The 288,358-nt window shown below is 37.7% G+C and overlaps 1 pseudogene; it reads right to left on the bottom strand.

The window, feature by feature from the left end:
* Positions 1–283,532: 283,532 nt before the first annotated feature.
* LOC101518339 (josephin-2-like) lies at positions 283,533–284,095 on the bottom strand (annotated as a pseudogene).
* Positions 284,096–288,358: the final 4,263 nt, after the last annotated feature.

Here is a 288,358-nt window from a genome sequence, read left to right on the forward strand (position 1 = left end):
AGGTTCCCAGCTTCGGATCGGCGCGTACCGGTCTGTTGCGGCTCACTTGGGGAGTGAATCATCGGATGGAAGATCTTCCTCTCTGTCTCTCCTCCTCTCTGTATATCCAGCTTTCCAATAATAATAAAATCTTTAAAAAAAAATAGTTGACATTTCAATTGATCTTAGGAAATGATTCAATGGAAATGTTCATTTGTAGATTGAAATGAAACAGCGAATCCTGCAATTACATGCTTTTGTAATATGATAATATCAGTGAATTGATAGTTATCACATAATAAATTTCACAGAAGGCAAAGTAATGTAGTGCTTGAAAAGCTCAAACTGTTATAAGATTATCTGTATTTAAAACCTGATATACTATCTTCTGCACATGTTGTTTTGGGCTAGCTATTATTCTTTTACTTAATCCTTCTCTTTAAACAAGTATGAAATAATAGCAATATAGGGCTTTTCCAAAAATCAAGTGTGATGCACCTCATTTCTCTTGAAATATTATCTAAAACAGAGTAGGTACTTCATTGCAGTTGGTTTTGGGGAGAGGCATTTGGCTCTGCAGCTAAGATGCTGCTTTGGACATCCATCTCCATTATAAAGTGTTTGTATGCCAATTCTGGCTCTGCTTCTGATTCCAGCTTCCTGCTAATACACACAACAGCAAGAGGTGATAGCTCCAACAGTTGAGTTCTTGCCACCCATATAGGAATTCTGGACGCAGTTCCTGGCATAGTGTCTTTCTGTTGTGGTAATTTGCAAAGTGACTTAGCAAATGGGATATATAATTTATCTGTATCTTGGCCTTTCAAAGGACCAAAATAAATAAACATATCAATTTTAAGAATTGTTTTTAATTTTTCTCATGCTCTTGTTAGATGTACACTATTCTCTAACTACATAAGGCACCTAAGCTTCAGTATATCATGTAAGACTCAAGTTCGGGTTCAGAATCAGGTAACCAAACAGAATATGCTTCAACTTAAAGCAAGGTTTATTGGGAACACACCCGGGTGAGGTTCACTGGTGTAGTACAGACAGTAGGCCAGAGAAGTTGTGCCTGGTGGACTTGAGGAGGTGTTTATATATGGAGATCTAAACAAGAAACAGGGGTGGGATCTGGCAGGTGAAAAAAGTTTGCCTTAAATGGTGTTGTAGAGTGGTGATAGGGTCTTTTGGTTTTGGTGAGCCCATACATCACGGCTCTGCCGCTGGGCCAGGCAGGGAATTTCTGGGTGTTGTAGTTCCTTGGCCTGATTGCATCAGCCATCACCCTCAGATACCTTCTTCAGGGCCACCCCTCACTCACATGGGCTGGACCTTACACACTGTGTTTCAGATAGATGCTAAAAATTACGTAGTAAAGTAGACTGCAGAGGAAAACCAATTCTACATTTTTTCAATTTTAAAGATGTATTTATTTTTATTGAAAAAGCAGATATACAGAGAGAGAAGAGACAGAGAGAAGGATCTTCAGACTGCTGGTTCACTCCCTAAGTGGCTGCAAAGTCCAGACCTGAGTTGATCTGAAGCCAAGACTAATGGATGCAGGGCCCCAAGGCGTTGGGCTGTTTTCGACTGCTGACTGCTTTTGCAGACCACAAGCAAGGAGCTGGTTGGGAAGCAGGGCTGGTGGGATTAGAATCAGTGCCCATATGGGATCCTGGTGCATTCAAGGCGAGGACTTGAGGACTTGAGCCTCTAGGCCACGGGACCAGGTCCCCAATTATATTGTTTCGAACAACTCAAATTGGGCTAGTGAATTGTCCCCATTGCCTTTGTATACAAAGGACAGTACTTCAGTAATATCTTTGGTGTTAGAATTATATGATAATTCTAAGACTCAGGAAAACCTTGGGTTCATTTTATGCACCTGATTTCTACTGCTGAAGCTCATTTTTCCAGAATATCAGAAAATATATGTAGCAAAGGAAGGATTAACAATCCTCCTAGAGAAAAATTTGACAGTATTTTCAGCAAAAAGGTAATTATTCTATGATTAAATCTGAATTGTGTTTAAATTCTCTATTTTTGCCTTATAAGTCAGAATTTAATAAAGAAATTGCAGTCCCTATTAGTGGTAGTAAATTTTTTTTTTTTTTGCTGCTAACTACCAATATGAGATTTAGAAACAGTACAAATAATAAATTCAGGGAACAAAAAGGAAAATGTAAAGTAAGGACATTAATTAATTAACTATTTTACTTGTTGGAAAGTATTAAAATGCACTCACAACTGTCATGAATGAAGACATAGAAGAATTGCGAAGAAACACAACCATACATGAAAACTGCCATTTGCTGGTTATATTGTGATAATCTCATCATCTTCGTGGTGGACCCTTATGAAACTCGGGGAATCTCACTCTTTTAAACTTTATTTATTTATTTGTTTTAAAAAGCATCCATCCCTTTACATTGATTTAGTATTCCCTCTTGTTCCAGTGAAACAAGTGTCCTCAATACGGACACACTGCCTCCATTCTATGTGCTTTGAAAAAGATAGGTAACTACCTAATTATTACAACTGCCTAATTATTGCTAGGTAGCACTATGTGTTTCTCTTTCAACAGCTCCCAAGTTTTGCTGATAAATTTCTGTTTTGAACCTATGTTAACTCACAGAAGACCCTTCACTTAAACAGGCATCAACTTCTCTCTCTGGAATAGATAATCCTTAACAATTTTCAAAAATCATAGTTAACATATACTCCTATATAAAAACCCACTATTTAACCCATTCTTCCCTCCAACCAATATACCACGTCAGAGAAAAATATTGTAAAGTCTTTCAAGAATTCCATTTCTACGTCCTCATTCCCAGAACAATTCCATACAAACACTTTGGGATTTTTGCTCCTTTAAAAAATATTTACTGATTGTTTAATTTGGAAGGCATATTGATAGAGACAATAGAACAGATAGATGATTGATAGATGATAGATAGATAGATAGATAGATAGATAGATAGATAGATAGATAGATGATAGGGCTCTTCCTTCCACTGATCACTCCACAAATGATTGCAGTGGCCATGGCTGGGCAAGGCCAAAGCCGGTAGCACTAGGTTCAATCTGGGTCTCCCACATGAGTGTCAGAGTTTGTGGGGCAACAAGCAAATGATGCTTCAACCAAGAGCATGTGTTTTCCATTTCTGCACTGACATGCAGGATATCGAGTTTCTTTACTGTTTTCCAAACCCTATCTCCCTCTAAAGCTATTGATGTGCTGGCAACTTGGCAGGTCCAGCAGCTAATACATTTTATTATAGCCCAGAAAGCTGATCCATTTTCTGTTAATTGACATGCCCCAAAACGGATACAATTCTGCTATGTGACTCCTTGGCTGCCTGGCATTTTCATCTGCAAAACACATAAGATACTGAGGAAAAGGTTGGACTTGGATCTCTTTTCTGTAGCTCCTTTGCTGTCACACGTAACCAGACATGTTTCCTGAGTCCTCTCACCTGTCACTGTGAGAATGAAGAGGTATGGATCCCCCAAAGCTTCCAAAGTTTTCCTTTAGCCTGCCCAAGCAACTACTTGTGTTGCTGAGGTGCTGGCTGAGTAAACTATACCCCATTCACTTTCTGAGGCCAGTGTAGTGATGTTTCACACTAATCCACCTGTGGTGCTCATACCCCATATAGGCACTGGTGTACGTTTTGGGTGCTCTATTTGTCATCCAGCACCCTGCTAATGGCCTAAGAAAGCAGCAGAGGATGGGCCAAGGCTCCAGGCTCTTGAACACGTGTGGGAAACCTGGTAGAAGCTCCTGGCTTCAGGCTGTTCCAGCTCTGACTGTTGCAGCCATTTTCAGAGTGAACTGATGAAAGGAAGATCTCTCTTTGTATCTCTGACTTTCAAGTCAAATATCCATATATATAGATAGATATTTGAATACATCCTTCCTATTATATCACACTCTTAATTTTTGTTCCTGGATCAAAAGTTTGGTTATGTCACTTTAATGATTCTAGAGCTTTCTTCTCTGATTGATGTGAAATGTTGGACTATCCTATAGTTCAAAACTGGCCTTTCTTTTTTTTTCTTTCTTTCTTTCTTCCTATTACATTTTATCCAATTTATTGACTTCAAATAAATTTTGTGAGCTAATAGATCCTAAATCTATATTACTGACCCTGACTTCTATTATGATCTAAAAGTGCTTAATTTGTCTACTGCATCTCATATTAAACATTTCTAAAGAAAAGCTATTAGTTCATGCTATCAAGCACACATTCCTCATCCAGTCTTTAATAACTAAGTAAATAGCAATTCCAATGAAATGTTTTAGTTAAAATGAGTTCTCTATGATTCATGATTCCTTCTTTTCCTTTTCCCTTCCAAGTATGGATGCTCCACCTAAACTATATATCCCTGAATATAGATCTTCATAAAACTATTACATAGAAGTCAGTCACCATGGCTAGCAGATTCTTTCTCAAATATTAGTATGTTAATATTGTAATGCTTTAGTATTTCATGTGTAAGGACCCTGTAATTATTTTGGCCCCTACATATACTCTAGGATAATTTTCTCATCTTAAGATTCTTAATTTACATGCATCTGCAAGCATCCTTTTACCATTTAATGTGCCAATGCACAGGTTCTGCAGTAACAAGTGGACTTTTTTATGGGATAGAACAAAATTTATTCTACACATACAAATCCTTAGGGACTTTTCAGAATTGTTGAGAAGGAAAGAAGAAGCAGAAGAGACAAAGTGTTAGAAAAACATATGCAGTCTGGAGGATATTATGTTAAGTGAAAAATGACAGACAAAGAAAGGTAAATACCATACCATCTCACTTATAAATAGAATCTGAAACAGTGAGATTCATAAAGGTAGAGATTAGAATTGTGGTTAGCAGGTGCTAGAAGGTGGTAATTAATAATAAATGAAGGGATGTAGATTAAAAGCATCAAAGTTTCAGTTATGAAGAACAGGTCTTAGTGATCTATTGCACAGAATGATGAATGTGACACATCATAATTTGCTGTATATATTTTTTTATTTTTTAACTAAAATTTTAATGATTAAAAATTCAGCAAACATATCAACATTATCTTTACAGGATGTAATTGAACTTTCAATACATGTATACTTTGTATGGTGCTCTATCAGGCTAGATACATCCATTTCCTCAAATACATACTTTTTTGGGGGTAAAAATATCCAAAATCCTATCTTCTAGGCTTTTTCTTGACAAAGAAATATAAAAAAGTTAACATTATCTTAGCATCCCTATGTGCAATATAACACTAGAAGCTCTTACTCCTATGTAACTATAATTTAATATCTGTTGATCAACTTTTCCCTGTCCATCTGCCTCTACTTCCCTCCTCAGCTTCTGTAACAACTGCTGTATTTTAAACTTCAATTAGATCACTTTTTGAAAACATGTGGGTGAGACCATGCAATATTTCTTCTTCTGTGCTTTGTAAATATGACATCATCCAGTTCCATCCATGTGTAGAGTTCATCCTTTTTATATTTTAATAGCTAAAACATATTTTAAACATTTTAGCACAAGCAGATACATAAATAAGATGATCATTTGTTCCATTGATTCAACAATTACATAGTGGAAACACATTTAACTTATGCATTGTAGACTATATATACATAATTATTATAAGCAGGTTTCAAAAGTTTAAAGAAAAACAGAATAAAAGATAGTGCACAGTTCTCTTGAGCTTTTTGAAGCCTTCTCACATTTGTCAATTGAATATCAAATGTAAAATTGGCAAATATTTTCTTAAATCTAGAGGGATATTTATGAAGGAACTGTAGTTGAAACACTGACACTTCATAAAGTTTGGATAATATGTATTATCAGTAAGTATATTTGCTCAAATGTGGGATTGGCAATTAAATAAGAGTTGGCTTATGAAAGAATCTGTAACTTAAAGGAATGTAAAATGGTCTGGAAACGGTAACAAGCTAGTAAGGAAAACATGGGAGGAATTATAAGTTAGAACATGAATTGCAGTGGTCTAAATATGCTCTGATACAAGATTTTCAGTAGCAAAATAATACAACATCAAGGTGAAAACAACTCAGAATTTTCTAGGGAATATAGTCTAATGAGGAGGCTTAGGACTTTAACAAAGATTCTCTAGATACAGATGCTTACTGAAAGCATTGAGAGAACATTATTTTAGTATAATATCATGTAATAAGGGGGAAGAAAGTAGAATCATACTATAAAGGAATTATTCAGTGCTTAACATCAATAGTAATAATCACGGTTTCAGGAAACATAATCCATAAATGTATGTGTGAACAACTATTTGTAATTATCTTTACAGAATAATCACGTAGTTTTAAAAATTGCTCTTTAACTAAATATTTAACTATTTTGAAAGTTATATTCAGAAGAATCAAATATAAATAATCTATTTTGACTTATTTTTCCTGTAGACTTATGTGTACATAGCTTTTTTTTTTTAAGATTTTATTGTTATTGGAAAGCCAGATATACAGAGAGGAGGAGAGACAGAGAGGAAGATCTTCCATCCGACGATTCACTCCCCAAGTGAGCCGCAATGGGCCGGTACGCGCCGAACCGATGCCGGGAACCTGAAACCTCTTCCAGGTCTCCCACGCGGGTGCAGGGTCCCAAAGCCTTGGGCCGTCCTCGACTGCTTCCCCAGGCCACAAGCAGGGAGCTGGATGGGAAGTGGAGCTGCCCAGATTAGAACCTGCGCCCATATGGGATCCCGGGGCTTTCAAGGCGAGGACTTTAGCCGCTAGGCCATGCCGCCGGGCCCATGTGTACATAGCTTTAGGAATTTGTTGGAATTCCATGTTAAATATAACACAAACTACCTTCACTCTGTAATTATTTACATTTTAAGGTTTAAGCTAAGCTTAAAAATGTCTGTATATATAAAATATCAGTTATGCAACAAAATGTAGACTCTTGTAAGAAATTAGCAATCTTCCTAGATAAAGTAAGCCCAGGTACTCTGTTAAATGGTTTAGATATAGAATCAGGTTTTTTCAGTGACTGTTATTAGAACTCAGATTTCCACAACACGGAAATAATCATTTTTGTATTATGATTCATTACTGAATTTGACAATATTCAAAAAATGGATACATAAAAAGACAAAAGTTAGTAGATGAAAGACTATAATATACACAAGTTAGGTTCACATGGTATGAAGTGAAATAAATTGATTTAATCATTATTGGATAAAACTTTGTTAGATGTATAATTAGTATTGCAAATTCAAACAACAATGTGATGGATATGGGATTTTTTATTGCAATCAATGCATTACCAGTATAACAATTAGGGTAACAATTAGATTCACATGTTTCTAAATAATTATTGACCATTCTCAATGAGTAAAGCAATCACTCAGTCAACAAATATTTGTGAGTTCATACTATCAGCTAGACATAGATAGAAGATACAGCTACACAGAAAGAGAAAGCAAGGCTCTTGCCTTCCTAAAGCTGATAGTCGGGGTATAAACAGCACTAACTATAAGCTCTTTCCTCTTCATTAACCAACATTTATAGCATAAATTGTGTTGAATGCTTTTGGCACAGTATCTAAAACAGTTTCTTTCTCATTGTGCTGATATTGTTCAAGCAAATCTAAAAAATGTGAAGACAATAGTTCACCTCAGATCATAATAGATAAGTATATATTGAAAACAATAACCATACAGCAGTACAACATGGATACCATTGATGTTTATATTCTCAATTTTATCAATTCAAAAGTAAGCTTAAAAACGTTAAGATAGCATATGTAACAATTTGTAACTCTGCTGAGATATGAACTAGAATTAAATTCAAAATTAAGTTAATGTATGTTAGTGAAACCTGCATATCACCAGTAGCCATATTTTACTTGAAATGTGAGAGGAAAGAAATGTCAGTGGGGAGGAATTACTTTCCAGTTTTGGCTCTCTTCTAATATTATTGATAAAAAATGAAAGTAACGAAAAGTGTTTCCATTAGGCATAGAATATAAATTTTGAAACAATGAAAAAAGGTGCACAGACCATGACAGTCAATTATATTTTAAAGTGTATAGGTCATCATGTTTTCCGTAAATATTACAATAAAAATGATTCATTGATCTCTGTCAACATGTTTAGGATGAACACAATGGTTAGAAAGTGAAAGCATATTGTTGAAAATATAAAGTCACTATTTTGTAGTTTAAAGATACACACAATTAATACATGACATGGGATTCTGAAACGGTTTTCAAATATAGCAGAGCAGGTCATCTGAGGTATTCTTTTTTTTTTTCAATGGAGAAAAGGCATTTAATAAAGTCTTTCATGACTAGGAATATAAGGCAATTTCATCCACATGATAAGAGATATTTATGGAAAAAACTCACAGTTAACATCATTTTCAATGGTGAAAGATGAGGAATTTTTCTCCTAAGATCAAGTACAATATGAAGGTGCTTGCTTTTTCCAATTTTAGTAAATGTTACAGTGAGAGGACTTGCCAGAAAAATTAGGCAAGAAAAAGAAATGAATGGAATCCGAACTGAAAAGGAAGAAAGTTATGTACTTCGGTGACATGATCTTTTAGGTAGAAATTCCTAAAGCATCCACAAAATACTGTTAGTGCTTAATAGACAAATTCAAAAGAAGTCTTGCCATACAAAACCAACATACAAAGATCAGGTGTATTTCTTTGCACTTTAAATGGATAATTTAGAAAAACAATTTTTAAAAACATAAAAATGGAATACTTGGAAACGAATTTAACCAAGGTGAGAATGCACTAAGACTACAAACATTGCTAACATTAATGAAAGTTAAATGAAAGAAAAGACATCATTGCTCATGAACTAGAAAACGGTACTGTTAGGATGACAACATTCTCCAAATTGATCTAAAAATTCACTGCACCTTCTATAAAATCCCAATAACATTTTCTGCATACAAAGAAAACTCTAGAACTCAGGTAGAGTTCATAATAATATCCAAATGAATCTTGATAAAGAATAGAGTTGAAGTACTCCCATTTCCCAAGTTCAAAATTTACTAAAAAGTTTTCATCAAGTCAGTGTCCAAAGACATAAGGAGAGAAAAGAGAGACCAGAAGCAAGCTCATATAAATGTATCCAGAGAATCACAGAACCACCTAAAGAGTGCATAAACCGGGACAGAGAGACTTGGGAGGGAAAAAGTGGGTTCCCCCTTCTTGGGTCACTAGTCCCGGGGGAGGGCATGAAAACTAGGACGGGGGCTGGGATGGCTAGATAGAGAGGCACTCAACAACACCCGTGAGGGCTGGATGGTTGAGTTGGTTAGATAGAACTAAGCTTTAATACCCACTGACAAGTGCAAGAGCCAAATGGGATGGGGGACAGACTGGTCTTCTGCTACACATACTGGCAAACCAGGGGCGGGCCGGGTGAGGGTTATCGTGGGTCGCCCCAACTAGGCTGCAGCTCCCACTGGTTAGTGTGAGGGCCGAGTATGTGCTGGGCAGAACCAGACTGGACTGCAACACCCATTGGTTCCAGTGCAACTCGGGACTGAAAACAGAACCAAACCAGCAATTGCAACCACCAGCTGATCGGGGTGATGGACTGTGCCGGGCCCTGTGCTTGCTAGAACATGCAAGAAACTAGTCTGGGAATACCTCAAAGTTTCTTTGGAGATCTCCCTAATCGAACTGCTGGACTCAGAACTCTAATCAAGAAAAGACAGAAGACAGAGCAGATCAATCATTCATCTCAGCTACATGTTAGCAGCGAAAAATGGGGCAAACGGAGACTTTATGATGGACCATATCAATCAGTGGATGACCTCATAGAGCGAAACTGGCAGCGATTCATAACTGGAGAACTATTAACACCACTCGAGCACATATCTCAGAGCATGCCCCACATCCGGGACTCAGGGTGGGCGGGAAACCGGGTGGGGCTTCTCCCTCAATATCCTCCTTTACCTCAGATACAAGATGGAAACAATATGGACATAATAGTATTGCCCACTTCCCTATCCCCCTGAACCTTTTTTTTTTCTTTTTCTTTCTTTAACTGTAATTAACTATGAAAAGATTGTCAACAACAACACATAAAATAGATTATAAAAAAGAAAAAAAATCATCTGAGGTATTCTTTACAGAATATTTAGAAGTATTAGATACTCTCAGATATAATTTAGAGAATATTTAAAGACGTGTGTTTGAGCTGGCAAAGATAATGATGAAAATCTGCAGAGCTACACAACTTTAGAAACTTTAGAAAAACAACACAGTCCGGCCTGGTTATTATGGTTATTGAAAAGTCAGATATATAGAGAGAAGAAAAGACAGAGAGGAAGATCTTCCATCCGCTGATTCACTCTCCAAGCGGCCGCAACAGTCAGAGCTGCACCATCCGATGCCAGGAACCAGGAGTCTCTTCCAGGTTTCCCACATGGGTGCAGGGTCCCAAGGCTTTGGGCTGTCCTCAACTGCTTTTCAAGGTCACAACCAGGAATCTGAATGGGAAGCCTGGCTGCCAGGATTACAACAAGCATTGGATGCCAGCACATGCAGAAGATATGACCCACTAGACTACGGCACAGGACTCTGGCATGGGAATTTGTTATTTCCTCATTTATTTATTTATTTATTGCATATTGTATAATTGGATCCAAAGTGATGTTCCAACACATGTATACATTGTGAAATGATTGAATCTTGTTAACTACCACTTTCATTAACTTAAATATGTATCATTTATTACGCTTGTTCAACTGAATCAGTTCACAGACCCACTCAGAAACCGAGACCTCTTTGAAAGCACATATTGTTTCACAGAGGAAGAAATGAAAGAAAATTGCCCCTTTCTAACCGTGAATTTTTGGTATCTTTGGAAACTAATTCTTTACTGAGAATTCATAATCACAGACTTTCACACAGGCTGAACTTCAAATTCATATTATTTATGTGGTACTAAGGGGGGAATATAAATGAAGACTATGTTTAAATGTATCCGTTTTCAAGTGCATGATAATAGTAGTAATAATAGCATACCTTAATCTCAGAGCTCAAAGTAGATTCACAAACTTCTGATGATAAAGACAAGGAAAATTATATAAAGGAATGCAAAAGTTAATAATGCTTATCAGCTGAGTATAGCAGTTACTGATTATGTCCAGTTCTGCATTCCACTAAAAACTTTTACCAATAATAAAGTCAAAACAAAGAAAGTGCAGACAGATAAAATAAAAACTTGGATCAGGAAAACTTGTATTATAATCTTACTTCTGCCAGTTTGTAGGTGCAGTGATATTTGGGTAGAAAACTGAAACTCCCTAATCCTAGAATTTCTGTCAACATAGCTGGAGCAAGGAAAAAATTTCTCTTACAAAAGTGAAGTAAGGATTTGGTAAACCCCAAGTTCAGAGAATGTACATTACCAGACAGCTTAGAAATCTAATCATAACATAAATAGCGGCATCACTTAGATATGGCATTTCCCCATCCATCTTTCTGAGAGTCAAGCCTTCCACTGCATGGTCAGGATCATAATGGCTCATTTTGTAGCATTGTCACAAGGTTACATGAGATCATTGATGAATTTTTAACAAGTCAAAACCCTTTACAAATTTAATCACGTGTCATTATTAAGATATATCCTAATAATTATAAATCTCTATGAATTATGAAATATGTAAGCACCATTTTAAAGACATTTAACATAATCGATTGGATTTTCTTGTTTCATTTTTTGTGTCTTATATCAAATCCTTGGGAACTGTAAATCAGCAAAACAAATCTGACTTTTATTTTGAGGGATTTGAAATTACTCCATCTCTTAAAGACAATACTACAGAGGATATTTGAAACATATTGTGTGTATTAAGCATTGCTTCAGACATTCACACACCAGCAAATATATAGTCATTCTAATACATCCACGTATTACGGACACAGAAAATATGATGTCTAGTTTTCTATATGAAAATAAAATGTTTCAAATATTACACTTTAAGCAAGTAAAAAAAAACACGGGAAACAATAGTGAAAATGCTAAGAAGCCCCATTTTATTCTTGCAAACAGAACTGTACGAATATCAAGTTGTATTTTGATAAGGCAACCTTTACCTTTGTTCCACCAGCAAAAGATCTTATTTTAATTTCTGTGTTCTCCCTAAATATATAGTTATTGCATTAGCTGATAATTTATTCACGATTAGCATGGGAATGTGGTGTGGAAAATATCAGTGAAAATACAAAAATTTTACTTTCAAGAGCTCATAGTAAGCAGAGAAGTATACTTTGCAAGTTTTCATTTCTTTCTGCATGAAATAAGATATTTGAAAAGTAAATTGATCATTTAAAATTTATTGCCCAGACCACTGGATAAGTTTGACAACTTTTGATCAAAACTAATTAAAACTAAAACCAATGGTGCACATATTGTGGAACAACTTTCTCTAGATGAGCAGGGAGCTGTTTAAAGGCAGAGCTCATTAACTTTACTGCTGATCCCTTTGAGTACTAAAAGGAAAAATGTATGATATTTCCATGGCTATCTTCTTTTCCTATTATGCTTATGAATTGCCCACCTATTTTCAGAAAGAATACAATTAACACACAAGGAGGTGTTTCATTTTAGATGTAAAGGAAGCATGTCATGTGTTTGAAAGATAATTTGCATATATATATATATATATATATATATGAAGGAATTACTATAATTCATAAGAAAATAGGGCCTATATTCAAAAGAAAGTAGGCCCTAACACAAGGAAATGAGAAAAATGTAAGGAATCTGTCAAAAAGAAAATATAGTATATAAAATGTATTTGGGTTATTGGTAACCCTACTAACTGCATATTTTACGAGAATTTTATTAACTGAATATATTAAACATTTATTAGTTAATCATAAAAATATGTTGCAGTTTTTAAGAAGATGAATTATATTGCACATTTGTGATGAATTCAAAATCTTTGGGTGTTATCAACAGGGAAAGAAAACTTGATTAGTCCAGATGTTGGTTTTTTTTTTTTTTTTTTATAATCTATTTTATTGTGTTGTTGACAATCTTTACATAGTTAATTACAGTTAAAGAAAGAAAAAGAAAAGAAAAAAAAAGGTTCAGGGGGATAGGGAAGTGGGTAATACTATTATGTCCACATTGTTTCCATCTTGTATCTGAGGTAAAGGGGGATATTGAGGGGGAAGCCCCACCCGGTTTCCCGCCCACCCCGAGTCCCGGATGTGGGGCATGCTCTGAGATATGTGCTCGAGTGGTGTTAATAGTTCTCCGGTTATGAATCGCTGCCAGTTTCGCTCGATGAGGTCGTCCACTGATTGATATGGTCCATCATAAAGTCTCCGTTTGCCCCATATATCGCTGCCAACATATAGCTGAGATGAATGATTGATCTGCTCTGTCTTCTGTCTTTTCTTGATTAGAGTTCTGAGTCCAGCAGTTCGATTAGGGAGATCTCCAAAGAAACTTTGAGGTATTCCCAAACTAGTTTCTTGTATGCTCTAGCAAGCACAGGGCCCGGCACAGTCCATCACCACGATCAGCTGGTAGTTGCAATTGCTGGGTTGGTTCTGTTTTCAGTCCCGAGTTGCACTGGAACCAATGGGTGTTGCAGTCCAGTCTGGTTCTGCCCAGCACGTACTCGGCCCTCACACAAACCAGTGGGAGCTGCAGCCTATGTGTTTGAAAGATAATTTCCATATATATATATATATATATATATATATATATATATATATGAAGGAATTACTATAATTCATAAGAAAATAGGGCCTATATTCAAAAGAAAGTAGGCCCTAACACAAGGAAATGAGAAAAATGTAAGGAATCTGTCAAAAAGAAAATATAGTATATAAAATGTATTTGGGTTATTGGTAACCCTACTAACTGCATATTTTACGAGAATTTTATTAACTGAATATATTAAACATTTATTAGTTAATCATAAAAATATGTTGCAGTTTTTAAGAAGATGAATTATATTGCACATTTGTGATGAATTCAAAATCTTTGGGTGTTATCAACAGGGAAAGAAAAACTTGATTAGTCCAGATGTTGGTTTATATATGCCATAACAACATTTTAATTGGTTTGTAATACAAATATGCTCATTTAAGTTTTGTATGTGAGGACTAAGTTTTTAAGCATTCAGACTGGAGAAACAAGAACTAATGAATGAATGAAACTAACAGAACTCCATGGAAAGTAACAACACTCCCTGCAATTAACGCATAAGCAAGTTAAATGGCATGTTTGACTACACCTATGTTGATGGAAAATAGGTGGCAATTTTAAGTGTTGCGTTTTGTTGGTTTCAAACACCTATATGAAAGAATACTATCTGTAAGATGTCATGTGGTAATTATCAAAGAGATGAATAGAACATTCTTCTCTATGTAAATTATAATAAGATTGTATTGTGACTGGAACTATTTTTCCATCTAATATAAGGCAACTAAAATCATGATTAGACTTCCAATTATAAGTGTTCATATATATATATATATATGCATCTAGACTGCTACCTTCTAATTGTGAAATCCTATCAGAAATACTTATAAACTATTATGAACTATACATATATGCAATCATTACAGCTGTCATACTAAGTTTAAACTGAAAAAATATATTAAAATTATTATGAGTATCCAGGAGGATGATGACAGAGCAAATGGTTGGTTTCTGAAATAGAACCAGTAGTCACTTTGTCAACAGAATGATTCTCAGATGGAATCACATAGATAGATGATTGTAGCAGTGTGTTCTATAGGGTGTCACTGTGATCAAACCTTCTGCAAAACTGTTACATAATTCCTGTCTATCTCACATCTTTCTCTATAACAGAAGGTTCTGTGCTTGAGTGTTGTCTCATTGTTACACATAACTATGTGTAAATAGTTATTAAAATGGCTTGTATACAGAACTTCATATATATATGAAGTATAGTAACTAGATAGTTACTATATACATAGTTACTAAAATGGTGTATCAGGTGGGCATAAGGCCTAATGGTTAAGATGTTAGCTAGAAGGCCTGTGTCCCACATCACAGTAATTAAATTTGAGTCCAGGCTCTGGCTTCTGATTCCAACTCCTGTTAATGTTTGCTCTGGGAGGCAGTGGTGATTTCTTACATCTCTGATTTTCAGCCACCCATGTGGGAGATTGGATTTGTTTCCCAACTCTCAGACTCATCTCCCATAACTCCGCCATCACTATAGGAGTTAGGGGATTAGCCAGCAAGTGAGAATTCTTTCACAGTCTCTCTTTTGCTCTTTGTTTCTCAAATAACTAAAAAAAAATAACTTAAAAAGTGTTTAGGTTTGGGCCTTGGGTTTGGGGGCAAGTGCCGCTCCTCACAGTGTGGCGGCTGTCGGGGGTGCCCCTGCCGGGTCGGACCCAATGCTGGGGGCTCACGCCAAAGACACTGCCGCAAGGCAGTGAACGAGTCCTCGGCCTCCCCAGGACCCAAGAGAGCTCTTTCCTCAGGGTAAGTGCGCCATGAGGGAACTTGGGAACTGGGTTAAAATTCCTAGCTCCACTCAGCTGCTAATATCTTGCGGCTAGGTGAGTTTGGGAGGGGTTCGGGCCTTGGGTTTGGGGGCAAGTGCCACTCCTCACAGTGTGGCAGCTGTGGGGGGTGCCCCTGCTGGGTCGGACCCAATGCTGGGGGCTCATGCCAAAGACACTGCCGCAAGGCAGTGAACGAGTCCTCGGCCTCGCCAGTGCACCATGTGGTGCCAGGCTTTGCCTGCTGGCCACCCGGTGGCCTACTCTGGGGTTTTTAAGATATGTTTGCTGCCTGGGGACACCCATGACTAAGTTCAATTTTAGTGTAGGTGAGTAGTGAATCTTGGGTGATTCCCAGTGACAGGGTCATGGAAGTTTTAGGCATGCGTGGGGACTGAGACCTGGTGGTTTGGAGGGAAGTACGCAGGAGACAATTACGGTTAGTCAGATACACCAACCCAATTCGGAATACAGAAATGGCCTGTTTGCCTAGAACATCACTGATTGTCACACACCAGCCCACACCAATACTATGGATGGGGGCCTCTTTGGCAGTGATGGGTACCATTACCCAACTGTTTGGTGGAGTGGTGGAGCGGTCACATTTGGCAGGGTCAAGACTGTATCCAGCACGCGAGAGAACTTGGTCTGGGGGTACACTCTATGGGGTTGTGTGGGCCCAACCCTGTGGAAATACAAGTTCCCCTAGTTGGACACCCTAACAGGGTTGAGGTTCCCACCAAGGGGCACGTGTGCTGGAATGGGGGCTGCGTTCTATCTAGAAAACAGTTACAGTCACCCGAGGCACTAGTGTGGGCTGGGATTGGATGCACCAGGCCAGTTCAGACACCAACACCATCTGGTGTTGTGGAGAACCAGGGTAGATGTGGGACTGACTAGGCTGGGTCTCAACCCCCTACTGAGCCATGTGTGAACTCTATGTGGGTATGGACGAGCCATGGCTGGGCTGAAACATCCAACAACAAGAACCAGAATGGGGTGAAAGCCAGCCAGGAAAAGCCACTGTTCCTGCTAGGACAGGAGATGAACTGAGTAGGGTTGACTCAAGGACCCCCTGGTATGCGCAAAATCTGGAATTGGGAGGGGTTCTGATGGAGGAACCTGGGCAACTCCTCTGGCAGGACACAGTCCCTGCAGGTAAGCCAAGAAGCATGATAGGAAACAGCCCAGAATAGGCCATGGGAAGTTTCCCACTGGCACACATTCGTCATGGGTCAGGGGCAGACCAGGCTGAATCAGTTCATGTCATCCACTGGCAAATCCGATCACCAGAACAGAGTGTGGGTTGAGCCGGGTTTGGTTGCAACAAAACCAGTGCACATTATGGAATGCCAGGGCGAGGTTGCCTGTACTGGATTTGACTGCAGCACCCAACCAGCACACGTGAGATCCAGGAAGGGAGGGACAGAGCTGACAGGGGGGATTAACGGGCTGGTCCCCTCGCTGGACAGCTACTCCCACTGGAGAGCGTGGGCTGGGATGAGGACAGACCAGACTAAGCAAGGCTGCAACACCTGTGCGCTGCATGTGGACTAGATCAGGGAAAAGCCAGGATGGGCTGATTATTCCTGTGGGTGCAAGCATAAATTAGAGTGGGTGAGGGATGTTTGGGCTTGTCTGCAGCATCAGCTGGCAGTAGCTGGCACTGGGGACTAATTCTGTCAAGTCAAATCACAGAACTCCTAAAGAGTGCATAAACCGGGACTGAGAGAGACCTGGGAGGGAAAAAGTGGGTTCCCCCTTCCTGGGTCACTAGTCCCGCAGGAGGGCATGAAAACTAGGACGTGGGCTGGGGTGGCTAGACAGAGAGGCACTCAACAACACCCGTGAGGGCTGGATGGTTGAGTTGGTTAGATGGAACTAAGCTTTAATACCCATTGACAAGTACAAGAGCCAAATGGGATGGGGGACAGACTGGTCTTCTGCTACACATACTGGCAAACCAGGGTAGGAGGTGGGCCTGATGGGGGTTATTGTGGGTTGCCCCAACTAGGCTGCAGCTCCCACTGGTTGATGTAAGGGCCGAGTATGTGCTGGGCAGAACCAGACTGGACTGCAACACCCATTGGTTCCAGTGCAACTCGGGACTGAAAACAGAACCAACCCAGCAATTGCAACCACCAGGTGATTGGCGTGATGGACTGTGCCGGGCCCTGTGCTTGCTAGAACATACAAGAATCTGGTCTGGGAATACCTCAAGGTTTCTTTGGAGATCTCCCCAATCAAACTGCTGGACTCAGAACTCTAACCAAGAAAAGACAGAAGACAGAACAGGTCAATCATTCATCTCAGGTATATGTTGGCAGCGAAATATGGGGCAAACAGAGACTTTATGATGGATCATATCAATCAGTGGACGACCTCATCGAGCGAAACTGGCAGTGATTCATAACTGGAGAACTATTAAAACCACTTGAGCAAATATCGCAGAGCATGCCCCACATCTGGGACTTGGGGTGGGCGGGAAACCGGGTGGGGCTTCCCCCTCAATATCCCCCTTTACCTCAGATACATGATGGAAACAATATGGACATAATAGCATTACACACTTCCCTATACCCCCTGTACGTTTTTTTTTAACCGCAATTAACTATGTAAAGATTGTCAACAACAATACAATAAAATAAAAAAAAAAAACAAAAAAAAGTGTTTAATTGACCTTTTAGATTCTTGGATGACATATAGAAAGCAAGAAGAAACATAAGTAATTTCTTACCACAAAAAAATAAAGTAGGTTTGAATTCAACTTTTTTTTCAGACACATTGGAAAAATATGATTTCAGGGCACACAATGACACTACAGCTAATGAAAAACATTGCATGCTTAGAGAGGAAAGGTAAACTTACACACTCTTCCTTTCATATGAGAGGATACCTTTGAGAAGTCTTCAGACAATATACTTGGTATAGATTAGATGAATGGTGGCTCTCAAATGATATGCTCACAAGCTACCCCCAGACGTTATGAATTATAACTTTTCAGATATATTATGTTTTATGGCCAAATGATGAAATTCACTAGGATTATCAGAGTGGTCTCTAAATCCAATGACAATGGTAATTCTAAGAGTCACTCAGAAACACAGGGTAAAGGAGAAGGATAAATGAAGACAGAAGCAGAGATTCTACTCATAGGCCAAGGAATGTCTCAAGCCATCGGAAGCTGCAAGAGACAATCAATGATTCTCTCTTAGGACCTTTGGAGGGAGTACTAGCCCTGCCTAGTCCTTGATTTCAGACTTAGAGGCGTTATAACTCTAAGAGAACAAATTTAAGACATTCACTTTGTAATAATTTATCACAGCAGGTCTAGAGAATTAATACAGATTTCGGTACTGTAAAGTTGGGCACTGCTGTTACAACTAACTAAAAATAATGAAATGGCTTGGAAATGGATAATCAGTAAACACCTGAATATAGAAAAGTTCTGGATTGTCTTAGGGGAATTGTTAGTAGAAATACTGACATTACAGGTCCTCCTGGGAAAGATTTATAAAAATGTAAGAGATGTGGTAGTTGAATAATTTGTCTGGTGCTTATCTCCTCCATTGAAATTCCCACTTCCCAAGTCAGATTGCCTGAGTTTGAGCAGCAGCTCTGCACCTGATTTCATCTATTTTCTAGTCTTCAACCTGGGAAGTGACAGGTTATGGCTTGAGATTGGGTCCCTGCCACCCTTAAGGAGCACCAGCTTTAGCTTCCAGATTCTGGCTTCATCATGGTTTTGCTTTGACTATTGCGTGCATTTGCAGAATGAACTAGCTGATGGGAGCTCTCCATCTTAGTATTTTTTTAGAGACTACACATATCCTCATAAATATCTTTTCACTGAGAACCCTGAAAGCAATGAGGAGGACTATGTTGGAAGCTGAATGAAAGGCAGTTTTTATTACAAAGCAACAATAAAGTTGCATGAATTTCGTTACATTATTGGTTGGAAGATAGTATTCATAAACAATGCATATGAATATTTATATAAGCAAATTTCCAAGCATAGTGCTAAAGTCATAGCCTGGCTTCTTCTGCTTGCTATGCTTGAGGTACTAACATCTGATACTGGTGGTGGTCTGTGTCCTGGCTATACCACTTCTAATCCAGCTCCTTTCTGGTGGCATGGAAAAGGCAGCTAAAGATGGCCCAAGTCCTTGGGACTCTGCCCCCCACATGGGACACCCATATATGAACCTTTTGGCACCTATATTTGGTCTGGCTCAGCATTGACCAATGAAATTCTCTGGGGAGTGACTCAGCACATGAAAGACACACCTCTCTCTCTCTCTCTCTCTCTCTCTCTCTCTCTAGTCCTCTTTCTCTCTTTAACACTGGCTTTCAAACAAGTGGATGTTTAAAAAGAGAGAATTTTATTGGAGGATATCATGCTAGATTGGAATTAAAGAGAGATAGAACAAAATGAAAGAAGGCTGAAAGTGTGTTCACAAAGCAGAGGCTGAGATGATTAAGTTTCCATGAAAGCAGATGGGAAAGGCAGCAGAGACTGACAGAGCTGAAACATGTAGTGTGGAGAACAGTCACTGGACGATTAGAGAAAATAACCTCCATGGGCTTTAAATGACAGAATACTGAGACAGAAAATTCAATATTAATATTGTTATTATTATTGTTATTCTCAGACCTTGAAACTTAATGGTATTTACCTTGCTAAATATCAACAATTGTTTGAGGGGCTAACACTGTGGTGTAGACGGTAAGATCACTACCTGCAGTGCTGACATTTCATAAGGGTACCAGTTTGAGTCCTGGCTGCTCTACTTCTGATCCAGCTCCCTGGTAATGCACCCAGGAAAGCAGCAGAGGCTGCCCCAAGTGCTTGAGCTCCTGAAACCCTGTGGGAGACCTCGAAGAAACTCCTGGCTCCCTGTTTTGTATTGATCCAGCTTCAGCCATTGTGGCCATTTGGAAAGTAAATCAATGGATAGAAGATTCTCTCTCTCTCTCTCTCTCTCTCTGTCTCTCTCACCCTCTCTCTGTATATCTGCCTTCCTAATAAATAAAATAAATCTTTAAAAATTGCTTGAGAACTATAATCCCTTTGTTCTTCTAGTTTCTCCCTTTTTGAATGTGTAAATCCTATGCTTGTCCGATTAGATCTGGGAAGCAAATAATTTGTTCTACAGCTCAGTAAGAATATTGAAGAGTTTCTAGTCTTCCTAGTAGTTAAAGAAACAGAGGGATGTAATGGGAGTTGAAATATTAGTAGTCAAATTTACAGGATTACTATTTCTTTGTGACCAACATGGTGATTATGTGCTCATTATCACCTCAATTGTTTTTCCTGCACTGTTGGCCAAGAAAATGCATGGTGTTCAGAACAAAGATAAAAATATTAGATATAAAATGATAGTCTACATTTCTCTCTTGTGGATTTGAAAGTACAGTCTTGCCAGAACCCAAGAAAACAAACACTCTAAACTATGAAGTTGTGGAATGTATCTTTGTTCATATTTTGTCTAAAAAATCTTGCTTGTAAGAGTATCATTTTAGCTGAGTACAAAGAAAACACAGTTTGTAATATAGTCGGATCAATATTTGCAATGGAGTTGAAGCATGAAAAAGGGAAAACCTGTTAATTTCTACAGTCTTTCCAAAGGTGTTTGTTGAGTCCTTTCTATGCCAGAAACACACCAAACTGTTTCAATATACATCAAATTATGATAACAATAAAACCTACTCTAGACCAAAACTGTTCATCTGATTTTTTCAGGTTATTATTATTTTTAATGTTAACAGCTTTACTAAGTATTGATTCACATCTACAAATAGCTCAGTTGCTTTTCTGCTTTGCAACTACCAGAAAATTCATTCTAAAACTTCCTTCCCTGTGCGTGCGTTTGTGTGTATGTGTCTCTTTCTGTGAAACTGCTTTTAAAATAATTTTGTTTTAATAGTTATATCTTAGGACAATTACAGAAAGAGTTATTAATGGTAGCATTTTGTCTCTCCCTGCATAGATAGATAGATAGATAGATAGATAGATAGATAGATAGATATTTTGACACCTAAAAAAGGATTATGAGCAAAAAAGATCATTCCTGATGAGGTCTCAGACAGAAAAGCAGAATATGTCATTGGAAATTAGAATAAACATCATTCTTGCTATAAAGTGGTAAAGAACTCAGCTAAATTATACACATCTTGATAGCATCAGCAGTCTGAGAACTTAAGATTCCAGACACAGTCTGTGCTGTTAGCCTTTATGAAGTCAGGTTGTTACTTTTCACAAAACGCCAGTGGCACACACAGATCTGCTTTGACTTTGATGTTTCCATCAGCTTTTCATTTCAGCTAACAGGTGTAAATAGCCATTTGCTTCATTCCAGCAGACTTTTGTTTGGAGGTGTTTAAGCCATTTATATTTACAGGAATTACTGATACAGATGGGTGTATGCTTGATTTATCATCTTTCTTCTATATTCAATTATCCTCTTCATTTGTGTTTCAATGTTTACTTTTCAGTTGACATATTTTGATTCTCTTCATTTCTTTCATATGTATGTTTGATTTTTCTCATGGTTGCATATAAAATCTTAAAGGTATAGCAAACTATTTTGTATTTACTACAATGAATATAGATTTTTCATAGAGGCCTGGAATGCACTTTAGTTTCATTCTTTCATTGTCTTAATGAATATCACCTAGCACCATCCTATTCCTATTGCTGCTTTTCTCAATGGGTCATTTGATTATGCTAATGACAGAAGTGAGTTTGGGTTCAGTGCTTACTGCAATTCAGTAAAGAATCACAAATCATCCAAGGAAAGCAGGCATACCAAGGCAGTTCATTCAAGAGCGTTCTAAGGGGTGGTCATACCAGTTGATAGAGGCAATGGCCCATTCCACTTGAGGCTTTTCATTATTAATCGCTAAAGTGTAAGGAGGCATTTATCACAGGGTCATGATACTTTGACATCTAGTGCAGAATTTTCACTGTGAAGGGACAATATTATTCTGGGAACTGGCTCTTTCTCTGCTCTTTTTTGGCCTTTTGAACTGTTGTCATAGACACGTCATAGCACTTTGGAAGATGGAGCAGTTCTAAAATTACATTGCTAATTATGTTATAGTGACCATAGAATGAGGCAGGGTCCTCTTAATGTTAATTAGAAATTTGCATTGCATGTGAGCCATGAACCAGATTTTTCTGGTTTGAGTGAGTTCTCATTTTAGCAAGATGTGTTCACAAGAGATACATCGCCAAGTAGGCTGACTTTGATGATTTTTTGGTAGGTCCCAGTTGGACAACATACGTGCTTGGTGCCATTCCTGTAAGAGGGTCTTGTGGGACTGCCTTTAGTCACTCAGGTCTGATTTACTACCTAACTTCAGCAACACTGCATATGTTTTATGTCTCAGATGGCCAGTTGGGGCTATTCCAAACCCTTAGGTCTTGCTTCTCTTATAAATTTTATCTTCAAAACATCACTGAGTTCTCTTTTCAGTGCAATCAGATTTTTTTTTTAAATGCCCTACAACTCTACTGATTTTTTTGGGAGGGAGGGGTGTTAGAAATGTCTTCTTCCAGATACCAAAGTTCATTTTCTCTTCAAGTCCTCCTTCCAGGAAGCTATCAAGATGTGTATAATTTAGCTGAATTCTTTACCACTTTATAACAAGAATGATATTTATTCTAATTTCCAATGAGATATTCTGTTTTTCTATCTGTGACCTCATCAGGAATGATCTTTTCTGCTCATAATCCCTTTTAGGTGTCAAAATTATCTATCTATCTATCTATCTATCTATCTATCTATCTATCTATCTATCATTTATTTTGAATGGCAGATTTAAGAGAGAAAGAGAAATCTTCCATCCACTGGTTTACTCCTCCAAAGGGCTAGAATGGTCTGATGCTAGCCCCTACCTCTGTTCTTTCCAGTTTTCACCAGAATCTCCTACAATGCTATCCTTCAACCCCAAATTCTTTGGCCTCTGCCCATGGCCCAATTCCAAAGCCATTCATGCGGTTTCAGGTATTTGCTATAACAATGCTCCACTTCTATATTACCCTTGTTTCTTAGCCTAATTTATGCTAGCTTAACAGAATACAAACAGCTGGATAATTTGTAATGAATCGGTATGTATTTCTCAAATTTTAGACTGTAGAAAACACAAGGTCAAGGGTGGAGGCATCTAGAAAGTGTCTTGTTGTTGCAAATTCCCAGAAAACAAGGGGTAGGTCACAGAGAGAATTAAAGAGGCCTTACTTATGCTTTTGCAATGAGCCGATAATGTCAGGTGAAGAAGCACTCACTCTGCTACCCATTTCAACCTACTAATTTCTAAAAGATCCCATCTGTTAATTTTGCTGCATTGGAAATTAACTTTCTAACACACTCTATTTAGGAAATTGATACAAAATAGAACAATTGTCACGCACCTTACCTGGGCCAGTATGTGTGGTTTTCGTAATTCATCCTAATGCATGGCTGCTTTAAAATGCCTTAATTTCCCAAATAGTCTCATATGAGCTTCCTTCTGGATCCATATCCCTTTGGTTGTGTTTTTCCATTAATAATTATTTGTCCATGGTTTATGTGCATATCTACACTTGTGAGGCTTTCATGAGCACCATATGCTACTTTCAAAGACTGTTTTCCAGACTGAAATCCAAGCTATGCTTTTCTTTTTCCCAGGGAAATTCTAAGCTAAAAGTATTAGTTTCTCAAACAATCCCCACTCAAATTAAAACTCAGAGAAAGTTGTATTTTTTTTCTCTCTCTCTCTCTCTTAGAACCGCAAATGAGTAATTGGGCCATTCTGCCCAATCTTGACACAGCAGGCTGAGAAGAAGTGGACCAAGGACAAGCAAAAATGTGAAATTATGTGAATTTTCTACCATTTAATATAACATTTTCTTCAGTTGACATTTGCTTGGTTATGAAAGTATATGACTGTTTTACCATAGCTCCTTTATCCAGGTTCTACATCCTAGGCATGCAGTGATGGTTCACCATATGCAAATCAATAATGTGATACATCGCATCAACAAACTGAAAAATAAAAACCATATGCTCATCTCAATAGATGCAGAGAAGGCATTTGATAAAATCCAACACCACGTCATGCTGAAAACCCTAAGCAAGATAAGGAGCATTCTACAACACAATCAAAGCAATTTACAAAAACCCAATGCCAGTGTCATTCTAAATGGGGAAAGAATGGAAGTCTTCCCACCAAAATCTGGAACTGGACTGCGATGTCCACTGATGCCACTACTCTTCAATATAGTAATAGAATTCCTTGCCAGAGCTATTAGACGATAAAAAGGAATTAAATAATTCAAATTGCAAATGAGGGACTGAAATTATTTCTATTTGCAGATGACATGATTCTTTACATAGGAGAACTGAAAGTCTCACTCAAAGAGACTATTGCAACTCATAACAGGCTTTGGAAGAGTAGCACGATACAAAATTAATGAACACAAATTGATGACACAAGTGTACACAAATAATCCCATGACTGAGAAAGAAATTGTAAGTACAGTTCCCTTTAAAATAGCAGAGAGGAATTTTTTTTATTATTATTACATTTCATTTTGTGACACCGTTTCATAGGCTCTGGGATTCCCCCATGCCCTCCCCCCTTGGTGGATTCCTCCATCTTGTTGCAGTGTTACAGTTCAAATTCAGTCAAGATTCTTTCATTGCAGGCATACAGCAAGCATAGAGTCCAGCATCTTATTGTCCAGATACAATGGTTTCTTGGTGAGACCATCTCTGGTCTGAAGGCTGAGCTGGCAGAATATCATCCCGGCCAATTAAAAGCACCAACATAACATCAACAACAATTAACATCATTATGGAGTTAATTGACATAGTATTGAGTAACCAATATGTTAAAAAAAAATGCAGGTTCTTAACCACATCCTGTGACTACTTCATTGATATTTCAATTTTAGTTTATATACAACGGGCTTCTATACACCTTAAAATGGATATAGGGTACTATTCAGCTGTCTCGTGTCTATTTTCATTTTAGTATTTAGCAGTTTATAGTGTTGAAGCATAATTTTTTACTGAACTTGGCAGATTTTAGGGTAGTCTAAACTGCCTTATAACTCTAACAAGGCATATGTCAACAGTTGAGGCCCAGAACAGTTTTAGGAGGGGTATGAAGAGAAAGCTTCAATGCCTTAGTGGGAAGTAACTTATCTTTGTGTCCTACCTAATAAGGTATATGTGAGTCCAGACAGACCGTTTTCTGTCTGGTTCTAAGCTTTCCTTGTTGTTCTCTGTCAATCTATTCTAATTTTTTTTAGCGGTGGGCCTCCGGAGTGACCCTGCTGGTCATTGCAGGAGAGGGTGGGGATCCAGTGTTGGAGCTAAGTAAGGACCAGAGAAAGCTCCTCTCCCTAGTCCCAGAGGAAGTTTACTGTTCTTCTGTTTCTGTGGACCGCTCAGGGCTCCTGGCTGTTGTTCTGATGACCTTGAATCCTGCAAGGAAGAATTTGGGCTTCTTCCATCCCATGTGGTAGATCCAAATGGGGGTGGATGACCTCAGAGTTCTTGGAACAGAAAGGAATCTTAACTACATAGGAATTAAGCTAACTAAATGTGTGGAAGAACTCTATGATGAAAATTATAAAACATTAAAAAAGAAAGTAGAAGAAGACATTGAAAAATGGAGAAATTTATCATGTTCCTGGATTGACAGGTTCAACATCATCAAAATGATCGTATTATCAAAAGTAAAATACAGATTCAATGTAATCTCAATCAAAACTCAACAATATTCTCAGAAATAGAAAAAATGATTCAAAAGTTTATCTGGAATCACAAGAGACCATGAATAGCCAAAGCTATCCTGAAGAATAAAAACCAAGCTGGAGGAATAACAATTTCAGACCTCAAGACATACTACAGATCATTGGTTATCAAAACAGTCTGATACTGGTACCAAAACAGAAATGAAGATCAGTGGAACAGAATAGAAACACCAGAAGGGAGCCCACACATGTATATTCAACTAATCTTTGACAAGAAACCTAAAAGCAATCCAGGTAAAAAGCCTCGTCTATTCAACAAATGCTGTTGGGACAACTGGATAGCAGCTTGCAGAATTAATAAGCAAGATCTGCACCTGTCACATTATAGAAAAATCATGCCTAAATCGATCTAGGAACTAAACCTACACCCAGAAAAAATCAAATTATTAAAGGAAAACATAGGAAGCAATCTCCAATATATAGGATCAGGGAAAGGTTTCTCTTTTTTTTAAGATTTATATATATATTTTTTTTTTTTTGGAAAGGCAGATATACAGAGGAGGAGAGACAGAGAGGAAGATCTTCCATCTGATGATTCATTCCCCAAGTGACCACAGCGGCCAGTTCTGCGCCGATCTGAAGCAAGGAATCAGGAACCTCTCCCAGGTCTCCATGCGGGTGCAGTGTCCCAAAGCATTGGGCCATCCTCGACTGCTTTCCCAGGCCACAAGCAGGGAGTTGAATGGAAAGTGGAGCCGCCAGGATTAGAACCGGCGACCATATGGGGCATTCAAGGCAGGGACTTTAGCCGCTAGGCCACCACGCCAGGCCCAGGGGAAGGTTTCTTAGAAAAGATTCCAAAAGCACCAGTGATCAAAGCCAAAATGAACAACTGGGACTGCATCAAACTAAAAAGCTTGTGTACAGCAAAGGAAACAATTAACAAAGTGAAGAAACAACAAACAGAATGGGGGAAAATTTTTTGCACACTACTCAAGTGATAGGGGACTAATACCCAGGATTTCAAAGAGCTTCAGAAACTCAAGGACAGTAAAAAGACTAAAAGAAGTTAATTTTTAAAGTAAAAACTCAAAAGATGAATACAAGAGTAGTATCTATGTCACATTATTATGAGAATTACATGCTCAACATTCAGAGAGGTTCTAAGCTAGTACATTCAATACATAGTTTGTGTATATAATCATATATATATTAGTACCTAGGACCTGATTGAAAACACCAACATTAGAGATTGACATCACAGGTGGTAGCTTTAACCCATTGTAAAACAATGCTGGTCCCAAACCCACAAAATTTGCCTCAGATTTGTAAGCATGAAATACAGTTATTTCTTTCATTTGTCTTAAGGAGCTGTGGGTGTGTATGCATTCTCTTAGACTGAATCCTTCATCTTTCTGGGCAGCTGCATAGGACATCTGGCAAACCACTACAATATCAATGAGATCTGTGTTTGAAATCTTATCTTTGTGGCCAATACTAAGTGATTCCTCCCCCCTCACTGATGCCTAATTCCTTCCTTTCACAAATATGTTCTATAAAATTTGAGCAGAACCAAATATGCAAATAACATTTAGCACAATGCAACATGAGATTAAATCAAGGCTCTGTTGTATACGTAGACCTATGACTTTCCACTTGGAGAATTTTAATTGTTTAAGACATTTTAGATATATTCCTAGGAGTGCTATTGCTGGATCATACGGTATGTTGATTTTGAGTTGTTTGAATGTTCTCCATACTGATTTCCATAGAGGCTGTACCAGCCTGCAGCCCCACTAGCAGTGGAGTAGGGTTCCCTTTTCCCCGCAACCTCGCCAACAAGTGTTGTTGGTGCTTTTATTCATGTGGGCCAGTCTTACTGGCGTTAGGTGGTACCTCATTGATGTTTTAATTTGGATTTCCCTTATTGCCAGGGAACTTGAGCATTTTTTCATATGTTTATTTGCCATTTGGGTTTGTTCCTTTGTGAAGTGTCTGCCCATTTCCCGTGCCCATTTCTTGAGTGGCTTGTTTGTTTTGACATTTTGGTTGTTTTGTAGTTCTTCGTATATTCTGGAGTTTAGCTCTCTATCACCTATGTAGTGCGCGAAGATCTTTTCCCATTCTGTGGGTTGCTTTTTTACTTTGTTGATTATTTCCCTTGCTGTACAGAAGCTTCTTAGTTTGATGAGGTCCCATTTGTTTATTCTGGTGTTGATTGCTATTGCCTTTGGTGTCCTTTTTAGGAAGTCGGGACCTACCCCTAGATCTTGCAGAGGATTGGATAAGAAAGCTATGGTTCATCTACTCCATGGAATACTACTCAGCTATTAAAAAAAACAAAATGCAGTTCTTTGTGGCCAAATGGGCCCAACTGGAAACCATAATGCTAAGGGAAATGAGCCAATCCCAAAAAGTTAAATACCACATGTTTGCTTTAATTTAAGATGACACGATGTTATGTATAACATGTTATGTTATGTATGTTATATGTTGTGTATAAACTAAAATTGAAATGTCAATGAGGTGGTCACAGAAGGTGGTTAAGAACTCACATTTACTTTTAACATATTGGTTACTCATTACTATGTCAATTAATTCCATAATGATGTAAATTTTTACTGATGGTATGTTGGAGGTTTAAATTGATCGGGATGATACTCTGCTGGCTCTGTCTTCAGACCAGAGAGGGTATACCTAAGTAGCCGTTGAACTTGACTGGACAACAAGATGATGGACTCTATGTTTGGTATATGCTTGCAATGGGGGAATCTCAACTGAACTTGAACTGTGGTTATGCAACAAGGTGGAGGAATCCACCATGGTGGGAGGGTATGGGGAGTGGTGGGGAGAATCCAAGTACCTATGAAACTGTGTCACATAATACAATGTAATTAATGAATTAAAATAATAAATAAATTTTAAAAAAAGACATTTTAGGCAATGGAAACATTAACTTTTCCTCTTTTAGCCTGGCATACACAAATCAAATGTTACCAGTTATCATGAAGACAATGTGTTTGTCTTTTAATGTCACAGGTATGGAGTTAACAGAACATAGACCTATTGCTTTTATCACTGTGATGTTCACAGTGCTTGAGAACAGTTGTAGATAATTCAAGATAATGTGCAGGTGTCACTTTATGTGATAGAGAACACCAAGTAGCTTAAAATGACACTTAAACGTCCTTTTTCTGGGAAAAAACTGACAGTAAAAAAAATATATATATATATATATATATATGGTATTTTGAAGCCTGTTTTCCTTTATATAATGCCTAGTGCAACTCTCCAGCACTTATTTGGCAATCTGAATTCAGTGTTGAATATTCTCATGACTTGTTAGCAAAAATTCTGCCTCTCTGCCTAGGCAGAAACATTTATCCTCTAGTTTCTGGCAGGTAATTCTAGTCTTCAATGTGAAGGAAGCATATCAAGGAAGGGAATCATCTGGGCTTGTTGCCACAAGAAGTGAAACACACTAATGTATGCATACCATCATCACTTTCTTTCCTCATTACATTCCGTTTTTCAGTGAGTCTTCTCATTTATAGACAGTTTTGTTTGACTTGAAAGTACATAAAATAAAACATATTCTTGTAAGAAATTCAGGAAATAGTGGTCAGAATAATGTGCCGGTTTTCTTACATATTACACATATATGAATGATAGAGTCACTCAGAAAAATAAAACAAGTTTCATAGAATATTGAAGGGCAACATACTCTAGCAGACATCCCCAGGCTTTCATAAATTTTGCTGTTATCCAGTACTTGTAATTAAATTGTAATGCATCAGGGTATATAAGAGTGGGCTAGTTCTACCAGCTCAAAATAGCCAGAAGCTCTTGTACATATTATTAATCTACTCATTTTGTCATTGTTAAAACAAAGCAATCCTTTGCACTGGTAGCAAACATGAAGTAAATTAAGTAACTAATACCCACACTCCAAAATTATGCTCGATCAAATATCTATTGACACATCAATAAGGAGTGAAAGGTCCAATATTCCATTATTTTTCCTCTATGTCCTACAATTGCTAAAATGATAAAGTTCATATATATTCATTTCCCCTGGCAAGTATAACTAATTTACCAAACACCATGTTCCTGTTCCAGTTCCCACACCAGATTCCTCTTGACACTAAGATAAATATAACTTTGGTTGTTGAGATACAGTCTGAAGTAGAGAGACAAAAGGGTATTGAGTTCTATATAGATCCTTGAAATGACATTTCATAAATGGTGCGATAGAAGCATAGTCATGGTTACCAAGCAATGAAAGGGCAAAAATTAAAACAACTCTTTAGAGGAAGTTATATATAAATTGGTTCTGAAATGATAGCTAGGAGTTGGAAAGGCTGAAATACAGGAAAAAAAATAAGAATATTAAAGACCTGAAATGACAAGCAGCATAACTTTTCAGGAAACATTAACAACTAAGTATGTAAAGACACATGGATTGAAAATACCGTAAACTATGGGTCTAATGAAGTGGCTCAGTGGCTAAATTCTTGCTTTGCATGCACTGGGTTTGTGTCCAGGATACTCCACTTCCCATCCAGCTCCCTGCTTGTGGCTTGGGAAAGCAGTAGAGGCTTGCCCAAGGCCTTGGGATCCTGCACCCACATGAGAGACCCTAAGAAACTCCTTATTAAGAGGTTTCTTGATTAAGATCGGCTTAGCTTCCTCTTTTGTGGCCACTTGGAGAGTGAATCAGAAGATGGAAGATTTATCTGCTGCTTCTTCTCTCTGTAAATAAACCTTTATGACAAAATAAATATTTTTGAAGTGATGTACACTGCAAAAGTAAACTAATGAGATAGAGATTCAACTTACATATAAATTGAAGAGTTTTAAACAGATTAAAGATTATGCAGGTAGCTATGAGAAAAATAGATTATGAAAATAGTGAATGAAGGACAGAATAGGAAATTTTTATGTTTTCATAAGTCACAGATGGTGAAGTTAAAAACTGAGGCAATAATATAGATTTAGAGAAAAGAAAATGTCATGCTGATAAAGTAGCATCTCTAGAACTACTTTATCATATGCCTAGAGAAGGCAAAGGAAGGGAAGCAATTTTAGTATGCCTACAAATGTGTATGACATACATTTACAAAAACGAAGAGAAAGAATACAGTAAAAGTTAGAAATTAGGGTGTATAGTGTTAGTATGCTTTTTATTCTTTTAACTGAAAAACCCAAGAGGAGATTCTTGGAAAAGAGAGGGTTTATTTTATCCAAGAGCCTAGATGCCATGGATAAGGACAACACTTGGTGGCAAGGATGACCTTTATTTAGTCCCATTCCCAATTTTTTTCTTATTTCCAACAGAAACCTCATCAGTATGGCCTGTACGGTCCACATTTCTCCAAGCATTCTGGTCTTGTAAGCCTTCATTGGAATTGGCTGATGTTGCCTTCATAGAATTCTAGGTTGTCTCTAGCCTGCTTCTCTAACTTGTCTGACCTTTTCCAGTAAATTGACTACAAAGGCCCCTCCACATCTTTACACACAGCAATAACCCCACTTCTCAGTTTCAATTTTCTGTATCTGTTCACACTTTATTACTTGGCTAAAATACAGGCATTTCTGAGAAAATTGAATCCTAATATTGCAATTAGAAAAACTGAAGAGGCAACACTCATACTGAAGAACTTACACTTCTAGCAAATTTGTCTTTTCTTTTTTATCATTCTTTATTTTATGATACATCTTAATAGGCACTGGGATTTTCCTTTTCCCTTCCCATTTTCCCTCCCCTCCCCATAGATCTCCCCTTCAGTCTTAAAATACATGTCTTTTGCGTACCCTCACAACCCCATCATAATGCCACTGAGGTATCACTCAACAATGTAGGCAAGTGTTTTACTTTTCTTCCCACTTCTGCTAATTCTTAGTTCTCTTCTGGTTATTCCCATTATCCAGACCTTCAGACAATGGTATATCTTGGTGTTGATTTGGGGATCTCACTCTATTCTCTTTGCATTCACATCCTTTACCTCACTGAGTACCAAACCTTTAAATACTACCCAATCTCAGTGAATAATAACAGTAGATCCCTGCTATTTAAATGCAATACTTTAAAATTGTTCTTAGACTTGTTCACTCTTTTACTCTCATTACTCATCAATCTGTATAAATATGTGTGTATTTTATTTATTTACTTTTTTGGTGATAAATTTTTTAAGACTGAGAGTCAAGTAAGCAATGAAGAAGGATCTAAAACAGGATATGGTTTACATACAGGCATCATGGGGTGTCAATCAGTAAAAAATGCGTTTTTAATTCAAGCAACTGATAATTGCACAGCATTGACAACAAGCACCTCTCCTTGGTCTGTTATCTAAATTTGAATATTAAGGAGTTCCTGGCCCATACATTTCCATACCAACTGCCTCAAGTCCTTTGCCTGCAGTTCCTGGAGCTTCCTCACAGGTTTATAGCTGCTTAACAGTTTTAAACTTGCAAAGGAATCCTGTCCTCCAAATTTCTGTCTTCAATCTAATCCTTTTCCATCATTAGTGATGTTTAATTTCCTTTTTTTCTGTCTTAAGCATGTTTTCAAATAATACTTGATGGGCTTTCAAATTCTGTTTGCCACAGAAGTATTTTATTTCATTTTCAAACACAAATGAAAGATTTACTGGATGTAGGATTCTGGGTTGATAATTTTTCTGTTTTAGGATCTGGAAAATATGACCCCATTCTCTTCTGGCCTGAAGGGGCTCCTCTGAGAAGTCAGCAGTGAGTATGATTGATATTCCCCTATATGTTATCTGATGCATGCCTGTTTCAGTATCTGTGTGTGTGTGTGTGTGTGTGTGTGTGTGGTGTGTTCAACTGAAGGGAGCTTGACAATATCTGTCTAGGTGAGGATCTTTTTTTGGGTCAAATCTGTTTAGGGTCTTCTGCCCTCCCCGCAGTTGGCTTACATTCCCAATGTTTGGAAAGTTCTCTTATTCTTTCATTGAACATATCTTGCAACCCTGCCTCTCTTTCCATGCATTTAGGAACTTCTACAACTCTTACCTTTTACTTTTTAAGGGTGTCATTCAATTCTTGGATACTTTTCTTAGCTTTATTCAGTTTCTCTTCCATATTTCTATTACTTGTGTGTCTTCAAATAAAGCCTCTTGTAATTCTCAAATTCTTTCTTCTGCCTTGCTCATTCTATTGTTGAGGCTTTCTGTTCCTTTTTTTTTCCCTTTATTTTACTCTCTTCTATTCTTCGGTTTAAGGGTTTCAATTTGCTTCTGTCTTCTAGCTTGTATCTCAGTTATTACATTGCTTAAATTCCTTGAATTCTTGTCTTTATTTCTGGTTATCTCTGAAAATTTTGATAATGATTATTTTTAGATTTATTTTATTTTTATTGGAAAGTCCTATATACAGAGAGGAGGAGAGACAAAGAGGAAGATCTTCCATCTAATGGTTCACTCCCGAATGGGTCTCAATGCCTGGAGCTAAGCCTAACTGAAGCCAAGAGCAAGGAGCCTCTTCCAGGTCTCCCACAGGGTGCAGGGTCCCAAGGCTTGGGGCCATCCTTGCCTGCTTTCTCAGGCCACAGCAGGGAGCTGGATGGGAAGTGGGGCTGCCAGGATTAGAACCAGCGTCCATATGGGATCCTGTAGCATGAAAGGCAAGGACTTTTGCCACGAAGCTACGGCTATGGTCCTGGGACCAATAATGTTTTTTTTCTCTTTCTTTCCTCCCCTCCCCCCCCTTTTTTTGTTTTTAATTCCTTGTCCAAGAGATCCTCAATGTCTTTATCCTGTAACTCTAAGAATGAAACAATCTTTGCTCCTTTTTGAGGGAAACCCTGATTTTCTCATTTGTGCGTTTTTGCAGGTCTTCAGTTCCACTTGCCCATGCCTTTTAAGATTTGTAGCTTTTCTCTTCAGATTCTGTCTTTATGTTGTGCTTGTCATTCTCAAAATTGTGGGTATATGTTACATTTTCTGCATTTGCAGTTTCCTGATTTCCTTCAGTGGCGCCCCAGACTGTTCAAATGTGTCTGTGGACTGTTTCTGCTGATGGTTTGCAAGGTGTCGCAGGCCACCAGTTGTTCACATCTCTATGACCAGTGCCATCGACCGCTTAAGGGTGCCCCTGGACTGTGCTGGAAGCCTCTTCCTGCTTACTGCCTGTTTGCGGACTGATAGCTGCCTGCTGCCCTGTTATTTTTAATTATTTCAGAATACTTGTAGAATCTAAAAACTTTGTAGGACTTTCACTACCACCACTGAGAAACAAATCAGTTTTTTTTTTTTTTTCTCTAGCTGCAGTGTCTTTCTGGGTGTGTTGATTTTGTTTCCTGCAACTTTACTGAATTGGTTTATCACTTGTAACAGATTATAGGCAAATTTCTTAGTTTTTTCCAGTTACAGAATCATGTCATTTGCAAACATTCATATTCTGAATTTTTCTTCTGATTTCAATATCCTTTACATTTTTCTCTTCCAGAATTGTTTTGGTCAGTGGAGGGTAGTGGAAGTGATCATCTTTATCTTCATCCAAGTCTGAGGGACAATGCTATCAACTTTTGCTCATCCAGTATATTATCTATGAGTGTATCTTGTATAGCCGTTATGATCTTCAGATATGTTCTTTCCACATGTAACCTGCACAGAGTGTTTTTAATAACAAATAAATGTGAAATCTGATCAAATACTTTCACTGCATAATTGGTTTGTGCATTCTGCTAATGTGATTTTTTAAAGATTTATTTATTTTTGTTGCAACGTCAGATACACAGAGAGGAAGAGAGACAGAGAGGAAGATCTTTCGTTCCCCAAGTGACCGCAACAGCCGGTGCTGTGCCGATCCGAAGCCAGAAGCCAGGAACTTGCTCCAGGTCTCCCATTCGGGTGCAGGGTCCCAAGGCTTTGGGCCATCCTCAACTGCTTTCCCAGTCCACAAGCAGGGAGCTGGATGGGAAGTGGAGCTGCCGGGATTAGAGCCAGTGCCCATATGGGATCCCGGTGCATTCAAGGCGAGGACTTTAGCCGCCAGGCCACTGCGCCAGGCCCCTGCTAATGTGACTTTAAGGTATAATGATTTGCAAATGTTTAACCTTTTTGATGTAATGTTAGATTCATTTTGCTACTATTTTTTTTCATCAAGGAGGCTCTCTATAGTTTTATTTTTGTGTTCGGCTTGATAGCAGAATAACATTAGCCTCATAAAAATATTTTGGCAAATATTCCTTTACAATATTTGGAATTATTTGTAAAATGTTGTGGTTGATTCCTATTTTATATCAAATACACTTTAAATTATTATTATTTTTCCATGATACTGCTTTGTAGTTACAGCAATTTCCTCTGTGCGTTTGCTTTACCCTTCCCAATTCTTGTCCCCACTGGCCATTTTCCCCCATATTATTTCAATAGTATAATCCTTCACAGTCACAAGTCCAGCACGCTGCTGTTTAAGTATGTCACAGCTTTGTTTGTATAGCAAATGGTAGAAAATATAGTATCCTGTTGTCAAGGTATATTTAGCAGTTTCATTAGGAGTCCTTTCTCTTTGGGTATGGAGATGCATGCTGCAATGTAAGTTTGCTTCTCGGCAAAGATATATTGTACATTTTTACACAGTTCATTTATGAGAATGTATGTATGTGCATGTTTACCTATATATCCACTTGCTTTACATTTTGCCAAAAAAGTTTCCTTATATCAGAAAGAACATAAGATCTTCGTCATTTTGAAAGACTTTCTAATATGGCATAATGATTACCAAGTGGGACCATTATGTTGCAAATAGTAGAATTTCATTCTTTTTAATAGCTGAGTAGTATTCCATGGAGTAGATAAACAATTCTTTCTAGAGCCATTCCTCTTTACTTTTTTAAAACAAGATTTATTTTTATTTATAAATGCTGATTTACAGGGAGATGGAGAGACAGAGAGAATGATCTTCCATGTGCTGATTCATTTTCCAAGTGGCCACAATATCCACAACTGTGCCAATCCAGTCTGAAACCAGGAACTTGAAGCTTTTTCCAGGTCTCCCACATGGGCACAGGGTCCCAGGGCTTTGGGTGATCCTTAACAGATTTCCCAAGGCAAACCAGGAGGTTGGAAGGAAAGTGGAGCATCTGGAACACAAGCCAACATCAACATGGGGTCCCTGGAAATGCAAAGTGAGGATTTAGTCACAGAGTCATTGTGCTGGGCTCCAATGTATTCCTTTTGAGGAGCATCTAAATTGTTTCTGTATTTTCGTTATTGTGTATTGAGCTGCTACAGATATAAGGGGCCAGGTCACATTTTTATACATATATTTCACTTCCTTCAGTTTTTTTCCTAGGAATGGGATAGCTGGGTCATACAATAGATGAATTTTCAGTTCTCATAGCACTCTCAGTAGTCTACACTCCTATCAATAGTGGAGTAGGATACATTTCTGACTAAATCCAAGGCAGCATGTGTTAGTACATTTATAAATGTGGGGCAACCTCACTGGAGTTAGCTGGTTTCTCAATGTAATTTTTATTTGTATCTTCTTGTTATCTAGGGAGCCTGAGGTTTTTTTCATTTGACTATTAGCATTTTGAATGTGTCCTTTGGAAAAATGTCTGCTCATTTTCTTTGCCCATTTCTTCACAGGGTTGTTCCTTTCGCTGTAACTGAGTTTCTGAAGCTCTTTTTTGAATTCTGGATATTAGTCCCCTATCTATTGCAGAATGTGCAAAGATTTTTCCCATTCTGTTGGTTGCTTTTTCACTTTGTTGATTATTTCCTTTGCTGTATAGAAGCTTCTTTGTTTGATATAGCTCTCTTCGTTTATTTTGTTGTTGACAGCATGTACTTTTGGTGACTTTTCTAAGTCTTTGATAATGCCTATAACTTGTACACTTACCCTATGTTTTTCTCTAAAAGTTTGATTATTTCTGGAATTGATTTTAGGTCCTTGATCCATTTAGAGCTGATTTTTGTATAGTGACAGGTGTTGTCTTGCTTCTTACCTCTGCAGGCTGCTATGCAATTGCCCCAACAGCATTTGTTGAAGAAATCAACATTTTTCCTGGGTTATTTTCAGTCCCCCTGTCAAAGATGATTTAGCTATACATGTGTGGGCTCGCTTCTGGAGTTTTGGATTCTCTTCATTCATCTTCACTGTTCCTGAATCAGTATTAGATAGTTTTGATGACCACTGACTTGTAGTATGTCTTGAGGCCTGAAATCTTGATTCCATCAGCTTTTTAAAATTTTATTTATTGATTTATTTTAAAGGAAAGCTTGTAAAATGTTGGGTTTCTGCTGCTGCTGCTGTTGCTTCTTCTTCTTCTTCAAGTTTCTATCAATTTTTGTTGGAAAGTCAGTGTTACAGAGAGAACAAGAGACAGACATAAAGGTCCTATGTCCACTGGTTCACTTCCCAAGTAGCCGCAGAGGCAGGAGCTAAGTTGATCCTAACCCAAGTGCCAGGAGCCTCTTACGGGTCTCCCACACAGGTGCAGGGTCCCAAGACTTTGGGACATCCATGACTGCTTTGGCAGGCCACAAGCAGAGAATAAGAAGGGAAAGGAAGTGGAGCAGTCTGGATATGAACTGGTGCACATATGTTATCCCAGTGCAAGAAAAGTGAGGACTTTAAAGAATAGGCTATCATGCTAAGCCCCCCGGCTTTATTTTTAGTTTTCAGGATTGCTTTGGCTATTTGTGGTCTCTTGCATTTCCAGAAGAATTTTGTAACATCTTCCCCATTTCTGAAAAGAATGTTGTTGGGGTTTTTATTGGGATCACACTGATTCTGTATATGACTTTCAGTAATATGGACATTTTGTTGATATTTCTTCCAGGAATATTGAAATTCCATAATTTTTAATGAATTTTTTGATGTTTTGTATTTTTCATCATTGAGGTCTTCCGTATCTTTAGTTAAGTTTTTTTTTATTTTCCAAAAAATCTAATATCCTTCTTCACTATTTTAAAGGAAACTTTCGTTATATGTTCATTCTCCACCATGGGATTGTTTTGTATACTAGGCCCATTAATTTATGTTTATCAATTTCTTTTACTCTCTCACCCTGCCAAAGACTCTAACACTTTTCCAATAATCTCTTAATTGAGTTTTTTTGGTTCTATGTATAGAATGATATCATCTCTGAATTGGGGTAATTGAAAATTTTTATTTACAATTTGGATTTCTTTAATTTCCTTTTCTTGCCTAATAGCTCTAGCAACAACTTCCAATATTATGCTGAACAGCAGTGATGAAAGTGGACATCCTTGAACTTGGTGCAATTGGTCAATTGACTAATAATTCCCTTGCAAGCACCAGGATCCAGTGTGCATGCTGGTTTGTGCCCCATTTGATCTACTTCCCATTCCACTCCCTGATTATGGCCTGAGAAAGCAATGAAGTATGACCTAAATCTTCGGAGTATACAACCAGGTTTGAGACCCAGTGGAAGCTGATAGTTCTTGGCTTCAGATGATGTTTCAGCCATTTAGAGAGTGAACCAGCAAATGGAAATGCTTGTTCTCTGATTTTCTTTCTCTCTATAGTCAAAGAAAAATAAATAAATCCTAAAAAAAAAGAAGAAGAAAAAAGAAAATGGGCATCCTCATGTAGTTTCAGATCTTAGTGGGAAAGCTTCTATTCTTTTCCCCCTCAGTGTGATGCTGGTATTGAATTTTTCATATCTTGCTTTGATTGTGTTGTAGATTGTTCCTTTTATGCATATTTTAGGGTTTTTAGCATCAAGTTGTATTCAATTTTATCAAATGACTCTTCTGCATTTATTGAGATGATCATATGGTTGTTGTTCTTTAATTTGTTAATGTGGTGTATTTACATTTATTGATTTGCATATGTGAAACCCTTGATGCCAAGGGTAAGTCTCAGCTTGTTCCAGTGAATGATATGTCTGATTCAAGCTCTGCCCTGCTTGTAGGTCTATTTATATTTAATTACCTCATGATTCAGTTTTGCTAAATCATATGCATCCTGAAATCTATCCATTTCTTCTTGGTCTTCCAATTTGTTGGTGTATAGTTGCTTATAATAGATTTTGATTATTCTCTATCTATCTTTCTTTATTTCTTTCCTTCCTTCCTTCCTTCCTTCCTTCCTTCTTCCTATTAAGCTAATAGGGAATGTCTTTTGTTGGTTTTCACAAAGAATCAGCTCTTTGGTTTCATGATCTAATGCATTCCTCTTTTGGTCTCTGATTTATTTCCTTCCTTATTTTATTATTTCTCTTTTCTATTAAGCATGGGATTATTTTGCTGTTGTTTTTCTAGCTTGTCTAGAAGTATGGTTAGCCTGCTTATCTAGTGCTTTGCTATTTTTTTTTAAGATTTGTTTATTTTATCTGAAAACAGAGTTAAAGAGAACAGAGAGAACTCAGAGAGAGAGAGAAAGAGAGAGAGAGAGAGAGCTGCTTGTGCACACCCTAAGTGATGCACAATGCATGGGCTGGACTAGGCTGAAGACAGGAACCAGGAACTTCATCTGGGTCTCCTACATTGATACAGTGGCCCAAGTACTTGGATCAACTTCTGCTGCTTTCCCAGGTACGTTACCAGGTAGTCACACAAGTAGTGCAGCCAAGACTCAAAATCCTTGCATGACAATGTTGGATCCAAATCAATAATTTTAATGTTTCAAAAGGGGCACAATTTGAGATTATATTAACTCAGTTTAAGGGTTTGGCTATAATAAGGCAGGTTTATTTATGTGAATATCTGATTGGTCTTGAAAAATGATTATGATTTACAAGCTTTTTGGGCACAGCCAGGCAAGGGCATTTATTCATTGTACCTATGAACAAGTTTTTAAATAAGATACATTATTATCTAACCAAAGTAATATAATAGGTATATGAAGCAATAAAGAGATTTCCTTAATATTATTTTAGCTTATCAAAGGGAATTTCTGTTTGTTTTAGTAAATTTTCAGCACTGCAATGAGAAACTTGTTTGGTTCCAATTTCTTATCCTTACTTGTATCCTTGCATCATTTCAATCATTTTTCACTGAATAACTTAAGTTTCTCTTATGTTCCAAGTTTCTGCTACCATTTTAGTATCATCTCCAATAAAATGTTGAAATTTGTAAAATGATCTTTGAGAGGTTACAATTTTTGTTTCATTTTTCTTGCCTGTCTTAGTTCTCGTAACTTATCTGTTGTAATCACATTGCATTTCTTATTGTGCCTTAATCATTAGTTATGTTTCTAGCCCAAACTTTACTAGCACATAGTTCTACATGTCATGCATTCTTCAAGATAAGCATGTAGTATCTTCCCTCATGTTGAGAGATTGTCCCTAATATCATCTTCCCAGTGAAATATTCCTGGTTATGATTTACAAAATAACCATCACCTTTCCACTCTACAATCCCTTTTATTTTTGTTCATAGCATCTACTATCATCTGCCATAATTGCTTCAACTTTTAAAAACATAATTGGTTTATATGACCTCCTGTTAAGAGGTTGTCAAGATCACTCTTGATTCCCCCTATATGTCTTTGTCATTTAACTATTGCTTAATGCTGATTCGAGTCTGTTGTCTATGAGTTACCTATTATGTTTCTGATAGGTTATAGTTTACGTCTTCCTCACACATTCTAAGGAGATGGAAGATTTCCCTGTTCTTCCACCCCATTTCTGAGTAGCTTAGGGTCTTAAAATTATATTAGGTTTTACAATTCTTTGAATGTAGAACATATGCAGTCTGATTCACATTAATTGTATGTTCATTGAATAAATCACAATATCTTAATGCATTAGATACAGGCTGTTTGAGGTTAAAATAATATTACAATACATGCGTACTATTTTCTGGATTGACATCCTTTCATCTTATATTAAGTCAAACATGTGGTATTTAACCTCTTGGGATTAGCTCATTTCCCTTAGCATAATGATTTCCAGTTGGGCCCATTTGGCCACAAAAAACTGCATTTCGATTTTTTTTTTTAATAGCTGAGTAGTATTCCATGGAGTAAATGAACCATAGCTTTCTTATCCGGTCCTCTGTTGATTGGCATTTTGGTTGCTTCCAAGCTTTTGCAATTATTGATTGTGCTGCTATAAACATAGGGGTGCATGTTGGTTTCTCGTGTAACAGGTGTTTTGGATATATTCCTAGGAGTGCTATTGCTGGATCATATGGTATGCAGATTTTGAGTTGTTTGAGTGCTCTCCATACTGATTTCCGTATAGGCTGTAGAAGTCTGCAGTCCTATCAGCAGTGGAATAGGGTTCCCTTTTCCCCACATCCTCGCCAGCAAGTGTTGTTGGTGGTTTTTGTATGTGTGCTATCCTTACTGGCATTAGGTGGTACCTCATTGTTGTCTTATTTTGGATTTCCCTTATTGCCAAGGAACTTGAGCATTTTTTCATATGTTTGTTTGCCATTTGGGTTTGTTCCTTTGTGAAGTGTCTGCCCATTTCCTGTGCCCATTTCTTGAGTGGTTTGTTCATTTGGGTGTTTTGGTTGTTCTGGAGATCCTATATGCACAGAGCAGGGAGGGAACCCTAGAGTGGAGCAGGTAGACAGGAGGAGGCTTGTATCCCAACCCTGAAGACTCGGATCCTCACCAAGGACTATCAGTACGGGCACCAAGGACCACATCCCATCAGACAAGCAGAACACGGGGAATTGGAGTGCCTTCGGAGGCCGAGAACTCTGAGGTCACCCAGCTCCGTTTGGATTTACCACATGGGATGGAAGAGGCCCAACTTCTTCCTCACATGACTAAAGGTCATTGGAACAACAACCAGGAGCCCTGAGAGATCTGCAGAAACAGAAGAACAGCAAACTTCCTTCAGGTCTAGGGAGAGGAGCTTCTTCTGGTCCTTACTTAGTTCCAGCTTTGGATCCCCTCCCTCTCTTGCAGTGACCATCAGGATCGCCCCAGAACCACCCCCCCAAAAAAAAATAAATAATAAAAATAAAAATAAAAAATAAAAAATAAGATAGTCAGGGAAATACGAGGAAAGCTTAGAACCAAACAGGAAATGATCAGAGTGGATCCACATAAACCTTACTAGATAGGACACAAAGATTAGTTACTCCTCGCTAGGGTATGGAAGATTTCTCTGCATACCCCTCCTAAAACTGTTCTGCACCTGGACTGTAGACAAAGACCTGGTTAGATTTATCAGCCAGTTTAAGACTATCCTAAAACCTACCAAGTTCAGCAAAATTACACGCCAACACAATAAACAGCTAAATACTAAAATGAAAACAGACACGAGACAGCGGAATAGTACCCTATAGCCACTTTAAGGTGTATAGCAGTCGGTGCTGAGTAGAAACAAAAAACGAAGGGTCAATGAAGTAATCACAGGAGGTGGTTAAGAACTTGCACTGCTATAACGTATCGATTACTCAATACTATGTCAATTAATTCTATAATGTTGTAAATTGTTGTTGATGTTGTGCTGGGGCTTCTAATTGATTGGGACGATATTCTGCCAGCTCCACCTTCAGACCAGAGAAGGTCTCCCTAAGAAACTGCTGAATTTATCTGGACAATAAGATGCTGGACTCTATGCTTGGTATATGATTGCAACGAAAGAATCTAGACTTAATTCAAACTGTAATACTGCAACTAGGTGGAGGAATCCACCAAGGGGGGAGAGCACGGGGAGGGGATGGGGGAATCTCAGAGCCTATGAATCTGTGTCACATAATGCGAAGTAATTAATAATAAAAAAAGAACATAATTGATGTTTGTATTCCCCCAAGAAACTGAAAGTTTTGTGCAGGAATATATTTTTGCCACATCATGTTTTTTTTCTGTTGCATTTAATGATTCCTGACAATAATAAATACTTAATAAACACTACTTGAATAAATTAAGAATTGGTTCAGGAATTAGTCATACCAGATCCTCCTAAGTACAACCATGCCATTATCTCTTACATTTGGAGTATGATCAATTCTCCTCTCTAAGATTTTGTGCTTTCCAAATGATTTTTTTTTTACTTCTGATAAAATTTGTACTGGTAGTAATATTCTAGTCCATTGTTTTATATATTCGTTCATTGAAGAATATCAGTACTTTTGATATCCTGGAAGCCACAGAAGACAACAGGGACCTGAACTGAGAGGGATGAAGAAATAAGACGGAAGAAATATCTGCCACATGCAAAGCACAATCCATTTGCCAGATATTATATTGGATTTTCATACTCACTATTATAGATATTTTTTATGCAATAAATGTGATGCATAATGCTATTACTTAATTTTCATAAATGAATAAACCAAAGCTGAACTCACAGTGAGAAAACTTGCAGATACAATTAAGATGTAGCTATAATATAATTAACCAAAAATTTATGACATTTTGTTTATTTTTGATCAGCACATTTAAAATTTTCAACATTTCAACAGCTGTAGTATAATTAATTCACTGCTCAATGTCCATTACTGTAAGCCACATCCATTTTCTAAATTTGTAAGTAGTTGTTGTCACACAGTTATCACATCTCAAACTTTGAGATGGGTCAATGCTAATGGAAAACTAAATTGAGATACCATTAAAAAGGAAGGTGATGAAAGTTGGCTAGGTAGCAATAGTTTCTTTCATATTCTACCATGTTGATACCTATATTAGCGTAATTCCTGTTACTTATAACATGCTATTGTAATTTATTGACAACATGATATTACAGGATGGTAAAATTTTAAAGAACAGAGATATTTTGGCTCACAGTATAATAATAAGGCAGAGAATGACATAATCACAGAGAAGTCAAGATGATATCAAACTATACAGGGCCAAAGGAAAGAATAAAACAGGGGACTGGGTTATTAGGAGTATTACTCTGGCAAAGTTTTATTTCTTGCATTTGATATTGAGTATTTATTACCTACCATCACTGTTAGAAATTACTGTCTTTTCTTTTGCATGTACTGCATTTGCTATTGCATGTCTATCAAATGGAACCAGGCTGTGCAGCACGTTTCAATTTTTTCCATCATGTATGTGTCATAAAAAATGTTCTAACATTTGTTCTTGGTGTAGATTTTTTGTTTAGTACTAAATAATATCTGATTATGCTCATCTTAGCCTACATTTCTTTGGCTGACATTCAGCTCCAGAATGCATTTTTTAACCATCTCACTTCTTTATTTTTTAACTTCCATTGCCTATGCTGTCAGAATTATAGACTTTTAAATTTGTGCTGTGGAGAATCAAGATGGCGGATAGGGTAAGGACACATTTAAATGGACAGAAAAATGTTTGATCAGGATGAAACAGAGAGGACATATTTCAGGATATAGGAAAGGACAGAACAACAGCAAAGGGGTACCTGGAGACTGACAGACACAGGAAAGCAGCAGGCACAGCAGTGTGGTGTTGCAGTGACTGATACTCCAGCACAGTGATCTGAATGCCACCAGCAGTGGGAACTTCACCAGCAACTGAGTGGGAAGGGACTTTCACTGGGAGCTTGGGAGGTGAACCCAGACAAAGACCTGTCCATCCTGCTAGTCCGTTTTGTTTGACCAGGAGCAGAGCAGCAGATCTCAGATGGGCAGTGTGAAAACAGAGTGGATTTCAGAGCCCAGTCAGGACCCTAGAGCTGAATTGGGCACCATTTTGCGTCAGGGGGAAAGGGCAAGGGAAAGGACTGAGCATGCGCTGAGCTGGGAGTGAACTCATTTCTGACTTGGTAAACTGCAACAACGTGGTATTCTATGGGTTCCACCCAGGGCTGGTCTGGGTAGCCCTCGGATCTGACGGCCAGCAGATCAAGAACTGTAGTGGTGGTATATCAGGCACCATTTTGTACACTGTGGCAATAGCTTTAGGACTGCAGGGGACAACAGTGAACTGCGCTTGTGCTGAGCTCGCAAGAACTCGCTGAGCTCCGTGGATTACACTGCTCCCGCAGGAAAATAATGCTGACTGTGGCATCATACTGGCCAAAACAGGTCCGTGTGGCACCCACATAACGTCCAACAGGTTCCAGCAAGATCAGTGCCACCAACAACCTAACTGTATAGGACACCTGGTGTTTCTCTAATCCTGGGACCTGCTTCAACCGGAAGTGGGAGAAAGGTTGCAGAGACAATGGTGCAGCCTCAGCACAGTATCACAGGAGGTGGAGAGTGATCAGCCAAGAGCTGGGGCTGTAGAGGCCACAGTGGAAATCTAACATAAGAACCCAGACCTGGAACTTGCTGGAGGTTGTGGCACAAGTGGCTGCAAGGAAAAAGTTGTGTATCAACCGCAATAAGTAAAATCGCATTGTAGACCTGTGGGTGACATAGCTTAGAAACCTGCCCCAAGGAGAAAACTCTGCTAACCAGAAGTACAATGACCAAGAGCAAAAGAAGAGACAAAGGCATAATGAATATTACTGAAAACTCCCCTGCAAAGGAGCAAAACTCTATGCCAACCTCAGAGGAAGACATCGAGAAAATGGGGGACACAGAATCCATAAGAAGGATCCAAGTACCTATGAAACTGTGTCACATAATGCAATGTAATTAAAAAAAAAAGATTCTGATCAACAATGTGAAGCTCATGCAAGAGTTCAAAGAATTTAAGGAAGCAATAAAGCAAGTCAAGGCTGATATATCAGAAATTAAGAACACAGTAGAGCCAATTAAAAGTACAGTGGAGAATCTTCAAAATAGAATGAAGCGAGCAGAAGAAAGAATCTCAGCATTGGAAGATATTTCCTGTCATCAGGGGGAAGCAAACAAAAAGCTGGAAGCAGAGCTCGATCAGGCCAAAAAAGTATTCACGAATTGAAAGACACTATTAAGAGGCCAAATATAAGAGTTATGGGAGTCCCAGAAGCTGAAGAAAGAGAAGCTGAATTTGCAAATGTATTTAATGAAATAGTAAAGGAAAATTTCCCTAATCTGGAGAAAGAATTGGGAAACAAGATCCTGGAGGGACATAGAACTCCCAACAGGCTTGATCAAAAGCGATCTTCACCACGACATATGATCATCAATCTCTCTTCAATTGAACATAAGGAAAAGATCCTTAAATGTGCACATGAAAATCAATTGACATATAAAGGAATGTCAATTAAGCTCACAGGAGATCTCTCACAGGAAACTCTACAGGCAAGACGAGAATGGAGTGACATATTCCAGATTCTAAAAGAAAAAATTGTCAGCCTAGGATAACATATCCAGCAAAGCTCTCTTTTGTCTTTGAAAATGAAATCAAATTCTTCCACAGTAAAGAAAAACTAAAAGAATTTGCCTCTTTCAAACCTGCCCTATAAATGATACTTCAAGATGTTCTCTTGACAGAGAAGAGGAATAGCACCTACCAAAACCAAAGGCAAATGTGAAGAACATCCCAGTAAAATGACAACAGAAGACTAAACCAATGAACAACCCATTCCTAAAATGACAGGACCAAAGTAACACTCATGTATATTAAACTCTGAATGTAAATGGCTTAAGCTCAAACGCCATAGATTAGTAGACTGTATTAAAAAAACAAAACCCATCTGTTTATTGTCTGGAGGAGACACACTTCAGCAAAGATCAGTGGAAACTATATTGCATGGGTCTTGTTGTTTTCTGTTGGTTTCATCTCTTCAAAACACTTTTTTCTGATTAAATCATTCAGTGACTCATAGATCATGCAGTGGCATCATTCTCTTCAAGAAGGTTCTTGATTTTCATTTCTTCAGCCACACGTTAGTCATTTAATAGCATGTTATGTAACTCTTTGATGTTGTTAATTTCTTTTTTCTCCCTGATGTTGATTTTGTTTTGTGGTTCTTCATTTAAGGGGATGTACAGTAGCTGTGTAATGGAGACTGTCATATCTAGTAACATGTCATTTAACTTCATGGCATTGTAAATTTCTGTTTTTCTTTCTATTGTTGATTTTGTATCATGACTTTTCAATTAAGGGGATGTACAGTAGCTGTGTAATGGAGACTAACATCCAGATGTGAGGATGCAGTATGGTATGCATTTCTGTTTCCAGACAAAGATGGACTTACAATGAAACTGTTTACTATATGTTGACAATAGGATTCTGGACTCTCTGCCATTGTCCATGCCCGCAATGATGGACATATGACTGTGTATGAAGAGCTATATGTTAGTAATGATATAGAGGAACTAGGTGGGGGGGAGGGATTTGGGGAGGGGATAAGGGAATATGGAGCTGTGTCATAAAATGATAGTAATAATAATAAAATGTATATTAAAAAATTAAAATAAATAAAATAAATAAATAAATTTGTTCTGTAATGAGCAATGACCCTCTATTATCTTTGTTTAGATATTTTAATCCGTGGTATCATGTTGCTACTCAACTGAAACATGTTACGTTCTGCAGAAATTTTGTACAGTATACAGCTATTGAATACCTTCTCTAAGGAAAAAAATTAGGGAAGGTAGAGAAAAATGCAATTTCCATGATAAGATTCTGATGCACATATTTATTTTCTATTCTTTTTTCTAATTACATTTAAATTACTAAAATATGAATATATTAAAGCATTATGTCAGAGATCTAGGAAATGTGTATTTTTTTATGTCAAGGTTCCAATAATACACAGAAATTTCTGAACAATATAAATAATTCTAATTATTCATTCCTTGAAATACAAATGACCTTTTCTCACATTTCTGGCTTATATAATGGCAAAGAAAGGCAGAAAATTGTAGTTCAAATGAAATTATTTATATACAAATTAGTTGAGAACATTTACTTTGAGACTTATAAGAACACGGAAATCAGTATTTCAAAAATAATACAGACTATTAACATTTAACATTAGGAACTAATTTCATATGTGCAATGAGAGATCAAAGCTTGGATAATTTTGAATTTTGTGATATTCAACATAAAGCTTAACTGAGTAAAGTGTGAATTATTTCTGCCCTTTTAGACAAAGAAAAATTAATACCAGATAACTACAGCCTGCCAATACTGTATTGCTAATCAAAAGTATAATTATTATAAGGGAATTTTGATACAATTATAAGAAGCCATGGAATTATTTTAACAAAATTATTTTATACACATTTCACTTCTGAATAATGCATTAGTGCTGGTGATCAAATGTAAGATTGTATCAAGCAAATACTATTCCCATTGGACTTATCTTCAAATTTCAATGGATTCATAGTAATCATATTCTGCTCTTTTCCTTATCTCACCTAAATTGTTGCTACTCCTCATTAAAACACATGCTTCTCTTGGTTTCTTACAGTATTCCTTCCTGGTTTTAGCTATCATCTGCAGTTGCTTCTTATTTTTCTTCCTTGTTGACTCCTGTTTCTCCATTTCTTTTTTTTTTTCATTTAAACTTAGCAATTTATAGTTTTCAAGCAAGATTTTACAGAACTTCCTGCATTCTACGGCAATTAAAACAGTCTTGTAACTCTAACAAGCCATATATTAATAATTGAAGAGTAGCACATTCTTAGGCGGTATCTGGGAAATCCCCAATAGCTTAGCAAGTGAGGAATAACTGAATCCTACATCCTACCTAGTAACAACTAGGAAAAGCCAACCCCAGTAAGGTACAAACTGAGCAACTACAGGCCAGCTGAATTCTTCCTGTTAACCCATGGCAAAGGTTATGTTCTTGTCTTTAAACTTTCCTGATGGATCCTCTGAAAAACTGTAAGCTTCCCTATGGCTCCTATGACCTCAGAGGTGCATCGACTCCCTCAAATACAACGCTGTCCCTGGAGAAGATGGAATCCCCAGAGGAACTGCATCAAAGAACTGAAAAACCTGATATAATTTTTTGTTCCACATTAGGTCAGGAGAGCAGAGAAATCTTCCACTTTCCTAGAAAGTGTGAGGAATTTTAAGTATAATCTCCATTTTCAATTTGAGTAGTGGTGGTCCCTTTATGTCTATACTGATCAATAATATATTGTATACACTGTATACACTGTCTCTAGTGTTATGAATCACTACAGTTTCAAAAAATTTCTTGAAATTCTATAATCCATTTTTCTAGCTGTGATGCCTTTCTAACAATTACATACACCTGCTTGTTAATAGATCTATGAAGATACTCTATGTAAACTTAAGAATGAATCAATGCTGTCGAGGTAGTTTTTTTTTTTTTTTTTTTTTATTAATTATTATGCATTATGTGACAGTTTCATATGCTCTGGGAATCCCCCCACCCCTCCCTTCACCCCTCCCCCCTGGTGGATTCCTCCACCTTGATGCAGTATTACAGTTCAAATTCCATCAAGATTCTTTCCTTGCAAACATATACCCAGCATAGAGTCCAGCTACTCATTGTCCAGATGGGTTGAACAGTTTGTTGGGGAGACCATTTCTGGTCCAAAGTCAGAGCTGGTAGAATATCATCCCAGTCAATTAAGAGTCTCAATATAACATTAACAGCAATTTGTAACATTATGGAATTGACAAGGTTTTGCGTAACCAGTATGTTAAAAAAAACAAAACAAAACAATACAAAACAAAAAAGAAGCAAGTTCTTAACCACAACCTATGATTAGCTCATTGACATTTCAATTTTAGTTCATATACAGGACCAGCTGCTATATACCTTAAAATGGCTATAAGGTACCATTCAGCTGTCTCGTGTCTGTTTCATTTTAGTATTTAGCCATTTGTTGTGTTGAAGTCTAATTTTACTGATCTTGGCAGATTTTAGGATAATCTAGACTGGCTTGTAACTCTAACAAGACATTTGTCAGCAGTTAAGGTGCAAGGAATTTAAAAAAATAATGTCGAGGTAGTTTTTTATAGATGAAACTTGTTGCTGCTTCTGTGTATTGTCTATTTGTGTTACAATGATCCATCTTGACATCTAAGTTGACCATCTCCAATTTTACCTCCAGTATTCAACAAGTTACCAAATTTTCTGCAGTTGAGAACTTGATATAGTGATCTAAATTGCTCACTGTTCTGTATCCTCTTTGATGAATTACAATCTATCATTATCCCATCTCTATGAAATTTATACAATTATCCTAATTGATGTTGAAGACTCCATTTTTTTTTTGGTTTTCTCTCATTCTATTTTCCAGTTAATACCTGAGTGATATTTTCCAAATCTGAGTTATTATCATTTGACTATATTGTTTAACCCTAAATGGATTGCTATTGCTCATATCCAATGGTCTTAAATGGATTGTACCCAAGAAATTGTCAGAAAGCTTTATTTAATGTGATTTTTTTAACACTAGAAAGACTAAATTATTAATAATGAAGCAGAGTCCATAAGTTTTTATGTTTGAGAAGACTCATAATTTCTACATAAATTCACAAGAACTCACGTATTGGCAAATGTTTATATTCTGATTGAATCTATCTTGAGATGGCTTATAGTAAGATATATATTCTAATGATTGATGATCATGCACTTCTACAGCTTAGTAAAAGTCTCCAAATTTTACATACATAAATATGTATGGAATATTTTTATTAGTCACTTGTTTATACATTGCTTAATTTTTGTGGAGGCACATTTTTCTTATGGACTTTCTCAGAAAATCAATCATTGCTCTCTGGCACTATATAAATGTGCATATGTTTGAGTTTTATTTAAAACCATTTCTATTATGTTAAAAATAAAATATGTTTGGTATTTTTTAAAGTGAATAGTAGAGTATGAACTGTATTTAAATTGTTCTACAGTAGAAATATAAAGTTTTATCAGGTTACATACCTGAAATTCTATAGCCATCAAACATTTAATGCCTATTTCCTATCTCTCCTGTCTTCTAAGAAATTTATAATAAACCTATTTTTGATTATGTTTACATAAATAGTGATGAATGCACATGTAGATGACCAGTTAGAGAGGAGAGGGTTGAGGAATGGGAATGGGGAAGAGTGAGACAACTGTTTCTAATCTCTCTCTCTCTTTTTCATGTATCTGGGGAAAATGGGGAGTGTAGGGGAGAGCTCTGCTCTTAGTAGTCCAACTGCATCACTACCTTGGTATAGGAGACAGCCACCAGATATCATCCCAGAGGTCCCAATGCAGAGCATATTCTGAGGACACTGCCAAAGTGGTTTTCATAGTTCTGGGATGCTATTGATATTGTTGCTCCAAGGTTAAGGAAATCCTTCCAAGGTCCATTGGCTGATATAGTCCATTTATAGTCTCCACTCACCCAGGAACTTGCTAGCAAATCTTGTCTGGGAGAGTTGCACAATTTTTTCTGTCCTTTGGGGTATTACATGTTCTCTGCAGGTCTCAGTGAACTGGTCCCCCATGAGTATCGAGTATGTCATCTGCTGCATAGACTTCAACAACTAAGAAGATGCAATTCTGACATATGCACTCCAGAACACAGATCTTGTAAATTTCCCAATAGATGGAATTTTGAGTGTAGTGGTCCAGACTCTGCTGGTGTGCCTGCACCTAACCTCAAAACATCTTGAAAAAATCAGCTATGCTGACACACTGGTATAGTTAACACAAAGTTGGCATTAACCAGGTCAAGAATATCTGCCAGCTATTAGCTGCTTTTCTCCCAATAGTATAGCATATGTCTAGGTACAGTCAACTCTTGCTAGAATTGGGGACCTCCTCTGTCTTGATAACACCATTATACTTTTATCTTTCATGAATTTGACTGCTGTAGTTATCTCATAAAATGTTTATGCTTCTGTGACTACCTCATAATGCTTTTCAGGTTCAACTATATGGAAAAAAAAGTAGCTGACTAAGGTGGTTCCTGGAAAGATGCAGATATTTTTAACACTAATTCTTCCAATTTATAGGATGTTTTCCCACTCACTTATGCTTTCCAAATTTTTAAAGATTTCTTTTACTTATTTAAAAGAGTATCAAGTAGAGAGAGAGAAAGAATATTCCATCTGCTGGTTTACTCCCAAAAGGGTCACCATGGCCGGTGCTGAGCTAGGGTGAAGCAAGAACCTAGAACTTCATCTCAGACTGCCACAAGGGTGGCAAGAAGCCCAAGTACTTGGGCCATATTCCACTGTTTTCCCAGTACATTAGCAGGAACCTGGATCAGGAGCATAGTACTTAGTATTCAAACGTACACACATACAGGATGCCAGACTCAAAAGTTGTGGCTTAATCTACATTGCCACAATGCTATTCACCCATTTTAAATCTCTTTCATCAATATTTTGCAGGTCTCACAGTACAAATATTTCACTTCCTTGGTTGTTTATTATTTTGGGCTTTTAAAATTTCTTTTTGATGTTCTATGCATTGGACTATTTTCTCAATTTAAGTTATATATTTCATTATGCAATTTTATTGTATATATATACAATATAGAGACAATAAATTTGATTGTACATATATACAATAAAATTGCATAATGAAATTTATTTGCAATATATATTTGCTATATATACACTATATATAGGCATATGCACACAATTGATTGTGTAGTTTCATTCTATATCCTGAAAATTTGCTGAATGTTTTTATTACTTGTACCAGGATTTTTGTGGAATATTTAGCACTTTCTTCATGTAAAATCATGCCAACTACAAACAGAAATGGTCTCACTTTGCCCATTCTGGTATGAATTCCTTTTATTTTTTTTTTCTTGCCTATTTTCTTCAACTAGAACTTAACAACAACATGTTGAATAGAAGCAGCAAGAGAAGTTGTCTTTGCTAAGTTCCCAATCCTAAGCAAAAACTTTCAATCTTTCACTAGTGTGATATTAGCTACGGTCTCTCTCTCTCTCTCTCTCTCTCTCTCTCTCTCTCTCTCTCTCTCCATATATATATATATAAATATATATATGCACACTATATATATAATGTTGAGATAAAATGTCCTTTTCTTGAATCATGGTATGTTTTTATCATAAAAATTCTAACTGTAACAAAAGCATCTTCCCTTCTCTGTTTTCACATTTTTGCTAACAGAAACTAGCTACTAATCCTGTGACTTACTTTGTGACTTACTTTGCTACCTAATAATTTCAGGACCCATTGTCTTTCTCGCAGTTTTCTCCCTTGAATGTCATTCTGCTGGTTTTCTAGTTGATAAATAGAGTATCTGTGTCCAGAGTCCAACTTCCTATCGGTTTCCACTCTAATAAACAGCGTTCTCTGCATTGACTCCTGTATCTAATACATTGATGATCCAGCATAAAGCAGCTAGGGCCTAGCTTTGTTCTGGTAACAAAGCAGTATTAGTTTTTGTTAGTTTATTTTTACTTATTTACATGCTCATAATTTTTATCCTTCACTTTCTAAATTCAGGTGTCATATTTAGTGATTTTAATAAGCTAAATTATTCTTACATTCCAAGGATAAGTATTCCAAGATCATAACTTATCATCCTTCTAATATTTTAAGTATTTTTCTTATATTTTGAATAATCTGAATCCACGATAATCAGGGATTTTCATTTTATTTCATTTTAAATGCAAAGTCACAGAGATATGGAGAGATGCAAAGCTGTTCCATCCTCTGGCTCACTCCCCAAATGTCTTAAAAGGCCGGAGCTGGGCCAGTCCAAAGACAGGAACCAGCAGTGGTGATTTTCATTCAGGTCTCCCATTCAGATACAGAGGCCCAAGCACTTAGGCAAACGTCTGTTGCTTTCCCATGTGTATTAGCTAGACTGGAAGTAAAACAACCTGGATACAAATCTCCACACCCATACAGGATGCCAGCACCACAGGCAGCAGCATTATTCAACATGCTACAGACCCTACTCCAGGGATATTGTCCGTTAGTTACCTTTCACAGTGTCTGTCTAGCTTTGGCTGCCAGATTAATGTTGATATTTGTGAAATAGTCATCTTTATATTTTAATTGTTAAATATTATGATTTGTGGTGCCTTAAGCCCGGAATAACAGAGTGAACAAAATTGTGTTTTTGTAAAAAAATAATAATAATAAAGGAGAAAAAAAGACCAAAAAGTATACCTTGGAAAGACTTTCTCAACCCTTCATCAGTGAAACCAACAACATGCATTGGGGCAATTGAGAACACTCAATTAATGCCCTTGGACATTATTCCCAACTGTCCTCTACTACTTCACCAGGGCATAAGCAGGGATCTGGATGGGAAATGCAGCAGATGGAATTATAACAGGTGCCAATATGGGATCCCAGCACATGTAAGTTGAGGACTTTAGCCACTAGGCTAGATGCTGGGCATTCAGCATTTTTCTTCTAATTACTGTGCTAGATGAGGGTATTATAATTAGTTACCAGATTAGGCACATCAAACAACAATTATCTGAGGTCAGGATACAAGCATTATTGCATTCTTAGTGAGGTCCCACATTCTAGTTGACTACATTATTTCTGTACCCTCATGGCAGAGAACAAAATAATTTCTTATATTTCTGTCATCTCATAAGAACACTAATTCTGCTCATGAAAACACCATACTCCTGAATAAAATACTTCCAGAAGAGTCAGTCTCCAAATATTTTTACATTGGAGATTAAGACTTCAACATAGTACTAGAAAGACATGAAAGTATTCAGTCCATAGTAGTTGCCATTTGGCTTTCTTAAAACACAATGTACGTACTTTTGATAGACCTAGTATCCTTAGTTGGAAATTTTAAAAAATCCTACATTTTTAAATAAATAATACATATTTATTAAAAATTCAAATACAGAAATAAAAGCACAATATCCCATCCAGTATACAGACAGCCACATAAATCCCCTTCCCTCTAATCCCATTCCCCAGAGGTTATCACTGTGAACAAGTTAAAGTATATCCTTTGAAACATTTTCCTTTGTATATACAAGCATATATAAACACACATAAATGCACTTTTGCCTTTTACAAAAATGAAATCATGCAAATGTACATATTAATCTTCAGTTTCTATCTTCATTCATTCAATATACAGAAAATTCACAACAAATCTGATTATCAGTCCTCTTGGGTTCGTTTTCCATTATATAAAATTCATATTCAAGCATCAATTACAAAACTCTTGATAATATACTTCCTGTCATCTTTGAGTCTCATCTCTAACTGCTCCAGTATGAAAAGACTGGAGCATAAATTACCTTAAATTCTTCCTGAAACAAAGGCAGTACAATCAAACAAACAAACAAACTAGGAACACACTCTGTCATTCCTAGATTTTGGCCTTTTCACTTTGTGTTACATTCTGCCTGGACTTTTCCATCTGGCAAGTCCCTAATTCTTCCAACAATCAGCTTAAAAATGATCTCTAGAAGACAAGACTTCCCAACTTTTTTCAAGACATAATCACTTCTCTATTTACCCCTATACTTTATAGCTAGCTTCTTAATTGTACTTATCTCACAGTACTGCAGTAATTCCTACATTTTAATGACATCATTCACTTTCCATTATTCTGCAAAATTTCTGTTAATATATCAATAGGTAGAGAGCTGCAGCATAGATCAGTAGGCTAATCCTCCACCTACAGAAGCCTATGCACGTACTGGTTTATAGCACAGATGCTCTGCTTCCCATCCAGCTACCAGCTTTTGGACTGGGAAAGCACTAGAGGATGGCCAAAAGCCTTGAGACCTTGCATTCTTGGAGACCCAGATGAAATTCCTGGCTCCCGATCAGCTCATCTCTGGCCATTGCGGGCATGTGGTGAGTGAACCAATGCATGAAAGATCGTTGTCTCCTCTATAAATATCTGCTTTTCCAATAAATAAATCTTAAAAAGAAAAAGAAAAAGAATTCCATTACCTTTTCAGTATGGCTCTTTGGAATATACCTTTTCTGTTGGCAATTTTTTAAATTTATTATTTTATTTAAATATTTCTAGATTGTAATCCTCTTTCGACTTACTCTAGCTAGAGTGTTTTGGGCTTCTTGATCCCGGATGTCCATTATCTGCTGAGCATTTAGAGAGTTTCCAGTAATTATTTAGTCATACAATGCCTTCTTTTTCTTCTCATTCTGGTTTCCCATAATGCATACATTGAAATATTGATGCCCCTTATTAAGTTCCATAACTCCCAAGATTTCTTCTCTGTTTTTATTCTGTTTTATTTTTACTTCTCTGACTAGATAATTTCAAATGCCCTTTCTTTGGGTTCCTGCTTCTTATTTCTCTATGATTATGTCTATTGTTAAACTTATTTCGCAGATATTTCAATTCATTTATGATATTACCCAGCTCTGTAGTTTATCCTTTATTATTATTTTTTAGGTTTTATTTTATTTTATTTATTTTTATTGGAAAGATGGATATACAGAGAGGAGGACAGACAGAGAGGAAGATCTTCCATCTGATGGTTCACTCCCCAAGCGGCTGCAATGGCTGGAGCTGAGCCAATCCAAAACCAGGAACCAGGAACTCTTCCGGGTCTCCCATGCGGGTGCAGGGTCCCAAGACTTTGGGTCGTCCTCAACTGCTTTCCCAGGCCACAAGCAGAGCTGGATGGGAAGTGGAGCTGCAGGGATTAGAACCGGCGCCCATATGGGATCCCGGAGTGTGCAAGGCAAGGACTTTAACTACTACGCCATTGCACTGGGCCCTATAATTATTTATATTTTTATCTTGTGAATATTTCTGTTTCATTAATCTTTTTTTCTGAGCTTGTTGAGCATCTTTGTGACAATTATTTTAAGTTAATTGTCAATTTACTCTATTTCTTCACAGTGATTTTCTGAAGTTTTGCTTTGTTACTTTGATCAAGTCATGTCTCCTGGCCAGGAGCTTTTCTGGGTATCCCACACAGGAGCATGGTCGAAAGGATTTGGCCTATCCTCTACTGCTTTCCTATGCCAATAAGCAGTGACCTGGATCGGATACAGAGCAGCAGGGCCTTGTGCCAGCACCCATATAGGATCTCAAAGCGTGCCTGTAAGGATTTAGCCATTGAGCCATCGTACCATATTGAACACTTAAATTGATAAATTCAATCTATTCCAGCCTTTGGCCAAAGACAAACATTCATTCATATGCATGGCAGTAATTGATGAACTCAGTAATTATCACCTTTAGACACTGAGTTTCAGTAATTGTTTACATTTATTTAGATATAGCACCACATTCACTGGAGATTTTCTGTAAAATGTCTCACAAATCATTATATCATTATGGATACTTTTGAAAATTTGTTTTGAAGGAAGAGTTAAAGAGAGAAAGAGATTAGCCATGATTTTTCCAAGTGCCACAATGGCTAAGGTGGTTTAGGCCAAAGTCAAAATACAGAGAGAACTTCACTGATCTCTCATCAGTTTGGTGATAGGTGCCCAAGTAATCAGACATCTTCCTATTGTTTTCCCAGGTGGAGCTGGATTGGAAGCAGAGTAACTGCAACTCTAATCAGGACTAGTATGGGATGAACACATTGCAGGTGGCAGCTTAGCCAGTTGAATTATAACACCTATCCCCTGATGCTCATTATATTTGATAGTCAAACAATAGCCTGGGAAAGCATTAGAGGATTGCTTGGGTCCTTGGGCGCTTTTATCCCTGTAGGAGACCTGGAAGAAAATCCTGACTACTGGATTTGGACTAGCTTAACTCTAACTGTTATGGCCTTTTTGGGAGTGAACCAGTGGATGGAAGCGCTTTCTCTCTCTTTCTTTGTCCCTTGTTCTGTCTTTAAAATCTTTCAAACAAAAATGAAATTATTTTTAAAAAGAGTACCATTGCATAACACAATAATTTAACATTCAAAACTATTTGTTATAACTTTCATTATTATAGAAAGTTTATTCACTCTATTTTTCCACATTCCATTACAGGGAAACTTGGGCATGTGACTTAATTGCTCAGTCATATACAGATACGTGTGAACTACAAATGTCTAATAAGTATTAAATGTTACTACTCATGATACTGTAATAGCCTTCTAAAAAGTGTGTGTGTTATATAATGAATATTAACTTATTCTTGACATCAAATTGAGAAAGCGTATCATGCATGTTTTAGCCCCGTTTTTGTCTCTGATTCAAACAAAGCCAAGATAAAAAATGCCAAACAGAATCATAGCCAAAGTTGATTGAGAAGTTCAAGTCAACCTCCAGAAGCTGATAGAAAAATAAAAATATATTTGCTTTTTAAAAGTTGAAATTCATGCATAAGAACTTCCATATTTTGTGAAAATGCTTTATATGTAAAGAAACCGCACAAATTTCAGGAAAAAATACTCTGAAAAGCTCTCCTAGAATTATCCTTTGCATGAACTTTTGGACCTATCCTCATACATGTTTGTTGTAATCTATGATATTTATGAGTTGTCAAAACTATGTAATACATTGTGTTTCGAATGTATGCAGTTGACATCTTTTGGTTATGAATAATAATTAGAACAAGATACAAACCTCTGTTGCTTAAACAGTCAGTATATGGTTGTTTTCTCCTGGAGAATAAAGTTAAAACAATAAATGGCTGCTGGTGGTATTTATGAGGTGCCTCTGGTTTCCCTAGTTGATTTCAGGATGGCTACTCTAGCTCTAGACATTGCATCAACATTCAATATATACGAATGGAAGAAGAAAAGGGTATATAACATCTTATTTTTCCTCTTTAACTGGAAAAGAAAAAAGATTTTCCAAATGTACTTGATGGACTTCTGGAAGTAGATCAAATTGTCATTCATCTCTTTAATTAGGCTAACATAATGGGTAATATGTTGCCCTTACAAAGTTAGAAAAAATTACACCCCAATGCTTTGGCTTTGTATAATGTTACACAATACAAAATTTGAATTCTTACAGTAAAGAAAAAGGAGGAAATAGTAATGGACATTTGGAAGAAAACTAAGAAACATTTCTAGTGCTAGTATTTTTTATTACGCACACTATTTCTTGGACTCCCCATCTACCTCTAATGCCACAGCATGGCAATATACATGCTCAACACTATGTGCTTCAAAAATATGTTTTGCTGTCTTAGAAAACTGCTTCACATTAATAATAGGACTTTACTAACAGATGTTACACAGTTAATTGAAACAGGTAAAGCACTAATGTTAAGTGAAGCAAAGAAAGTACAGTATGAAGGTGAAGTCATCTTCACTTAAGGTTCATATTTAGTGGGCAGTCATCGTAACAACATCACTAAAGAGAATAAAATTTGGTGTGTCAGATTTAATGATACAGAAACTGTAGAGATGACATTAAAATGCAGTACAGGTACATAGTCTGAGAGTTTATGAGCCCTGGGTTTTATTACTCACATTCTCCTCCATGATTGGATGCTGTATATTATAATGCAATCTTCAGATGTTCAAGGCAAGGTTGTGACACTGCTATAAAAACCTTGTAATGCATAAGGATTAAATCTCCACAAGGCAAGTCTCTATATATGTTACTTTCATACTTTTAAGGATTATGTGAATCATAACCTTTTAATACTAGGCGAAATCTAAAATGCAATCACATACCTGGATTTTGCATACTGGTTGAGCTTTATATTTTGTGTGCTGGTATTTTTTCTCTGAAAAAAAATGAATATAACACATTCTCTCAATAATGTAAACTTTCTTTAATTTAGTTATTATCAGTTTCCATAAAATTATTCAGCTACCTCTTCACCTTTTAAAGAACAAATATTTTTACTATACCTGAAAGCATATTTAAAAAAAAAACACTATTTTAAGTATGTCAATGCTTCTTTTACTTTGAGAGAGTCTTATCAACTTTTTTTTAAAAAGATTTATTTATTTTATTACAGTCAGATATACAGAGAAGAGAAGAGACAGAGAGGAAGATCTTCCATCCGATGATTCACTCCCCAAGTGAGCCACAACGGGCTGGTGCACGCTGATCCGAAGCCGGGAACCTGGAACCTCCTCCAGGTCTCCCACGCGGGTGCAGGATCCCAAAGCTTTGGGCCGTCCTCGACTGCTTTCTCAGGCCACAAACAGGGAGCTGGATGGGAAGTGGAGCTGCCGGGATCAGAACCGGCGCCCATATGGGATCCCGGGGCGTCGAAGGCGAGGACTTTAGCCGCTAGGCCACGCCGCTGGGCCCGAGTCTTATCATCTTAATATAATTAATATTAAGGCTATAATAGCAATTTATTTGGTTCGTTCCCCATCTGCTTTTTCTCAGTTGGAAATGTCAAAAAAAGCCACTTGCTTATCTAGACTTTAATTATTTGTTATATTGTGAAAGATAAGAGAAAATCTGCTATCTAATAAGTAGCAGATTATAGTCATATAGACAGAAAATTTCAGGTTACTCTCATATCTTACTATATTGACTTCAAGAATTCCCGCTATAAAAGCAGTATAATGTGTTTCCTATGAGGAATTTAGAAATGTGGACTTCAGTAAGCATAATAAAGTACTGAATCATTGTCTCAAAGCACTGACTAAATAAGTAAATCAGAATAAGTAAAGCTACATTCTTTCAGATCAACATGCAGAATATCAATAAGAAATCACATATCATACATGAGAACTAGGTAAAATAAATCTGTATACTTACTAAAATTTATCATAAACTGATACATAACTGCAAAATATAGAGTAGGAACATATTTTCTGGGTTTCTGAAATAAGCTATAGAAAAATGCCTAGATACAACAATGAGAAGATATGACAAAATAATATTGACACTGATTCAATTTTATTAGTATAACACATTGAAGCAAAGGAAAATAATTTTATTCATATGTGAAGTCCTTTTAAACAGTTAAGCTACATAATAAAACTGGGATCCCAGAAACAAAAGATTGGTTTCTAATCAACTGTATGATAGCACGTGAAATATAAAAAAGCTATAGCCATGAGTTTATCATTATTTTTCCCACACTCATTTAACAGGGAAAACTCTGTCCAAGAAATCTCACTTATATATTTCATACCTTTCAACAAGAATAACTGGAGAATTGTAGTTTTTCTTTTTTCTGTTTTGATGATGAAAACATATGCAGATTAAAAATAAAAATTAAATGACTTCCCTTAAAAAAACATAACTTTATTATTAGTTACTATAAATATACATGAAACAAGGAAGTCTATGCTTGACAACACAGTAATCCTATCCGGAAAGGATAAAAGGAAAAATTAATTGAAAAAATGTTTCATTTCCTCTTCTATAATTTGTAGCTCTTGTGAGTAGTTAATCATAATCTGATTTATAAAATGTGACATTACAGAATTCCACAGGATGACCTTATAAAAAGTGATTACAATATCCCTGATATAATCAAATGTGTAAGACCCAGTATGTTTCCTAGGGTGCTTAACATAAGTGAGTTCATTTTAGGGTAACTACTTACTGGTTGTAAGATCATATTGATAACTGGAGAGACTAACAGATATTAGAAAAGAGATCATGGGAAAGGTCAAGGTATAAGAATTATACATTTCTAAGTTTAACCTTATAAGTAAGAAAATAACTTTTCAAAACCTTAGGATGAGTTTCCAGAAAGTCTGCTTGTATTCAAGAACAAGAAAAACTCAGTACATTAAATTCTTTCTGACTTACAAGAATAGACTTAGATTGCTATGCCAAGGGTGTAGAAATTTGTCTTCATCTGGGGTAGTTTAATTCATATGCAAGCACACAGTATGAGCGAAAATATGTATGTTCTTAGATTCCACCTGGGTCTCCCATGTGGTTGGCAGAGACACAAACACTTGGGCTTTCCTCTGCTGCTTTCCCAGGCACATTAACAGGGATCTGAATGAGAAGTAGAACAGAGCTCAAATAGGAATTCATGTATATGTGAACAATGGAGGTGTCACAATGCCAAACCCAATAATAAGGTTTTGATAATACAATAATTAAAAACTGTTGAGGTATGTTAAAAAACAAAACACACAAAGATTTATAAATAGGCAATATGTACATAAAACATGTTCAACACTAATCATCAAGAAATTACAAATTTGAATTTCAATAAAGTATTATTCCCACTCCAGTTATATTGGTTGTTATCAAAATGACAAATAATAATAATAGGTGCTGCCAAGTATGTAGGGAAAAGGAACTTTTATGTGCTGCTGAATGGAATGCAAGTTAGTGTAGCCCTTGTGGAAAGAACTACGGAATTCATTTCTTATGTACATATCCAAGGGAAATAATTCAGCCTTTAAGAGAAACAATTGTACTTCCATGTTTATTGCACACTATTCAAAGTAGACAGGAAATGAAACCATCTAAGTGTTCATCCACTTGTGTATGGATAAAGAAAATGTCAGGCATGTACCTCTTGGAATACTATTCAATTTTAAAATACTGAAATTTTGTCGTTTATAGCAACCTTCTTGGAGAAGATGATTATTAAGTGAAAAAATTCAAACGCAGAAAGACAAACAATGCATGATCTCACTCATACATGGAATATGATAAAACTGATCCAATTGAATTTGAAAGTAGAATGGTGGTTTCCTTTTGCTAAAGAGAATATAGAACAGGAAGGAAGGGGAAAGTTCGATTATAGTTAGATTTTAAAAATCTGATGTTTTATCTCACAGTAGACTGACTATAGATCAGGATGGACTTTGCATCTTTTCAAAAGATAAATTTATTTTTATGGAAATGCAGATTTAGAGAGGACAGAGAAAAAGATCTTTCATCTGCCAGTTCACTCTCCAAAGGGCTGCGATGGTCAAAGCTAAGCTGATCTGAAAGCAGGAGCCAAGGGCTTCTTCCTGGTCTCTCATATGGGTTTGCAGAGTCCCGAGGCATTGGGCCAACCTCTGCAGCTCTCCCAGGCCACAAGCAGGGAGCTGGGTGTGAACTGGAGAAGCCAGGATGAAGCAGCCCATATGAAATCCTGCTGCTTTTAAGATGGAGAATGGCAATCAAGGCATTGTGGCAGGCCCAGACTGGATCTTTTCACCACAGAAAAATGATGAATGCTTGAGCAGATATATTTGTTTGACCTTACTTGAACATTGCATAATATACATATGCATCAAACACCATGTAACCCCCCCCAAATACGTAGAAATTTATGTATAACACAAAGACCAAATGTAAATAAATACATTAAAGCCAACAAAGATTATGATGCTTCCCTGAAACCATACACAACCCTCACCATTAAGCCACATATGAAGTGAAACAGTCACCAGCTTGGTAATTCTTGCTTCTACTCCTTCGATGCTAAACGTCACTAGAAAAAGCTTCTCTGCCTCCTCCTCTCTGTATTATCTGCTTTGCAATAAAAATAAAGTAAATCTTTTTAAAAATGTACTGTATAGATAAAAAATGTAAACTGGAAGGCTGGCACCATGGCATAACCTAAGTCTCCATGTGTGGTGCTGGAATACCATATTGACACTGGTTTGTATCCTACAGTATCCACTTCTGATCCAGCTTATGGTATGGAAAAGTAGAGGAGGATGGCACAAGTCCATAAGCCCTTGAACACATGTGGGAGACCCAGAAGTTCTTGGTTTGGGATCAGCTCAGTTCTAGCCTTTCGGGGTAGAACCAGCAGATGGAAGACCTCTCCCACTACCTCTCCACTCTTTCAAATAAAAATAATAGAAATCTTGAAAGCAATGTGTTATGGGAATGTTTACGGTTCTTTCCTTTGGGAAACCTATCTTCCTATAATTGTTATAGATATAAAAGATTCTGTGAATGGACATAATCAATGCAATTTGTGTGTGTGTGTGTGTGTGTGTGTGATACACTGCAAGGAAATGATATATGGTTGCTAAATGTTTTCCTTATTGTAAAATGTTATAAGCGATTCTTTGTGTTCATACATTTTATATTCAAGTATAATGCAATTATAGGCTGACAATTTCCTAATTTTTGAGGAAATACAGTGAAATACACCACAATAGCAAAATTATTGTTAGCAAATATTATTGTGCATGGTCAATTTGAAGTGAGGTATTAGCTGACTTTAGTGAAGGTAGGTTGGCCTTTAAATCACTTCAGAAGTGTTATTAAATAAAATGGATCAGCCACAAAGGTCTTGCTTTTCATTTTGCAGCTAAAGCACCTGAAGTCAGGGGAAGTCCCCTACAAAAGTACTGGATAACAGTCCTAGAGCTCTACGCTATGTGTTTTTTCAATCAGTCTCACATTTAAAAAATGGCGGCAATAGCACTGTACTCAAAATATGACTGTAACATGGCAAATACAGTCTGAATCTAGAAATTCAAAAAACTTGCACATATGTCTTAATTTATAATTTACTTATTACATGTCTTTGAGTAAGTCACTACTTCTTTATTATTTTTACATCCTTCTGTACAAAATGGGGGGTTCGAACCAGAAGACTCATCAGATACCTTTGAATTCTGATACTCCATGCACTGTGAGCATTCACTTATCCACATTCTTCCTCAAAGTCTTCACTAGATATAAAAAAAAAAAGAGTTTTATTTTGCAGACCTACAAGATGTGCTCTGTCAGCATTCTTCTAGCATATATTTACTGCTTTTCAATGTTTGTTATCCTTCAAGAACCACCTTTTCAAAGGCAGAGTATGTCAATTCTGTATTAGATCACCAGTCACTTGGGACACAGCTCTATATGTTTCAACTTTCTATTCCCAGAGATTGGGATATAGTAGGTAGTTAATAAACATTGATGACTTAATGAGTATCCCAGGGCCTGGCGTGGTAGCCTAGTGGCTAAAGTCATCTCCTTGCACATGCCAGGATCCCATATGGGTGCCGGTTCTAATCCTTGTGGCCGCACTTCCCATCTAGCTCCATGCTTGTGGCCTGGGAGACCAATTGAGGATGGCCCAGGGTCTTGGGACCCTGCAACCACATGGGAGACCCAGAGAAGGCTCCGGGCTCCTGGCTCTGGATTGGCTCAGCTCCAGCCATGGTGGCCACTTAACAGTGAATCAATGGACAGAAGATCTTCCTCTCCATCTCTCCTCCTCTCTGTATATCTGACATTCTAATAAAATTTTTTTTAAATAAATATTTTAAAAAATGAGTATCCCAGCACATAACATATTTACCTAACCTCAATATAAAAAGGATATGTGGCTATGATCATAATTTTAATGCATTGGGAATATTAAATATGTAATATGATCATAAATTTAATACATTTAATGTTAAGGTATATGCTAAATGCTTTTCATATATTGTGTCATATAATTCTCACAAAATTCATACAGAGTACATATTCTCATTATGTTTGTTATATACATGAGGAAACCAGGTCAAACTTAACAAAACATGGGCACTAAGTGACAGAGACAGATTTTGAACAAAATATTCTTTTTCAGGAGGCTTATTTATTAATTTGAAAGGCAGAGTTTGAGAGAGAGGGAGAGACAAACATAAATCTTCCATTTACTGGTTCACTCCCAAAATGACCACAAGAGCCAGGGTTCAACAAGGCAGAAGCAAGGAACACAGAACTCTGTGTGGGTTTCCCATGTTTATGGAAGAGGCCCAAATTCCTTTCCTAGGTGCATGAGAATGGAGATGAAATGGAAGTGGAGCATCCAAGATTCAAACCTGCACCCATGTGATATTCCAGTGTTACAGACGTGTTGCTATGCCACAAAGCTGGGCCCAATATTCTGAATCCAAGCATACTGATGTTAAAGATGATGAATTAAATCTACTTTAAAGTAAGCTAAATAATGCAAAATACAATTAATTTAAATATAGTTATCAAAATAATAGTGCAGAAATGATCTTATGCTAATATTTCCCATAACTACATTTACATCACACATTCTTTCAAAAACATATATTTCTTTTTTTAAAGATTTATTTATTCTTTATTACAAAGTCAGATATACAGAGAGGAGGAGAGACAGAGGAAGATCTTCCGTCTGATGATTCACTCCCCAAGTGACCGCAATGTCCGGTCCTGCGCCGATCCGGAGCCAGGATCCAGGAACTTCCTTCCAGGTTTCCCACGTGGGTACAGGGTCCCAAGGCTTTGGGTTGTCCTAGACTGCTTTCCCAGGCCACAAGCAGGGAGCTGAATGGGAAGTGGAGTTGCTGGATTTAGAACCGGCGCCCATTTGGGATCCTGGAGTGAGCAAGGCGAGGACTTTAGCCACTAGGCCACAGCGCCAGGCCCCAAAACATATATTTCTGATTAAGCTGGTATCCAGGATGAAATTTAGCATTGATTATATGTTTTTGCTATTTTAAATAATCACTATCTTACAGACATAATAAGGTATCTTGTAATTCCAGGGAAATTGCACTAACTTGCTTGTCTTTAATTCCAATGTCAAAATTCTTCTTTGTGTCTACAGGTGAGTGTGCAGCATGATTTCTTGATCTTGAAAAACACTAAGGGATCTTCCACTTTTCACCACACAAACCACAAGGCTTTGCAACCTATTTTATTGTGCTCCAATGCACACAGAAAAAAAAATTAGCTGCAGAACTACACTGTGTTTGAAATGCTGGTCTATAATTAATATTGTTCTAAGGAAAATGTTCCAAGTATCACATTTATCCTGGTAGTATTTATAGTTATTCTGCTCTATAATAGAACATTTTGCCCTACTCTGTGATTAAGAGGAAGTTAAGGAAATATTTTGTGTCTAGAGTACACTTCAAGTTTATTTTCTGAAATGCCATAGTTTGTTTTTTTATATAAGGTAATTTTTCTTTTTTCAGCTATTGTGACCTGGGTTTTGTTGAGTGGGAATTCCTCAATATTTAATTGTAAAGACTTGGTATGTTTTTCATGTTATTTAGTAGATCTATAAGAATAAAAGAAAGCCCAAAACTATTTTTTCTTTTAATATTGTTTTGTGGAATATTCCCAACTGAATGAAACAAACAAAATCTTTGCAATCATTTGTGATAGAGAAAAATATATTATATTTTCTGATACAGTCTTGTTTTGCAACCACCATGAAGGAATAAATTGGACCAACAGGGGAAATAAATAAAAGGAGACTTCAGGATTGAATTTTGCAAATGTAAATAATAATCATATATCTAAACTAAAGTTTATCCATAATTGTGTGCTAAAGGTATTATTTATAGCATTTAATTTTATGGTGTTACATATTTTGAATATTGAAAGGGTTTTCACAATTTTTAAAATTTTATCCACTTAATGAACATTTTACGAGAACTCTGATTATATGCCAGCTCCATCAAAATTTCTAAAAGCTATTGATTTGTTTAGGTCACTGATATTTTTAAGAAAACTATTAAATCATTCCTCCTGTTAGTTCAGGAAGCATGACAATCTTATGTGTTTAATTTGAAAGTGTTGTTGGAGATAAAACAATTTTCATAGAAGTTATGTAGGATGCTTCATATTAACAAAGGCATATAACAATGGAGGATGGACAATTGGTACTATAGATAAAATGCTGCTGGGGATACCCACAATCCACAATAGCGTGCCTATGATAGTGTCAGCTCCACTTCTGACTTCAGCTTACTACGAATGCACACAATGAGAGGCAACAGCAATGATTCAATGTTTGGGTTCATACTACCTAGGTGGAAGATCAAGTTTGTGGTTCAGTCTCCTGGCTTCATCCTGGCTAGGCACAGCTGTTTCCTAGCAGTGAACAAGTGGGTCAAAGAAACTCTCTCTCTCTCTCTCTCTCCCTCCCTCTCTCTATCTCTCCCTCCTTCTTTTTCTCTCCCTCTCTCGTGTGTGTGTGTGTGTGAGTGTTCCATGTTTTTTTTTAAAGAGGAAAATACATGGAGATTCAAAAATATTGCATCTATACATTGACTTTATTTTTTAATTAGTTTTAACAGATTCAATCTGCTTTGCAGACACAATTCTTATTTTGTTGTAGATGCAATTCTAAGAAGATACTGTTATCCCCTTCTTCCTACCACCCTCTTATTCTCACTTATTCTGTGTTTTTTTTTAGTTTTAGAGAAAACATATTTTAACTGCATATTACAGTAAAAAAGCCTAATGCTTTACTAAATAAGAAGTTTGATGAATGAAAAGGAAGAGCTGAGTTTAGTGGGAATATAGACAATGGACATGAATAATAACCAAATGGAAAGTGCCTACTTCACCCATATACAATAAATTTTGAATAATCACAGATCAGTGAAACTATGGTGGTATAACATTCGTAACTACGGGTTTGACAAAATATATATACATATATATAAAACAAAATTCTATATAATAGACAGTATTTATATTTCTGAGTCTGATCTATTTTACTTAATATTATAACCTCCAGTTGCAACCATTTTATTGCGTGCTGTAAAAATTCATTCTTTTTATAGCTGTATAATATTGCATTGTGCTATGCATGTGTGTGTGCATGTATGCAACACATTTTTTATGCATTCACCTGATGACAGATACCCTGGTTGTTTCCAAGTTTTAGCTGTTGGGAAAAGTGTTGCTATAAACACAGTGGTGTGGTTACTTCTTTGAAACAACATGTTCAAGTCCTTTAGGCAGTAGAGGTATTGCTGGAAATTTTTGATAAAAATATAATCCTCCCTAGGCATTATTTTGGAAATGTAGAACAACTGTATTTTCCTTTTATTTACAATGTATTAATACATGAGGAGAAATTCTGCAGGATATAAACTTCTTTAACCTAGTAATGTGAATCCCCACTTATTTGATCACATAGTCATTTTTTGTTGCATAATATCTCATGTAGCTGGTAGTCTAATTAGGAGGCAATGTAAGCTATTATGTTCAGAGACAATTACCTTTAAAAGTGTTGGGAAAAGATCAACAGATATATAGGTAAAGCTATATACACATATATTTATCAAGAGGAGCTCTGTAATGGAGACTAACATACCAAGAAGTGAAGAAATACTGCAGTATGCACATCTACACTTAAATAAAAGAAGGACCATCAATGAACTTCATTTAAGGTGAAACTAACAAAAAAATCAAATCCATGAGATATAGTTTGCGCCGACCTTTGTTGATGAGATGAAAGTGTTTTGAAGAGGTGAAACTAACAGAAAACATCAAAATCCGTGTGATATAGTTTCCGCCGAATTTTGTTGGTGAAATGTGTCTCTTCCAGACAATAAATAGATGGGTTTTGTTTTTTAGTCTAGTCTACTAATCTATGGCATTTGATGGAGATGAAACCATTTGCACTCAGGGTTAATATGTATGGATGGTACTTTCCGCCAACCTTTGTTGATGAGATGTGTCTCCTGTACAAATAGATGAACTTTGAACTACACTAACGATATAGTGGAACTCAGTGAGAGGGGAAGGAATTGGGGAGAGGATAAGGGAAATTCCAGGGCCTATGGAACTGTATCATAACATGATAATAATAAAAAGAAGTAACATTTTAAAAATAGTACCCTATGATGAAAACTGCACAACAGCTATAAACAGCAATACAGATGGATGTCACTAGTCTAATGTTGAGTGAAAAATCATACAAGAAATAATACAAACTGTGCAGTTACAATGTTTATGAAATTGTAAAAAACAGACAGAACGAAACTAGGATTTAAGAATATATGCTTTTTGTAGCAATGTGGGAAAAATCTGTCAGGGGTTGCGGGTTGGGTGGGGGTATCCCAGTATCTACAAAATTGTACCGTAAAATTTAAAAATTCAAAATAAAAATTTAACAAAAAAAACAATTACAACAAAAAAGACTGAATGAGAGAAATGGCAAATAGATGCCACTGAGTCTGCACAGTTCTGAAAGAAACAAGTACTGAATCTTTAGGAAAGAACCATGACAAATCTTTTACTTCACACAAAGAAGTTGAATTTTTATTTTATTTTATTTTATTTTAACTTATTCTTATTTTGTTTGGCCTTTTTAATGTTTAATAGATTCAGTGTACTCATAGTTACAATTATGAGAATATAATGGTATTTATTTTCTCCATCCTTCCTCTCTTTCTTGATCTTTCTTGATCTTTCTTTGCTTCTCAGATAATATTCATAATTAACATTACAGTAAATTTGTGCTCCATAAACTAAATTTTTTAAGTGAAACACAAGAAGACTTTTGTTTTGTGAGAATGTAGGCAAGGTCTATAAACAATGGTAGAATAGAAAGCTCACTTTTGCTCCCATATACAGGAAAATTTAAACTGCTCACACATTATTAAAACCATATTAATGTATTATTCTTAACATTGGTGTGACAAAATAAAGTTATAAGGCAGAGATTGACACAACTATATTTTATTCACACATTACACATACACATCTCTTTTCATATATTTATTTTACTTTAATAATTTAATCTTTAAATATATATTTATTTAGTATATAGTATATAATATTCAAATACTTTATAAAATATAAATGTATATAATACATGTATTATATAAATATTTATTATATGTAATATGTAAATATATGTACTCATATATATGTATATATAATTTTATTTCTCACATGTGAGGGAGACATGCAATATTTGTGTCTGACTTATTTCAGGTCCTCCAGTCCTGTGGTATTATTTTGAAAAAAGAAGAAAAAACTAGAATCCTCTCTATTTGGGGAAAGACCATAAAACATTTTAAGCCCATATATGGAGCACATATGCAAAGAAAAAATTCTACTTTTTAGTAGGTACATTGAGAAGAAAAATACCAAACTTTCCATTAGGGCACAGTAATTCCAAAGACACATGAAATACTATATAGGTAATCCTAGCAATAAAACACTGCACACTCGTAGCCTAGCAGAGTCAAAGCTACACAGGCTTACTGACATAAATACTACTTAGTCTCTACTGTCAATGTAATTATTATTAAAGGCTGATTATTAAATTTTGCACTATTTTCTTTTAAAACATTGTTACTTATATTGGAGGAGATACTTGACACATATTTTGCATGTCAAAATCTCACGTCAGTGCCTAGTTCAAGTCTCAGCTCTAGGGATTCCAACCCAGCTTCCTGCTAAGGTGCACCATTGGGAGGCAGCAAATGATGACTCAACTACTTGAGTTCCAGACACCTGAATGGGGCACTGGAAAAAAGTTCTAGGCTCATGATTTTGGTTTTTGTCTAGCCCTAGTTGTTTTGGGCATTTGGGAAGTGAAGCAATTGGTAGCAGACTTTTTATTGTCTTTCTTTCCATGTGTGTCTTTCTTTGTCTCTTTGCCATTCAAAAAGAGTAGCAATAAATATACTAAAAATTATGTATATCATTTGAGTTACTTTTATGGCCATTATTTATAATGACTATCTCAGTTATTAATAGAGCTTAATTATTTCCATGTAAATATTCCATCAAATTTTTTTGTGAATGTTCAAACAAATAACTAAGAAGAAGGAAAAGAAATGGTGTTCCCATTGAGTTTTTTCCTTAATTAAATGAGAACTGAGGAGACAATAAATGTGCAGTTTGTTTTTCAACTTCAAATGAGTCTTCTTTCTGAAGTACTACTTTCTAAAAACAGAGTCCCAAAGAGATTGATTTTTTGTCTGTTCCATAAAATCATATAAAAGCAAATTTTACATTATAATCATATCATAATATGATTTTCAGATTATGGAGAGAACTTTGTGATCTTGAATAAGTTAATACTCCACTCAGTGAATGAAAATATAAGAAAGTTAATACTGGTACCAATCAGTTCTGAGGGAGAAACGTCAGGACATATTCTCCTTGGAAACAAGGAGACATAACTACTTTCCCCTTAGAATCTCTATATACTGCTTTTTTTTTTTTTTGGCTCTATGTTAAGCAACTTTCTAGAATAATATATTCCTATGCTAAGTTAAACTCTACTTTTTAGTGTACTCTGAGTCTTTTTAAGACCATTGCTTCTAGCAACTAATCTTGCATGCTTTACAACTGAGCAGGTCACCTTGAAAAGTCATACATATCTCAGTGCAATCTGGCTAATCATATTCAAGGACTATCACAACTCCTACAGTCTATGTGAGTGCTTCAGCAGTTCCATTTTATCTATACCCAGAAAATGCAATTTCCTTATTGCAATCTGGAAGCTCTCTCCAAGGACTCTCTCCACAGTCCAAATAAATGGAAAGATACTGAAATAGAACTGTGAAGACTTTGGCTTCTTTCCTTGCAATCAATAGCTAGGATATATCACAAGGGCGCATACGAGTACAATACATAGCTCTTAAAAGAGACAAAATCTCTTTCACAAGGACGGTAGTCAGCTCTGATTTAGTCCAGAGCAAGTACGAGAATGATGTCTATATAACTCTTTTTTTTTTTAACTTTGTTTACTTGGAATAAATTGAAAAACGTACATTTTAGCTGCATGCCAAGCTGACAAAGATTGATTGATAGCAAAAGTTAAAAGTTTAGGAGTTGTGAATTCCCTGCAGTTTGAGAGACATAAGAGCCAAATATTCTAAGTCCAAGGATTGGGGGAAAGAGATTGCATTATTTTGTAATATAGTTTCCAGCCTTCAGCCAGATACAACTGTAATTTGTTGGTGTGGATTTAGTAGTCACACTGACAACTGTTTTAATAGTGTAAATAACCTAACCACATTTCAGTAATTATACAGGTAACATAAATTTAATTTTGGGTCATAAAAAGAGATCAGAATATTTCTATAGTTGGTGATTTAGTATTGAGAATAAAATCAGTTTTAAATTATAGTCAATTGATTCACTAAGAAAAATCTTCCCTGGGGGGGGGGATTTGGTGTTTCTGTTTGAGTCTCACTTTTTTTATTAAATCTTTCCACAGTCTCAAATTATGCAGCTTTAAAGCCATTGACAGAAAGTAGCACATTAGCTATTGTGTAATCGCTGATGATCCCTAAAATTCCATGTTATATACATAGGGTTGCTACACTCAGGAGAAAAATACATAAGACATTAAGATAAATTGGAATCTCATAAAAATGTTTTTATAGGGGCCCAGCAGCGTGGCCTAGCAGCTAAAGTCCTCGCCTTGAACACACCGGGATCCCATATGGGCGCCGGTTCTAATCCTGGCAGCTCCACTTCCCATCCAACTCCCTGCTTGTGGCCTGGGAAAGCAGTTGAGGATGGCCCAAAGCTTTGGGACACTGCACCCGTGTGGGAGACCCTGGTTCCTGGCTTCGGATCGGCGCAGAACTGGCCGTTGCACTCACTTGGAGAGTGAATCATCAGTTGGAAGATCTTCCTCTCTGTTTCTCCTCCTCTCTGTATATCTGACTTTCTAATAAAAATTAAAAAAAAAATGTTTTGGGGAGACCATACTGGACAATAAGTAGCTGGGCTCTATGCTTGGTATATGTTTGCAAGGAAAGAATCTTGATTGAATTTGAACTGTAATACTGCATCAAGGTGGAGGAATCCACCAGGGGGGAGGGGTGTAGGGAGGGGTGGGGGGATTCCCAGAGCCTATGAAACTGTCACATAATGCAAAATAATTAATAAAAAAATTTAAAAAATGTTTTGATATGAGAATTTCACTGGATCAGCACCAATGTGTAGCAGTCTAATTGCTGCACTGACATCCCATATTGGCACCATTTTCTGTCCCGGCTACTCAGCTTCCCATCCAGTTCCCTGACTGTGGCTTGGGAAGACACGGCAGAATGGTTCAAGTCATTAGGCCCCTGCACTCATGAGTCAGACCACTGGAAGTTCCTAGCTCCTTGCTTTGGTTTCGCTCAACTCTGGACATTGCACCCATTTAGGGAGTGAACCAACAGATAGAAGACCTCTCTTTCTGTCTTTCCTCTATAAAGTTTACCTTTCAAACAAAAATGAAAATAAATTCAAAAAAAATAATTTCCCATCCAATATTTTTTGTAAATTTGTATTTTATCTTATAGTCATATCTAAGTAGGAATTAAAATTACCTATAATGATAATTTTGCATTATAAATTAATAAAACTTTAAAATTACTAGAGAGTGTCTTGAAAGTGGCATGTGATTTTAAAAAGCTGATCCAGTTAGGTATTGGTACAAAACAAACTGATTCTTAAAAATATTTTCCAATCATTTCACAGTTGATCTATCGGAAGAACAAAATGTTAATTTTGGTAAATATATGAACATTGATTAAATCAATATGTATGCTTTATATCTGTTATGATTATTTTCCAAAAATATGGTACAAACTATTTGAATTTCAAAAAGAAATATTATTTAATGGCCATTGTAAAAAAATGACACAAGAATCAACATGTCAGAATAGATAAGGGTATGTTTAAACAGAGAGACTTTAGCCAGTATGAGACAGAGAGGGCATATTACAGGAAATAGGAGAGGACTGAATGACAGAAGAGGGATACCTGGAGACTGACAGACACGAGAAAGCAGTGGACACAACAGTGTGGTGTTGCAGTGAGTGATACCACAACAGCATTGATTGAGTGGCAATCTGAACTGCATCTGCAGCTGGTGGAATTCCACCAGTAACAAGGTGCGAAGAGACATTAATTATGAGATAAGGAAGTGAACCCAAAGAACTGCCTGTTCTACTGATCTGTTTGATTTGCAGAGACAGAGCAGCAGATCCTAGATAGGTGGTGCTGGGACAGAGTGGATTTTACATCCCAGTCTGCCCCGTAGAGCCAAATCAGGCACCACTTTGTGTAGGGAGGCAAAGACTATGAGAGAAGGCTGCACATGCACTGAGCTGTGAGTGAACTGATTTCTGGCTCAGTAAAATCAGCAACGTGGCATCCTACAAGTTCCACCCAAGATACGTCCAGGTAGCTCTCAGATGTAAGGGATATCAGGTGTCATTTTGCACAATATGGCAAAGGGTTTAAGATTGCAAGGACAACAGTGAGCTACGCATGCACTGAGCTGCGAGAGAACACACTCAACTCAGTGCATTGCACTGGTCTCACAGGGAAAATAATACCAGCTTTAGAATTGTACAGTCAAAATAGGTCCCTGTGACTTTCAGACTTAACAATCAACAGATTCTGGCAAGATCATCTCCACCAACACTCTAGCTATTTAGGACACCTGGTATTTCCCCAATCCTGGGAATTGCTTGAGTCAGAAGTAGGAGAAAGGTTGTATAGTGCAGCTTCAGCACAGGATCATAAGAAGTGGAAAATGATGAGCCAGGGGCTGGCTACAGATACCATGGTGGAAGTCTGACATAAGAACCCAGACCTGGAATTCGCTGGAGTTAATGGCATAAGTGATTGCATCAAAGAGCTGGGTACCAACAACAATAAGTAAAATCAAATTGTATATCTGTGGGTTATACAATGTAGAAACTTGCCCTAAGAGGACTCTGCTTACCGTAAGTACAATGACCAAGAGCAAAAGAAGAAAAAAAGGCACGATGAATATTACTGAAGACTCCCCTGCAAAGGAGCAAACAGCTTTGCTAATCTCAGAGTTAATTGAGGAATACATCGAGAAAATGGGGAATACAGAATTCAAAACATTTGTTGCAAAGCTTCTTATCAACAATAAGAAGCATGTCATGCAGTAGCTCAAGGAATTTAAGGAATATGTCACACAGGAAACGAATCAAATGAAAGATAATGTATCAGAATTTAGGAATACAGCAGAGCAAAATAAAAGTACAGTGGAGTGTCTCCAAAATAGAATGATGGAAGCAGAAGAAACAATCTCAGAATTGGAACATATTTCCTATCACCAGAGGGAAACAAACAAAAAGCTGGAAGCAGAGCTGGATGAAGCTGAAGCAAGTATTCAAGAATTGAAAGACACTATTAAAAGGTCAAATATAAGATTGATGGAAGTCACAGAAGGTACAGAAAGAGAGGCTGGGTTTACAAATGTATTTAATGAAATAATAAGGGAGCATTTCCGTAATCTGGAGAAAGAATTTGAAAAAAAACATTCAGGAGGGCCACAACTCCTAAAAGGTTGACCAAATGCAGTCTTCACAACACCACATGATAATCAAGCTCTCTTAAATGGAACATAAAGATCCTTTTACGTGCATTTGAAAGAAAAATCAACTACATGTTAAGGAATGCCAATTAAAAACACAGGAGACCTCTCAAAACAAACTCTACAGGCCAGAAAAGAATGGAGTGACATATTCCAGATTCTAATAGCAAAAAATTGTCAGCCCAGGATAACGTACCCAGAAAAGCTTCCCTTTGTCTTTGAAAATGAAATAAAATTCTTCCACAGTAATGTAAGTTTACAAGAGTATGCCTCTTCCAAGTGTGCCCTACAAAGGATATTTAAAGATTTATCTTGACAAAGAAGAGGAATAGCACTTACCAAAACCAAAGGCAAAAATGAAGAACATTACAATAAAGTAGCAACAGAAGACTAAATTAATGAATAGTCCATTGCAAAAAGAAAGGACCAAATTACTACCCATACATATTAACCCTGAATGTGAAGGGCTTAAGCTCAATCAAACGCCATAGATTAGTAGACTGGATTTTAAAAATCTATTTGTTGCCTGCAGGAGACATAACTCACCCAAAAATCAGTGGAAACTATAATATGGATTTTGAGATTTTTGTGTTTCTTTTGTTGTTGTTTTATCTATTCAAAACATCTTATTTCTCATTAAATTCTTCACTAACTCATAGATCATACAGTAGCATCATTTTCTCAATGAAGGTCCTTGATTTTCTTTTTTAATTTCTTCAACAACACATTAGCAATTCAGTAGCATATTACTTAACTGCATGGCATGTTATTTAACTTCATGATGTTGTAAATTTCTGTTTTTCTTCCTGTTGTTGATTTTGTTGTAGACATTTCATTTAAAGAGATGTATAATAACTGTGTGATGAAGACTATCATATCCAGATGTGAGGATACAATGCAATATGGATCTCTACCTCCAGACCAAAGATGGACTCCCAATGAAACTGTTAACTATATCTTGACAATAGAATGCTGGTCTCTATGCCATTGTCCATGCCCACAATGATGGACATATGACTATTTATGAATAACTATACTATTGTAAAATTATAGGGAAATTCAGTGTGGGGGTACTTGTGAAGGGGGTAGGGAAATCCCAGGATCCATGGAACTGTATTATAAAATGATAATGATAATTTTTTAAATGAAATAAACTAACAAATGGAATAAGGTAAGCTCTCACTCCTTTATCATTTAAGTTACCACAAACTAAAGGAAATAACCCCATGCATTAAGATGCACAGGAAAACAAATTACAAGGTGGGGACATGTTTACAGTTGCAAAATAATATACTACTGAAATTTTTAGCAACTTACCTGTGATGCAATATAATTCTACTCCATTGATCTATATGTGTAGCCTGTATCACAGTCTTTTCATTACTGTTGCTTTTAACTGCAGATGTCTTTAATTTATCTTTACTTTCATATTTATACCATAGATGCTATGACTATGTTTATATCTGTGCTTACAAATGCAGAAAAATTTAAAAATATAAAGGAAATAATGGATGTAATAACTGAAGTATATTACAAATGATTTAAACATCTTTCTGTGATAAATGTAGGAAGAATTTTCCAGTATTGTAATACATGCCACTAAAGGGAATATGCTAGTCATTTTAAAAAATATCATTAGTCATTTTTAAACACACTTACACATATAATAATTTTTTTTTCGTGAAGAGAAGTATGAGTTGTTCATACAGTTGAAAATATTCCTACATCGCTGTGCTATATTTATCCTCTGTAGATCACTATTCAGGTATTACTATAACATAGGGACCATAACTGAGGTGATATTTGAGTCATTTATGTTAAATTTATGGTTGTAGGACCTGTCTGTGCATCTGATATGAAACTGCTTCTATTGATGTAATCACATATAACCATGAAGTTGCAGTGCTTTAATATGCAAGAATCCCAGATGTTCAACCATGGCGCAAAGTTACTGAAGAGCAGATTTCTCTTTTGGCATGTGTCAGCTTACTGTTTCTTACATGTAATCCAGGGCAGTGGGTTGCTATTAACTTGAATATAACTTGTAATGCAAAATTTTGTACTCACCTGACACTAAGAATTTTGAAGAGGGTCAAATATAAACAATCTGTAAATATCTCTACCAATAAAAGAATCCCAAATTGTAATACCTCTGAGTGTATCAAGGATAAATAGCAGCATGAGAGGCAATCTTCAGGAAATGGGCTGTTGAACTACGCCTTGCATTATTGGAGATCCTGCCAGAGGCCAGCTCCAGCCAAGTTTGGAGTTCAACAAGGGTGTGTGTTGTCGGTGAAAAGCAAAGACACGGACACTATCACTTGATGCCCTCTCGCAACAGCTCAAGGAGCTGTTCTTCATATACTCAGACACATCACAAGCTTCTACACAAACAACTAATTGTTCTATTTTTACTTCATAACTAAGGGGGCGTGTACAGACATTTGGTCATTCTGTCTGCACTTAAGGGCTAAGCAGGTGCCCCTAGATATAATTCTTCAAAACGCTGTATTCATATTCTTCAAAGCAAGACATTATTCATTCTTGAGTAGTACCCATGGAGTGACAGCCAGGACTCCAAGGTCAAGGCACATGTGATTACCTGTTAATCAGTAATACATTCCTACTACATTTCTGTTTCCACAGCTTGCCTATCATTTAATGGGAAAAATATGTTACAAGGGAAAAACATAAAAATCCAAGACAAAAATTTCAAATATTGTTTTATTTTTTTTTAAAGATTTGTTTATTTTCATTGGAAAGTCAGCTATACAGAGAGGAGGAGAGACAGAGAAGATCTTTCATTCAATGGCTCAACTGGATGGGAAGCAGGGCCACCGGACTTAGGACTGGCAACCATGTGGGATCCCGACACGTGCAATTCAAGGACCTTAACCACTATGCTATCGTGATGGGCCCAAAAAATTTCAAATAGTAAATCCCACTAAATTACAGGCTGTATAACCCCATAAACAAACAATAATCAAAAGCATATCTCTATGACAATAATAAAATCACCTTATAATTCCTCTTGTTAAAAAATTATGAAAGTAGCTAAAACAGCTGCATTTTCTATGCTCTAAGGAGTTGCAAGCACAGGCTAACCTTTAGCACCGCAGCAACTATATTTTTTGCCATAGCAGTTTCAGCTCATACTCCCATCACTTCCATTAGTTTGTAAGGTTCTTATCAAGCCATTTCCCAGAGGTATGTTACATGTCTGGTCCAGATTCTAGGGCAATGGGTAAGCACACGATAAGGTGTCCAGAAACAGCATGCGTTTCATTCTAAAGTCCCACTCACCAAGACATTATCAATAACATTAATTCCCAAGCTCACATCAATTACAAAAGCCATCTCACAGGGGCAAACAACAATATCTCAATAGATTACAGAATTCTTAGTGGGGTGGTTGAGTGTCCATGCAAAAAAGGGGTGAAACCATGTCAAGGTGGTCATGAGAGACATCTGCCAGGCCCTGCCAAATAGCTGGAAGTTCTTCTGGGCCTTGCCAAACAGAGGAGCTATTCTCTTCACACCTTCGTGTCACCCACAACTGCTGCACGGACCCCAGCAAGATCCACTGAGGTGTCTTGAGATAAGATACGGTTTATAACAGCATTTCCTTCAGAGGTGGTAAAAATGGGAGTCCCTTTAGTGCACTGAGTATTTTGGAGTATGGAATGGATTAACCATTTGGCTGGATGGCTTAGCAAATTGAGATTTTAACATATTTGCTGGTGAAAGATTCTTTGATGCAAAACTCATGAATAAGAATACATTCAGCATTAACAGTGACCTAATTGAATCATGGCTTGTTATTGTCACAGGGAGGAGTTTGTAGAGCGGAGGAACAAATTTAGAAAAACTCATGCTGAATAAGAGATGAATGGAGAAGACGAGTAGGAGTGTCTCCACATAAATACTTGTGTTATGCTGTTCTCTGACACTGCTACAAATTGGAGTTGATAAAACTAAAACAAAGGATGCTATCTCTATTCTGGAAGCATTTCTAATCTTTAGTGGCAGGGCGGAGGTAGGACTTTACTCCAATTTCCAAGTTTCCCTCATGGTGTGCTTGCGCGTTTTTGTTTTTTTTTTTTTTTTTTTGATTTATTTATTTTTATTGGGAAGGCAGATATACAGAGATGAGGAAATACAGAGAGGAAGATCTTCCATTCAATGATTCACTCCCCAAGTGACCGCAACAGCCAGTGCTGTGCTGATCCAAAACCAGGAGCCAGGAACCTGCTCCGGGTCTCCCATGCGGGTGCAGGGTCCCAAGGCTTTGGGCCGTCCTCAACTGCTTTCCCAGGCCACAAGCAGGGAGCTGGATGGGAAGTGGAGTTGCTGGGTTTAGAACCGGTGCCCATATGGGATCCCGGTGTGTTCAGGGCGAGGACTTTAGCTGCTAGGCCACACTACTGGGCCCCCTACAGTCTCTTAGTGGGAGTCTTATTATTCCCATATATATGCATATATATATAGAATCAAGTATTACGTAAACATGGATATCTGACTTCATTCTTATCCATTTGTATCCTTTGGTTAATTTTTTCTTGCCTGATGATTCTGTATAGAACTTCTAGAACTATATTACGTAATATAATGATAATGGATATCCTTATTTGCTTCTGGATCTTAAAGGAAATAGTTCTAACAATTCTCATTCAATGTAATGTTGGCAGTATGCTTGATGCATTTTTCCATGATTGTATTAAGGAATATAATATCCATGCGTACTTTTCTTTTGATTTTTGTCATGAAAGAACGTTGTATTCTATCAAAGGGTCTCTCCGCATCTACTGAGATAGTAATTTTATTTTTATTCTGTAGCTTGTTAATGTGATGTGTCACATTTACTGATTTGTGTATGTTGAACCATCCATGCATAGCAGGACTAAATCCCAATTGATCTGTGCCAATTATTTTTCAGATGTGTTGCTGAATTTGATTTACTGGTATTTTGTTGAGTATTTTTTGCATCCACGTTCATCAAGGATTGCAGTATATTATTGTCCTTTTTGTGTCTTTTTGGGGTTTTGAAATTGAATCTCTGCTGGCTTCATAGAAGGAACTTGGGAGGATTTTTTCCTTTTCAATTGTTTTGAACAGTTTGATAACAGCTGGAATCAATTCTTCTTTGAATGTTTAGTAATTCAACAGTGAAGGCATTGGTCCAGGGTTTTTCTTTGGGGGTGGGGATGTCATTTATTGATTCAACCTCTATCATGATTATTGGTACATTGGATTTTCTATGTCTTCATGAACCAGTTTTGGTAGATTCTGTATTTCCAAAAATATACTCATTCTTGTATGTTGTCACACCATTGTCATACATGATTTTGTTTGTTCATTTGAGTAATTAAAAATATTTCGTATCATTTCCATGTATCCATTGTAGCGTCCCCATTTTCACTTCTGATTATATTAATTTGGATCTCCCACCACGACTTTTTTGTTTTGGTGTGAGATGGGTCGTATATTGATTTTGCTTATTTTTTCAAAAACTGCATTTTTTTGCATTAATCAACTGCCCAAAAACCCAGCTCCATGTCACACTCTCATGCAGTAAGAAACATCTCACCATTATTGTGTACAATCTTTCACAGTCATAGAGGGGAGACTACCCACTTTCAACCCGTAAGCCTATACCATGTGCAGAAAGAGTAATGTCACTAACAGAGCCAATAGCCTGTTGGTTTTCCATCTTAGCAGTTTCAGTTCTTGAGCCTTTTGTAGAGTGCTCCACCCCTTGACAAACCTCTAAGTCTGACACAAATCAGTGTGACTTGCAAGGTTCTCCCTCAAGCAACAATGCCAAGGATATGGGCTGCAAAAAGTCTTGTCTCATTTCTCTTCAAAAACAAAATGTCTCTTTCAGTCCATAGCAGTTATAGTTGCCAATGATGTTCCCAGTTTTTCCTGTACACTTGGCACCATGAAGGCTACACCATCATGTTTTTCCCATGACCTCAGAATTTACTCTGTAGATGTCCTTGTAACTCTCCCTACCAAAATGAAGCCACTCTGCCTTTCCTCTGTTCTCTTCAGATGGTGAAAATCTGCACATCATTGTCCTGTCTCGAAGACCTCCTCACAGTTTCTACCTTATCAATCCTGCCCACAGTGCCGTCTAACTCCTTTTTCCCATGAACATTGACCAATCTTATTTGTTCATAATAGAATTTAGGTTATATAAATAAAGGCAGTATAGTTATACCTGTGTTTTATATGTTTGCTGTTGAAACTCAGCAACGATACCACAAAAAAGTGACCTTGTAGATAGCAACTGGATAAAATCATACAGACTTGTGCTTCTACATCAGTCACCATACATCGTAGTTATTAAGTTCTCAGATGTTTATGCATCCCAACTTTTGGGTTGCTCTAATTAAACACAACAGAGAAAAACTTTCTACTGATTTATGCCCATATTACAATTTTATGAGTAAAACAAATATTCTGAGCCACTAATATTGGGGTGCTATATTTTTTATGAAACCATAGATAATCAGAAATTTTAATTGGTTTAAATACATAGAAACTTAATTTTCAGATAAATCTGCAAGCTTATGATGTTCCCTGGTGATAGGGACTTAAGCACCTTTTCTCATCCTCTGCCATAGTTGACCTCAATTCTCAAAAGTACCTTCTAAAATAAAAGAAGAGAAGAGGAATGATCTAATGGTATTTATCACACCAATATTCTAACATCCTTTAAGAAGCAAAGAGAAAGTTTCACACAATCTACCAGATAGAACATAATTACATGGCTGGATACATATCCAAGGTTGTCTTGAAAATGTAGTTCTTTTTCCAAGAAGCCATATATCAAAGTAAAAATAAATGTTAAAATTACCAAAGAAGATTAAAAGCAAGATACTGGATACAATGATCTCATTCCTCAATAACAGTTATAAGCATTTGGATAAATGGTGATATGGTCAAGGAAGGAATCACAAGAATATGGAGGTGATAATAGCTAGATTCTAGCATGTCAGTATTCACATAGATACATAAACAGATGTTGTAGGACTGTAAGAGGCAAGTAGCTCCAATCAAATCCTCTACATAAATTGGAATCATGGAAAAATAGGCTCTGGGAAGAGGAAACAAAATCTGTATCTTCTCCGAAGAAACACTATGTATTCACTAATCTATATGTGTTGCTAAGAAAAAAATCATGAATAGTTATTCAGAATTATTATTAAGTACATTAACAGAAACCACCGTACTCCAGGTAGTAGTCTGGAGTAATGAGATGGCAAAAAGAAAGTATATAATTGATACACAGAAAATAATCAGTATTCTCTTAATTAAGATATCAGCTAAAATAATTGCATATCATATCATTATACCTGGTTTAACCCCAAGCCCACTTCTGATTTTGGATTCCCGATTGGACATATGCTGGGAAGAATTATTCAGTGACTCGGGTGATTTGTTCCTGATATCCCTGTAGGCTATCCAGATTGGCTTCCCAACCCTGGATTTAACATTGCTTACCCAAAATTGCTGAAATATTTGTGCAGTAAAGCAGTGAATGGAAGTTCTGCCTGTATATCTTTCTCTGGCTCTGGCTCTGGCTCTTTCTCTCAAATAAAATAAAATATAGTATAATGGTTCTGTGGCCAAATCTTCATCTTGTAAGCACCAAGATCCCGAATGGGTGCCGATTCATGACCCAGCTGCACCATTTCCTGTCTAGCTTCCTTCTTGTGGCCTAGGAAAGCAATAGAGGAGGACTCAAAGCCTTTAGACTTAGCACTCGCGTGGGGGGACCCAGAAGAGGCTCCTGGTTCCTCCTTCAGATCAGTTTATCTCCAGCCGTTGTAGCCACATGGAGAGTGAACCAATGGATGGAAGATTTTTCTCTCTCCTTCTCTCTGCAAATATGTCTTTCCAATAAAACTGAATCTTTATAAAAATTAAAATAAAATAAGATAAAATAAAGTAAAATAGATGGAGTAGGTCCAAAGAGAAGCCAAACAAATGAATAAAAACACAGAAAAATGCAATTTTTGAAATTTAATGTGTAAATGACATAATCTTTATATAGAGTTTTTTGAGATTTCATTAAAATTGACATATTAACTCACTACATTGTCAATACATGAATATACAAAAATCAAAGTATCTGACAAAGAAATCGAGAAAGTAATTCCATTTACAATATTCCATTATAAATAGAAATTTAAAGAGCTGAAAGACCTGTATACTTAGAGAAAAAACTATTAAATCATGATCAAATAGAAGATACAAATAGCAGAAAGATACTTTATTTTAATGTGTTACAAACATTAATATTGCTTAATTGCCCATACTATACAAGACTATCCATAGATTAAATGACCCCACTGCCAAAATTCCAGTGACATTTTTCACAAAAATAGGGAAAAATCCTAAAATTTTTCTGGCATCCCAAAGCAATCTGAATAATCAGAATAAATAAAGGTGGAGGCATTGAAGTACAATGGTTATAACAACAAAATACAACAGTTATCACAACAAAAGAGAATATCCACAAGCTGGAAGAGAGACTATAGAAATCACACACAGTTTAACATTCAGGTATTAAATTGTGGAAAATATGAAGTAAGAGCTAGCCTCGTTTGTTTATTTTGTCTTTAATTATCTGTGCTTTAAGTTACATTCTTTTTTTAAGATTTATTGATTTTATTACAAAGTCAGATATACAGAGAGGAGGAGAGACAGAGAGGAAGATCTTCTGTCCAATGATTCACTCCCCAAGTGAGCCACAACGGCGAGTGCGCGCCGATCCGAAGCCAGGAGCCAGGAACCTCTTCCAGGTCTCCCACGCAGGTGCAGGATCCCAAAGCCTTGGGCCATCCTCGACTGCTTTCCCAGGCCACAAGCAGGGAGCTGAATGGGAAGTGGAGCTGCCGGGATTAGAACCGGCGCCCATATGGGATCCTGGTGTGTTCAAGGCAAGGACTTTAGCCGCTAGGCCATGCCGCTGGGCCCTTTAAGTTACATTTTAAGAAATCTTTACCAATGCCTGTTTCTTGTATGCTCTTCCCATGTTTTCCTCTAATAGCTTCATGGCTTCTGTGCGCAGATTTAGTATATTGATCCATTTAGAATTGATTTTTTATGAGGTGACAAGCGGGGGTCTAGCTTCTTACTTCTGTAAGCTGATATCCAATTATCAAAACATTTGTTGAAGAAACCAGCCTTTTTCCCTTGGGTATTTTCTTAAACTAATTTTATCTATATATTAAGATATTAAATTGCTTTAACAAACATAAAATATGTATATATCTCACATGTAAAAGTCAAAATAGATAGGAAAAGCAGGAATGGAGAGAGGTTAATCATGCCAGATATCTTAGCAGAGTACAGCAAAGGGAATTTTGAAGATTCATTTGTAAGGCAGAGTTCCAGAGAGAGAGAGACAGAGAGAGAGAGAGAATCTTCTGTTTGCTATTTCACTGATCAAATGCCTACACGGGTTAGAGCTGGACCAGGTCAAACCAATGGACAGGACATCCACCTGAGTCACCCACAAGCATGGGAGAAACCTAAACACTTAGCCCATCTTCTCCTAATTTAGATCAGAAGTGCATCGATCAGTTCTCATATGACATTCTGGTGTCTCAAGAACTACACAATGCTAGCCCCTGATTATATTCTTTAAACTAAAGTTGATAGGGAAAGATTCTGCCATATTCATTTAATCGTTATCCGTGATGATGGTTATTATAGAATTATGCAAGAACTATGGCTCATTTTTCATCTAGAGTTATAGGAAGAGAGAAGGAGAAAATGAGCTTTCCTTTGGTTCATTCTTTTCACCCTTCCAAATGCCTGAAATGGCTAGAGCTAAGCCAGGCTGAAGCCAGAGGCAAAGGATCCCATCCAGGTGTCCCATATCGGTGGCAGGGATTCAAGTATATGAGTCATCACCTGTTACCCCCATGGATGCATTGGCAGAAAAGCAGATTAGTACTGGTGTAGCAGGACATCAACTAGACACTCTGATATCAGATGAGGACATGTGCAGAAGTGACTTAACTTCTGCCCCAAACTAAGTACACATCTCCCATAAATTAATATTTGTTATAATATGCAGCAGAACTGCAGTATCAACCATGGAATGTGGATACACAGAAATTGAGAGCAGTCAATAAAACAAAATGGTAACTTAGACTGACGTAGATAGAAAACCAATAACAAAAAAACCTAAATATGTATAACCTAAATGTATAAATAATTGGTGGACAGGAGTTAATGTGAGCCCTGCAATAGAAAAAAATGATTTTTTTCCCTTTGACCAGATTGGGCATGCTTATCAACCACAGAACCCATATGAGTTCAAGTTTCTTTGAGGAAGGATCATGAAAAAGTAAATTATTATTTCTCCATTCCTTCACCAGATATATCTAAAGTCATTTCTCAAGAAGCTGAATACTGAGGAAGAGAAAATTTCCAGAGTTGTTGATGGCCATCAGGTAGACAACCTGAACTGATACAAATACATGAAACCACCCTAACTCCCAAAAAATATGGTTATTGTTTAAAGGAATGCTTTTACAACAAAATAATAAGTCTAATCCTAGCCCAAACCTGTATCATAGGAGATTTCATGAGTCCATAGTGATATCTCATAGCTTTTTGCTAAATTTCTTAAGAAATAGTTAATATTTATATACTTACAGGCTGAAGAAGTCTCATAATCTGAAAAATGTATAGAAAGAGTCACTATGTTAATAATGGTTGGATAGAAGTTCCTGGAACTGTTCTCTAGGCCAACACTAACAACACCAAATCCTTGGAACAATTCCAGAGATGATTACCCTTGCAAGTCAACTGATTTAAAAATGGAGAGGTAATGCTTTCCATTATGCTTCCACTTTGATGAATCATTTCGTCATTATTTGGTGCTGTTTAAAGATTTATTTATTTTTATTGGAAAGGCAGATTTACAAAAAGAAGGAGACAGAAACAAAGATCTTCCATCCACTGGTTCACTCTGCAAATGGCCTCAATAGCTGAAGCTGAGCTGATCTGAAGCCAGGAGTCAGGAGCTTCTTCCAGATCTCACATATGGGTATAGGGTCCCAAGGACTTGGGTCAAAATCTGATGTCTTCTCAGGTCACAAGCAGGAAACTGGATGGGAAGTGGAGCAATTGGGACATGAATTGGTATGCATACAGGATGCAGGCGCTAGAAAGTGGAGGTTTGCCCCATCGAGCCACAGTGTCAGCCCCTTTATTCAGTCTTCTCAAAATCGTACTGCACCATTCTATATTGGTGTGAAGCTGGTAAATTATTGAATTTCTTTCTTACATATTTGAAATCCAGAGAGACAGAATACTGCCATAAACTGTTTCACTCCCCAAATATCTGCAACGGCTCTTCCTGGGACAGAGGGAAGCAGTGAGCCTTGGACTCAATCCAGTTCTCCTTCATAGGGTGATGCTTGAGACATCATCTGCCATCTCCAAGGGTGTGTATTAGCAGAAAACTGAAATCTGGAGTGTATCCGAAATATGAATCCCAATACTCCAATATGAAATGCAGGTATCTGAACTAGTCTTTACCAATAGGCCAGATACCCAACTCCAGGCTAAGCTGTAAAGAACTGAATGCCACTAGCAATTCTGATGACATATGAGGCATCTTTAGTGAAATAAATTTTACAGATAATCACATCTGATAGGAGACATTCATCTGAAACTCACACCTTTCATAATTCCCATCAATCAAAATGATCTCATTGAGTTTGAATTTTTGTTAAAAAAAAGGATGGGGTTGGTGTAAGCTCACAAGTCTGTTTCTGAGCCAGTATTGTGACACAGAAGGATAAGCCTGTGACATCAGCATTCTATATGCACACCAGTTGAAATCCTGGTTGAAATCTTCCCAAATAACTGCAAACTTATTCCCAAACTTATGCACCTGGAAAGACAAAAGATGTTGAGGTCTTGTGTCCCTGCCACCCATGTGGGATGGAATTCTAGGCTCCTGATTGCAATCTGGCCCAGATTGTTTTATCTCTTCCTCTCTCCAGTTCTGCCTTTCAAACAAATAGATAAATCTTTAAGACGATTCTCAAGAGTTTTCGTATTTATGCTGTTTTCTGTCATAAACAACATATAGAAACCATGATCTCCCTGAATGTCACATGAGTGGTCCAACACATTGTGACACCATGATTCTGTTTGCAACTAGTGAACAAAGTAGGGTGCACTTCACACATCCTGTAATCCTTAATATGGACCTCCTTGAGTTGAAAAAACTTGTTAGTACTTTTCCAACATATTTTAGGGAGGACTCATAACTGTGAGTTTAATGAGGGGCACAAGAGAGCCTCAGAAGAGGCTCTTAAGTAAATAAAGACTTAAGTAAAGTGATCTTACTTTTCCAGCTTAAGCTCTACAAAAATTCCATGGTGCTAGAGATATTAATAATAGATGAAAATACTCAAATACTTGGTAAAATTCTCAAATGGGCTTAACACAAATACTTATGATTCTGGAGAAAGTCAATTCAATTTTACTAGATATCTATTCACCATAAGAAGCAATTCCTTCATAAATTGGTAAGATTATTGATATGTTAATTAGCTTGAATTAGCCTTTGTATAAAGCACAGATCAGAACATAATATTGTACTCTATAAATACACACAGAAATCACTTGTCAATTTAAAATAAAAAAAGACACAGCTCCTTCTATGCTACTTGTCTTTAGCAGAGAATAAGTGCCTAATCATAAGATAGTAATTGACAATGAAACTGGTGTTTCTTATCTGAGAGGAGTATTGTCAAATACATCAATCACAAGTTCTGATTAGTCCCTTTAAGGGACCCTATTTTATGACAAAAATAGTTCAGATAGAATTAGGCTAAAACAAATTAGTAAGACATAAATGAAGTGGCTAGTGTCTTACCTCTAACGCAGCAAAACTTCTCCTTCACTTCCTATCTGTAACATTACATGGACTGCTATTAGGAACCTAAAACAAGAAAAGAAACTCACTTCTAATTTTCACGTGTGTTAATTTGATGTCAAGCCTAGCTTAAAATGAGTTAATTTTCCATGGCACTCTTACATATGTGAGACCATGAAACTAGAGGGAAAATCATCTGGTGTAAGCATAGAGGGATAATTCTCCACATTTGAAAATGCTTTTATCTACTTGGTTGCAGTCCTAGAAGGAACAAGAATAGAAGATGGAGAGTAAAGAAAACAAACAAACAAACAAAAAATCAAAGTGACAGAGAGAAAGATGCAGGCATTCCACGCAGGAGCCTAACCCATTGTTACTCCATAACAGCCACCCTGGATTTCCATTTTCCCAGCTGATATTATTCTATGCCACATGTTTTAACACATGAATCTGTTGATATAAAAAAATGCTGCAATGGCAAGGTGGAGGAATCCATCATGGGGGGAGGGTTTGGGGAGGGGTGGGGGAATCCCAATACCTATAAAACTGTCACATAATGCAATGTAATGAAAAAATAATAATAATAATAAAATGCTGCAATGAACATGAAAAAAATATAAGAAAGAAATAAAGACAAATTGGAAAAGAAAAAAAAAAGAACTGTGAGGAAGAGAATATGTACAGATTCATGGGAGGGGGAGCACAAAATACTTCCAATTCCCACTTCATCGCCCAGCAGAGAGCAATCCCCACAAAGGAGGCACTGAGCAATCAAATGCATATGACATCTTGTTAAGTAGAGGTCAAGCAGTCTATTTCCCCAATTTAGTGTTGGCAAAATGAAATATCATGTCATGATGGCAACTTTTCCTGAACCCAGGAGCTTGTGTTCTCTTTCACCAAGGATTTTATTCCTACTACTGTCAGCTAATATGATAATCAGAGGGCTCATGTAGTGCTTGATTTATTTTCGTGAGTTCCCACAAAACCTAACTTTGTATCAGTAGATGTATTTTACAGTAAACTAGGCACAAAACATGCACATAACCATGGGACCCACTATACTATGCAACAACATTCAAATGTTATCAGACTGATAGCACAGCTAAAGTGGCCTCTTGAAGATGACAGCTTGGGGATTGACATTTAGTCCTTCATTACATGGTACATACTTTGAGTCCTTGTTCATTGTTTTATCTCTTTTATAGAATATATAGCTATAGGAAACAAGGCATAGAAGAACAAATGCTTTCTCTATCTTCAGTGTCACAGTTGGAGACACTGCTCTCCCTATTCCATCTACTTTGGCGTTCACTGGACTCAAGATGAGGTAATGAGATCCTCTCCTAACAAGAAATATAATGAGTATGTCAGTAAATATGAAGCTATGGGCACTGTAAGGCATTCAATATCTTTTATAGTGGATTAACAGGTGTTGGGATGATTACTGGTAGGTATAATCTGATTTCCAAAAGATGTGTTGTTTGGTGCTGCAAAAGTAAGAGTAAGGGGGATATGCCTAAAGTCAGATGATCAAATCAGCATTGGAGTGTCTTGTTGCTCCCATGTCTGATGACACCTTTTATAAAAGTTGCAACAACTATAGTTAAACAATGGAATAATAGTAAGGTACACACGTCACAGGAACAATGTCCTAGTTGGTGATGGGAAAATGATAAATCATACATTTTTCAATTCATTGTTTTTGTTTGTTTTAGAAATTTTACTGTCTAGTGCCTCAAACAGAAGAGCTAAAATTTGTTAGCATGTCTTCTGCTTTGCAAGGAATGTTTTTGATGATGAGAGTCACCATAGGTTACAAAGTTTAATAGTATGGCAATCCCCCGTCATCATAGAATTAGTCTTCCAAACCCCCCTTACACACACACACACACACACACACACACACACACACACACAAATAGAATGTTTGACACTTCCCTCTCCAAATATGCTTAACATGAGATCATCAATACAGTAAACCAATGTGGTGCTCTGAAGAACATCCAGTCATTAGTCTTTTCTGGCAATTGTATTGTCACCAAGATTAGGAGAGGTAATGTAGCACTGGCCTTCTTTTATGGCCACAAAAGAATACTAGTGAGGGTTCTAAATGAATGTGAATTGCTTTTAATGCTAACCCCTAATAAAGATGGGAAGGAACGCACTTGACAGATCAATAGCTAATTATATGATGTCAAAGGCTATGTTGATCTGCTCTAGTACTGGCACAGCAGTTACAATTGGGGTCATCACATGATTAACTATATGATGCTTCACTGTCACATGCCATGATCAATTATGTATTTCAAGGGTAGGCCTATGAATTAAATGAGGCTATAATGAGAAATGCAGCCTCTGAATTATTTAAATCTTTAATATTGATATTAATCTCTGCCATTCCACCTCATATGCAATATTGTTTTTGATTTACTATCTTCCAGGTTGTCATGTTGTAAATGTAGGGCTTTCCATTTGACCTTTCTTACCATTATGGCTCTCATGACTTAGGAACCAATTAAAGGAGAAAGTAAGTATATACATCCCATTAAATACTGAAAGTCTAAAAAATTACTATAAATTTAGTTCTCATGATAGTAAGGGTGGAAGAGAAAGGAAGGGAGGTAGATGTGGAATAAATAAGCTGGAAAACTTTCCAGTGTTTCTGTCTCTAACATTGTATCCTAACATGGTGAGTGTGTCATTAAATATTACATTCCAATTCACTTTCCTGTGATGCACCTGAGATTCCTCGACGATGAGGAAAGAGGAAGGAGGGGAGGCACTGAGCACAAGTACACTGAGTTCCATGGGGAAAGTGCCATGAGACTTTTCTAGGAGCTCTTATGTTCATTAAGCCATGTCCAAACTCCAACCCTCTAGTGTATTGTCAGGGCAACTTCTCCATCCCTTAATCAGGACCTTGGACAAGGAAACAGTATGTTTTTGCGTTATATTGCCCTCTCCCCTCATGGGTAGCACTGCCTCCATTGCCCCTTTGATAGGGAGTTTCTCTTCTCATGGAGTTTTCCACATTCACACTCAATCACTCTCAAATAAATCAACTCTCACTGATGTCCTTTACTTCTGCACTTCCACTGAATTCTTATATCGTGCCAGAGCACAAAACTGGAATTTTAAAACTTGCAAACATATTACTACATTATTTGGATCCATTTAAGCCACTGTGAAACAGACACAGTTCAGAACCTAATCTTACTGCCAAAATTGTCTCACTTTAACATAAAACTACAGTGATAGTTTGTGTTCACTTGTAAGAATATGAACTCAGGTCCAGGATTCAAGGAATCTTAATTGATTTCCTTATTGCATATTTACTTAGGAGAGTAATAGATGCAGTTACATTATAGGATATTCCCCTAAGGAAACTAATTGTACCAATTTTCAATAGATGATGGAGCGTGTAACCATCTCAGATCTGGAAACAAAATTAGAGATCATAAATCTCTTCTATAGTAAGTGACATTTTTCCTTGGCTCATCTGCCTACAACTTTTTTTTCTTTCAGTGATGTAGAAAGTTATATGTATCAAGCACTTGGTCATTGGTTACATGTTTACTGTTTATCACTGTGGCTAATTTTCTGTCAATGCTTGGCTAATATAGGGGTTCAGCATGTTGTATTTGCTGTCATTTTGGGTGTAGCTGCTGTCTTGTCTTTTAGGAGACCCTGACCATCATACAAAATCCTATGAAATAAACAAAGTTATCAAGATAATCAGATTTGGGGGATTGGTATGATGATATAGCAGGCTAAGGTTCTACTTGCAAGTCCCAACATCCCATATACCAGTTCATGTCCCAGATGCTTCACTTCCAATTCAACTCTCTGCTGATATGCTGGAAAAGTAGCCAAAGGTAAGTGAAGTTGGTGTGCTCCTGTACCTACTTGGGAAAATGGAAACTCCTGGCTTTGGATCAGCTCAGCTCTGTGCATTGTGATCATTTGGGGAGTGAAGCGGTGGATGAAAGATCTTTGTGTGTTTCTGTATATCTGCTTTCCATATATATATATATATATATATATATATATATGTACATGTATACATACATATATGTGTGCTTATATATGTACATATATGTGAATATACATATATACATATACAGATACATATATGTATATATGTGTATAAACATATATATATTTAAAGATATTTAAAGATAGTCAGCTGAGGACTTCGTGCTGAGTACTGATACTCACAGCATTGTTTATTATTGTTTACTCCAGTGCCATCTATTTGACATGTTTAAGTGAAATCAATGCTGAATATACAGTACAGTTGTTCCTTAACTTAATATAGTATTATTCAAGTTCCAAAGTTGCAGTAAGACTTTTTTTTAGCATTTAATAACTCAGGTCAGGCCATGCTTAACTCACATCTCTTTATCAGTCCTTCTAACGAACACACTGTGAGAGCATCCACACACCCTTGAGATCTGGATGAAGTTCCAGGCTCCAGACCTTTGTGAGCAGTGGGTCCCTCTCTCCCCCATGCTTATTCCAAGGTCTTATTTACTTCCTGTGTAAAATAATTCAAGTTGATGATATAAAGATGTGCAGAGAAGCAGGATTTACTTTGGAAAGATCAGGCAGCTGGAGAGAAAGAGAATGAACAGGCAGTCAAAACATACACACACATACACACACACAAGCACCTTGAAACAGTTCTGGCTCTACTTTTATACTATCAAGAGGCATACTAAATGGCAATTAGGGTAATATCCAAAAGGAGGTAGACTTTAGGGCCGGGCTTGACTGCCATCAATGCTGTACCTTTTTGTTGTTGCTCTTCAAAGATCAAACATGCTTATTCTATCAGGTAAATCATGGGAATGGGAGCACTGGTCAGGTCAATTCTATTGTAATCACAATATAATAAACTCATGACAGGGATGCATCTTGCAACCATAGTGGATATTTTTATAGCTGATGGTGTTTCTAAGTTTACTACATTATAGAAATTGCAATTTCTGCTGTATAGGAAAGGGTGATTTTGCTGGTGCATGGAAGGTGGCTTTGAATGGTACAAAGAAAGTATGTTTAAATGGTGCAGACCGGACTATCAGGCATGCCAAACTAGACTGTCACATGGTGCCTGGTCACAGCTGCTGCATCAGGCAGCCTGGGCTTTTGCACAAGCCTAGCAGTAATGTGCCATGGTGGCTCCCACAGGAGCTGTCAAACTAAGGGTCAGCTTGAGTTGACAAATAGCAGGCTGTGCTGCTGTGAGGGTCAGCCGAGGCTGTCAAACCTCAGCTCCTTTCTGCTAGTTAATTCTACCTACCTATTCACATCAAAGCTACAAATCAGATGAGGAAAAATATACAGAAACAAATTAATGTTCAGGAGATATTCAGCACTTATGGTCTCAGTTTGAATACAAATGTAAGAATCTGAGTATAAGAAGACCTAAATAGCATAGTATGTTTTGACATATACAGTCTAACAAGAGAAATGTACCATCATTTGGAAATTGGAAGACATACTCATGTACAGAAACTGACATGTATTGAAGAAAAGGTGTCCTTAACATCTTTCCTAGAGAATACTATGTGACACTTTAATCAAAGCAATAGTACCAGATATTAATAATATATTATTTCATAAGAATTCTATTCAGGAATTCTTAAATGAAAACAAATAATTCTTTAAATCAAGTAGACCAAAAATAGACCAAAATTTTAAATTTTGAAAAATAAGAGTAAAGTGCTGCATTTGAAAAATTATTGGATTCAAATAAAAAGAGACCAGAAGATTAAGTTCCAAGCTCAATGACAAAGAAAAAAAGAAGGAAATATTTATAAAATGAAAATATAGAAATTATTTTAAATTTCAACAAAACTGCCAAACTACTCACTTATCAATTTTTAAAGTAAAAATACATTAAAGATAGCGAAGAAAAGAATAATGAAAGAAAGGAAATTTATTTTAAAAATCAGAAACTGCCTTGCTGAACTTTATGAAAATAAATTTAAAAACTTGGGTAGGAGAGATAGTTTTGTCAGAAAACAATTTCAAACCCTTAGACTTATCTATTTTCTTTCTTTTTTTTAAAGATTTATTTTATTTTTATTGCAAAGTCAGATACACTGAGAGGAGAAGAGACAGAGAGGAAGTGGAGCTGGCGGGATTAGAACCAGCGGCCATATGGGATCAAGGCGAGGACCTTAGCCACTAGGCCACGCCGCCGAGCCCAAATTATCTATTTTCATAAAAGAGAGAATAAGCCCAGGAAGTTTCACAGGAGAATTTTACTAAGTCTCTAATGATTAATCACTACATTATTCACAATTTTCCACAGCACAGAACATTTCTAATTTTTTTATGAAGCAAGTATAATTTTTATACCAAACCTATTAAGCAATATATGCATCGACGTATACATGTACTTACAAACTAATCTTGCTTATAAATACAGTATCAGTAAGCTTCCAAATAAAAAAAATAACATGCATGAATTACTTCAGAAATGTAAAGATGACTCACTGTTGAAAGAAAAAAAAAACACTAAATATAATAAACTGGTATAAACACATCATTTGTGTTTCTTTTTTTTCAACATTTTTAAAAAATTGTTTTTGCTTCATTTGAATGGGAGAGAGAGAGATCTGGCTCACTCATGAATAGCTCAGGATAACTAGGAGTGGTTTAGATCTAACCAGGAGCCTCAGCTTCATCCAGCTCTTCCAGGTGAGTGGCAGGAATCCAGGTATTTTAGCCATCACCTGCTGCTGCACAAGGGGTACATTAGCACTGTTTCCATTACTCTAACATATTATTGGAAGGATTAACTAAAGCAGTAAGACAAACCCTATTGCTGCTCTGTTGTGTTTCCTAGGTACTTAGTAAACCATTGCTTGTCATCTGGCTTTAGCCAGTATCTGAGTATTACCCTTGTTGATTGACTTTTTTTTCTGAAGCAACAGAAATCATCCTTATTTTAGCACTTGAAAGTATTTGGGAATGAACTCTCCTGCAGTACCCTCAACCAATGTGACCTACACAGTTTGTGGACCCAAGGAAAAAAGTGAAAATGGAGTGTGCCCTCCTACTTGGGAGACTTGGGTGGAGTTTCTGATCCTGTCTCAGTTTGGTCAAGACCCATTTGTTGTGGCCATTTGGGGAGTAAATGAGAAGGTTTAAGATTCTCTATCTCTCTCAGTCTATTACTCAAATTAGCAAATCTTTCTTTCAAAAAATACAATGGACATGCTTTGCTATAATTATTAAGAATTTCATGTTGATGGTGTTATCCTTTGGAACATAAGGCCCAGTGCAAAAATTCATACTGTATTCTGAATCCAGCTTGTTTTTAACCATTACAAATTGATTTCTAAATATCCAACTACCTCATGGAGTTGGTTTACATAACTCTAATTCATGGGCCTTTTTACATATTTTTTTGCCAGAGTTTTTCCAGAGATTAAATTCTTGTCTTTTTCAAATTCTGTTAAATTGATAATATGCTTCTTTTGCTTTATTTCTTTATTGTTCCCACTCTCATGCTTCTAGTATATTTATCACTCAAATAATTGCTGGTAAGGAGAGTAATAATTCACTCATGGATAAAGCTTGTATAGTGTGTTTAATATTGACATATATGGTAGAATTAGTATCTCACAGAATAAATTGCTTTTTGTTCATAACCACTGATGTCCTGAGGGAAGCAGACTACTGGTTCAAAAATGAGTCAAATATTCATATAGAAAAAGGTGTGAATACCAAAATGTTTCAATAGAAGCCATTTTGTACAGTTTGTTTAGCAAACAAGCCCTGGAAGTCAGGTCATGGCGTAAACTGTAAGAGTAAAGAAATCATAAATGAAACCTTAACTGCTGCGCTACACTAAAACCTTAGCTTTCACAAGAACATTTGAAACCTGGAAAGTGAACACATTGGTGGGGATAACTGAAGATCCTGAAACTCTCAATCTATTCGACTCTATTATCCAGCAAAAGCAGAACACTTCACATTAAAGGTAACAGAAGATGCAGCTTGCCTGGAGATCAGTGAGCAGCCTTAGCAGAAACAACTCAGTTAACAGAACACTTTAATAAACTCGTGGAAAGTAGAATTCAAAGATATATGTGGAATGCTTGTTTAGCCTAGTGGTTAAAGACCTTGGTTAAGACACATCCATTATCAAAATACCTGTTGTCACTGCCTGGCTCAGGCACTTGACTCCAGTTTCATGCTACTGCAGATTCTGGGAGAAAGTGGTGAAGTTCCAAGTGGTTGTATCCCTGACATCCATGCAGAAGACCTAGGCCAAGTCGTTCCTAGTTCTGGCTGTTGCCGGCATTTAAAGATTGATTGAGTGGGTGGGAGTTCAATTTCCTTCTCTGTGTCTGTCAAAGAATTAAATTAACATTAAAAATAAACCAGGGGTACACATTATGGTGCAGCATACAAAGCTTCTGTTTCAGACACCTGCATTCACACTGGACTGCCTGAAAATGCATCCTACCTCTGCTATCAATCCAGCTTTTTGCTGATGTGTTAGGGAGGCAAGAGATGATGGCCTACATACTTGGGTTCTTATGACTTGTGTGGGAAACAAGCTGGACCTTGCTTTTGGCCTAACTCTGCCCTAGCTGTTATGAACATTTAGAGAGCAACCTTGAAATCTCTTACTCCTTTTCTTTTTTTAAAAAATGATTTATTTTATTTTCATTGGAAAGTCAGTAATACAGAGGAGGAGAGAAACAGAGGAAAATCTCTCCGATGATTCACTCCTTAAGTGGTCTCAACGGCCTGAGCTGCACCAATCTGAAGCTAGAAACCAGGAGCCTGTAGCCTTTTCTGGGTCTCCCATGTGAGTGCAGGGTTCCAAAGCTTTGGATCATCCTCGACTGCTTTGCCAGGCCACAACCAGGGAGCTGGATGGAAAGCGGGGCTGTCAGGATTAAAAAAGGTGCCATATGGGAATCCTGGTGTGTGCAAGACAAAGACCACAGCTGCTAGACTACCACACTGGGCCCTCTCTCTCTTTTTCTAATTAATTGGTTCATTAATTAGTCTTTTTTAAAACCTTTATTTATTTTTAAAGGAAAGACAGATATACAGAGAGGAGGAAAGACAGATAGGAAGGTCTTCCATCTGATGATTCACTCCCCAAGCAGCCCCAACGGCCAGAGCTGAGCCAATCCAAAGCCAGGGGCCAGGAGCCGGGAGACCCCTCTTGGTCTCTTACGCGGGTGCAGGAAGATAAGGCTTTGGGCCATCCTCAACTGCTTTCTCAGGCCACAAGCAAGGAGCTAGATGGGACGCGGGGCTGCTGGGATTAGAACCGGCGCCCATATGGGATCCCAGTGCATTCAAGGCTGGGACTTTAGCCACTATGCTATTGTGCAGGGCCCTCATTAATTAGCCTTTAAGAAAAAGCAAAAAAGATAAATTTGAGAGTTGGCAAGTTAAGCTGTTACCTGAGACACCAGCATCTCTTATGAGCTTTTTTTTGTATTCCAACTTTTCTGCTTCTGTTTGTTTGTTGTTAATGAATCTAAGAAAGCAAGGGAAGATGACACAAGTGCTTGGGTTCCTGCCACACATGTGAGAGACCTAGATGGAATTCCACACTCATGGCTTCATCCTGCCCAGCCCTGACCGTTGCAATCTGTTGAAGATTAATCAGCTGATGGAAGATTCTTTCTCTTTCTCTAACTCTGCCTTTCAAATTAAAAAAAAAAAAGTAAAGCTGTTTTGCTGCAACATTTTAAAATCCTTGCGCATGAAGAGTTTTACAAAAGTCATAGGAAATGTATGCTCTGCACAGAGAAGACAAATGAAATATGCATAGAATACAACATGTGATAAGCCAAGGTAAACTTACATTTAAATTCCATTCTTCCATAAAATTTTGTAGTAACTTGGTTCTTATCTTCCTGAGTCTCTACCTCTTCTCTCAGCTTCTAGACCAGTAACTAGGTTCATGTACCAGGTAGGAAACTGCGCTCTCTGCTTTAGGAAAACAATAATTACCATAGAGCTAGATAAGGCTAGATAAATTAGGTTGTCTTTTTGATATAAGGAGAGTCATGATGAAAAATATCAAAACAAGGACACGGCAATTATTCACAATATGTTGCTTTCATGTTGACTTGCAGATTGAATTTTATTTTGGATGTCTATTTATTTTTGAAATGTTTATGTTTATTTATTTTAACAGACAGATAAACTGAGGTCTCCCATTCACTGGTTTACTTCCCAAATCCTGACAACAGCTGGGATTGGGACAGGTCTTCACCCTAAGTAGAAGGTACTCAACCGGAGTTATCATCTACTACTTCTCAAGGTAAACATTACCTGGAAGCTGCAATCAGAAAAGGATCTAGGACTCCTGTACATACACTCTCGTAAGGGATATGGGTGTTCCAGTGGTCTCTGAAACAATAGGCCATCCATTCCGCTTTTATATTGACAGATTACAGGAAGGAGATCAAAGACATGGTTGAATGGACTTAATATATGAGAACAGAGAAAATAACTTGTCTATATTTCCCCTTTACTATGGCCTGTGCTAGTAGGAATTTAAGTATTTTTTATTTACCATAAAATGTGGCATGATCTTAATTTCTTATGTTTTTAAATTATTATAGACTGGAAATTATTCCCAAACCAAAGGAAGAGAAAACAATAAAACTGATGTGATTTTAATTTGCAAATTGATAGAGTGCAAAATCTGGCTCTGAAAGCACAAAATTGCTGCCTAGATTTTAAGTACAGTGCTAACTGCTATAGCATAACTTCATTTAATTTCAGGCTCATTGGCCTTATTGTAAATACCATAAATATTTCTTCTCACAATCTGCTGTGAGAATCTAATTAACAAATCACAAATATTTGCTATTGCTAACCTGATCTCATTAACAGTGATTTGTTAATACTTCTATTTGGCATCAACGTGATTGCCAATTCCACAATATCAAATTTATATAGTGGACATTTTTGTGCAGTGGATTAAACCACTTGAGATGCCTGCATCCCATATCAGGGTATGTGGTTTGAGTTTCAGATATTCCATGTTTTTGAATATACTACTTACTAATGCACCTGTGAGGCAGCTAATCATGACTGGAAATACCTCAGTTGCTATAATTCACATGGCAGATCTAGACTGAATTCTTAGTTCTTGGCTGTAGCCCAGTCAGGTCCTGGCTGTTACAGGTACATGGGAATTAAACCAAATGAAAATTACAAATACTTGTGTGTGTGTGTGTGTGTGTAAAATGTGATGTCTGATAAACGTATACATTGTGAGATGATTGCCAAAGTCAAGCCAAATATGCAAATTATCACAGATCCTAACTGGATCTTGTGACCTTTTTTGTTGTTGCTGTTTCATTCTCATTTATTTTTGTTATGTGTCACTAGAGGATAATTTTCATAAATGAATAACCCTTTTTAGAATTCATGACTTGATGAATTTTTAAAAATGTCTCAAGTTCTGTAACTAATACCACCATGAAAATACAGAACATTTTTAAATTAGGATAAATGTATAGATTTGTTCATACATACGAACATAATGCATTAACAGCCAATTTATTTTTACTATCTTTACAAATACATTTGCATAAGCATACAGTTTTGAAATAATACAATTGTTTCTTGTTTGCATTATATTTATTTGGAAGGCTGAGCCAGACAAATGGACACAGAGAGCTCTCATGTACTGATTCACTCATCAAATGTCATTAAGAACCAGGGCCGGACTAAGACCAGTCAGGAGCTGAGAACATCAGCCAGGTCTCCCACATGGATAATAGGAACCCACTTACTTGAGTCATCAGTGCTTCCTTCCAAAATCTTCACTGATAAGAAACTGAACTCCGGAGCCAGAGACAGGAATATAAACCCAGGCATTCCAATGTGGGACACATTTTTTTAACGTATTTACTTTTGCATTCTATTTTTGAACTTTTAATTGGATTTTAACAAATTCAATATAGGTGTAATTACAAATTTAATTTAAAGACATAATGGTATTACCATCTCTTCCTTCTCCGTTCTCCTGCCCTCTCTCTCCTTTTTTTACATTACACTGAAAGGCTTAATCTTTTAGAAAATGAGTTTATAAATGCTGTTCAGATGGTGGAAATGTAAATTAGTGCACCCCCTGTGAAAACAGTATGGAATTTCCTTTAAAAACAAACAAAAAACAAAAGCAACAACAACGAAAAAAGAGGAGTAGACTTTCCGTAAGATTCAACAATCCCATTACTGGGTATACATTCAAAATATATGAATGCATTTTATCAAAGAGATAACTGTACTTCCATGTTTATAGCAGCACTCTTTGTAACAGGTGAAATTTGAAATTAAACAAGGTGCCCATCATAAGATGAATATATGAAGAAAATTGGATATATTTGTGCAATATTTGTTCAGCTACAGTAAAAAAAATTATATTCTGTCATTTAATCAAATGGGTGTAAACAGAGGACACCAGGATGAGTTAAATAATTGACATAGAAATTTAGATACTGCATTGTCTCCCTTATATGTGAGAGCTAATTTTTTTAAAAAAGAAAAGGAAGACAAAAGCAAAACACAGGCTTATTAACAAATAGCCTAAATATCTCCCTGTGGAGTTATTTATTATATTGTAGTTCACAGAAAACTTTTTTCATCAGAGCAGACTGATTTACACTCCAGGCCTTGAACATTTTCAAAATGGATATCCCATATTCTTTTGAAATATGAAGGAACATGAAGCAGAACACTTGTTAAGGAGGAATGACAACAGTTAGCTGCCTCATGATCTAACCATTTTTGCTGTGCACATGGGCTTATACCTTGCTTAACTATCATCTCAGTGGGGCAGTAGATGTTCTGTGCTAAGTTAGCTCATTTAACAAATCACCACCATGTGAAACACTTCTCCAGTCAGTCCAAGGACCTGTTAACTATGGTGTCACCCAGAAAGCAATTGTGAATAAGGTTGTTGAATCAAGGGATTTACTAGGCTGGGCAAGTTGTTGTCAGTAATGTTGATCTTGTCATTTGCTTTAGGTTTTTGAACAAATGGGAAACATTTGATGCTTTTGTGGCTGATTCATAAGCAGAAACTGCTGCTAAAAATTGAAAGCAAGTGCTTCTTTGTTGAAATGCAGCCACTCTCTCCATCTATACCCTCTGATTAAAGATTTAATTGAGGTATTCCTGTCCCTACAATGAAGCAAAGATGTTATATAATGGTCTGAGTATGCTGAGCAGATTCACAAGGATGAGACTTAAGCTTCATGACTCTGTTGCATACTAATATACAAGTCACCATCTTATTCAGCCAAGTCTGGATGGAAACACTGACAAGAAGAGAGTGACCCACATTCAAGAATGGTTGGGCTGGGCCAAAGTTTCTAATGTGGAATTGAAGATAATATACTTTCGCCGGTGGAACTCTTTGCTATTTGCTATTACTGCTGTTACAAATGAATATATATTGGGAGTTCATGTGTTGTGCTTCTTTCGTGATTCTATGAGTTCCACAATACATACTCCCAATAATTACATGCTTCATATAGGGAATATGCAAACTGTACCCCAGCTCATTTTGCTGTTCCTTCCTGGATGATCTAAAGGAAAAATAATATTGAATCTAAGGAAATCAAAAGTATAATATATACTATATTATAGAATTGGAAGATGTTAAGGCAGTAGGAAATGTCATATTCAATGCAACAACCTGTATGTTGTATAAAACTGGACAACAGAAAGTGGAGGCTTACAGTGGATAATCATTAACGATTTTTTTTGCCCCAAATGCTCTAATTGTACCATATATTGTGATTTATTGGAATTCACTAGACAAACTGATGACTTTTGGAACTTGTCAACACCTTCTTATCTATATCACTACCATCTTCTAACCAAAACTAGTTTGCATTCCTGTTGCAAAGTCTCCAAAATACTAATACATATATAGTACTCATTTAAGAGTACCTAAACTCTCCTGCCATTTGCATCCAGTGGCACAGCAAGCCATCCAACCCAAAACTTGAAGTCTTCAGATAAAATGGTTGCAAAACATGATGATTTCAGTACCCAAGTGAACCTACTGCCCCCACATTCCTGTTTTTTTCGGAGAATCTTTAAACGTCAAAGGAGATACTAGTTGGCTGAAACCCCAAACAACCTATCTGCATCACTCATCTGAAACCTGTGTCATCAGGTTGCTTCTCAGAGACAAAACAGAGAATCCAACACCTCTGCAATTTCCTCAATAAAAGGGCAATACAAATGATAATAATTCATACTTTCCCCAGGAAATTCTAAAAATAACAGATTTTGTTCTAAATATCAAAGGAAGGGGCAGATACGGCAGCAGCACTTTGTGTGTTCACAGCAGCGACTGGCCCCAGGAAGATGTACTCACCAGGAAGCTATAGAAGAACTCATGGATAAAGAGGCCCAGCATGCATACCAGGACGTAGGCCACGTGATACAGGAAAGCCATGTCCAGGATGACGGCACGGTAGCCTCGGGTGAACGTGCCACGGTTCCCGACGAAACTCACCAGAAACACGATTTTATTGCAAAGCTAAGGGGAGGAACAGATGAGATCTCACTGATTTATCCTCAGAATCACATAACAGCAGGACATGGACAAAAACTATTATTTGCCAAGTCTATGATTTTCTTTCATGATTTATCTCATCTTTGCAGTGTTTCAACATTGCTAACAATTCTGCCTGTAAATATAAAAATACACACAGATTTTTATTCCTCACAGTTACACTAAAAGAGAAAGGAAATGTTAATTGAGCTAGCTACGAGGCAGACAGACCTGAATTCAAACCGTGGGTTTTCTGGCACAATTGCAGATCCTGATGGTTTCTAACAAAAACTTGGAATCAATGAATCTCTGTCCCATAGAATTCTTCAGAGGAGTAAGTGACATAAGGTAAATGAAACACTTAAAATAATACCTTAACTATGACTTTTGTTACATATTACATATGAATTACTATGTAAAAGTGTTTTTAGCATGCTTGAAATATAAGAATATATTGAAAATAAAAATATTCAGAGATTCGTCCTTAAAAAAAAAAAATCAGAGCCTCTATTTCAACATCCCAGAGTGCAGCAAAACTAGTGGGTGTTACTAAGTAAACCTGTTGTAATCCAAGGGAGTGCTAATCAAGTAAAATTTCATAAGATTATGTGGAAATATTTATAATACTCAACTGCCTTAGTAGTAAAGGAAAAAATTTGTTGCATTTTTGCCTCACACTTCTGATTCAATAATCTATTGGGCACTTTTGATAATTGACAACAATATGTGTCCAATTTATTTGTTCACATAAATCTTCTATATGATTTGATCAGTAAGTCAGCATTCTTTGAGAGGAACTCATATCTACATAACTATCTCAAAACTGTCCAGCAAACTTGCACACACTATCTATTTTTGGCGGTTGCAACCCTAACTGCTGTTTTGGGTTTCAAATCTCATAAACTTTAGCAAAGTTATAATATGTCCCCTGGGCTTTGGATTGATCACCTTTCTCACATGCCTTCAATTGCCTTACTTTTGCACAACAGCTATTCTTTTGCTATTGGCCTTTGTTAAATTTTTTTTTTTGCTCTCCTACTTTATTTGGGATGATATAACAAGGTATCTTACATTGAGTAGCTACAGTGGATAATTTGTGAACAACAGAAATATATTATAGTTTTGGAGTCTGAGAAGCCCAAGATCAAGATACAAACAGATCCAGGCTCTAGTGATGATTTTCTATATCATAATTGACTATCCTCTCATGACAGATGAAACAGAAAAGCTTAATCATTGTCAAAAGGCCTGACCTCTTGCTACCATAAACAGGAGGTTTAAGATACAACTAATGAATTTGGACGGACTGGTACATTCAACATCAAAGCATGGAAGCCGTGAAATTTTGAAAAGACGTTCCATATTTGAGTGAGCCCACTCTGAATCAGTGATTAGCAAAGTGTAAAGGACCCAGCAATACTAACATGTCAAATGAGGATGGCATATTAAAGAACACAGCCCAGGTATAGCAATTGCCATATAAGATATCAGATATCCAATTGACATTATTTCCAGATAATTAATGATTTTTATTATACGTACTTCTCAATACTGAAGTAATATGAAGCTCAAATTTATGCAAGTGACTTGTATTTCAGCTTTCTAAATGTGGCAACTAATAGTATTTTGGCTTCACATGAAATTTGGCATCTTTCCCTTTTGGTGAAATTTCATCTCTGGTCTTACCTTAACCTGTTTTGCCACCTTAATGAGACTGTATATTACTGAGTTTTCTCCCAAACGCCTGGGCCCAGGTCATTGGTGATTCAGCTAAGCAGAAACATGTTGTAAGTATTCTTGTTGGAACATAGCTGTGTTCATTGTGATGTTGTAGCATTTCATTCTTAGCACCTGCTGTGCTTAACAACAAGAAATGGATGTGATCAGTCTTTGTCACTAATACAGGCTAGACCAATAGCCTCCTTGATGAAATTTGTTATGTTTTCACTGACTCCTGCATGGTTTTTGACAGCTGGCTCTTTCATTAGCCATGTTCAAGTCCAGAAAAGTGAAGGAATAATATTACTCTTTGAAGCTTCAAAATGTGGAAATATATCATGATTACTTGTGGGACTGTCTAGCTAACTTCATATAGATGTTCATTTTAAGATCCCACTGTATGGTGAGAGTGACTGGAATCACCCAGCTGAATGAGTGTGCACTGCCGATAGTGTAGTGATTGCTGCAGCTAAAGTACATTATACTTCTGATTTAGAGGCTATCACCACCTGATTATCTGTGTGATGCCTGAAAAAAATTCATATTGTCTTATGGGGGAGAGGTACATTTCATGGGATATGGCAGCTATATATTTTTGGCAGACTGACTACATCCAACTTTTGATTATTTCTCCAGAGTATGTGTTAATTACTGAGAAAAGTATGCCATGTCTCCTATTATAACTTTGGATTTTTTACAATAGCAATAGCAATTTTGTTTAATCTTTACTCAATATATATCTGAGGTATTCTTTCATACTGTGTAGCTAATTAAAGTGATTAGATCCGGCCCAGCATGGTAGCCTAGTGGCTAAGGTCCTGAGCTTGCATGCACCGAGATCCCATATGAGCACCAGTTCTGATCCCAGCAACCCCACTTCCTATCCAGCTCCCTGCTTATGACCTGGGAAAGCAGTCTAGGATGATCCAAAGCCTTGGTACCCTACATCCATGTGGGAGACCCAGAGATGGGTCCTGGCTCCTGGCTTTGGATTTGCTCGGCCTCGGCTCTTTCAGTCACTTCAGAGAGTGAATCATCCAACAGAGGATCTTCCTCTCTGTCTCTTCTCCTCTCTGTGTATCTGAATTTCCAATGAAAGATAAATCTTTTTAAAAAGTGATTAAATCCTACAGATGTTGCAAGCATTTAAAAAATCTTCCATATAGTTTTCACTAATGCATATTTTAGATGATTTTTTTGAAAACTCCTTGTATGTATGAGTTGTAAAATATTTTGTACTAGGGCCCAGTATTGTGGTATGGTAGGCTAAGCTTCTGCCTGTGAGGCAAGCAGCACATATGGGTGCTAGTTGGTGTTCTAGATGTTTCATTTTCAATCCAGTTCCCTGATAATTGCGTGAGAAAACGACAGAGAATGGTTGAAGTTTCTGGGTCACTGGATTCAAACTAAACAAAGGTTTTGGCTTTTTAATCAATAAACAGCAAATAAATGAGTAGAAATAATTGTTGGAAGATTACAATCTGAATCTAATCCTTGTAATTGAGCTGAATTATTATTTCAATTAAATTAGCTTATTGTTTTTTGTATCTAAAACTTTCAATCTTAGAGTTTATTGCTTTAACGTGAGAATTAATAAGTTGTCCTATTTCTACAAAGTCTCTACCCTCTGAATTCTGTGTATTGTTTTCTTTAGTATAACTATAAAGCATGAGCTCATTTATTTCCAATAAGGCCTTAAAATGCAGACAATACTATTCAAAATATAAATTATCTTTATTTTACTCAACTGCTTACACTGTTGCTTGCAGATTCAGCTGGGGCATGAAAATAATGACGTATGGCATGCTACAATTTTGCAAAATATTTTACCATTCCCTAATGCAGATCTCCTTGGATGTTAGTTGCCTCTCCTATTTGTTTGGTTTGGTACACACTGCATATCTTACAGAAACTGTCTAAGCAATGATTCATGCAAAGGTTTGGTTGAGGTGGGCCTTTGGCCTATTGGTTAAGATGCCACTAGAGTCCAGTTCCTGCTTCTAGCTTCTTGTTAATGTTGCCCCCTCAGAGTCAGTGGTGATGGTTCAAGAAATTGGATCTTGTTATCAAATCAGGAGACCTGACATGAGTTCCTAGTCACTTACTTCAGTTCCTGTCCAGTTCCAGGTATCTCAGGCAGTTGAGTAGTAAACCAATAGGAGATAGGCTAACTCTCTCTCCCTCTCCCTCCCTCCCACCATTTATGACTCTCAAATAAATAAAAACTGAGTTACCTAAAGGTTGACACATTAGTTTAAAATAACCTTAAGAACTTAGAATGTCAGCTTAAGTAAAATATCTATTAAAAGTGAAAACACAAATAATCATCTTCAAGAATGATTTCAAACACAAAGAACAAAGAAAGCAACACTGATAATAAAACTGAATAGAACATGAGAAAATACCTTGTATTATTCTATCCATATCCTCTCATCTCTCTATATATAATTTATATGTACATGTGTGCTGGTAGGCTTTAATTCTTAAGAGTGAATATACAAGACTTGTTTTTGCAGGAATATGGGTTTCAGAATTTGGTTTGTCTTGTCTGAATTGGAAGAAGAAAACAATCTGGAAATTTTGTTTCCCTAGTGGTACATCTTAATGAGAACATTGAGTGAGGTGGCATGAGTGTTCCCCTCTGGATCTCACAGGCACACTGCTGAATGTGTCCTTCTTAATAAAAGAATTTAAATTCCAAATGTGGTGTATATTTCTGCAGTCCACAACAAAATACAGATGTGAATTGATATGTTAAAAATAAAAAAATGACAAATGTACACAGCATGGAACAAAACTTCAGTGACCAAAAAAATTAAAGTTATGCTTAAAATCTGACTAAATTTTTGTATTCATAAGATTGGTAAAATAAAGCTCATGGAAACACCAAATGTGGAGGAGGTTGTGAATCAAAGAGAAGTGTGGAAATTGTTGCCAGGGATATATGCATCATTATAAACACTTTGGTAAGTTACTTAACATTGTTTGCCACGCTGAAAATTTACATACGCTACTATTTAGAGATCCAACTTCAGACAAATGTTACAGAATCTTGCAACTGAAAATAAGGATTAAAATCACAATTATCAAGATGAACTGAGACCTTGTTATGCATAAAGAATTTAATTTGACAGCGGCAATGTACCGCAATAACATTTCCATTTTAGTAAAATTACTTGCTGATTCACAAAACAAAGCAAAACAATACAAAACAAAAATTCTTACATGAGGAATGGTGTTGTAGAGAAATGGGACCAGAGTCTTCCACATTTTTATGGACTAGATATGTCCTTCTATACACCTCTTTGTTCTTCTATCTACCTCATTGCTATTATGGGTCAGTTGTATAGTTGTAGCTAATAGTCTGAATGTGGAGATGGTGTACATCACTTCTGAGAACACAGATTTCAGAGTAGGTATGTGTGAAGTAGTCACAGTATGTGGCTAAGAACTTGTATTTTCTAACTTATTGGTCCCTCATTACCATGTCAATTAAACCCATGATGTTGTAAATTGTTGTTGATGTTGTGTTGTGTCTTTACATTGGAGGGGATGATATTCTGCCAACTATACTTTTAGACCAGGGATGGTCTCCCAAAGAAACTGTTGAATTTATCTGGACAATAAGATGCTGGACTCTATGCACGGTACATGCTCGCAATGAAGGAACCATGAGTGGATTTGAACTGTACTATTGCAACAATGTGGAGGAAGTCAACATGGGGGGAGGGCATGGGGAGGCATAGGGGGAATCCCAGAGCCTATGAAACTGTGTCATAGAACGTGACTGGACTATAAGATGTTGGACTCTGTTTAGTTTATGCTTGCAAAGAGGGAATCTCAATTGAACTTGAACTGCGGTTAGGCAACAAGGTGGAATAATCCACCATGGGGGGAGGGTGCGGGGAGGGGTGGGGAGAATCCCAGTACCTATGAAACTGTATCACATAATACAATCTAATAAATGAATAAAAAAAAAGAAACTGTGTCATAAAATGAAATTTAAAAAAAAGAGTAGTTATGTGGTCCTCCAAGTCTAAGTTTCCAGTTTGTGGTGGATTAGAATCCATAGTGCTGGCATGGGATATGTGAATAATGGACCTGTCTGAAGCACAAATTCATCCATTGGAAAACCGAAAAACTCAAACTAGATAATGACCTAAATTAAATTTTTACCAAAACAGATTAATATTTTCTAAGAATCATTTTTTCTTTTTCATGTCCATCAGAATTACTTGAGACATTTGAAATATGAATTTGCACTGAGAAAACTTGGTGTGATTGATTCATAATACCTTCCCTGAGATAGTTCCACAAAGCATGTATATTCATGAATTAAAATCTAGTGGTAGACAATATTGGCAGTTTTGTGAAAAGTTTACATAGATTCAGAGAGTAAACTTCTACAACCACAATAATTCTTTATCATAGCAAAACAGATACAATGAACTGTCAGCGAAGCTGCAGCATTAAGCCAACACAACTAAACTGCATTTATCTTAATTTGCTCTTCTGAGTTGAGTGTAATGTTCGACATTCTGTCATAATTTTATACTTATGGTGTTTAAAATGGCACTACTATATTTTTCTATAGTGTATTGAAAAATTGCTCATTTAAAGTTATTATACTTAAAAATAAATAGTATATTCCATTCTTATTTGTCCTGATTGAATAAGAATATGATTTAAAGGCATGATAAATTACACTTGTCTTTTTGTCGTTAACTAACAGAACACACATAAATGTATTCCACTCATCAATGTGCAATGTAAAATTACTCTCCTAAGCCATGTCTTATCACATATATTCTCCCAATAAATAACTGCATAATTGAAAAGTCCAGCTACTTAAATTTTCAAATCAAGATTTTGTTAATTTAACACAATCATTATCTTTACATTTTTTACATAATCAAACAGGTTTTAATCATGGTTACATATGACTAAGCTGCAAAAAAATTAAGATTAGACAGAAAAACTCGACTCCTAAAGCTTCTGCCTTTCATCCAGATTAAAGCTGGGGTTTAAGAATACTTCTTTCCCCAGAAACAGTTAGCATAAATAACTTTTAAGTTCTCCTTTAAGTACCGAGAATTTCATATCCCCAAGGTGATGTAAAGGAATTTTTTTCAGAATTCATTACCAGGTAATTTTTCCTTTATGTGTATCATGAGAATTTTAAAACTCAGTTTTGAGATATCTGTGTAGTTACTGTTAATCATGTTTAGAAATACATTTACTGCCATGGTTTTAGATATTCTAAACTGGCAAAAAGTTTCCAAAACGTCACATTTTTCCTGATGGAATACTATTCTGGATTGTGCTTCTTGATTACAGCCAAAATCTAGCTAATTTGGAAATAAAATAGTATTTTTTTGTAAGGAAGAAGGAAAGGGATACAGACAGGAAAAAAAAAAAATAAAGAGGAAGAGGATTTGTGTATAAATGATGATGGCCACAATCCGGACACATTTTCTATGAGTATTGCTTTGCAATCCGTAGCTGAATATATGTCTTCTTCAACACCATTTAATATCTTTATGTGGTCGCTACCCCGTCTGTTGACACAAGTCTTCTGTACTCCAAAAAAGTTTCTCTACATAAATATTTAGAAATTACTAGAGAGTATTTTATAGTTATTCATGGACAATTATAATTTACTACTGTGAGGTATATTCTGGGCCAAATTGCTGCTGTTGGACACAAAAGCCAAGGCAGTTACATTTGACTGCTATACGTTGCCCGGTTTTGATGCCACTCTTCCTGGTTACCATCATCACTGCTGTGCAGCAGCAGCAATTCTCCGGCTACATTCAGCTGCCAACACTAATTTAATGGAACCCTGATGGGGCCAGAACTTTCCAGCATTCTTGGATGAAAAGAGGAAGAAAGTGTCCCCCAGTCACACAATGTACTTGGCTAAGGGTATCCTGAAACAGAAAGGCAAATGCTTCAAAGCTATAGAAGTTACCGTGAAGAATTGTTTACTTTTCATCTACAGTCGATTTGCTTTGTATGAGTTCTAGGTTCTTTTCCCCAAAATCACTTATTTTAGAGGTCCTTTGTAATGCTGGACAAAGATTGATTGGCTTATCCAACCAGTTTACTAGCTCCATCCATGCATGCGCATATCCTGAAAGTGTAGCCAATCACAAGCAAAAAGTTTTATGTACATAAAACTCTCATTGTATGGACATATTTTTTACTTCCGTTGTTGTTTTCACTGTAGATGTGACAATTACAGTCTCATAAGACTAACTTGTACTCAGATTTTAATTTTATTTACATAATTAATTGACATACAAAGTTGGATCTGATGATGGTGTGCAGTGGATTAAACAACTATCTGCAGCACTGACATCCCATATGGATACCAGTTTCAGTACTACCATCTCCCTGCTAACATTCCTGAAAGCAGTAGAAGATGGCCCAAGGACTAGGACCACAACCACCCATGTTGGAGACCCGGGTGAATTTTGGGCTCCTGGATTTGGCCTAGCCCAGCCCCGACTGTGTTGAGCATTTGGGGAACAAAGCAATGGAGGGAAGATCATTCTTGGTCTCACCACCTCTCTCTCTCTCTCTCTCTCTCTCTCTCTGTAATTCTGGTTTTCAAATGAATTATCATATCTTGTAAAAAAATCCATATTCATGGTTACCATGGCATATCTTAATACATATATACACTGTATAATGTTCACATAAAGATATATATATATATATATGTATTCCTTCAAATACTTATTATTTATGTTGAAAACATCCACATTTCTTTCACCTTTTTTTGAAAAATTCAGTATGGTATTGCTACCCCTAGTCACCTTACAGTTCAATTAACACCAGAACATTTTTCTCCTAAATAACTATAACTTTGTATCCTTTGACCAACATTTTTCTCATCTTCCTCTGGTAAATACTTTTTCCCAAATCTCAATTTTTGTGACACACACTCTTTTAAATTTCACATATGAATGAAACATTAAATATGTCTTTCTATGCCAGGCTTATTTCACTTAATATAATGATTCTAAACCCCAGACACACTGCTGCAAATGATATGTGACAGAGTGATGTTCTATAGTGCATATGGCCTGCATTTTCTTTAGCCATTCGTTTGTGATAGACACTTTAGTTGCTTCCATTTCTTTGCTAGTGTGAATAGTGCTGCAGTAAACATGGGAGTGCAGCTGCCTCTTCAAAGGATTAACTTCAGTTACCATGGACATTTTAAAATAGTGGTGGAACAGTTGGATAATTTAGTCTATTTAGCTTAGTATTTTTAAAGCAAGTTACTGCTTTTCACAATGGCTATATATAAATTCCCACCAGCAGTGTCCAAGAAGTCCCTGTTTTCCTCCATCCTTGTCAACACCTCCTATATTGCATTTTGAATAATAGCCAATCTAAGTGGACGGAAATGATATCTCATTAGGGTTTTACTTAGCATTTCCCTGATAATTTTTTGGCAGCTCCAGTCTTAGTATTAAGAGTTCTGATGTTGGGCCAGGCACAATGGCCCAGTGAGTAAACCCTTGCCTTATACACATCAGGATCATGTGTGGGCAAGAGTTCAAGTCCCAATTGCTCCACTACCCATCCAGCTTCCTGCCAAAGGAGACATGAAAGAAGCTCCTACTCTTGGCTTTGGATTGGCTCAACTCAGGCAGCTGGCGGCCTCTTGGGGGAGTGAACCAGTGGATGGAAGATCTTTCTCTCTGCATTGCCTTCTCTATGTAAATCTGCCTTTCCAATAAAAACAAATCTTTAGAAAAGGAGAGAGAGAGAGAGCTCTAATGCTGGGGCCTGACTCCTGTCCTCGCATTAGATTGGCTCAGCTCTGGCTATTATGGCCATTTGAAGAGTAAACCCTGAAATGGAAGATGCTTTTCTCTGCCTCTCCTTCTATCCATAAATCTGATTTGCCTTTTCAATAAAAATAAACCTTCTAAACAATATTTGTAATATTATCAAGTAATTCTAGAACATTAGTGACTTAAAGACATGATTATTTTGCAAAAAAAAATGAATGGGGAAATCTAATTTTGTTTTGTTTAAATACAAAAGTTCAATCTTAATCTAATGAAGTCAAGGCAATATTCAATAAAATTCCTTTCTTTTTTTTCTGCCATAAGCTATTAAAGACACATGCAATAACTTGACAACTTTAACTCCCATATAGCTAAGCAGTCCCTATCAAAAGGGAGGATAATGGAGAAGGAAAAGATGGCTACTTAAGTCATATTCATATTCTGCTTGTCTTGATATTATTTTCCATCCCATTTGAAGAAGAACTGTTTTTTTTTGCCAAATCTAATTTGGTTAACACTCAACTACAGATCTTTCTGCAACAATACAATTTAACCTCTCTTGTTCTCTGTCAATATCTCAATTGAGGACAGTTTTGGATTACCGCTAATAACTTTTTTAAAAGGTTTATTTATTTTTATTATAAAGTCAGATATACAGAGAAGAGGAGACACAGAGAGGAAGATCTTCCAACTGATGATTCACTCCCCAAGCAGACACAGTGGCCGGAACAGCACTGATCCGAAGCCACTAGCCCAGAGCCTCCTCCGAGTCTCCAATGCCGGTACAGGGTACCAAGGCCTTCGACTTTCCTCGACTGCTTTCCCAGGCCACGAGCAGGGAGCTGGATGGGAAGCAGAGGTGCTGTCGGGATTAGAACCAGTGCCCATATGGGATCCTGGCGTGTTCAAGGAGAGGACTGTAGCTGCTAGACCACGGAGCCAGTCCCTACTATTAGTCATTTTAAGCAGTATTTTATTTTTAAAATCAGTATTGTTTCTCTCCTCAAAATGTAGAATTCATACAATTTTCTTTAATCGTCTATTAATCTGAGTCATTGTCTCCTGTTGATACTGAAACCTTACAATGTAAAAGCCTCGCTAGACCTTAGCCATTTCCCCTTGCCCCAGGTGTCCTTGTCTGTCTCCCTTAGCATTAAGTGTCCTTGCCTGCTTTTTATCAGAAGGAATTCACTGACTTAAGGGAGTGATTTCTGAGGTATTGTTTGCTTGTCCAGTACATAAGAACCTTAATGACCAATACTGTATGGAAGAAAATCGTATAACTGTATTCAAATAACCCCTTACTCCCACCATACCATCATAAATTCCCTAAATATCTTACCATTGCTGACCAATCAGAAACTTTGCACTTGTATACCTCTTAGCCCCAATTTTCTTCCTATCAAAACCTTAACTAGTGATTACTTTGAGAACCCAGGATTTAAGCAATAGTTTCCCAGCTGCTTGCTCTGCGTTTTGCAATAAATACATACTTTCTTCTACCATCCTGCTGTCAATGGTGAGCTTTCTGCATGCTGGGTGAGTGGAACCAGTTTGTGTGTTCTACAACAATACCTCCAATCATTCTGAGGTGTTGTTCAGCAGCACTATGAAGTGCAACACACATGTTCCTTTCATGCTCCCAAATATCACATACAAGCAAAGACAGAGAGCAGAGTTTAGTGACCACGTCCTATCTCGCTTCAGGTTCCTTAATGCTAGCTTTGTACAGGTAACTGGCATTTTACTGGATAGTTGGCTAAAACCACGACAATGAATCCTGCCTGGACAGGCCATGAAACAATACAGGGTGCATATGACATTAGAAGTTAGACAATGGAAAAATGATGACATTTAAGAGGCATTATAATTTTTGCTAAAATTTGAGCAATTGACATTCTTGTAAATAAAATTTCTGCTTGAAGGTACTGATAAAATATTAGATATTTGTTTGTAATCTGTTACTTGTAGGTAATTAATGATGATGACTTTTGTGCAAATGTTATTGGAACCAAGTATGAATGGTAAGATTAGGAGTTACATTCTCTCTTCTAAAGACATCATCTTTATAACCCTTTGCTAACCTTAGCATATTTGCTATAATATTAAATATTTGATAGAATGCAAGTATTTGTCACAATTATTGAGATACTCCTTGGGAGGCATGCATTGGGCAGCAGAGAACCTGGCACTGAGTGTTGGCTCTGCTTTCAATCCCAGTTTCCTGAAAGCAAAGAGTAAGAGGCAATAGGAGATGGCTCAAGCACTTAGGTTCTTATCATTCTCTTCAGAGACCCAGATTGACCTTTGCTCTCTTAGCTTTTATTTGGTCCAAACATAATTATTGAGAACATTAGTGGCAGCCTAAGCTTCTACTTGAGTTGCTGGCATCCCATATTGGACATATTGGAACCAGTTAATGTCCTGGTTGCTTTTTTTTTTTTTTAATCTGGCTCCCTGCTTAAGCACCTGGAAAGCAGTAGAGGACGGCCCAAGTACTTGGGCCTCTGCTGCAACCATGTGGGATACCAATAAAAAGCTTCTGGCATCAGACTGTTTCAGCTCCAGCCATTAAGGATGTTTGCATAGTAAACTAATGTATGAAATAGTTTATCTCTTTCAAATAGGATATGAATAAATAAGTCTATGGTATATAATAAAAATAAAGGCATAGGAAAACAAAGAAAAGGTTTAAAAATGTTTAAAAGGCCCATAAAGTCCATGTAAGCATCAATTTTAGTAATTCCTCAATAACAGACAATGCAGTTTTAAAAATACTGCACAATATTCTGTCAGGAATGCTGGGGAGCTAACTGGCTAATGGTGCTTCACTTGCCCAAGGCAACATGAATTGTTTGGAAAGAAATGAAGTTTAATTTCTCTGACTGTTCCCAGCACCAGTCTCAATGTGTGCCTTCTCTCTGAAGTCGGTGCAACTATGCTGCTCCTTGTCAGCCCACTTACCTCTTCACAATGCAGCTCCCTACTAAATTGGCATTTTGAGTGCATATCACATATTGAACTTGTTTTCTGAAGTCATGTTTTATTAAAACAAGCACAAACTCTTCTTGGTCATTTGCTATTATTAACATTTTAATATGTTATAATGACTTTTTCTAAAATATGTTTCACAGTTGAATATTATTATACAACTCATCCATATCTCTCTTCAAACAAAGGTACTGAATATCCTTGCTTATTATTATGATGCATGCTGCTGGTGGCATAGAAATATAACTCAGTGATTACCCTCTGGATTTTTACACTTGATCTGAAATTTTAGATAACAAAATAAATATCAAGCCATCTTTGAAAACAATTTAGACTTCTGTCACATTCAAACTAGATACTTTTTGAAATTCTTAGGTGATCTGTCTCAGATAGAATATTTGTAGGAGATTTGCTATATTATAAAATATCAACTAAGTAGTAATTTTATAAGAAATATTTTTCAGCATTGAGTTTTACATACCCTACAAGTTAGGTTATGTGGTAGGAACTTATTCCATCTTGACTTTTTACTGACAAACATAAGACACTATCAAAAAGTGTAACAGTTGCACATTTACATTGGGCTATAGAAAGTGTATTCTTTTTTTTTACACCACGGAGAACTCTGTAAAACTGAATCTATGTGGTCAGAACGTCAAAGAAAAAAAAGTGCAAATTCTCCTTCAAAGCACACTGAAGAAATTAACATTAAGACTTCAAATTACAATGTTCATATGCATTTTTTCCCATTCCTTGAGATTAATAGTATATGACAACCATCTATTTCTTGTAATTTTTCATGGTTTTCTCAATTTTGATATTCACAAATATCTGATGTTTGTGAAAACATAGAGGACTTTCCTTCATTCATTCTTCACATTGTCATGTAACTAATTTATGCACAGTAACTAAGACATGAAAAAAACACGGCAATAATAGGATACATAATGCTTCTTTGCTGTTTTATTCTGAAAAAATATAAATATAAACCAAAATATGACAAACTTTAATCAGCGAAGTTGATCTTTGAATAATTTTGACTTTAACATACTCAGCACAGTATCTTGGGAGCAAGTGTTTAGTCCAATGGTTAGGAAACTGTTTGGGGTCCCTGTGTCCCATATCAAATAGCATGGATTTGAGTTTTGGCTCTGCTTCTAATTTCAGCTTCCTGCTAATGCACACCACAGGAGGTAGCATGTGGCCTCTCATGCACTTGGGTTCCTACTACCAATGTGAAATCCAGAATGGATCTCCCGGGCTCTTGTTCCAGCTCTGTCTGGATGTTTACATTTGAGAAGGATACAAGGAAATGGAAAATCATTGTCTTTATGCCTTCCAAATTAAGAACAATAACTTTCACAATAATCATACAATAATTAAAATGTTAACAAACTTGCCTTCAAGATTATTTGTTTTTGAAGTGGAAGAACATATGAAGGATAAATTAGGGGCCTTAGAAAACATTGGTGCATGAATATTCTAAATAGGACATAGTCTAATTTTGCATTAAAATGTTCATATTTCTTAAAGCAAGCAAAAAAGTCACTATTGTTTCATCACTTATTCGTCCACCCATTTATTCACGAGCCAAGTATATATGGGAAAAAGGGGTACAACCTTTTGCTTAAATTACCTTGAATGACATTTATCTTGGCTGAATCACTTCAATGTTCATTACATTTTTAAACAAAGCAGGAAGATTTATCAACATTCTTGTTTTTATAGGATAGTGATCACAAATTCATTTGAATAAATGGTTAATACTACTGAGTAATATATCCTGTGGAAACATAGCCAAGGCTATAAGATTACCAACAAGAAGGCAATGGAATTCTTTCACCTTTTTGCCAGTCAATTTAAAAATGTATGAATGATAGTATTATGAGTCAAAAGAAATGACCTTAGGTTGAGAACTGCACCATAAAATTGATATAAGGACAGATTTGTGTAGAAACACAATAAAAACAATAATTACATGAAATTTGACAAAGTCCCTACATAATTTTGGATTAAAAAACCCACAAAGTTAAATTTTGCTTCAGGATACGTTCGCATCAGAGACAAATTAACAGCAGGAGAAACAGTGATTAGAATCCAGATGATAATATTTTAACTGCTCATTAGTGGCTACCAAGCAACAAGTATCCTTTATCAATGTTATTACATGTGAGACTGATACAAGCAGATACATTCTCATCCAAAGAATTATGTAAGTTGAATTACACAAGGAATGAACTGACACAGAAGGAGAATTGGTGATGACTTCATGTAAGCAGCTGTTAACGTCTACTTTCACCAATGCTTTCTATAATTTACCATAATGTACCATACTTAGCAAGTTTCCATATAACACTGCCTCCAGAACAAGAAGTATTTAATGTTTGGGGGCTGCAGATTTGGGGTTTAAATACATGCTTGCAGTACTAAGTTTATCTCCTAGGACAAGGGATAAAGTATAATGACCAAAATTGTATAGAAGGATGAGAGTTCACAGTCTTCTCCAAATTGCTCCTAATCCTTTTCATTCATCAATAATGAAATTATTTTTGCATGGATTTGGATACATATTCAACTTGAGCACATTTATTACAAAGAGGAAATGTCTAAGAAGAAACTGACCCAGAACAGAATGCAAACATTGGGATAACACCAATTGTTCTGGTAGCAGAGAAAAGGAAAGTATTCAAGAGAATATGTTAATATGGGCTAGGCATTGATTAGACAAGGGTGGGTGCTGAGTTTTTCAGCCCTGGGGCAGGGGATCCAGTGGGTCTCAGGGCACAGGGGATCTAGCAGAGCTTGGATTGCCTGGTCTTGACTTCGCCCCTCCTGTGAATGAAAAAGCAGAGCAGTGAACACAGACTCTGATTCACATGGACAATATGTAGCCCATTTGGTACTGTAGCAGAAGGAGTGCAGAGCAAATTGGACAACTACTCCAGCAAACAATGGCAGCAAAAATCTGGGTGAATGGAGACTTGAGGTCGACTATGTCAGCCAACGGACATTGGGAGGGTTGGCTCATCCTTGGAGAATGAAATCACAGAATTTCAGAACTATTTAAACCTCTTGGTCAGAATCCTCGGAACATGCACCACATTGGGACCCTGGGTTGATACTTGGTGGCGGTTCCCCATCCCTGGATACTGGGTCATTTGGGAAGCTGAGTGTAGCTTTCCTCTTTATCTCTACCCTTGCCCCAGAGACCAGAAGAAATAAGAAATTTGGAAACAATGATTTCACCTATTTTTCCCTAACCCTATATCCTTCTAACCCTAGGACAACCATGTAGTCATCATCAAAAATAAAAATAAAAATGAATAAAAATTTTTAAAAATTTAAAAAACAGCCTACACTGATTCTGGTTCTCATCGTTTGGTACTTCAGCCCAGCCATACCTAGTCCACAACTAGCCCAGTGTGTTCTACACTCTTGCTGGTTTTCATGTATAACAGTGGGTGCTGGAGTCTAGCCCAGTCTGGCACTCCCTAGACCTAATCTACACCCATGTCAAGCAGACTACAGCCATGTCCATCCTAGACCACTGCCCTAATCTTACACTCATCAGTGGGAACCCCAACCCCAACCTAGCTTGGGCATCCCCTTAGTACCCCAACCAGGCCCATTTTAAGCCACAGTTCTTGTGCATACCAATGGAAGTAGTTGTTCCACAGGAGTGAGAACCCATACGTCCCCACAAATTCTGCTCCCAATCCTGATTCATTCACATGGTGCTCGGTGTCATGGCCTAGCCATACATTATCCATTCCCTATTCCAACTCTCACTGATGGGCACCTTGATCCAGCCCTACCATATAGGCCCTGATCCCAGCCTCAGTGTTTGCTTATGAGCAGTATCTTGTAATGGTATAAGCTAACTTCCCCAGCTCAGGCAAGCCTGGTGAACCTTAGAGTTCTTCTGGTTCCCTGCTCCAAACAATTCAGTTTCAGTACCCTTACTTACCTGCTAGAACAGTGATGATGTTCATGGAAGTTCCTCGGAAGTCATTCATCATCTGGACATGAACTGTCAGGTTCCTAACACTCCCACCTTTTTTTTTTTCTTTTTCTTTTTTTTTTAATATTTATTCTATTTTTATTGGAAAGGCAGATATACAGAGAGGAGGAGAGACAGAGAGGAAGATCTTCCATCTGATGGTTCACTCCCCAGGCAGCCTCAATGGCTGGAGCTGAGGTAATCCAACAGGAGCCTCTTCCGGGTCTTCCAGGCGAATACTCCCACCTTTGCCAACCACATGAACATTTATAGGTCGACACCCCCAAATCTCCAGAGCTCATCACAGGGGGCCCAGAGGGTTCACCCAGTGCCATTGGCACCCTGACTGCCCAACCTAAATAGTGCCATCCGTGTTTAAGCAGCTGGAAGCTTGGACATCCTAGGTCAGGAGGATAGGTTGCACTCCCTCCCACCAGCTGCAACTACTTGCACCTGGCAGGTTGGAAGTTCTTGTTCACGTGCCCAGCCTGGCCCAAGATGGCACCAGCCATATATAAGCAGCTGGCAGCTTGGATATCCTGGGTTGGGAAGCTAGTCTGAGCTCCCTCTGACCTCTATCTTTTTGTTTAAAAAAAGAGTTTCATTTATTTCTTTGAAAGCATTGTTATAGAGAGAGGGAGAAACAGGGTAAAGAGAGATAGACAGATAGATACACACAGATCTTCACCTTTCCTCTTGTTAAGAAGGTCTTTGCAGAGCCAATTTTTTTTTATTTTATGTTTTTAAATATTTATTTCTATTTGAACATCAGATTCTACAAAAAGAGAAGGTAATATATAGAAAGAAAATCTCCCACCCACTGATTCACTCCCGAATTGGCTACAGCAGCTAGCACTGTGGCACTCTGAAACCAGGAGCCAGGAGTTTCATATACCTCTCTCATAGGTAATAGCGACCCAAGTACTTCAACCAACTTGCATTTTTTTTCACAGGCCTTTAGTAGGGATTTGGATCAGAAGCGAAGTATCTGGGGCTTGGGAATAATGAGCACATGGGATGCCAGAGTAAGAAGTGGTGATTTAACTCAGTGCATCACAATGCTAGCCCCAAAACTCTGCCTCAGATTGCAATTTTAATGTACATTCTCTTGGTTCACTGTTGTTTTCTCTTTTGCCCTATTCAATAGGTGATTTTCCTCATTTAGAATATAAATAATGATTTTGTATTTATCTTCCTCTTTAGAATTTTAAGTGGACATATGTATGTAATACATAGTGTTCTCATTTGAATGTTCTACTCTGGATAGATTTACTTCCAGGGTCATTCACATTGTTGGAAAAATCAGTTTCCTTAAGACTGTAAGACTGAAAGCTTCGAATCTATTCCTGGATACATGTGAGGTACAAGGCTCAGATAATACAGGTGTTTGCAGATATTTTCTGTGCATGACTTTCCCAACAGATCCACTGAAATATGGCAGTATATTCCTTCAAAGCTAAAAATGGAGAAAACTAACAAGGTAGAACCTTAAATATTATAACAGATTCATGGGAATGACACTTCACCATTTCATCACATTTTATTATTTAGCAGCAACTGACAGATTCCACACTTATGGCTTCATAATTTAATGGTGTACACACCAGGCAATAGGATTTTTGGAGTTACTCTAGAATTTGTCTATCATAGACTAAGATTTTCTTTCTCAATTATATTGGTTTTGCTTTGGATTCAGCCACTTTTGGTGGCATTTTGTCTGGCATTCTAAATTGACAATGTTTCTATTGGTATAATTAATTTGTTAAGAAAAATATGCATTCATCTCCAATAATTGTACACTTTGTTTATAATTAATAAATCCATTCTGCCAACAAATAACCTTCAATGCTAATTTGTACCATGTACTAAAAATAAGAATAAGAAATTATCATCTTTAGAGAATAAGAATTAGAAAAGAAGAATTATCATCAAGATAATTTACCAAGCTGGTAACTAATTATGCAATAAACTGTAAATAATTAAAAACTTCCTAAATAGAAGGTTTGGAGAAAATCCAAATTACTTTGAAATGAGATTTCGTAAAATGGGTTTACTAAAAGCTATAAAAAATTGAGATTAAACAAGAACGAAGACTGGAATCCTTAATCAATTATCTGATTTTTTAAACTGGTAAGTATAGCACATGCTTGCTTAATAATTGTAAAGATAATCCTCTGCTCCTAGGCCATGCATAAATATTGATAACATAATAGCTGTCATTTATATAACTACACACTGTGAACGTCACATGATTTTGTATTGAAAATTAATTTGAGATACTGTGTTAAACATATATTGTTTTAATCCAAATTTATATGTTTGATTTATTCTTTTACTTACAAAATTAAGAAGCTAGTGATGCAGAATTCATTTCAGGTTTCCCACATGGGTGACAGTGAATCAAGCACTCATGCCTTCACCAGCTGCCTCCCAGGATGGACATTAATAGGAAGCTAATTGGAAGCCAAGCTGAAACTCAAAGCTAGGTACTCTGATGGGAAATGGGGGTGTCCCACATGGTATCTTAACCACTACATCAAATAACTGCCCAAAGAACAATGTGTAACAACTATCTTAGTTTTAGTATCTCTCACTAAATATGTATGCTTAATGTTTTTGAGAAAAGGACAAAAATGCTATCAAAGCAACTGAAAAATGTACTATAGTGTTTGTGAACACAAGAAACACAATCACTTGGAAAGCATATATAGTTCACGTGAGTTAAGATGGCTGACCACGGAGGGAGAGGCAAGATGGAGGCATAGAATATCAGATAACAGTGTCACGGGACCAGACACTATTACACTGAAGGGAAGACAGCTGAGTCGCCCAAGAACTGACCTGGTGATATAAATACCACCATCTTTGAGCACTGCACCGGCTCCACAGAAAAAACAGCCCCTACAAGGCACGCCACCAACTCCACCCAAAATAACCCCAGGAGGTACTCAGACTTATCAGCCAGCAGGGGACGACAAGCTCAGTGCTGCGTACAAAATCAATGCTGAGGACAAAGCACTTATTCAGGACTGCTGTGTTTCCCAAATCCAGGGCAGTGATTGAACATAAAAATCAACTTATAGACCTGTAGGTAATACACCATAGAGATGATTTCATCAAACAGATTGGCAACTACAAAAGGTAAAAGACAAGACAAAAGCACTATGAATATTACTGAAGACTCTCCAACAAAGGAGCAAAATCTTTGCCCACTCTCAGAGCTAACTGAGGAAGACATTGGGAAAATGGGGGACAAAGAACTCAGAAAACTCATTGCAAAGCTGCTGGTCAACAATGAGAAGTACAAACAAGAGTTCAAAGAAGAAATAGCAGTAATACATCAAATTAAGGCTGATATATCAGAAATTAAGAACACAGTAGAGCAAATTAGAAATACAGTGGAGAGTCTCAACAACAGAATGAATGAGGCAGAAGAAATAATATCAGAATTAGAAGATATTAACTGTTACCATGAAGAAACAAGCAAAAAGCTGGAAGCAGAACTAGGTCAAGCTAAAAAAAGTAAAAAAAGTATCCAAGAATTAAAAGATATGATTAAAAGGTCCAACATAAGAGTTATGGGAGTTCCAGAAGGTGCAGAAAGAGAAGTTGGGATTAGAGGTGTATTCAGTGAAATAATAAAGGAAAACTTCCCTAATCTGAGCAAAGAATTGATAAATAATATACAGGAGGGCTACAGAACTCCCAACAGAGTTGACCAAAAATGAACTTCACCACAACACATAATAATCAAGCTCTCTTCAGTTGAACAAAAAGAAAAAAAATTCCTTAAATGTGCATGTGAAAAAAAATCAAGTGTCATATAGGGGAACCCCAATCAAACTTACAGCTGACCTTTCAGAGGAAACACTACAGGCCAGAAGAGACTGGAGTGACATATTCCAGATTCTAAAAGAGAAAAATTTTCAGCCCAGAATAACGTACCCTGCAAAGCTCTCCTTTGTCTTTGAAAGTGAAATAAAATTCTTCCACAATAAAGAAAAACTTCAAGAATTTGTCTCATCTAAACCTGCCCTACAAATGATACTCAAGGATGTTCCCATGAAAGAAAAAAGAAATAGCAACCACTAGAAACAAAGGCAAATGTGGAGAACATCCCACTAAAAGGCTAACAGAAGACCCAATCATAGAACAACACATTGCCAAAATGACAGGACCAAACTGCCCGTTATCCATAATAATGCTGAATGTAAGTGGCTTAAACTCATCGGTCAAACGCCATAGATTGGAGGACTGGATCAAAAAACAAAACCCAACTATCTGCTCCTTACAGGAAACACATCTCACCAACAAAGATCAGGAAAAAATGAAAGTGAAAGGATGGAAAAAGATATTCCAAGCAAATGGTAAGGAAAGACGAGCAGGTGTAGCCATTCTTTTATCAGATGACATAGACTTTGATGTACAGAGCATCAAAAGAGATGAAGAAGGATACCACATAATGATCAAAGGATGCTTTCAGCAAGAAGAGATCAGCATAATAAATGTTTACGCTCCAAACGCCAAAGCATCTAGGTACGTGAAACAAATATTAACGGGCTTAAAGGGAGAAATAGACTCCAATACAATCATAGTGGGAGACCTTAATACCCCATTAACACAAATGGACAGATCAAAAACCCAGAAACTCAGCAAAGAAACAATAGAACTCACCCAAAATCTAGAGCAAATGGACTTAGCTGACATCTATCGAACCTTTCATCCTACATGGAACTTTTTTTTCATCAGTACATGGAACTTTCTCCAGAACTGATCATGTTATAGGCCATAAAACAAGCCTTAGCAAATTTAAAAAAGTGGAAATCATACCGTGCATCTTCTCAGATCACAAAGGAGTGAAGCTTGAGACCAAGAATTCAAAACACGAAGGAAGTCTTACAAACATATGGAGACTGAATAATATGTTACTAAATGAGCAATGGGTTAGAGAGGAAATCAAAAGGGAAATTTAAAAATTGCTTGAAACAAACAAAGGCATCAACACAACTTATCAAAACTTATGGGACACAATCAAGGCGGTGCTGAGAGGAAAGTTCATTTCAATCAGTGCTTATGTCAAGAAACTAGAAAAGCACCAAGTAAATCAGCTAATCTTACAGCTGAGAGAACTGGAAACACAACAACAAAGCAATCCCGAAATTAGTAGGAAAAAAGAAATCATTAAATTAAGGGAGAAAATAAATCAAATAGAGACCAAGAGAACTATACACAACATCAATTAATCAAAGAGCTGATTCTTTGAGAAAATCAACAAAATAGACTCCCCACTAGCTCGACTAATCAAAAAAAGGAGGGAGAAAATACACATCAATACTATCAGAGATGAGAAAGGAGATATAACAACAGATACCTCAGAAATGCAAAGAATCATCAGGAACTATTACAAGCAACTATATGCGAACAAATCAGAGAACCTAGAGGAGATGGATAGATTTTTGAACACATACAATCCACCAAAATTGAATCAAGAAGCAATTAACAATCTAAACAGCCCAATAACATGCACTGAGATTGAATTAGTAATTAAAGCCCTCCCAACCAAGAAAAGGTCTGGACCAGATGGCTTCACTGCTGAATTCTACCAAACGTTCCAAGAGGAACTTAGCCCAATCTTACACAAGCTTTTTCAAACAAGAGAAAAAGAGGCAATCCTTCTAAGCTCTTTCTATGAAGCTAATATCACCTTAATACCAAAGCCAGAGAGAGAAACAACAGAAAAAGAGAACTACAGACCTATATCCTTGATGAACATAGATTCAAAGATCCTCAATAAAATACTAGCCAACAGGATCCAACAACACATCAGGCAGATCATTCTCCCGGACCAGGTGGGTTTCATCCCAGGCATGCAGGGATGGTTCAACATTCGCAAAACAATAAATGTGATATATCACATCAACAAATGAAAAGATAAAAACCATATGATTCTCTCAATAAATGCAGAGAAGGCATTTGATAAAATCCAACACCACTTCACGTTAAAAACCCTAAACAAGATAGGCATAGAAGGAACATTCTACAACACAATCAAAGCAATTTACGATAAACCCAATACCAGCATCATACTAAATGGGGAAAGATTGGAAGCCTTCCCGCTGAAATCTGGAACTAGACAGGGAAGGGATATCCACTCTCACCGCTACTCTTCAATATAGTTTTCGAAGTCCTTCCCAGAGCTATTAGGCAAGAAAAAGCAATTAAAGGAATACAAATTGGAAATGAGGAATGAAAATTATCGCTATTCTCAGATGACATGATTCTCTACATAAGAGAACCAAAAGACCCAGTCAAATGACTATTGGAACTCATAAGAGACTTTGGCAGAGTAACAGGATGCAAAATTAATGAACTCAAATCGATGGCACTAGGGTATGCAAATAATTCCACGGCTGAGACAGAAATTGTAAGTACAGTTCCCTTTAAAATAGAGGAAAGGGATCTTAAATACCTAGGAATTAAACTAACTAAATATGTGAAAGACCTCTATGATGAAAACTATAAATCATTTAAAAAGGAAATAGAAGAAGACCTTGAAAAATGGAGAACCTTACCATGTTCTTGATCATGATCAACATTATCAAAATGATCATATTACCAAAAGCAATATATAGATTCAATGCAATCCCAAACAAAATCCCAACAAAATTCTTCTCAGAAATAGAAAAGATGATCAAAAGTTCATCTGGAATCACAAAAGACTACGAATAGCTAAAGTTATCCTGAAAAATAGAAATCAAACTGGAAGAATCACAATTCCAGACCTCAAGACATACTACAGAGCAGTGGTTATCAAAACAGTCTGGTACTGTTACAGAAACAGAGAAGAAGATCAGTGGAAAGAATAGAAACACCAGAAGGGAATCCACACATGTATAGTCAACTAATCTTTGACAAGAAAACTGAAAACAATCCACGTAAAAACCTGGTCTATTCAACAAATGCTGTTGGGACAACTGGATAGCAGCCTGCAGAATAAAGAAGCAAGACTCACACCTGTCGCATTATACAAAAATCAGCTCTAATTGGCTCAAGGACCTAAATCTACACCCAGAAACCATCAAACTCTTAAAGGAAAACATAAGAAACACACTCCAAGAAATAGGAACAGGGAACGACTTCTTAGAAAAGACGTCTAAAGCAAAAGCAGTCAAATCCAAAATGAACAAATGAACATCAAACTTTTTTAAAAAGGGTCTGTATAGCAAAGGAAAAGATTAACAAAGTGAAGAAGCAACCAACAGAATGGGAGAAAATTTTTGCATACCACACAGGTGATAAGGGACTAATATCCAGGATCTACAAAGAGCTTCAGAAACCCAGGGACAGCAAAAAAAAAAAAAAAAAAAAAAAAAAAAAAAAAAAATCAACCCTGTAACAAAATGGGCATAAGAAATGAACAGACATTTCTCAAAAGAACAGGTGCAAATGGCTAACAGATACATGAAAAGATGCTCAGGCTCTCTAGCCATCAGAGAGATACAAATGAAAACCACCTTGAGGTACCACCTAACTCTAGTGAGATTGGCCTACATTCAGAACTCGAATAACAACACCTGCTGGCATGGATGTGGGGAGAAAGGCACCCTCCTTCACTGCTGGTGGGAGTGTAGGCTAGTACAACCACTGTGGAAATCAAGTATGGAGAGTGGTTTGAAAACTGCAAATAAACCTGCCATATGACCCAGCTATCCCACTCCTAGGAACATACCCAAAAGGAGTGAAATTTGCATGTGAGAAGGGGATCTGTAATCCTATATTTACAGCAGCACAATCTACAATAACAAAGACATGGAAACAAACCAGATGTGCATCCAAGGAAGAGTGGTTAAAAAACTGTGGTACAATTACTCCATGGAATATTATTCAGCTATTAAGAATGAAATTATTCTATTTAAAACCAGGTGGTCCCAACTAGAAACCATTATGCTCAGTGAAATGAGTCAATCACAACAGAACAGTATATTCTCTCTCATATAAGGAAGCCAACATGGAAAGTGTAACTCCAACAGTCCAATCTATATTGTTTTTTTGATAGTCTATTTGCTTTTTTGCCTGTATCCCATGTGTTTTGATGTTTTTATCTCAGTTTGGTTGCTTCCAAATAATCTATTTTCTCTAGTAGAATTCATCACTGACTCATGAACTATACGATGGCATCATTCTCCCCAAGAGACTTCTGTGCTTCCTTTTTTGTCACGCATGTGTTGGTTACTCAGTGGCGCGTTATTTTTTCAGGGTGCTGTAATTTGTTGTTGATGTTGTTGTTGTTGTTATTGATGTGGCTGTTATGAAATGATGTCAATCTGAAAAACAGTAACATTATTTCAACCCCAAACAGCCTGTATCTCATGCAATAAGATATTGTGAAGTAACCAATGAACCAAAAATCGATATGAGTCAGATTGCTTATGATCTACATCAAAGAACTGTAAAACCTAATATACTTGTAAGGCCCTATGCTACTCGGAAATGGGGAAGGAGAGCAGAGAAATCTTACATCACCCTAGAAGGTGTAAGGAAAACGGGAAGTATAACCTATTAGGATCATAACTGGTAACTCATAGACAATAGACTCGAATAAGCATTAGACAATAGCAAAACTACAAAGGTATATGGGGGGAATCAGGAGCGATCCTGACAACCTCTTAACAGGAGGTCATATGCATAGAGCGCGGGGGGGGACCACAGAGTGGAGCAGGTGGACAGGAGGAGGCTTGTATCACAAACCTGAAGACTCCCAGATCCTCACCAAGGACTATCAGTATGAGCACCGAGGACTACATCCCAACTGCCAAGGAGACCACGGGGGAATTGGAGTTCCTTCGGAGGCCAAGAAGTCTGAGGTCACCCACCCCCATTTGGATCTACCACATGGGATGGAAGAGGCCCAAATCCTGCCTTGCAGGATCCAAGGCCATCGGAACTACAACCAGGAGCACTGAGCAGTCTGCAGAAACAGAACAATAAACTTCCTTCGGGACTAGGGAGGAGAGCTTTCTCTGGTCCTTGCCTGGTTCCGACTTTGGGTTCCCACCCTCTCTCGTAATGACCATCAGGATCACTCCAGAAACCCCTCAAAACAAACAAACAAACAAAAAACTAGAATAGATAAAGAACAACAAAGAAAGCTTAGAAATAGACAGGAAACTGTCAGTGGGGATGCACTTATACCTCACTGGGTGGGACACAAAGATTAGTTACTCCTCACTGGGGTATTTATTGAAGATTTCTCTGCACACCCCTCCTAAAACTGTTCACCTACACTGTTGACAAATGTCTTGTTAGAGTTACAGAGTTAGACTACCCGAAAAACAGCCAGGTTTAGCAAAATCATACTTCAATGATATAAACTACTGAATACTAAAATTAAAATAGACATGAGACAGCTGAATAGTAATCTATAGCCATTTTAAGGTGCATAGAACCCTGTTGTATATAAACTAATAATTGAAATGTCAATGTAAAAGTCACAGAATGTGGTTCAGAAATTGCATTCCTGTTTTTTCTCTCTTTTAATATATTGGTTACTCAATACCACATCAATTAATTCCATAACGTTATAAATTGAACGGGATGATACTCTGCCGGCTCTACCTTCAGACCAGAGATGGTCTCCCCAAGAAACCGTTGAACTTATCTGGACAATAAGATGCTGGACTCTATGCTTGGTATATGCTTGCAATGAAAGAATCTCAACTGAACTTGAACTGTGGTAATGCAACAAGGTGGAGGAATCCACCATGGGGGGAGGGTTTGGGGAGGGATGGGGGAAATCCTAGTGCCTATAAAACTGTGTCACATAATGCAATGTAACCAATTTAAAAAAAGAAGCTGACTGACGCCCACACACACAAAAAAAATAAATAAATAAAAGAAAGAAAAATCCAGTAAGCTTTACTTGAAACTTTCTGACTGTTTGTTTTTTGATGATAACTGAAATTTGCTTTTAGAGACCTGTTCTATTATTGTTTTTATCGATCATTTTATAAATAAATCCCATGAAAATTTCCCATAAAAAAAAAAGATGGCCGACCATGGAAGGTTGGTGTAGTGGAGTGTGCAAAGAGAAATAGGGACAGAATTAAGCAGAGGAGAGAGCAGGAAGTACAGAATTGCAGGGAAAGGTGTCCGAAGCTCCTTGGATTTGGCAGAATGGAAAGGCTTCAAACAACTCAGAACAGCAAGTTGGAAAAGAAAAACAAACAAACAAACAAAAAATCCCTCAAGACAGCAACTTGCACCCAGAGCTGCCAGAAGTAGATGTCACTGCGATCATACAGATTCAAAACTTGATGACTCATGAATCCAGGCAGGGAAGAAGTCAGTGGGAGCCTCAGCCAATCCATAAGAGACGGAAGGAAGCAGAAGGACTCTTAGATCAGGACGGTGGTGGGATTAAAAAAAAATCCTGCCAGAGAACTGCTCAGGAACGGCAGTCCCAAAAAACCACTCCCAGAGGAAGGACCACCTTTGGAGAAAGAGTAGTGGGGAAGTGAAGTGCGTAGGACAGAGGCACGTGAAGAGAGACCTGAGCCTACTACAACCCAAAGGCACTCAGGCATGAGCCATACAGAGGGATTTCTGAATCCCCTTGAAACAACGATGCAAGGGCCCCCAGGCTTAGAAGTTTCCTTCACAGACTCAGCCTCTGAAGGCACACTTAGGTCAGCACTATATCCAGCATAACACAGGGGAACACAGCAGCGCAGGTACAAATCCCCACACCCACCTAAGGCTGGGAAACACATCTGCTGAGGAGAGAAAAACCACAGGTTGCCCACAGGGTGGCAGTAGCTGACAAACACCCTGATAACTGGACAGACTGACGGGCCCCAACAGAGAGACACAGTGGTCCCAGAAACCTCCAAAAGCACTTCAGAGGCTAAAATTCCAAAATGACAAGAAACCACAACAGAATGGGGAGAAAAAGTAATTATTCAGAGGAAAATCCAGTACTCCCCCCAAAAATGATCAAAAAACAAATGCAGTTTCTGAGTTGTGAGAGGCAGACATTGAGGAGCTACCAGATAAGGAATATAAGAAAATAATCATGAAACTCTTCAGAGACAGTGAGAAGCACTGGGAAGAGCACAAGGAATTAAAAAATAATACTATCACAGAAATTAAGCAGTTCCAACATGAAATTTCACAAGCGAAGTACACAGCGGAAAGCTTAACCAACAGATTGAACCTGGCAAAGGAAAGAATTTCAGGTGTAGAAGATATCAAACTTGAGAACACACAACAAATAAAATAACTGGAAGAATATCTGACCAAAACTAAGAAAACTATACAAGAAATAAATGACAGAATCAAAAAGTTAAATATCAGAATTATAGGAATTACGGAAGGTGTGGAAAGAGAAACAGGATTAGGAGGTAATAAATTGTAAAGGAGAACTTCCCAACTTGGGGAACATAAATGCAAGCTAAATCCAAGAAGGACAGAGAACACTAAGCACATTTCATCCCAAAAGACCCTCACCCAGATACATTGTAATCAACTCCCCTCAAAGGAATACAAGGAAAACATATTGAAACAAACACACACACACACACACACACACACACACACACACACGCCAATAACATTTAGAGGAAAACCAATCAGAATCACTGCTGACTTCTCAGAAGAGACCCTTCAGGTGTGACTGGAATGGACTAACATCTTTCAGACTGAAGTAACATAACTGTCAAGCAAGAATATTGTACCGAGCAAAAATTTCATTTCTATTTGAAAATGAAGTTAGATATTTCCACAGTACAGAGAAGCTGGAAGAATTTGCCCACACCAAATCAGCCCTAGAAGCACTCCTCAGTAATAGGCTGAAGTCAGAAAGAAAAGAAATGGACCAGAAAAAAAGATGGCAAAGGAGAAGATCTTCACACTAAAACACATAAAAGGAAACACTAGAATAACACCAACACACACACACAAACACACACACACACACATGATTATGACAGGGTTAAATCACAACCCAACAATAATAACTCTGAATACAAATGGCCTAAAATCCTCAGTCAAAAGATATAGATTAGCAGCATGGATAAAAAAGCAACACCCAACTATCTGCTGCCTACAGGAGACACACCTAATTAACAAAGATGCAGAGAAGCTAAAAGTGAGAGGATAGAAAAAGACATTTCACGGAAATGGAAAGTTAGTTGTTCTAATCTCAGAAGACATAGACTTCACCATAAGAGATATCAAAAAGAGACAAAAATGGACACTTCATAATGATAAAATGAGTCATCCATCAAGAGGAAATAACAAAAAATAAATCTTTACATGCCAAACATGAGGGCACCCAGCTATATGAAGCAGTTACTGACTGACTTAAGAGACATTGATGCCAAGACAATCATTGTGGGAGACTTTAACACCCCATTAACACAGCAAGATCGATCAACAAAACAGAAACTCAACAAAGAAACAAAAGAACTCATACAAACAATAGAACAAATGGACCTAATCCATATATATGTGTGTATATATATGTATATATACACACATATATATATACATATCAATATACACATATATATATATACACATATCAATTCATTCCAAGGACACAGAATACACATGAATATACTTTTTTTATCAGTTGTACATGACACCTTCTCCAGGATTGACCACATGATAGGGCACAAAACAAGTCTGACTGAATTCACGAAATAGAAGCCATATCATGCATCTTTTCAGATCATCATGGGATGAAATTGGAAATCAACAAATCAAAACACTTCAGGAAATATTGAAATTCTTGGAAGATGAACAACAAGCCCCTAAATGAACAATGTGTAAGAGAAGAAATTAAAGAAGAAATCAAAAATTCCTTGAAACCAATGAAGACTCAAGAAAAGCATACCAAAACTTGTATGATCCTGCCAAGGCAGTATTGAGAGGTAAATTTATTGTAATTGAAGCCCATGTCAAGAAGCCGGAGTGACAGCAGATATATGATCTCAATATACGCCTGAACGATTTAGAAAATCAACAGCAAAACAATCCTCAAAAAAATACAAAACTTAAAATTATCAAAATAAGGGAAGAAATTAACCAAAGACCAAAAGTCCATACACAAAATCAATGAATTATAACGTTGACTCTATGAAAAAAGAAACAAAATAGACATCCCACTGGCCCAACTGACAAATATACAAGAAAATAAGAATTAATAGCATCAAAGATGAAATAGAGAACATAACAACGGACACTGCAGACATACAAAGTTACTACACACGACTATATGCCAACAAATTAGAAGACCTCCAAGAAATGGAGAGGTTCCTGGACTCCCACCAACTTCCAAAACTTAGCCAAGAAGCAACAGAAAGCCTAAAGAAACCTATAAAACGCAGAAATTTAATCAGTAATCAATGCCCCACCAACAAGAAAACTCCAGCCCCAGGCGGTTCCACTGCTGAATTCTACAAAGCATTCTGAATTCTACAAAGCAGGACTGACCCCAATTATCCATAAACTCTTCAAATCAATAGAAAAGGAAGCAACCCTTCCAAACTCATTCTATGAAGCCAACATTACCTTAATCCCAAAACCGGACAGAGATCCTACAGAGAAAGAAAACTACAGACCGATATCCCTGATGAATATCAATGCTAAGATACTCAACAAAATACTAGCCAAAAGAATACAAAAACACATCAGACAGATCATTCACCTGGACCAAGTGGGATTCATCCTGGGCATACAAGGATGGTTCAACATATGGAAAGCTACAAATGTGATACATCACATAAAAAAAACTAAGGACAAGAATCATATGATAGTCTCAATAGATGCAGAAAAAAACTTTAGACAAAATCCAACACCACTTCATGCTAAAAACACTAAATAAATAAGGTAGGCATAGAAGGCACAATCCATAACATAATTAAAGCAATACATGAAAAACCTAATGCCAGCATCATATAGAATGGAGAAAGACTGGAAGCCTTTCCACTAAAATCTGGAACCAGACAAGGCTGTCCACTATCTCCACTGCTATTTAACATAGTACTGGAAGTACTTGCAAATGCTATTAGACAAGAAAAAGTATTCAAAGGAATTCAAATGGGAAAGGAGAAAATCAAATTATCTATGTTTGCACATGACATGATCCTACACATAGGAGAAACAGGAGACTCAATAAAGAGACTGCTACAACTAATACGAGAGAGTTCAGCGAAGTCGCAAGATATAAGATAAATGAAAAGAAATCAACAGTCACAGTATACCAAACAACCCCAGGGTTGAAGAACAAACCCCAGGGTGCCCTTCAACATAACAGCAAAAAATGAAATAACTACGAATAAACCAACAAAAGAGGTGGAAGACTTACACGAAGAAAGCTATAAAACATTAAAATAAGAAATAGAAAAAGGCTTCAAAAATTGGAGAAAAATACCTTGTTCCTGGATGGGCAGAGTAAACATCATCAAAATGGCCATACTACCAAAGCAATATATACATTCAATGCGATTCCAATTAAAATACCAAGAACATACTTCACAGAGCTAGAAAAAGTGATGCAAACGTTCATCTGGAAACACACACACAAAAAAAACACAAATATACAGAACTATCCTGAAGAATAAGAACATAGCAGGAGGGATCACAATACCAGATCTTGAGACATATTATAGGGCAGTAATAATCAAAATAGCCTCATACTGATATAGAAACAGGGAGGTAGATCAATGGAGTAAAATAGAAAATTCAGAAGGGAACCCGCACATGCAAAACTACCGAATCTTCGACAAGAAAACAGAAAACAAAAAGAAAAGTCTCTGCAACAGATGCTATTGGGACAACTAGTTAATAGCATGTAGAAATAAAGAGCAAGACCCACACTTTTCACAATACACAAAAATCAAATTTAAGTGGATTAAAGGTTTAACCCTACATCCATAAACCATCAAACTTAGAAGCAAAAGTTGGACATACACTGCAAGATAATAGGCGTGGGCAAAACTTCCTAGAATACCCACCAAAAGCAAAAGAAGTCAGGACCAAAATAAACAAATGGGACTACATTAAGCTAAGAAGTTTCTGCACAGTAAAGAAAAAAAACATCAAAGTAAAGAAGAAACCAACAGAATGAGGAAGATCTTTGCACACTACACAGAAAACAAAGGGCTAATTTCCAGAATATACAAAGAGCTCCAGGACAACAATAACATCAAAACAAACAAACCAGTCAAGAAATGGGCAAGGAGAATGGGCAGAACTTTTACAAAGGAACAAATTCAAATGGCTAACAAACACATGAATAAATGCTCAAGCTCCCTGGCAATAAGGGGAATTCAAATAAAAACAACACTAAGATTCTATCTAATGCCAGAAAGAATCGCCAATATACAGAAAACTACCAACAACACCTGCTGGCGAGGATGCGGAGAAAAGGGAACCTCACTTCACCGCTGGTGGGAATGCAAGCTAGTGCAGCCACTATGGAAGTCAGTATGGAGAACACTTAGGCAATTAAAAATTCACCTACCATATGACCCAGCAATACCACTTCTAGAAATATATCCAAAAGACTTGTTACACTACAAAGCAACATGCACCCCAATGTTTATTGCAGCACAATCAATAATCACAAGAACCTGGAAGCAACGTAAATCCCCATCAACTGATGACTGGATACAGAAATTGTGGGTCATCTACACTATGGAATACTACTTGGAGATTTTAAAAATGCAATACATTACTTTGTGGCCAACTGGGCCAAACTAGACACCATTATGCTAAGGGAAATGAGCCAATCCCAAAAGGTAAGATATCATATGGTTTGCTCTAATATAATATAATATGATGTCAAATCTAGAGATATCATATGTGAATCTCACTCTATGTTACTGAATGTTGCTTCATCCTTATCTTTAAATAATGTAACAAGAACTTGTGATGTAATTCATTAATCAACCTTCCACAAGAGGTTGACTATTTATAGTCACATGAAATTATCAATGTCCACTTTATCACTGTTATTGGTACTGCCAATTAACAATGAATACGTAATCCTCACTGTACCTATATTAGGACCTCAGGATATAAGAATTAACCTACAACGAAATGTCAGTCTCCTACATGGCTGGGAGACACTCCAATGGAAGCATGATGGACTTGGGAAAATTCACGATGGACACACATTATTAACCAAGAGGGGAAAACAGAGTGGATGTGAGGGAATGTGGGGGAGGTGGAAGGGAGAGCCCACTGCCAAATAATTGCTTCAAAAAACAATTTAAAAAGAAGAATTATCTCAATATATTGTAATCTTTAAGTTACATGTTAGACTAACACTGAAACCAATAATTAGGCTGTGCTTTCTCTACTTAATGTGAGAAGACATTTCACAAAATATTACTAATCTCAGTATAGGAAACTTGGCAATGTTCTACAAATCTTATGTCTGATATAATTAAAAAACTACATGCTGGAATATAGTGTAAGAAACTTTTATGTGCTCAAATAAAAAAAAAAATTCCAAACTCAAAAGGAGGTAGGGGGAGGAAAATAAAGTATCACAAATCTTAAAGCCTCTGGTTCACATAGTTTCTAGAGCTTGACCAAGGAATGAATATACTTTTGGCTTTGAGGATTGTTTTAAATTGTATATAGGTAACAATCCCCAGCTGCACCTACTCAAGTCTCCTTTAACCTTATGTCTGTCTCATTATGAGACCAGTTGCTTTTAAAGGAAAAATAGGACTTCAAAATTAGACCTCCTGGAGTAGTCTTAAGCCATGACCCAGATGATTAGTGTAGCAAAATGGCTCAATTTACAAGCATGGAACTTAAACGCTATGCAAATTGCACAATCAGTTTTAAAAATAAATATTGAGTTAGGCATGTTTTGCTTCTTTTCCCTCTAAATGTAATGATACAAGATTAACTGAATTCTGTGTGTGTGTATGTGTATAATGCCTTCACTGTTCTTGGTCAGGAAAGAAGGCTGTAAATTAGTTGTACTAAAAATACTCATGATTCTGCTAGAAAATTGTGGAAACCCATTACTTTGATCCATACCTCAAAATACAAATTAAAGCTGCAAATTACTAAATAAATGGAACATGAAATGAAAATTCAAACACTAAATTGATAGGCATTCTACGTGAGCCATTGGTATTGCTTTTCTTATGTTAAAATTAAAAAAAAAAAACAAAATTGCCTTCAGGGTGGATCAGACTACATCATCAACAGAATTTTAAATGATGATTATTCTTGAAAAGAGAATAAGTATGTAACACATATGTACACATAAAATTTAAAACAAACAAACTCTACACTAAAATGTTTCGATTCAGCTAGTGCTTTGGGAAAAAATATTATTTTTCTTAGGCATTACATGCATCATGAAGATTCCTCCTATAAATTTAGAAAGGATTAGAATAAATTTCTAGACTCAGATGTGCATGACATATCATAACATATATATGACATATATAACATATATATACACACACACACACATACAGAAAATTACCAACAGAACTGTTGATGAGGATGTAGGGAAAAAGGTACCCTTCCTCTATTGCTGGTGGGACTGTAGACTGGTTGAATTACTGTGCAAGTTGGTATGGAGACTACTCAGGCAACTGAATATTCACCTACCATATAACCCAGTGATCCCACTCTTGCATCCATACGTCCATTGCAGCATAATTAACAATCTCAAAACATGAAAACAACATACATGCCCATTGAAGGAGGACTAAATAAAGAAACTGTGGTGCATCTACTCTATGGAATACTATTTAGCTAATAAAAAGAGTGAAATTTTACCATTTGTAATCAAACGATCCCAATTGGAGACCATTATGCTCATCGAAATGAGCCAATCCCAAAAGGACAAATATCGTAGGTTCACTCTGATATAAAGAAGACCTGCACCCAAAATACAAAACAAAAAGTAAATGTAAACAAACACACACTTGCAATCGCACAAATGAGGGAAGTACTGGATACCAGAGTATCAGGAATCAAAGAAAATTGACAAATGCATCACTACTGCTGAATAAAAGTAGGCTCACATTTAAACTTCTAAATATACTTAGACAACAACATATTAAACTTTATACTATTGCCTATACCAACAATGTCATGACCCATGTACAAAGAAGAAAGTTGTAGTAAAGACTACATCTGATATAATAGTTTAATATAAAACACACAGGATGGTGGGGGGAAGAGAATAGAAGTAGCAGTGGGGGAAGGGAGTAAGCCCTATGCCTGCAAAATTGTGAAATGGATAACAAGAATAAAAAAGAGAGAGAGGGAAAACACACACACACACACACACACACACACACACACATATATACTAATAAAATAACAAAAATTAAATGAAGGAATTTATTGCCACTTCTACATAATTAAAAACCTTACAACCTGGTTACATACCACAAAGTTTTAGGTCATCTTAACAAAATATATTACAAAATTCAAGATATCAAATATTTACCTGGTGGTTTCTGAGGACAGAAGATGCACTTGACACGAAACAATGAGATAGAATCACACACTTGTGCATTTATCACTTACTGCATACATGCAAGTGTGTACGAGATCTTAAAATGAAATTTGTGCACTATATGGCTAATAAATTAAAAAACTGAAGGTTCTAAATGAAGTTAATCCAATCATCGAATTCTCATTCAATGTTAAGTATGTTGTAAATTATTTTGAGAATTAATAATAAATAGACAAAAAACAGTTTTTCTTCATTTTGCTTCCCCAAAATGTTCCTCTGTGATGTTTCTACACTCCTATAAAGAACAGAACATGCACTCCTATGTTCATAGCAGCACAATCAGTAATTGCAAAAACATGGAAGCAACCAAAATGCCCGTCAACAGAGGATTGGATAAGAAAGCTATGGTTCATCTACTCCATGGAATACTACTCAGCTATTAAAAAAAAACAAAATCCAGTTCTTTGTGGCCAAATGGGCCAAACTGGAAACCATAATGCTAAGGGAAATGAGCCAATCCCAAAAGGTTAAATATCACATGTTTGCCTTAATTTAAGATGATATGATGTTATGTATAACATGTTATGTTATGAATGTTATATGTTGTGTATAAACTAAAATTGAAATGTAAGTGAGGTGGTCACAGAAGGTGGCTAGGAACTCGCATTTACTTTTACCATATTGGTTACTCATTACTATGTCAATTAATTCCATAATGATGTAAATTTTTGCTGATGGTATGTTGGAGCTTTCAATTGACTGGGATGATACTCTGCTGGCTCTGTCTTCAAACCAGAGAGGGTATACCTAAGAAGCCGTTGAACTTGGCTGGACAATAAGATGCTGGACTCTATGTTTGGTATATGCTTGCAATGAGGGAATCTCAACTGAACTTGAGCTGTGGTTATGCAACAAGGTGGAGGAATCCACCATGGTGGGAGGGTTTGGGGAGGGGTGGGGAGAACCCAAGTACCTATGAAACTGTGTCACATAATACAATGTAATTAATGAATTAAAAATAATAAATAATAAAAAAAGAAAACATATTGTAGCAGTTTCAATAAAACCTTAACCAATGTAAAAAAAAAAAAAGCCATCCGAGACGCATCTGAGTGTGTAGGAAGCAGCATGTGGGACTATTACTTTTTTAATGCAAAACAAGACCTCAGGGGGAGTCTTACTGGCATCTGGGAGGCAGCTGCCACAGACCGGAGAGGCAGGCTGTTTATCTTCTGGATTCCGCATGGAGTCTGTTTGAAAGCACCCCTCACTCTCTCTCTCCCTCACTGATACCAACTGCCAGCAGGCAGAAAGCTTGGGCCAACACAGACTTTACACCAGAGCAGAAACTTGTTGCTCAGAAACCACACGTTGATTACCTTGTAGGGATGGTGAATGATTTTCGCTGGCTGCTCGCTCAACTTCTCAGGATGTGTAAAAAATATATAAATAAATAAATAAAAGTTGCACAATGAATATGCCCGAAAAAAAAAAAGAACAGAACATTGAAGTACACAAGATAAACTTACTCAGAAACAAAGTGAAATTAACAAACATAACATGTTCTTGGATTCTCTTAACTTTGCTTGAGTCAGCTGCAATATAGAAGAAAATTGGTAAATCAGAAAAGCCATTCTGAGGCTTCTTCATACTTGAGTCTGCATTTGCTTTTTAAAACCAAACTTTTTCCTTGTAGAAATGAAAAGACAGCATGCTTATAATTTAAATGTCAAATATGAATATATAGTAAATATTTTAGTCATTTTATATATTCTTAACTCTTCATAAAGATTCCAAAATATCCTGAAGTGTGTGAACATTTAGTTCTTTACCCATAAGCTTGCTTTAATTTAAACAAAAAGCCCCAACATAAAATTACATAAACAATGATTATTTATAGGTAAGCAATCGATCCTAATAAATAAATAATAAATGAAACATATATGCATTTCAATGACCAGAGAAACTATTTGACAGATAGTCTAGACCCACATACACATTGACCAGTTGACCCCTCTCAAATCATATTTCCATTAAATATGGAAATAGTTGCATGTTATAAAACCCTGTCAGTCTAATAGAAGGTATTCCATACATTATATTTGTGTAAAACTTGTGTAAGAACATGTATTTCCTTGTGATTTCAGCATTTTTAAAAGATTAATCCATAAAATAACCCGTAGCAAAATTAAGGTCACCAATGATACATTTGAAGTTCTTCTAACTCAAAATTTATATCAGTTCTAATTGAAATTTTGGAAATTAAGACAAAAAGGTTGTCTTCTATAGCAATAACATCACAAAGTGAATCTAATTGATTTCATGTTTCAGAAAGTAAATTAGCATATATTCCCATTAGAAAAGTAAAACCTAACTAGTTTATAAATTGTCAACATTACAATTATCCATGCATCTGCATTGTATCACGGAATTACATTTTAACCAAGTAGTCATTTAATTTCTTAATTGAAAATATTCATTTTTTTGTATATACCTTCAAATCTCTGTTTTCGTACTGGTGACACATATATCAGCTTGAGTAGTATGTGATGAGACTTTAAAGCAAGTAACAGTTTCATTAGAAGCTTCATACTATGCATTCTTTCTACAATTTAGACAAAAAGGGAGCAGTAACTCAAAGATTGGGCTTTGAGATGCCTCAGGATATTCAAAATTCTAATTCTAGTCTTTGTAGAGTAGAAAACACAATGTATATTCAGAGGAATTTCATTAAATGATACAAATATGGATCCAGAAAATTGAAAATGTTCATGCTAAATAAGTTCAACTTGCAAACAAAAAATACAGAAAGAAAGTATGCTATAGCTTTCAAAGAATATTTAAAGTCATTTTGACTTTATTCCCCAAAACTAAAAGTGAATGAATACCTCTATTTGCATTTATATTGTACTGCCGGTTTATCTGTAGAGAATCTCAAATGACTCGAACTTTGCTCACTGACATCACATTATAGGCACTGAAGTGGAGCCACCTATGGTGTGTAACAATGCAAGGTCTTTACTTGAGCAAAGATAGGGAAATAGGTATTCATGTTTTGAATTTCAATGTTGGTACTGAAGTAAGCAGACTAATGTATACTTTAAGTGGAGAATAAGTAAGCAGGAGGAATAGTCTACATTCTCTAGATTTGGATATTGGTTCTATTAGCATGAGCAACAACTGCTATGAGCAAAAACATTTGTACAAACTTTTTAAAAATCTACTTTGAATAAATCACAAGCATTCTCATTTGAAACATGTTCATTGTGTAAATACAAACTGTCTCTTGAAAGCAAAATCCATTTGCAATTTGCATTTCAGCTACTATTTTTTCCATCTGGTGTTTTAAAGGGTTAATAGTTTTACTTGAGTTAAGCTTTCAAATAAAAGAGCAAAGCATAAATTTAAATTATTTAAAACTAAGAATCATGAAATATATGATACATTTAATAGAAGGTCGAGTTTGCAAAAAGGAGTAAATTGCAAATATATTCATATTAATTAGGAAGATATAGAACAATTAATTAATTTTTAAAATTTATGTATTTTTATTGCCAAGTCAGATATACTGAGAGGAGGAAGACAGAGAAGAAGATCTTCTGTCTGATGATTCATTCCCCAAGTGACTACAATGGCCAGAGCTACACCAATCCAAAGCAAGGTACCAGAAGCTTCCGCTGTGTCTCTACATGGGTGTAGGAACCACAAGCTTTGGGCTGTCCTCAACTGCTTTCCCAGCCCACAAGCAGGGAGCTGGATGGGAAGTAGGGCTGCTGGGATTAGAATCGGCACCCATATGAGATCCTGCTGCATTCAAGGTGGGGAATTTGGCTGCTAGGCTGCTGCACTGTTGCCAATAAATTAGTTTTACAAAAATATGATTGTGGTAATTTAGTTTGCTTCCTTCTGCAGAAAATAAAAGCTAAGATATATTCCTCTGTCTTTATATCTGCTAAATGTAGTCCCAATAAGGTCTATTGGGAGGGATCCTAGTGCTATGAGGCTACATACATACTGCATCTAAAAGACTAAGAACACAGTAGTGGGCCCGGTGCAGTGACCTAGCAGCTAATGTCCTTGTCTTCAACAAGCTGGGATCCCATATGGGCATCAGTTCTAGTCCCAGCTGCCCCACTTCCCATCCAGCTCCCTGCTTGTGGCCTGGGAAAGCAGTTGAGGACAGCCCAAAGCCTTGGGACCCTGTGCCTGTGTGGGAGAGCTGGAAGAGCTCCTGGCTCTTGGCTTTGGACCGGCACAGCACCGGCCTTTGTGATCACTTGGGGAGTGAATCATCGGATGGAATATCTTCCTCTCTGTCTCTCCTCCTCTATATATATCTGGCTTTGCAATAAAAATAAATAAATCCATAAAAAAAAGAAGGCAGTAATGCTTTCAATTACTTGGCCAGTTTGTAGGATAGAATTTTGTAGGTTGCCTATACAGCTACTCGAAGGTACTTCAGAAAGTTTCTAGTAAACCAAATTTAAAGAGAAGTCTAGTCTAATGCAAAAATGTTTTAAGTCTTTGAATTTTTTCATAACGCATATATCTAAGTATTTTTACAAATACCCACGTATTATTGCATAATGCTGTGCAACAGACCATTCTAAAATTAATTAATATAAGCAACTACTTTTCTTATGCTCTTTCAGGAATTTGAGAAAATATCTAGAGGAAAGGAAGCATAGAAACATTTATTTATTCATTTTTAAAGTCAGAGTATGAGAGAGAACGCAAGAAAGAAAGAGTCTTCCATTCCCTGGCTCCTTTCTCTCAAATGGCTACAGGAGCCAAGAACTTCTTGCAGATCTCCCACAATGGTTTAGGGGCCCAAGCAGCTGAATCATCTTAAGCTTCTTTCTTTCTCTTCTTTCTCTTCTTTTCTTTCTTTTTTTATTCTTTCTTTTTTTATGTTTTTCATTTTTTCATAATATAGCTCCATAGTCTCAGGGATTTTCTTCTCCCCCTATATTATTACAATAGTATAGTGATTCAACCAATGGTCACTAGTCTATCATCCTACTATTTAAGTGTATCATGGCACTGTGGACATAGAAAATAGCAGAGTTCAGCATCCTAATCTCAAAATCTATTGCTTTCTTAGTTCCATTAGTAGGGAACTGGATTAGGAGTGGGTCAGCCAGGACTTGACATGGGGCACATATAGGATGCCAGCCCTACAAGTGGCAGCTTAACCAACTGCATCACGGTTCCAGCTTAAAAGGGAACTCTTATATAATGTTGAATGAAGGTGAATTAGTATAGTCATTAGAGAAAATGGTATAGAGATTAGCTAAAACTAGGAATAAGGTTGCCGTATGATGCAGCAATCCCACTATGAGGTATATATCCCAAAGGCATAAAATCATTATGTCAGATAGATACATATTCATTTCAACACTATAGACATATATATATTCCAAATATGGAAAAAGCAAACTATCAATGGCTTGGGTTGCCTATATCTCATATTCCAATATCAGAGTGTGGGGTTCAAATCTGGTATTTCCATTTCCAGTCTAATTTTCAGGCAATGTAGAGCCTGCAAGTCAGAAAATAATAGCTTAACTATTTAAATCCTGCTGCCCATGTAGGGGAGATCTGAATACAGTTCTGGGCTACTGGCTTCAGCTTGATTCAGATCCAGCTATTATAGAAATTGGGGACATTCGGTGAAACAGCAGGTATATGATCATGGCCTTCAGTCTCCTTTCTGATACTCTTTCTATTTTTTCTCTTTTTTTTTCTTTATTCATTAATTACATTGTATTATGTGACACAGTTTCATAGGTACTGGGATTCTCCCCACCCCTCCCCAAACCCTCCCACCATGGTGGATTACTCCACCTTGTTGCATAACCACAGTTCAAGTTCAGTTGAGATTCCCTCATTGCAAGCATATACCAAACATAGAGTCTAGCATCTTATTGTCCAGTCAAGTTCAAAGGCTTCTTAGGTATACCCTCTCTGGTTTGAAGACAGAGCCAGCAGAGTATCATCCCAATCAATTAAAAGCTCCAACACTTCTTAGGTATACCCTCTCTGGTTTGAAGACAGAGCCAGCAGAGTATCATCCCAATCAATTAAAAGCTCCAACATACCATCAGTAAAAATTTACATCATTAAGGAATTAATTGACATAGTAATGAGTAGCCAATATGTTAAAAATAAATGCTAGTCCTTAACCACCTTCTGTGACCACCTCATTGACATTTCAATTTTAGTTTATACACAACACATAACATTCATAACATAACATGTTATACATAACATCATATCATCTTAAATAAAGGCAAACATGTGGTATCTAACCTTTTGGGATTGGCTCATTTCCCTTAGCATTATGGTTTCCAGTTTGGCCCATTTGGCCACAAAGAACTGGATTTTGTTTTTTTTAATAGCTGAGTAGTATTCCATGGAGTTGATGAACCATAGCTTTCTTATCCAGTCCTCTGCTGATGGGCATTTTGGCTGCTTCCATGTTTTTGCAATTAGTGATTGTGCTGCTATGAACATAGGAGTGCATGTTGGTTTCTCATAAAACAAGTGTTCTGGATATATTCCTAGGAGTGTTATTGCCGGATCATACGCTATGTTGAATTTGAGTTGTTTGAATGTTCTCCATACTGATTTCCATAGAGGCTGTACCAGCCTGCAGCCCCACCAGCAGTGGAGTAGGGTTCGCTTTTCCCCACAACCTCGCCAGTCAGTGTTGTTGGTGGCTTTTATTCATGTGGGCCAGTCTTACTGGCGTTAGGTGGTACCTCATTGATGTTTTGATTTGGATTTCCCTTATTGCCAGGGAACTTGAGCATTTTTTTATATGTTTATTTGCCATTTGGGTTTGTTCCTTTGTGAAGTGTCTGCCCATTTCCCATGCCCATTTCTTGAGTGGCTTGTTTGTTTTGATATTTTGGTTGTTTTGTAGCCCTTTGTATAGCCCTCTATCACCTACCTAGTGCGCGAAGATCTTCTCCCATTCTGTGGGTTGCTTTTTTACTTTGTTGATTATGTCCCTTGCTGTACAGAAGCTTCTTAGTTTGATGAGGTCCCATTTGTTTATTCTGGTCTTGATTGCTATTGCCTTTAGTGTCCTTTTTAGGAAGTCGGGACCTACCCCTAGATCTTGCAGAGTATTTCCAACATTTTCTTCCAGAAGTTTGAAGGTTTCTGGATGTAGGTTTAGATCTGTTATCCATTTAGATTTGATCTTAGTGTATGGTAAGAGATGTGGGTCTATCTTTTGGTTTCTGCAGGCTATCAACCAGTTGTCCCAACAGCATTTATTGAACAGACCTTCCCATTTGCCTGGGTTGTCGTTTGTCTTTTTGTCAAAGATTATTTGGCTGTATCTGTGTGGGTTCCCTTCTGGTGTTTCTATTCTGCTCCATTGATCTTCCTCTCTATCTTTGTGCCAGTACCAGGCTGTTTTGATAACCACTGCCCTATAGTATGTCCAGAGGTCCAGAACTTGCTGTTCTTCAGGATAGTTCTAGCTATTCGTGGTTTTTTGTGTTTCCAGATGAACCTTTGGATCATTGTTTCCACTTCCATGAAGAATGTTTTGGGCAATTTGATTGGAATTGCATTGAATGTATATATTGCTTTTGGCAGTATAGACATTTTAATGATATTGATTTTGCCTATCCAGGAGCATGGGATGTTACTCCATCTTTTGAGGTCTTGTTCAATTTCTTTTTTAAGTCTGTAGTTTTCTTCAAATAGGTCTCCTACATTTTTGGTTAGATTTTTTCCCAGATACTTCATACTTTTCTGTTATTTTGAATGGTATCTTGCTGGTTAAGTCTTTTTCCATCTTGGGGCTGTTCGCATACACTATGGCTGTTGATTTTTACTCATTAATTTTGTACCCCGCCACTCTACCAAACTCTCCCATAAGTTCTAGCAGTCTCTGTATTGAGTCTCTTGGCTCTTCTACATAAAGAATCATATCATCTGCGTATAGTGAAAGTTTGACTTCTTCATTTCCCATTTGGATTCCTCTGATTGTTTTTTCTTGTCTTATGGCCTCAGTGAGTACCTCTAGGACTATGTTGAATAGTAGTGGAGAAAGTGGACAGCCCTGTCTTGTTCCAGATCTCAGTGGGAAGGGTTCCAGTTTTTCTCCATTCAGTATGATGCTGGTGTTGGGCTCTTCATATATTGCTTTGATTATGTTGTGGATTGTGCCTTCTATGCCTACCTTGGTTAGGGTCTTTAGCAGGAAGTCCTGCTGGATTTTGTCGAAAGCTTTTTCTGCGTCTATTGATACTATCATGTGATTCTTGTTTTTCAGTTTTTGGATGTGGTGTATCACATTTATGGATTTCCTTATATTGAACCATCACTGCATTCCAGGGATGAATCCTACTTGATCCGGATGAATGATCTGTCTGATGTATTTTTGAATTCTATTGGCTAGGATTTTGTTGAGAATCTTAGCATCAATATTCATCAAAGAGATAGGTCTGTAGTTTTCCTTCTCTGTTGGTTCTCTGTCTGGTTTTGGGATTAGGGTAATGTTGGCTTCATAGAATGAGTTTGGAAGGGTTGCTTCCTTTTCTATTGTTTTGAAGAGTTTGTGGAGGATTGGGGTTAGCTCTGTTCGGAATGTTTTGTAGAATTCTGGAGTGAAGCCGTCTGGGCCTGGGCTTTTCTTTGTTGGGAGGTCTTTAATCACTGATTCAACCTCTGCTTCAGTTATGGGTTTGTTCAGGTTGTTTGTTGCCTCTGGGCTAAGTTTTGGCAGGTGGTAGAAGTCTAAGAACTTTTCCATTTCTTGGTGGTCTTCTGATTTGTTGGAGTACAGTGCTTTGTAGTAATTTCTAATTATGTCCTTAATGGTTGCGGTGTCTGTTGTTATGTTGCCTTTTTCATCTTTGATGCTGTTAATTCTTGTTTTCTCTTGTTTTTTCTTTGTCAGTCAAGCCAGTGGGGTGTCTATTTTGTTTATCTTCTCAAAAAACCAGCTTTTTGATTCATTGATTTTGATTAGCGTTTTTTTTTTTGTTTGTTTCTATCTGATTAATTTCCTCCCTTGTTTTGATGATTTCTTGTTTCCTATTGTGTGTGGGGCTCTTCTGCTGTTGTTTTTCCAATTCCTGGAGGTGTGTGTTTAGTTCCTGTATGTGTCGCCTCTCTTGGGCCTTAACATGAGCTCCAATTGCAATGAGTTTACCCCGTAGCACTGCTTTGGCAGTGTCCCACAAATTTTGGAATGTTGTGTCAGAGTTTTCATTGGTTTCCATAAATTTTTTGATCTCATCTTTAATTTCTTCTCTGATCCATTGTTCGTTTAATAGCATATTGTTCAGCCTCCAAGAGTTTCTGTATTTCCTGGGGCATTTTGAGTTGCTGATTTGCAGTTTCATTCCGTGGTGGTCTGAGAGGGTACATGGTATGATTCCTATCTTTTTGAAGTTACTTAGGTTTGCTTTGTGTCCTATCATGTGGTCGATCCTGGAGAAGGTTCCATGCACTGCTGAAAAAAAATGTATAATCTGTGGCCTTAGGATAAAAAGTTCTATAAATATCTTCTAAGTCCAGTTGTTCTATTGTTTGTATGAGCTCTGTTGTTTCTTTGTTGAGTTTTTGTTTTGTTGATCTGTCTATTGTTGTTAGCGGAGTGTTAAGATCGCCCACAATTATTGTGTGCATATCTATGTCTCTCCTTAAGTCTGTAAGTAACTGCTTCACGTAGCTAGGCACGTTGGAATTCGGTGCATATATGTTCACAATGGTAATTACTTCCTGATGGATCAGTCCCTTCGCCAATATATAATGTCCTTCCCTGTCCTTTTTGATGTGTGTCAGATTGAAGTCCACATCATCTGAAATTAGAACAGCTTCCCCTGCCTTTTTTTCTCATCCATTGTCATGAAATATCTTTTTCCTCCCCTTCACTTTCAGCTTCTTGGAGTCTTTTCTGGTTAGATGTGTCTCTTGTAGGCAACAGATAATTGGGCCCTGTTTGATGATCCATTCCGTTAATCTATGCCTTTTGATTGGTGAGTTTAGGGCATTTGTGTTGAGAGTTAAAATTGAGAGGTTGCGATTTTGCCCTGCCATCATATGGGTTTTTGTGGGTGTTGATATCTGTGTAATTGCCCTTCCTTGTGTGGACTTTAGTGGGGAGACCTTCCTGTTTGCCATCTTTGCTTATGATTCGTCTCCTTTTTCTTCTGGATTTAGTGCATTTCTAAGGAGATTTTGTAGAGCTGGTTTTGTGCAGGCATATTCTTCCAATTTCTCTTTGCTATGAAAGTATCTGATTTCATTCTCAAATACGAATGAGATCTTTCCTGGGTACAATATTCTTGGTTGACAGTTGTTCTGATTCAGGATTTGGAAGATCTTTGTCCATTCTTTTCTTGCTTGTAAGGTCTCTTCAGAGAAATCAGCAGTGATTCTGATTGGTTTCCCCAGTATGTGATCTTTTCTCTGCTTCGTACTTGTCTCAGGATTCTTTCTTTGTCTTCATTGGAGTGGAACTTGAGCACCATATGTCTGGGTGAAGATAGCTTTGGGTCATATCTGCTGGGAGTCCTCTGACCGTCCTGGATTTGGGCTGGGTTCATGTTCCAAGTGTTTTGGAAGTTTTCCTGTATAATTTCATCGAGCACCATTTGCATTCCTGACTCTCTTTCCTCTCCTTCAGGAAGGCCAATAATCCTAATATTTGATTTTCTGAGGTTGTCTTTCATTTCTTGTATAGTCTTATTGGCTTTGTTCAGACTTGTCTCCAGCTGTTTAATGAGCTGGGTATGTTCATTTTGCGTGTTGTCCATTTCAGAGATCCTCTCTTCTGCTGTATTTATTCTGTTGGTTAGGCTCTCAATTTTGTGCTCTAAGTCAAGGATTTTACTTTTCATTTGTTGTATTTCTGAGGCTATGTGGTTCTTGAATTCCTTGAATTCCTCCCAATTCTTCTCATTGTCTCTGACAGATTTTAACATTATTTTTTTGAATTCCTTGTCTGGTAGATCTTCCATGTCTTTATTTTACATCTCCGAAATAGACATTGGCTTTTGATCCTTTATTGGTGGGGTGTTGGCTCTCTCATCTGGATCATTACCTTTTCTGGTATTTCTTCCCATTGTGTTAGTGTTTCTTTTTGAGAGACTCAGGCACCAGCGTGCTGAGGGGTCTCCAAGCACTATCCTGTAGAGATCGGAGTCTGCAGGTGTGGAGTAGCAGGGTGCGGGAAATTTCAAGGCACTTTTGGTGCATCTCCAGTACACTGGACCTCAGGGCGCCACTTCCAAGGCCCAGCGGATTCAAAACGCACTCTCAGCTCGTCCCATACACATATGCGACCACAGGGCGTGGGGGAATGAAGGCACCCTCTGTGTGCGCTCCCTGTGCACAGGATCACAGGGCACGGAGGATTCTAGGTGCTTTCTTGTTGTGTCCACAGAGCCAGGGCCTGCAGGGCGTGGAGGTTCCAGGTGCTCTCTGGGAACACCTCCTGCACACGGGTCCGCAGTGCCCTCCTGGTATGTCTCCCAAGCATGGGACTGTAGGGCGTGGGGTGTTCCAGGTGCTCTCTGGAAGCGCCTCCTGCGCAGGTCCGCCCACCCCAGCAGCGCCGGACCTCCCACCCCAGCGCTCGCAAGGGACCGCCCAGCCCAGAGGCGCACCCGGGTCTGCACAGCACAGAGGTGTGCTTGGGTTCCTGTGGGTCAGTAGCACCCAGCTGTGTGCCAGTCCGCAAGGCATGAGGGAGCATTCAGTGCGCCTTCTGCCCTTCTCCTCAGTGCACAGGACCACTGTGTGTCACCTCCAAGACACAGTTTTGGCAGTTTCAAGGTACTTGTCCTGAGTCCCCAGATGCTGGAATCTCCGGAGGGGAAGGGTGGGGAGATGAGCACCAAGGATGTTCAGGCTCTGTGCGTGCCCCTGGAGGGTTGACTCCGGGAGACTCGACCCACTGCCATCCCTACCCAGCTCACTCAAACCTCAGGCGAGGACCTTCGCCACTGGTGCTGCTCCTGATGGGTGCAGTGGGTGCGGTGGCTGCCAGTGGTTTCTGTGGCTCCTGTGTCTCCTGCGGCTGTGACTGCAGTTCCTGGCGGCTGCACTGAAACGTGACTCAGCAGGTGTGGAGTGGAACGCCGTCTTCCCTGCCTTCTGTTTTTTTGTTTTGTTTTGTTTTGTTTTCCTGGTTGCTCTTCCAAGTTGTGTGGATTTTTTTTTTGGCTCCACACTGTTCAGGGAACTTCACGCTCCTCTCCCTGCAGCTCTATGCTGCTCCACTTATGCTTTTGTCGCGTTCTAGCCCTCTCTGTCTGTGAGGTCCCTCACAAGCATCCTCCTATGTTGGCCATCTTGCGAGTCTCCCTGATACTCTTTCAAATAAATTTTAAAAGTTTAACTTATTTTTAAAGTGAGCATTCCTGTTTTATTTAAAAAATAACAGGTTAGGGCCCGGCACGGTGACCTAGTGGCTAAAGTCCTCGCCTTGGACATGCTGGGATCCCATATGGGCACCAGTTCTAATCTCAGCGGCCCCGCTTCCCATCCAGCTCCCTGCTTGTGTCCTGTGAAAGCAGTCGAGGACTGACCAAAGTCTTGGGACCCAAAACCACGTGGGTGACCTGGAAGAGTTCCTGGCTCCCAGCTTTGGATTGGGGCAGTACCAGTCTTTGCGGTTTCTTGGGGAGTGAATCATCAGGCAGAAAATCTTTGTCTCTCCTTCTCCCTGTGTATCTGACTTTTCAATAAAAATAAATAAATCTTTTTAAAAAATTAAAAAGTTAAAGATTTATAAATAACAGTATTTCACCTAAAATTCTATTTATGTGTGATTTTTCTCTTCATGAAAAATTGTTGAATTTTGTTAAAGAATTCTCTTTCAACACTTGAAATGATCACACACTTTTTCTTTTAAGTGGCTTTATTGAAGAATTTATTTTATGTATTTGATAGGCAGAGAGACCAAAGTAGAAAGAGAAAGAGAGAGAGCATTCTATCACTGCTTCAGCCATCAAATGAAAGCAACAGTCTGGGCTTGTCCAGGTTGATGCCAGGAGCCAGAAACTTCATCTGGATCTCCCACATCGGTGGCAGGGACCCAATTACTTGGGCCATCTTTCACTGCCTTTCCAGGTACATTAGCATAACCCTAGATCAGAAGTTCAGCAGCCAGGACTAGGACAAGCACTCACATGGGATGTGAATGTTACAGACAGAGGCTTAACTCTATGATCCAGTGCCTGTCTCTGTATGGCTTTGATATTTGAACATTATCTAGAGTGGACATCGTTTGAAACATCACAAAGTACTTCATAAATATATCATAGACATATATGATTTGCATATGCCTATTAAATATCGATTTATTTTTATTGCAAAGGAAGATTTACAGAGAGGAGAAACAAAGAGAAAGATCATCATCTGCTGGTTTACTCCTCAAGTGGCCACAACAGCCAGAGCTGAGCTGATCTGAAGCCAGGAGACAGGAGACTCTTCCTGGTCTCCCACGTGGGTGCAGGGTCCCAAGGCTTTGGGCCACCCTCCTCTGTTTTCCCAGGCCACACGCAGGGAGCTGGAAGGGAGGTGGGGCAGCCAGAACATGAACCGGTGCCCATATGGAATCTTGGAGTATGCAAGGGGAGGACTTTAGCAACTATGCTACTGCGTAAGGACATGTATATACCTATTATTTTAAAAAATAATAACTAAAATATTTCAAATAAAATTAAATGTTTTAGAAAAATTATGTCTGTCTTTACTTCATTTATATTAAGTATCTCTTATCAAGCATGTAATATTTATAAGTGTTGTATTTCCTGATTAATGATTTCTTCCATCATTATCAAGTGATGCCCTCTGTATCTATATAATATGGTATCTTGCTATCTGCACTATTTGATTTGAAAATATCCACTTATACACTGTTTGCAGATTTAATATTTTATTTTTATTTCTATTCAATCAATTAACATCTTTTTCTATTTTCCATTAGAGGCAGTTTTAACCATTTCTTAAATCATTAGCCTTTGTGCTTAATTATTGGCTTTATAAAGACATAGAAATAAATTTTAATTAATACCCTTGTTTAATTTAAGATCAAATCCTAAACCCCATATTGAATTAAATGATAATGCATTCTAAGTCTTCTCCTAGTTGTGGCATTTTTAGTTTACTGGTTTGCATAACCTTGCATGCTTGTCATAAATTTGGTTGAGCAGTCTTCAGTTTGTTTATATTTTTCTTTGCATATGTGTTAGATTTGAACAAACAATAATCAAATCGTAGATAATGAGAGCCAGTATCTCATTCTCAGAAAAGCAAGTTACAAATAAGCAAGAGTCAATGTCTAAAATTAATTCCATGGGGTTGGATTAGATTTAATGAATTCATGTTTATTTCAATATCTGAATATATGTATATTTTTTCTTTATGTACTCTGGATGCAATTCCTTCACTGTACATGTGATTTGTAATTATTTTTCTCTCAGTCTTTGGCTTGTTTTCTAATTCTTTAATAATATCTTTCCCGGAACATTTTTTATTCCAATAAGCTCATCTAAGTCATACAGATATATTCATTGCTTTGGTTTGAATATTCCCCTCTAAATCCTGTGATTAAATATAATTGTTATTGTAAAATTGCTATGGGAAATGTGATTTCAGAAATTGTTTGGACATAAAATCTGGATCTCTGTGACTGTGTTAAAGCCATTACACTGGGAATGAGTTTGTCATCACAGAAGTGGGACCTAACAAAGACCACGAATATAGCTCAAATTTCTCCCTCTGTACAATGTACTCACCCACTTTTCCACCTTCCACATGGCATGACCCTCACCAGCTACTGGTACCACATTTTGGAACTGCAGCCTCCAGATCCATCAGTCAATAAGGCTTCTTTTGTTTATGAATTCTATATTCTTAAGTATTCTGTCACCAACTACAGAATATGATTGAAAAGACTCCTGTACATGGATTTTGAAACTGTGTAGTTTTATATATACATATATGGTTCATTTTGAGGTACTTTGTATATTTTTAGCTTCTCTCCACAAAGACAATTAGTGTCTCCAGCATTATTTCTTAAGAAAGTTGGTCTTTCTACATTGAATTATTTGTGCACCTTTGACAAATAAAACTATTTTGAAGCTATTCCGGGGATCTTTATTCCATTCAGTTAGCAAATTTGCCTATCTTTTCACATACTTCACACCATCTTATTGAATGTATTGTTGAAGCTGAAGACTGTGAATCCTCACTTTTTTTTCCATAATTGTGGCTATGCTATTTTTGCATTCCCCACAAGTATTTCAATCATTTTGTTGATTGATATCTATGAAAATGCCTTCTGTGGTGTGGAGAGGTACTATCGATAATGTGTTGATCTTGAAGATATTTTACAAAATATACACCTAGATACACCATTGTTTGATGCCATTAAAATGTTATTTCAACTTCAAATTCCACAGTTAATGGCATAGGAGAAAATTATCCACTTCTATAAACTATTATTTTATTATATGACTGTGAAAATGTCATTTAGTAGATCTAGGTAATACTTTGTAAATAGTTTAGCTATTTTCTATTGAGTAATCATATTATCCATGAATGTAGACAGTCTAAATGTTTCCTTCCTAGTGTGTGTGTGTGTGTGTGTGTGTGTGTGTGTGGTGCCTCTTTCTATTTTGCTACAGTGACTAGGATTTCTAATGAGATATTTAGTAACTGGGGAGACAATATGTGCTTATTTTTTCCACATGTTAGGCTACTTTCATATTTTTCTTCATTTGTTTGCACTCTTATCAGTCAACAAAAGTTTTCTTTCATTTCTATAAGGGTTCTTTTCCTTCCTTCCTTCTTTCCTTCTTCTTTCCTTCCTTCCTTTTTTCCTTACTCCTTTCTTTCCTTCTCTCTCTCTCTCTCTCTCTCTCTCTCTCTCTCTTTCTTTCTCCCCTTATCTTTCTCCTTTTTTTATTATGACTGGAATTTGTATTTGAGTACCTATACCACATCTTTGGTGCCTCATGCTTAAGATTTCTCTTAATTATTTGTTAATATACTAAAAAACAAAGAAGAATCATTGGCAGGATTTCAAATTTTGGACACTTTTCTCAGGATAACTTTTCTGTAAGAATAAAATAATTTTCTAAAGTTTTGCTGAGAATCTTTATCCCTGTGTTAATGGTAATGTAAGTAAACAGTTTCCTTTTTATACAATAATTTTGGTTTTTATCTTAGGGTAATACTGACCTCAAAAAATATGTTGATAAGAGTATTTCTTTTCTGAAATCCAACATTAGCACATTTATCATTTCCTGTGTTTTCATCTCTAAAACTTTTATTTGGGTGCTTTCATATGTTCCATTGCCATTTCTAATTATTTTCCTCTTTTCTTTTATAACCATGAATAGATGAATCATAGTCATAAGTACTGTCTTGGTGTCCTTTCCTGGCAAATCCTGAGAACAAATTGCCCCTATGAAGCTTGTAATAAAGCATTCAAGAAAAACACTGACGTTTCTGTGAGGGAGGACAAGACAGAGCTATCAATCTTATCTACTGACTCAATTTGACTCAGTTGATATGCAAAAAATATTTGTTTATGTCTTAACCATTTGGAGCAACACTGCCTTATCTACTCTGAGAAATGCCTCTTGAAAAATCTTTTCTACAGCCTCTTTTCTTTTCAGATCTCCATTGTCACTTAAAGTATTATTAGCCAATCATATCACCCAAAGCCTACCTTTTAGGACCAAGCCAATGTATACTCACTGTGCAATACATAATTTTTTAGAATTTGAACACAGAGGACCAATGCCATGACTCAAAAGCACAAGTAGCTCATATGGACTCTGATTCATATATTGCTGCTGCATTTTTGATACAGCTCCCTGCCTGTGTCCTGGGAAAGCAGTGCAGTATGTTTTCCTGCATCTGTGTTGGAGACTCAGAGGAGGTTCCTGGCTCCTGGCTTCAGTTCAGCTCATCTCTGGCAATTGTGATCATTTGGGGAGTGAACCAGCAGATGGAAGATCTTCATCTCAGTGAATCTCTCCTCTCTCTGGGTTTGCCTGGATAAAAAAAAAATGAATAAACAAACAAACAAAAAAAACCACTTTGGATCACCTTGTCCTCACAGAAAGTCATAAAGCTTGTTCTTTCTGGGCTTAGGCCACTCATTCCTGTTTAAACTTTTTGTTAAATGTTTACTGACTCTGTTTTTCTATCTACAAAATTTATTACATGTTTTGTTTCTTGCTTTTTCCACTACAGGCTCTGGTCCTAGAGTAAAATCAGAAAGTGCCATAACAAATTCTTTCAAAGTGATAGAATGAGTATACATTAAGCATACTTGTGATGAACTCCATGAAAACAATTGTTTTTCGTATAAGGGCCAGAAGGAACCAGAACTGTATGCAAGAATGTCAGAGAAGGAAACAAAAACAAAAAAACTGTAATCTCCAATTAGTGGTTCTCTTAATGAGGCAGGAGTGGTGCTCATTAGGTGTACATTAAATCAGAGTATGCAAACCTAGCAGAGTTTGGACTGGGCTTGATGTATGTGACATCTTCTGGACAAGTTTTGTAGCATCCCCATGATGACCTCAACTTACACATGTTCATTGTGGTATCTTCTTCCTTTGGAGGAGACCTGATTGCTTCATGGAAAGTGAATATGCTGCATTGGAATGTCAGAGGGTACAGCCAGGATGCAGGGGTCTAGACAGAAACTGGAAAATTTTCCAGTTCATCAATTTTCTAATTCCCTTCCTGAGTCCCATAACACTTCTCTTTGTCATTTGCTTTCTATTATTTCCTCTTGCTTGTGATTTACACAAAAGTGCTTATTTATATTGACTACTACATATTTTGCATTTTAGGTTGTTAAGTACCAAATTTTGTTGTATTTTTTATCACTGCCATGTCTCATTCTAGAATGCTATTACATATAATACAGCCAAGTCTAATTCATTTGAAGGTGAGTTTTAAGCTTTGTTATGGCATTTACCACAATGTGTTCTTTTCCAGGAACACTTTGGCCTCAGAACTGGGTTATGATGCTTCCGAGAATTCTACCCAATTCCAGCGTATTAATAAATCCCTCTGGTATAATCGGAAAGAACATGAACTATACCTAAATGTGTGGGCTCTGTTAATTGTTACAGCTGCTGTTTACCAGTGTTTTCTTCTCCTACCTTGAGCGGTTTTCTCTTGTCTATGCCCAAATCAACTGTCAGCCAAAGACTTTAGAGATCTTTATGCGGATTTGGAGTATGGGGCATCTACTTTTTCTCTTTACTTCCACACAATAATTCTACCTTCTGTGCATGCTGGATACTCTCATCTGTCAACTCTCTCTCTCTCTCTCTCTCTCTCTCTCTCTCTCTCTCTCTCTCTCTCTGTCTCTCTCTCTTTCTCTCTATCTCTCCCTACTTCTCCTTAACTTAGGGATGCTGCCAGGATCTCTTTGGATTCCTCTTCCCTGTAAGGTGAAATGGAAACTGCCTCCTAGCATTAGTCTAAGGCTAACTCATGCACAGCTCCCTTCCATTGGCGATCACATCATGGAACTTTTCCCCCAAGACCTTAATAGTACACAATCTAATACCATATTTGATTTTACTTTTGCAATTTATACATGGACTTATTTCTATTTATTTGAATGACAAAGACAAAGTCCTTCAGTTCACTGCCTAATGTCTGCCACAGAGACGAATGATGCTACAACCAGGAGCTTGGAATTGAATCCAGCCTCTCATATGAGTAGCAGGGGACCAAGTACTTGATTTATTAGCTACTGTCCCAGCATGGACAAATTATCAGAGGTTGGAATTAAAAGTGGAGGTTGGATATGACCCCAGACACTGCACTGTGGGAGGCAGGTACCACAAGAAGCTTCCTAAGAGCTGTGCCAAACACCTTCTCTTGTATTTGATTTTATAGTTGTCTCAGGCCAGAGGATAATTTCTATGACCATTAAGCCTCAATGAGAAGAAGAATTCGACAGACATAAACAAAAATAATTATTTTCAGTATTTATTCTAGCCATAAACATAAAAGCATAGAAGACTAGCACTTTGTTTTATTCTTCATATGAATCTATTTTGTCAATATTCAAGATATTCTATAATATTTACATTATTCTTTATTTGAAAGATATTTTAATGTTTATCAACTGAACAGAAAGTGATACTCTTGAGCAGCAGGGGCAACTTAAAAAATTAAGACTCATTTATTTAATTGAAAGGCAGAATTGCAGACAGAAACAGAGGTCGTTTATGATTTGGTTTATTTCCTAGGTGGCTACAATGACTAGGGCTGGGCCAGGTTGAAGCCAGGAGCCTGGAACTCCATCTAGCACTCCCACATGGTTACAGGAGTCCAAGGAATTATGCCATTATTTTACTGCTTTTCCAAATTCATGAGGAGAGAGTTGGATCAAAAGTGGGGCAGCCAGGACCCAAACCAACACCCATATGAAGTTTCAGCTTTACAGTCAGTGACGTAACTTACTGAGCCCCAACACTGTCCTAACACTTTTTTTTAAATTAGCTTTTTGGAAAAATCCCTTTCCTAAATTTGAATAATGAAAACTTTATAGCAATGATTATTGATTTTCTCCATAAAATCAAAGAATGAATTTGTCTTTCGATGTAATAAAATGTACACAACTAAAATTTTATTGAATTCAAGTGTATCTTGAAATGCATTTTCACCATGTTTTTAGATTTCCATTTTTACATATAGAATCTCTTAGAAGGAACCAAACACATACTGCCAGAATTCTTTCTTTTAGTAGCAGTGTATTGTAGCTTCCTATGCAATTGGGATTGGAAGGTACAAGTTTGGTAGTAAAATATGGTGAATCCAGAAATGTTTGCCTTAGAGCCCATCCTCCGAAAACTGTTTAAATCATGTAAATCATATGAGTATATGGAAATCTAGATTTCCAAAATTTCTCTTTGTTTACTTTCATTTTTATTTGAAGGACAAAGGGAAATATGGAAAGAGAACATCCATCTGTGTGTTTACTTCCCAAATGGGAAGGGACAGGCCAAAGTCAGGTTCCTCGAACTCCATCTGAATCTTCCACATGCATGGTAGGATCTGAAGTATTTAAGCCATCATCAGATGCCTCTCACAGTGTCCGTTCATAAGAATTGGAAATGCAAACAGGGTAGGCAGGACTTGAGTCTGCCATTTCTATATGGCATGCAGGAATTCAAAGCAAGAACTTAAACATTGCATTAAACACCCATTCCAGAAATCTAGTTTTAAAGAATTCTGTTTTGCGTAAAATTCATAAAATGCCTATGAAACCACAGAATACAACTTGTAATCAGATTTCCTGCAGAGTAGAGAATAAATTTCATTTCTGGGTTTTTAACTTGATTATGGGCATATGCTTTATCCTGTTGCATATACTTCATTTTGGATGGTTCTGTATTTCTCAAAATGAAGCATGGCTCTTGAATGGTTCTTAAGACACTTTTTTAATGCCTATTTTAAATTTAATATTTTTCTGCTTGAAAAAAACAATGGAAGGGAAGAAGAAGAGGGCAAGGGAAAGAGGGAGTGAGGGATGAAGAAAGAGAGAGTGAGAGTAAGAGAGTGCTCTTGCATCTATTGCCTCACTCCTTGAACATCTGCAATAGCCAGGGCAGGGTCAAACCAAGACCAGAAGCCCAGAACTGTGCCTGTGTCTTACACATGGGTGGCAGGAACCCAAGTACTTAAGCTATTATCAAGGGGCTCCCAGATGCATTAACAGGGAGCCCCTTTGGAAGCTGAGGTGATAGGACTTGAACATGTCCTTTGATGTAAGAAGCAAGAATAGCTAGAGGTAGCTTATTCCTCTGTGCAACAACGTCCACCCCTTTATCAAACTTCTGATGTCTACTACAAGAGAAACAATGTTGATTTAGGCCAGACAGTTAATTCAGCAGTTAACAAATAAATTGTTGAATGATTTAATAACATTGCACTGCATACCATGAGAACAAAATAAAATTCTAAAAATAAGTTTCCACGTACAACTAATATTACTTGTGGACTTGTTTAACCTTTGGCTTCCCACATGAATTTGTACTGTGTTGTGCTTGGTGAATTAACATGCAAAATAACTGATCTATTGGTCATAATTCTTGAGGACAATAAAGGAAGCCTATGTACCATCTCTGATCACTAGTGCTAAGCAAAGATTTAGATCTGATTCCTACACTTAATAAGGAATTAAGCATTTTGGTGAAATGCAAGAGAATAGATTTTTGCTTTTTTACATTAAAATTTCTTAGTGAGTAGTTTAAAATTAGCAATATTCTATTTTTGGTATTTATTTTAAGGAACTGATCCCATTTGTTTCTCACACATTTTATCCTTAGTGGGTTTTTTTTGTCATAGAAAATTTATTTTAAAGTTATTTTATTTTTAGTATTGTTTAAAAAATTAAGATGGATGCACACCCATGTGGGCCTCCCAATAAGGTGGGAAAGGTTGAGAAATGGGGGAAGGGAGAGGCATGTCTCTGGGGGTAGACAGAAACTGCTTCTTAATGTCAAATTACATTAGCACCAGGTGATGGGAAATGGTCATTTGATGATGCCTTACAAACCCCAATGTGGGGAGGAATGTTCTGAGCTTGTTACTTGAGTGATTTTGATAATTCTGAGATGCCATTAGCTTTGTTGCTATAGGGTTGAGAAAATCTTTTTCTTTCTTTTTTTTTATTCACTTATTTTGATAATCTTTACATAGTTGATTAGGGCTCAAAGGGTCAAGGGCTACAGGAAAGTGGGTAAGGCCATTGTTTTTGCATTATTTTGTGTGTGAATTAGGGAAATAAAAGGAGAAGCCCCACCCAACCTCCCACCCCATCCCCAGATTCCCACGGGGTATGATCTGAGGGCACTGCTCAAGTGGTTTCAATAGTTCAACAGTTCTGAATTGCTGCCAATCTCGCCATTCCAAGAACGATGAAATCTCTCCAGAATCCTCTGGCTGACATAGTCCACCTTAGAGTATCTAATTGCCCAGTTATTCACTGCCAACCCGTGGCTGGGGCAGATGATCAATTTGTTTTGTCCTCCATCTTCTCTTGTGGTACCAGGTGTCCTCTGCAGGCTCCGATGGAACGCCGTTTCCTCCATGTGCACTTGGATATGTTGTCCATTGTTTTGTCTAATCCTCTGAGGAGGTCTAGCTGTGACACATGCACTCCATGGTTAGAACATGGAACCTGCAATTCTCTTCATGATCGGGGTTCTGAGATCAGCAGTTCAGGGATCCCCAAAGAAACTTCATCTGAGGTGATCCCAGACCTGATTCTCGTGTGTGAATGCCAGCACAAGGTCTGGCACAGGCAGTTGTCCTAATCAGCTTATGCATATGCTGGTGGTTACAATTGCTAGGTCAGTTCTGTTTCCAGACCTGTCTTCCACATGAACGAATGGGTGTTGCAGTCCAACCTGATTCTGCCCAGCACACACTTGACCTTCACACAAACCAATGGGAGCTGAAGCCTAGTCGGGGTGACTTCCAATAACCCCCACCAGGCCTGCCCTCTGCCCTGGTTCCTGTGGTTGCCAGTATGTACGGCACAGTTGTCCAGTGTGTTTCACTTCTCATTCAGCTCTTATATATGTCACTGGGCATTGAAGCCTAGTTCAACTCAACCAGCCCTACTTTCCAGCCCCCACACATGCTGGCGGGTGCTGTTCTATCTAGTCACCTCTGCCCCAGTCCTGGTTTTCATGCTCTCCAGTGGGAGTGGCAGTGCCCACTATTTCCCTACTGGATCCACTTCCACTCCCTGATCATGCACTTTCCAGGTGGTTCTGCAGTTTAACTTGACAGAATTAGCCCCCAATGCTAGCCTCTGTCAGCTGATCCTTCAGCAAAACCCAACCAACCCTCACCCACTCTGATTTACGCTTGCACCAGTAGGAACAGTTAGCCCACCATGGCTTTTACCTGATCTAGCTCACATGAGGCCCACAGGTGTTGTAGCCCTGCCTGGTCTGGTGTGACCCAATCCCAACTCACGCTCTTCAGTGGGAGTGGTGGCATATCAGGGGAGTCCTCCACGTTCCCCCTACCAGCTCTGCCCCCTCCCACACTGGTTCTCACATTTGCTGATTGGGTGCTATGGCCCAGTCTGGTCTGGCCCACCTTTCCTCAGCATTTGCCAATAGGTACTGTAGCTTGCCCTGGCCCACCTGCAATTTCAGCTGAAGCTGGTGAGGGTTACAGCCTAGCCCAGCCCAGACAGCACCCAATCCCAGCCATAATGTGTACTGGTATGTGTTGCATCTACACTCTGTTTTGGTGCTCGGATTCGCCAGCAGGTGATGTGAATTGCTTCAGCCTGGTCCACCCCCAACCTATGCTAAATGTATGCCAATTGATACCTTTCCCTGGTCTGGTCTGGGCTATTCCCTATGGAGGTTCTTGTGCTCACCTGCAGGGACTGTGTCCTGACAGGAGTTGCCAAGCTCCTCCATCAGAACCTCTCCCAATGCCAGATCTTACATGTACTGGTAGGTCCATGGGCCAGCCCTACTCAGTCCACCTCGTGTCCTGGCAGTAACAGTGGTCTTTCCTGACTGGCCTTCAAGGGTTGAGAAAATCCTTCCAAGGTCTATTGTCTGACCAACTCCACCTTAGTATATCTACAGATCCAGAGACTTACTGCGAAGCTGACCAAGAGAGTTGAACAACCTCTTACGCTTTTCATCATCTAAAAAAGCACTCACAGGCCTATAGAACTGTATCATAAAATGATAATAATAAAAAGAAGTAAACTTAAAATAAGAAAATTAACAAGAAAATTTGGATGTAGCTGAAGGAAAAGGAAAATATAAAATATTACTTCAGTTTAAGAGCCCCCAATGCTGCTACTGGGATCCCTCATTATTCAAAATCTGGCAAAAACAGAGTGCATTTCATTACTTTTTATCATGAAATGATTTAGATAGCACTCATTCAGAATCAAATGGTGAACAGGAGCTGAAATAAGAAAATAATAAGATAATAATAAGATAATCTGAAGGGGTCTCCAAATGGGGTTCTCCTTCCACAAACAGTTTGACCCATTTGTGGTTCCTCTTCTGGCTTGAAGGAGAGAAGGCAAAACTTTGGGGCAGATCTTTTGGTTCTGTGCAGATCAGTTTTATTTGCAATGAAGTTTCAGTAGCTCACTCTGGATGGAAAAAGGGAGTAAAACCTGCAGGCATCCAGCATAAGAACAAGCTGATTTTCTGGGACGCTGAGTCACTCTGACCCAATTCATTAAAAAGTAATAATAAAAACAAGGAAATACAACCCAAACCCACAATCATTCCTGTGTATCCTTAAGTCTCTGGAAAAATATGACATCAAAAATCATGCCTTAAAGCTGAAACTCTTGGAGGAAATTTTCAAACATGATCAAACTAAGTCAGAAAGGCAACCGGGATGATTTGACTCACAATGTGCTTCCTCTAATTCGGAATTTCTGCTGACAAAAATGTGGGAGATACAAAGAAAATGGATATCGACCTAGGAAAAAAAAGAAATCTCAACAGAAAGGTAAACAGCCAAACAGGAATAATTATAGCAACAACAAACATTAATCACATTTCAATAATTGAAATGTGAATAGGAAAAATAATCCCATTAAAATAAGGAAAAAAACACTGAAACCTACAATAATTATAAATGATGCGGTAAAAATCTTGTATATAAAGCAAAAATTTGAAAATAAAATGATAGATTAAACTAGGAAAAGTTTGTTCAAAAGATTGGAAGTATACAAACATTAAACAGTAGAGTTTCCTTTGAAAGATGTGAATAAAAAATAAAAAGCACAACTAAGGATGAGATTTACTATGAAGATTCAATGTATGAGCATTTAACATCCACTAACTTAGCAAGCAGATACATAGACCAAATGCGAAGGAACCACTAGGGAAAATGAGATGTTTGATTTGGTGTGATCCCATGTCCTTGTAGGCAACTGTAGGGCAAGGCCAAGTTCCTGCTAGTATGAATCCTGGAAATGTTGGAGAAACACATCCCTATTGCTGTTATGCAGTAAGAAGTTATGGGAAGTCCTTGAATGTGGCCATGGTGGCCAGGGCATACTGAGTGTGAAAGATGAACTATTTTCAGCTTCTGTGTATGTGTGTGTTGGGATTTTTTTTTTAATGCTCAGTTTAAAAGCTGCTGTATCCCTGCATCACAGAATGCATTTCCTGTCGCTAAAACTGAAAGATGCACTCGCCCTGGGAGAATGTGTTGTGTAGATCCAGGCAAACCAGTCCTGCAATGCTGGAATTCATAGTGACACTATCAATGGTATATGACGCACAAGCAGGTGTTGTCTGCAACTTCCTGTGAAGAAGCAAAAGCTCAGTTTGTTCGGTTTGAGGTTGATTTCCTTTTCCAGCTTCAGATGATCCTTTGCCCTTATCCTTTAAGATGTTCTATGCCTCTCTCTCTCTCTCTCTCTCTCTCTCTCTCTCTCTCTCTCTCTTTCTCTCTCATCGAAAGCTGCCCATTATCTCATCACACTTTTGATTATGACCCATCTCTTACACAATTTTCATTTGTTTTTATTATTTTTCTATGTCTCTAGATGCTTTAATCTGGATTTTTTTTCCTGTGAACTAGTTTTTATAACAGTATTTTACTCTTCAGCTGTGTCTCGTTTTCTCTTAAAACATAGATTCAGGCCCGGCACAGTAGCCTTGTGGCTAAAGTCCTCGCCTTGCGTGGATCAGGATCGTATATGGGCGCCAATTCAGGTCCCAGAGGCCCCGCATCTCATCCAACTCCCTGCTTGTGACCTGGGAAAGCAGTAGAGAATGGTCTAAAGCCTTGGAATCCTGCACCTGTGTGGCAGACCCAAAAAGAGGCTCCTGGCTTCAGATCAGCTCAGCTCCAGCCATGCCAGCCACTTGTGGAGTGAGTCAGCGGATGGAAGATCTTCTCTGTCTCTCCTCCTCTCTGTATATCAGACTTTTAAATAAAATAAATAAAAATCCTTTTTAAAATAAAATAAAATACAATAAAATAAAAAGACATTCAATGTCCTCCACTAGCATTGATGATCTGGCTGTCATGCCTCATGTGTGCATCTGTACATGCTGTCCACTTTCGAGCCATCAGCAATTGAGAAGTTCCAGTCCTGATACATGCACTCCAAGGTCTAGACAATGTGTCTTTTGATTTTTCCTGTGGCCAGGCTTGAGTCCAGTGATCCAGTTGGGAAGTGTACCAAGGAACTTTGCCTGGGGTTACCTCAGACTTGAATCTTATGTGCTTCAGCCGTGCAGAGTCAAGTTTTGTCTATCACCTGCCCTAGCCAATACACATATTGGGAGATACAGCTGCTTGGTCAGTTTCACTCTCAGCTCGATCTTTAACATGAACTGATGAGTGCTGTAGCCTAGCCCATAAGGGCCTGCCGTAGGCCCAAGTCTTCAAATAAACCAGCAGGTGCCACTGCTTAGTTGGAGTGACCCCTATAACTCCAACCAGGCTCACTCCCAACCTTAGTTTCTGTGTGTTGGCATGAGCTGTAGCCTAGCCTGGCACATGCTGCATCCCATCCAGCTCTGCATGCTACAGCTTAGCTCAGCCCTACCCACCCCCAGATCGAGCACATAAATACGCTAACAGGTACAGATGCCTGGGTTTGCCTAGCAAACCCCTAATCCTGGCTCTCATGTTCACCAGAAAGATATGCAGCCTAGCAGGGGAGCACCCAGTTTGCCTAACAGGCATGCTCCCAGCACCAAATCTTGCACTTGCCAGGGGATACTGTGTTCAAGCCTGACATGACTCACAACCAGTCCCAGCACTTGCCAGCTGGAGCTATGACCTAACCTCACTGGCCTGCTTCCATTTTGATAATCATGCACACCAGGCAGTGCTACAATCTCATCTAGCCTGACATACTCGCTGACCCAGTCCACATGCCAGATGATAGGTACTGCCCCAATAAGACCATCTCTAGTCTCAGTTCATGCTCATCAATGGAAACAGCAGTCCAGCAGGAAAGGACCTGAATTTCCCTTCCCAGGCCAGCTCCCAACCCTATACCTTGTGCTTACTGGTGGGTGCTGTGGCCCTGTCTGTCATCGCTCACCCTCAGACTCTGCATTTGCCAATGGGTGTAGCAACTAGCTCAGCTTGACCCAACTGCAGACATGACCTTCATGTGAACTGGTGAGCTTTGCAGCCCAATCTAGTCCAGCTTGCACCCTGTCCTGGCTCTCACACATGCCAGCAGGTGCTGCATACTGGTGAATCCAAGCCTGCCCTCAGACCCAGCCCACATGTATGCTGATGGGTCTTACATCCTGGCCTGACCTGGCCTGGCCCAGCCCCTGCTCTCACCCTTACCAGTGAGAGCTGTGGCATAACAGGTGAGTTTCCCAAGTCCCTACCAGGCTTCTTCACAGGCCTCAGTCTTGTGCATGCCATTGGATGCTTTGACCCAGCCTGGCATGGTCATTCTACAGTCCTAACACTCACTGACTTGAGCTACAGCCTAGTCCACCCTTAGACTAGGCTCCCATGTGACCTGATTGGTGCCACAGCCAAGTCCAACCTATTCCACATCCATTCTGACTCTCTCAAGCACCAGTGGATGCTGGGACTTAGCCCAGTCTGGCCTGCCCCCAGTCTGGCTGGCCCACATGCATGCTAACAGATCCCATCTCATTCCAACCCCAACCCCAACACTTGCATTAACCAGTGAGAGCTGCAGCCTAACAAGGAAGTCCCTAAAGTTCCTCTACCAGGGTCATTCCTAACCTTAAATTTTATACATGCAGGTGTGTGCTCCGACCCAGCCTAGCATGGCCTTCCCCCAGTCTCAGATAGTGCTGGCAGGATTGCAGCCTGGCCCAGCATGGTATAGCCCATACCTCATTCTGGGTCTCATGTGTGCCAGTAGTTGCTGTGGACTATCCAGCATGGCCCACCCCATACTCAACCTATACATATGCCATATAATTCAGCAGCTTTACCTTGCCTGGCCTACAACCAGTCTCAGCTCTTGCACTTTTCAACAGAAGCTGCAACCTACCAGGGAAGCTTCCCAAGTTACCTACCAGGTCTGCTCCCAGCCCCGGATCTCATTCATGCCAGTGGGTACTACATCTCTACTTGGCATGATCTACCCTCAGTCCTGGTCTTTGCATGTACTGGCATTCAACTGTTTTGACATTCTCTTTTTTCCTTCCTGTGTCTAGGAGAAGGCAAGAGATAAGGGGTGAAGCCACACCCAGCCTCCCAACCATCCCAGGGTCCCCGATGTGGCGCATGCTCCCAGGGCACTGTTCAAGTGGATTTAATAGCTCAGCAATTCTTAATTAGTGCCAATCTTGCCATACCAATTATGGTTAAATCTCTCCAGACTCTACCTGCTGACATAGTCCACCTTAGAGTCTCCATTTGCCCAGTTATTCATTGCCAATGCTTGGCTGCAATAGTTAATCGATTCGTTCTGTCCTTTGTCCTCTATTATGGTACCAGCTATTCTCTGCAGTCTTCAGTGTATTGCCATATTCTTCATGTGCATCTGGGTATGCTGTCCACTGCTCCATCTAAGCCACTGAGGAGGCCCAGCTCTGACACATGCATTCCATAATCAAGCCATGGAATCTGTAATTTTCTCTGTGGTTGGAGTTCTGATTCCAGCTGTTCAGTCGGGAAGATTCCCAAAAAAATTTCATCTGAGGTGATCCCAGATCTGATTCTTGTGTGGGCATGCCAGTATAGAGTCTGGTACAGTCCATTGCCCAAATCTGCCTATGCGTGCACTGTTAGTTGCAATTGATGGATCAGTTATCTTCACTTCTGTCTGCTATACAAACTAATGGGTGTTGCAGTCAAGTCCAATCCTGCCCACTGTACACTCAGCCCCCACGCAAACCAGTGGGAGTTGTAGCGTACTTGGAATGACCCACAATAACCCTCACCAGGCCCACCTCCTGCCCTGGCTCTCTTGCTTGCCAGTATGTACAGCAGACTAATCCTGTCTGTCCTACATTCCATTCAGCTCTCATACGTGTCAATGGACATTTAAGCTTAGTTCAACACAATCATCCCCACTATCCAGCTCAGACATGTGCTGGTGGGTACCGCTCTCTCTAGCCGTGCCTGTCCCAATCCTATTTCTCATTCTTACCAGTTGAACTGGCATGCCAAGAGGGAAATGTCAACTCTTTCCCTACTGGGTCCACTCCCATTCCAGGATCTTGCACTCTCCAGGTGGTACTGCAGTTTAGTTCGACAGAGTTCCTGCAGCCCCCATGCAAGCATCTACTAGCTGATGCTGTGGCGAAGCCCAACCAACCCTCACCCTCTCTTGCTTTTGCATGTACCAGTGGGTACAGTCCACCCAGTCTGGCTTGTCCCAAATCAGTTTATATGCAGGCCTAAAGTTGTTGGAGCTCTGCCTGGCATGGTCTGCCCCCAATCCCAGCTTTCTTCCTCACCAGTGGGAATAGTACTACAGCTCAGGTGCTCCCTGCACCCCCCTACAGGGTTCATCCACTGTCCTCCGGGTCTCAGGTGTGCTGGTTGGGTGCTGCAGATCAGTCTGGTATGACCCGCCTCACAACCCATTTGCCAGTGGGTTCTGTAGCCTGTTCCAGCCCGGCCAGCCCCCAATTCCAGCTCACGCTGGTAGGGGCTACAGCCTATCCAGCCCAGCCAGCCCCCAGTCCCTGTCCTAATGTAAACTGTCTGATACTGGGGCCTGACCTGCATGACCCACACACCATTCTGGTTCTTAGATTTGCCAGCAGATGATATGAACTGGCCCAACCTGGCTTGCCCCAGACCTGATCCAAAGGTATTTCCATGGGTATAATAACCTGGCATAGTCTAGGCTGGTCCTTTTCTTGATTCTTGCACTCACCTGCAGGGCCTGTGCCCCAACAGAGGAGTTGCTGAGCTCCTCCATTAGAACCTCTCCAAATATTAGATATTATTCCATGGGTCAGCCCTCCTTAGTCCACCTTTTGTTCTAGCCAGAACGGTGACCTTTCCTGACCAGCCCTCACTCATTCCGGTTCTTATTGTTGGGTGCTATAGCCCAGCCAAACCTGGTCCATACCCAGAAAAAGCTTACACATGGCTCAGCAGGGACAGAGACCTAGTCAAGCCTATTCTACACTCATCCTGGTTCTCACAAGCTCCAATGGGTGCTGGATTCTAACCCAGTCTTACATGCCCCAGGGCCAATTCACACCCATGCCTAGGGAGACTGCACCCATATCCAGACCTGACTGTATTCCCCACTCTTTCCCCTGTGCTCACCAGTGGGACCCACAATCATTCCAGCACATCCCCTTTGCTCTCCAACCAGGGCTGATCCCAGCCATAGATCTTGTGTGTGCCAGTGGTTGCTCTGGCACAGCTTAGCATAGCCCTTCCCCTGCCTTAGTCTTTGCCTTTGGATGCTGTAGCTTGGCCTGGCTGAGCTAGCCCCCAGTCACTGCAACCTGGCCCTGCTCAGTCTACTGTCATGCAAATCAGTAGGTATGATAGCCTAGCCTGGCATGACCTGCACTCCATCCTATTTTCTGCACTTGCCAGTAGGCTATGGTTTGCTCAGCCCTGCCCTGTCTGCCCTCTGCCAAAACCAAATCACATACTTGCTGACAGATGAAGCTACCTTGCCCAGCCTGCCCAACACCCAGGCCTGGACCACATGCTCATCAGCAGGAAATTATGACCCACTAGGGGATTTGCCCAGGTTCCTCTGCTTGGGCCACTCCCAGACCCAGATCTCACACATGTCAGTGGGTGCTTGGCACTTACCTAACATGGCTTGCCCCATCTGTCCCAACCTTTGTATAAGCTGATGTGCCCTGGCCCACCCCACACCCAGTTGTATAGTGCTCATGCGGGTGCTGCAGCCTGGACCTGCCCCGCTTGTTCCCAGTCCTAGTACCAGTGAGTATCAGTAGTTCCATGATCACTCCTAGCTCAGCCCATCATCATCCCAGCTCTCAAGCTAACCAGCAGGACTTGTAGTTCCATAGGTTTGGGCCTATATATCCCCCCACAGAATCCACCCCCAGACCTGGTTCTCTTGTGTGCTGGTTGGGGTGATGGCCCAGTATAATGTAATGACCCATCCCCTGATCTGATAGTCACTGTCAGGTACTGGAATCAAGCTATGCCATATAGACCCTGGGTGATAGTTTGAATGCATGCTGGTGTGCAGTTGTCAGTCATGTTCCAATGTATCAAGCCCAACTCAGGTCTTCCATGTGTGCATCAGTTTGATACAAAAATATCTTCAGACATCTCCCCTCCAAACCACCAGCTCTCAGTCTACTCACCTGCAAATACAGTGGCCCTATCTTTGGGTGTCCCTCAGGATTCATTCCTTACCTACATATACTGTGGCTTTAGCCATAGATATCCCTAGGCAGTAATTTCATACCCTCAAGACACCAGAACTCGCCTGCGGCACACAGGCTGCCCACATGCCCAGAACCATCTCTCTGCCTAGCAGTAGTGTGTTGGGAGCTAGGATCACCAGCAGGAAGCCTTGGCCTGCGTGGGTCCCCCCAGCAGGGATTCAGACACCTTTGCCATTGCTCAAGCTTATCTGGATTCCCTAAGGGTTTTCCTTGTTTGGTTGGTTTTTGTTGTTTTCTTTGTTTGTTTTTTATTGATTAACACATACATTTTAAGCATATAAATGATTCTCACTATAAAGTCTATGTTTGTACCAAGGAATGCCAGCAATATGGAATTAACTAGATCTACAATGTATGGTCAAAAAGAATCTGGGTCATAAAATTAGAAACTCTGAGATGAGGAAGGAAAAGAAGACCTTGTAAGCAGTTGATGTGTTGTTTATTTCTGTTTTGACAATACCATCGTAGCAATTTTGTACGGAAAACACATACTGTTCTGTGTATTATAACAATATCCCACCAATTTTTTGCTGTCATTGCATAATACAATTGCAAAGAATAAAGTATAAGGAAAACACACAAAAAAAGTTTCAACTTAAAGTACATTAAGCATGGAAAGCACATGTCATACTGTTCAGATTGGCAGAGAAAGATATAATTCCTTTCACTTGCAATTAAAAGCACCATGCTAAACTGATTTATATAGGACATACAATCATGTAAAGAAGCTAGCAATCTCATAAAGCACATTTAATCTGACCTGCAAGACATAACATTTTCCTTTGACCACTGTTATGTTCGCGACTTATTAATTTTTCATTGGAACCATTTGAGCGCTATGAATTATTTGATCAATACCTCTGCTCCTAAAATATGCATTCGTTAAATTTCAAAAATGTTTCATTCACTATAAATTGTGCATACACAATTTTTTAGTACTTGAGAACTTGAGTAAACTGATGATAAAGATAAAATGGGTTTCTGATTATTCTTTTCACGCATCACGGTCTGCTGTATTGGAATCGCCACTCTTAAATACAATTGCTTATGAATTTATGTAAAAAGTAAAATGTTCTTGAGTCACATTATACACCACTGATTTGTCTTACAATATAATCTACCTTATTAAGAAATTAAAATCCCAACATTAATTTAAGCACAGAGTATTTTCCTAAATAATATTAGAAATTCATGATGCCTGACCTAGAATATGAAGTAAATCAATATAGCAAACAAGAGGTAATAAAATATTTTATTTTGTATTATGTGGTTATATCCCTATAGAATAGCAGCTCTTGAACTTCTTAATGCACCTGAATCAACCAGAGGGCTTATTGTGTTTCAATATTGTTGAGTCCTAATATTGTGTCTCAATCTCCTTGGTATAAACATAGACTTCATAGTGAGAACCATTTATATCCTGAAAATGTATGTGTTAATCAATAAAAAACAAACAAAAAAAACCAATGAAAAACAATAAAAACCAACCAAACAAGGAAAACCCTTAGGGAATCCAGGTAAGTTTGGGCAATGGCAAAGGTGTCTGGATCCCTTGCCAGGGGGGCCCACGCAGGCTAAGGCTTCCTGCTGGTGATCCTAGCTCCCACCACTGCTAGATTTCTTGAAGTGTCAAACTTAAAAAAGTTTGTTCGGGAGGATGTCCCACTACAATAAAAACTCTACAAAATAAGCTATTAAAAATTCAGATCAGTTTTTGTGAAAATATAATGCTTATACACCTTTTTTGAGCATAGCGAAATATCTCAATACATGTGTACAGAATAAGTGAATTGCATCATGCAATCAGTGTCCCAGGCTCTCTATTAACCTTGTTCCATGCTTGGTGCCTATAAGCTCTCTTTCATTTATTTTTAGAATATCAAATATATTATCGTGATCTATAGTAACTGCAGTGTGTTTTGCAACAATGGAACATAGTCCTTTCACGTAATTTTGTTTTCTTCCCTTAATCCCACATCCCCCTGTTGCCCTGCCCCTTAAGTCCGCAGCCTCCAGTAATCTCTATTCTAAGTTCAATTTGTTCTTTTTTTTTAACTTTCACACATGAAATAAAATATGTAATCTGATTTGTTTCACCTGACATCATGACCTCCTACTTCACCCATTTTGCTGCACATCAGGTTTTCATTTTGATTTTCTGACTGAGTAATACCCCATTGCATGTATATACCATATTTTTCCAACTAGACTCTCACACAGCATTAAGAGTTTAGGAATTCTAGGTAAGAACCTTGGTATTGTAATTCTGATCCAAGACGTGAGCTTTCATGTTACCATAGTGTGTATTTTGCATATAAACCTAACACTAAATGTGAATATAAAATATAATTTGTTTTGTTGTAATAGAATCTAGAGACAAGAAATACGACAAAAGGTACTGGTAATCTTGCCAACTGCTATTAAGTTTACTGGGCATAAGGTTTTCTGTGCAAATGATAATCTATAGTGCTCTAGCGGAGTATGATATTTAAATTAATTGGAAGACAATCTCTTAAAAAATGAAACAAAAAAAGGTTAGCAATTTAAATATCCCACTCAGCTCCAGTACGAATTTTTGCATATATATTAATCTCTTCCTCATTTACTCTTTCATCAAACACACACACACACACACACACACACACACACCCCAACACAAATGCAAACTTGACACCACACACATGTTCCAATATATATCTAACCAATATTCTGGATCACTCATTCTCAAGCTTTTGTGTGCATCAGAATCCCTTAAAAATTTGATAAAATGAGATTGTTGGTCTCAAGGCCAAAGCCTCTGACCCAGCAAGGCTGAAGTGAAACTCACATATTGGCAACTCTAACAATTTCCCATTTGTTGCTACCCTGCTGGTCTAAAGATGACATTTTCAGATCCTCTAAAATAGATGCAATTAAATCAGAACAAGAAGAAATTAAACTATCTTCTTAATCTTAAAAAGTTTCAGATAGTCTGAATACCTCTTAATATTCAATAATTTCCACTTCTAGGCATGACAGGTTTGAAAAGAAGGGTGGCATATGTTAGGACATTCAGGAGCTAACAATTATTAAATGTCTTGAAGATTATTCTGAGCAGAAGAAATGATCTCCAAAGGGTGTAAACAGAAAGTTCTTTCTTAGGACAAGATAACAATGCTTTCTAGAATGATTTACAGTGTAATGATTTACAATATCAATGACAAGGATTGTCTGACCTGTGCAATTTTTCAATATTCCCTAGACTGATGGAGCACTTACATTGAAGGAAACAAATCAATTGTGATTCAAAATGTGACTACACGTTTGCCTGATAATATCTTTGACATTATCTGAAAATGTAACTGCATTGACATGATGATTGAAAGGATGGCAGTTGTTTCCATTCTATGAAATCCTTAGATGAATTTGCAGATATTTTTTTTCTTTCAAGACAATTCATTTCTTCTTTGAGCATTATGGTCCTAATTATTTTGTCATGTATTTGTGGTACTATGCAGGCAGACATTTAACAGAAGTAAAGTTTGTATCAGTTATTGGGGCATCATGTGCCTATTTTATGAATCCTTAACAAGACTATAAGCTGAGTGTTATGCCCACTTGGAGAAACATGAAATTAAAACTAAGTTAAGCAACATTCATAAGCTCCAAACAAATAAGCTAACAAACCACCAATTAAATTGAATAGCCAAGGTTGGGTCTTAGAAGTCTTAGACCTTCTGGTAGGCATTTGTACAATTTATTCAAATTTGTGAAGATATCAAACTGTATACATGTTTGATTTACATTAGTCAGTCTAGGTAAAAATAAGAACAGAGAAGTGAAGATGATGGATGGGTAATGAGCAAAAAGATGACTGTCCATCATGTTTTATTAAAGTAGATTTTACCATGTTCCCAGGGTCACAATCTGTCCAGTGCTATTGATGTTTCCTAGTTCTGGATAGTTGTCCTGGACCCAGTTTCCTCTTTTGTATCCAATTGTGCATTTCTCTGAGATTATTAGCACCAAACATCATCAAAACTCCTTTATCAGAGTTTTCAATTGTACAAATATGCACAGGCACCCAGTTCTACTTCACTACTCTGTTTCCATTTTCTCTGAAATTGGAACTTGACTATCTTTTATAATCTTACTGCTTTTGACAATGAATTGCATCTGTGCTATCAGCATGGTTAACCTTTACTTTTTTTTTCCATTTCTTATTATACTTTTGACAATCTTTATGTAGTTAATTAGGGTAAAAAGGTTCAAGGGCTATAGGAAAGTGGGTAAGAATATTATTTCCACATTGTTTCCTTCATGTATCTGAGGTAAAAGGGGATTTTAAGGGAGAAGCCCCACCCAGTCTACCACCCACTCCAGGTCCTTGATGTGGGGTATGCTACGAGATTCTTGCTCAAGTGGTTTTGATAGTTCAACAGTTATGAATTGCTGCCAATCTTGCCACTCCAAGCTCGATGAGGTTGTTGAAGAATACACTGATTGACATAGTCCTTCATAGAGTCTCCATTTGCCCAGTTTTTCACTGCCAACATATAGCTGAGGTGGTTGATTGACTTGTTCTGTTCTCTGTCTTTTCATGGTTAGGGTTCTGAGTCCAGAAGTTCATTTGGGGAGATTCCCAAAGAGATTTTGTCTGAGGTATTCCCAGACCAGATTTTTGCATATACTAGCAAGTACAGGGCCCGGCACAGTCCATTGCCCTAATCAGCTGGTTGCAATTGCTGGATTGGTTCTATTTCCAGCCCTGTCTTCCACGCGAACCAGTGGGTGTTGCAGTCCATCCTAGTTCTGCCTAGCACACACTCGACCCTCACATAAACCAGTGTGGGCTGCATCCTAGTTGGAGTGACCCACAATAACCCCCACTAGGCCCGCCCCCATCCTGATTTGCCAATATGTGCAGCAGACCAGTCCAGTCTGTCCCACATCCCATTCAGCTCTCATACATGTCAATGGACATTGAAAGCTTAGTTCAACCCAACCAGCCCGACTATCCAGCCACCACACATGCTGTTAGGTGCCTTTCTGTCTAGCCATCCCAGCCCCTGTCCTGGTTTTCATGCCCTCCCGCGGGAGTAGTAACCCAAGAGGGAGGAGCCCACTATTTCCCTTCCAGGCCACTCCCACTCTCAGATCATGCCCTCTCCAGGTGCCAGCATCTACCAGTTGATACTGTGGCAAACCCCAACCAATCCTCATCCTCTCTGATTTATGCTTGCACCAGTAGGAACAGTCAGCCCAGCCTGGCTTTTCCCTGATCTAGCTCACATGAGGCACACAGGTGTTGTAACTCTGCCTAGTTCGGTCTGCATCTATCCCAGCTCACAATCTCCAGTGGAAGTAGCTGTCCAGCATCGGAGCACCCTCCAGATTCCCCTTGCAGACTCCGCCCTCTCCCTTCCTGGTTCTCATGTGTGCTGGTTGGGCACTGTGGTCACATTCGATACAGGTAACCTCACCTTGGCATTCCGAAATGTGCACTGGTTTTTGTCGCAACCGAACCGGCCCCAAGCCACACTCTGTGCTGGTGCTCAGATTCACCAGTGGATGACATGAACTGATTCAGTCTGGTCTGCCTCCAACCCATGCCAAATGTATGCCAGTGGGAAACTTTCCATGGCTTGTTCTGGGCTGTTTCCTATCATGCTTCTTGCGCTTACCTGCAGGGACTGTGTCTTGCCAGAGGAGTTGCCCAGGCTCCTCCATCAGAACCTCTCCCAATGCCAGATTTTGTGCATACCAGGGTGTCCATGAGCCAGGCCTACTCAGTTCACCTCCTGTCCTAGCAGAAACAGTGGCTTTTCCTGACTGGCCTTCAACCCAATCTGGCTCTTGCTGTTGGATGTTTCAGCCCAGCCACGGCTCGTCCATATCCACATACAGTTCCTACATGGCTCAGTAGGGGTTGAGACCTAGCCTAGTCCATTCCACATCTACCCTGGTCCTCCAGAGCACCAGATGGTGTTGGAGTCTAGCCCAGCTTGATGCATCCAGTCCCAGTCCATGCTTGTGCCAAGGGAGACTACAACCGTTTCCTGATCAGAATGCAGCCCCCATTCCAGCCCTGTGCTCCTTTGTGGGAGCCTCCACCCAGCTAGGGTGTCCCCTTAGCTTCCCAACTGGACCTGTCCCCAGCCATAGATCACTCACATGCCAGTGGTTGCTCTGACTCAGCTTGGCACAGACCCTCACCTGTCCTGACCCTGCCTTACATGCTGTGTCTTAGCATCCCTGGCTAACGCAGACCAGTAGGTTCAAGAGCCTATCTCAGCATGACCTGTACTCCATTCTGATTTCTAATTTTGCTTGTGGGCTAAGGTTTGCTCAGTCCTGCCCAGTCCACCCTGTTCAGCATGGCTAACCTTTACTGAGACTTTGTTGAATGTTGTCCATTAATTCCCAAGCACATTATAAATATCATTTACCTGATTTACACAACAATCCTGTGGGGTAGTTACTAGATTTTTTCCTTTATGTATAGATGATACACCTGAAGTTCACAAAAGTAAAATAACTTTCCAAGGTTGTATTATGCATTACTGCATTATTATTTTAATTTTAATGGTGATCATAATGGTGATGAAAATACCATGAATAATTTCTATAATTTCCTGAGAAGTTTATGTATGTTGCAAATTCGCCTAATTTATATGTATATATAGAATATATATACGTGTATATATATAGAATATATATATGTGTATATATATATTCTCAATTCATTCTTCCATCAGTCTATTGAGGTAGAAGCTACTGCCTGTGGTTTGCTTGTTGGTTTTGTTTGTTTTGCTTGTTTTATTAAATGTTTTTTTGAGGTGACATTCTTAACCAGTGTTGTTGCATGGGATTAGTGTGGAGATTTAATAGGAACGATGACACCATATTCAACTCATGTCCCATGTGAAAGAAGAATATTCATGGGGGCAAGTTCAGGATGCAAAATGAGATTTAAGAGAGATGCCCTGCCATAGTGACAAATGTGCGATCCAAGGGAGGGAAGATCCAGGAAAATGTTAAAAATAGAGTCTTTTATGCACCATCTCAGGGAGGCAGAAAAATGAATCAAAGGGTGGAGAGGGGGACTCATTCATAATGAGCAGTAATCCTATCTAGTTCCTTGTCCAGTACAAAAAGGCCATCAGAAGGATGTTAGTGGTGACCCCTTCCTCCCATTCTTTATGGAAATATAAAATGGAAGGCAAGTAAGTCTTGACATTTTCAAACAGAAATTTCACCAAGGACAAAGGCTCCTAACCACCTATTATCCCATCTGACTCTTCACCTAATTTCATGCAAAAACACAAAAGCAGCCTCTGTCCTTGTCTCACATGAAAGAATTTTCATGCTGACAGTTTCAGCAAGCAAACCAAGATTTATTATAGGCATTAAAGATGAAAACCTCCTGCTGCAACAAAGAGGGGGTTTTCAATAGAGAAAGACCCAAGAAAGTTTTGTGTCTTTTAAGCACAATTTCTTTGAGCAGAACAATGGCTAACAATCAACAAAAAGACAGGGGTAAAGCACATTACAGGGCCACAATTGTAATCCTGTCTAGTTCAATCTTGATAAAACAAAATCTATCACAAAGGTGTGACTGGTAACTTCTTTCCACTCTCATGATAAGCTAAAAACTTAGAAGAGCAGGAAGACGTTTTCAACTTGTTTAAAATATCTTCTGGGAAGCATCAACCTTTTTTTACACTTTTAGAGGCTCCTCCTTTTCTCTTTCAGGCAGAGAGGTGACCCTAAGTACCTATTAGCTCCTGTAACTGTCACAATGAGTCCCAGAAAGGATATCAGTCAGTCCAGGTTGTCCAGTTTACAATCACTGACTTTTATACAAACTCAAGCTCTCTCTGCAGTCAGAAGTAAGAGTTTGTGCTGTTGCTATTTGTTTAGATTTATTGAGCCATATTTACAGACAGAGAGACAAAGATTTTCCTTCCACAGATTCACTCCGCAAATGGCTGCAACAACAGGAGCTGAGCTGGTCCAAAGCTAGGAGCCAGGAGTTTCTTCTAGTTCTCCCACTTAGGTGTAGGCCCTCAGGGAGTTAGACCGTCATCTTCTGGCTTTCCAGGCCACAAACAGAGAGTTGGATCCAGATTAGCAAGACATGAACCAGTGCCTATTTGGAATGTCGACACTTGCAGTTGGAGGATTAGCCTGTTGAGCTACTGTGTTGGCACTAGAAGTAATGGTTTATAGATAATATGAATTCTAGCAAGCACAGCATGGGGAAAACCAGGAGACTGAAAAAAGCAAATAGTATTTGTTATGAAGCACCTGGGTGTCACTTGGTCAGGTGCAAAAGTTAATTTGACCTAATATATAGTCCTTTGCAACAATTATCTTTTTTGTACCTGGTCCTATATCAGCAGGGTCAGAAGAATCACAGTTATCACAAGAAGTACTGTGAAACTGAAGGTTGCCAAGAGCATAAGCATTTCTAGAGGAAGACACTAAGAAGCAGAGAAACTGACCTGGAGTACATTCTGATAGAGGCTGGATTCCATACACCCACTCTTCTTTGTAATTTAGAATTGATTTATTTAGCTTTCTGTCTTAAACTATTACCAGAAATTTTAATGGACAGATACTCTTGTTTTGAAAAGGAAATTGATTTATAGTATAACAAGAAAGCTTGACTAGTAGAGGATAATGAGCACTTATTTGCATATGAATGAATGGTTGGAATGGAAATTGATATAGAGAACAGACACAACTGCTCTAGAGATGAATTTCAGTACACACACACACACACACACACACACACACAAAGTATGGAAAGCTTAATCTTAACTTCTTACATATGGGCTGTCCGTGGGATATCCTTTCAAAGTGCGTAGCATGAAAATGCAGAAAGCAGTGAATTTTCAGTGGAAAAACTGGTAAACTCTACGTCTACCAGATGATCAGGTAAAATATCAATAGTGAAAATCATGTTGCAAGATTGTACGCTTACTAGGTTAAGAGCAGTGATTTTGACTTTTGGTCTTCTTCCTCAAAGTCCATCAATTGAGTCTAATTATTTTTTTTTTAATAAAAATCAGATAAGTCTCAATTGTGGATTGTAATACATTTTACAAAATCTGTGAAAAGGGATACACTAAAATTGGCAATGTCAAAAAACAAATATGAAAATCTTATGAAGGAATGTACACAGGAAATATCTATGATATGGAATATAACTCCTGACTATATTTCAACTTGGTGTTCTAACTGTGGTAATCTACCATACTCATGTAAAATTGTTCTCATAGTGGTGTGGAATTTACAAGAACTTTCTGAAGTTATTTTACAGTTTTTCAGTAAATTTAATTCTACTCTACATTTCAAATTTTACAAGCAAAACATGGGATGGGTATTACTGTGACCATATACGCAGCAAAATACTTAAACAGCTCTACAAAAGACATTTAAACAAATTAAGTATCTTCTACCTAACCACCACACAAACTAATCTGAAGGCTTAGGAAAATAGGCAAAACACAGAAAAACATGCACAATATTTCTTTTGTAAGCAACGCTGTTTAAATAAAGTCCCTAAAACTCTAAAAATGTGATCCTTAATATAGAAATCATGATGAGGTCAGACCTGGCACAGTAGCCTAGCAGCCTAAGTCCTCACTTTGAAACTTCCGGGATCCCATATAGGCACCAGTTCTAATCCTGACAGCTACGCTTCCCATCCAGCTCCCTGCTTTTGGCCTGGGAAAGCAGTCGAGGATGGCCCAAAGCCTTGGGTTCCTGCACCCACGTGGGAGATGCAGAAGAAGCTCTGGCTCATGGCTTTGGATGAGCTCAGCCTTGGCTGATTCAGCCGCTTGGGGAGTGAGTCACTGGACAGAGGATCTTCCTCTGTGTCTCTGCTTCTCTCTGTATATCTGACTTTTTAATACAAATCAATGAACCTTAAATTGTTTTGTTTTTTTTTATACATATATTTTTTAATTCATTAATTACATTGTATTATGTAACACAGTTTCATAGGTACTTGGATTCTCCCCACCCCTTCCCAAACCCTCCCACCAAGGTGGATTCCTCCACCTTGTTGCATAACCACAGCTCAAGTTCAGTTGAGATTCCCCCATTGCAAGCATATACCAAACATAGAGTCCAGCATCTTGTTGTCCAGTCAAGTTCAACGGCTTCTTCTGTCTGAAGACAGAGCCAGCAGAGTATCATCCCGGTCAATTAAAAGCTCCAACATACCATCAGCAAAAATTTACATCATTAAGGAATTAATTGACATAGTAATGAGTAACCAATATGGTAAAAGTAAATGCGAGTTCTTAACCACCTTCTGTAACCATCTCATTGACATTTCAATTTTAGTTTATACACAACATATAACAAACCTAACATAACATGTTATACATAACATCATATCATCTTAAATTAAGGCAAACATGTGGTATCTAACCTTTTGGGATTGGCTCATTTCCCTTAGCATTATGGTTTCCAGTTTGGCCCATTTGGCCACAAAGAACTGCATTTTGTTTTTTTTAATAGCTGAGTAGTATTCCATGGAGTAGATGAACCATAGCTTTCTTATCCAATCGTCTGCTGATGGGCATTTTGGCTGTTTCCATGTTTTTGCAATTACTGATTGTGCTGCTATGAACATAGGAGTGCATGTTGGTTTCTCATAATGAACCTTAAATTATTATGAGGTTATTCTGGTGTAGTAGCAAGCACGCTGAGGTTAACATTTCTAGAATTTTTTTAAGTTGAATCATACAGTAAATATTCTTTATTGTCTTTGTTTCTAACATGATGTTTCAAGGATTTATGGCTGTTTAAATTAATGCAGTGTATTCATTTTTAATGCTATAGAGCATTTTACTATATGGATATGAAAATTCAATTCATATATGCTACAGACTTTTGAGGCTTTCAAGGCAGGTTTATTGTCTTACTCTGCTTGCATTGGTATGATAAAACACCATAAATTGGGTAGATAAAATGATACATACATTCATTTCTCCTTTTCTGGAGGTTGAAAAGGCCAAAATTAAAACACAAGTGTTAAAATTAAAACAAGTGAGGCTCCACATTCTAATTCACAGATGATACTTTTTCACTGTCTACTCACACACAGGAAATGATGAAGGAAACAGTTACTCGGCCAACAAATTAGTTCCATCAATGAATGTTGCATCCCATGACTTGATCATTGCCCAGACTCTCACGCTTCCAAACATCAGCATGGCAATATTTAAATAAATGAAGTTGAGGAGGGCATGAAAATTCAGTTACAGCAGCTAATATGAACACATTTGCTGTAAACTATGTCTTGTTCCATATTTGCACAGGGTTATAATTTTAGAGGAGTGATATGATGATTTTATGTCAATATGTATATGTTCAAAATTAATTGATAATGCTAAATAGTTTCCAATGTTGTTATACCAGTTAAAACTTTTGCAACAGGGCCCGGCAGCATGGCCTATTGGCTGAAGTCCTCGTCCATATGGGCGCCTGTTCTAATCCCAGAAGCTCCACTTCAAATCCAGCTCCCTGCTTGTGGCCTGGGAAAGCAGTCGAGGATGGCCCAATGCTTTGGGATCCTACACCCATGTGGGAGACCTGGAGGAGATTCCTGGCTCCTGGCTCCAGATTTGGCACAGCACCGGCCATTGCACTCACTTGGGGAGTGAGACATTGGACGGAAGATCTTCCTCTCTGTCTCTCCTCCTCTCTGTATATCTGACTTTGTAATAAAAATAAATAAATCTTAAAAAAAACCCTCTTGCAACAGTACTTATGTTTCTAGACTATTTTCACTCCAGGTATTATGAATGCCTAACGTTTACTAATCGTCCTCATTTTATTTGTTGAAGATATTTATTTCCAGGATAAACATCACTAAAACATACAAATAATATTCTCTGCATAACATAGATTTGAGTCTCAGAATCTCTAGTTTCCTATAAACTAACTGCAATTTTGAACAAAATTATTTGCTTAGTTTCAGCAATTTTGATAATTTTTAACTGTAAAGAACATTAGTTAATATTATAGCTCATTTTGAAGATGAGCTAAAAATAAATACATTGTATATAAGTTCCCAATCAATGTCCATAATATAGGTCATATTCATTACATAGATAAAGAGATTTCAGAGTATTAATGGAAAAATGAAATTGAATGATGAATCTATTTTATTGTAAAAAAAGGAATCTGAAGTTTATTCATAATATCATTTTCAATGATTTTTGACATCACATATTGTTTATAGATTTTGTTCAGAAGTATTATTTCACTTCTACATTCAGTTTTGGGCAAAATTGAGGTGAAAAATAATGAGATAATTTTCTTGCACTCAGCCATGGCATAAAGGCAGAATGCTGTACAAATGATTAAACGTGGTACTTCACAGGGTACTTAGCTGTTTTGGTAACTGGTAAAATTCAAAAAATAATCAGGTTGGCAGTTCAAATAGGAACATACAATGTAGCCATAGATCTGTTGTTATTACTGTTTTTTTTTTTACATGAACAAATGTCATTATTTGAAGATGAAGAAAAGATATTTTTATAATAAAGCTCAACAACTGCATAGAATATGTCAAAACTAGTACCAGATGAGAGATCATAATAAAATATAGAAATGTGTTTTCTTACCTCTCCTGTAAACAAAAGAAACGTGTAGAAAGATAAAGGGAAAGCATGTTGCATTGTTTCTCAACTCATTAGTAGTCAATGAAGCATAGAATAACAGGAGGCCAGAAGGAGATAGTGAATAATACCAATGAAGAGATCCAGGAAATGAAGACGGATAATGGGCACAATGAGCCAGAGCAGGTTTTCAACTCTGAAATCATAGATAACACCCAATGCCTTCTCCCAGTGTCTCTCAGAATCAAATCCCAGGAGAAGATAATCATCAATGGTTAATACTTAAAATGCTTTTTGTTCCCACCCAAAGGGCTTGAACCTTGACCGTGTTTTTGTGGTTATAACGATTTTTCAGTATAAAGTTAACTGTAGAATTGTCAGGATTCCAAAGTAAATTTTTGGCCTATATCTTCATTCGTCTTCACTTTTTGCCACTCCTTTTGCAAATCTTCCTGTGTCAAGCTTAAAAAATGTACAGAATTTTGTCCTTGGTCCTGTCAAACATGGGCCTCTGAAGTCTCTGAAAGACCAGGATAATCCTGGATTCATTTTCTTGACTAAAGATTTTCTTAAGACGCCTTTGCAGTATGATCTCTGCACTCTTCTTTTTATACGTCATATGAAAGTTTGTATCTAAGTGCTCAAGTATCAAAATAATCAACTGAGAAAATTAAAACAGGACTGAAAAAAAAATTTTAAATGCTTCTAGAAACTTAACAAATGATTGCCGGAGACACTGTTACAGACTGGAATTGTTATTTGGCCAGTACTTTGTAATAACACCTAAAGAAACACACACAATTTATTTAGAATGACCAGTTTATTCCTTTTATCTTTTGGTGATACTTACATAGTTGAGACACATTCATGCCCTTGTCTGCCCATGTAGACCACTGATTAGGGTAGGAAGAGTCAAAGATTAGGGGAAAGTGGATGAGACCGTGGTTTCCAATTTTTCCTTCCTTCTTCCCGTATCTGAGGGAAGGGAAGCGAGAAGGGGAAAAATCTGCATCCAACATACTAACTGCATCAGTACCCAGGGATAGGGAACAGATACCTGATGTCATCCCAGGAATCCTGATGTGGAGCATGATGCTTGAGTACTGCTCAAGTGGTTCCCACAGTTCTAAAATGCTGTTGATTTCATTGCTCCAAGGATGAGGAAAACTTTCCAAGGTCCATTGGCTGACAAAGTCCACCTTAGATTCTCCATTCATTCAGATATTTTGCTGTCAAAGCTAGGCCAGTAAAGTTTTCTAATTTGTTCTTCTCTCCATCCTCTGCTGTGACACTGGATGTTCTCTGCAGGCCCCAATGAACTGCAGTATCCCCCATGTGCATCTGGGAATGTTTTTTATTGAACTTCTTTGGTCCTTCTTCTGAGGAGGCCAAGTTCTAATACAGTCACTCCACAGTCAGACCACAGATCCTGCAATGTTCCGCATGGATGGAGTTTTGAGTCAGCAGCCCAGTTTTGGGGGGGGGGGTGGTGCTTAGCAAACCCAGTTAGGGATATCAGTGGGTACAGTTACTAGTAACAGCCTGGTTCTCTCCCAATCCAGCCCACATGCTGGACAATGGATGGTGTAGCCCTGCCAAACCTGGTCTGTCACTGTGTTCAGTTCTTATGCTCACCAGTGGCAGCAGTGGTCCAGCAGGGGTCTGCTGCTCCCCTATGGGTCTTGCTTTCTTCATTAAGTCTTATGTGTGCTGCTGTATTCTGCAGCCCAGTTTGGCATGGTTCACCTCACATCAGCATTTGCCGATAGGTGCTTATAGCCTGGCTGCTTATACCCTGTCCCTACCTCAGCTCATGCTGGCAGGTGCTTCCACCTCTGCCAGCCTGGACAAACCCTAGTCCTGACATTAATGTGAACTGGTTGGTGTTGTGGACCAACCCAGCCTGTCCTGCACCCTGTCCTTGTTGTCACATCTACCAGTGGGTGCTATGAACTGGTCCAATCTGGCCTGCTCCCAGACCTGATTCACACATACACTGTTGATTACTCTACCCTGGGACAGTCTGGGTTGCTCTCAGTCTTTGTTTTTGCACTCAACTGCAGGGACTGTGTCCTAACAAAGGAGTTCTGAAAGGTCATCTCTTAGTGGCAGATTTCATGCACATTGGTGGGTCCTTGGCCGAGCCTGACTTGGCCCACCTCTAGTCCTGGCAGGTAGAGCAGCCTTGCCTGACCAGTCCACACCCATTCCATCTCACTGTTGGGTACCAAAACTTAGCCCTGCCTATCCTCAATCCACCCCTGCTCTCGTGAGCATCAGCAAGTGCTGTAGTAGGCATTATCCTAGTCTAGCATGTCCTCCACTCCATTCTGTCTCCTGCACATGACAGTGCACTATGGTTTGGACTGGCAGTGCCCAGTATGCACCCTCCAGAACCAAACGACATATTTGCTCACAAGTAGGCAGGCCTTGCCTGGCAGGACCAAATCTCAGAACAGGGACTAGCATTAAGAGGCTAACCATGTTAAAGACAGGAACAATTGTGCTATGGTCCTAACCTCATCAGTTAAACTTTATAGAGAAACTGCAGCCTAAGGAAAATATAATAAGACCAGCTAAATCAACATTAAAAGCTACTTAGGGTTGGACTGTCAGGAGAAGATAGGGATGTGATTATGGTAAGGATCATGAAAGGGTACATTATCCTTGATTATCTGGGTAGATCCAACATATTAACTGGAGTCTTTACAAAAAGGCAACAGGAGTATCAGAGTCAGAGATTATGATTTAGAGATGTACAGTGCTGACGCAGAAAAAGCCGTGAGCAAACCTATGTACATGATCTCTAGAGTTCAGAACAGAAATTAGTCCTTTACAAGAAATGCTGGCTTGAAATGCATCCCTGGTTTAACTCATCAGGACCCACTGCTGATGTGAAACCTAGAATTGCAAGGTTATGTATCTGTTTTCAACCACTATATTTGTGAGACATTTTAACTGCTCCTGAAAGAAAATACTATGCCAATGTTCTATTACGAAATCTCTTTACCAAGTCTGTCCTATAATCAGGCACTGTGCAAAATCATAGGAAAACAGTGATTAAAACAGATCTATCTCATGCAAGTGCCTTTTTCTGTAATGGCAAAGCAAGGAGTTCTGTACATGTTCTTTCTGTAAAATAGCCATAATTTCTAAAATGCATATAAATGATTAGCATCAACTATATCAATATGAGGTTTCTTAACTATCAAATATTCAAAATAGCTATGATCTATGCAACTTGAGCTTTAATACCTCACTTTACAAATGCACACATACACACACACACATACAACTCACGGTTCCCATTATGTAAATTCAACACAAAGGAGATTGTAACAAAGAAAATCAGATTCACTCTTCTCTAGGTTGCAGTTAAGTGCTATTTTATCTGCCCAGCATTGGGTATCTGCATTTTTTATAACTTCTCAGCTGTATCTTGCAGGGACTAAATTTCAGTTGAGCATTTCCAACAGGTCACCAGGTGTGGCAGGGGACTGCTGGATGCACTATTGCTTTTATCCTGGATTGCTTGCTTGTAGGTCAACATTCCAAAATTTAGGAAAGCATGCCAACAAAACTAGAGGCTGCTGAACTAACCAAGTGGCCTGTTTACAAACTATGAGAAGTAGAATATTGTTCTTGCCTACAGCTCTGGAGCAATGGTTTAGAGATTTTGCCCAAGTCTGGAGGCAGGACTGAAGAAAATACAGCTTTGAATCTCTCCCCAAAGAAACAGACTCTGTATGAAGTAAGAGGTGGAGATGTTCAAACTGAAGAATATTCTTCAATATAATAGTGGGTTGAAGGGTAAAGTTAATCAAGAGCAAACTTGTTGATCCATGAAAGCACTAATCTGAATAACAGACCAACAAATTTACCAGACAGAAGCCAAAAAACAGACGCCCAAATTAAATAAGTCTATCCTCAGAACAAACTTCTTAGAATGAACTCACAAACTATGCCTGCAAAGGCACCACATTTAATCGAATCAGGTTGTGGAGTAGTGTATGCCACAGAGCACTGTTGCAAACAATACAACAATACCCTAAAATTGTTGAAGCTTAAGTAACTAGGCCTGGTAGGGGAAGAGATGCCCAAGAGATTCCTAGAAAGTTTTCTTTCCACAGAGAACACGGTATCCTCTCAGCAAAGAAAACAAAGGCTTCCATCCTGATGAATTCAACTTTAATAAAAATACCAGCTAACTCGTCAAAGCTATAAACCAATAAACAACCACAAAATATGTCTTTTAAAAGAGAGGATTATTATTTAGAATTTTTACATCTATTATGATAAAGGTACAATTTTTTTAAAGATTTATTCATTTTATTATAGCCAGATATACACAGAGGAGGAGAGACAGAGAGGAAGATCTTCCATCCGATGATTCACTCCCCAAGTGAGCCGCAACGGACCGATGCGCGCCGATCCGAAGCCGGGAACCTGGAACCTCTTCCGGGTCTCCCACGCGGGTGCAGTGTCCCAATGCATTGGGCCGTCCTCAACTGCTTTCCCAGGCCACAAGCAGGGAGCTGGATGGGAAGTGGAGCTGCCGGGATTAGAACCGGCGCCCATATGGGATCCCGGGGCTTTCAAGGCGAGGACTTTAGCCGCTAGACCACGCTGCCGGGCCCAAGGTACAATTTTTCAAGGCAGGCAGACACATTGGGATATAAGGCTAAGCGTCAGCTTGTAAAGGTACCAGCTTGAGTCCTGGATGACTCATTTCTGCTCCAACTCTCAGTTAATGCACTGGGGAAAGCAATGGAACATGATCCAAACCCTTGAAACCTGTATCCACATGGGAGATCTGGAAGAAGTTATTGGCTCCTGGCTTCACAACAGCCCAGTTCCAGTAATTGCAACCATTTGGGGAGTGAGCCAGCAGAAGGAAGATTCTCTCTGCCTCTTCTTATCTCTGTGTAACCCTGTCATTACAACCAAAAATAAATAAATTTTTAAAAGAGAAAAAGATACAATTCTCAACATAAAATGATAAGACAAACAAATATGAAAAGACTTTGCATTCATGGATTGCTAGACTTATTTTTTATTAAAGAAAATTCAAAATATATTTTGATTTATTTTATCTATTTGTTCATTTGAAAGGTAGCATGTGAAAGAATGAGAGAGGCCAGCTCTACCTTCAGAGCAGAGATGGTCTCCCCAAGAAGCCGTTGAACTTATCTGGACAATAAGATGCTGGACTTTATGCTTGGTATATGCTTGCAATGAAAGAATCTCATGTGAACTTGAACTGTGGTAATGCAACAAGGTGGAGGAATCCACCATGGGGGGAGGGTTTGGGTAGGGGTGGGGGGAATCCCAGTACCTATGAAACTGTGTCACATAATGCAACGTAATTAATAAAAAAAAAGAAAGAAAGAATGAGAGAGAAAGATGATCCATTAATTGTTTCACTTGTCAATTGGTCACAGTGTCCAGGAATGGGCCAAGTATAAGCCAGGAGCTAGAAGCTCCATTCAGATCTGCTACATGAAAGCCAGTGGCCCAGGTAATTGGACTATCTTCTGATGCCTTCCCAGGCACATTAGCAAGATGTTGGATGGGAAGAAGAGCAGCTAGAACTTGATCTGCCACTCAGATGTAAGTTACCAAAGTTACAAGTGGTAGTTTTAACTGCTGTGACACTAGACTTAACATCTTAACTCGTGGATAGTATTCAATTGTTACCACAACTCCTTATTAGAATTCCAATGATTTTTTTTTTAAAAAAACATAGTAAGGCCAATTCTAATGTCCATGTGGAATTTCAAATAAACTTGAATATCTAGAACAATCATGAAAGAAAAAAAAGAAATGAAAATCTCATACTTCTTCTTTTCAGAAATTTTATCAAATCTAGAGTAATCAAAGCAATGTGAAATTTTGATAAAAATAGGTATATAACCCAATAAGTAAATAATAGAGAGCCAGAAATAAAACATGGTCAAATAGTTTTTGACAAATGTATCAAAAACTTTCAATGTGAAAATATCTTTTTTTCCAGAAATTATGTTGGAGAAATAGTATATTAAAGAATAATGAGAATGATGTTGGACATTTACCTTATATCAAATGCAAAATCAATTGAATAAGGATTAATAACCTAAACTTGGAACTAGAAATTATAAATCTTTTGGGAAAAATTAGGTATGGGTGGGAAATGTCCAGGCAGAGGTAAACAAAACCATTTGGTCTTGATCTGCTAAGATAATTGCAGCCAAGCCTCAACATGTAGCAAATCTTCAGCAGGCTAATATTTAAAATTGTTTATTTTTCATTTCTTTGATTTTTAAAAATATTTATTTATTTATTCATTCATTCATTTATTTATTTAAAAGGTAGAATTACACACAAAAAGAGGGGGAGATATTATCCATCTACTGGATCACTCCCCAAATACTTTCAAATGGCTTGTGAATGATGCTATAAAAATCCAAATTACTCTAGGCAGAAAAAAAGATTCCTCATCCCTGTTGGTAAAAGAAGTCATAGCTTTGGACTTGACAATAATTTTTTAAAATATAATAAAATCACGGGCATCAAAATAAAAATAGAAACATGACATCAAAGTTAAAATCAAATCCTCTGCACAGTGGCGAGCATTGTGGTACATCTAACTAAAGCCACCACTTAGTGGGAGTGCAGCTTTAAGTTCAGGCTATTTGGCTTTTCTGATCCAGCCTCCTATTAAAGCACCTAGTATGCAGCCCAAATACTTCTACCTCCTCTGTCAGAAACCTGAATGGGGTTCTAGACTTACGATTTGCCATTATGGCCAATTTGCGAGTGAACCAACAGAAGAAAGATCTCTATATCTGTCTTTTTTAGTAAATCTTAAAGAACAAAGCAAACAAAAATAGCTAGGAAAATCACAATGTGGAAAACAGTATGAAGAAACCGCAGCACTTTCTCATTTCTGACAGGCATATGAAATTTAACAGTCGTGAAAGCTATTTCGCAATTCTTCAAGAAGTTAAACAGAATTATCAGTGATTTATTTATTTTTTTAAAGATTTATTTATTTATTTATTTTATTACAAAGTCAGATATATAGAGAGGAGGAGAGATAGAGAGGAAGATCTTACGTCCGATGATTCACTCCCCAAGTGAGCGCAACTGCCAGTGGTGTGACGAATCCGCAGCCAGGATCCTGGAAGTTCCTCCAGGTCTCCCACGCGGGTGCAGGATCCCAAAGCATTGGGCCATCCTCGACTGCTTTCCCAGGCCACAAGCAGGGAGCTGGATGGGAAGTGGAGCTTCTGGGATTAGAACCGGTGCCTGTATGGGATCCCAGCATGTTAAAGGTGAGGACTTCAGCCACTAGGCCACGGCGCCGGGCCCATCAGTGATTTGTTATTTCCACTTCTAGGTATATAAATTCCAAAATAAAAGTAATATCTCAAGCATATCTTTGCAAACTATCTTTTAAAGATTTATGTATTTATTATTGGAAAGGCAGATTCACAGAGAGAAGAAGAGATAGAATCTTTCATTCACTAGTTCACTCTCTAGAAAGAAGCAATGGCTGGGGTTGAGCTGATCTGAACCCAGAAGCCAGGAGATGTGTCCAGGTCTGCCATACAGGTGCAGCATTCTTTTTTTTTTTTTTTTTTTTTTTTTTTAAGATTTTATTATTATTGGAAAGCTGGATATACAGAGAGGAGGAGAGACAGAGAGGAAGATCTTCCATCCGATGTTTCACTCCCCAAGTGAGCCGCAACGGGCCGGTGCGCGCCGATCCTAAGCCGGGAACCTGGAACCTCTTCCAGGTCTCCCACGTGGGTGCAGTGTCCCAATGCATTGGGCCGTCCTCAACTGCTTTCCCAGGCCACAAGCAGGGAGCTGGATGGGAAGTGGAGCTGCCGGGATTAGAACCGGCGCCCATATGGGATCCCAGGGCGTTCAAGGCGAGGACTTTAGCCGCTAGGCCACGCTGCCGGGCCCAGGTGCAGCATTCTTAAGACTTTGGGCCTTCCTCAACTGCTTTCCCAGGCCACAAGCGATGAGTTGGAATGGAAATGGCACATCCGGGATTTGAACTGGCATCCATATGGAATCTCGGCACATGCAAGGTGAGGAATTTAGTGACTGGGCGATCATGACAAACCCTGTACATTAATTTTTATGACAACATTATCCAAAATAGCAAACTGAAACAGTAGAAATGTGTATCAAGAGCTGAGTAGTAAGCAAAATAATACTAGGGATACGTTTTGTAGACCATCATTTGTCCATAAAATCTAACGAAGTTTTGACGTATACTACAGCTTGGAGGAAACTAGAATAATTTGGCTAAGGAAAATAAGCCAGACACAATGATCTGTGCATTGTTTAATTCATATATATTAAATATCCAGAATGGGAAAGATCAGAGAAACAGAGCATGAGAGTATGTGGGTGCTGAGATTAATTTATAGCATGTGTGGGATTTCTTCAAAGGGTGATGGTAATGCTTTAAAATTAGATAATACTGATGGTTGTATTGTGCTGTAAAAATTATAGAAATTACTTTAAAACAATGTTTTATTATACTTTTGTCATAATTTTAGCAATGTCATAAAAATGACAATGCCTATTTTGAGTCTCCAGATAGTATTAACTGACATAGGTTTTACTTATCACCTTTTCTATTGGTGTTTAGTTAAAATAACAATATGAAAATAGCTTTGAGAATACTTATTAGGGAATTGGTGTTGTGGCACAGTCAGTTCAGACACTGTTTGCAATGTCCGCTTTCATACCAGAGTGACTGGGAAGGAGACATTCACTCAATTCTTAATGAATATATTTACTATGCATTCACAGTGAATGTGAACTTCCTGGAGTAAACTGTGCTCTGAACAGGGCTTCAGAGGTCAGTCTCTGGTATGGAAAAGAAATAACTTTCTAACTGAGGTGAGCATGACTAGCTCAGGCAAAACCTTCACACTCAGCTCTTGAGTAAGAATAGAATAGAAACTTAATGCAGCATTTTCTTTAAACCTACTCCATATATACACAAATCCGTGTCATTTTGTAAATGCTGGCATATGAATGGAAAGCTTATCCATTGTAGCATTTTATATCTGTGGTTTAACTTACAATTGTCTCTAAAAATGGTAATTGAATGAAATGAATATTTAGTTTCTTTATTAATTTTAATTATGCATTTTTGTACCTCCATTTCTGTGGTACCACACAATAGTCATACCTGTCACCCGTGTATTTATTCAATGACCCAAGCCATGTCAAGAATGATTTCTGGATTCATCTCTCATCCTCTTTCTCCTCTGCATTGGCAATTTCTTCTTCTTCTTCTTCTTCTTCTTCTTCTTCTTCTTCTTCTTCTTCTTCTTCTTCTTCTTCTTCTTCTTCTTTAAAGATTGATTTATCTATTATTGAATGGCAAAGTTACAGTGAGAGTGGAGGACATACAGAGAGACAGACACACAGAAAGAGAATCTTCTATCTGCAGTTTTTTTTTTTGTTGTTGTTATTTTGTTTTGTTTTTCCCCAAATAGCTACAACAGCCAGTGTTAGGACAGGCCAAAGCCAGGAGCCCAGAGATTTATATGGATCTCCCAAATGGGTGTGGGATCCAGCATCACAAATTGTGACTTGACATGCAATACTACAACACTGACCCTAAGTTGGGACTTTTGATTGTGTGTGTGAGTGCATGAATTTCTGTGTGTGGGGTGGAGGTCAGTGTCAACAGGACCTCACATGTGTGGTTACATGTTTCATCCTGTATGACACTAGGCAAAGGATTACCTGTGTGATTGTGATAGCCAACAAATTGTTCTTAGTATTCAACTGCATTTTTTTTTTTCATTTCCTTAAGGTTAATAGTAATGTTGCTTTTGAAATTGAAAGAAAAATACATTTTCTCTGTCAATTTTCCTTTGTAACTTTTTTCCTTCAAACGTTCATTTTAATGGCATATTGGTTAATTTCAGAAAAGCTTTCCTTTATAAATTTTTTCCTTCAAACGTTCATTTTTAATGGCATATTGGTAAATTTCAGAAAAGCTTAGGGATTTCCTAAATTTCTTTTTTCTGTCCATTTCTAACTCCATTCCAATCTTAAGAGAGAGTATGTTTTCCATTTTAAGCTTTCCTAATTTATTGAGGCTTGCGTCATGGTCTAGGGTAGTTTATACAAGAGAATTGCCATAAAAGTTTAAGAAGAGTATGTAGTCTGTTGGTATGTGGAGTGTCCCATAAGTCTGTTAGTTGTGGTTAACATGCAGCTTTTGTTTACACTTCTGCTTCTCTGTCAGCATTCTCTTTTCATGTCTAGGCTGTTCCACTTCCCATCCACCTCCCTGCTTATGGACTAGGAAAGCAGTAGAGGATGGCTTAAAACCTGTACCCACATGGGAGACCCCAAAGAAGTTCCTGCTTCCTAGCTTCACTTTGGCTCAGCTCCAGCTGTTGTGGTCTCTTGAGAAGTAAATCACTGGATGGAAGCTCATTCTCTATCGCCTTCTCTCTGCAATTCTGCCTTCTTGGTAAAAATTAATAAATCTTTAAAAAAAGAATACTGAAGATCATGCCTCAAAACAAGACAAATTATTTAAGATCTCCAAAAAAGAGGTTCAGGATTATGTTTACACATCTCATATGATTCCTATGTATACTGATTGTGGACAACCAATATTTAAACCCTAAATAGAAAACAAGAGAAAACATCTAAAGTTGCTGCTGGAAAAGAAGTTTGGCATTTGTTCACTCTTCTGATAACACTGATCTAGTAGTTTACCACAATACTGGTAAATATATACAACAATACCATGCTATTCGGTACAGATTTGGGATATATCTTGCAACCCCTCACATCAAGTTGGCTACTATTTTGGTTTATTTTTATAATGACAGAACTAAGGGAAAGAGAATAAGTTACTTGTCCAAAGCTTCTTAATAAGGAATTGAGAGATATAGAGTCTATATTATAATTTTTTAAAATATTATTTACATAGTTGAGAGAGATGCATGCCCATTTGGGTCTCCAACTAGCATAGTGAGGGTTGAAGCACAGAGAAAGGAGGATTGGACAAATGTTCCTGTTTTTCTCCTGTGTCCATGTGGGCAGGGCAGCAGAGAAGTCCACTCCTTGCTGTTAAACTACATCAGCATTCATGGATGGGTGACAGTAATTTGATGGATGATGACTTAGAGATCCCACTGTGGGTAAGAGTATTCTAAGGGAGGGGAGTGGCGGCGTGGCCTAGCGGCTAAAATCCTCGCCTTGAACGCGCTGGGATCCCATATGGGCGCCGGTTCTAATCCCGGAAGCTCCACTTTCAATCCAGCTCCCTGCTTGTGGCCTGGGAAAGCTGTCGAGGATGGCCCAATGCTTTGGGATCCTGCACCCGCGTGGAAGACCCGAAAGAGGTTCCTGGTTCCTGGCTTCAGATCGTCGCAGCACCAGCCATTGCGCTCACTTGGGGAGTGAATCATCGGACGTAAGATCTTCCTCTCTATCTCTCCTCCTCTCTATATATCTGACTTTGTAATAAAATAAATAAATCTTTAAAAAACAAAGAGTATTCTAAGGGTATTACCTGAGTGGTATTGATGGTTCTGAGATGTAGAATTTTTGCACAAGGGTAAGAAAATCTTTCCAAGGTCTATGATATGATCAAGTTCACCTTGATGCTTCTATAAGCACAGAAGCATGTTGCTAGCCTTGATCAGGAGGGTGGTACAACCTGTTCTGCTTTTCCTCCTCTGACCAGGCACTCAACATCTTCTGCTGGCCTAGATGAGCTAGAAGTCATGTCTCCCATGTGCATCTGGGAATGCTATCTACTGCATAAGCATCAGTAACAGGGGCCCAGTTCTGGTGCATGTCCTCCCAGGCCGGACCACATATCTTGTGATTTTCCTTGTGGCTGAGGTTTGAGTCAAGCCATTAAGTTGGGCGTACTCCAAGAAGTCTCACCTGAGTTGACCTCAGACATGATGGCTCTTTTGTATACCAGCCAGTGCATGGTCAGGTTTTGTCCAATACCTGCATTAGCCAATGCATATACTTAGATGCAGCTCCCTGGTCAGCTCCACCACCAGCCTCATCTCTTACATAAACTGATGGGTTCCGTGGTCCAGCCTAACCCAGCCCAGCCCATCCTGCCACACGTCCAGTATTCATGCACACCAGTGGATGCTATTGTCTAGTCAGGGTGAACCCCAATAACTCTAGCAGGCCAACACCAGCTCCAATTTTTGTGTGTTCCAGCATTTGCTATGGTCTGTCTTTGGTGCACACTCATGTGTGCTGCAGCTTAGCTCAGCTTGACCTGCCCCCAGACTAAGTCTGCATGTTTGCCAGGGGATGCTGATGCCTTGACCAGCCTGGCCTATGCCCAGCCCTGGTTCAGTTGCATATAAGTAGGAGTTGCAGCCCTTCGTAGGATCCCAAAGTTCCCTACCAGGCTTGCCTCCAGCCCCAGATCTTGCACCTGAGAGGGTGTACTGCAATCCAGCCTGGTATGATTTCTAACCATTCCTTGCACTTGCCAACTGGTACTAAGGCCTATTCTGGCTCTGAGAACCATTATGTTTCTTCTGTATGTCAGCAGGTCCAGTAGTCTAACCCAGCCCGGCCTTCCCCCAGGCCAACCTGCCCTGAGTCCCAGGTCTCTAACTCACCATTGGGAGCAGTGACCCAGCAAGTCCCAAAAGTTCCCCTCCCAGAACTGTTCCTAGCCCCAGGTTTTGCACCTTCCAGTGGTATTGTGGCTCAATCTGAGATGGTTTGCCCCCAGTCTCTTACCAGCTCAGCCTGGCCCTTCCCCTGTCCTAGTTCATTCCTGGCAGGTGCAGCAGCCTAGGCAGCCTGGCCCATCCCTAGTCCTCATGTAAATTGCCAAGTGTTGCAGTCCAACCTTGGCTGGCCTGTACCCTGTCCTGGCTCTTACTCATACCAGTGTGTGCTGTGGACTGTCCAAGTCTAATCCACCCGTTGGTTTGGTTACCACATAGCTGACGGGGCTACAGCTCTGCCTCGCACACCTGCCTCCAGCCTTGGGTCTCACATTCACCATTGGAAGCAGTGGCTAAATTGGGTGTTCCTCAAGTTCTTCTTCTAGTCCCTGTTCCCAGCCTTGGATCTCATGTGTAATTGAAGTTACTGCAACTCAACCTGATATGGCCTACCCAGGTCCTATCACTTACTAGTGGGTAATGGACCTAGCCAGATCATCCTTCACCCATTCCTGTTCTCATAAATGGGTGCAACAGCTTAACTCCACCTGGTCCACCCCCAGTCCTGGCTGTCATGTGAAACAGTGGGTGCTGTGGCCTAGCCCAGACTGTTCCATACCAATACTGGTTCTTGCAAGCACCATTGGGTGCTGTAGTTTAACTCAATTATTCCTACCCCAATCCCAACCCACACCCCACTCCTAGCTCTTGCACCCACAAGTGGAAGCTACAGCATAGTAAAGTCTCCAATGTTCCACTATCAGACCCATTCCCAGAGCTGGATCTTGCGAATCCTGGCAGGTGATTAACCAAGCCTTGCATGGCCCACCCCCAATTTTAGCTCTTACTGGCAAGTGTTGCAGCCTAGCCCAGCCAGGCATACTCCATACCCTATGGTGGTTCTTGTGTGAGCCAGCAGGTGCTGTAGCCTGGCTCATTCCAGCCTGCCACCAGACTAGACCCACCCAAATATTGACTGGTACTACAGCCTTGCCAGGCCTGGCCTGACCTTCTCCCAGTCCTGACTACTGTGTTCCCCAGTAAGAAATGAGGCCTAGTAGGGGAGTTCCACAAGTTCCCCTTCCAAACCTACTCCATGACCCAGATCTCAAGCATGCTTCTGGGTGCAGCAGTCTTGCTTGACATGATCTGTCCTCAGTCCTGGTCTTCGCATGTGCCAGTGAGTGCTCCAGCCTGGCCCAGCCTACCTCCATTCCTGCTCCAGTGAATTTCAGGTGAGTTCAGCAGGGTGGTCCAGCCTGGGTCAGTCTGTCATTACTCCTAGCTCTGTGAAAACTGGCTACAGTCCCACAGAGGCAAGCAAATAAGTTCCTCACAGAATCTGATTACAGATCCAGTTCTCTTACATTCTGGCAGGTGCAGCATCCTAGCCTGATGTGGACACTCCGCAATCCAACACACATGGGAAATAACTCAGGCCAATCCTAGCCAGGCATGCTCATCAACCCTAGATTTTGTATATAACAGTTGGCACCGGATGATGTTATTTAACATGTCCCAGGTCTCCGATGTAGATAGATGCCTTGAACTGACCCAGACATGCCTTTCATTTCCCCCTTTCCCCTCTAAACCATGCCATCTCAGCTCCCTTGCCTACCTGCGAGCACAGTGGCCTGGTCTGTGGAAGACACCAGAAGTCATTCCTCTCGTGTCAAACATGCTCTCAATGGCCCTCATTCCAACAAGTCCCCAGATTCCCTTCCCCAGGAAGTCTAGAAACCCCCTGAATAGGAATCAGGATGTTATGTCCCAGCTCAGCGTTCTCTGCCTTCCCCATATAAGCCTAAAAAAAAAATACAATAGGAAACTGTGCTGGCACATTGGCATAGTTAATACAAATCTGTCATTAATTAGGTCCGAGTGCTGACCAGCTATGGGCTGCTTTTCTCCCAGCAGTGTAACACTTGCCTAGATACATGGCAACCTAGGCAGATGCCAACAACTAGAGATAAAATATGAATTTTTTTTGATCATAATATTAAAGCAGGGTGACAGCCTGACTAATTGAGAAGCTCATATAAAATATTTATGCCTTGGTACAGAGAATTACCTTGGCTTATTAGCAAAATTAATAATACCTACAGTAAAATATAAACTGGTACCATAATTTTATAAAGTGTTATCAAATTAATGAAACCTGAAATAAAAACCAAAATATATCTGGATTAAAAGAATTTCTTCCATGGAATATACGTAATAATTATAAAAGTTTCTGAACACCAACCAAAGAGATTTTTATTTTAATTAATCAGCCTTCTGATCAACATTTCCCACATCATTTAGTAAGTAAGAGATTAGAAGCACAAAGATAAATGAAGGCCGCTAAGGTTGGCACACTGCCTGTATCCAGCTATTAAGGTAATTATTTTTTCCCTCATTTTAGAATAAATTTCACAGAAAAGGCCAGTCATAAAAGAGTAAGTAAATGTAATATGTGTATTTTCTTTTCATCATAAAATACATTATAATTGCATGACAGAAAGGTTGCTAAAACTATAAATGTCACATTTGGCTATGTGCACATAGGCAAAGTGAAAGGAAAGACTGAACCATTTAAATTTCCTTCAGAGTGTGTAGATGAACAATGTTGAAAAGTCAAACATTCAAATGTTAATTCCTTCCACACAGGAACATTTTGGATTTTTTTCCCCTCTTTGATCCGAATTAGTTGCATTATTACTTAAATTCCTTGCTTTTCTTCATCTGTTAAGGCACAGCCTTAATGTGTTTTATACCAAATCACATCTTTGCTTTTTAAAGACTCACTGTCATGTTTAATATGCTTACTTTACTATGCTTAAATTCTGCAAATTTTATTTGCCATAAATAGCAGCATTTACATCCTTTACATCTCTCCTATATCAGCCATGCGTCAGGATAAACAACACAGCATAAAAGAGCAGAAGGCACAGTTAAGATAGAATCATTATGCAAATAGGTTATGGCATGCTTTATATGAGAACAGCTTCCCTAAAGAGACCTAATGGGATGACTGACCTATAAAGCATTTAATTTGTTGTTAGCATTTCATTTAATTGTCTTGTAGTTCCTCCAGGAATAAAACTTTTAATTGTAAAAACTTCTAAATGACACAATGGTTAATTCTTTTTCCTGTAACTAACAGGTTCTCTCACTGTAGAACACCAAACTGTATACTGTCATTTCAAAGATGTTTCCCAGGTAAGAAAGGATGTAGAGTAGTTATATAGATCACTTCTTAACCTGTAAGAGCTTGTTTTACAAAATGACTGCCTTATTTATAAGCACACAATTCTGTTCTATGCATGCAAAAAGGATATCATTGTTCACTAAAAACATAACGAATCTTACTACTTAATTGCAGAAAACTTTCTGTAGTATGGAATCAATATTCTAATAACAAACAGTGAATGAGATGGCAAATATGTCAGAGACTAATAGGGTTAGACAATTTTGATGGTTAATACGGGTGTCAAACTATTTCCAAATACTTTATCTATGTAACTTGTGACTGCTTAAATTGTCTTACAAACTATTGTGTCATGTAACTTACTGATTCTTGAAGTCATTCGGCACCATGGAGTTCTCCTGGATAAGTATCTCAAGCAGCTCAAAATGTTCAATGAGACTCATGTCTATTTGAAGACCTTAAAGGCTCCTGATGTGCTCACAAGTTGTCTTTCAGGTTTTCAGTTACATTCCATGGAGAGATACAATCACCAACCATCTTGGTGTGATATAGACTCTACTGCAAAAGCAATACCTGCCGACTGCACAGTGGCATAAAGGCTAATCATCCACCTGCATGCCGGCAGCCTATATAGATGCCAGTTTGTGTCCCAGCTGCTCCACTTTTGTTTAGCTCCTTGCCTACAGCCTGGGAAAGGAGTGAAGGATGGTCTGAGTCTTTGGGACCCTGTATCCATTTGAGAGACCTGGCAAATTGCTTGGGGTTCCTGGCTCGAATAAGTTTGGGTCCAGGTGTTGCAGCCATTTGGAAACTGAACCAGAGGATGAAAGACCTCAATTTCCCTGTAAAACTGCCTTTCAAATAAAAATATTTTTTTATTTCTTTTTTAATTGGAAAGCCAGACATATTGAGAGGAGGAGAGACAGAGAGGAAGGTCTTCCGTCCATTGAATCACACCCCAAGTGACAGCAACGGTTGTTACTGAGACAATCTGAAGCCAGGAGCCTCCTCCAGGTCCCTCACGCACATGCAGAGTACCAAGGGTTTGGGCCATCCTTGACTGCTTTCCCTGGCCACAAGTATGGAGTTTAATGAGAAGTGGAACCACTGGGACATGAACCAACACCCATATGGGATCCTGGCGCATGCAAGGCAAGGACTTTAGCCTCTAGGCTACAGCACTAGGCCCAATTCTTCTTGTTCTTGTTCTTGCCCTTCTTTTTCTTCTTCTTTTTCTTCTTCTTCTTCTTCCTCCTCCTCCTCCTCCTTTTTTTTTTTTTTCAGGGCAATACCTAATCATAGACACTTAGTTCAATGGCTAATATGTCACATGGATGCCTCCATGCTATGACACAGTTCCTAGCCTCAAGTCCCAGCTTCACTTCTGATCTCACTTTTGTATCACGTGCTCTGGGAGTCAGTAGATGATGTCTATAAAGTACACGGGTCCTTGCCACTCACTTGGATGATCCAGAATTCGTTTCATGGTTCTTAGCTTTGGCCTGGACCTGTGCTAGCTCTTTTTGTCTAGCTTTTGAACTAAATACTTTAAACAGCAGCATTTGTTGTGATCCAGTCTGGAGGAAGGTAGGAATGTTTTGATATTGCCTCCAGGAACCTTATTGGATTCCCAAGAGATGACTGGAGACACATTTCCTCTCGATTCCAATAGTGGGTAGGGAAAGTAGGCATCTTCAAATGTATGCAGAACATTCTGGTTTTTCTTTTTCTTTCTTTCTTTTTTCTTTTTTTTTTTTCTAAAGATACTTCGATTGAAAAGAAACTGTTTCGTCGGACTTTAATCTATGGGGAGTTTTCAGAATCTAACTGAACTCAGAGCAGAGAAACACATAACTCTAATCCACTCTGACCTTCCACAGGGGGGCGCTGAGAAATACCCAAATATACTTCTTTCTTGACATCTGGTTCTCTCCGAAGAATGGGAGAGGGACCTGGGAAGCACTGGTTAAGGACACAGCCTGGGAGTGCAGTGTCACCAAATAGCCGAGACCTAAAAACACAAAGGCAAAACACTTCTGTTTTCAGCGCTTCTTACCACCACATCACTAAATACCTATTTTACCCAGAATTTCACACCTGGCTTTCCAAAAAAATATATCACTAAGCATATCAATAAACAAAATCCAAGTTTGGAGAACAAACATTACATCCATAATCGGATATAACAAGGAAAGTGAATCACCACCTTGAATTTAAACATTATTGTAAGAAAATATGTGAAGGTTTCAAATGAATAAAAGTCAATATGTGAGAAGAGATTAGTAATGTAAGCAAGGATGGGAATTTAAGAACAAAAGTTTTAGATTCTAGAAATCATAAACATCATAAGAGTACTGAATAGCTCCTTTGACAAGCTCATTGATAGACTTGGCATACCTGAGGAAAGAAATGGGTTAATCTAAGCACATGTCATTAAAACCATCCCATATTAGTTGTTTCACTTGGTGTTTAAGATAGCATGTGGGAGGGCCCAGCACCATGGCCTCGTGGCTAAAGTCCTCACCTTGAAGGCACCAGGATCCCATATGGGCGCTGGTTCTAATCCAGGAAGCTCCACTTCCCATCCAGCAGTAGAGCACGTCCCAAAACCTTGGGACCCTGCACCCACATGGGAGACCTTGAAGAGCTCCTGGCTCCTGGCTCCGTATTCGACTCAGCTCCAGCTGTTGCAATTACTAGGGGAGTGAATCATCGGACGGAAGATCTTCCTCTCTGTCTCTCCTCTCTCTGTATATCTGACTTTGTAACAAAAATAAATAAATCTTAAAAAAGAAAACGATAGCATGCGGGATGCCTGCATCCCTTAGCAGTATGCCTGCGTATGATTCCTGGCTTTGATCAGTAGTTTAGTTTCCGTATGATGTGCACTCTGGCATGACAGTGGATGATACGTCATTTGTCCTTGACACCCATGTGGAAGAATCTGACTTCCTTATATACTACATAGATGGAAAGAACACAATAATTTGAGCCATCACTGCTGTCTATCATTGTCTGCATTAGAAGAAACATGAAAAAAAAAAAAAAAAGAAACATGAGTCCGGATCAGAGTTGAGTGAACTCAGACCCTTCAGTACAGGTATCCTAATTAGTAAATCAGTCAGAAAGCCAGATGCCAGTCTGATTTCCACACATACTTCTTTCAACTTCTTTGTTTTCTGCTATAGCTTTTGAAATTTATGCATTCTGTTTGACAAAAGCATTAATTTTCTTTTTTCCTCTTTTTTCCTTAGGTGTTTAAACATCATTGATCTTAGATCTTTCTTTTTTCAAACATTTATATTTTTCAGCTGTAAAACTCCGCATGTGGGTTTAGGTCACTCTACTCCACAAATTTAACAAGCTTTATCTTCATTTTAGTTTTTTTACAAACGTATGTTAAATTTTTCTTTAGACATATATATTTATCAGTGTGTCACTTTGTCGCCAAATTTGCTTGAAGTTTGTAGGTATTTTTCTGTTGCTTTTTTTTGGTGACATTAAATGTGAGACTTAGGATATCTTTCATGTTTTTTTAAGGTTTATTTATTTTTATTGCAAAGTCAGATAGACAGGAGTTAAAGAGAGGAAGATCCACTTTTAAGTGACTGACTCTCCAAGTGGCCTCAACCGCTGGAGCTGAGCTGAACCAAACCGGGACCCAGGAGCCTCTTCCAGGTCTCCCATACAGGTGCAGGATACTTAGGCTTTGGGCCATCCTCAGCTGTTATCCCAGGCCATAAGTCAGGAGATGGATGGGAAGTGGGGCTGCTGGGATTAGAACCCGGTGCCCATATGGGATCCCGGGGTGTGTAAGAAGAGGACTTTAGCCATTTGGCTACCACACCAGACCTGTGTGTGTGTGTTATATGCATTTTATTGCTCAGAATGTGTACATTGTTATGAAAGTAGTGTGAGCTTGAATAGTATGTGTGTGTAAAGAAGATGCAAGCTTATTGATACTGTTTTAAGATTAAATCTATCTTGATTTACTTAAGGAGGAATGTGGAAATCTCCCAATATAATAGTGGACATTTCTAATTATCCTTGAATGTATTAGATTTTGAAAGAAATATTATTATTCTAAAATGTATATATTTGAAGAACTGTTATTTCTTGTTAGACAACTCAATATTATATAAATTCATTATATACTTTTTCACTGATAATTTTCACGATTCTCAAGTTTACTTTGCTTGGAAGCAATGTAGCCACTGCATATTTCCTTTGGTTTGCATTAAAATGGAGTAAGTTCCTTTATTGCTTTCCATTTTTCTTTGAACATGTTTAAAATGTAATTTATATACAATATAGATCTAAGTTTACATATCTTTACTTGACAGAGGGAGGGAGGAAGAGAGAGAGTAATGGAAGAAAATAAGGAGAGAGAAAAAGAATGAAAGAAAAAAGGCTGGAGAGAAAGAGAGATTATTTTCCACCCAATGGTTCAGTTTCCCAAACCAGCAATAATCAAGATTGGTCCAGGTTGAAGCCAGGAAGTAGGTAAGAGGGCCACAAACACTGAGTCATAATCTGTAATCTCTCAGGACATATTTGCAAAGAATTGGATAGGAATTAGAGTGACTAGAAATCAAACTGACACTCTGGTTTTTTTATATGTTTTTGTTTTCCTATTGATTGTTCTAGGATTTACTATATATACCTTAAGTTATCAGAATCAACTTCATATTTGTACTAATTAAATTCTTTTGAGATATAGAGGCATTGCATATAAATGTCTCTATTATTTACCCATAATGTGGGGCATTGTTATGATACACATTTGTATCTATAAGTGTTATAAATTCAAATGTGTAAAACTATCTATTAATCTATACAATTTTACACCTCTTAAAGAAGCTGGTCAATAGGCATTTGTCACAGCAGTTTCAGTTCAACTTGTGATGCCCACATTCGATATTGCACTCCCTGGGATCAAGTGTTGACTCCAATTGTGATAGAGCTTCCTCCTTTGATGCAATTTAGAAAATACTTTTGATTGTTTCACTACTTCAGTCCCTGCCACTCATATCGGAGAAATAGATTTTCTGATCTCCTGGTTTCTGTATGGCGAAATCCTGGCTGTTTGGATCTTTTTGTTGTTGTTTTTGCTCCACTAAGTTATAGTAATAATGATAATTATTATTTTTTATTTTATATTAAATAATTACTTTTATTACTTTTCTTTTTAAATTTTTATTTTTATTATTTAAATAATAATAGTAATAACATCATCATCACCATTTTTTGATACAGTTCCATAGGCCCCGGAATTTCCTTTAAACCCTCCCCAAATCCTCTAATGAGCTGAGTTCCCCTACATTATTATAGTAGTATAGTTCTTCATAAGCAGTCATGTGTCCAGCATTGCAGGCATGGACATTACCAAAGAGTCCAGCATCTGATTGTCAAGATATAGTTAACAGTTTCATTGGGAGTCCATCTTTGATCTGGAAGTAGAGATGTATAATGCATTGTATCCTCACATTTGGATATAATAGTTTCCACTACACAGTTACTATACATCCTCTTAAATGAAAAGCCACAATAAAAAATCGACAACAGGAAGAAGAAGAAATTTACAATGCCATGAAGTTAAATAGCATCCTACTGGATATGATAATCTCCATTACACAGTTACTATATATCCCCTTAAGTGAAATTTTTTTATTTCTTCTCTGAAAGCTGTCTAACAGATGTTATGCTTTTTTTTTTAATTCATTGATTACATTGTACTATGTGATACAGTTTCGTTGGAACTGGGAATCACCCCACCCCTCCCCCCCGCCCTCCCCCCATGTGGAATATTCCACCTTGTTGCATATCCACTGATCAAGTACTGTTGAGAGTCCCTCTTTGCAAGCATAAACTAAACATAGAGTCCAACATCTTATAGTCCAATCTAGCTCCTCAGCTTCCTGGGGAGACCCTGTCCGGTCCGAGGGCAGAACCCTCAGATTATCAACCCGATCAATTAAAGGCTCCAACATACCCTCAGCAACAATTAACTTCGTTGTGTAACTAAGAGTTATAGTATTGAGTAACCAGTATGTTAAAAACAATTGCAATTTCTTAACCATCTTCTGTGATCACCTCATTGTCAATTCAGTTTTAGTTTATACACAACATATAACATAATATGCATAAAATAGCATGTTTTACATAACATCACTGGATCAGTTTTTCTTCTTGTTTAGTGTTTTTAGTTACTGTTATACTTTGATATTCATCATTTGCTGGATAAAGAACTTGCCAACCTTTTTTCCCAGTCTGTCAGATATCTCTACAGATTGCTTCTCTCACTGTGCAGAAGCTTCTGAGTTTGATATAATCCCATTTATGTAGTTTTGTTTTTGTTGGTTGTACATTTGGGATCCTATCCAAGAAGTTATTACCTACACAAACGCCTTGAAGTACTTCTTCTATGCTTTCTTCTAATAATTTCACAATCTCTGGTCTTACATTTAGATCTCTGTTGAATCTTGAGTTTCTTATGTATAAAGTGAGACATGGTGACCTATTTTTATTCTTTTACATATGTACATCCAATTTTGCAGCATCATTTTTCAGAGTACACTTTCTTCAATGTATATTCTTATTATCTTTATGAAAAATAAGCTATCTATGTTGGCTAAATAATTTCTTGGCTCTCGATTCAGTTTCACTGACTTGTGTCCTGGTATTTATGTCATATGATTTTATTTACTATAGCATTGTACTATGTTTTTAGCAAGTAGTGACCCTCCTCCCTTCTCCCCCTGTGGACACTGGAAAAGAAAAAAAAAGCAAAATAATTTTAAAAATTGAAAACTTTTGTCCCATCTACCACCTCCACACTTTGATGCTTCTGATCCTAATCAGAAGATGAGATCATCATGTATCTCTCTCAACTACATAAAAATATTAAAAAGAAAATTTAAAAAATAAACTAGAAGAAATCAGGCTTTGTGATGCCTCTAGTTTGATTCTTTATTTTCTTCATTATCAGATTATTCTAGATCTCTTATAATTCTACATGTCTTTTATGCTTTTAAAAATATATAGAGAATGTAATTGTTATTTTGGTAGATACTATATGGAATAAGTATATTGCTTTATGTAGTATAGACATTTCAATAACATTAATTCCTGCAATTCATAAACAAGTAATATCTTTCTATTCTTTTGTCTTCATTTCTTTCACCAATGTTTTGTAATTTTGTTAATATGTTATAATAAAAAACTTTCCTTTCCTTTATTCATAAATATGTGATTCTTTTGTAGTCACTATAAATGCTATTTTTCTAATTTCCTTTTTTTAAGATTTATTTATTTTATTACGAAGTCAGATATACAGAAAGGAGGAGAGACAGAGAGGAAGATCTTTCGTTTGATGTTTCACTCCCCAAGTGAGCCCAATGGCCGGTGTGTACCGATCCGAAGCCCGGAACCATGAACCTCTTTCGGGTCTCCCACACAGGTGCAGCATCCCAAGGTGTTGGGCCATCCTCGACTGCTTTCCCAGGCCACAAGCAGGGAGCTGGATGGGAAGTGGAGCTTCCGGGATTAGAACCAGCGACCATATGGGATCCTGGGGCGTTCAAGGTGAGAACCTTAGCCACTAGGCCATGCCGCCGGGCCCTATTTTTCTGATTTCTCTTTCAATGAAGTTGTTGTTAGGGCATGAAACTGCTATTCTTTTTTGCATGCTTATTGTTAATCCTGTAACCTTACTACATTTGTTTATCAGTTCCAACAGCTTTTTAATGCAGTGCTTAAAGTATTTCATTCAAGATCATACCATCTGAAAACATGAATATTTTCATTTCCTCCTTTTCAATTTTGACTCAATTTATTCTTTTCTTCACTGATTACTCTAGCTAATACTTAGAATAACATATTGCGGATAAACTGAAAGTGCACATTCATGTATTCAAAATCTGAGGGGGGAAATGCTTTTAGTTTATCTCCAATAAGTATGGTATTGACTGTGATATGTCATATTATGGTTTTGAAACTTTTGTAATATTTAGGTGTGCTTCTCCTATACCTAATTTTAAAGTGTTTTTGTGTCATGAAGGAACTATGAAAATTATTCATTTTATTTATATAATTTGTGACATTGTGTTTTGAATGTTGATCTGTCCATCAATCTTTTAATGTGATTATGACTGTTTTTATATAGGTTTTGGTTCATGTTGCTAAAATTCCGTTGAAAATATTTGCATATAAATTTAGCAAGGATATAAGTCACTTATTTTCTTTTGTTCTTTGTTTCTTTGCTTTGCTTTCTGTATTCCTTCCTTCCTTTCTTTTACTCCCTCTTTTTCAGTAAGCCTCTAGTCTTTTTTTTTTTACATATAAGATTTATTTATCTTTATTAGAAAGGAAGATTTACAGAGAGAAGGAATGACAGAGAACCTCTATCCCCTGGCTCACTCTGCAAATGTCTGCAACCAACGGAACTGAGTGAAGCACAGATCCAAGAGCTTCTTCCATGTCTCCTAAATAGATGCAGAGGCCCAAGAACTTGGGACATCCTCCACTGCTTTCCCAGTCTGCAAGCAGAATGGGAAATGATGCCGTTGGGAATGGAACCAGCTCCCATATGGGATGCCAGCACTGAAAGGCAGAGGATTAGTCTGTTGAGCCCCTGTAGCTCTCTTCTGTGTTTATCTTTGGTTTTGCTGTCAAAAGTCTTGCCTTAAGAGTTTGACAGAGTTCTGTCTTTTTCTGTATTTTGGCAAAGTTTGAGAAGTAAGCTTCTTTTTCAAAGTTTTGTAAAATTCAATAGTAAAATCATGATCCTGATGATACTGGGCTTTTCTTGGATGGGAGATTTTTAATTACTGCTTTAATCTCATTGCTTGATATGAATATATTTAGATTTCCTTTATTTTTTACAAGTAAAAGTTGGTTACTTTTTTGTATCCTTGAATTTATCCATTTGGAGTTTTCCAAATTTTATATCCTACATATAGTTTTCCTCCTTTTTCTCTCATTTGCTTCTGATTATTTCATTCATGTATGCTAGTGTCCTTCATTTTTCTAAAGCAGTGTTCACTTTTCCTCATTAACTATTTGTTTTTCATAATCTCCATTTACATTTGTTTAAGTTTCTAATTCTTTCTTTTGTCAAGACAAATGAATTGTTGTGCCCTTACACTGGATTTTCACTCCCATCATATTTTTCAAATGTTGGGTTTCCATTGGAAAATTGTGAAAAATAATATTGGTGCATTTCTTGATATTCTCCATTTGCTGCAATGTTGACATTTTTCATGAAACCTTCACTTCAACAATCACAGGTCGCCTTAGCCCCTTAAGCATAGCTTTAATGTCAATTTCAAAGGCTTTGTATTAAATCTCATATCTGGAAATCAAAACTTATAGGCAGTTCTTCCTGCTTATTTCCTTCAACCCATTTTAGTAGGTTATACGTTTCCCTTTCTTTCTTTCTTTCCTTCTTTTTCCCTTTCTTCTTTCAAGATTTATTTTTTATTGGGAAGGCAGATGAGATTTAAGGAGAGAAGGACAGACAGAGAGAAAGATCTTCCCTCTGCAAACTCACTCCTCAAATGATTGCAACACCCAGGGGATCCAGGGGTTTCTTCTGTGTCCCCCATGTGGGTACAGGGTCCCAAGGACTTGTGCCACACTCTACTGCTTTCTCAGGCATAAGGAAGGAGCTGGATGGGAAGTGGAGCAGCCAGGACATGAATCAGCACTCATATAGGATTCCTGCACTAAAAAGGTGAATGTTTAGGCATTGAGCCATTGTGCAGGGTTCTTTTTACGTTTCCTTACATACCTTGTATTTTCATTGTTGTTGGAGCTGAAAATTTTAGGTATCTTATTGTAGTATTCTAGGTATTAGATGCCTTCTCCAACTCTGGAGTGTTTTATTTTTACATGCCTCTTAAATAATTGAGTGGTTCTCTGGTTTCTTTTAGTGAAGTCTGAATATTCCAGCTTTTCATTAAATATATGTGTGAATAAGAACAAGCTGTTCAACTGGCAAACCTCACCAGGGATAGCTTCCCCCTGCATGTTGGGCTTGGTGCATGATCAGGGCATTACAATGCATTCTCTGAAGGGTTTCCCACAGGGGTTCAGGGTCCCAAAGCTTTGGGCCATCCTCGACTGCTTTCCCAGGCCACAAGCAGGGAGCTGGATGGGAAGTAGAGCTTCCGGGATTAGAACCGGCACCAATATAGGATCCCGGGCGTTCAAGGTGAGGACTTTAGCCGCTAGGCCATGCCGCCAGGCCCGTATGTTGAGTTTTAAATAAGCCCGTTATCACATCACCTGTTGCCTAGACATTGGAACAAAATATTGCTGGAATCCAGCTCCAGCTGAGTTCCGAACTCGTGAACGGTGCATAGATGAGGCACAAAGACAAAAGAAACGGACCACTTCAATTCCAGGATCATAATGGACAATGCAAGAAAGCTGTCTGCTTTATTTATACAAAAGCAGTCAAACTCTGGCTCAGACTATTTACATCATGGTCAAGTCAGTATTCCCAAGAATAATTCTACCATTTGTTTCACTTCAAGCAGCATTTTTTTTTTAAGATTTATTTATTTTTTTATTACAGTCAGATATACAGAGAGGAGGAGAGACAGAGGAAGATCTTCCGTCCGATGATTCACTCCCCAAGTGAGCTGCAACGGGCTGGTGCGCGCCGATTCGAAGCCAGGAACCTGGAACCTCTTCCAGGTCTTCCACGAGGGTGCAGTGTCCCAATGCATTGGGCCGTCCTCGACTGCTTTCCCAGGCCACAAGCAGGGAGCTGGATGGGAAGTGGAGCTGCCGGGATTAGAACCGGTGCCCATATGGGATCCTGGTGCATTCAAGGCAAGGACGTAAGCCTCTAGGCCATGCCGCCGGGCCCCCTCAAGCAGCATGTTATCCATCTTGACCTTGTGGTCAGGAAGTTCTCAATAGAAGGTGCATACCAATTAGTAACACATTCCTACTACAATCCTCATCCTACAACTTCATCTTGTATCAGTTAAGGGAGGAAATGCATCAAAGAAGGAGGGAGCTTAAGATCAAGGATGGTCAATGGGGGCAGCAGAGACAGAGACAGCGTGAATTGTAAAAGGCCCTTTTATTAAGATGTTATCAGCAACATCAACTTTCAAGCTCACATTGATAGTAAAGACCAACTCCGCAGTGGCGGACAATGGCTAAATAGATTACAGAAATCCCAGAGGGATTGTCCGGATGTCCATGCAAAGGGAGGTGCAGCTGTACTCAGGTGGTTGTAGAGACATCCGCCAGGTCCTGCCATGCAGCGGGAAATTCCTTGCAGCCTTACCTGCAATGCAACAATACTCTTCACATCTTCATGTCTTCCATACCTACCGCACTGACCCAGCAAAATATGGTCAATAAATCCCTAGGAAAGAATGTGTTCTTAATAAAGCATCCAGGTCTTAGGGCAGTTGAGGTTACATGGACGAGTTACATGTGAGGAGGTTAATTCTTGGACTGAAATTTGGCAGGGAGTTTGTTTGAAGGGATTATTTTGTCGCTTAGTTAAACTGGTCATCAGGAACATTTCAGGCACTTGGCAGTTCTATTAAATGTTTTCTTTCAAGAGCCCAGCACTGTTTTCTGAGCAGTGACATGAGTGTATTAGATTCTGTCAATGTTATATATAACTCTAAAGGGTATACAGAATTTACCAATAATGTTAGTATATGTGGAAATGCATGATTTTGATATATTTTGAGTATCAATGAAGCAAGAGACTTTCAGTGATTTTTCATCTTATGTGTGATGATGGGACCATTTCTGCTATTCAGGGTGATGATTACTGAGTAAATTTCCAACAATTATGTGGTATCTTGTTTCTTGGTTTTTGTTGGGGACTGTATGATTAACAGATGGAAAGTATACATACCACTAATCCCTATCACACATTCACATTTTTTCCCACTCAGGTATTCCTAAAAGGTTTTGTAGATAATTAAAGCATCTGGAGGAAAGATATACTACTCTAGTACCCTCACATCTAGGAAAGTGCTGAGAACACAGTAAATCATTTGTACATGAAGGTAAAACACAACAAAGATCCAGGTACATTTATATCTTATAAAGGAGGTATGCTGATCTTGTAGGAGTGTTGTCTCCATGATCCAAAGCATATTGAGTAGCTGAACATTTAGTGTCACACACCAAGAGTCTGTATTTTCAGGAAAGCCCAATAGACAGTTATGTGAAGTTTTGATGGTACAGCATGGCTGGCTCTTTCAGAGGTTCAAATTAGTGAAATGATCAGATAGGGAAAAAAATATGACATGATTCCCCTTATGCAATGTACATAGAATAATCAAACCCACAGAGACAGAAAATGGACTGCAAGTTGCCAGGGATGACAGGGAGGTGAAAAGACTGAGTTCCTGCTTAAACCTTTAATGAATTTCACTTTGCAAAAATGAAAAATTCTGGAAGAGAATCATACTTCCATTTGGACAACACACTGAGTATTCCATGGTATTTAACACCTGGTAAATCATTAAAAGGCTACACTTATGTTACAAAATATTTATTCTGGGAAAAAGTATTTTAGTGTGTTCCAAATGTAGATTTTGTATTTATTTTGAATTTCTGGTTCAAATTACAAAAACTTGTTTTAACATAGCTTCGCATATATACACATGATTGATTTGCTAAAAATATATTTAAATGTTTATATATCAAGTTCATTTAATAAGTTTTTATTTTTATCCTTTGTGTCTCTTATGTGGGAGTTTAGCTTTAACTAATCAAGAGCTAGTATTAGTTTTGCTTAACTTGATGTTTTCTCAGTGCACTTTCTTCTTCTCCATCCCTTTCTCCACTCCCCATTTCCTCACTCCTTCAGTCGTTTCTTCTTTTCTTACTTTCTTTCCTTCATTTGTTCCTTCCTTCTTTCTTTTATTTTTTTTTCCATTATTCTCTTACTCTGAGTTCTTAGCTTCTGTCTCTAGTTCATAACAGGAAAACAAGAGGATGAAATCCAGTGTTTTCAGAAAATAAGTTCTCTGTAGGACTTTTACAATCACAAGATATTTTTGTTTTTTTTCCCAGTTCGTTTTTATGTTAAAGTAAAAAAAAAAATAGAATTGTTTGTATTTTATTGTAGCTAAATTTATTTATCTGTCTGAAATCTTAATTGAGGGGTTCCTGGTGGTCCTAAGTGACCCTTCTTGTGCATAGGGGCCTCTACGTCTCGCTCCAAACATCATCCATAGGCTTCTACTTTGTTATTTAGCATCTCACTAGGTAGGGAAAAGAGCTTTGTTGGCAACATCCGTACTGTTGTCAGCAAGGAGTAATATCTCCCTATGGAAAAGCCTCTCGTTGTCAAATTGGGAAGTCTAGTGATTGCTCTAAAAACTTCTCCAGCACTTGTTTGTGTAATCAGAGTACAAGTCTCCCCCTCATATCTGCTAAGAGATGTACTGGGCCAGAGCCTACCTGACAGCCTCTTAGAGGAGGTTATCCCCATCTGCCTCTCCTCACCAATTCATCTAGAATCAAGATTGGTATTTATTTGTTTGTTTATGAGCAGTTATTCCACTTGGGGATGGTGATAACAGTCTCAGGGTTTTATTCTTTTTTTCTATCTTGATCTGTGAAGGCAATTGATGTGTCTCAGGGATCAAGAGCTCTCTCTATCACATTTATGGAGGGGAACTTGGTAGACCCAGCAAAGACAACATGCAGCAATGCAATGACTCATGGAGCTTTCCAAAATGGGAAAGTCAGTTAATAAGCCCAAAGCAGTGAGAACAAGCAAGCGCTGATAGTTGCCCCAAGTATGATGTTTCCTCATTATATTGGGCTTGTAGTCTGTCTTCAGAGAGTGATTATGAATTCCGGCCCTTCCCTCATTGAGTTTTTTTAAAGATATATTTACTTTTGTTGGGAAGGCAGAGTTACAGAGAGAGAAGGAAAGAGCGATTCAAAGAGATATTCAAGGAAATATTTTCCACCTGCTGGTTCATTTCCCCAAGTGGCTGCAACAGTCTGAGCTTGCCTGGTCTAAAGTCAGGAACCAGGAGCTTTTTCCAGGTCTCCTGTGTGGGTGCAGGGGCTCAAACACTTGGAGCTATCCTCTGCTGTCCTCTCAGGCAATTAGCCCAGAGCTAGAAAGGTAGTGAAACAGCTGGGATTCCAATCAGCGCTCATAGTGGATGCTGGAGCTCCAGGAGGCACTGGCCCCCCTTAATGAGTTTTGAATGAGGCAGTGTGGTGAGAGATAATATTGGTGGAAAATTGGCCAAATAAACATGAAAATATTGTGGGAGGCAGGAAAAAATCCTGTCTATTCGTGATGAAATAATATCCAGGAATATTGCTGCCAGTGATAATTTGGAAGACAGAAAATACATCTTATGAATTTGGGGACTTAAGCAAGAAGCATTTCCGGGAATGAATGTAAAACTATTGAAACTGACATACCTCAGTGGCATATGATAGCATAAGACAAAGAATGGCTCAGTATGAAAGCTAACCTATAAAGGATGTGAATAAAATTGCTTTCATGTCCATTGTTTACACTCTGCATGTTAAAGCAAGTTCCTGGTCTGGAGATGTAGAGTAATTCTAGGCTAGTACACATAGCAATAAAGCCCAAACTAAATAAAATTCAGAGCTATGCCACACTTAAAAAAAAAAAAGATTTATTTTATTCTTATTGGAAAGGCAGATTTATAGAGGGAAGGAGAAACAGACAGAAAAAGCTTCCATTTGCTTCTTTACTCAAGTGACCTTGAACTGTCAGAGCTAAACTAAGCTGTAGCCAGTTACCAGGTGCTTTTTCTGGGTCTCCCACTTGGGTTGTAGGGTGCCAAGGCTTTGGGCCACCTTCTATTGTTTTCCCAGGCCACAGGCAGGGAAATGGATGGAACTGGAACAGCCTGAACATGAACTAGCACCCATATGGGATACTGACACATGGAAGAATAGAATTTAGCCACTGAGCTATCACACTTGACCTTATGCCACACTTTCTAAAGATGTCTGAAAAATAACTTATCATGTGGTCTACACTTTAAATTGCAAAATTATCTTCCAAAGAAGACTGAGTCATGAGTAAACCAAAATGTGAAATGCATAACATAGCAGTAATTAAGAGTATAAGAAAGTATGTCTCCAAATAGTTCCAAAAATGGCATCTGTATATGGAATAAGACATGTAGCAAATCAACACATTTATCTGCGTGCTTTATGGGCCAAGGTACTACTGTGCTTGTTAAATGGTCTGGGATTGTTTAATAAATGAAAATGCTTCTGGGTCAACAAACAGTTATATATATATATATATATATATATATATATATATATATATATACTGTAGAAGTTGTTCGGGCATCAAAAGAAGTGCATTGACCAATGCCCTCTTGAAAAGTATAGGAAACTGAAGAATTTCCTAGATGATAGAGAAACCAATCATGAATAAAAACGGACTTGGAAGCTGGATCCACTCAAGGAAGCCAAAACAGGGTTCAAATACTTGATATTCCCAGATGAGTTCTGAAAAATTGCCCATTAGAATTCTTGATTACTGTGTAAAAGCTACAAAACTACAAAACCTCAATTATCTCCCTGTTTGATGGTTTCTTCTTTGTTCTGCACTGTGAATGGGGAATGTTTAGGGAAGGAAGCCTAGAATATTTACTCATTAGCATTTGTAGCCAGTTTCAGCAATTTTACTATTAGCACCTCTGCTTATTTGCTCATCTTTATATGCATGCTCATTTGAGAGGTAACCTAATTGTTTCTCTCACAGAAGACATCACTTTAGATCCAGCTACGCTGGAATATATGGTAATATGGAATTTCACATACTATACCTTTAAACAAATATACATTTGCTTTTATTCTCTCACTTCTACTATTGCTATGCAGTGAGTGCACTTGGGAATCAACAGTCCCGGGAAGATGAGAGAAACATGAAGTAACAACTGCAGGAAACATGAAGCATAATAGCAGGAAATTACCAAGTACAACCCAGATCATATAACCACTGAAAACACTCTGATATATGAGCAATTTCTGTAAAAAAAAATTTAAAGCCATCTGGATGCTCAATCAGTTGAATTTAACTAAATCAGTAGCTGTGAGATTTGTGAGAAAATATTTTATGTTCTTAAAATTCAACTGTTGTGTATATACAAGTAATTTTTAAATAATTGTTAAATGATGCCTACTGGAAAGAAAGACAAAGTTGTAAAAGCTATACTAAGATCACAACCAAAAGAAGGTCAGACAGAATATAACAAAAATGAGAGATATTTTTACAGTGATAAAAGATTACTTAGGGCCTAGCATGGTAGCCTAGTGGCTAAAGTCCTCACTTCACACACGCCAGGGGCCCATATGGGCACCGGTTCTAATCCCAGCAGCCTTGCTTCCCATCCAGCTCCCTGCTTGCCACCTGAGAAAGCAGTCGAGGACGACCCAAAGCCTTGGAACCCTCACCCACATGAGAGACCCGAAGGACGCTCTGGACTCCTGGTTTTGGATCGGCTCTACTCCAGCTGTCATGGCCACTTTTGGAGTGAATCAACGGATGGAAAATCTTCCTCTCTGTGTATTTGACTTTTCAATACAATTTAAAAATAAGTCTTAAAACAAAGAAGAAGTTGAGATAAACAGGGTTCTGGGGAAGCAGCAGATGGCCCAAGTGTTTTGGCCCCTGTGACACAGATGGAAGCTCAAGCTCCTTGCTCCTGATTCTGACCTAATCCAGTCAAGGCCTTTGCAACCAATTTGGGAGTGATGCGGGGGGTTGGGGAAAGGATCCCCCCTCCATCTCTCTTGTCACTTCTCTATAAGTGCCTTTCAAATAAATGAATCTTTAAAAAGATTATCCATATGTGAATTAAAATATCAGAAGAACTTATTGAAGCCTCCTGTTGATCTATTGGAGGAGACAGGATCTGTAGTCTGTCATCATGTTCTAGAATATACATTGTGAATGTATCAGCAGGTATCCTTGTAACCATTGCAACTTTGAAAATGTTGTCTTGAGGCTTTTCTACACAATGTGGAAGTATAATACCAGACTCTGATTTTCTTCTTTCTGCAGACCTTACTTTCATAATGGGCAATCCCAATCCCAAATTCATTTGTATGCCAATGATGTGCAAACCTTTTGGTAATCTTGCTGTTTTTATTTGTTTGTTTGTTGTTGTTGTTGTTATTCCACAGTTCATCATTTTTAAGTTCATTTATCTGGCTTTCCACTTCCCCAGCCCACTCACAGGTGCAAACACATGCATTCCTCCAAGGCATGTGTGTGAATGTTCCAAAAAATTTGAGGGGCTGGTTACAAGACTTTTTGCCTGATTGTTATGTTCATTTGTCAATTTCCCAACTTCTGAATCTATTCATAGTTCTTCTTTTTCAATCTGCAGATTACCTATTGTTTTTGTTAACTTACCTCCTACTTAGCCATGGTCTGAAATTTTACTTTTAACTATTCAACCATGTTTTTTTCTAAATAATGACAATCCTCTGTCTGTCGATTTGTGTCCTCTTTCTCTGCCTTTCAAGTTAAAGTGAGAGAGAGAGAGAGAGAAACTGGGAGAGACAGAGAATGATTGTGCATTAAAATATTCAATTACATTTCTAACCTGACAGTAAAATAAGACGTCTAACAAAATTTCAATTCATCTTCCTTTTGGATAATCGCTCTTTGTGAATTTTTGTTCTCATTACTGCAAGAGTACAGGGGTGGAACTGCTGAATGGTATGGAACTTACATATTTGTTTTCAATAGAAACTATCCATTTTCTAAGGGGTTAAAAAATTCTACATCCTAAACAGCCCGCTAAAGATGATAAAATTTTTCAATTTCCTCATCATCATTTAATAGTATATTGATTTTTATTGTATTTGTTCTCATGGGTGTGTAACACTATCTCACTGTAATCATTTATCTGATGGCTAAGGTTTAAAATAATTTCTTGTGCTTCTTTAACATCTGTACTTGCTCCTTACTGAAATACTTGTTATTTTATACATTTTCCAATATTGTACTTATTGTTCAGTCTTAAAAGTCTGTGACTTTCACATGTTTTGAAATTGTCTTTTATCAAATATATATTTTTCAAATGTTTACTTCAGCCTATAATTTGTCTCCAGTTCATAATTTTTCTCTTAGCATAACCATTAACATGTCAAAAAGATTAGTTTTGATGACTGCCAATTTATTTCACAGGTTATAATTTATTCATAAATTTTATTTTTTATAATGATTAGGTAGTGGATCAGGGTGGGCAGGATCAAGGTCTAGGGAAAATTGGGTGTACTCATTGCTTCCAGATTTGCTATTCTTTCTTGTTGTTTCTGGGGTGAGGGGAGAGACCAAGGGGGACCACACTAGACTTTCCACACATCCCAGTACCCAGGGATGAGGAACCACCGCCTCATATCAACCCAGAGTCTCAATGTGTACATATTCTGAGGGTTCTATCTGAGTGGTTTGGATAGTTCTGAAATATTGTTGAGTTCTCAGATCCAAGGATGAGGTCATCCTCCCAATGTCCATTTGCTCCATTTACTGAGATTTTTTGCTGTCATCGTTTGTTTGGGGTAGTTGTCCAGTTAGTTCTGTTGTCCTTATGGTACAGCTCCAAATGTGTTGCATATTCTCTTTGTACAACAGGACCTGTGTCCACTGCTCCACCTTTTTTATTAAGTACAACATGTTCTTGCAGGCGAGTCCAAGGACCCAGGCCGGGAGTCCCAAACATCACCAGATCCTCCACCCCTGGGGCTCACAAACCCAACACTCTCCTAGTAGGTGGGTCCCAGGGACAAGGCAATGAGACCCAAGTCCCACCGGAACCCCCGCCTACGGGGTTCACAAACCCGACATCCACTTCACAGGCAAGCTCAGGCCCCAGGCTAGATGACCCATGTCCTGCCACATCCCCCATGCTTGTGAGATCACAATTTTTAAGCCTAAAACATTTCACCTCTCCTAAGTTCTAAATATTTAATCATATTTTTTCTACACCTGTGTAATTCCATGTTTTATATTTTCATTCATGATCTACTTGAAATTTTTTTCTAATGTAGTACAGTGTTTGTATAAAGGTACTTTTTTCTGCTTTTTAAGATTTATTTTTTATTAGAAAGTTGAATTTACAGGGAAAGGAGGGGCAGAAAGATCGTCCATCTCCAGATTCACTTGCCAAGTGTCCACAATGGCCAGAGCCAAGCTGAGCTGAAACGAACAGCCAGGGGTCAGGAGCCAGGAGCTTTATCCAGGTGTCCCACACAGGTGCAGGGTCTCAAGGCTTTAGGCCATCCTCTACTGCTTTCCCAGGCCACAAGCAGGGAGCTGAAGGGGAACTGGAGCATCTTGAATACAAACTAGGATCCATATGCGATCCGGGCACATGAAAGGAGAGCACTTTAACCACTAGGCTTTTGTTCCTGGCCCATCTTGTGGGCTTTTAATCGTTCCAGTGCCATTTGCTGAAATGGCTATCTTTCACCCACCAAATTACTTTTATAATCATGTTAAAAATTATTTAAGCATATTTTTCTGGATCTGTTTCTCACATTTCTGTTATTTCAATCAATGTGTCTGTTTCTTTGCCAGTATCATAATGTCTTCATGAATGTAGCTATATAATACAACTTCATAAGGTCCAATGATTCATAAATTTTGGCTATATTTTTCTAAATTATGCTATCTATTCTAGGTTTTTTTATTTATTTGCATAATTTTTGGTTTTTGATATAACATTTTAAGTTTGCATTGTACTGAAAGGCTTAACGTTCCACTAACCAAAAAATTCAACAAATAAGAATAAATAACAGTAGTACATCAATAATACAGGTAAAGCTATAAGCAATATTCAAATGAAAAGCATTTGTCTTTCCATACACGATTTAGAATGAACGATTTTATGTTTGGGGACATATCCTTGCTGAATTTTGTTGAGAATTTCATGAAATCTACTGAAAAGATGGGACGAAATGATTCCTGCACGTTAAGTCATCTGATCCATAACTATAGCATTTCTCCATTTGTATATTTTTTTATTTATATTACCATTTAGTTAAAAATTTAGATTGCAAAGTCTTGACTTTTTCATGTATATCTACATTTATAGTTATGTATTTCTTTTTTAGAACATGGTAAATTGCTTTATAATTGATTTTACAATGTTCACGAGTAATTTATAGAAGTACACCTAACATTCATTGAACATATATACCCTGTCAACCTAATGGATTCACTTATTTATTCCAGAACTTTTGGGGAGATTGCGTAGATTTTTATATGTAGAAAATCATGCTATCAAAAAAGTGACTGAGTTTGTACCTTTTGGATACTTTATGAATCCATTTTTTTTCCTTGATGTGCTGCTGGAATATACGAAACTATGTGAATGAAATAAAATGTGAAAACTAACACTCTTGCTTACTCCCACACATCGGGCGGAAACATTGTCTTTCACCTTTAAATTTGTTGTTAGCTGTAGACTTTCTTTGTAAATACCTTTTATGAAGTAGAGAAACTACTTCTATTATTACTTGCTGAGAGTTCTTTTTTTTTTTTTTTTTTTTAGGTCACCTCTTTTGTTTATTTTATTTTATTTTTTTTTTATTGTTAATTATTTTGCATTATGTGACAGTTCTTATCATGAGAACTGGATTGGAAGTGGAGCATCCAGGACATGAACTAGCTTGGTTACTAGATGCTGGTGAATAAAGTTAGGCGGTTAGTGTGTTGCACCGTGGCAATGGCCTCAAACTTCTTAATACTTTATTAAGGTTTTATTATTTAACCTCACTTGATCTTAGCCAAAAGGCCGAGAAGCGATTATTATTTAACCTCACAAGAAATATTCATCTGTAATTTTCTTCTTCAACTGTTATTATTCGAATGAAAATATTATGTGGACTATATCCCTTTCTAATTTTCCATACACGGGTTGTATAAAATTGATATTAATTTTTCGTTAGTTGTTTACTGAATTTCTGTGAATTAATCACATTTTTTTTGTTCTTTGCAAATTCTGATAGTTTGTCATCTCAGAGCCTAACTGACTTGGGAGACAATGTGCTTCCCAGAGTCAACGAATTCTTTTTGATGAAAAACAAATTGTGCTGGAGCACAATTTTAGTCTGGAAACTAACACATGTTGTCTACTAATGCTAATTAAGAATTGTTCTTATATCTAAATTCACTGAAATTATTAGAATTAACCAAACCTAAACTTTTCCATGATACTTCCTCTGCCTTGTTCATTCTTTCTGCTGAAAACCTTAAGCAAGGTGCTGGTTCAGACATCATGCCCTTTTAGTGTCCTGGTGCTACTTCCTCCAGATGGAAACTATAACCAGATGTCTTTATGATGGCAGTTATTTCTTGCTCTAAGTAAAAATAAAATAAGAACTTAAAAAATCTCTGAAATAAAAATATTGAGATCCAGTAGTTAACTTTTCAGGAGTTTCTTTTTCTTGTTCTGATTTTAATGTCTTTATCTGTTATTGGACACTTCATAACCCACCTGAACTTGGTTGAATTTTTCATTTCTAGTTTCAAGGACATGAATTTCTTTCACTTACATTGTCAAATGTCCAAGAGTAAAATCATTTGTAATATCCCCTCAGTATTTGTTTAATAATTGGATGTCTCTATTGGCATTCTTAACTTCTTTTTGACAGTTGTATTTGTATCTTTTCATTTTATTCTTTTCAGTCTTGATACAAGTATATCAGTGTAATAATTCTTTTGTTAAAAGACTAGCTTTTTGTTTCAGTGAGCTTCTGTTGTCATCTGGTTTCAGGTCAATTTATTCCTACTCTGTAGTTCCTTCATTTGCTTTAGATTTATTTCAGTTTGGTTTTCTAGTTTCTTAAGGTAGGAATTCAGAGCATGTATATGGGAATATTGCTTATTTCTGATTGAGGCATTTCATGGTGTAAATTTTTCCTCTAATAAGGAGCTCATCCCTTATTCTAGTTTTTCCACATTTTGGCATAGCCTGCAGGAAGAATTGTATGATTCAGGATTTTATTCTTAGAAAAGAATTGTCTGAGTTAGAATAGTAATTTGCTTTTAAAGTTTGTTATTCTTTTATGATAATACTTCCATATTTTAAAAACAGTCTGTAATAGCTTTTGCAACTTATAAAGCTCTGTTATAAATGTTTAAAATAAAATATTATTAAAGATTTAACATTCTAAAAGATAATGAATGAAATAAAAACATACACAATTACAAAGTACTCAATGGAATAATAGTGTAAAAATTATAATGCTAACATGATGAAATATGAAGAACAGAATATTTCATTTTTTATGTTTTGTGGTTTTACAGCAAAGTTAAAAAGTTGAGAAAAATTAAGAAGACATCTACGTGGATAATTTTTTAAAAGCTGTCTCATATTATAAGAACATTTACAAACTATTTCTGAATTAAAGTGACAAAGAGAATTCAGAAGCGCAAATTTCCTTGTAACAAAAGTGGAATAGAAGTCGGCTTCTTTTACATTTGATATGCCTATGAAGGAAAATGCGTGTTTTATAAATGTACACATCAGTTGAGACAATGGTAGAATTATGAACTGTGGTATAGCAAGTGAGTAGAAAAATCCTGTAACATGAAATATCCATTTCAGTAATCATATTTCAATCAACCAATCTATAGTGATTTATAAATAGATGACTTGAAATGTCCTAAAAATTAACAAAAAAGTGTCAAACAAATATCTAGATGGGCATATGCATATTAGAATGATAGAGAATAATTATATGATTTCTTGTTTTGTGATGTGTTAATGCAATGAAAATGGAAAGAAAAAATTGGAGAGAAAATTTAAAGGGATGATGGGTTTGGGCCACTTGAAGATATGTAGAGCTGTCAGTGCACCTATGTATGACTAACTCTCATTACCTCTAGAAACTGTCTGTATTTTATTTCTTTTCTCAAAGAATAGGGAGAAGTAAATGAAAAATTATAGTAAGAGCATAATGTTTTCAGGAGAGATTTTCTTTCAAATACTGTTTCAACCTACAGTGTCTGTATTATTGAAAAGCTAGTAAGCATCCAAATCTCAATTTTCTCCTGCATGAAATGGGGTGATAATAATAATATTATGATAATAGGGTTCATGTGGGGATTACATGAGCTGATGCATATAAAGCACTTAACATTGTGCCCGGTATAATATGAGAAGTCAGTAAATGTCAGCTGTAACAAACATTCTCAGCAATCTTGCTTCAAATTGTTTCTGTTCCCTAAATGGTTTCACAAAGTACATTCATAACACTCATAACACTTCAAGAAAATTAAAAATTGTATGAATGTGCAATAAACAAAATACTAAAATTTCTGCATGAAGTTCCATTTTTTTCATTTTCCCACTGTCACTGTGTAAAAGTGTGTGTGTATGTGTTTTGCAGGGTAAGTTGGTGATATATGTGTGAGAGAGATTTTGTAAAACTTTCTTTCATTGCAAAGCTAAACAAAAATGCAACTTATGACGTGTTTGATTGAAAGAGTAAGGTATATTTGCAGTCAGAGGTTATCAGGATAGAATGCAATGAAAACCTGAATTACTGGCATTTTCTTGTATTTCTTTTGTCACTTTCCAAAGAAAATTGAAAGAAATACACGATACTGCTTTAAACAAAGTTACAAGAGATTTTAAATACTGCAAACAAATTGCATTTCTGTGAGAATGGACAGAATAGTTAAGTCTCAGCATTCATGAAGTGAAACTGGGATGGTTTCTTGGAATAGAAGGGATTTATCTGAAAACAAAGAAACAAACAATGCAACAAAAAACTTCACTCTTCTCATTGCACTAATAACGTTACTGAAATATATTTGCATGATTCTCTCATTTATATGTTCATAAAAATAGCTGAGTTGTATTTAGAAGAAAATAATTAGACATCAGAAAATTAGGAATAAAGCTGTACAGACCTACTAGTATTACAGTGTTGAAGTGAGATAAGAAAGTCTGGGAAAAGAATCACAGACCTGTCTAATGTATTTTTGTCTCTTCCACTCTCATGTGTACTATAGTTCCTGTTACAGAATAGAACTATAACTGGAGTTTCTTCACAAGTACCTACTATTCTTGGCTGCAGTCAAGATTTCACTAAATGCACCTAATCATATTTTTATCTTCTTTTTATCTTCTTTATATATATATATTAACACTGGAAAAGCAGTTTCTGACTCAGTGTGATGAGGATTTAGAAGAGAAAATCAAAGTAGCCAGCAGGTTTTGTGTTCAGGATATTGAAGTGAGGGCAAAGGACATTTGAAGAAAAAAAAAAAAAAAAGATTTACTGGGTGATTCCTCTTGTGTTGTACTCATTTTTGATGAAGAAATGTGCTGCATTCAGTAGAAGTTTGTTGAAATGTGATCTTTGTTCACTAAAGATCAGATATCTCAACTTGTGTCAAATTAAATTGTTGAAAATGCCATGGCCCTGTTAACTTACAAATCTATTCCTCAGTTAAATTTTGAAGTGAACTCTATTATAGCTTTCTAATGATGAGAGAATGGTTTTACAGAATAGTCAACCATAAACGGAGAATGCTAAACCTTTATGAGTGACAGTAATGTGAAATTCCTTAATATGCCTCTTCAGCACAGGGTTGTGGAATTAATCGCAGTTTGGAAGAAGCAGATGTGGAAAAGATCCCTAATTTCTCTCCCAAGAACTCCATCTGGAGTTCTTATGTGAGTGGCAAGTCTGATCAATTGAATCATAACCACTGTTTTCCAGTATCTGCATAGACAAAAGGCTGGAAGCAGAAGCCAAAGGCAAAGGAGCCCCTTCAGGGTCTCCCAGGCTGGTGAGTAGTCCCAAGGCTATGGGCCATCTTCAACTGCTTTCCCAGGCCACAAGCAAGGAGCTAGATGGGAAGCAGGGCTGTTGGGATTAGAACCGGTGCTCATATAGGATCCTTGGCATATGCAAGGCAAGGACTTTAGCTGCTAGGCTACCACGCAGGGCCCATGGGACTTTTAAATTTCTTATTCACTATACTAAATATTTGTACTCAAGATCACTTCTTCAAGAAATTCTCATTCTAATCTTGTATTCCTCATGTATATGAAATACACATATTGTGTGTCTGATTGCTTTCTCCTATTAATCTATCCTTTGTAAAAGGAGTCCATTACAACCAATTTATAGAAGGAAATGGACCCAGTGTGGTGCCCTAGTGCTAAAGTCCTCATCATGTGGGCTTCAGTTCAAATCCTGGCAGCCCCAATTCCCATCCAGCTCCCTGCTTGTGATGTGGGAAAGCAATCCAGAATAGCACAATGTTTTGGGACTCTGTACCTGTGTGGGAGATCTGGAAGAGATTCTGGGCTCCTGACTTTGGATCACCCTAGCCATTGCAGCCATATGGGGAGTGAATCAACGGATGGAAGATCTTCTTCTCTATCTCTCCTCCTCTGCATATCTGACTTTCCAATAAAAATAAATAAATCTTTAAAACATAGAAAATGTTATTTGTCCTCCAATAAACTAGAAAGAATATATTAATTTTAATATTAGTAAGTCATTGGTATGTTGAATATAAATATGTGTTTTTTCTTAAACTCATCAAATAATCTCAAGATGAAAGCATGGCATATAAGGATTGCCCTCTAAGAAATCAGTGAAACTCAAACTCCTACCACCCAACTTTCTGTCTGAAAATCACTGATATAGGTCATGCTTTCTTTCTGCAGAAATGTAACTTGCTATGAGAGAATTAATCAAGGCAGTCCAAGTTCATAAAGCTTTTAAGCAACCTCATTACAATGAAAATTCATTCTTAGCCATTTTATCCTCCTAACTATGTGCATATGGCTTTTGTTTTTATCATTTTATATATTTTCTTAATAATTTATAAGGTGATCTCATACTTTGAACTTATTTTTAAAAATCTGAGTCTTCTTTTAATTATTCACATAGAAGTCCTTAATGTTTGGCTGGACTTTATATTGCTTCACATTTTTATATTTCACACAATTAAAATTCACTGTATTTCCTGTATTAAACATTGGCATAGGGGAACAAGATGCAGTTTTGTAAGCTGACATTCAGGAAATTCCATGAATGTTCTCCTTTGGCCTACAAGGTGTCTCTTGGTTGTTCTGGATTTAATACATAAATCACAATGTAACATACTAACTTTTTTTCTTGTTTAACCTACTGTTGACATCTATTCTTAAATGTGATGTGCTCTAAAATGTTAGTCTCTATAAAACAGCAATGACAATGAGTAATTTCCACTTCTAATAATAATAGCATTCATTGACTATAGTGACTCTTTCTGATGAATGCACTTTTATTTATTTGTTAGCCTCCTCTGAATGAAACTTGACTTTCTTACAACTCTTGAAGGTGTCAGTAAGGTGGTAGAATAAGAAGTTCTAAGTTTTCATTACTCCAGAAAAAAACAGTAGATCAGTCACACACAAAAACTGGACACTGATTAATATCACTTTCCAAGCACTTTGTAAATAAACATAGTCACCAAGTGAATGCCCAATTGAAAAAAAAAAAAAAAAGCACGTCTGCAAAAGTAGGGGATCTGTCAAAGCTTTTAGAGAAACTTGATCCATCTCTTACCTGTTGCGATGCAGAGCAACAACCTATACCCATATCCTACTGCAAAGTGGGGAGAGCAGAGAACACTAAATTTGCCAGGTTCTAAATAGTCTAAAATTAAAGTCATACATGGCTAGTAGTTAGAATGCAACAAAAAGCCTAATTAGTTATATACATTGGAAACATTTTCTCCTGATCTATTGTTTGTTACATCTGTCCTTTGGGCTTATTGAAGCAAATATCTAATTATTACATTAGTTATAATGGGAATATCAAAATACACAAAAGAGAGGGATACAATATGCCTCAGCTTCAAAAGCCACATTTTGTTACTACATTTTCATCTATCCATTCTCTCTCCTTTATAAAAGATTTACTTATTTTTATTGCAAAATCAGATATACAGAGAGGAGAAGAGACAGGAAGATCTTATGTCTGATAATTCACTCCCCAAGTGACTACAATGGCCGTTGCTGCGCCGATCTGAAGCCAGGAGCCAGGAACCTCCTCCAGGTCTTCTACGTGGGTGCAGGGTCCCAAGGCATTGGGCCACCCTCGATTGCTTTCCCAGGCCACAAGCAGGGAGCTGGATGGGAAGTGGGGCTGCCGGGATTAGAACCAGTGCCCATATGGGATCCCGGCATGTTCAAGGCAAGGACTTTAGCTGGTAGGCCACCGTGCTGGGCCCTATCCATTCTCTTATTTTAGAATATTTATAATATAATATCTTAACACATGCACATATATAGATATAGATATAACCTATTTTTATTCTCTACTGCTGTATAATAGAAGGACTCAAAGTTATTGGTCTCAAAATTGACTTAAGGTTCAAGAATTTACAGATTACTTTGATTACATCTCAGCTCCAGGTTCTGTCAACTAGAGTTGCTGAGGTTAGAGAATTTACTACCCAGAATGATTTTTCCTAAATACACATGTGTTACCATGATATTCCTTGAGTCTCTTCATAGAGCATCTCATTTTCCTTAGCCTGATGGTGTGAATTGTGTCTCTTTATAGCATGGTTGCCAAAAGGAAGCTGTAATTCTGGCATTGCAATTGGCTACCAGCAATGTGGTATACACTTGCCAATCTCTTGAAGGCAAGGCTCAATGTCAGCAGTACACCTTTGCTGCTCTTTTCTATTGGCAAAAGGTATTGCAAAGGCTTGCCATGATTATGTGTCTCTTAACAAAGTAGGCACAGGATAAAGACATGCTTAAACTGATGGGTAAACATAAGCCAGTGTGAAGCAGAGGGCACATTGCAGCAAATAGGAGAGGACAGAACAATGGTAGAGGAGCTCCTGGAGACTGACAGACACAGCAAAGAAGCAGACACAGCACTATGGTGCTGCTGTGACCAATACCCCAGCAGAATTCAGCATGCAGCAATCTGAACTTCACTAGCATTCAGAACTCCACCAGAGACAAGGTGGGAAGGATGTTCACCGTGATCTCAAGAGGTAAACCCAGACAAAGAACTGCCCATTCTGCTGGTCTGTTTAATTTGACCAGGAGCAGAGACAGAGTGGCAGGTCCCAGATGGGCAGTGCAGGAAAAGGGTGGATTTCACAGCCCACTCTCCCCTCTAGAGCCAAATAGGGCACAGTTTTGTATAGGGAGGCAAAGCCTATGGACAGTATTGTGCATGCACTGGGCTGGGAGTAAACTCATTTCTGGCTCAGTGAACTGGAACAACGCGGCATCTTACAGGTTCTACCCAAGACAAGTCTGGGTAGCCCTCAGACCTGACAGCCAGCAGGTCAAGTAATGGCACATCAGCTGCCATTTTGTACAAAGTGCAAAAATTTTAACACTTCAGGGACAGCAGTGAGCTGCACATGTGCTGAGCTGGAAGTGACTTTACTGAGCTCAGTGCATTGCACTGTTCCCACAGGATAATAATATCAACATTGACTTATTATAGATCAAAATAGGCCCATGGGGTCCTCATATATAATGAACAACAGGTTCCTGCAAGATCAGCACCTCCAACAACCTAGTTATATAGGACACCTGGTGTCTCCCTAATCCCGGGAACTGTTCCAACCGGAAGTAGGAGAAAGCTTGTACCGACAACAGTGCAGCCTCAGCATGGTATCAAAGGAAGTGGAGAGTGATGAGCCAGGAGCTGGAGCTATGGAGACCATGGTGGAAATCTAACATAAGAACCCAGACCTGGAATTTGCTGTAGGGAGTGGCACAAGTGACTGCGAACAAAAAGTCTTGTACCAACTGCTATAAAAATTGAACTGTAGACCTGTGGGTGACAGAGCTTAGAAACCTGCCCCAAGTAGAATCTGATAACTAGAAGTACAATGACCAAGAGCAAAGGAAGAAAGAGAGAGAAAGAGAGAGAGAGAGAGAGAGAGAGAGAGAGAGAGAATGTTACTGAATACTGCCTTGTAAGAGCAAAACCACTTACCAATCTTTGAATTCACTGAGGGAGACATTGAACAGTACAATGGGCAACACAGAATTCAAACACTTGTTATAAAAATTCTTATCAACAACCAGAAGAATGTAAAGCAGGCATTCAAGGAATTCAAGGAATATGTCACACTGGAAATGAATCAAATGGAAACTGATATATCAGAAATGAAGAATATAGTGAAACTAACTAAAAGAACAATGGAGAATCTCCAAAACAGAATGAAGGAAGCACAAGAAAGAATCTCAAAATTAGAAGATATTTCCTGTCACCATGGGGAAACGAATAGCTGGAAGCAGAGCTGTATAAGGGCAAAAAAAAAAAAAAGTATGCAAGAATTGAAAGACACTATTTTTATCGGAAAGTTAGATACACATAGAGGAGGAGAGACAGAGAGGAAGATTTTTCCATCCATTTTTTGATTAACTCCCCAAGTGGCCACAACAGCCAGAGCTGTGTTGACTCAAACCCAGGAGACCAGAGCCTCTTCCAGGTCTCCCAAGAGGGCATAATGTCCCAAGGCTTTGGGCTCTCCTCTACTGCTTTCCCATGCCACAAGCAGAGAGTTATATGGAAAAGCAGGGCTCCTGGGATTAGAACTGGTGCCTATATGAGATCCCAGCACTTGTAATGTGAGTACTTTAGCATTACTGCATCAGCCTCAACATTTTTGTGTCTTACCCTCAGATTCAGAATATAGTTCCAGCAATAAGCATAATTATTCTTAAACTTTACAGTATTAGAATGTCATTCCACTTTATAAAGCAATATCTTATTGATACATTTTCACATTTAGATTTGGCAAAGATGAAGGACAGCAGAATCTGTTCTTAAGTCATTAACATGTAATAAAATTGTTCACCGTTGGAATAAATTTTATGAAACTAACATTTCTAATCTCAAAATTATTTTCCAAGTTATTTGCTTTGCCTCAACTTGATAGCATCCAATATTTAAGATATGGCTTTTTCTTAAGAGCACAATGTAAATATTTATCATTTGACTTTATTATTACTATTCCTTTCAAATATACTTATTCTATAAGGACCAAATTCATGTAAGAGTCATAGATTTGTCCCTTTATTTCATTGGTAGAGATACAGTGCATCACTTAAAACAGAAGCCAATTTCTAAAGTTACTGTCAAGGGTCATGAAGCAGGGAACTAATATGCAGTTTCGCTATAGGAGCTTTGTCTTAAAAGCATTACGAAGTATGACATTTATCCTGCTTAACCTCACCAATTTACCTTGGGGAAATGTCAGCATATTCCTATGCTGCTAATACACATGAATTATCAAAGAGTTTTGACAACATATTCATCAAAATATATTACATTTCTGTAATGAACATCTGCTACAGGAGTTCAGAATTAAAATAATTTAATATACCAATTAAACATAAAATTGAACTATTTTACATTTACATGCTGCAAACATTTGAATTACTCAAGCACAACATATTTTTCAAAATCTTGTTATGTGTTTAAATATAAATAATTTGATTTTTACCATAATTTTATACTTTTTCTAGATGCTTGTTGTGAACACAATTTGATTTTTAAAGACAGATTGCATCTTATGTGAAGTTTCTTTTGAGTTACACATATTAAATTTAAATTCCTGCCCGTTCCTCTACCAAAAATTAAATGACAATAACCTTTTATAGGCAATTTTCATTTTTTCATTACTGTAATTAATTTTATTTAACATTTATTATGAAAGCATGTAAGTTTCACATGATAAAAGTATAATCTTCTCTCCAATCTCCAGTTTCTTGCAAATAAAGTTCCAAGAAGAGCTAGGAAAGATGAAGAATTCTAAAATAGAAAACTGAGTCTTTTAGAAAATTGCTGAAGAATATATACATTTCTTCCTACCCCTCACTATGCCCCCCCGCCCCTGAAACAAGGTAAGTGCCAAAAAGAAAATAAATTTAAAAAATAAATAAATAAGAGAGAGACACTGGCAGACAGAGAGAATGCAAACAAAAAAAGACCAGGGGGCCCAGTGCCGTGGCCTAGCAGCTAAAGTCCTCACCTTGAAAGCCCCGGGATCCCATATGGGCGCCGGTTCTAATCCCAGAAGCTCCACTTCCCATCCAGCTCCCTGCTTGTGGCCTGGGAAAGCAGTCGAGGACTGCCCAAAGCTTTGGGACCCTGCACCCGCGTGGGAGACCTGGTTCCCGGCTTTGGATCGGCACAGCACCGGTCGTTGCGCTCACTTGGGGAGTGAAACATCAGACGGAAGATCTTCCTCTCTGTCTCTCCTCCTCTCTGTATATCCGGCTTTCCAATAAAAATGAAAAAACTCTTAAAAAAAAAAAAAGACCTGGACTAACATTTTCTAAGTATGTAACACAAAGTAAATGTAATTATTAAGCTATAACCTGCACATTCTTCAAATTAGGGAATGGGAGTCAGTGAATTAGATGACAAAAAGGGTGGTAATTTTTGATATAGTAGTATTAATACTCCTATAGAGTGGGGGAAAAACTCTATTTTTTAGAAATAGTTCTTTTGAGCTAAGCATTTTCACAATTCAAACTAGGTAAGTATATTGTAAAGTGTATTGTAAATGTTTATTAAGAATTTGACTGAGAACTCTGCCTGTAAATTTAATCCACAGCAGTAGATATAATAATATTTACCTACAAAAGAGAGGGAATCCATTTAAGGTTTACCCACACTTTCATTGCTAAGTTTTAACTGGGGAGCATGTATATGTGTCAAAAAATAAAACGCTGATGTGACATAAGAAAAAAGACCCTTCATATTAGAAATAAAATCACACATTAAACAATGATCTGTGTAGAATCGAAGAGCAAATTACACAAAAAATATGATCACCTTAAAATCATAAAAGGAAAATAGACTGCAATTAGAGCACAAAAAATTGTAAAGGTTGACATGAAATGAAAGGCAATAGTGCCAAATAATGAAAGAATGAAAGAAAAACATCAAACAGGAGAATGAATGTGTGCAAATCATTATACAGATTGAATTAGTATTTTAAGAATCTGCAGGAACACTTTAAATTCTCCAAAATCATAGGGGGAAAAAAAGGCAAAGAATTGGGCCCGGCAGCGTGGCCTAACGGCTAAAGTCCTCGCCTTGAACACCCCGGGATCCCATATGGGCACCAGTTCTAATCCCGGCAGCTCCACTTCCCATTCAGCTCCCTGCTTGTGGCCTGGGAAAGCAGGAGAGGACGGCCCAAAGATTTGGGACCCTGCACCCGTGTGGGAGACCTGGAAGAGGTTCCTGGTTCCCGGCATCGGATCGGCGTGCACCGGCCCGTTGCGGTTCACTTGGGGAGTGAATCATCTGACTAAAGATCTTCCTCTCTGTCTCTCCTCCTCTCTGTATATCTGACTTTGTAATGAAAATAAATAAATCTTTTAAAAAAAAAAGACAAAGAATTAAAAATGATGACAGGATAAATAGCTATGAAAATCCTGCTGGAGAATATAATAGATAAAATCAGAAGCAAGCTAGAAATCTGACAAATATATGATATGACAGAAGAAATGATGCAATCAAAATTTGGAAGATTAGTAAAAAATATATAGTATAATATTCTATTTACTAGAAAAGGTAGTTATTCCACAGAACACTAATATTTTCCATACAAAATTATTAGGATGTGATCTCTAGTATAAAATATCATCAGCAATGCCAGGGTAAAAACATGTTTAAATGTTGAGGATAAAAGGGAAGTATGACTCACATTTATGCTATATAATTAGGCTACCTACAAGAAACTGGGTAGAATGCACTTGTTTTTCTTTATTGTGAAAGAAATAATGTTAAGGTGTCATGTAACATTATATGAGTTTTGATGAGTCAGGCAGCCATATCAAATAAGAGCCATATCAAATAAATCAGATACACAGGACTTCGGACAAGGTAGTGTTCATGAAATATTCTAGAAAATGGTTGTTAGAAGCATATTGGAACTAGTATAAGAATGAAACAAAACTAAAAAATAAAACATGGCAGTCATGAAACAAAATTACAGGCAGTAGAAAAAATTACAGGCAGTAGAGAAATGTTTGAATATTGGTAAACTAAAATCAATTATCTTTGTAAGTTAATGCATTCTATGAAGTACAATTTTAAAATATACACAGGATTAAAACAAACTCATAAAACTACAGCATACAGAACATGAAAGTAGCCAAATTCTTGTCACATTATATATTCTAACACATTGCTGAGTCAATATCTCTCCCTTGGACTTTTAAATTAACAAGACAATTTTGAGGAGAATCAAGAATGTGGAATAGAGTAACGACACATTTAAACGGACAGAAAAACATTTAATCAGGATGAAGCAGAGAGGACATAGTCCAGAAAATAGGAAAGGACAGAACAACAGCAGAGGGGTACCTGGAAACTGACAAAGGAAAGCAGCCAACAAAATGGTGTGGTGTTGCAGTGACTGATACTCCAGCGGCATTCAGCTAATGGGCGATCTGAACTCCACCAGCAGCCGGAACTCCACCAGCAACCAGGTGGGAAGGGACTTTCACTGGGAGCTTGGGAGATAAACCCAGGCAAAGAACTGTTCGTCCTGCTGGCCAGTTGATTTGACCAGGAGCAGAGACAGAGCAGCATATCCAAGGCAGGCAGTGCGAGAACAGGGTGGATTTCATAGCCCAGTCAGCCCCCTAGAGCTGAATTGGGCGCCATTTTGCATAAGGAGGAAAGGCAAAGGAAAAGACTGAGCTGGGCCCGGCGGCGTGGCCTAGTAGCTAAAATCCTCGCCTTGCACATGCCGGGATCCCATATGGGTGCCAGTTCTAATTCCGACAATTCCACTTCCCAACCAGCCCCCTGCTTGTGGCCTGGGAAAGCAGTTTAGGACAGCCCAAAGATTTGGGACCCTGCACCCTCGTGGGAGTCCTGGAGGAGGTTCCAGGTTCCCAGCTTCAGATCGGCGCAGCACCTGCCGTTGCGGCTCACTTGGGGAGTAAATCATCGGACGGAAGATCTTCCTCTCTGTCTCTCCTCTTCTCTGTATATCCGACTTTATTATAAAAATAAATAAATCTTAAAAAATAAAAGGAAAGGACTGAGCATACGCTAAGCTGGGAGTGAACTTATTTCTGACTCAGTGAACTGCAGCAAAGTGGCATTCTACAGCTTCCACCCAAGACAGGTCTGGGTAGCCCTCAGACCTGACAGCCAGCAGGTCAAGAACAGTAGTAGTGGTACATCAGGCGCCATTTTGCACACTGTGGCAATAGCTTTAGGACTGCAGGAACAACAGTGAACTGCACATGTGCTGAGCTCGCAAGAACTCGCTGAGTTCCGTGGATTACACTGCTCCCACAGGAAAATAATACCAGCTATGGCATCGTGCCGGTCAAAATAGGTTCATATCGCACCCAGACCTAATGCCCAATAGGTTCTGGCATGATCAGGGCCACCAACAACCTAATTATAGCACACCTGGTGTCTCTCTAATCCTGGCACCTGCTCCAGCCGGAAGTGGGAGAAAGGTTACAGAGACAACAGTGCAGCCTCAGCATGGTATCACAGGAGGTAGAGAGTGGTGAGCCAGGAGCTGGGGCTGTGGAGAACACGGTGGAAATCTAACAAAAGTACCCAGACCTGGAACTCGCTGGAGGTTTTGGCACAAGTGGCTGCAAGGAAAAAGTTGTGTGCGAACTGCAATAAGCAAAATTGAACCGTAGACCTGTGGGTGACATAGCTTAGAAACCTGCCCCAAACAGAAGACTCTGCTAACCAGCAGCACAATGATCGAGAGTGAAAGAAGAGGCAAAGGCACAATGAATATTACTGAAAACTCCCCTGCAAAGGAGCAAAACCCATTGCCAACCTCAGAGTTAACTGAGGAAGACATCGAGAAAATGGGGGACACAGAATCCACAAATCTCATTTTTAAGCTTCTGATTAACAACGAGAAGCACATGCAAGAGTTCAAAGAATTTAAGGAAGCAATAAGGCAAATCAAGGCTGATATATCAGAAATTAAGAACACAGTAGAGCAAATTAAAAGTACAATGGAGAGTCTCCAAAATAGAATGAAGCAAGCAGAACAAAGAATCTCAGAATTGGAAGATATTTCCTGTCATGAGGAGGAAGTAAACAAAAAGCTGGAAGCAGAGCTGGATCAGGCAAAAAAAAGTATTCAAGAATTGAAAGACACTATTAAGAGGCCAAATATAAGAGTTATGGGAGTCCCAGAAGGTGCAGAAAGAGAAGCTGAGTTTACAGATGTATTTAATGAAATAATAAAGGAAAATTTCCCTAATCTAGAGAAAGAATTGGGAAACAAGATCCAGGAGGGGCACAGAACTCCCAACAGGCTTGATCAAAAGCAATCTTCCCAACACCACATGGTCATCAAGCTCTCTTCAATTGAACATAAGGAAAGGATCCATAAATGTACACGTGAAAAAAATCAATTGACATATAAAGGAATGCCAATTAAGCTCACAGGAGATCTCTCACAGGAAACTCTATAGGCAAGAAGAGAATGGAGTGACATATTCCAGTTTCTAAAAGAAAAAAATGTCAGCCTAGGATAACATATCCAGCAAAGCTTTCTTTTGTCTTTGAAAATGAAATAAAATTCTTCCACATTAAAGAAAAGTTAAAAGAATTTGCCTCTTTCAACCTGCCCTACAAATGATACTTCAAGATGTTCTCTTGACAGAGACAAGAAATAGCACCTACCAAAACCAAAGGCAAACAGGAAGAACATTCCAGTAAATTGACAACAGAAGACTAAACCAATGAACAACCCATTCCTAAAATGACAGGACCAAAGTACCATCCATACATGTTAAACTCTGAATGTAAATGGCTTAAGCTCAAATGTCATAGATTAGTATAGTGTATTTTTTTTAAGACTTATTTTATTTTTTATTACAAAGTCAGATACACTGAGAGGAGGAGAGATAGAGAGAAAGTGGAGCTGCCGGGATTAGAACCAGCGGCCATATGGGATCAAGGCGAGGACCTTAGCCACTAGGCCAAGCTGCCAAGCCCCGATTAGTGTACTGTATTAAAAAACAAAACCCATCTATTTATTGTCTAGAAGAGACATACTTCAGCAACATAAATCAGCAGAAACTATATTGCATTGGTTTTGTTGTTTTCTGTTGGTTTCATCTCTTCAAAACACGTTCTTCTGGGGCCCAGCGGCGGCCTAGCAGCTAAAGTCCTCGCCTTGAATGCGCCAGGATCCCAGTGGATCCCGGCAGCTCCACTTCCCATCCAGCTCCCTGCTTGTGGCCTGGGAAAGCAGTCGAGGACGGCCCAAAGATTTGGGACCCTGCACCCGCGTGGGAGAGCTGGAAGAGGTTCCTGGTTCCCGGCTTCGGATCAGCACGCACTGCTGTTGCGGTCACTTGGGGAGTGAATCATCGGACTAAAGATCTTCCTCTCTGTCTCTCCTCCTCTCTATATATCTGACTTTGTATTAAAAATAAATAAATCTTTAAAAAAAACACGTTCTTCTTATTAAATCATTCAATGACTCCTATATCATTTAGTGACATCATTTTCTGCAAGAAGGTTCTTGATTTTCATTTCTTCAGCTACACGTTAGTCATTTAATAGCATGTTATTTAACTTCTTGGTGTTGTTAATTTCTTTTTTCTCCCAGATGTTGATTTTGTTTTGTGTCTCTTCGTTTAAGGCGATGTATAGTAGCTGTGTAATGGAGACTGTCATATCTAGTAACATGTTATTTAACTTCATGGCATTGTAAATTTCTATTTTTCTTTCTATTGTTGATTTTGAAACATGACTTTTCATTTAAGGGGATGTACAGTAGCTGTGAAATGGAGACTGTCATTCAGATGTGAAGATGCAGTGTAGTATGCATTTCTGCTTACAAAGATGGACTTACAATGAAACTGTTTACTATATCTTGACAATAAGATTCTGGATTCTCTGCCATTGTCCATGCCCGCAATGATGGACATATGACTGAGTATGATGGACTATATGTTAGTAATGATATAGAGGAACTGGATGGGGGGAGGGAATTGGGAAAGGGATAAGGGAATATGGATCTGTATCATAAAATGAAAATAATAATAATAAAATGTAAAAATAAATAAATGAACAAGACAATTTTCACAATTTTCTTCTGATAATTTACTCTCACTCTCATTCAGGTTAAAAAATCATAAACCATTAATATACTGTGCTTTTCTTACTGAAATTCCAAGAAACTTTAAATAAAAATAAGACTAAAGATGATTAATACCTAGAGAAAGCATTTTTCCATGTAGTATTTTCTGGAATCCTCATCTCCAGACTCAGGGGGGAAGTAATTTGGAAAAGTTTGCTATTAGTAAATATATATATATTTATTCGGAAGATGTTATGGCCCATCATGTTAAGCTACCTTTTGGAATGCCAACACAGCAAATCAGAATGTCTACTATTGGATTCTATTTCTCTTCTGATCGAGCTTCCTGTTGATGCTTGCCATGGGAAATTGTAGATGATGGCTGCATTATGTAGGTTTCTGTTGCTTATCTGGGAAACCAAGGTGGAATCCCTGGCTCCTGGCTTCAGCTTGGCCCAGTTCCAGCACCAGACATATGGCGAGTGAACTGATACATAGAAAATTCTCTCTCTTCCTCCTTCCCCACCAGTATTTCATATAAACAAATAAAAATGTTTTACAAAAAATTCATTTAGTTTAACTCTAGTCTCATGGAAGCTCAAATTTTTAAAATAATTTAAAGTTGTTTATTTATTTACATCTACTTGGAAGGCAGGGAGGAACCGGGTGGAAACACAGCTCTTCTCAATCCATTGACTCACTCTCTAAATGCTGGCACTAGCCAGGGCTGGGTCAGGCCAATATTAGAAACCTGGAACTTTCTATGTGTTTCCCACATTGGTCCAAGGTCATAGTCCCTTGAGCCATCATCTGCTGCCTCACAGGAAGCATTATCAAGAATCTAGGTTGGAATTGAAGCAGCTTGGTTGGAATGGGCTCTGCAAAATGGACTGTGGCTGTAGTAAGCAGTAACATAACCCACTGCACCACTACATTCACCAGTAGTTCTTAAATCTTTATCACAGAGTTGTTCATAGGGATCAAAGTAAAAACAAATAGGTTTCCTTAAGTCAAAATATTGGGATTCTTAATTGACTGTGATGATATTCTACCAGCTCTAACTTCAGACCAGAAATGGTCTCCCCAAGAAACTGTTCAACCCATCTGGACAGTAAGTAGCTGGACTCTATACTTGGTATATGTTTGCAAGGAAAGAATCTTGATTGAATTTGAACTGTAATACTGCATCAAGGTGGAGGAATCCACCGGGGGGGGGGAGGGGTGGATTCCCAGAGCCTATGAAACTGTCACATAATGCAAAATAATTAATAATAATAATAAAGATACAATTCAATAAAGAAATGTTATGATTTGTAACTGGCTCTAATAATCCAGAAGGTTGCATACAGTAGTCTATTAGAATATTTCCAAAAGCTTTATGTTAGATGTACGTTTTGGTTAATTCTCCTTATTAAGGAAACAAAATTTTAAAAGAATTGTATTTTATTTAGCTAACAAACAACTGCAATTTCCTACAGAAAGACTCAATGATATATACTTACCAATTGGAGGGCAAAAGATGCAGAAAGTTAATTTCTCTCTTGTGCATTGTTAGATATTTTTTCTACCTATTGTCCTTATTGTATCCCCTGAAATGGAAATGCCATGTTTTCTGAAGAGAGAACAAAGGTGATAAGAAAACGTTCAATGACATACAAAAAAACATATGGATAGCATATGAAAATCAAATGTTACAGAAAAGTGAAAGTCACAATATATTGTAATGCAAAATGGGAGCTATATAGCATCTTGATTCTTTCAAGTTCAAATCACAGGTAAAACTGTTCATACTTCTCTGTCTCTAAAGAAACCATTAGTAGTTGGGTCTAATTAATCGCATTACTTCTATTGAATAAAATCTTTTCATGCATGACTTCAGAAAAAGGAACATTCATTAGTTTTTTAAAAGAGGTTTTTCCTGTCATAAAATACTAAAATTAGCTCATAAAAATACAAACGTTCAGTTTCATGAAGTTTTGTGGTATAAAATAAACCAAATTAAAATGGCATTTACTAAGTGATAATTTGACCTATTGGATTTGACCTATTGAATCATCATGATACTAAATTATCATGATACATCATGTTAAAATAGAATGAGATTTTAATTTTATAAATAATAAAATTAAATTAAATTGATAATATCTCCATTCTTTTAAATTATTGACGGCATTTCATAATTCAGAACAAAGAGCCTTTAGATAAACATCCATTCATTTTCTTTCTTGCTTCTTTGTTTTAATGCCTTAGATGACAATGAAAAGATACAGGAAATACTAGTTACTTTACTCTGAAATAAAATCTCTCTTCATAGGAGAAAGCTAATTAGTTTCATATGTTTGAATAATTATTTAATAGGTTTCTGTCATAAATATGTATAAAAACCATTTGCTTTCCATTGAAGCATTTTGAAATTGTGATCCTAATTGAGTGAAGTATAAACTAATAGATGTCTTGCCTTCATGTTTGCAGCAACAACATTTTCTGCAAGAAAAGGCATCATGTAAAGTTCAGCAAATGAGAAAAATATTGAAATACCATCTCAAAAAGCAGCAATCAACAATTTCAAACTGCAAATATCTGGGAATAGCAAAACATTAAATATTGGCTTCCTGGATTTCTATAATATGATAAGCAAATGAGTGTATTAATAGTGTCACACCCATTTTCATTTGTTCTTACAGTGTTTAAAAAAAAGAGATTCTTATAAAAATCTTTTTAAAAAGGTAGAAATTCTAAGGAGTTGAGAATAAATTAGAGAGCACAAATCAAGACATTAGAAATAAATTAATAAGATTTGAAATAGGTATAAAGAAAACAAAACAAGCTGATAATGCAGAAAAATAAGGCACAGGAAATGTTAGACTGGTTAACATTTGAGCTGACATTTAAATGACAAGAAATGACCATCATGATGAACATATGGGGAAAGATTTCCAAGGAGGGAAAATAAGGAAAAAAATCAACAATCATACTGGGATATTCACAAAATAAGAAAAAGTAACAAAATAAGATTGCTTTAGATAGAATATAAGGCATGCCAGAAGAATGAATACCTTAGCTGCTGACAAGGGTTAGACCACTGTCTTTTTTTTTAAGATTTATTTATTTTTATTGAAAAGTCAGATTTATATTGAGGAGAGACAGAAAGATCTGTCTGCTGGTTCACTCTCCAAGTGGCTGGAATGATCAGAGCTGAGCCAATCTGAAGCCAGGAACCAGGAGTTTCTTTTGACGCTCCTATGCGGGTACAGAGTCCCACGCATTTGAGCCATCTTTAACTATTTTCCCAGGCCACAAGCGAGGAACTGAGTGGTAAATGGAGCATCCAGGATACGAACTGGCACCCATATGCGATCCCGATGCATGGAAGGCAAGGATTTAGCTACTAGGCCACAGCTCTGGGCCTTAGACCTTGATCTTAGTGTGCTTTGCACCATACAAATATATACCTGCAGACTGAGTAATTTATATGAAAAATGAGTGATAATTAGCTCATGAATCTTTTTTAAGGCTTTAAAGATTTTTAAGATTTATTTACTTTTCTGTTGGAAAGGCATATATACAGAGATGAGGAGAGATAGAGAGGAAAATCTTCCTTCTGCTGGTTCACTCCCCATGCTGCCAAAATGGCCAGGACTGCATCAATCCAAAGCCAAAAGCCAGGAGCTTCTTCCTGGTCTCCCATGAGGGTGCAGGGTCCCAAAACTTTGGGCCGTCCTCCACTGCTTTCCCAGGCCACAAGCAGGGAGGTGGATGGGAAGCGGGCCTGCAGGACACAAAGAGGTGCCCACATGGGATTCTGGCACTTGCAAGGCAAGGATTTTATCCACTAGGCTACTGCACTACTCCCTAGCTCACGAAACTTAAAACTGAAGTGTTCAAGATCCAGTGAAGTTATTCTGTCTTTTGAGGGCTAACATCAGAGTCTCAAGGAGATACACGATCTCACAAGGCTAGATAGAGCAAGCTTTCTACCTTGAGCCACTACTTCCCATCTTGTAACGTCATCATTGGATTAGTTGTTTCAACCTCCTAAATATTCCACCTTCATATACCACAGTTGGATTGAGCCTCCACTTTTATTAATATAATAAAATGAGTATTAAAGTTGTCATGCATTACGGTGGAACATTTGAATCATAGCAAAATTAATTTATTTTGAGAAAAATCCTACAGCTCCTAATTATAAAAAGAATTTTCAGAAGTTGAATGACACCACTAAGAAACTATCACAGAAATTCAAGTAAGAGATATTTTATAGGTAAGATTAGTGTTTGCGATGTAAAACACAGGATTTATTCTAGATGTAAAAGACAGGATCTTTTGGATGTAGAATGTTGGATTTTAATGTGTTGAACTAGGATTGTGGCAAAAAATTAAATGATCCAAGACAGGTTATATTTTTATAATCTAAAAAATTATACATCTTCACTAGTCACCATTTTCAAATTTTGGTCTTCTTTTTCATGTATTTATTTAAGATTTATTTATTTGAAAGAGTTACAGAAACACACACACACACACACACACACTGTCTCTTTACTCCCCAGATGTCTCCAATAGCTGGGGCTAGACAACATGGGTGCCAGCAGCCAGGAGCTTTGTACGGGTCTTCAGTGCAGGTAGCAGGGGCCCAAACATTTGTGCCATTCTCTGCTGCTTTCCTAGACTACTAGCAGAAAGCAGGATTGGAAGTGGACGAGCTGACTATAAGCTGGTGTCCATATAGAATGCAGGCATTGCAGGCAATGGTTTATCTGCTACATCCTAATGCTATCTCCACATATATTTAACAGGCAATTTTAGAACAATTCTAGGTTCTCATCAAAGCTGCACAAATTTATAGAACTTTTGAACACCTCACTGTAACTCACATACATACTCGTTGTTATGATCACAGCCTCCCACAGTAGTGGCATATTTGTTACAATTGATGAGCCATATTATCCAGAGTCCATAAATTATCTATCTTTTTAGTCACATTATTTTCTATGATACTATTTTTTTAATTTTTAATTTTATGCTATAATTCCATAGGGTCTGGGATTCCACCCGCCTCAATTCCCATGCTATATTGATCTTTCCCATAAAATTACAGAAGTATAGTTCTTCATGAGGAGTCCTGATACCATCAGTCTATTATTTTTTTTTAAGATTTTGTTATTATTGGAAAGCTGGATATACAGAGAGGAGGAGAGACAGAGAGGAAGATATTCAGTCCAATGATTCACTCCCCAAGTGACCGCAACAGCCAGTGCGTGCTGATCCGAAGCCAGGAACCAGGAACCTCTTCCAGCTCTCCTACGAGGGTGCAGGGTCCCAAATCTTTGGGCCGTCCTCAACTGCTTTCCCAGGCCACAAGCAGGGAGCTGGATGGGAAGTGGAGCTGCCAGGATTAGAACCGGCACACATATGGGATCCTGGGGGTTTCAAGGAGAGGACTTTAGCCACTAGGCCACGCCGCCGGGCCCCATCAGTCTATTATTTAAGTGTTCCCCGACATTACTGGTACAGACAATGTCAGACAGTCCAGCATCCCATTGTCTAGATATATCTAACATTTTCACTGGGACTTCATCATTGATTTGGACGTTGGGATGCATATTGCTTTGTATCTTCACATCTAGATACGATATTCTCTATTATACCATCACTATATATATATATATCCCCTTAAATGAGAAGCCACAAAAAAGTCAAGAATGATGACTTTTCTGTATTAAAGGGAATATAAAGTATTTGGTCTCCTGGGATTGACTCACTTCACTGAGCGCAGTGGTGTCCAGTTGGGACCATCCAGCTGCAAATGGTATAATTCCATTCCTTGCAATAGCTGAACAACATTACCTGGAGTAGATGCACCGCAATTTCTTTAACTATGCCTCTTTGAATGAGTATCTTGATTGCTTCCATGTCCCTGCCACTGTAGACTGCATTGCTGTAAACATAGGATCACAGATCCTCCTCTCATATGCAATCCCCATCTCCTTTAAGTACATTCCCAGGAGCAAGACAGCTGAGTCACATGGCAGGTTCACCTGCGCTTCCTCAAGTACTCCCGACACAGATGTTCACAGTGGCTGCACCAGACCACACTCCCACCAACAGTGAAGGAGGCCATCCCTCTCCACACATCCATGCCAGCAAGTGTTGTTAGCAGAGTTCTGAATGTAGGTCTACTCCACCAGACCTAGATGATACCTCAATGTTGCCCTCACATCTACCCAACAGTCAGGGATCCCGAGCATCCTTTCAAATGTCCATTAGCCATCGGAATTTGTTCTTTAAAAAATTTCAATTCATCTCCTTTGCCAATTTCTTCACAGGGTTGTATTTCTTACTGATCCTGGATTGCTGAAACTCTTTATAAATCCTAGATAATAGTCCTTTTTCACTTGTGTAGTGTTCAGAGATTTTCTCTCATTCTCTTGACTACTTCTTCACTTTGTTAATTGTTTCCTTTGCTGTACAGAAGCTGTTTAGTTTGGTGTGGTTCTATATGTTTGTCTTTGACTGCTTGTGCTTTTGGCATCTTTTTAAAGAAGACTCTCCACATTCTCATATCTTGGAGAGTGCTTCCCTATGTTGTCCTTTAATGTTTTGATGGTTTCTGGGTGTAAATTAAGGTCCTTGAACCATTTAGAGCTCAGTTTTGTGTAATGTGACAGGTGCGGATCTTGCTTCTTAGTTCTGCAAGCTGCTATCCAATTTCCAAGCAGCATTTGTTGAATAGACCAGGCTTTTCCCCTGGATTGTTTTCAATCTTCTTGTCAAAGATCAATTGGATATACATGTGTGGACTCCCTTCTGGTGTTTCTATTATCTTCCATTGATCTTCTCTGTTTCTGTACCAGTACCAGACTGTTCTGATGACCACTGATCTGTGTTATATCTTGAAGTCTGGAATTGTGACTCTTCCAGCTTGATTATTACTCTTCAGGATAGCTTTGACTATTTGTGGTCTCTTATATTTCCAGATGGACTTTTGTATCTTCTTTTCTATTTCTGAGAAGAATGGTGTTGGGATTTTGACTGGGATTGCATTGAATCTGTATATCAATTTTGGTAATATGGTCATGTTGATGATGCTGATCCTGCCAGTCCAGGAACATGGTAAGTTTCTCCATTTTTCAATGTTTTCTTCTATTTCTTTTTTTAAGGTTTTGCCCCTTTCACAATACAGGCCTTTCATATCTTTAATTGGTTTAATTCCTAGGTATTTAAGATTCCTCTTTGAAGGGACTGTTCTGGCCCAGATGCAATAGCGTAGTGGTTAAAGTCCTCGCCTTGAACATGCCGGGATCCCATATGGGGACCAATTCTAATCCCGGCAGCTCCACTTCCCATCCAGCTCCCTGGGAAAGCAGTCGAGGATGACCCAAAGCCTTGGGACCCTGCACCCATGTGGGAGACCTGGAAGAGGCTACTGGCTTCTGGCTTTGGATCGGCTAAGCTCCAGCCATTGCGGTCACTTGGGGTGTGAACCATCCGACAGAAGATCTTCTTCTCTGTCTCTCCTTCTGTCTGTATGTCCGCCTTTCCAATAAAAAGAAATAAATTTAGAAAAAAGATAAAGGAACTGTATTTATAATTTTTCTCTCAGTCATGGAATTATTTGTGTACACAAGCACCATGCATTTATTTTATTTTTTGTTTGTTTATTGATGATTTATTTATTTATTTATTTCCATTTTTAAATTATATTTTTTACAATGTTGACATAGTTAATTAGGGTAAAAAAGTTCAAGGGCTACAGGAAAATGGGCAAGACTTTATTTCCACATTGTTTCCATCATATATCTGAGGTAAAGGGGGATTTTAAGGGAGAAGCCCCACCCAGTCTCCCACACAACCCAGGTCCCTGGTGTGGCACATGCTCCAAGAGTCTTGCTCAAGCGGTTGCGATAGTTCAACAGTTATGAATTGCTAACAATGTCACCACTCCAAGCACAATGAGGTCTTTGAAGAATCCACTGATTGACATAGACCTTCATAGAGTCTCTGTTTCCTCAGTTTTGCACTGCCAAAATATAGCTGAGGTGGTTGATTGACATGTTCTGTTCTCTGTCTTTTCAGGGTTAGAGTTCTGAGTCTGTCAGTTCGATTGGGGAGATTCCCAAAGAAACTTTGTCTGAGGTGTTCCCAGACCAGATTCTTGTGTGTACTTCCAAGTACAGGGCCTGGCACAGCTCATGGCCCCAATCAGCTGGTGGTTGCAATTGCTGGTTTGATTCTGTTTCCAGCCCCGACTTCCATTGGAACCAATGGGTGTTGCAGTCCATCCTGGTTCTGCCTAGCACACACTCAGCCCTCACATAAACCAGTGGGAGCTGCAGCCTAGTTGGAGTGACTCACAATAACCCACTAGGCCCACACCCTATCCTGGTTTGCCAGTATGTGTAGCAGATTAGTCCAGTCTGTCCCACATCCCCTTCTGCTCTCATACATGTCAATGGGTATTAAAGCCCAGTTCCATCTAACCAGCTCCATTATCCAGCCCTCACGGATATTGTTGGGTACTCGCTGTCTAGCCACCCCAGACCCTGTCCTGGTTTTCATGCCTGTCCGTGGGAGTGCTAACCTAAGAGGGAGGAGCCCACTATTTCCCTCCCAGGCCACTCCCACTCCCAGATTATGCACTCTCCAGGTGGTTCTGTGGTTTGACTTGACAGAATTAGCCCCCAATGCCAGCTTCTGCCAGCTGATGCTGCGGCTAATCCCAAACAACCCTCACCTAGTCTAATTTTTGTTTGCACCAGCAGGAACAATCAGCCCAGCCTGGCTTTTTCCTGATCTAGTCCACATGAGGCACACAGGTGTTGTAACTCTACCTACTCTGTTCTGCCCCAATCACAGCTCACACTCACCTGTGGGAGTAGCTGTCCAGCAGGGGAGCACCCCCATATTCCCCCTGCTGGCTCCATCCCCTCCCTTCCTGGTTCTCATGCGTGCTGGTTGGGCGTTGTGGTCACATCCGGTACAGGTAACCTCACCTTGGCATTCCGAAATGTGCACTGGTTTTTGTCACGACTGAACCTGGCTCAACCCACATTCTGTTCTGGGGCTCAGATTCACCAGTGGATGACATGAACTGATTCAGTCTGGTGTGCCCCCGGCCCATGCCAAATGTATGCCAGTGGGAAACTTTCCATGGCCTGTTCTGCGCTTTTTCTTTTCATGCTTCTTGCACTTACCTGCAGGGACTGTGTCCTGCCAGAGGAGTTGCCCAGGCTCCTCCATCAGAACCTCTCCCAATGCCAGATTTTGTGCATACCAGGGTGTCCATGAACCAGCCATACTCAGTTCACCTCCTGTCCTAGCAGGAACAGTGGCTTTTCCTGACTGGCCTTCAACCCAATCTGGCTCTTGCTGTTGGATGTTTCAGCCCAGCCATGGCTCGTCCATACAACATATGGCTCACACATGGCTCAGTAGGGGCTGAGACCTAGCCTAGTCCGTCCCACATCTATCCTGGTCCTCCAAAACACCAGATAGTGTTGGAGTCTGGCTTGGATTGGTGCGTCAAGTCCCAGTCCACACTAGTGCCAAGGGAGACTACAACCATATCCTGATCAGAACTCAGCCCCCATTCTAGCCCACGTATCCCTTGGTGGGAACCTCCACCCAAATAGGGTGTCCCCTTAGCTCCCCAACTGGACCTGTCCCCAGCCATAGATTGTGCGCATGCCAGTGGTTGCTCTGACTCAGCTTGGCTCAGCCCCTCACGTGTCCCGACCCCTGCCTTAGACACTGTGTCTTAGCATCCCTGGCTAACGCTTTCCAGTAGGTGCAAGAGCCTATGTTGGCATGACCTGTGCTCCATCCTGGTTTCTAATTTTACTTATGGGCTAAGGTTTGCTCAGTCCTGCCCAGTACATCCCGTTCTGTTACCAATTCACACTTTGGCCAGCCATTGGAGCTACTTTGCCCAGCTTGTCCGACCCCCAGGTCTGGACCACATGCTCACCAGCGGGAGTTATGACTCTCCAGGGGAGTTTCCCAAGTTCCTCCTCTTGATCTACTCCAGACCCAGTTTTCATAGATGCCATTGGGTTTTAGGCCAGTGCCTGGTGTAGTCTGACCTTTCATTTGGCCTTGTATGAGCCTGTGAATGTTGCAGCCTGGCCCACCCCACACCCTATTCAGGATGCACATTCAGGTGCTGCTGCCTTGACTAGTCCAGACTGTTGTCGGTTCCTTAACCTGTGATTGATGGCAGGCTCCTTGGTCACACCTAGCTTAGTCCATTACCACCCCATCTCTTGAACTAACCAGTGGGTCTAGAATTTCCACAGGGTTTGGCCCACACATCCCCCATGGAATCTACCCCCGGATATGGTTCTCTGGCATGCTGGTTAATGTCATGGCCCTGCTTAATGTGACCCGTCTCCTGACCCACCATCATGTCAGGTAATAGGATATGAACCTGCTAGAGTCTTAGGTTTTGCATGGACTGGTGTTCGGTGGTCAGTATTGTTCAGTGATTACAAGTTTTTCAAAGGAAAAGTTACTCTGTCCTTGGGAATCTTTGGGATTGATTCACATCCCAGAAGCACAGTGGGTTCAACATGGAGCTACATAAGCAGTGATTCAAAGAACCAAAACCCCAGAGCTCCCATCCGGGCAGCCAGCAGGCTGGCATGGTGCCAAATGGCGCACTGGCCTCCTGGGGACAACTCACCATATGCACGTGGTGGCTGGAGTCAGGAATTCGAGCATGGAGACTCCCCGGCCTGGCACCCACCAGCAGCCAGCAGGCTGTCGGAAGTTTCAACCCCCAAGCCCAAGGTCGTGCCCCTCCCCAATCCCATCCCCCACCCAATGGTGGTTGTGGGTGGGCCCAGGGCTTGCCTGGGCCCCTGAAACCTACCCCCGTGGTGTACTCACCCTGAAGGGAGCAGCCCCTAGAACCCAGGCAGGCCCAGGGACAGCTCACCATGTGCACACGGTGGCTGAAGTCAGGGATCTGAGCAAAGATATGCCCCAGCCTGGCCCCCACCGTGCCATCCATTTATGTTCATTAATTTTGTATCCTACTACCCTTCCAAAGTCTCTTATGAGTTCCAATAGTCTCTCTTTTTTATAGAATTATTTTATATTATTTTTATTACAAAGTCATATATACAGAGAGGAGGAGAGACAGAGAGGAAGATCTTCCATCTGATGATTCACTCCCCAAATGAGCACAACAGCTGGTGCTGTGCTGATCTGAAGCCAGGAGCCAGAGTACTTTTGTGTCTCCCGCATGGGTGCAAGGTCCCAAGGCTTTGGGCCATCCTCGACTGCTTTCCCAGGCCACTAGCAGGGAGCTTGATGGGAGGTGGAGCTGCCAGGATTAGAACTGGTCCCCATATGGTTTCCTGGCATGTTCAAGGTGAGGACTTTAGCTGCTAGGCTACAGCGCCGGGCCCCAATAGTCTCTTGAATGAGACTTTTCATTCTCCTGTATAGAGGATCTTGTCATCTGCAAATAGCGATAATTTCAGTCCCTCATTTCCAATTTGAATTTTTAAATTCCTTTTTATTGCCTAATAGTTCTGGCAAGGAATTATAATACTATATTGTTTAGTATACTACATTGAAGAGTGATGGTGACAGTGAATATTCCTGTCTAGTTTCAGATTTTAGTGGAAAAGCTTCCAGCCTTTCCACATTTAGCATGATGTTTGCTTTATATATATTATAAAATCACAGCCAAATAATGTGCATATATATATAAAGCAAACATCATGTATATGTTTATGTATATGTATATACATATGTGTATATATATATATATATATATATATATATATGGCTTTGATTGCGTTGTAGAATGTTCTATCTGTGCCTATCTTGCTTACACTTTCAGCATGAAGGGATGTTGGATTTTATCCAAATTCCTTTTCTGCATATCTTGAGATGATCATATGTTTTATATTTTTCAATTTGTTGATGGGGTGTATTATATTTTTTGATGTGCAGATGTTGGACCATCCCTCCATGCCTGGGGTGGATCCCACCTGGTCTGAGTGAATAACTGCCTGATCTGATGTTGTATCTTATTGGGTAATAATTTGCCGAGGATCTTTGCGTCTATGTTCATCAAGTATATCGGTGTATACTTCTATTTTTCTGATGTGTCTCTAACTGGTTGTGGTATTAAGTGAAACTGGCTCCCTTAATATTTTTTAGAAAAGCTTGTGGAGGATTGGGCTAAGTTCCTCCTGAAATGTTTGATAAAATTCAACAATGAAGCCATCTGTTCTAAGGCCTTTCTTTGTCGGAAGTGCTTTAATTTCCAACGCAATGTCAGTCCGTGTATAGATCTACCTAGATTATTGATTGCCTCATGATTCAATTTTGGTAGATTTTTTGGGTGAAAAATTGATCCGTCTCTTCTAGGTATTCTGGTTTGTTCGCATAAAGTTGCTTGTAATAGTTCCTAATAATTCTTTATATGTCCGAGATATCTGTTGTTATATTTCCTTTCTCATCTCTGATGCTGTTGGTGCATATCTTCTCCCTGCTCTTTCTGATTAGTTGTGCTAGTGGGGAGTCTATTTTGTTGATTTTCTCAAAGAACCAGCTCTTTGAATCATGAATCTTATGTATAGTTTTGGTTTTTTTGGGGGGGTCTCTATTTTGTTTATTTCCACCTTTATTTTGGTTGTTTTTTTTGTTTTTTCCTACCAACCTTGGGATTGTTTTGCTGTTGTTTTTCTAGTTCCTTAAAGATTATCTCATTTACTTGGTGCTTTTCTATTTTTTTAACATAAGCATTAATTGAGATAAACTTTTTTCTCTTAGCACTATCTTGACTGTGTCCCCTAGGTTTTGTTATGTTCCGTTGATTCCTTCATTTGTTTCAAGTGATTTGTAAATTTCCCTTTTGATTTCTTCTCTAACCCATTGCTCATTTATTAACATCTTATTCAGTCTCCATGTATTTGCATGCCTTCTTGGATGCTTTGACTTCTTGGTCTCTGGTTTCACTCCATCTTGGTCTGAAAAGATGCATGGCATAATTTTGATTTTTTTATAATTTGCTGAGGCTTGTTTCATGGCCTATTGCAAGGTCAGTTCTGGAGAAGGCTTCATTTACTGGTGAAAAAAGTGTATTCTTTGTAGGCTCTGTAGGAAGAAAGGTTAGGTAGATCGCAACTGAATCCGTTTATTCTAGTATTTGGGTGAGTTCTGTTGTTTCTTTGTTAGATTTCTGTCTCGTCGATCTGTCCATTGATGTTAAATGGGTATTAAAGTCCCCCACTATTATTGTATTGGAGTCTATTTATCCCTGTAAATCCATTGATGTTTGCTTCATCTGGCTAGATGACTTGGCATTTGGCACATATACAATGATTATGGCAAACTCTTCTTGTTGAATGGATCCTTTAATCATTATATGGTGTCCTTCTCCATCCCTTTTAATGTTTTTCACTTCAAAGTCCATTGTATAAGATATAATCATGGATACACCGACTCATTTTTCCTTATCATTAGCCTGGAATATCTATCCATCCCTTCACTTTCAGTTTCCACTGATCTTTGCTGGTTAGATGTGTCTCCTTTAAGCAACTGATACATGGGTTTTGCTTTTTTATCCAGTCCTCTAGTCTATGGTGTTTGATTATTGAGTTTAAGCCATTTACATTCAATGCTAGTATGGATAGGTTGCAGTTTGGTCCTGTTATTTCAGCATTGTGTTGTTCTTTGATTTAATATTCTCTTGACCTTTTGCTGGGATGTTCTCCACATTTGCATTGGTCTTGGTGGGTGTTATTTCTTTCCTCTTTCAGGAGAATTTCTTTAAATATCATTTGTAGGGCAGGTTTAGAACAGGTGAATTCTAGGAGATTTTTTTTTTTTACTGTGGGAAAATTTTATTTCATTTCAAAGGACCAAGGAGAGCTTTCCTGGATATGTTATTCTGGGCTGAATTCTTTTTTTCCCTTTCAGAATCTGGAATATGGCACTCCAGTCTCTTCTGGCCGATAGCATATCCTCTGAGAGGTTAACTGTTAGTTTGATTCAGGTTCCTCTATAGGTCACTTGATTTTTTTTTTTATGTTCACATTTGAGGATCTTTGCTTTATGTTCAACTGAAGAGAGCTTGATTATCATGTGTCATGGTGAAGTTTGCTTTTGACCAATTCTGTTGGGAGTTTTGTGACTCTCCTGTATGTTGTTTCCTAATTCTTTCTCCAAATTGGAGAAGTTTTTGTTTATTATTTCATTGAACACACCTTTAATTTCAGCTTCTCTTTCTGCAACTTATGGAACTCCCATAGCTCTTATGTTTGTCATCTTAACTGTATCTTTTAATTCTTAGATATATTTTTTGGCTTGATCAAGCTCTGCCTCCACTTTTTGATTGTTTTACCATCATGGAAACTAGTATCTTCCAATTCTGAGATTCTTTCTTCTGCTTCATTCATTCTATTTTTGAGACTCTCCACTGTACTTTTAATTTACTCCATTATATTCTTAATTTCTGAAATATCAGCTTTCATTTGATTCATCTCTTATGTGACATTTTCCTTAAGTTTCTTGAACTGCTGTATTGTGTGTTTATCATTGTTTTTCAGAAGCTTTGTAATGAGTTTTCTGAATTCTGTGTCCCCAGTTTTCTCAATGTCTTCCTCAGTTTACTCTGAGGGTGTAGAGGTTTTTTTCTCATTTGCTGTAGAGTCTTCAGTAACATCCATAGTGTCTCTGTCTCTTATTTTTTTCATTACAATTCTTTTTGATGGGTTTTTCTTTTTACGGCACATTTCTAAAGTGTAAAACCTACAGCTCTACAAGTTGATTTTTATGTTCAATCCATGTCCAGTATTAGGAAAATGTCATGTGTCTTGAACTGGGTTGGCAGCACTGGTCTTGCCAATATGTGCTGACCATTAAGGCTGAGTGCCACCTGGAGTTATTTTGAGTGGAGGCTGTAGAGTGCCACAATAGAACTGTTTTCCCTGAGGAGTCTGCACAGTGCTCTAAGGTGGAAGTGATTTTGTTCCCAATTTAGCTCATATGCATCTCAGCTGTCCTCCCTTCTGCCTAACATTGCCTGGTCCCCTGAGCTGACACCGTGGAAATGAACCCATTCTGGGCTTTCCCTTCAGATCTGCACTTTCTGCACTGCCACACAAGATGGTTCCTAAACTCTGTGCTGTGAGGTTCGCCTGGGCACTAATCTGCCCCCTAAATTCCCATGCTCCTCCACTCACTGCTGTGCCAAACTATTTAGCAAGTTGTGCAGGTGTCAGTTTGCACTCTCCTCCCAGGGTCCCCACGTGAACCCATGCTCCCACGTGGCTGCCACAAGAGCCATGGTCTCCACTGGATTCCTGGCTGCCACTGGAGCCCTGGTCACTGCTTACCCAGCTGCCAGTGGGTTTTAGGTTCTCTGCTACACTGCTCTACCCTGGACGTAGCTTCCCTATGTCTAGGGAGTCTCTAGGTACCACCGTGCCACCTGCCCAACCTCTATCTTTTCTTGTTATCCTGCTGCTTATGCTTCACCCTGTCCAATGATTCTTCATCATTCCATACTTGCTGCACCCTATGCCAGAATCTTGATACTCTCATGATACACTTTTATAGATGTTGAATTCCCCCCTCCATTTTCCCTCATTGCCTCCCCACCTTTGCCCCCTTTTCTACCCTGTATTATTACAATGATATAATCCTTCAGCAATCAGTCACAAGCCCAACATTCAGCTATTTAAGTGCCTCATGGCTTGGTAGGCATAGGCAATGGTAGAAAAGCATAGCTTATACAATTTGCTTTTAATTGACCCAATGTATAATGGTGTGTATTTTACGGTCTCTTACAGATGTGTTCTGCCTGTGCAGCTCTCCTTCTCATCAACCACTAAAACTCATTATTTCCATGATGGTACCTTTTGCAGAAGGTATTCACTTGAAACTCCACAGTAAGTAGTCTTTGTAAACTAGCTTATTACCTTTTGTAGTGTACATCCAAGTATCTGCCGTGTTCTCCACAACTTTTTATGTTATGCCCATTAGTTGAGAATACTATCCTCCTGCCTTGATGTACCGCAATGTATGTACCCATTAACTCATTGAAAGACACCTTTCTTGCTTCCAAGCCTTAGCAATTATGAATAAATTTGCTCTAACCATCTATATACAGGGTTTTGTATGGAGCCAAACATTCAACTCTTTGGGGTCTATAACAAGAACATGATTATTGAAGTTATGTGGTAAGAGTATAGTGAATTTTGTAACAAATGCCAAATTTCTTTTCAGAGTGACTGTGCCATTTTACATTCCTGCCAGCAATGAATGAGAGTTCTTGTTGCTTCGTAGCCAAAATTTGGAGTGTTGTATTTATCTATTCTAACAGATTTTTAGTGTTATGCTGTCATTTTAATTTGCATTTTCCTGATTATAAATGACATGGAGAAAATTCTAAAATGCTTCTCATCTACACATATTTTTTGGTGATGTGTCTTTTATGGTGTTTAGCTCATACGATAAGAAGAGGATTATTTGCTTATTTTAGAGTTGGAAGAATTCTCTGTAGATTTTGAGAGAATAGTCCCTTATCAGATATGTCTTAAGGATATTTTCTTCAGTCTGTAATTTGTCTTTTTATGCTCTTCAAAGTGTTAGTAATGAAGCAGCAATTGTGGCGGCCAGTGTTGTGGTGCCAGGATGTTAAGCTGCTGCCTGGAGTGCCAGTATATTATGACTGCCATTTCAAGTCCCATGTGCTCCAGTTCTGATCTAACTCCAATATTGGCACAATTGGAAATGCAGTGGAAAAATAATGCAGGTACTTGAGCCACTGAACACATGTCAAAGATTGAGATTGAGTTTTGTAGCCCCGTCCTGGATGCTATGACCAACTCTGGAGTCAACAGGTGGATGGAAGAGCTCAGTCTTCAACTCTCTCTTTGCAATTGACTTTGAAATAGGCAAAAAAAAAAAAAAGCATTTTTTAAAATAAGGTGATAAATTTTCGTTTTAAATTAAAACAGGAAACCACACATTATTGTGAGAATACAAGGATACTTCAAGTGTACATAAAACAGAATGAAAATTTTAAATATGGTAGAGTTCAAAACTTTCAAATGCATCAATAACTTTTCTATAATACACATACTATATGAATTTTCACAATATTCTTCATGTATTACTACAAATACAAAGCGAAAAATGGTGGAGAATTTAAATAAAGTCCAAATTATTAATTCTTTCATTGATCCTTGTCTTTAGGATAGTATCTGTTTTTCCCCCAAATGATTTTAGATTTTTTTTCTGATTTTTTTCCCATAAGAACTACTATGGAGAATGTGGTATTATGTAATAAAGTGAGTTCAGAACAAATTGACTAAGCATGATACTTGAAGGCAAGTGCTGAAAGCAAGTACTATAAAATACATGCATTTATTACGTTTTAATGGTGCAGTTCCAATTGAATTCTAGTTTTTTTCTTTACATAGTGTAGAGTTTATGTTTATCTCAATACTCATAGGCTATATTAATAACTGAAAACAAATAAATTTTATTTAAATGTTAACAAACAACACACAATGATGACACTAGAAATGTACTTCCAGTGTGCAAGAACAGAAATAAAAGATGTACTTTTGTGGTTATAAAAATCTTGACATTAATGCATAGTTTTTAATACACATTTGTTGCACAAATTTTAAAGCCACCCCTCATGCATTACTACATATCAGTTGAAAATATGACCAGAGGATTTAAAAAAAGTGTATGAATTGCTGGAGTTAACAATAGCTTTGTACTTATTGTGTATCAAGCAAAATGTTTATAGATCATATCACTTAATCTTCAGAAATATTGGTGGTCGATATTGCGAATTAAAATAACGCATGAAGTGTCAAATCATCCAAGACTCTACATTTAGAAAGAGATGTATACTCTTAAGATACTCCATCAGAAAAACGTCTCCCCATTTGACAAGTTTGGAATCTTGTGATTTATTTATACTTTCCCCAAATTTCGATAAAAGCACTGGGTTCGCACTAGTGGAACAGGACCAATAATTCATGTCAACTAGCATTTCAGTCATGTTAGATAACATACTTTAGATATCATGTTGAATGAGTGAGCATGCCAAAATCCACATGTGCTCATCAGTAAAGTTTGAAAAAAAAACATCAGATTTCCCAGCGGAAATATCCTGTGAAAAGAAAACACCATGTTTATAGAGTGATAGTGCATCAGAAAGCTAGAAATTCTGAATTCTTTTTTTTAAACTAATCAATCAAGTTATTTAATTATATTAATTAGAAATGAATAAACTTCCCAGAATATTGTTTCAAAACAGGAAAATGGGATACAAAATCAGAAAAATACTTTGTAGTTTAATAAAGTTGAGATTCTCAAAGTGATGTCAGATTTTTTTTTTGAAAATTTATAGGTAATATTGATAAGACTTCTTAACATAAATAATGTTGATATGGCTTTTTAACATAAGGCTAATATTGGCATTTGAGGGACACATCAGTGGGCATCAAGAAATGTATAGTTGAAGGAATAGAACATATTTTGCAGCAGACAGTTCAACCTCCTTGTTAACATGTTGCAGATATTAGAAAAATAATTGTAATTGCTTTGATGAACATGATCTATCCCTGTACCATTATTTAATGACCATAGAACAAATTAAACATAAGATCCTAGAGAAAGATATACATACCATGACTTTTGATCCACCTGCAAAATCCACACCTCCATTGGTCATTTCAATAATGACATCCTGGACAGGCTTATTCAGTTCTTTAGGATTGAGGCAGTCAGTGACTCCCAGGGCTTTGGCTTTTGCAAATTTGCCACTGTTGATATCAATGGCTATGATTCTGGAAGCTCCTGCTGTTTTACAACCTATTATAGCAGAAAGACCTACACCTCTTAGGCCAAAGATAGCACAAGTAGACCCAGGGGTGACCTGCAGGCAGGAAAATTATAAAGTAACTATTAAAACAGCTGGTATTTCTTTTTAAGAGGGAGGATGATATGGGGGCATGGATATATGAATAAAAGGGTGGTGGTTATAAAACTATATCACAGATGGAGGAAATCAACCAATCCGAAATGACTGTTATTCAGTTTGGTGAATTATTTCAGAGCTATGCTTCGTGGACAACAGCTGGTATTATACTGAATGGGAAAGCATTCCCTTTCAGATCTGGAATAAGACAAGAATGTCCACTTTCACTTCTCATAGTGCAGTATTGTGATTACTTTGTAATTTGTTGTAATTAGGTAAAATGGTTATTTTGTATTCAATTCTTGCTAATTATCCATTGTCTGTGTTCTAGAGTATATTATCTCAAAAGCTAAAACAAAGTAGAGGGAGAGGGAGGATTTTAAGTTTTTAAAAACAGGAAGCTGTGGTCAAACCTCTGGTGTTGATTATACTTCCTAACAAGCACTGTAGAAGCACAGGAAATAGATAGCAAGGAGTTCAGGAGAGTGAAAGTTCTTTTTTTTTTTTTTAATTACACTGCATTATGTGACACAGTTTTATAGGCACTGGGATTCCCCCCACCCCTCCCCAAACCCTCCCCCCATGGTGGATTCCTCCACCTTGTTGCATTACCACAGTTCAAGTTCACATGAGATTCTTTCATTGCAAGCGTATACCAAACATAAAGTCCAGCATCTTATTGTCCAGACAAATTCAACGGCTTGTTAGAAATTCTGAATTCTATACTCTGACAAAATCTAGATTTTGTTCATATAACTAAAAAATGTCTTCACTTTAAGCCCTGGATTACTCATGAAATGACAAAATGAGATTTTTTTTTATAGAAACAAATAGTTATATGTACTAAGTAAAGCAACATAAACTGCATAGCACAATATTTAATATACAAATAAAAAAACAAACATTAGCCAATAGTATTAACAGTGGTAATATAACAATAGTAATAGTAGTAACAACAATAGCAATAATGAGTTTCTGAGAAGTTTATTTTTTAAAAATGATTTGTTTTTTTATTGGAAAGGAAGATTTACAGAGAGAGGGAGAGGCAGAGAGAAAAAATATCTGCTGTTAACTGCTTCACCCTCAAATTGTTAACCACAGCTCGAGCTGAGCTATTCTGAAGCCAGGAAAGGGAAGTCTCTTCTGGGTCTCACCTGTGGATGCAAGATCCCAAGTCTTTGGACCATCCTTGACTGGTTTCCCAGGCCACAAACAGGGAACTGGAAGGGAAGTAGAGCAGCCAGGATATGAACCAGCACCTATATGGGAACCTGGCACTTGCATGGTGAGGACTTAACTGGTGAGCCATCACAGTGGACCCATCTGAGAACTGTCTTGTACCAGTAAAGGTAAAGGTTGTAAAAATTAAATAAGTTGTGTGTAAATAAGCTTAAAATAGTTCAGTACTCTATAGTTATAATCCAGAATTGGTTATATAAATACAAATTTTTATTTTAGCTGTCAAAACCTGTGATTATTTCCAAAACTAAGGGTTATATTAGATTTGAATAGAATGGTTTTGATGGTTTCACACGTAATAAAACTATACAATACAGGTTAATTAACTACTTGTGTGTTAGAACTGCTGGTGACTTAGCAATTATACCTGAGTGATAGATTTCCAATGAAAGTACAATTGTAAAGTGTAGCCATCTGGCACATTTTATTCTACACCTGAGGGTAGGATTGTTCCACAATCTTTTTTCCAATATATATGTAATTATTATGTACATGCATTTGTATTTGTTATATGTGTATTACATATTATATAAAAAACTATTTATATATGAACTTCCAATAGATGCTTTTATGAGTTTAAATATGGAAACTTATCTTGCTCTGTTTGCATTCACGTAACCATGCTGAATGCATCCTTTTCATACTTTTGTGAACAAAAGCTAAGCATTGAGCTTGTGACTATCTAGTTCAATTTGACAATTGAATAACATTTCCTGGAAAATTCCAGAAACTGGATCTTGGGCCAGTCAGCTGAAGCTGCCTAGTAATCTAACTTTTCATGGTCACCATGACCAGAGGACTGATTTATGAAATCATGCTGAAAGTAAACATAGTTGTTACAATGAGCCTGTTATCCAAACATGGCTAGGGACCAATATACAGCTGGCTCTATCCTATCTTCCCTTTATTCCTTGACTTAGCTTCTCTTTTTGTTCTTTTTCGAAGTCCTTTTGTAAATAGTAATTTGGGAATAGCACATTTGAGACTGAAGAAGTCTTCCTCTCCTTTGGATAGTTCTGCTCCCTGGCATCAACTTTTGGCTCTCAAGTATCTGTTTTCAAAGTGGTAAGCAGTCCAGCCTAGTTTTGACATGTAATATTTCTCTAATAAAATAAATAATATTGGTAGTGATCTAATTTCTGCAAAGATGATGTATTTTCTTGGCATCCACTGGAGAGAACATGCAACATAAATGTTTAACCTTTTAGCATTGTCCCATTGACAAACAAGTTTCACCATATGAGTTTTGGGGAATAGATTCATCTCATAGCAATGTTATAAATGAACAGGCTCTTCTATGGATGAAACAGTTCTATGACCATATTAAATGCAGGAATATATTCACTACAATGCATTTGTGTGTTTGTATGTTTCCATGTAACATTTTTGTAACAGCAAATTATGTGTATAACTGGATATAATTCTCAATTAAAAATAATGCAGTAATTTGTAATATAATGAATTGCATGAACAGATTATGGAATGGCAAGGATGGGAAGCCGTTTTTTCTTTTTTGCTTTTTGCCAAGGGTCATTTAGACATTTACAACATCATTTTCAGGCTGTAAAAAAATTGTCACCTTAAAAATTAGCTTGCTAAAGATTAATTGAATTTTAAGTACTGCCTGTGGTTGCCTTGGCAGAGCCAGACCAAATGATTTAGCAGGCGTTATATGGCCTGCAGGGCAGACTCCCCCACCCTGGATGGTGAGCTTGCCAATTAAAAGAATGTAGAAAGAGAAATACTTTCAAAACTGCTCTCTTGAGTTTCAGTGTTCTTTGGTTACTATATGTAAAATATTAATGAAATTTATCTTTTATAAATTTCTACTGGTTATAATTTGAATGCTATAAAGTTATAAATGTACAACCCAATGACTTTTAAGTGAACTTATAAACTGTGACCATAACATACATGTTTTTATAATATTGTCATCACTTCAAACTTTTTCTTTTTTGCTGCTTTGCTGATTATGAAATAAATTGTAAACATCAACAAAACTGCAACTGGTCCCTCTCATTCTTTTCAGTGAACCGTTAATGTGAAGCTAACAATGAAACCCTTAAATTATGAACCAAACAAAAAGTGATTACAAATTACTAATGCTATGTTACATCAGAAAAGCCAAATTATGTATATACATATATATATATGTATATATGATATTTCCATCTATATATAGAAATATCTATATATAGATAGAGATATTATAGATAGATACATATAGATATAGATATAGATAACAACAAAATTCCCCCATCTCCCTCACTCTTTCTCTTTCTCTGTCAGTATATACCCTTTCAAAATGAAGCAATATGGCAGAAAGGAGCCTTCAAACTTTTTTGTCCTATAGAAACATAAGTGAATTGAAAATATGTCATTGCAAAAATTTAAAAATGTGTAAACAAATAAGGAAGGGGGCGACGGGGTAGGAACACAGGTATAAAAGCTTGCAGGCTAGGAATTACTATGTTCCTAAATGTTGTGAAATACACGACAATTGTAATATAAAGGAAATAATACAATTTTAAAAAATAAAAATGTGACTAACTAAACACAGAGGATCTAGAAAGAAGTAAAAATAATATAGCAACTAAGTAAGCATATAATCAAGAAAAAGCACTGTCAAAACCATCTGTTAATGGCCAAGAAAAAGCAATGGAAGATGACCCAAGTATTTAGGCCCCTATCACCTATGTAGGCAACCTATCAGAAGCTCCTGATCCCTGGGTCTGGCCTTGCAAAGCCCCAGATTTTGCAGCCATCTGAGGAGTGAACCAACAGATGGATGATCTCTTCTCTTTCTCCTTATGTTTGCATCTCCCCTTCTCTTTGAAACTTTTCCTTTCAAATAAAAAAATATTTTAAAATGGACATGTGAAAAATATCATAAACTTTCAACTTTCAATATAAAAAGTCCATAAATCCATAGAAAGTCCAGTACATCAGACAAAGAGTGACCCATCATTTTCAGAAGAGACATGGAAGTGTGGCTGTTTTCTTAGGTGCCCAATTTTAAGTGAAGATTTAAAGAGCATTTAAAGATTGTAACGGAAATGCAATGCATGACCCATTCTGAAGTAGCACATACATTTTCGGAAGCCATAGCTGAGAAAGAAAGTTCACTAGATTTACTACACAAGGAGTTTAAAACAGCTGTCTAATCTGTATTTACCACTAGAAGAAAACATGAAAAACGACAAACAGAATCAGGAATGAAGATAGCCGAATTATACCAAAATGACATCAGTGAGTAGACCAATATATGCACTATAAGAATCAGTAATGGAACAGAGGAAAGTGGGAGATGGTTATTTGAAGTCTTTCCAAACTTGATTACTACAAGAATCTAAAAAAATCCAAGTATGCCAAAAAACACAAAGTTGTATATGAAAGAGTCTTGTTGATTAACAACTGCTGTTACAGCTACATGAAGTGTAAGAAGTTCTAGAATACTGTTCTATAATAAAGTGACCGTGGAGAATGTTCATATAATACACATTTTTCTATTGAAAAAACTAGAAGATAGAGTTTAAAGATCTTCAACAAAAAAATAAATGCTAAATGCTTGAGAAGATACTATTATGAGACATTACACAACATACACATGTGTATATTAGAAATATCTGATCATACCCCATAACTATGAGCACTTTATGTGTCTGCTAAACAAGTTTTCAGACAAAATTTTTAAAATAATATTATAAATAATATAAAATTAAAACTAATGGTACCTAACATCTTTACATAGTCATATTATCTTTAGTGATGTGATTGTTCATGTCATCTATCCATTTTGTTTTACTACCTAATGTTTCTGTAATACGGACTATCAAAATATTATGGTCCAGACTTGCCCTTCACGGCCCTCTTTCCTTCCCCTGACAGCAACAGTAAAATAAGTATGTTATTCCCATCATAATCATTAGCCACCTGCAAAACATTTTCTCAAATAAAAGTTTCTGCTTCTTTCAAAATGTAACTTCTCACTCTGGAGAGACAACACCAATTCCACCAAGGTGAATACACATGCTATTGACATGTGTATCCTTTGATGATCATAAGACTAGACACCTCAACACCTGCAGGCACAGAATAGAATGACCCTACGCACAGGATTACCTAAAAAGCCCAAGCTCCCCTGAAATTTCCCAGCTTATGCTTTTATGTCTGTGTAAAATACTTCACTGAGACAGAAAGAAACACACACACACACACGCACAAGCAATTCAGGAGCAATAAATCCTCTTTCCTTTGCGCTTTCATCTATCTTTTATGTGGAAATTTAATTTTGAGGTACTGATAGGTTCACATTCAATTATAAGAAAAAGTAACATATGATATTCACCATACACTTCACATACTTACCCAGTGGTAACCTCTAATATAACTATAGAGCAACATCACCACCACAAAATTTAAGTGAATAAAACACTTTGAATATTGATGTTTCAGATTTTACATGCACTTGTGTGTGTGTGTGTGTGTGTGTGTGTGTGTGTGTGTTTGGTTCTGTATACTTTTGACAAAGTAAAATGCCAATAAGTCTGTTACTAGAATCATGTTTGACAAAGAAATCTCATTCCTCTTCCCAAAGATCCCTTGCAGCTGTTAAAATCTTATATTTTTAGTTTATCAGGACAAGAATGTCATATAAACCAAGTAACACAACATGCAAACAATTACTTTGCATTCTTTCAGCCATGAATTGTGAGCCAGATTTTGTCTGACTTCATGAAAATTTGATGTGATCCTTACACTGCTTCAAACAATTGTGATAGTAACACAGGAATATTTTATTGAGTTTTTATTTTTTAAAAGATTTATTTATTTGTATTGGAAAGGCAGATATACAAAGAGAGAAAAAAGGTGCAGAGAAAAAGATTTTACCTTCTCCAGAGCACCCCCTCCCCAAGCAGCCACAATGACTGGAGCTGAGTCTATCTGAAGCCAGGAGCCAGGAGCCAGGAGCTTGTTCCGGGTCGGCCAAGAAAATGCAGGGTCCCAAGGATTTGGGCCATTCTCTACTGCTTTCCCAGGCCACAAGTAGGAAGCTGGATTGGAAGTGGAGCAGTCCAGGCAAATGCAGCACCCATATGGGATCCCAGTGTGTGCAAGGTGAGGATTTAGCCATTGAGTCATCACTCCAGGCCCCTGATTGAGGTTTTAATTTAAATTTCTCTGTGGTTAAAGATGTTGAGCATTTTTCATGAACTTGTTTACAATTCTATATTTACTTCAGTAAAATCTCTAGGCTTGATTCATGTTCATTTTCTGATTGAGGTTGATTTTTCATTTTTTTTATTATTACTCTTCAGTTCTGATTGGTATTTGCAAATTCTATATGTAAGTCCTTTTTTGGATATATGGTTCACAATATTTCTGCCACGCATTAGTTTTCCTTTTCATCCTGTAAACAGGCTATTTTAGAGCAAAAGTTTTTGTTCTTTTATTTCATAAAGTATAGCTTACACATGTTTCCTTTTATAAACTACACCTTTTGTGTCAAGCATAAGAATTCTTTACCTAGTTCAATAATGCAACACATTCTCATTTTTTTCTGAAAGTTATATATTTCACATAGTACATTCATGTCTGACTCATTTTAAGGCAACTTTTTTATAGACACTGATATTGAGATTTGTTAATGAATTATTTTATGATTTTCCAATTATACGTGCTATTTGTTCAAAAGTCTAGCCCTCTTCTATTGAATGGTTTTGCCACATTCATTGGAGAAAACATATAGTTCTGTGACTTGTTCATTTTTCAAAGTGAACTGCTTGTTTTCTTGCTGTTACGATTTGTGAATTCTATTGTTAAGTAGTAATAAAAAAGATAAAAGAGCTCAGAAATTTAGCCTATTTGCTATAACATCAGCTGAGATGACCATATTCTATAGCATAGTATCTGAATTCAAGTCCTCACTCTGTATACTCGCTCTAGGTTCCTGATAATGTGAATAGTAAGAGGTAGCAGGCAATGGATCAGGTTGGAGTAGGGTCCCTAATGCACACGTGGATTTAGTTTCTGGCATCTGGGGAGTGGTCAGCAGATTAGAAATCTCTGTTTCAATAATATGCATTTTTGCAAGTTTTTATACATTGTGGATACATATCTTTTCTCAGATATCCAATTTGCAAATATTTTCTTCTGTTTTTTTATCATGTCTTCATAGTGAGCATTTTACTTTATTTTGATGAAGGCAATTTTACCATAATTTTGTTGCAATGTCCAACTCCAAGTCATGAAAAATTCTTGTGTATTTTCTACTAAATATTTGCATCTTATGTTTCAAGCTGCAATCCATTACAAGTTTGCATTTGTATAAAATGTGAGATAGAAATTAAAATTTCATTTATTTTGAGCATAAATGTCCAGTTAATCCAAAAACATTTAAAAATATTTCTTTCTCCTTTTAATCATTTTTGCAATTTTGTCAGGAGCTAGTTAACAATGTTTTTCTACATTAATTTCTGGAAGCTGCTATGTTCCATTGACCTGTTTTGGTGCTTCAAAAAGTTTATGGGAAAAGGAAATTCAAGGTTAAAATAATTGTGTTTAATAAAAATGAAAATCCATCCCAGTTTTTTAAATAGTTTTCATTTTCCATGAACTTATGAAGACCTTCATATGTGTCTATTTCAACAGATTCCATTTGCAGTTGGACTAAATTTACTGCAAATATAGCGGTTTTATTTTTTTTAATGTTAGTATTTTCTTTTTTCCTTTTTTATTTTTTAATACATTTTATTATTATTATTATTATTTTATAGTACAGTTTCATATTCCCTTATCCCCTCCCCAGGTCCCTCCCCCCCCAGTTCCTCTATATCATTACTAACATATAGTTCTTCATACTCAGTCATATGTTCATCATTGCGGGCCTGGACAATGGCAGAGTCCAGAATCCTATTGTCAAGAAATAGTAAAGAGTTTCATTGTAAGTCCATCTTTGTCTGGAAGCAGAAATGCATACCACACTACATCCTCACATCTGAATGTTAGTCTCCATTTCACAGCTACTGTACATCCCCTTAAATGAAAAGTCATGTTTCAAAATCAACAATAGAAAGAAAAGAGGAAACTTACAATGTCATGAAGTTAAATGACATGTTACTAGATATGACAGTCTCCATTACATAACTACTGTACATCCCCTTAAATGAAAAGTCATGTTTCAAAATCAACAAATAGAAATTTACAATGCCTGAAGTTAAATGACATGTTACTAGATATGATAGTCTCCATTACATAACTACTGTACATCCCCTTAAATGAAAAGTCGCGATACAAAATCAACAAATAGAAATTTACAATGCCTGAAGTTAAATGACATGTTACTAGATACGACAGTCTCCATTACACAGCTACTATACATCCCCTTAAATGAAGAGCCACAAAACAAAACCAACAACAGGAAGAAAAAAGAAATTAACAACACCAAGAAGTTAAATAACATGCTATTAAATGACTAATGTGTGGCTGAAGAAATGAAAATCAAGAACCTTCTTGCAGAAAATGATGCTACCGTATGATCTACGAGTCATTGAATGACTTAATGAGAAGGAAGTGTTTTGAAGAGATGAAACTAACAGAGAATAACAAAACCCGTGTGATATAGTTTCCGCTAATCTTTGTTGAAGTGTGTCTTCTCCAGACAATAAGCAGATGGGTTTTGTTTTTTAATCAAGTGTACTACTTTATGATGTTTGATTAAGCTTAACCCATTTACATTCAGAGTTTAATATACATGGGTGTGACGTTGGTCCTGTCATTTTAGCAATGGGTTATTCATTGGTTTAAGATGTTCTCTTGGCAGAGAAGAGGAATAGCACCTACCAAAACCAAAGGCAAATGGAAAGAACATCCCAATAAAAAGACAACAGAAGACTAAAGCAAATATAGTGGTTTTAAATAAGATAAGTTAATTAATTTATAATTCTGAATGTCAGAGGTCCACAACATACCTGTGTGGGTCTAAGCAAAACTATCACCAGGACTGCATCAAAACCAGAATGGCAAATGGACTCACTCTAACTTCTTTCTCTTGCCTGCTTCTGGAGATACTTGTGCTTATTCTGAGCCAGCTCAGATCATCCCAAGTATTTAACTTATTTATTAATATCTAAACTGATCTCATTTGCAATGTCTCCTTTGACATATCAGGAAACATACAAATTGTGGAAATCAATGTGGGCATTATTGGCAGGAAAGTCACTATTCTGCCTATCAAAAATGAAAAGATGTATTTGAGGAGAAATTATATAGGCTAATTTTTCCAATCCATTATCACAAAATATACTATATAAGCATTCTTTGATTTCTTTCATAAGACTCTAGTAGTTTTCAGCATACAGATCCTGTATTTATGTTGTTAACTTTGAAACCATAATAAGTGGTACTTTTGCTTTACTTTCAGGTTTTCATTTATACTACTTAAAAATTGATTGACACTTATATGTCAATTTTCTGTTCTGCAACCCTGCTAAATTCACTTAATATTTCTAGACAGTTTTTAAGATGTATTCTCTGGTATTTCCTATGTGGATAATTACTTTGCCTAGAAGCTTAGATGATTAATTATATATCCTTATTCTTGTCTAATATGCATATCTAAAGCTATAAATATTCCTGCAAAAAAATGTCTTAATTACATCAAAGAAATTGTGATACATTATGCTTTGGCTTTTTTTTCAAAGCACATTTTGTATTTTATCCTAGTGTTTTCCTTGACGTATGGTCTGTCTCTCTCTCCCTCTCTCTCTCTCTCTATAAATATATATATGCTTTACATATATTATATATGTGTACACATATGTATATATAAACTAATACCTGTAATTAACCATATACCATTTTTATTAAAATTAATTTGTTAAGATACGTAAATAAACCATATAAAATTTTAGTAGTTACAAATTCATTGAAATTTGATATTTTGCCTCATAATACAACCAGTTGTGGTGAATGTTTCAAATAGACTTGTAAATACTATTATTCTAATAATGTTTGCCTGTTTGTCAAGAAAACATAGCTTGTCAAGTTCATTAATAGTATTTTTTAGATCTTTAATATCCTTATTGATCTCATCTTACCTTTAAAAAAGAATATGAAAGAACCATTGAAGTCTTCATATATATGTGTAAATTGTATATTTCTGTTCTCACATAAATGTGTGTTGAAGCTCTCTTCCTGGATGATTCCGTATTTACAAGAATTCTGTTTTTGATGAACATACAATCATTGTATAATTCTGCCATTTATTATCGTTAAAATTCACCTTTCAGGAAGCATCATCTTTAAATGTTCAATTCTGCTTCATTAAGAACATTCACAGTGTTCTGCTATCATTAAGACCAATCATCTTCAAAATTTATTTCCTTTTTCTGCAACTGAATTCCTGAACCTATTAGATAATGATTCCCTGTATTTCCCTTTTCCCAGACTCTAATAACCTCTATATCCTGTTGATGAAGTTAATTAATATTGATATCTTATTACTGGAATCATAATATTTGTAATTGTTGTCACTCTTATTAACTTACCATAGTTATCAAGCTTTGTCCATGTTGAAAAACTCTGTCAGATCTCCTTTCTTATTAATATTTAATTATATATAGTGATATGCTTGTATCACTTTTATTTCTTTTTCATTGATCTAATGATAAATATTTTTCTTGCCTTTACTTTTGGCTGTTGTGAATGATGCTACTGCAAAAATGCCTCCAAAAATATGTGTTTACATCTCTACTTCTGGTGTTTTAGACGATGAACCTGGGAATTAAATAACCTGGGCAATAAATCACATGAGCAACCATTCCTACAGTGGCTGTGCCATGCTGTATACACACTAACAGTGCACATGGATTTCAACATTTCCATATTAATACCAAGATTTATTATTTTCTACTTTTTATTTTCATTTTTTGATGGTGCACATTCCATAATTTGTGTGAAGTGATATCTCACTGTCATTTCATGTATGTATTCTAAATAATTTATTAATGGTTAGCATATTTTATGTGTTTCAAATCATCAGTATGTCTTCTCTGCAGAAACATCTTGGTTTACACATTTTTTGTCATTGTTGAATTGAAGGAGTTCCTCATACATTCTGGATACTAAGGACATTTCAAATAGATTCTTCAGTCTAACGCTCTCCCAGCTGAGCTATTTTGGCACAGATTCAAATATATTCTTATAAATGTTTTCTTAGATTCTGTAAGTTTTCATTGATTTTTAAATTTAATAGAATGGAATTCAAATATTTTTCCTTTTCTAGTCTGTTTTTTTTTTTTTTGTCAGAAGTGATGTACAATATAAGAATCTGGTCTGGGAACACCTCAGACAAAGTCTCTTCGGGGATCTTCCCAGTAGAACTGACGGACTCAGAACCCTGGCCATGAAAAGTCAGAGGACAGAACAAGTCAATCAACCACCTCAGCTATATATTGGCAGTGAAAAACTGGGCAAATGGAGACTCTAAGATGGACTACGTCAATCAGTGGATTCTTCAAAGACCTCATCATGCTTGGAGCGGCGAGATTGGCAGCAATTCATAACTGTTAAACTATCGCAACCACTTCAGCAAGACCCTCGGAGCATGACCCACATCTGGGACCTGGGGTGGGTGGGAGACTGGGTGGGGCTTCTCCCTTAAAAACCCCTTTTACAGCAGATATATGATGGAAACAATATATTAAAAAAATAAAATAAGAGAAGAATAAAAAAAAATTAATGTACAGTGTTGATAAATCATTTTTTGTAATGTTTTCAATAAGGTATCTTCATTTTTTACTTCCTTTTTGATATATTATCTCTCTACTATTTTTTGTTTATATTTAATATCTTATATTGAATAAAATATGTTTTAAATTTAAAATATGATTTAAATTAAATCAATTCAGCTTTAATAGAAAACAAAACCTCTAATCCTTTTCAGTTTTATACAAGTACCACATCATGCTATCATTGTAAAAGAAAAATCTACAGCTTTGGGGACAGCATTATGGAGTAATGCATTAAACTGCTGCCTCTGATTCTAACATTCCGTATGGGCACCAGTTCACTGCTCCACTTTGTATCTGATTCCCTACTAAAACATTTGGAGAAGCAGCAGGAAATGACTCAAGTACCTGGAGGCAATGACAGCTTCCTGGGAGACCAGAATGAACCCTTCTTCTTCATCCAACCTCTGCCTTTGCCCTGCCCTGACCATTTCAGCCATTTCAGGAGTAAACCAGTAGATGTGAGATGTCATTCTGGAACTCCTGAGTTTCTCTCTGAAAGTTAGTCTCTCAGATACATAAGCAATTGATTTTCTTTTTACTTTCTTTTTTAAAAAAGATTTATTTTATTTTTATTCGAAAATCAGATATACAGAGAGGAAGAAAGACAGAAAGGAAGATGTTCCCTCCACCGATTCACTCCCCAAGCTGCCACAATAGCTGGAGCTGAACCGACCCAAAGCCAGAAGCCCAGACCCTCTTCCAGGTCTCCCATGTGGATGCAGTGTCCCAAGGATTAGGGCCGTTCTCTACTGCTTTCCCTGGCTACCAGCAGGGAGCTGGATGGGAAGTGGGGTCACTGGGATTAGAACCAACATTCATATGGGATCCTGGTGTATGCAAGGCAACAATTTTAGCTGCTAGGCTGCAGCACAGCACCTCCCAACCCTTTTTTTTTAAGCTTCCTATACATTGTTTGTTGATTGGTGCAGATTTATATATCATTCTAATTTATATATTTGTCTCTTATATTTTGCCAAAATTGACAATGGAACTGCAAACTAAAATTACATATATTCTCTTTCCTATCTGACTTTATACTTGCCCTTCCTGGAGAAGTTTATTCATTGGTATGACTTTATGTTACTAATATGCATTCTTTTCTTTGTGAATTAATTCCTTTACCATTTGTTACATGGAAGGTCTCATGGCAATGAGAACTGTCATATATTATTATTGAGACATGTCTTAAATTCGCAAACCATTATGATGAAACATTTTGCCAGTTAGTGGATTCTCAATTCACATTTGTTTTTCTTTCAGCACTTTTAATATCTCACTTTATTGCCTTCTGTGTGCTGAAGGCTCTGCTGAGAAGTCAGCATATAATCTTTTGAAGACATTGTATTTCAGAATATCTTTAAATTCACAAAATAATAACTGTGAAACAGTGATAAAAACGGCCCCATATATTACTCTTCATTTCACCTATTCATACCTCTCGTATTAGCATGTTTGTAATAATGAATGGACCACACCCAGCATCACCAGTTTTGTGTTATCCAAATACTTGTTAATCCTCTAGTCCCTCTCAGACTCTGGTAGTCAATATCCTACATGAGGTAGAACCTGGTATGTGTCTTTCTTTTCCTGACTTATTTCAACTAAAAATAATGTTTCCCAGACTGATCTATTTTGTTGCAAATCATAGAACTTCATTCTTTTGTATATTAAATAATATCTCATTGTGTGTGCATGTGTTTGTATCACATTTTATTGAACCATTTATCTGTTTATCTAATAATGAACACCTTGGTTCATTCTGTATTTTGGCTATTGTGAACAAGGCTGCTCTAAACATACTGATACTGGTATCTTTCTTGCACAATGTGTTCATGTCTTCTGTGTATATAACAAGCGTTGGTATTGCTGGATCATATGGCATGTCTGTGTGTGTATATATATATATATTTAAATTTCCATACTGTTTTCCACAGTGGCTACAGCAACTTATATCCCAAAAGCACCCCCCTTTAATCACATCTTTACCAAAAATTTTTAATGCATTTTGATTAACAGCCATTCTGAAAAAGAGTGAGGTGATAATCTCATTTTGGTTTTGATTTGCAATTCCCTAATGGCTGATGAAACATTAGAGGCATTTCCACCAGGTTCAGTGACAAAATAAGGATACTCAATATCTCAGCATATATTCGACACTATAATTTGCTTTTATTTGTCATTGTCAATAATTCGTTTCAACATTTAATATTTCCCAGACAATTAGGTAAGAAAAACAAAAGAAAAGCATTCTTACAAAAAATATACAACTGTTTCTATTTGCAGATGAAACACTGTATGTTTGGTGGAAACCCTGATGACTACAACAAGGATCAGTTTTTTTTTGGGGGGGGGTCCTCAAAGAACACAGTATATTCTTATATCTACCACTGTGACTTTCTTAGAAATAACATACACCACAGCAAAACCAGTAAAGGGAAAAGGGGAATTGGAAAAAAAATCTAGAGGAAATCAAGTGGAAGTTTTCGAGGGTCCTTCTCCAGTGAAATTAAACAGGATGCTTTTGACTCCTCCTACAAAAAAAAAAAAAAGCTAATATGAATGAAGTATCAAAGTATAAATGAGAATATACTAATAAATAAAATCTTAGAATAAAAATTAGCCTTACTAAACGTTAAAGTATAACTTTAAGATTCTGCAGTAAAAAGAGTACAGTTTTGGCACATGAATAGTAAAACAAATCAGTTGAATAAAATTTAAAATCTAGAATTAGATGAAAACTATAGCAGGGGTAACGGTGTGGTACCTGAAGGCTAAAGTCCTTGCCTTGCAAGTGCCTGGATCCCATATGGGCATTGGATCTAACCCCAGTGGCCCTGCTTCCCATCTAGTTCCCTGCTTGTAGCCTGGGAAAGCAGTCAAGAACGGCCCAAAGCTTGGGACCCTGTAGCCATGTGAGAGACCCGGAAAAGGATCCTGGCTCCTGGCTTCAGATCAACTCAGCTTCAGCCATTGCGGCCACTTAGGGAGTGAATCAACAGATGGAAGATCTTCCTCTCTGTCTCTTCTCTGTATATCTGACTTTCCAATAAAAATAAAAATAAATCTTAAAAAATATATGGTCATTTAGTGTATGACGAATGTAGAATCCCATGTTCAGGGTAAAAATGAATTTTCAGTATGTATTTGGGAAAAGAAAACTGGATTCACATTATACTAGAGAATAAATGGATTAAGTACAAATATTTTCTTTCAGAATTTATTCCACATATATCTGGAAAGCATAAATATATTCACCTTTAAGCTTATAGCAACAGACTCTTGTCTAAATGACTAAAAGTTCAGGCACAGTAAATGAATGGTTTGTGATTGGATTTGTATTTTTAAAGTTTGTATGACAGAAGTAAAGATAAGCAAAATCAAAAGGAAACAAAGGGAGTTGGCATTTAGATGCAGTGGATTAACTCAACAACATCGCAAAATTAATGACTTGGTTTGCATCCCAGATGTTCTGCTTCTGATTTAGCTCTCTACTAATGTCTGTGGGCATGCAGCAGAAAATAGCACTGTTGCTTGGTCTCCTGTCACTCTCACGGGTGAACAGGATGGAACTGTGGGCTCCTGGATTTGCCTTGGCCAAGGCCAACTGTTTAGGACATTTGAAGAGTGGATCAACAGATAGAAGTGTTTTTTGGTTTTTGTTTGTTTTGTTTTGTTTTGTTTTTTCCTCTTGCTCTCCCTCACTCTCACCAGTAACACTTCCTTTTAAATAGATAAATTTTTCAGAAAGAAAGAAAGAAGGAAAGAAAGAAGGAAAGGAAGGAAAGAAGAAAGGAAGAATGGAAAAATAAAGAAGGAAGGATGGAAGAAAGAAAAAGGAAGAAAGGAAAGAAGGAAAGGAAGGAAGGAAGGATAGAAGAAAGAAAGAAAGAAAGAAAGAAAGAAAGAAAGAAAGAAAGAAAGAAAGAAAGAAAAGAAAGGAAGGAAGGAAGAAAGAAGAAAAGAAAGAGAAAGAAAAAGAAAAAGGAAAAGAAAACAGAGGTGACAACACTGTGGTACAGTGGGTTAAGTGGCTTCCTGAGAAACCATCATCCCATATCAAAGTGCTTCTAGTCACTGTAGCTTTACTTCTTATTCAGCTTTGTGCTAACATGCCTGGAAAGTATTGGAAGGCGATCACAGCCACCCAAGTGGGAGATCAGGATTGAATTTGAGGATTCTGTCTTCAGCCTGACCCAGTCCTGGATGTTGTGATCATTTGGAATGTAAACCTGAAAATGCATTATCTCTCTGTGTCTCTCTTCCTTTCAAAGAAAGATTTTTTTAAAAGAAAAAGAAATGAAACTGCCATACTGGGAGAAAATATTCACAACTCCCACAACAATACCTTTAATGATGAAAAGAAAAAAGATAGAGGACTAAGAATTCAATAGAAGAAATTAAGACACAGAAAACTGATTTTTATATGAAAGCAAAAAGACTGTTAAGCATACGAAAAAAGTTTCAAGTTCATACATCCCTAGAGAATATACATTATTTAATATTTTAAATATATATAGAGAGTGTGTGTGTGAGAGAGAGAGAGAAACACAAAGTGAAAGCTCTAATCTGCTGGTTCATTTTCAAAATCATTCCAACAGGCCAGCATTCGCTGGACTGGGACAAACTGGGAGCTCTGTCACGTGAGTCGGAGGGACCCAAATTCTTGAGTCATCACTTACTGCCTCCAAGAGTATGCATTAACGGGAAACTGGAATAAGGAAGCATGCACTCTAATATGCAATGTAATGGTTCTAAGCTGGATTCTTAAATGCTTAGTTTAATGCCCTAAGTTTTAAAAAGATGAAAAAAGCTCCTTATCTATAGTGCTGAAAAATTAAAACAGCTTTTCACTTAATTAATTAATTAGCTAATTAGGTTTTAAGCATCATTACAAACACACACACACACACACACACACACACACACAGCAAAATTGCAGCTGCTGGTCCAGTCCCCAACGGACCACAGTATCTGGGACTAATGAAGCCAGGAGCCCACACTTCATCGTAGTCTCTCACATGGGTGCAGAAACCCAATCAATTAGGCCATTTTCTGCTGCTTCCCCAGATGCATCAACATTAAGCTGGGTCAGAAGTGTAGCCACCAGGATTTGAAGCAGTGCCTATATGGAATGCTAGTATTGCATGTCTATACCACAACATCAGATTCAAAACAAGCACTCTTAGTTCAACTTCAGTTATTGAAACTGTAATTTATGCATTTGTTTATATTTGTTTTGAAATACTCATAAATTCACATGTATGTATAATGTTTTCTCTGATTTTTGGAAGCTAATATGTAGAGCACCAAAAAATTAATATGTATAATTGAAATTGAGAACTTGGGATTTTATTATTATCTGGAGCCCATATACGTATTTCTGCTGAACAATGATTTTTCCAATTTGTTACTGGTTATACTCTTTATTTAGTGGAGTATTCAGACTGTGAATATAAAGTAAACATATGCTATGACAAAAATTAAGAAAAAAAACATAAAGCAAGAAAGAAAGGAAGAGGGAGGGAGGGAAAGTGGTAAGGAAGTATTAAATTCTTGGAATTATATCTGTGAACTGCATTGAATCTGTTCTCTTTATATTAAGGAAAAATGGTGATTCCATGAGTCCTTCTTTGCTAAGTAAGTTCCCTACAATGAAAATATCTTATATATTTATAAAGTGATATCACAGTCAAGACACGTTATACAATCAAATAACTTTATTCAGATTTCACAAGTTTTACACATATGTGTATGTGTGTATAGTCCTACACGATGTTTTCACATATATAGGTTCATGTAAAAAAATGCTGTCACAATGGATATACAGGAAATTCTGTGATGATGAGTGATTCATTTTTGGCAGCATATCTGAAGTCTCAATTTTTCTCTTGCTGCATATCTTAGACACTAAAAAATCCTGTGTGTTACATTTAAAACAGAAGCTCAGGTGAGGGTGCTTGGTGAAGAGTTTTAAGATGCTGCTTGTGACACTTGCATTTCACATCTGAACATCTGTGTTTGATTCTTGACTCTTGATCTTGCCTTCAGCTTTCTACTAATACAGATCCTGGGGGAAGGATCAAATACTTGGGCTCCTGGCGCCCACAGGGAGATTCAAATTGAGTTTCTGGCTCCCAACTTTGACCTGGTCAGGCTCCAGCTTCCAGCAGTTATAGGCATTTATTGAGTGGACCCGTAGATTACGCATTCGCTCTTGCTCTCTCTCTCTCTCTTTCTCCCTCCCCTGCCCCCTCTCCGTGCACATACACACACACACAGTCCAAATAATGACACTTTCCAGGGAGTCACAGACTGAAATTCAAGATATTCTTAAGTGTCTTGTCTACCACTCTGTTTTATATTTTTAAAAGGGGCTGATTCTGCTTTAGGGATACTGGCCACTTTGCTCTATCACACCCAGTATGCTACTGTCTGAGTCTTTGTACACATAGATTTTTTTCTGTGATGAGTGCATTTAAGCCAGATACACATATGTGTATGGTTCCCCTACTTCCATCTAGTATGTATTCTAATGTTGTTACTGTGGAATGTATTCTAATGTTGTTACAGTGGAACAACTTATTCCATTTAATATGAAATATTGCCATGTAGCTTGGCACTAACCTGTTCTTCTCAGCCTGCCTTGCTTTTCTTCATAACACCTACTGTTATCTGTAATCATCTACATATATGCATACATAATACATAAATGCCACAAATGTAAACCTATACTTACATATATAGATATATAGACATATATGTAGTTTTATTGTATGTACCTTCCTACTTGACTCAACATGAGATTTGTTGTACTAAGTCTTGTAACATATTCCTAGCACCTAAACAGTGCCTGAGCTTGTAGTTAGCAAGCTAAATAATGTTTGTTGGATAAATGAACGAGAAAAATACAATATTTTAAAGCCATTTTTGTGGGAGTCTTGATGGGAGGAATCTATGTCCAGAATGTGTGCAGCTACATAATCGATAATTCAAAATAAATTGGCAAAGGCTTGAAGATCTATTATTAGTTGATATGCCAGTCTAGTTCTCTATCTATTGTGAAGAAGATACCCATAGCACACACAGCTCTGTGTAAGTATAGAGATGCATTTGTTGAAATAGGTCCTAAAGAACTAACAGTGTGTAGTCGAACATGTTGATGCTGTTTCTAAATCCATGTGCTATCATTCAGCTTTGGCAAGCTCTGCTGCTAAAGACCTGGATCAGCCAACTTGAAAGTTTGTCATTGACACACTATCTCCCTCCCTGTATGTAAGTGCCAGGGATTTTTACTCCCCTGCCCTTTACATAACTGCCTGAAGCCAAAGATCAACAAAAGTGGGAGTAGGACATCAGCATGTTTGCCTGGAAATAGGAAAAAAACTATAATTTGTGGAACACAGGGCACAGTGAAAATGCGGCTCCTTATTCAGGAACGAAGTGGCAGTCTTTTAAATAAAGTAGCAAATGTATAGGGCATGCACCCACGAAGGTGGCAGGACTGGGAACTGCGATTTCTGCTCCACAGGTCTAGAGTTTTGAACTGAATTTCTGGCTTCACTGAAATCACACCCTTTCTTGTACTCTTCCTGGTTTGTCCCCACTACCTGCACTTAACATTTTAATGATTTCTCCTTGGAGTACTCCTCTAATGAGTTACTGATGCTTGCATTTTTTGGCTATGGCTCATAATTATGTGCAGTAAGCATTTCCACAATGTATTCGCTATATATATATATATATATATATATATATATATATATATATATATATGTGGTCATGTGCTTGACAGAATGCAGAATAATGCACAGCTTGTTATATTTGATATTCAGATAGAGAGGGAAGCTTGCCAGGTAATCAACAGAAGGTTTCTCACTCTAAATCTTATTAAGTTTCTAACACTTGTTACTTTGGTAATATTACAGCTCAAATCTGAATAAATAAACAGTAATTCTAACTAAAATATGTTTTCTTCAACCGCAATAAACTAGAAGTAGGTTGGCTAACTTTTCCTCAAAGTGTTTATACCCTCCGAGTATTTCAAAACTGTAAAGAAAGGAGTAATGAAAGTTTCCATATCCTCATAAATGCTCCAAAGCAGTTTGAGAAATGTTTGTAGAGAATGTTTTCACTCTCAAAATAACCATGGAGAGCTTTAAAGAAACTGTGAAGTGGCATGAGCTGTGAAGTGGCATGATAAGAGTAGTGAGGCATATTTAGCAATATAAAATCTGAGCCTCCTTTGAGCTATTGAATTGGATTGTCACTCTTTTTACTGCCATGAATTCAATCTCCTTATTCTCTTCACTTCAAACGATTCATTTCAATAGGTATAGGGAGCATATGTGGAAGCTCCAATGACTGGACTCTTTCTGTGAGGAGGCAAATAACAGAACCAACTTGGGAAAGAGTTTATTCATCAAAGAAAATTTCAGTCAATTCTCCAATGTTAAATTGCCTTCCCATAGTTATTAATATAAAGCTGATGACTCAAGGTTATACCAAGATTGTGAACAAAAAATATTTGTGGCACACCAATGCATTTCTGTAACATGAAAATTTCCTGGGAGGACTTTGTTGAACTTAAACAACAAAAATCATTACCATCCTACAATTTCAAAACCATTAGCATAATCAAACACACTTTTGTAAGTGCGGATTTTCTAATCTTGCTCATAACGAGTAACTACTGATTCTAGTACTACTTTTTGCACATGTTTCAGTGTAAAAGCACTGATTCTTCACCATAGAAACTTGTTGATAATTCCAGTGACTGCTTTTAAAGAGAAGAACAAGAAAGAGTGAGCTAAAAATTGTCCTGCTTTTGAATGTTCATTTTTCATTCAAAAATTCTATTTATATAGATGATTGAGCAAAGTAGGGTTCAGATGCAAACCAAGAGAATCCCTTCATGTGTGATATTCCTCCTCTGCCAAAAATGAGCTAAAAAATGGTAGCTTGCCAGAACAATATGTGTTGCACAATATGAACAGACACCCTCAATGAGGAACAACATAGTAAGATATATGGTGTGGGAATTATTTGCCTTATTTAAATTTTATTATAAAGTAAATAAAAAAGTTATTATGGCTTCAATAGTATAAATTTGCATTGAAAATGAGTGCATTAATGGCAGCAACTTAAAAGGGATGACTGGATTCATTGTGCTTTCATTTATGCATGCAATTGATGAGCTAGAGACAATATATCAATTTTATATAGACTGGTAGTCATCAGGTAAAGCAAAAAAAAAATCAGCTCACCAAATTCAGGTGTTATCTTTCTTAAATGATGACATAAATGGATTTAAAAAATTTTGCTGGAGTGACTGTTGTGTGTAGAGGGTTAAGCTGACATTTGTAATACCCACATTCCCTATCAGAGTACTAGCTTAAGCCTCAGATTCTCCAATTCCAAGTCAACTTTATGCTGACACACTTGGGAAAGCAGTAGAGGGTGACTCAAGTACTTGGGTTGCTGCCACCTATGTAGGAAACCTGAATGAAGTTTTGTATGTCTGGCTTCTTGGCCCGATCCTGAGGATTGAACCAGTAGATTAATGATTTATCTGTGTCTATCTTTATTCCTTTTCCTCTCTCTCTTTTCACTGATTTAATCACTCCATTCTGCCTTTCAAACTAAATAAATAAATCTTACAAATACAATACAAATTTACTGTAATTGCATGAGATATGTTCATACAAGCTCAGATATTCCAACCAAGCCTCCTTATTTCAGGTTGTGATTTTTCCATCATAACCTCTCAACTACTGGCCTTTCTCAAAGAAAATATTGATGGGGCATTGTAAATGTCTATTGAGTGTACCTCTGCAGCCCTCTCTACCTCCAGAATATCCCAGAGAAACAAAATCTTAAAATATATAAATATATATATATATTAGCTATTCATAAGATAGAATTACAGAGAAAATTAGATCTTCCATTGGCTGGTTCATTCTCCAAATGGCCAAAGTGGCCAGGGCTGGCCAAAGCCGGGCTAAAGTCAAAGGTAGAAGCATGACTTTCTAGCCTCCAAGGCAAGTTCAGCAGCCTAAGCACTTGGACTGCATTGTGCTGCTTTCCCAGGCACATTAGCAGGGAGCTAGATCACACATGAAATAGCCAGGAACACTGCAGGTAGCAGCTTAACCCCTTATGACAAGCTGTTTTAGATATACTAGAGCTCCTAAGTCAAAAGGTTTCATGTTTTAGTAACAAAGGAAAAGAGGGTTACTATGCGTGCTATTTGACACTAGATTAACTGTTCAGAAATTATCCCTTTTTATTCCTTGAAGAGTGTTTCTTTGGTATTTGCTAGTAGCATAGTTTAGAGATGGAACAGACTATTCCAGGGGCATTAGTTTCACCATGAAACATTAAAAGCACCACCATGTTAGAAGGTAGCAGAAAATGGGCTAGACCCTTATCTTCAGTTAGTATATGTAAGCCATAATACCCACTGATTTGTTAGGCTATTCAACGTAATACACATTGCTCAAGCATTTACTTAGCTCAACCACATGTAATTGAAAATTTATTTCCTAATAGCTTTTATACTTCTTAAATAAATCATATTGATAAATTTTCCCTAAGTAGATTATGCTATTTATTACATTTTGTTTCATCTCTCTCCTTATATGAATTCACCAATCCTAAGCACACTGGGCCTACCCAGCCTCTATGGAGAGGTTATTTGACTTTTGTGGATCAATAGTAATCAGTCAAATGTCACTTGCTTAACTTCTTGCTAAGTGCCCAAATATAACTTCAAATAGGTCTTAAAAAAGCAATTCTCATTAAACATTAATTGAATAGTCCAAAACCAGTTTTTATTATGTTGTTACCCTGGCCTTCCAGGGGAAAATCTCATATGGGCTGTTTATTCAGTGAGTCAGTAGCACTAAAACACACCAATCTCTCCTATCCTGGGATTTCTCAACCGACATGAAATTAAATATATTGAACATTGTTTTTCTTTGCTTTATCTTCAGATACAATTCCTTAATGATGTCTTCTGATTTCTCATTATGTTGTCACCTAATTTCCTTATTTTCCTAGCATCAGGATATGCTTAAAAAAAATAAAATAATTTGAAAAGTAACTGAATCTACTTACCACCTTTCCTTAGAATGAATGCATTTGTTCTTCTAACTGGCATATCTGTACTGAATGCAAAACAATAATTGGGTTTGACTTTGCTATGAATAATTGATCTCACTAACAAAGCAGCTGAAGGACACTCAACTCTGGAGAGCGCACACACAGAGAACGTCAGAGTGAGAACCTTATTATCTTTATACTATCTCACTCCATTTTGTAAAAACAAATAAACATATTTTGGGTGAAGCTCTTTGTACATGAAATCATGTTAAGCAATTCTACAAAGCTGATTCTAAACTGTTTTATAAACAGAGAGTTTTCTGGGTTTGAAAACCAATTTCTTTTTTTTTTTTTAAAGATTTATTTGTTTTTATTACAAAGTCAGATATACAGAGAGGAGGAGAGACAGAGAAGAAGATCTTTCGTCTGATTATTCACTCCCCAAGTGACCACAACAGACGGTGCTGCGCCAATCCGAAGCCAGGAACCTCTTCCAGGTCTCCCCCGCGGGTGTAGGATCCCACAGCTTTGGGCCGTCCTCGACTGCCTTCCCAGGCCACAAGGGAGCTGGATGGGAAGCAGGGCTGGCGGGATTAGAACCGGCGCCCATATGGGATCCCGGCGTGTTCAAGGCAAGAACTTTAGCTACTAGGCCACGCCACCGGGCCCCGAAAACCAATTTCTAAAAATCATTCTTGTTGCCAGAAAAAAATTTTTACGTTTTCTTTTTTAAAGTTACAAATTCTAATACCAAAATCACGTAATTTGGAATAATGCACTTATTTGACTTGAGGCTTAAATTAATGTAGACTTAAGGTACACTGAGTATTCTAAATAAATAAATAGATAAATAAATAAATAAATAAATTAAGTCCTTCCTATGACTGGTATTCTTTTCATGCAACTTCTTACGTTTTTTAATCTTCCATTGCTTCTGAAATCTAGATCTTATCAGTCAGATTCCCTTTGGAGAGTAAGACAGAGGCAAAATTCAATGGTAACAGGACTAATATAACTTTCAAATAGTAAAAGTTCCAAGTGTATTGGAAAAAAGACTGCCTTAAAGAGTTGAGCAAAACATGTTGCTCCACAACCATCTCCCCTTTTATCATGGGTGTGTGACACATTTTCTTTCCTCCAAAAGTTAGATTGAAGTGATAATACAGCATGACTGTAAATGAAACCTAATTTGGAATCATAGTGTTCCCATACTGAATTAAACTAAGTCCATAGTATGCTGATGACTGAATAGAGAAAATGCATGCTGATTTTGATTATGAGAAGATAACAGCAGCCAACTGGAGGAATTTTATTCTCAGAAGAGAGTTCGAGAAATATCTACAGTAGAAAATCTTTTTTTTAAGACTGCTATTTTATTTTGATTTTTGATTTTTTTCTGAAAGACAGTTTCAGACAGAGACAGAGAGAGAGAGAGAGAGAGAGAGAGAAAGAAGTAGACAGAGAGAGACCTTCCATCTACTAATTTACTCCCCAGCTGGCCACAATGGCTGGACATAGGTTGAACAAAGCCAGGAGCCAGGAGCCTCCTCTGAGTCTTCCACACGGGTGCAGGGGCCCCAAGGACTTGAGCCATCCACTGTTATTTTCCTAGGCCATTATAAGTGGCCTAGACCATAAGTGAAGCTGCAGGGAGACAAAATAGTGCCCATATAATATGCCGGTTCTTCAGGCTGAGGCGTAGGCTACTATTCTACAGTACTGGCTCCAAGCAGTGGAAATTCTAACATGGACAAAGTAGACTATAATACACAAACTATTGAAAGAAACAAAGAATTGCATTAATGTAATGAATAAGGAGTCTTTAAACATGGAAATATGACTGTAGTAGATAAATCCATCAGATGTCAGGGCATGTGGCTGTTTACAACAAAAGTTAGTGGGTATAAAGGGCGATAATAGATTCCAATATAACAAAGGGGGACTTCACCCCACTTTCATCTATGGACAGATCAACTAGACAGAAAATCAACAAAAAATATCATAGGTAATCTGCATTACGGCCTCAATTGACCAAGCTGGTATCTACATAATATTTCATCACACAGCTACAGAATACACATTCTTCATCAGTGAATGGAATTTTTTTCTAGGATAGAGTATATGCTAGGTCAAAAAGCAAGTCTCAACAAATTCAAACATTGAAATAATGCCATAAATCTTTTCTGATCACCAGGGAATAAAGCTAGAAATTTAAAATTGTAGAAATTTTACAAAGTATCGTAACTGCAGGCAGGGTGAATAATCTAATACTGTGTGAACAGTGAGTCATAAAAGAAATCAAAAGAAAAAGCTTTTTTTTAAAGTCCTAGAAACAAATAGACATTAATCCATAACATATCCAAATTCTTGAGTTACAGCAAATGCAATGTTTATTGTAAAAGGTAACCACATCAAGACATTGCAGAGAGAGCAAATAAATGATGTAACAATGCTTCTCAATGACCTAGCAAAATGAGAAACAAACCAAATTCAAACTTATTGTGAGTAAAGAGATAATTAAAGTTAGGGAATAAACAAAAAATACAAAGACCATAGAAATAGAGTCCTGATTTTAATGCAATTTGATACAGAAATCTTTCATGTAAAAAATTATTAACTTGAAAAAGATGGAAGATGTTAAAGGGTAAAACAACTCACAGAATCCATGAATTGGGGCTGGCACAATTAACTCAATAGGTTAATACTCTGCCTGTATTGTTAGCACTTTATACGGGCGCTGGTTGAAGACCTATTTGCTCCACTTCTGATCCAGCTTCCTGCTTCTGGATTGGGAAACAGTGGAAAATGGCTCAGGTCCTTGGCTTACTACACTCACATGAGAGACCCAGTAGAAGCTCCTGAGTTCTTGCTTCAGATCAGATCAGTTCTGGATGGAAAACCTTCTTTCCCTCCCTCTCTCCACCCACTTCTCTTTAATTCTGATTTTAAAGTTAAATAAATTAATCTTTAAAAAGAACAAAAATCCAAGAATTTTAGACATATATATGCACTTGACATTATCTCTAGAATGAGACAGAATACTCAAGAGAGGAAATGTTTGTAAACTGCCTACTACCGCTGTATGCACTCAAAATTGAGATTCATAGTTCTTTGGAATGAGTATGGCTATGGAGTACTAAACAGTAGGAATATTCACTGAAGTATTTTGGGGTTGAGGTGGAGCTGGAGTGTTTACATATGCACAATAAGAAATCAAGTATAGTACATTACATCTCGTTCTGCAAGGAGGTAGTCTCTTGCCACCCAGTTATCAAATATCATTTACGTTAAAGATTTATGAGATTTTTTACAAGGCACTAAGACCATCTGTTGTAGCCCCCATATGTTGTTCTAGAGTATGAGTAACATTTCAGATTGTGGTTTCATGATATGGGATACCTGACCAAGGTTGGCCATAGAGTTAACATTCCAATCGCAAGACTGCCCCACCAATAGGACCAGTAGGAGCTTTATCACTCTTTTGGCTGGCGAGAAGCTAGAAGAATCAGTGTTATCAACTGTGATATTATATATGGAGACTCAAGAATGTTATGGGTTGGTTTGTTCCACAGTGCAGGCAACCTTAAAGTGGCTGTTATCAAAACATTTAAACACTAATGCATGACTGAGGCGGAGATAGAATCTATTTGGCAGTAGAATGCTGGGGAAAACATCTGGATATCTGCGTGTAAGTAGTTCTTCATCCGGGTGTATGCATGTCAAGGAAGGGTGTAGTTTAACTAGGACTTGTTGGAAGGCTGATTCCATCGACTGGGTTTCTTGATCCAAAACTATCATTGGTGAGGAGCAGGTGTCCATAACGCTTCTCAAAAGGCAAAGGCCTAGCTTCCCAATCATGTTGTGCATCCTCATCAAAGCTAAGGGTAAAAGATGCCACAAAGGTGCCTGGATTTCTTGGGACACTTTGTAAATGTCTCTTTTTTAAAGTCCATTGAATCTTTCTACCTTTCCTGAGAACTGGAGATACCATGCACAGTGCAGGGTAAAATCTGTGTGCACTGCCTGAGCTATTTCTTAACTCGTTTCTGATTTATAGGTTGGCCCATTGTCACTCAGTACTGAATGTGGAACACCAAAGCAAGGAATAATATCCTGCAATCATATTACTTCTTCTGCCTTCTTAGTCTTATACACAAATGCCTCATAGTCTTGCCTTATATACAAATGCCTCATAGTCTTATACACAAATGCTTCAATCCATCCTGAAAAAATATCTCCCATGCCCAACATGACTATGTAAAAACTTGTTTTTGAAGAACTGGTATCAGTAGATTTTGCAGTTTTGCATTATAAATGTTAACTATGGAGAACTCATTACATAGATTCCACAATATAAAGTTTTTCCACTTGAAGAATAATTAGACTCAAGAAGTACATATTGGGTATATCTCTCAACTGTGAATTCTTCATAGGAAAATAATATTACATGGGAACATGTTGAAATGTGTTTGTGATTTATGCAAGATGACATCCCAAAGAAAACTGGTTTAGTAACATTGTTAAATATTTTCGAGCTATTTCTAATATGTGACACATATAACAGAAAGTATGAAAGAGAAAGTATATTAAGATGAATCAAATTACAAAACAAAAAAACACTAACTTCTACCAATTATAGGGAAATATTACTTTTGTGTGTTACCATGGGATATAATGAAATATATAAAGTAGAATGTTGATATTACTTACTTACATAGTAATGGCTCACAAATACATTTCTGCCATCAGTAGTCTAGAATATACAGTAGTGCATTTTTCTTATTTTTTTCTTCTTCTACAGATAGTATCTTGATTCTTGAAAAAGTAATAAGGCTGTGTACAAGAATGTCACAGAGGGATCTGACAGAGATTCATTTGCAACCTATCCTACTTATTTAGTAAACTATTTTAACTTCCTATTTATCAGAAATTTTTTATAAATGCTTCTTCAAATTTCAGTGATTCTTGACATGAAAAACTAAGCTTAATACTGAAGGCACAGATGAAAGCACATTTTTATTTTAACACCACAGGACCACAAATGCACTCTCAATAAAAAGGAAATGCAGTCAAATATTTCTTCAACTTCACATCACCCAAAATGTTTTTGATATAGATCATATCATGCTAAATGAACAATTATATACAATGTACATATACTAATACAAAAAAGCCAGCTGTTTTGAAATCCTTTATCAAGAAATGGTTACATATTTATCATGTGTATGTATGATTTCAGTATATAGATGATAGTTTCCCGATGACTGTTAGGCATCAGCAGACATTCAAGCATCTTCTGAATAATCAAAGTTAAATGACTTTCAGCATCATCTCGGTATCATATGAGCTTTGTTTACTCAGAATTTGAAAATCGTTGGTTGGTATGGAGACTGTGTAGTGTGTCTCTGCCTCCTCCTTATGTGATTCACTAAAGCAACCTCCATAAAGCTATAGTTGAGAAAGGGAATTACTGTAACTATGGTCAACAGTAGTCCCTATAATTATGCATAACACTGGGGCTCATTCCATAATTTCTTAACTGCTTCCCCCTAAGAGAGGTAAGACAGATGTAAACTCTCATAAATTATATAAGCGCTATGTTTTTTTTCTGCTTAAATAAAGGAACATTTTCAATGTCATTGTCAAGACGTTGTCAGTTTCATAATTTATGTTACCTTATGTGATAACAATCAGACTTTTTAAAGATTTATATTTTTTATTGGAAAGTCAGATATACAAGAGGAGGACAGACAGAGAGCAAGATCTTCTGTCCGATGAGATGATTCACTCCCCCAAGTGACCTCAATGGCTGGTGCTACGCCGATCCGAAGCCAGGAGCCAGGAACTTCTTCCAGGTCTCCCACACGGCTATAGGGTCCCAAGGCTTTGATGATGATGATGATGATGATGATGATGATTAGCCAGCAGCAAATCTCACATTTATTGAGGCAGCATCGGCTTGGGGGGCGGGGGAAAGGGGTCGGGCCTCCCCAGGGTCCGTGGGGCCCTCCCTCTCCTGGCACTTGGCAGCTGCGGGTGCACGGCAGGCGCACGGCAGGCGCGGGTCAGCCGCTCCATAGCCAGCAGCCCTTCTCCTCCACCTCCTTGGTCACCATCAGCAGCAGCACCTCGCACAGGCCCCCGGCCAGCGAGGCTTCCAGAAAGGCCCTGACGCCATCCTCCAGGGCCTGGGGCGCCCGCAGCTTGGAGTCCAGGTTGTAGTAGATGCCGTCCACCTGGCGCAGCGCCACCCAGTGGCGCCAGCGCAGCGGCAGGGACAGCAACCCCAGAGAGACTGGCGAGGGCGGGTTCAGGATGAGGCCCAGCACATGGGGCAGGGCCAGCTGGGCCAGCAGCCGCCTCCTGTCCAACCACACCACGGCCAGGCCCAGGCCTTGCAGGGTGGCCATGATGATGTTGACGTCATAATTGCCAGTGTCCAGGAGGTCGTGGTGCGGGTTCAGCCGGGAGTCCGGGGCCAGCCTCTTGCAGATGTCGTCCGCTGCCTCCTGGCTGAAGAGCTGCTGCTTCAGGACATTGCTGAGCGGTGCACGGCGCAGAGCTCCAGGCGCTGGCGCTCCTGGTACGCGGCGAGCAAGCTCGGCTCAGCTCCCGGCGCCTGGTACATGCTGTCCTGGTGCTATGCCGATCCGAAGCCAGGAGCCAGGAGCTCTTCCGGGTCTCCAACACAGGTGCAGGGTCCCAAGCCTTTGGGCCGTCCTCCGCTGCTTTCCCAGGCCACAAGCAGGGAGCTGGATGGGAAGTGGAGCTGCCGGGATTAGAACCGGCATTCATATGGGATCCCGGCGTGTTCAAGGTGAGGACATCAGCCACTAGGCCACGCCGCCAGCTCATCAGTCAGACTTTTAAATATTTTTCCTTCAGCCATTTTCTTCTCCACTTTCAAGGTAAGTATGCCTCTCTGTAGCATGTATATATAGTCATTTAAATGAGTATGTCTTTATCATACGGAAGTAATGTTTATCAATATTATTTTTATTGATCACTTCATTGTTTTAAAATATCATGAAATATGAAGCAAGTACGGTCTTCTATTTTAGTTGTGGAATTTTTAATATGTGTCTTTAAATGCCACAAGTATTCATCTTACGTATTGCTGTTTCCATAGCAAATACACAATAAGTGTTTTGGAGAATGGAGGCTTTATGTTTTAATACGGTGACAAAATCACATGAAAAAGATTTAGTTACATATAAGGGAGGGTGTCCTGGCATTAAAAAATATAGTTAAATTAAGCTTATATATGTATCTCTTCAGGGCCAGTACTGTGGCTTAAACCACTGCTTACAACCCTGGCATCCCATGTGGACTCTGATTCAAATATTCAGCTGTTCAACTTCTGATACAGACCCATGCTAATGTGCCTGGGAGGGCAGAAGAGGAAGATCTGAATTCTTCAGTCCCTGTAAGCACATGGGAGACCCAGACAAACTTCTAGGTCCTGGGTTCAGACTGGCCTGGCTCCAGCCATTTTTGGAGTTAGACAAATCTCTCTACATCTCTGCCTGTATGTCAATATAATTCTGCCTTTCAAATAAATAATTTTTTAAATCTACAATATCCTAAATTATTAATAAATTTATCAAATCCACCCCTGTAATTCTATGTTAAATTTATCAGCTTCATGTCTTTAGTTCTTCAAGTCTGTGGGTGCATTTGTTTTTTTTTCCCAGAGTTACAATAACAAAGTAATCAAACTTAGTGTATTAAAATAACAGAAGTTTATTTTCTCACAGTTTTAGAAGTTAGACATTCATAACTTGTATTATTCTACCCTCTTAGAAGACTCTGGTGGTGAGTGCCTCCTCATTTCTTTCAGTGTCTACTGATAGCTAACAATTTTGTTGTCACTAGGTCTGTGGTAGTATAACTGCAATCTGCCATCATTGTTATCCTGTATTTTCTCTGTCTGTGTTGATTTTCCCTAACAAATTCATACTCATTACATTATGGCTTCTGTGGTTTTAACGACATCATCTTCACTAATAACATTTTCAAAGACCCTATGTCCAAATAAAGTCACATTCTCATGTTCTAGGGTTGGCACAAAGTTATAGGGGAACCTATAATGTTAGATTATATAATGTTGGATTATTGTTGAGAGACAGATGAAACTACAGACTTCTCAATGCATATATTGAAGTTCCAATTCTTTTGTTCAATGTATGCTGTTTATGCAATAAATATACTTTTATATGGTTCTGGAATCAATGATTGTTTTTAAAATCAGAGGTAATGAGAGCTTATAATAAATTGAAATCTTTCATTTGCATGCAGAGCAAGTTATGTTTGTTCCCATAGAAGCTACTGTGAACAAAATTAACTCCACATGAATTATGCTTCAAACAAAAATTTCACTTTTAGTCATTTAGCCTCTAGTTGAAAAGGTCAGGGATTGGATATTTAAAGATTCTATTTCACATTTCACATATGTAACCACGACACAATGTTAAATATCTTTTTCTCTGCTTGTGATAACAAATTTTGGCATCCCCAAATAAGAATTTTTCCCCAGAGAAACTGACATGAAATTCCCTAGAGCCCCATCACTAGTTATTTGGATAATATTACTCCAAATTATTGAGTAGTTGCTAATAATCTCTTTTCAATGATATACGCATTTTAATACACCTGAGAATTTGTTCTGCTCATAAAACAGCATACGATTCAGAATGATTTGCTTAGCATTATAGCATTCCATTTTTATATTTTTATTTACCAAGGGATTTTATTTTGAAGAGGAGAGTAACACAGAGAGAAAAAAAGAAGGAGAGAGAGAAAGAGAGATCTTCCATTCACTGGTTTGGTTCCCCAAATACCTACAGCATCCAGAGCTATGCCAGGCCAAGAGCCTAGAACTACATCCTGAGCCAGAGCTCCTTTATTGGTATGAGGGAGTCAAGGACTTTAACTATTAGTGATGTTTCCAAAGATGTGCCTCAACAGGAAGCTAAATCTGAAGCACACAAAACAGCTGGATTCAAATTACTTGTTCTGATAAAGGATTCAGTGACCCAAGTGGCAACTCACCTGCTGTGCGACAGCATATGTCCTGACTTTTATTTGCAAGTTGTACAATTCAGTGGTTTTGAGCATACTCACAAAATGGCGTAACAATAACCACAATGCTTAGAACACTTTCATCACTCTCAAGAGAAACTCTACGAATAGTCAGTCACTCTTTGATTTCATTCAATTTCATCCAGCAGCCAATCTTGAGCAAACCATGATCAACTTTCTCAAGATTTTTCTAGTCTGAACATTTCATATAAATTAAATCAATTTGTTCTATTAGCTTGTTTTCAAGGTTCATCCATATTGTATCAAATTTCAGTACTTCAGTCCTTTCTTGTTGAATACAGTGTATGAATATATGGTAATATTTGTTTATCCATTAGCCAGTTTATGGAGAATTATTTTTTCCTTTTAGGTTATTATGAATAATGTTATGAACATTGGCATATACTTTTTGTGGGGGATATATCCTTTCATTTTGGGATGTGTATATTTATAAGTGGAATTAATAAAATATATGTATGATATCTTGGTGTTTAAGTTTTTAAGAAAATATTCCACGGGAATATCAGTCAGCAGAAGTTCTCATATTATCATTACCTGGCTATATTTTGTATGTTTTACCATTAATTAAGTGCAGACATTTTTATAGTTGAATATAGCTCAGAAAAAATGTATATAATGAAATATTATATTCAGGTAATACTGTATTTTTCACATTCAAAATGAGATTTTTTTAGAAATTACATGCCAAATTTATATGGAAATGTTGTGATGATTATATTGTAGATACACCAGAAAGAATCTGCAAGTACTAAAATGAAATTTCCATGTATAACTTGGTGATCTGTAAGTACTTTTAATCATTTAGTCAAAGATGAATTTATGTTTCTTTTATGGAATAGTCAATAGAATTCAACATGGCTTCCATGAAGAACATATTTTGTGTGATATACAGTTAAACAGCATTGTTTTAGAAAAGGATAGTGATTTGAATATAGACCCACATAAACACTTACAGATAAAGTCTAATGGCATCAGTCCTTCAAAATTCTTCACAAAGAGACACTCATTCCTGAAACTCCACAGAAGCATTAATAGGAAAAACTAAAATGTGTGATATATTTCTGACAATTTACCTAGGGCTGGAATGAAAAAAAAATTTTAGTTACTTGATCTGGCACAAAGCAGTTGTCTGTTTAGTTTACCATCATGAAACCATTATTCAGTTAATGAAATAATAGCCAATCACTCTGAGGTTCATCAAATTTCATTTGTTTATTACTCTTGTCTGAGCATTCTCAGTAAATTTTCCATTGTCATGTTATTTTATCTAACTAGTCTATATGTTATTCAAAACAATTTATTTTATCATCTATTTCCATATAACATATAAACATATGTAAAACTGATTTTTAAAAAGATAACGCTATGATTTTTTTTTAAACAAAACATGTTACTCTGTGAATAACCTGTCCTGTTCATCAGCAGCATTCATGTGAAGAAAAGAATTTTTAAATCATGCAATTGTTCATGTTGGAATTCAAATTAGATTTTTATAATTTATAATAAGGCAATAGCCTTGAGGATCATGCTTTCTTAAGGGTCATTTATCTAAATCTCGAAAGCTCTTTTTGAATACTAGATTGAACCTGGCTAAATTGAATCATACAACTCTGTAAGCCAGCTTATACTTCTAAAGAAAAATCATTCGAAATAACAATAAAAAGAAAAATCACCAAATTAAAAATGGGCAAAGGATTTATGTAGACATTTCTACAAATAAATGTCCCCAATAAACTCATGAAAAGATGCTTATTGCCACCAGGAAATACATATCAAACACAGTGAGATG

The sequence above is a fragment of the Ochotona princeps genome, chromosome X (assembly GCF_030435755.1).
Source record: "Ochotona princeps isolate mOchPri1 chromosome X, mOchPri1.hap1, whole genome shotgun sequence".
Lineage (NCBI taxonomy): Eukaryota > Metazoa > Chordata > Mammalia > Lagomorpha > Ochotonidae > Ochotona > Ochotona princeps.